General features: G+C 38.7%; 5 protein-coding genes, 1 long non-coding RNA gene and 1 other non-coding gene across 17 annotated transcripts; 4 read left to right on the forward strand and 3 right to left on the reverse strand.

Annotated features, from left to right (window-relative positions):
* Nucleotides 1-24,898: 24,898 nt before the first annotated feature.
* CCDC88A (coiled-coil domain containing 88A) lies at nucleotides 24,899-143,797 on the forward strand. 5 transcript variants are annotated; one of them, XM_005889468.3, is made up of 33 exons: nucleotides 24,904-25,825; nucleotides 25,922-26,022; nucleotides 55,066-55,174; nucleotides 60,691-60,760; nucleotides 63,106-63,164; nucleotides 65,828-65,911; nucleotides 67,437-67,577; nucleotides 72,586-72,758; nucleotides 82,692-82,773; nucleotides 84,734-84,892; nucleotides 86,678-86,824; nucleotides 87,412-87,556; nucleotides 92,118-92,302; nucleotides 98,173-98,310; nucleotides 99,776-100,846; nucleotides 102,141-102,268; nucleotides 103,929-104,067; nucleotides 107,385-107,546; nucleotides 114,433-114,594; nucleotides 116,017-116,294; nucleotides 116,531-116,674; nucleotides 119,317-119,503; nucleotides 124,303-124,448; nucleotides 125,568-125,660; nucleotides 125,788-126,002; nucleotides 129,517-129,600; nucleotides 130,571-130,774; nucleotides 131,367-131,438; nucleotides 132,432-132,512; nucleotides 134,659-134,918; nucleotides 135,119-135,581; nucleotides 140,009-140,109; nucleotides 140,824-143,796. In XM_005889468.3, the coding sequence occupies exons 1-32, from the start codon at nucleotides 25,763-25,765 to the stop codon at nucleotides 140,071-140,073; spliced, it is 5,610 nt and encodes a 1,869-aa protein (XP_005889530.1). In that variant the 5' UTR covers nucleotides 24,904-25,762; the 3' UTR covers nucleotides 140,074-140,109; nucleotides 140,824-143,796. The 5 variants fall into 5 exon arrangements, with proteins under 5 accessions (XP_070235656.1, XP_070235657.1, XP_070235655.1 ...); XM_070379557.1 differs by lacking the exon at nucleotides 129,517-129,600 and having other exon boundaries at nucleotides 140,824-143,797; XM_070379555.1 differs by lacking the exons at nucleotides 140,009-140,109; nucleotides 140,824-143,796 and having other exon boundaries at nucleotides 24,899-25,825; nucleotides 134,662-134,918; nucleotides 135,119-139,978.
* Nucleotides 143,798-144,627: 830 nt separating this feature from the next.
* On the reverse strand, nucleotides 144,628-148,249 carry LOC102281772 (prolyl-tRNA synthetase associated domain-containing protein 1). The gene is made up of 2 exons (XM_005889471.3): nucleotides 147,866-148,249; nucleotides 144,628-146,325 (listed from the first exon to the last, which is right to left on the reverse strand). The coding sequence occupies exons 1-2, from the start codon at nucleotides 148,232-148,234 to the stop codon at nucleotides 145,894-145,896; spliced, it is 801 nt and encodes a 266-aa protein (XP_005889533.2). The 5' UTR covers nucleotides 148,235-148,249; the 3' UTR covers nucleotides 144,628-145,893.
* Nucleotides 148,250-157,743: 9,494 nt separating this feature from the next.
* Nucleotides 157,744-180,322, forward strand: MTIF2 (mitochondrial translational initiation factor 2). 3 transcript variants are annotated; one of them, XM_005889472.2, is made up of 15 exons: nucleotides 157,744-157,847; nucleotides 158,273-158,363; nucleotides 160,142-160,367; nucleotides 160,727-160,838; nucleotides 161,460-161,631; nucleotides 162,105-162,265; nucleotides 163,188-163,364; nucleotides 169,323-169,462; nucleotides 172,195-172,319; nucleotides 173,686-173,890; nucleotides 174,212-174,464; nucleotides 175,098-175,238; nucleotides 177,124-177,288; nucleotides 179,241-179,381; nucleotides 180,103-180,322. In XM_005889472.2, the coding sequence occupies exons 3-15, from the start codon at nucleotides 160,149-160,151 to the stop codon at nucleotides 180,273-180,275; spliced, it is 2,184 nt and encodes a 727-aa protein (XP_005889534.1). In that variant the 5' UTR covers nucleotides 157,744-157,847; nucleotides 158,273-158,363; nucleotides 160,142-160,148; the 3' UTR covers nucleotides 180,276-180,322. The 3 variants fall into 3 exon arrangements, with proteins under 3 accessions (XP_005889534.1, XP_070235659.1, XP_070235661.1); XM_070379558.1 differs by lacking the exon at nucleotides 158,273-158,363 and having other exon boundaries at nucleotides 157,789-157,847; XM_070379560.1 differs by lacking the exons at nucleotides 157,744-157,847; nucleotides 158,273-158,363; nucleotides 160,142-160,367; nucleotides 160,727-160,838; nucleotides 162,105-162,265 and having other exon boundaries at nucleotides 161,474-161,631.
* Nucleotides 180,323-181,186: 864 nt separating this feature from the next.
* Nucleotides 181,187-183,357, reverse strand: RPS27A (ribosomal protein S27a). The gene is made up of 6 exons (XM_005889475.3): nucleotides 183,311-183,357; nucleotides 183,148-183,212; nucleotides 182,700-182,754; nucleotides 182,266-182,351; nucleotides 181,765-181,896; nucleotides 181,187-181,369 (listed from the first exon to the last, which is right to left on the reverse strand). The coding sequence occupies exons 2-6, from the start codon at nucleotides 183,193-183,195 to the stop codon at nucleotides 181,220-181,222; spliced, it is 471 nt and encodes a 156-aa protein (XP_005889537.1). The 5' UTR covers nucleotides 183,196-183,212; nucleotides 183,311-183,357; the 3' UTR covers nucleotides 181,187-181,219.
* A 304-nt stretch (nucleotides 183,358-183,661) lies between these two features.
* On the forward strand, nucleotides 183,662-218,253 carry CLHC1 (clathrin heavy chain linker domain containing 1). Of its 4 annotated transcripts, none has more exons than XM_005889474.2 (12): nucleotides 183,662-183,773; nucleotides 186,695-186,887; nucleotides 191,286-191,473; nucleotides 193,419-193,552; nucleotides 193,922-194,123; nucleotides 194,234-194,346; nucleotides 194,695-194,779; nucleotides 196,965-197,071; nucleotides 202,309-202,483; nucleotides 212,814-213,016; nucleotides 216,404-216,583; nucleotides 217,921-218,253. In XM_005889474.2, exons 2-12 carry the CDS (start codon nucleotides 186,711-186,713, stop codon nucleotides 218,115-218,117), a joined length of 1,761 nt encoding a protein of 586 aa, XP_005889536.1. In that variant the 5' UTR covers nucleotides 183,662-183,773; nucleotides 186,695-186,710; the 3' UTR covers nucleotides 218,118-218,253. The 4 variants fall into 4 exon arrangements, with proteins under 4 accessions (XP_005889536.1, XP_005889535.1, XP_070235662.1 ...); XM_005889473.3 differs by having other exon boundaries at nucleotides 183,672-183,773; nucleotides 186,631-186,887; XM_070379561.1 differs by having other exon boundaries at nucleotides 183,672-183,773; nucleotides 186,631-186,887; nucleotides 193,985-194,123.
* TRNAE-CUC (transfer RNA glutamic acid (anticodon CUC)) lies at nucleotides 201,827-201,899 on the reverse strand. Its single transcript has one exon. It is a non-coding gene; the product is annotated as a tRNA-Glu (tRNA).
* A 23,957-nt stretch (nucleotides 218,254-242,210) lies between the features above and the next one.
* On the forward strand, nucleotides 242,211-277,612 carry LOC138989990 (uncharacterized). 2 transcript variants are annotated; one of them, XR_011466182.1, is made up of 3 exons: nucleotides 242,211-242,528; nucleotides 272,801-272,876; nucleotides 272,987-277,612. It is a non-coding gene; the product is annotated as an uncharacterized lncRNA (long non-coding RNA). The 2 variants fall into 2 exon arrangements; XR_011466181.1 differs by lacking the exon at nucleotides 242,211-242,528 and adding an exon at nucleotides 244,562-244,666.
* Nucleotides 277,613-288,358: the final 10,746 nt, after the last annotated feature.

The following is a 288,358-nucleotide window of genomic DNA, read 5'->3' on the forward strand; positions in this document are numbered from 1 at the left end:
AAAAACTATATTACTATTAATATTTATATATGGAAGGTAGTACCCTCATGTAGATGAATAAGACCAAAATAAAGATGAAAAAGTGAATGATAATGTCTAAGATCTGCTATTTAGGACCTAGTTGTTTGCTGGGAATTACACTGTGGATACTGAAAATACATACTGTTGCAAGTACATGACTGATATATTATTAGTGCCTTAATACTCAGACTGTGGTATATGGACATGCAGCATCAGCATCACCTGGGAGCTTCTTTAAAATGCAAAATATTTGGCCATACCCTAGACCTACTGATTCAGAAATTCTGGGAGTTGAGCCAGCTGTCTGTTTTACAAGCCCTCCACATGCTTCTGGGGCACCCTAAATTTTGAGAAGTACCACCCTCTCCTGGTGGCCTGTGCCAAGCCCCAGGGATAGGACTTGACAACATCGATGAATGTCATACACAGTCTCTTTTTCAGCAGTTAAACCAACTTAGTAGACCTCCAGTGTTGCAGTGACTTCTTTCTCCTAATCCTCAAACCCACACATTAGGTAGGGTGACAGTTTCAATTTTTTTAGGTCATCAACAGGAACTTTTCAGGTTACTTTTACTTCTAGAGTTCTATCTTCTGTTGCCTTTAATCAATGCCATGTAATATACAAATACTGTCTGTAATAGTTAACACAACTAAGACATTTCTTCTCTATAACATATATTCTTTAAACATGTATTTTTCCTTTTAACTTTTTTTTTTTTCACAAGACTGGAAGGCTTGAATGTTCTTATGTCACTTTGTACTAGGATAAACTCCTTTCATTCATGTATTCTAGCCAAAGCTGCATAATTAACTTCTTACTATTCATATATTAATTACAAATTGTGAAAAGATACTTTTGGAACAAGTGATCAATCAGCATCAACAAATATTTATATTACATATATTTTTACAGCCAATATGTTTTCTCAGAGTAGATGTGTGTGTCTGGTGTGTGTGTGTGTGTGAGAGAGAGAGAGATATAGTTGGTCTTAGACACCATCATCATTTAACATCTGGTTAAGAAAAAAATAAACTTGAAAATTTTAGTGACAATATCACATGATAATATAAGAGATATATTTAGGCCTTTTATGATTAATTGTAAAATAAATGGAAAAATCAATATAAAGGAAGAGATCACTGGGTCAAATCTGTCTGAGAAGGCTTCACTCAAGTTTCCCTCACTGAACTCATGTTGAGGAACTACTTGTTCCAAGAAGAGCCTTGTGCAGGTGCTGGAAAGATTATGGAACCTGAGCTAAGTTTCTGGGAAAAGCAATCCAAAGGACAGGAACAGCACAAGCAGAGGTATGGTGTGAGGAGTTAATGCAGTAGGTCTGGTGACCTCTCCTTGCATATCCCCAAGGAAGCCCGGACCATGACTGACCATTGCCCATACCTGGGCATGTGGTCCTTCGAAGTCTGTGTTAATTGGGGTTATTCTGTTGTATTTACTTGGAGCAATGGGCCATGATTTACCAGCTTGTCACATTGCTTTGGATAATCATTAAGATGGCTGAGGGAATTCCCTGGTGGTCCAGTGGTTAGGACTCCCAATGGCAACCCACTCCAGTACTCTTGCCTGGAGAATCCCATGGATGGAGGAGCCTGGGGCTACAGTCCATGGGGTTGCTAAGAGTTGGACACGATTGAGTGACTTCACTTTCACTTTTCACTTTCATGCATTGTAGAAGGAAATGGCAACCCACTCCAATATTCTTGCCTGGAGAATCCCAGGGACAGAGGAACCTGTTGGGCTGCCATCTATGGGGTTGCACAGAGTCGGACATGACTGACGCAACTTAGCAGCAGCAGCAACAGCTTCTATGGCTAGGACCAGGGTTTAATCCCTGGTCAGGGAAATAAGATTCCACAAGCGTCATGCAGAATTGTTAGAGCCCTGAGTTTCAGTTGGCATGAATGGTCATGTACCAGAATATGCCTATGCAACCAGACCTCCATAAAAGCCTTGGACCCTAAGACTTGAACCAACTCCCCTGAATGGAGACATTCTGCATATGTCCTATGCCTAGAGAGAAAGTATGTCGTATATGGCTTTTGTTGGGGAGGGACTTGAAAGCCTGTATCTGACCTCTCTGGATTCTGCCCCATGTGTATCTTTTTTTGCTAGCTGCTTTTGCTCTGCACTCTGTGCTGCAACAAACCATAGCCATGAGTATAACCTGATTTGAGTCCAATAAATCCTCTAGCAAATCACCAAACTTGAAGCAGTCATAGTACCCCTGAAACACATGGCACGCAACAAGATTCAAAATGCATGTAAATGCCTTTGGATAGAGACAATAAATATTTAGATCTGGTGGGAAAATCCAACTGTTGATTGCTGAATATGGATAAAGGGTGTATGGGAATTTGGAGGCTTACCAGGTGGCTCAGTGGTAAAGAATCCTCCTGCTGATTCAGGAGAAGCAGGAGACATAGGTTCGATCCATGGGTCTGGAAAATTCCCTTGAGGAAGAAATGACAACTAACTCCAGTACTCTTGCCTGGAAAATCCCATGGACAGAGGAGCCTGACAGGCTACGTCCATAGAGTCACAAAGAGTCAGACACGACTGAGTGAACTGAACATAAACACGCACAAATGTGGGTGTTCTGTGTACTATTTTTTAAAGTTTCCTGTAGGTTTTAAACATTTCAAAATAAAAACTTGTAAAAAAATGAATAATATTGAGCAAACATTAGTACTTACATTAGTAGAAATGTAAGCAATTAAAAACCTTAATTATACATGTGTATATAGAATCATAGAATTGTATGTTGTCTCGAATAATAGAAGTTTTACATGTCACCGTTTAGTCAGATCTAATCATCTTTGCTTGTTTATTCGTATGTGTATTTTCCATTACTTTTGGTCCAATCTCCTGTCTTAGACAGATGGGGGCCTGAGAGGCATGGGAAAGCCCTGAGTTCCTGGGCTGGAAGTGGGCATGAGGCTGTGGCAAGTGGAGCCAAGAGGATAATTACCCGGTCAGTTTCCTATGGAGTCACTGGGTTAGTAGTGCCAAGAGCAATAGTCTAAGGTCAGGATGCCAAATTCAGACAGGACAATAAGAAGAGGAAGCTTTAATTTTATCTGTCTGACAGAGAATGCAGTACAAAGGGAATTCAAGCAGAGAGGAAAGCAGACAAGCCAAGAATGATCCCTGAGAGAAAAATACGCAAAGCTACAAATTCTTTTTTAACCTGGTTCCTGCCACAGCCAAATGAGGGGGTGTATCTTGAAGTGACTGATACAGCTGGGTGCTGGAAATTGTGGGGTCACAGAGTTTTATCTCATCCAAGTCCTGGATAAATATTCATTTACATTTTCTTCTTTTTTTATTATTTGAGATTTTTACATGTAATATTTTAATTGCTATGTTAGATTGTTGCCTCCATACATATATGAGATTGGTTTATATTGTGCTAACTTCCTCAGGTTTTATCAGTAAGATATGCATAGCTGTCAAAAATGTGAATTCTGGAGTTAATCCCTTTGGTCTAAATCTTTGCTGTAACACCTAATAAATAATTAGCAGTATTACTTATTTCTTAATATTTCATTCTCTCCTATAAAATTCAGGTAAAAATATTACCTACCACAGGGTTGTCATGGAGATGAAATGAGGTATTTATATAAAGCATACAGCACAGTTCTGATAGAAGTACTCAGTATCTTTTTAGTATTTTATTGGTACTTGCAGCATCAAAGAAGGCGAGACAGCAAAAGAGACACTGATGTATAGAACAGTCTTATGGACTCTGTGGGAGAGGGAGAGGGTGGGAAGATTTGGGAGAATGGCATTGAAACATGTAAAATATCATGTAAGAAACGAGTTGCCAGTCCAGGTTCGATGCACGATACTGGATGCTTGGGGCTAGTGCACTGGGACGACCCAGAGAGATGGTATGGGGAGGGAGGAGGGAGGAGGGTTCAGGATGGGGAACACATGTATACCTGTGGCGGATCCATTTCGATATTTGGCAAAACTAATACAATATTGTAAAGTTTAAAAAGAAAATAAAATTAGAAAAAAAAAAGAAAAGGAGGAAGGCTAGAATGACTTCTATGATGTTGGAATGAAATAAAAGCACCAGGAAAAGATGGTAGAAAAGTTTTCTACCATCATTCTACCACAAAACATCAACTTTGGCAATCACCCACAGATAAGGGTACCCTTGTAGCAGTCTGTGAGTCCAGGGGAGAAGTTCCAGCACATTTTGAGGCAAAAAAAAATCTGAGAACAGATACAATGAAGAGCATAATAAGAACAGTTTCGCTTTACTTGCAGAAGTTCTGGGGATCTATTGTACAGCACAGTGACTATAATTAATAATATTGTATTGCATACTTGAATTTTGCTAAGTGAATAAGCATTCTCATGATACATACACAAAATAGGAAATGTATGTGTTAACTGGTGTAATTGTGGTAATCATTTCACAGTGTAAACATACATCAATTCATGTTGTACACTTTAAATATACACAGCTTTATTTGTCAGTTACACCTCAGTAAAACTGGGGAAAAAGTATCAATATGAACTGTTGGGTTTGGATAAACAGAAATATAGAAACAGAGGTGTGTGCATATGTATATATACATATAGATAGATATTAATTTATGTATATATACATATATTTCCCAGCTCTGTCTGATAAGAGGGCCTATAAGAGATGACACCCTAGTAGCAACAACCTCACTCAGTGCCCAGATTTTGTTCTGTAAGTATAATTTTCCAAAAAAAAAAAGATAAAGCTCCTTAGAGAGATGGTTAACTCCAAGGTTGGAACAGGGAGAGAACAAGAAGAGCCTGGAACATTTTGCAGTGCCAAAATGTTTTTGCAGTGATTTTGCAGTGATCAAAAAATGATGAGAGTGGGACTCCCCTGACCATTCTGTGGTTAAGGCCCTGTGCTCCCAGTGCAGGGGACATGTGTCAATCTCTGGTCAGGGAACTAAGATCCCACATGCTCCAGGGTGCAGCCAAAAAAAAAAAAAATGATAGGGGCATGTTGAAAGAACATTATAACCAATGTGAAGGGTTCCCAGTAGCCAAATTTGGGACAATTTAAGCAACAAAATAAATGAGAGTAGCATATTATAATCCAATAATAAAATCAATGTCCATAAGACCATATGATAAAAAATCAAATCAATCCAAAATTCAAATCTGTCCAAAAATCAAATAATTGGTGGGATAGGGAAAGCTCTTTGGAACATTTGAATTTCAAGTAATAGATGTTGAAGTGACAGAAATAGGAAATCACCATTTGCCCAAGAGTATAGTAAGAATTGTTTTAGTCAAGAATCATTAATGGATCTAAAATTGTTAGAACAAAGAATGGAAAAATGGAATTTTTTACATAAAGTCAAAGTATTTCCCCAGAAGAGACTTATTCATAGCAAAGAGAAAAAGTATCAAGGTCTCAAAAGACAAAGGAAGACTGATAAACTATCCCAGATTAAAGATTAAAGAAATAAAACTAAATACATTGTGTAATCCTGGATTGTTCCATCCTGGTCCAAGAAAAGTATGACATTTAGTGGATCAGTTGCCAGAATTTGAATATGGCCAATAGATTAATTAGTGGTATTTATTGGTGGTATTTTCTTGATTTTGATCATTTTAATAAGGGTTATGTTACATTTAACATTGGGGGAAATTGAGTTAAGGGCATACAAAAATTCTTTACACTATTTTTACAATTCTTTTGTAAGTCTGAAATTATATCATAATGAAAATTTAAAAATTAAAAAGTATTTTTCATATATAGCTGACTCATTTTGATGTACAGTAGAAACTAACACAATAATTTAAAGCAACTATACTCCAATAAAAATTAATTTTAAAAGTGAATAAATAAAAAAATCTATCCTACTCATTGATGTCTTTCTTGACTTTTCTAATATAAGTGTTAGCAATAAACACATATTTGTATATAGATACTTTTGTTTTATTTTACTGAAATGAGATTGCATTATACATGGCTCTTTTTGGTTTCCACTCAGCGATCATATTAAGTTCTTTTGGGTTACTGGCTTATCTTACAATGACCTAGCTTAACTTCATTCTCCACACTATGGGCCCCAGACAACCCTATTTCTGTTTACATGACTTCATTCCTTGGTCACAGATGATGAGACCATGGGTAGAGGTCTGACTTAAACTGAGATCATCAGATTCTTTCTACTAGGAATTTGAAATTGGGACCACAATATTCTTATTCAGACTGAGCTACTATTTCAAGTGAAGGAAATTTTAAAACTTCGAAGCTGGGATACAGGTTAACCTGACATGTAAACTGAGTAGCAGAGACAGTTGCTAGGCAGAACAATGAAAATTAAGCAGAGAAACAGGACAAGATACTAGAAGGCATTTCCTGGGTTCCTGGTTGCTAACCACTGTATTACCCCATGCTCTTTCTGAGATACTACTGCCCTTAGATTCCACAAAGCCTTACCAATAATACAAACAGCCAACTAACACATAGTTTGTATATGATATGTATATCTATATATTTTATGCATTTGTGGCATACCTTTTGATTGATGTTTTGGATAGTTCTATGCTATGCCATTCATCTGTGCAGTTTTCAGTTTGTTGCAGATCTCAAAAAAAATTGGTGATGTATTTACTGAAAAAATCCCCCCCATACAGGTAGACCAGTGCAGTTCAGATCTGTGTTGTTCAAGAGTCAACTGTATAGGCCAAACACTGTTGTTCCAAGTTCCCTAGGTTAGTTTTTGTCTTTCCTCTTTCAGTAAGATTATGTCATTCACTTGTAATATAGTACTTAAGTTCATTTGTTACCATTTTTATTCCATTTTGGGTGTCTCTTGCAAAGTGGTTGAATTAAAGTACTCAATTTGAGTATGTGAAACATTAATATTGTTCTAGAAGTCAGAACTATGCCTAAAAATTTACTGTGGAAAGTCTCAGTGCCCTCTCAATTCTATCCTGATCCCACTCCTCCGTTCTTTCCACTTTACTCCTTCCCACCCACTGTAGGTGCTGGCATCATTAGTTTCTGGGTTCTTCCTATTAGTTTATGCGTTCATCACTCTTCCCTCCTGACATTCCTCTCCCCTGCCCTTCCTTCCCTTCCCCTCCACCCTCACCTTCTCTTCCTTTCTTTTCTGTCTCTGCTCCTCCTCCCCCTCTTACTCCTCCTCCTCCTTTTTATCCCACAAATAAGCAGATATAGATATATTTTATTTTCCCTTTGTTTTTACATAAATACTCTTTTGCATTTTGCTTTTTACACTTAAAAATGTATCCTGAAATAGTCCACACTAGTTCATAGTCCACACTAGTTCCTCAAGCTTTAATACAACTGTACAATAAGGCTTTGTATTGCTGTGTAATAATTTATTCAATTATCCTAGTGGGAGTTATTTTGATTATAAAAAATTATTTTTTTAAATACTTTTTATAGAAATAGACACAGCTCAATGGTTTTTCACACACTGAACACACAAGAGTAACCAGTACCCAGGTCAAGAAGCAGATCATTGTTAGTACCCCCAAAGCCCCCCTGTGCTTCCTTCCTGCTACTGTCCATCTCTCCCCGATTCCTGTGGTAACTAACTACTATCCTACTTCTAAGAGTAAAGATTAGTTTCACCTATTTTCATTCTTAATATCAATGGAATTTTTTTATACAATATGCATTCAGTTGTGTCTGCCTCTCACTCAACATTATATTGTGAGAATCATCTATGTTCTGTGTACACCAGGCTTATTGATATATAGTATTCTATTTATTTATTTATTCATTTTACTCTTGATGTGCAATTGAGTAGTTCCCAGTCTGGGACTATTATAGACAATGTTGCAAGAACATTCCAATACATGTCTTTGTTATACACAGACATACATTGCTGTTGGATATTTACTTAGGAGTGAAATTACTGTATTAATAGGATATACATGTTTGGTTTTAGTATATGTTACCAGTTTTCCAAAATATCAGTTTATATTCTCACCAGCAAAATGTGAGCTCCATTTATTCCACGTACTCACCTACACTTGGTAATTTCATCTTAGCCTTTCAGGTGGGTGTGTAGTGATATACCACTGTGATTTCATTTTGGATTTCCCTGATGACTAATGAAGTGGATTACTTTTCCATATGTTATTGATCATTTGTATTTGCTCTTTTATGGAATATATGCTCAATATCTGCTTTTATTGCTTTTCTTATTAGATAGCTTGCTTTTTCTTATTTTTTGAAGAGGTTCTTTTTTTCTTAATATTCTGGATACAAGTTGTTTCTTAATGTCTTAGTTTGGGTTCCCCAGAAGGAAGTCCTGAGGTTAGTTTTCTAGTCAAGTGATTTACTGATACAGTGCTCCCTGGAAAAAGTAATAAGGGAAAGTGAGAATCAGCATGAGGAAGAGGAAGAAGTTAAGCAAAGGTGTGAGTTCAGGCAAAGTCCTGCTGAGGGTAGCTTCAGACTTATGCCTTAGGGGAACTCTAGGATGTTCTTTATACCTTAGACTTTGTCCCAGATTGAGAAAAGGAAGGTTTATTTTCATATTCGTGATATGTAATTCTGATAGCTGCTACAACATAGATAAACTTTGAAGACATTATGCTCAGTGTAACAAGTCAGAACAAAGGGACAAATGTTGTATGATTCCATTTATATAAGGTACCTAGACTAGTCAACTTCATAGAGACAGAAAGTAGAATAGTGGTTACCTGTGGCTAGGGTATGTGGGACTGAGACTTATTACATGAGTACAGAGTTTCCATTTGGGATGATGAGAAAGTTTTGGATATAGATGATGGTGATTGTGGTACAACAGGGTGAATGTACTTAATGCCACTGAACTGTACATTTAAAAATGATTTAATTGGTGTGTGTGTATGTGTGTTTTAGTCGCTCAGTCATGTCTGACTCTTTGCAACCCCATGGATGGTAGCCCACCAGGCTCCTCTGTCCATGCAATTCTTCAGGCAAGAATACTGGAATGGGTTGCCATTTCCTTCTCCAGGGGACCTTCCTGACCCAGGGATTGAACCTGGGTCTTCTGCACTGCAGGCAGTTCCTTTACCATCTGAACCACCAGGTAAGTTTTATGTTACTTATATTTTACCACAATAGAAAAATGAATCACATGCACCGTCATCAAGTGGGATTTATCCTTGAGACATGAAGACATTATGCAAATCAATAAGTATGATTTGTCACTTAATAGAATAAAATATTTTAAAAGTCATCTCAATAAATATAGAAAATGCATTCCACAAAATTCAACATCCTTTAGTGACAAAACTCTCAACAAATTAGGTGTAGAGGGAACACCCTCGATGTAATAATGGCTTTGTAAGACAGACTGCAACTAGCACCATATTAAATGGTGAAAAGTTGAAAGCTTTTCTGGAAGATAAGAGTGCCCCACTCTCATCACTTTTATTCAACATAGTACTAGAAATTTTAGTCAGAGCAGTTAGGCAAGAAAAACAAATAAAAAGCATTGAAATCACAAAGGAAGAAATAGAATTGTCTCTGTTTGAAAGGGTTTCCCTGGTAGCTCAGTTGGTAAAGAATTGACTGCAATGCAGGAGGCCCCGGTTCAATTCCTGGGTCGGGAAGATCTGTTGGCGTAGGGATAGGCTACCTACTCCAGTATTCTTGGGCTTCCCTTGTGGCTCAGTTAGTAAAGAATCTTGCTGCAATGTGGAAGACCTGGGTTCAATCTTCCTAAGGAAGATCCCTGGAGAAGGGAGAGGCTGTTTGAAAACCCTAAAGACTCCAACAAAAACCCTTTACAACTAATAAACAAATTAAGTAAAGTCATAGGATACAAAATAAACATAAAACTTAAGCTGTCTTATACACTAAAAAACACCGTCTGAAACAGAAATTAAGAAAACAATGCCATCAAAACAATAAAATATTTAAGAAATTTAAACAAAAAAGTGAAAGATCTGTGCACTGAAAACTATAAGACATCAATGAAAGAAATTTAAGAGGATACAAATAAATAGAAAGATATTCTGTGTTCATGGATTAGAAGAGTTAATATTGCTAAAATGTCCAGACTACCTAATGTGATCTACAAATTCAATACAATCCCTATGAAAATTCCATTGCTATTTCCCACAGAAATAGAAAAAATAATCTTAAAATTCATAAGGAAGCATAAAAGACCGCAAATAGCCAAAGCGATCTCAAGGAAAAAGAACAATGCTGGAGGCATCACAGTACCTAATTTCAAACTTTATTACAAAGCTGTAGTAACCGAAACAGTACGGTCCTGACATTAAAAACAGCCACATAGACCAATGGGGAAAAAAAAAAACAACGGAGAGCCCAGAAGTAAACTCACACATGCAAAAGAGTTAAGAAATCTCAATGAGGAAAAGATAATCTCTTCAATAAATAGTACTGGGAAAACTGGATATTCACAAGAAAAATGAAACTAAACCTCTGTCTTACAGTACTCACAAAAATCAACTTGAAATTGCTTAAAGACTTAAATTTTAGGCCCGAAACTATAAAACTACAAGAAGAAAACATAGGGAAAAATCTCCTTGACTTTGGTTTGGCAATTATTTTTTGGATATGATACTAAAAGCAAAGGGGCTTCCCAGGTGGCACTAATGGTAAAGAACACGCCTGCCAGTGCAGGAGACATAGGACATGCAGGTTCAATCTCTGTGTTGGGAAGATCCCCTGGAGGAGTAAACAGCAACCCACTCCAGTATTCTTGCTTGGAGAATACCATGGACAGAGGAGCCTGGTGGGCTATGGTCCATAGAGTCGCAAAGAGTCAGACACGACTGAAGTGACTTGGCACACATACATGCACTAAAAACAAACAAAAAAAATAAACAAGTGAAAGAGTCATGTCCGACTCTTTGCAACCCCATGGACTGTAGCCTACCAGGCTCCTCTGTCCATGGAATTTTCCAGGTAAGAATACTGGAGTTGGTTGCCATTTCCTACTCCAATAAACAAGGGGGATTACATCAAACTACAAAACCTTTTACACAACAAAATGAAAAGGCAACCTCTGAAATGGGAGAAAACATTTGAAAACCATATATCTGATAAGAAGTTAATATCTAAAATATATAAAGAACTCATACAACTCAACATTAGATCAATCTGATTAAAATATTGACAGAGGACTGAAAAGGAAACTTTTCAAGGAAGACATACAAATGGTTAATAGGTACATAAAAGAGTGCTCAACACCACTAATTATCAGGGAAATGCAAATCAAAATCACAATGATAGATCACCTTAAAACTCTTTGGATGGCTATTCTTAAAAAGACAATAATAAGTGTCAATGGGGCTAAAAAGAAAAGGGACTCCTTGTGCACTCTTAGTGGGAATGTAAATTGGTACAGCCACTATGGAAAACAGTATGGAGTTTCCCTAGAAAATTAAAAATAAAACTGCCATATGATCTGGCAATCCCTCTTCTGGGTATATATCCAGAGGAAATGAAATCAGAATCTTAAAAAGAAATAGCTGCACTTCCATGTTACTGCAGCATTTAAATTATTTAAGTTCATGGAAACAACCTAAGTGTCCATCAACAACAGATTAATTTTAAAAAGTATGATACACACAAACACATGCACACTGAAATATTATCAAGCCATAAAAAAACCAGAAATCTTGTCTTTTACGACAACATGAATGGACATTGGGGAAATTATGCTAAATGAAAAAAGTCAAACAAAAAAAGATATATCATGTGTTCTCACTTATATGTGGAATTTTAAAATCTCTTGGAAATAGAGAATAGAATTGGTGGTTGCTAGGGGCTGGTGGCTGGGGGAAATGAAGAGATTTTTGATCAAAGGATATAGACTTCCAGCTATAAGATGAATAAGTTCTAGGGATCTAATGTACAGCATAGTGAGGGAACAGAGGTATTATCTAACCTTACTGTAAATCATTTTGTTATTTACATGTGTATCAAAGCATCACATTGTATACCTTAAACTTACATATAAGTCAGTAATATCTGAAAACAGGAAAAAAATTTTTTTTCTGATTCAAATTATATTCTAAAAAGTTTTTATTGATGTGTAAATATAGTCTTGGTGTATTGTTAAGTCGGGGAAAAAAAGTATTATACACTGCCTATTGTTTGACCCCACAGGTGTGTGATTGTGTGTGTGTGTGCATATCTGTATGACAATTTGAAAGCAGTCCATTCTAAAGGAGATCAGCCCTAGGTGTTCTTTGGAAGGAATGATGCTAAAACTGAAACTCCGGTACTTTGGCCACCTCATGCAAAGAGTTGACTCATTGGAAAAGACTCTGATGCTGGGAGGGATTGGGGGCAGGAGGAGAAGGGGATGATAGAGGATGAGATGGCTGGATGGCATCACAGACTCAATGGACGTGAGTTTGAGTGAACTCCAGGAGGTGATGGACAGGGAGGCCTGGCCTGCTGCGATTCATGGGGTCGCAAAGAGTCGGACACAACTGAGCGATTGAACTGAACTGAACTGAAGTAGATGGGATTATGGGTGGAATTTTTCCAATTTCTTTCTTTTATTTTTCTTTTCTCGTTTTTATCTTTATCTATAATATCTGATTTTCCTACAGTGAAGACATACTCTTACAGGTCAATTTATATAAATATAAGTTACAGTTTTTATTAGTGTGATTAATGCTGAATATATTAAGATGTATAATTATAATAGTATTCAGGACACAGATATAAATTACCTGTATTTATCATAGAGCATTTTGTATAATACATATTCTTATTATACATTTAGATCACTACATTAGTGGTATCTTAATTTTATTTCTATTATCATGTTATGAACATCTTGAGATTCTTTTTTGTATCCTTTATTCTTGCACAGTTAACTGGCACTTGATTGCAAAGAAATTTATGAATAACCTGAATTTCAAAGAAGGAGGATGATTCAAAACCTCAATGATAGCATACATATATATTTGTAATTAATGCTGGCATTTTTTTTACTGCAATATAGTCAGTTTATAACATATAAATTTGAAGTGTACAAATAGTGATTCACAATTTTTAAAGATTATACTCCATTTACAGTTAGTATAAAATATTGGCTATATTCTCTTGCTATATAATATATCCTTTTAGCTTATTTATTTTATACATAATTTGTGCCTCTTAATCTTCATCCATATCTTGCTCCTCCTCCCTTCCCTCTTCCCATGGTAACCACTAGTTTGTTCATTGTATCTGTGAGTCTGTTTCTTTGTTATATTCACTAGTTTGTTTTATTTTTTAGATTCCACAAAGAAGTGAAAACTTACAGTATTTGTCCTCTTCTGTCTTACTTTACTAAGCATAATGCTCTCCACATCCATTCATGTTGTTGCAAATGGAAAATTTTCATTTTTTTATGGTTGAGTGGTATTCCATCATGTGTGTGCTCTGTGTGTGTGTGTGTGTGTGTGTGTGTGTGCGTGTGTGTGTGTGTTTGTATCCCATCCTGTTTATCCATTCAACTGTTGATGGACACTTAGGTTGCTTTCATAATCTTGGCTATTGTAAATATCGCTGCTATAAACACTGGAGTATGTGCATCTTTTCAAATTAGTGTTTTTATTTTCTTCAGATATATACCCTGGAGTGGCATGTGTTTTTATATCACCAAACAGAACAAACATTATTTCAAGGAAATCTAAATTCCACCAGCAAATGAATCTGAAATAATGCCCCAGGCAGTAATTTCTTTTCCTTTCTGCCAATAGAGGGCAACAAGAACAAGCTGCTTGATGGGTGGTAGTGTTCATAACCTCTTGTCTGTCAACAAAGTTCAAGAAAGTCAGTGTTAAACTTGCAACAAACGAAAGCAGTGTGTATTGAATCTATAAAACTTTAGTAGGAGCAATTCCTGTCTGGTTCCTCTGCCTGCAGCCTCACCTCTTTCCAATCCCCCCACTACCGTACTACTAGAATTTTCTTTTTAAAAGAGAAATCTGATACCATCACTTGTTTTTTGTTTTTTGGTTTTTTTTAAGCTTTAATTGACCAAGACCAGTTCTTGAGTATGATATTTTGGTTTCTTCATAGTATGACCTCAACTTTCATTTCCCACTCGTCTCCACCCCTGGGAAACTACATTTTTTCTCCACAGAAAGCTATTCATGACGCCCAAACACACCATGCTCTTCTGTACTTTGATATGTTGCTTCTGTTTTTCTTCTACCTGAAATGCCCTGGACTTTCCCTTCCCACTGAACATCTACTTTTCATTCGAGGCCTGGATAAAAGGTCACCTCTCTGTGCAGCCTTTCTTTGCTTTCCACTAAAACTGAACCTTGTTTCCTCCTCAAGTACTACCCATCACACATTGCACTGTTTAAGAATAATCAGTTGTCAGTATTTCCTAGCTGACTGTAAGGTCTGCGAGGGTTCATGTGTCATAAGGAAACATCTTATTCACCTCTGTATCCTCAGGGCCTGGCTCGTAATAATTACTCAAAATGCATGTTCACTGAATACACAAAAGAAAAAACTGAACAGAAAGTTCCCATAGTGGACAAAACCTGTTAAACAAAATTTTAGACTGACATTACAACTGAGGCATGTGGGTGGTACTTTCCATGAGTTTAGGAAGCATTTGATGTTACTAAAAGATTATTTTTGAAATATATAGGTATTTTTTGGTGAATTTTAATTTCTCCACAGCTTCTTAGTGGCCAGTTTTTTGTTTTGTTATTTTGTTTGTGGGATTTGTCCAGGTGGGGGTCCTTTAGTGCAGAAGTACAGGGATATTGTGTTATAGTTTGGAGAAATCTTGGAAACACCAGGTTGCTTGATTTCTAGACCAGGTGGAATTCTACTTTTTTGCTTCTCAGGAACAAGGGTGATCTACAGTATGTGTACTTGGCACACTCAGTCACTGATTTCAGTCTCACTGACGCCTTGATACTGAGATCAGCATTCAGGAGTGCAATGAAGGGAGAGCAAGTATTCCTCTCACAGTTCTACCTCAGACTTGAGCACCAGAGTATGTTAAAAAACACATGATATATATACTGGTAAGTAGACACAGATGATGTTTTGTAGAGGTGGTCATTGCTATACCATCTGCCAGGTCCTGCAGTTGGTTAAAAAAAAAGAAGAAAAGAAATTAGTTTGGCAGGATTTGCTCTTTACAAAATCATGTTGATTTTTGCCAATTCTATGTAATTTGATATGCTCTTGCAAAATGAGTAAGAGCAAAGTGTTTTCACATCGAGCTACAGGAAAAATATGGCCATTGTTCTTATGACCTTAGTTTAAAAAAATGTAAGTATGAGTAAGATAGGGCCATGGTAAATAAAAGATAAAATGAAGGAGATGCAGACAGATGGGTAACTAATTCAGAACTACCAAAACTCAAAAATTGTTTGTAGCTGTAATGTAATTGATATACTATTACCATGTCTCAAACTAAAAAGAAGGGGCATGAAATCTAAAGCCTTCTGGGATCAAAATATGCTCAATTCAGGACTATAAATTTTATTTATTCAGACTTACATTAGTAAATTTATACAGAACATGTATATGAATTTGTGAAAGGTAACAGTTACATACAAATAATTTCTTCCTAATTTAGAGTCAAAGTCTTCATAGGATTAATGTATAGGAACTCTAGTTGGTATTATCTACTAACATTATTTCAGTCATTACCATGTTGATTTCACAAAGAATTTGGAAGATGCTAATTAAACTTTGTCCGATATAAGTAAAGGGTATAACTCTGATTTGTTATCCATTTAGCTTTTATTAAACAGAACGATGACTAAATGATTTCAAATGAGGATTCATTCTAAATGTTGAACGAATAGGTTTTCGTGCAAGTTGGTTTGTGTGTAGTACTTCTGCTTTTTCCTGTGAGTGAAGGACTCAGATAAGAGAAAACACCAGTGCTGTGCCCCACTGTCACATTAATCTTGCTATTTTCTTTTAAAATAACATCTCCTAATAAATTACATTTCCTGCTACATACAAATCAAGTTCTTTAAATGAAAGTTATGAAAAATTAATTATCTTAACAAATTTATTCATTCAACTAATATAGAGTACATACTATGTACAAGACACTGCAGGATACGGATACTATATATTTGTTAGTCTAAAAAAAGAGATTTGGTTTATACTTTGCATTAACAGATCTTATATATCAAATGACATGCCATACATTTTATGGCATTTTATTCTTAACATCTTAACATATTTATTCACTCCCCCATGTTTCATCATGGCATGGCACCAAAGATTCAAGCTTATTTTCATTTGATAAGAATTGCCAACTTGTATGGCTATCAAAGAATCTAAAGACATGGTTCCAGGTTTTATCCACATTTTCCACACGCAGCTCTATGTCAGAGAGTCACATCACCTGGGTTCTCTTGCTCTCTGCTTTTCATGGGGTTCAGCAGTGGGGATCATTGGCCAGCAACATAAGTGAGAAAGACAGAGGTTGGGATATTCTTTCTCATTTCTTCTTCTGCAGCGTGATGATGTCAGTAGCTCCACTATGGACACAGTTCCTGTCCAGTGGTTCCTCTTCCAAGATGACAGTCTTTTGGGGTTCCAGAAGCACAGTTTCCTCCTCCCCAAACTCTTTGGCAGAGGGGTAGAAGCCCTCCTGGTATTGCTGTTCCCTTGGTGCTTCTCCATCCTTTGGTGGCTCACTTAACTCTCCACACCTCTCTAAGCCATCCCTTCATTAAATTCCCCTTTTAACCACTTTAAGGGTAATCCCTCTTTCCTGCTGAGACTCAAGAGAATGCCCCCCAAATAATTTTATATCCAGGGGATTGGTTTCCCATGGTAACATGATGCGAGATAGAAAACTGTTTGAACTATATCTGATGCAGTAGAATAATGGAATTCTGTTTCCAAGCAACTTGTAGACAAACTCTTCCACACTTCCAGAATATATATGCAATAGAGTTGATTATTTAGAAAGTTAACGACTTGACTGGAAAAAAACTCAACCCTGTTTTTTGTTTTCTTTGCATCCAATATAAATACAGTGACTGCTAGTTTACAGGTGACAAACTATGGCCTAACAAAACCAAACCTTTATTTTCTGCAAATAAAGTTTTACTACAGTGCAGCAACACCTATTTCTTTTGCGTAGTCTATAACTGCTTTGTGCAGCCATGGCAGTGGGGGATACTTGCAAGAGAGACCTTATGGCCCACAAAGCCTAAAATATTTACTATCTGGCCTTGTCAGAAAACTTTGCTGACCTTTGAACTAATTGACTGAATGATATATTTGTCATTTTATTTATTTTGGCCTCATTTGGATACTTCTCTGAATCTTACAGTCCATATGCTATCTTACACATACGGTAGCTCAATCAATGATGATTAATAAAGAATGTGAGGATACACTGACCAATATAGAACTCAATCTCAGTTTTGCTTTAAACCCAGAGAATTCATTTTTATTCTTTTACAAGATTTATTAGCCAAGTTTTAGATATGGTTACAGAAATTTGGGGGTTGATGTTTTAAAAATTGGTAACCTGGTACTTCTATACACTTAACAGATGATGAATATCATTATTAAAAATTTATTTGGGTTCCATTTATTGAATAATTTAAACGGAGATGCATGCTCAAATTTTGATCATAGTTGTATTTCCTAGTGGTGTTTTGAGAGTGGTACAGTTTTTTAAAATAATATGACTTATATGCAGAAATGTATTAACTTCTGAGTGGTAGAATTATAGGCTTGATTTTTTTTGTTTCACTTTGTTGTGTTGTTGATTTTTCCATATAGGACAATGAAATGTATTATTGATAATTTTAAAAATATGGAATATGTTTAGTTTCACATAACTAAATATTTCATACTGCTATTTTGGTTTGGGAAACAAAAGATCTTTACAAAATTCATGGAATAAAAGTAACTCTGAGAATTCTTCTGAAGCTACTATTTTAAGAAAATATTCAACTGGCATATCTCAATTGAAAATTAGAAAATAAAAATATTCACATTAAAATTTTTTAAAGTTTTGTATGAATTTTAACTTTAAGCAGCAGAACATCAAATACATAGTCTCTTATATTTGCATATGCATTTTTAACACATCTTCCTACTGTCATTTGACAGAAGGAAATAAAATGCTTTCATATTTCCTCATTTGCAATGTTCATCATTTGTAATTCATATTTTTATATGAAAGCAGACCTACATTTTCTTCTATGATTAGAAGTATTTGTTTTAGCCCTCATTTATTTCCAGTAGCCTCAGAGCACCACTGGTACCTTATGTGGAATTGACTTGCTGATTTACCCCAAAGGGAATGCTGTGTGACAGATTCAAATGACTCCCTAAAATGGTATTATTATACCCAAGAATAGCCAGTTTGTGTTTCTTTTATCAGAAGATCTTAAGCTTTTGTGTCATGGTATATAATTTATCAATTGTATTTCTGTGTTCTTCCTCCACTGTGAGGGTACTTCCTGCCACATGGAAGTTTTGTCTGTTTTATTAGAGCTCCGTCATTTGCTCGGACACAGATAAGTTCTTTCTTAACTAGGTATTGCTAATGTTTACCTCAATGGCACCCCACTCCAGTACTCTTGCCTGGAAAATCCCATGGACGGAGGAGCCTGGTAGGCTGCAGCCCTTGGGGTCGCTAAGAGTCGGACACGACTGAGCGACTTCACTTTCTCTTTTCACTTTCATGCGTTGGAGAAGGAAATGGCAACCCACTCCAGTGTTCTTGCCTGGAGAATCCCAGGGACGGGGAAGCCTGGTGGGCTGCCGTCTTTGGGGTCACACAGAGTCGGACACGACTGAAGTGACTTAGCATAGCATAGCATAGCATAGCAAGATCATAAAGGTTTACCGTCAGAATAGGAGAGTGATTTTTTCCACCTTTTAAAGTCCATTTTTATAAAATTTTCCCTTTTCAATACATGTTTTTATTTTCTCCTCTGTTTATCAAGTTTCTATTTGTTTGCTGTCTTTCCATCAGTAGCGTCTTAAGTAGGAATGAGTCATCACCACCTATTGCACAGATTTAAGGAATTAAAGGAGGGGGAGGAAATCATACAAATACAAGGAATTGAACACATGATATGACAACCAGACCCTGGAAATACCTGACAAGTGACCATTAACTTAGAAGATTATTTCATGTCAGACCACAGCCAAAAAACATTACACATTACTTTTAGGCACATCACAAATTCATAGACTTTACTCATAGGAGAGTCCATCAGGTTCTCACTCAAAAATTATTACTTCTTTCAGACTGTTTTCACAATCTGTGAATTTCCTGCAGATAGAAAATTAGTAGCTGCAGATTTGAATGGGGACTCTTGATAGATTCTCAGCAACAAAAATGAAGAGCCAGGAGAGAAGACAGGAAAACTCTTCAAAGTAAAAACTCAAAACATAGTTGTCTGGGACCTGTGAGGACAGGTCAAACACTATCATACTTCTAAAGAGCCTATGAATATATTGTTATATTAAAAGCATGACACAATCTTTTAGGTCAATCTCAATGACATATTTCTTTAATAAAATGTCTATTTCTGTTCAATAAAGCTTAGACAATAATAACACCTTTCTACAAGATTTCAGAAAATGATAACAAATGGAAAACAGTTTGGGTATTGAAGACATATCATCATATGCTGTCTGAGAAATGAAAGATTACATGATATTTTTGTATTCCTCTATGCTTTTCCTTGAAGGAAAAAAATATGGACTTCGGCAAAATCTGTCTTAAAAGCCATGTGTTTTATAATCTCAGTATCTTTTTAGTTCTTCACATTCTCTGGCAAGTGTTATCTTTAGCTAATGCTTCCTCTAGGTCATTAGTTAACTAGAATAGTTCTTGGAAGTTGCTCATCTGTGAGCTCTTGGCAATTGTCAGGAATTTAAACTGGTCACCATGGTTGAAGGAAGACTCTGACACACTGACCAAGAGTTCCCATAAGAGCAAGGCACAGTCCTAAAGGCCAGGGATACACAGATTAATAAAATGAGGTCATTCTTCAGGATTTCCCCATCTATCCAGCGGAACGTGTCAGCAAATACATGCCATTCAGAGTATATTACAGAAACAAATGGAGATTAGATCATCTGCAGGCACCACTTATCCCGTGGAAGAGGAATGCTTCAGAGAAAGTGACCCTGGAATCCTGAAGGTTGGGAGTTCACTTTGTTAGAAATTAGGAATGAGCATTTCAGGGGATGGTAACATGGAATTAAAAGATGTTTGCACCTTGAAAGAACAGATATGACAAACGTAGACGACATATCAAAAAGTAGAGACATTACTTTGCCAACAAAGGCCCATATAGTCAAAGCTATAGTTTTTCCAGGAGTTATGTATGAATTTGAGAGTTTGATCATAAAGAAAGCTGAGCACAGAAGAACTGATGCTTTCCAACTGTGGTGTGGGAGGACTCTTGAGAGTCCCTTGGACTGCAAGGAGATCAAACCAGTCAATCCTAAAGGAAATCAATCCTGAATATTCATCGGAAAGACTGATGCTGAAGCTCCAATACTTGTGGCCACCTGATACGAAGAGCTGACTCACTGGAAAAGACCCTTTTGCTGGGAAAGATGGAAGGCAGGAGGAGGAGGGGACAGCAGAGGGTAAGATGGTTGGATGGCATCACCAACTCGATGGACATGAGTTTAAGCAAGCTCTGGGAGATGGTGAAGGACAGGGAAGCCTGTCCTGCAGGCGAGCTGCAGTCCATGGGATTGTAGAGTCAGACATGACTGAACAACAACAAGCATGGAATGTAATGATGAATTTGTGATGGTTTACCTTGTTCAGAACACAGCATTAGGGCATTTGAGAGGAATCATTGTAGACAGGGCTTCCCTTGTGGCTCAGCTTGTAAAGAATCCGTCTGCAATGTGGGAGACCTGGGTTCGATACCTGGGTTGGGAAGATCACTTGGAGAAGGGAAAGGCTACCCATTCCAGTATTCTGGCCTGGAGAATTCCATGGACTGTATAGTCCATGGGGGTCACAAAGCATTGGACACCACTGAGTGACTTTCACTCTTCCCTGATCGTTCAGTTGGTAAAGAATCCGACTGCAATGCCGGAGTCCCCGGTTCAGTTCCTGGGTTGGGAAGATCCCCTGGAGAAGGGAAAGGCTACCCACCCAGTATTCTGGCCTGGAGAATTCCACAGACTGTATAGTTCACGGGGTCGCAAAGAATTGAACGTGACTGAGCGACTTTCACTTTACTGATGACCAGGCTAAAAAGAGGATTCCTTTCTCTGCCTTGTCATCTCTTCCAAATTTACTTTCCTCTGCCCATTTGAGATATAGAACAGAACTACAAATACACTAATTAGATGTCCTTAGGGAATGAAACCACTATCCCATTTTACAGCTAAGGAAATAGATGCTCAAAGAAATTAGGTAACATACCTTCTCTTTGTCATCGTATTATGTTTCTCTTAAAACTATGCTTGATAATTAAAACATATACCTCCTATATTCTAAGGTGAATTTAAAATCTTATTCTTTACATCAAGAGGACTTAGAGATCCTTTTGAGAAATCTTTGAGAGATTGGATTTCTTGATGACCTGGCATTTCTTTTTAAATATTCATGAAGCAATGATGCCTTCCTTTTTTTAAGAATTAATTGACAATTCAGCCATTTTAGGTGTCCAATTCAGTGATTATTGTATATTCAAAGTATTGTGTATCCATCACAATAGTCATTGAGTATTTTCTTGAAACCCACACCCCTAAATCATGAATCCCATTTCCTCCCAACCTCCCCAGACCTAGACAGACACTAATCTACTAATCTATAGACTTGTTTCTTCTGGACATTTCATATAAATGCTATCATACAATATGTGGCAGGCCTTTGTGACAGACTTGTTTAGCTTAGCATAATGTTTTCAAAGTTCATCCATACTTAGCATGTGTTAGTACTTCATTGTTTTTTATTGCCAAATAATATTCCATTTTATAGATATACTGCATTTAATTTATTCAATTATCAGCTGATGGGCATTTGGGTTATTTTCAGCTATTCTAAACAACAATGCCATTCTGCTACTGTATTTATGACATTTATTATACTAGCTTATGGATGTGATTAGCTTTGCAAATATTTGTCACCAAGGAGCCTGGTTCCGAGTGAGCTTATCACTTCCTGTAGTGTAAATCAAGATGGAGGTAAACATGGGTGCTTTTAGTACACAGGTCGTGTTATGTACGTGTAACCTGCAGGGGAAGCCTCAATTATAATACACAGAATCTTTGTCTAGTGATTCCTCTGGTCCATTCCAATCATTTAATTTCTGCTAAGAAGAGGGTGGAGCTTTGGACCCTAGCCAGATGGATATGACTTTTCCAAAGTCCTTTACTGGGGATTTAATGTTCTAAGAAGGAATGAATTCAGGACACATAATTACAAAGCACAAAAAAAATACCTTGAAGAAATCTTGAGAAATCTCTTCCTAAGTGAAAGGAGGATAGGGAGAACTTTTGGATTTATTCTTACAGGATGTTGCAATTCAAAGACCATTAAGTTGCATATAATGTGCAATCCTCTTTTGCCAGACAGAGCAGTTTCCTGATTGTACTCTTGAGATATTATAAAGCATTTCTAAGACTGCTGTTAAACTAGAGAATTGTGAATTGGTAGGTTTTCAAATAAGTTACTCCAGACCTCCGTCTGGTCTAAAGCTTCCTGCTTTTACAATTAACTCCTCATGTTTCTTTGTTGCGTGTGTGTGTGTGTGTGTGTGTGTGTGTGTGTGTGTGTGTGTGTGTGTTAAACCTAAAGATAGACCAGGAAGCATCTGGGGCCATCTGGTTCTAAAGGGGAATCCAGATTTCTATGAGGGCTAGCTACTAAATGTAAAGAGGATAAACAATTCTATCTTAACTTTTAACTCCTGTGCTAACCTTCAGTCATTACCATCCAAAATGCCCTTAACTCACACTGGTGTTAAACTTCATGGTGTTTTCCTTTATGAATGAAGCAGGTTGGTCTGTCTTAACACAAACCACAGTACAGGCATGAACACTTTCATGTTGTTTTTAGCCAGGCTTCTGAGAGATTATGAAGAAAAGTGGACAAGTTAGGCATATAGCAATTCTTCCTTCTTGGTGCCTGTTCACTCTTGGTCTGTGTTTCTAAATAAAGGATTGTGATTAAGAAAAGAGTCATCAAGAGCAAAGGGAAAAGATTGCTAACAACCGGGATGACCCAGGACTTGTGTACTGGCCAGGGCAATGCAAAATTCTACTCTGTATATCACTTAGCAAAGTACCACATGAATGCATCCTAATTTTAATTAAGATAATTTGCGAGGTGCATTTATCTGCTCTCCAAAGCAAGATTCTTTCTCTTGCAACTGAAGTAAGACAGGTTACATTTCTCTCAAGATTCTTAATTTGAAAGGAATGATAATGAAAACAAAATCAATAATATGTATAAAGCCCTTACTCTAGGTTGCCATTTAACTCTACTAAGTTAACCCTGTTTAACACGTGAAGAAAGTAAAGTGCAGAGAGGTTCAGAGACTTGCTTACACAGCTGGTAAGTATTAGAGCCTGGATCTGAATTCAGCAGAAGACTCTAGTGCTCAGATGGTAAAGGGTCTGTCTACAATGCTGGAGACCCGGGTTCAATCCCTGGGTCGGGAAGATCCGCTGGAGAAGGAAATGGCAATCCACTCCAGTACTATTGCCTGGAAAATCCCATGGACAGAGGAGCCTGGTAGGCTACAAGTCCATGGGGTCGCACAGAGTCGGACAGGACTGTGCGACTTCACTTACTTACTTACTTAGAAGACTCTAGAACCCAGGTCTCAACAACCTAAATAAGAAATTATGCTGTTCTTAATTCAGTGTTATGACAAAAACATTTTTACTGCTAATTAAAAATATCATGTAAGTACTCAAAGTAGATATTTATGTAAATGTAAATACACACTGAAGAACTATAATACTATATTTATTTTCTTTAAAAAAATGTTTTTGCATGCCATTTTGTCCCAGGGAAAAGCCTTATTTTCCTTCAGAATTAAGAGGAATAACATTTGATTTTGTGGGGGAACTGTTAAAATTACTTTGATGGTTCCAGTCGTGCACAGCATTAAGATTTATGACAAATATGTAATCTGTTTATTTGTCACCCAACTTGGATGACTTCCAAATGTTTCCTCTTAGTAGCTCTTGATTTTTGTTTGGATTTTTTTCAATCACCAAATAGTCAAACAACAATGTCTGAATCACGTTTGCTCCAGTTAGAAAATACCAACATGTTGAAAGGCAGCTTTGGTTATTTAAAACCCTACTACATTCACGTGCAACTTTGAAGAGCATGCATGCTTTCATGGACTGGATTTTTTAAAGAAGAAGCAAAAAGAGGAAAAAACCCCTAAAACAAACAAGTTTGCGCCTCAGGTCCCTTCTTTGCTATTTACTGCAGTGAGTTTTCCTACTCCGTTTTGCTGGCGAAAGCACGCTCAACAGATCAAACTGTCCGAAAAAGGCCGTCTGCATCCCTCATGTTTAGAAGAGAGGGATTTCGTTCTTTCCTTCACACATCAAAGAAAGCACTCGGGGAGGAAATAAACCATAATTAGGCATGAGCAAGCGAGCAGACCGACCCCTTCCTCTCCCTTTCCCATCCCCGCCCCCCAGGCCCTGGCAACCATCCTGGGCGCGAGCGAGGAGCCGGCCACCGCAGCAGCTGCAGCGAGCGCGCGTCCACGCCGCGCCCGCCGCTAGGATCTGGGCGGCGGCGGGGCCGGCCCGGGGTCGCGCGTACTCGGGAGCGCGCTCATGCAGCGGTTTTCTTCTCCCACAATCCAGAGGCTTGCGGCGCGGGAGGGGCGGGGAGTCGGCGGAAGGATATGGCCGCGGAGGGAGCTGCACGCTCCCTTTGACGGCTGGCTGGAGGCACTAGTTTGAGCGGCAAGGAGCGGGGTGTGATGCGGCACTGCGGTTCTGAGGCCGTTACTCCGGCTCCTCTAGAGAGGGCGGAGGAGGAGGCTGGAGCTCGGCGGTGATTTTGTGCCAGGGCTTCCCAGAGGCGCACTGAAAAGGCTGGCGGGGCTCGGGAAGCTGGGGGGTTAGGGACACTCATTCAAGCCCCCACCCCCCGGGAGGGGAAGGGGGCAGGCGGCGAGGCTCCAAGCGGTTGAGAGATGGTGTGTGCTCGGGGGGAAGGAGCGAGCGCTGCCTGTCGTTGGTGAGGGGCTGCAGGCAGGGAAAGCTCCGTGGGTCAAAGCTGTTCCATGCCCACTGGTGGGTGGAACGTGTTGAGCGGAACACTGAGGTCTAGCCTGGCGGCCGCTCGGACCCCTTAACGTGGTATCTAACGTGGGATTTCATTTAGCCCACTGTGGGATTAATTCGTTGGGGGCAGCCTCGCTGTTCTGGCTCCTCCAGGAGGAGCTGGGCAACCTTGACGGGCTTTTTGTCTTGCTGCTCCAGCCCCTTCTCCCTTCCTCCTCCTCCAGATGCCTTTTCTCTGCCCCTCCTCGCCCGGTACAGACATTTCCAGCGCAGGCTGCCGCTCGTGGCTGCTGTCGAAGCCACTTTTCGGGATTTCGATTCGTTTCCCTCTGGGGTGTTTTTTGAGGAGGGAGAGTTTTTCTCCCCTCCACGATGGGATTTTCTTCCCGTGCCAAAGTGGACTTTCATTGATTTCTACTTACTTCTTCAACGTTTAGTGACCAATTCTCTAGGCGTTTTTTTGTGGTGGTTCCTTTTTTTTCAAGTACATTCTCTGTAAAATGGAGAACGAGGTTTTTACTCCCCTTCTGGAGCAGTTCATGACCAGCCCCTTGGTCACTTGGGTAAGTGGGGTGTTATTTGTTGCATATTTTGCTGCATTATTTGTGGCTGCAGAGATGGAGGTGGGCGTTCGTGTCGTAATGATCATTCTGTTCTAGGTTAAAACGTTTGGACCTCTGGCTGCAGGAAATGGGACCAACCTGGATGAATATGTGGCTTTGGTGGATGGGGTATTCTTGAACCAAGTCATGCTTCAAATGTAAGTGCTCTGTTTTTTCTTTCTAGGCAGCTTTTTTTTTTTTTTTTAATTGCATACTGTGAACTTAGAGACTGTGTTTTAAGATCTTTGGTCAGAAAAATTCAGGTGGTTTAAGAACTGCACCTTGAAAGGTGATAATCTTACGTGCCCACCACATTTATCACAAGCCAGTAATTATACCTGTTAAAATTGTGGAACTTTAATTTTTCATTCTGCAAATCATGTATTGTCACTTACTGTCTTCAGTGCTGAAATCCAAACCACATTGTGGCCTTTTTGATAATTTGGTAAAATGAGGAGAATTAGAATAGTTTCCTGAGGTGGGGGGCTGGGGGGGGAGAGCGTTTACTGTAAAGTTATGTGCATTTGGTACAGAATGTTTCTTATTAACCTTTGTGTCTAAAAATAAATGGCTCAAATTTTGAAACTGGTGAAGTAACAGATTTCAGAGAAAAGAATTTCAAATAGCAGTTCTGATTGGTGAAGACTTGCTGTAGGAAGTAATTTAAATGCATCTAATAACTAAAGTCTGATTAGATGATTGTGTGAATTATTTGATTAATATTTGGGAAATCATTTTAAGGTGTTCTTAGAGCTTGTTTTGAAATGCAGGTGATTGAAATCTTGATGACAATTAGCTAATGATTTAGTAGGCAAATCTTTGTTTTTTATATTTATAATGTTAGCTTTAAATTAAGTAGAAAAGTGTTTCTGAGGTGGCAGTTGAATATCGAAATCACATTGGTAGCTGGATCAATGAAATAAAAACTCTATTTTTATCATAGATATTGTAGCATTAGGTGCATTCTTAGCACATCAGTGTAGTGAGTATTACAGCTGTGCTCAAAATTATGTGTATTAGCCTTATTTCTCTTGAATACTACCTGATTACAAGAGTAGTTTGAAACTTTCTATTTTAAGATATTCTTTGTGTTAGATATGTGGGGAATTTAGTGCATTATTAGTAAATGTTACCAGAGAATAAGTCTACTGTTAATAGAATAATACCCTAACATAAAAGTGATCAATTCTGTATATTTTTGATATTAGTTTTCTCTTTAGATTTTTCTACTTAAAAGAAGGTATAGTGAAATCCATAAATAACTGTTCCAGTTGTAACTTCAGTCTGTGTACTCAGAGTCTTGTAGTCTGTATGCTCAGAGACTTTGCTGTTTTTCATATATGTGTTGATCCTACAGCAAAGTATTATACTACTACATGTTTCCAAAAGTGTTTTTTTTTGTATAGGCACCCAAAGAAATATGTTATCTGAATGTATTTTTTTTTTCTTAAGAAAGGAAAAGGGAATGTGGACATAATTATTTCCAGGGATAATAAATATATTTTGGGCAGCTTTCCCATGGAAGTATCTTTAATCTTTGAAATATCCCTCTATTTCCCAAGCAAAATGGTAGAATAATTAAACCAACTTCTATTTTAGGGAACACAAGTGACAGGAAGGGTAGCCATTACAGTAGATACTCAGAACTTGTTCCCCTGTGTCTCTTTTCTTATTTGTTTTTAGACAGATTTTGAGTTTGTATGTTGAACCCTAAAAAAACAGGTGTGCTCGTAAATGTAGGAAAATACATTAGTTTTCCCCTTTAATGGTTTTTATTTGAATGATTCTTTTTCCAAAAAATAGTAGATTTTTTTTGAAGCCAGAATAGTTAGCCGAGGTGCTAAAAACAGACACTTTAGCTTGTTTCCACTTTGGGTACAGTTTTATACTTAAAATATATATGTGTGTGTATATTTTGAAGTAATGGTGTTCCAAAATAGTGGTTGCCAGGTTGTTTTTTTTTGGGAAGACTAGCTTCATTCCAAACCTCAAATCTGCTTCTGTTTTTAATTCCACCTTTTAGTTTCTTTAAAAGTTTTTTCGGTGTCCTAATTCTGTTCTGAATGACCTGTATAAATTAAAGGAAAAGAAAATTAAGAAAAAAAGAAAGACATATGTTTTAGTTTTTTTAAAAGTGTCTTATGAGATCAACACAAATTTATTGTAATTTATTACCTAATTATTTACCCCATAGGGCAACAAAATACACATTGTTTTAAGCTATATTTTGTTAATTTTGAAATCATTAAGATTTCTACTGAGCACTTTGCTCAAATTAACTTTTGATATATTATATTAAATTGTCAGTTGAAATTGTGCCTAGTAAGTTAACCTAAAAATAATTTCTAGATTAAGTTTGGTTATAGAATTTGTGGGTGAGAACTGTTTGTAAATGCAGCATATGGATTTTTGTGTGTGTGTGATGTTTCTTGTGCTTGGAGTTCATTGAGCTTCTTGGATCTGTGGTTTTATAGTTTTTATCAAATTTGGAAAAAATCTGGCCATTATTTCTTAAGTATATATGTATATATGTCTTTTCTTTGCCCCCTTTCCTCCTCTTGGAAGTCCAGTTACATGTAAATCAGGGTACTTGATGTTTGTTGATATACCATTCAGTTTTCTTTTCAGTCTTTTTCTGTTTCACTTTGGGTAATCTTGCTAAATTCATTAATCCTTTTTTTCTGTAATGTTTAATCTGCTGTTAGTCCCATCCAGTGTGTTTTTCATTTTAGAAACTGTAGTTCCAGCTCCAAAAATTCAGTCTTTTTTATATTTTCCATGTTTATAGATTTCATGTTTTGTCTTTTCTATAGCTTCTTGAACATAGAGAATACAGTAATAACTGGCTTAATGTTCATGTCTTCTAATGTTGTCTGTGCCGTTTCTTGGTTGGTTTTGATTGATTTTTCTTCTCACTATGGATTGTACTTCTTTTTGCATACCTGGTAATTTTTTATTAGATGCCAGACATTTGAAATTTTACTTTGTTGTTGGGTGCAGGATTTTTTTGCATCTCATTAAAAATATTTTTGAGCTTTGTTTTGGAATGCAGTTAAGTTACTTGGAAACAGTGGTCTTTTTAGATCTTGCTTTTAAGTTGTGTTAGGCATCACCACTTTGCTTTGTTGCACTGTTGAGGCAAAACCCTTGTGAGTACTCTGGCAGTGGGAACGGGACCTAGTCCTGACTTTTGTGCGCTCTGGGTGGTGTTCCCTCTAATCCTTTTTAGTGGTTCTTTCACTGTCCCTGGATGGTTTCTTCACACACATGTACTGGTAAGTACTCAGCTAAAGACTTGAAGGATAACCTGTGCAGATCTCTGGATCTTTCTGAGCAGCTCTCTCTTAGGTGCTCTGCTGTGTATATGAAGGTCACCTTGCTGTCCCCAGACTAAGTTCTGTGTCCTGGATTCAGGGAGACCACTGTGCTCTGCCTCTGTTCCCCATTCCTGTTCTGCGGCCTAGAAACTCTTTCAAGGCAATAAACTGGTACAATGGTAGGATTTGTTTTGTATGTTTCCCATCTATGAAGGATCTACTGTTCTTTGTTGCCTGATGTCCATTGTTTTCAAAAATGCTTCGTATGTTTTGTGTCCTTCCCCACCACCCCCGCAGTTGTTTCAGGCAGGAGGGTAAGTTTGGTTCCTTTAATTTCATCTTGGCCAGATATGAAAATCTGTTTATATCTTTAAAACCTGTCTTGTATTCCTGCTTTCAGATGTGACAGAATTTTATTATAGGATCCTTATGGTAGAATTTTTTTTTTTTCATCTAAAGAGTAAGAATATTCATTAATTTAGTGACTTCTGGATTTGCCATTTTTGACCCAGAATTTGAAAGTAAAGAGTGGACCTCTTCATTGTAGTTTATGACTCTGCCTTATAATTTCGGAGTCTGTTCACTGGTTTGGGATTCACTGTATTCAGAGATGAATCCTGAATTTCATTGAGTAGCTCCTTGAATCAAAGAATCTCTGTAAGAGCCTGTGACAAGGCATCAGTCCTCTAACTAATGGGAAGAGGAAGCTATTTAGAGATCTGTAATGATGGCCAGCTCTTCTGCATGCTGCAGGGCATTTTCCTACTTCAACCAGATGAAATCTTTTTTCTTCAGTGCTAGTTATCAGACATAGGGCTTGGTGACAGTGAAGTGGAAATAATCATTTTCCTGTTTGAGATGTCATGCAGTTTTGCAGCCAATTTAGGATATTACTTGCTGTGAATTTTTAAGGTATTTGTGACATTGTAGTTGATTTCATAATTTTAGTCATACTACCTAAGCAATTGAAAATATGGTTATGTTAGGGTTTTAAGTACTGAAAAGTTGTTAATAGTGTCAAAACCATATTTGGAAATTCTGTGATTCAACCCCATTAGATAGACCCCTACAGAAATCTGTACTTGAATTATGTAGTAACTGTGATATACTTGTTTATGGCATTTCTTCTTTTAGAAATCTTGAATTTGAAGGGATTTTAGAAATCATCTACCATGAAAATCATTCTTACATGACACATGGTCATCCAATTTCTGCTTAAGTATTTCCCGAGAAGCAGCTTCATAAAGTATACGTAAAGAAGGCATTAAATAGAGGAAGTTGACTGAGAAATCTTCCTTCATTCTACTAGTGCTTAAGATTCAAAAATACAGTGTGCTGACTTTATGACTAAGTAACCGCCAGATGTCTAATAAATTACATGTTTTCTTACCAAGTATGGCATTGACTCTGAATTTTGGTATGGTCTCTCACACAGGTTTTGTTCAGTTTTGTTTTTGTTTTGACTTCTTTAAGAACATACTCATGATATAGTCAGAGTTGCTCTCTTACTACCTGGTTTTTGATTTACCTCCCAAATATTTCTCAGATGTGTCCTTGACTTGGCTTAATGCAATAGCCCCTGACTGGTTTTCTTACCTTTGGCTTGCCCCCCTTCAAGTTGTCTCCTCATGTAATCATGGGAAATTTTTTAACACGCAGATTTTATCATGTCGCTCCCATCTTTAAGATGGCTCAGCATCCTTCTTCTGCCTTCAGAGTAAACATGTTACTTGAATGTCTAGACTCCTTTGAGATCTGGCTGCTGCCCGATTCTCTGTTTTTATCTTTGCATAGTACCAGTCTTCAGTGCATGCCCTAAGATTGAGCAAACTTAGAGTTCCCAAAGATAAGCGGTGTTCTCACATGTCTCTGTGCCTTTCTATACACATTTCCCTTCCTTAGAACACACTCTACCTCCTTACTAGTGCTTTCTTTAGCTTTGCAGCCATTCCTGGGCCCATCTGAGGCTTAGCACTCCTTGTGCTTCCGTAGGACCCTATTTTTACCTTGGTAATAGCAGTTTTTGGTATGCTAGACTCTACTGACTAACCTGTGTCTTGGTACCAAAGACTATATCTTTTATATCTCTGTTCCTAACACAGTGCTTGATACACAGTAGGTTCTTGATACACTTATCTTGAATGAATGAATAATAGGCTGTGTGGTGAAGTGGAATGAATTTGGGCTTTGCATCAGATGGACTTGGTTTCATGTCACCATACCTGCCTGTTCATGTTTCCTCAAACAAGTCATGATCTTTCACAGCTCAGTTTTGTATGATCTCTATTGGTGTCATCTCACTTAAATTCTCAGTTTTCTCATTTATAAGCAGGATAGAAAGAGAATCATAGTGTTATTATAAGAATCAAATAGGATGGTTTGTGCACAATGCTTAGCATATAGCGAGTGCTAAGTAGATGTTAGCTGTTGAAATCTTTTATTTCTATTATAATAATAACTGTCTTCTAGACTTCCCTTCCTCCCCCCCGACTTTTTTTTTGTGCCAGCAAATTCCTACTCATCCTTTAACATGCTGAGAAGCCCCTTGGCAGAGTTAATTGCCCTCTCCTATGTGATTCCTTAGCTACCTTTACTAAATTGTTAAATTGTTGTTACTACTAGACAGTTAGCATTTAGAGGCTAGAGATTTAGTGTTACGAATCACCAGCACTTAGCATAGTGCCTGGCATGTGTCACCAGCATGTAGCATAGATTGGTACATCTAAGTTTTCAGTAAATGTCAAAGGAATGAATGCACGCTTTGTAATTTTATTAATTGTCAGAATTTTGAGGACACTCTCTAGTTTTAGTGTTGTACAATTTTGTTTTACTTTTTAGTTTGTCTCCCTTTTTTCCCTAAGTTAAAAAAAATTATTTGTTTTTGGCTTTCTAGGTCTTCCTTGCTGCCCTGGTTTTTCTTGAGTTGTGGAGAGCGGGGGCTAGTCTCTGGTTGTGGTGCCTGGACTTCTTATTGCAGTGGTTTCTCTTCTGGCGGAGCGCAGACCCTGGGGTGTGCTGGCTTCAGTAGTCACGGTTCCTGGGCTCTCAAGCACTGGCTCCGTAGTCGTGCTACACTGATTCTTTACCACTGAGTCACCAGGGAAGCCCTTTAGTTTGTCTTCCATTTCTCCTTGCTTTTGTTTCCCCTCTGTCCCCTTATTTATTTTAATTACCTTTATTGGAGTTTTTCCCCACCTATGTTATGTCTTGCTGAGGTGAGGTGGTAAGAACAAGTCATAGTTGGTGATTTTGTATGGTATTAGAATATAGAGAGCCTTCAGTTTGTGTTCCAGTAACTTTCTTGTTGATGTTCAACATACTGAGATTTTTTTTGTCCACAGCTCAACAGTAAAAATTCAAATTAATAATTTGTGGAATTTAGAATTCATAAACTCACAGTTTTGTATCTGAAGAGGTGAATCTCAACCTCCTATCACCATCCCTGACTCTGGCACCACAAAGAGGTCTCTGTGCATGCCTGTGGACATCTTGCATGTACCTGAGATCCAGGCTCTTGTACGCCCTCTTCCAAACAGCTACTCCTTGGCCCAAGGATGTATACATGTGTAGCATTGAACACATGCTCAGAACAGATGGGAAAAGAGGCCTGTGCAGGTGCTGAAATTGGGTTCAGTTCAGTCGCTCAGTCGTGTCTGACTCTTTGTGACCCCACGAATCGCAGCACACCAAGCCTCCCTGTCCATCACCAACTCCTGGAGTTCACTCAAACTCACGTCCATCGAGTCAGTGATGCCATCCAGCCATCTCATCCTCTGTCGTCCCCTTCTCCTCCTGCCCCCAGTCCCTCCCAGCATCAGAGTCTTTTCCAATGAGTCAACTCTTCGAGTGAGGTAGCCAAAGTACTAGAGTTTCAGCTTTAGCATCATTCCTTCCAAAGAACACCCAGGACTGATCTCCTTTAGAATGGACTGGTTGGATCTTCTTACAGTCCAAGGGACTCTCAAGAGTCTTCTCCAACACCACAGTTCAAAAGCATCAATTCTTCGGCGCTCAGCCTTCTTCACAGTCCAACTCTCACATCCATACATGACCACTGGAAAAACCATAGCCTTGACTAGACGAACCTTTGTTGGCAAAGTAACGTCTCTGCTTTTCAATATGCTATCTAGGTTGGTCATAACTTTGCTTCCAAGGAGTAAGCGTCTTTTAATTTCATGGCTGTAATCACCATCTGCAGTGATTTTGGAGCCCAAAAAAATAAAGTCTGACACTGTTTCCACTGTTCCCCATCTATTTGCCGTGAAGTGATGGGACCAGATGCGATGATCTTCGTTTTCTGAATGTTGAGCTTTAAGCCAACTTTTTCACTCTCCTCTTTCACTTTCATCAAGATGCTTTTTTGTTCCTCTTCACTTTCTGCCATAAGGGTGGTGTCATCTGCATATCTGAGGTTATTTATATTTCTCCTGGCAATCTTGATTCCAGCTTATGCTTCTTCCAGCTCAGCGTTTCTCATGATGTACTCTGCATATAAGTTAAATAAGCAGGGTGACAATATACAGCCTTGACGTACTCCTTTTCCTAATTGGAACCAGTCTGTTGTTCCATGTCCAGTTCTAACTGTTGCTTCCTGATCTGCATACAGATTTCTCAAGAGGCAGGTCAGGTGATCTGGTATTCCCATCTCCTTCAGAATTTTCCACAGTTTATTGTGATCTACACAGTCAAAGGCTTTGGCATAGTCAATAAAGCAGAAATAGATGTTTTTTGGAACTCTCATGCTTTTTCCATGATCCAGCAGATGTTGGGAATTTGATCTCTGGTTCCTCTGCCTTTTCTAAAACCAGCTTGAACATCTGGAAGTTCACGGTTCATGTATTGCTGAAGCCTGGCTTGGAGAATTTTGAGCATTATTTTACTAGCGTGTGAGATGAGTGCAATTAGGTTAGAGGTATTTTAATAAGAAATTCCATAGTTCCAGATAAATGGGAGTAAGAAGTGGTGGTGTAGAGGTTTGTCTTCTTGTTTTCATGGACTTCTTGCCCAGTGGTGAGGGGCGTGTCCTGAGGAGGGCCACAGTGCCACTCTGGACAGAGACCTCTTTTGCCAGGATCTATAAACATAGTGAAAAGGATAAAAGGGATGGTTCATTCAGAGATCAGTTCATTCATTTAATAGCAAAGTCTGTATGACAAACTATCTGATAGGTGTTTGGGATGTGATGCTGAGTAAGATACAGTCTTTTGCCCAGTAGTAACGGAGACGACATGTAAACAAATTGCAGTGTGACATACGTGCCATGTAGTGGAATTATGTTCTTGGTACAGTGTTGGCACAGAGAGGTAATCATTTACATTGAGTAGGAGCAGTGAAGTGAATAGAAGTGACAAATAGTGGCGGTAAGAGGGAGGATGTTTTAAATAAAATAACATGAAACATGAAAATGTGAATAAAAATGGTGGCATTGGGGAACTGTAGGATATTTTATGTGGCCAGAGCAGAGATTGTATGCTTCTTGCACATGGGAAATGAATTTGAAGAGGTGGAGAGTGGCAAGCTGTCCTTAAGAAGCCGCATTGAGAGTATCAAGTGTTTTCCAGGAGAGATGAATATTTGTTCAGGTCCTCTCCAGAGAAACGGAACTGACAAGATTGTGTCTTCGTGAGTGTGTCTGTATGTGTATGTGTGTACATGTGTGTGGAGAGAGAGAGAGAGATGTATAATAGATTTATTTTAAAGAATTGGCTCAGGAGATTGTGGAGGCTTAGTCTGAAATCTAATGGAATGGGCCTGCGTGAACTCAGGGAAGAAATGCACTAAGTTCAAAGGCAATTTTCTAGCAGAAAGTTCTGTTTGTTCCATTAAGGTCTTCAAATGGTTGGACAGTGTCCATCCACATTATGGAGGATAATCTGCTCTACTTAAAATCAGTTGACTTAACATGTTAATCTTGTCCAGAAAACACCTTCACAAAACATGCAGAATAGTATTTGACCAAATATCTGGGCACTGTGTGTTCCAGCCAAGTTAACATATATAATTAGCCATCATAACTAGTGTTTCTTTAACCAGGTCCACAGGTATTCTTGGGAATCTTTAGAAATTTTAACTTTTTTGTTTCCATGTCATTAATTTAAATTCTTTTTCAAGTGGTAATAATAAAGCATTTCTTTTACAGTAGTTATTCCCTACTGAAAGTTGTTTTTTTTTTAATCATAGATTTTAAATTAGTTTCTTCAGTGACATTTTTCAGACAGGCGCCTAAGACTCTTAGGATGTCTATGGACAGATACTCAGAGATTCTTGATAATTTATTTCTTTAAAATGTGTCATTCACTACTTTACTTATCTTGAAAAGCATTAATATAAACTAAAGAACATTGGAGTAATTAAGCAGATAGCATTTGCATATTAGAAGGACTGAGTCTCAGGCCAGAACAGAGATAGAAACCACATTGATGTAGAAATGATATGGAAGAGAGAGAATGCTGATGTGATGGGACTGGGCTACCAGTTTGGTATGGAGAATGAGAAAGTGATGTGTTTAAGATGATTATCAAGCTTTTTGCTTGGGTGGAGAATGGATGGTAGAGGGGCTTCCCTGGTGGTGCTGTGTTAAGAATTCATCTTGCAGTGCATGGAATGTGGGTTTAACCCAGGGATCCAAGATCTCACATGCAACTAAGTCTACATGCCATAATAAGACCTGATGCAGCTATATAAACAGATATTAAAAAAAAAGAATGGATGATAGTGGTAGTGCCTTTTGTAAGTAAGGCATTATGAAAAGTTAAGGGGACGGAAAGTGTGGAAAATAATTTTATTTTGGAATGTCTGGTGAACAATGAGAAATATCTTGTGGGCAGGTGGATATACATAGGTTTGTGCTCAGGAGAAAGGCTTAGAATAGAGATAGAAATACGGGAATTAGCTTTTAAGTTTGTAATAGAAATTAAGGACATGATGTCAAAAAATAAACAGAAGGGCCAATGACATGTCCTAGGAAGCAGCAACATTTAAAGGCTGGAAGTTAGAGGAAAGTGGAAAATTTCACAAGGCTGCTGGGAGGAAATCACAAAGGGAGTCAGTTAAAAATGAATACAAGTATTGTCTTGCAGGGTTGATGGCTTATTTGAGATTTGGAAACCACACATTTTAGCAAGCCAGTCAGCATGGTTGAGTTCAGTGATGCTTAGCACTCAGAAACTGACCCAGAAGATCTGGGGAGTTTATTCAAAATTAGGGATTGATTCAGATATGTGGAGTAGGAACATTTTCAGGTGAGAAGTGAAATGAATAGAATGTGAGCATTAAAGTGAGTAGGGAAGTGTTAGGGGAGGTTGATAGAGTTTGCAGTAATGAAGAGTTGGTTAGAAGGAGTGAAGAAGTGAGACAGAGTGGTGTGTGCTGTTGAGGTCAGAGGGGACTTTTGGAATTTGAGCTTTTGGAGGTTGCAATTGTGAGTGGTCATTTAGAGCCAAACTTACACCGTAGTAATGGGTGAATAAAATAAAATAGAGTGAAGGTAACTAAAGTTGAAAAGGAACTTATTTGCTTATTCTTTATGAAGCTATGGTCTCTTGATCACCATTAGAGGTAGGCAAAAGTATTTTGAATTAAAAAAGAAAGCTGGATAATAAATAGCTCATTTTAACAATGTTACAATGTAAGAAAATTTTAATAGTAGGGAAAGAAGACCAGTATTGGAAATTTTATTAGCATAACCCTTGTATTAAAAATCAAACTTTGTGGAATATCTAATAGTTTTTTGGGAATTTTTTTTAAATGATGTATTCTTAATGTGACTTACTTTCCTAGTGATAGCCAGAAAAAAATTTGAACTTCACATTACCATTGACAACATGACTGTTGCCTTTCCCTCGCGTGGTAAAGGACCAAGGATGATGGCTTAGGTTTTAGGTGTTGAGTTCTAGTCCTTGGTAAGATCTGGATTATTTATTATAAAGTGGTAGTGGATAAGACCTGGTGGGCTGCAGTCCATGGGGTCGCTAGGAGTCGGACATGACTGAGCGACTTCACTTTCATGCATTGGAGAAGGAAATGGCAACCCACTCCAGTGTTCCTGCTCCCCCAGGGACGGGGGAGCCTGGTGGGCTGCCGTCTCTGGGGTCGCACAGAGTCGGACACGACTGAAGCGACTTAGCAGTGGATAAGAAGTGAAGAAAGACCACTGGAGGCAATACTCCAATCCTTCTTATTTTTTTGTAAGATTAAGCAAAATTTTATTTTGCATTATTTCTGAGAGTGTATTTTTTTAAGTATAGTTGATTAACATTATGTTAGTTTCAGGTATGCAGCATAATGATTCAGTATTTGCATATACTGTAAAATGATCACAGAAGTCCAGTGAACATTCATCACTATTCGAGTCCATTTTTGCTGAGACTGGTTATGAAAGGGTAAATCACAGTAAAATCCTAGTTGATTTGAATGTTCAGTGAAAATGGAGTGTTGTTTACTTATAATTGAATGCTAATTTCATTTTCTCCAACTCTTTGTTTAAAATCTTGGCAAATGAATTAAACTGTATTTCTACCTCTGTAAATATATTGTATATGTGATGATTCAAAATCTTGCAATATCTCATTTTATTGTTTTAAAGTTAAGTATTTGTGTTAAGTATTGAATGTATATAACTGATGTAGATGAGTGGTGAATGATCCCAAGCATGTGCTTGAAAACAAATCTCTTGTTAGTAGTTTTTTCTCTTTCTTTCTTTAGTTTTCATGAGTTTTATGTTTCTTTTCAGTGAGAGAGTGTGTGTGTGTATTAGCAGGTTTGGATTAGGAACAAACCTAAAAGAGTAGGGAACCCTACTGTTCATATATATAAGCTAGAAGTTTGGTTTAGCTTCTTGAGTTATGGATAGTCAGGGAAACCTAAATAGGGAGGAAGCTAGATTTGATTCAAATCTTGTAGAATGATTGGACTTGATAGCCATAGATGAGAGGAGGGTGTTTTAAAGTAGGGAAGCAGCTTGAGGGAAAAGTATATTATGTATATTTATTAACTGGAAGGTGGTGAGGGGACTAGCCTTAGCAGAAAATCCAATTTGGGGAACCATAGTAGGCCAGGTTATAGAAAACCTGAAAATTCACTAGTTATGAATTAAACTGCATATACAGTCATTGAAGAGCCATTTAAAATTCCTCATTAGGGGATTAAAAGTAATACTTGAGGAAAATCACTTTGGCGTTAATTGGCAGCACAGACTGAGGAAGGAATTCATTTGTTTATTCAGTTTATTGAGTATATACTATTTATAGTATTACAAGTACTGAGAATTACACCAGTGAATTAATGGAGGTTAAGTGAAGTCACTCAGTCGTGTCCAACTCTTTGCGACCCCATGGACTGTAACCTACCAGGCTCCTCTGTCCATGGGATTCTCCAGGCAAGAAATACTGGAGTGTGTTGCCATTTCCTTCTCCAGCGGATCTTCCCGACCCAGGGATTAAACCCTGGTCTCCTGCCTTGCAGGCAGACGCTTTAACCTCTGAGCCACCAGGGAAGCCCCAATAATAGTGCTTGAGGAATAGGTAAGGAAGATAGACGGGTAGTAATGATGTCATTTATGCTTTTGGTGTTGAGGTCCTTGATCAGGGTGAGGTGTATGACTAGAGAAGAAGGAGCAAATTCAAGAATTACTGCAGAAGAATTCATGGAATTCTAGTTACAGTGTGTGAAAAGGAAGAATGAAAGATGATGCGAAGATTAAAGTTGAGCAGACTATATTTAAAATTATGTGCTTATAAGAAAAATGATGTGAAGTTTGAATACTTAATTTTGCTGAAGAAATAAAGATACTTTTATTTTTCATAGCTTGCAACTAAAAACATTTAAATGTGTGAGATAGTGGTGTGTTTAGACAATGAGGCCTAATTTTGTATGAGAAATATTTCAATTGCTATGTGTCTGTGCTCTTGTTTAAATTCTCATTACTATCATTTAGTGCATATTTTGTTTATGAATTTATTTTGTTAAACAGTTTTAGGATGTGTTATTACAGTTCTTTTGGGCTTTTAGAATGCTTTAAAGTGTACATTTATAGGATATAGCTTATCTAGGAGATTAAACAATCCCCTGAAAATCAGGTTGCTTTGTTTTGTTTTTTTCTATTGTGCTGTTCACCTTTCTTGACCAAGAAACTCTCCTTTTGCAGTTTTAACTGTTTAGAACTTAGCTATCTTTATGACATACATCTGGTAATTGTAAGGATTTAAAGTTTTGTCTCTGCTAATAGAGGTTAAAACAGTGCTTCAGAGTTTAGGTAGTGCTGTCTTCAAATTTTTCTGTTATCTGAGAATATTTGTATATTACACATTATTCTGAAGACATAGGCTATTACACAGTTATTACACAGTTATTTACTCTGGTCTTTTTTGCATAGTTCTCCAGAGGTTTTTTTGTTCTTAATTCTATTTTAAAAATGAAAGTCTTAAATTTATAGAGAAATTAAATTCCGTATTTATTGAATATTGTATGTTTTTCCTCTGAACATCCCATTATCCCTCAACTTTGCTGTTCCTAGGCACTTTTAAAATATTCTGAAATCTTAAGTCATATGTTCCTCTATTAAAAACTAGTGATCCGTATTTATGAAATTGGAGGTCCTGGAACAGTTTACTCCTCCCATTTGTAGACCATCTTGCCTATTAATAATTTCTTACCTCCCTATTTGTGCTTTTCTTCTTACTTGGTTTTCAGTTGATCACATCTTTTTCAATACTGTGCTTGTCATATGTGTGGCTGTTTTTTCCCCTTCTGTTTTACTTCTTTTTACTGTATTTTTTCTTTCATTTCAGTCTGTCCTTACCAGTGCCTTTTTAAAAGGCATCTATTGTTTTGCCTTTAATTAGTGGACTTATAAAGAAGTTAGCTTGTGATTCTTTTGGATCACTTTTATGGTATACTGAAAAGGGCATATATTAAACCAGTATCATTTAGTAGAATTCTGCTCTTAATAGAATTCATATTCTTAGAGTTATCCCTAGAGTTATGGGAACTATTTTTGTTTAATATTAGAGAAACTGATGATGAAAAGGCATTTTCTTGTCAAATTTTAAAACTTCTTACTTGAGGTAAGTTTCTCTGACTGTGTATTTTAGTTCATCAATTAGAAGAGATTGTACTTTGGAAAATACTTTTTAAAGTTTTTCCTTATTTTAGAGGGCTTTATTACTTCTCAAAAATGACAATGATACATGTCATTGATAATTAATCAGATGAACTATTTAAATTACCCTAGGAGGATTTATGGACTTCAGGTTAAGTATCTTTAGTGAATTGATAGTGTGGGAGTGAAAGCCATGCTAGTTAATAAGTTGGTCACTGATCGAGGAAAATACCTAACTGCACATCAGCTCTGGAGAAGGCAATGGCACCCCACTCCAGTACTCTTGCCTAGAAAATCCCGTGGATGGAGGAGCCTGGTAGGCTGCAGTTCATGGGGTTGCGAAGAGTCGGACACGACTGAGCGACTTCCCTTTCACTTTTCACTTTCATGCATTGGAGAAGGAAATGGCAACCCACTCCAGTATTCTTGCTTGGAGAATCCCATGGACGGGGGAGCCTGGTGGGCTGCCATCTGTGGGATCGCACAGAGTCGGACACGACTGAAGCGACTTAGCAGCAGCAGCAGCAGCACATCAACTCAGTTTGAGATTTCTTGAGTCTCTAGGGTAACTGGATCTGGAGTATATACTACCCTGGAATACTGATTTAGACCGACACCTGTGACCCTTTCTTAAGGCTTAAGGGCAGTGGATGAAAGTTCCACCACTGGTCGGTGATGCCCCTTGGTACTATATAAACAATTTTTGTTTCAGTGACTCGCCATGTGGTTGATCACTGAGTACATGAAGATTCTGTTACTTTATGAAGGCACTGATACTAAGTCCTCAGAGTTCCATAGTCAAGAACAGAAGTTGATTAGCCTAACACAGTAGTCTCAAAGTGAGACCAGCAGATAGCTGGGAGTCTCTCTGGTTGTCTCTCAAGTCAGAATTATTTTCATAATAATATTAAGATATCATTTGCCTTTCTTGCCTGTGTTGCAAAAGCAATAATGGCAGAAGAGCAAAAGTGGGTAAAACTCCTCACATCTTAGCATGAACAGTGAAGTAGCACCAGATTTTGCTGGTAGTCATATTTTCCACACTATATACTTATATATGTACTTATAGTCTTCACACTATGTACTTGCAGTTAAAAAGAAATCCAGCTTTACTTTAAAATGTCTTGATAAAGTAAAATTTACCTTGTTTAGTCTTGACTCTTGAGTGTGTGTCTTTTTTACATTCTGAAGGACAAAATGGGAAGTACGCCTGAAACACTTTTGTTGTATAATAGGGTATGATGATTATTTCAAGAAAAAATACTCATGATTTTTTGAGTTTCAAGGCGGAGCAAGTCTCTGTTTTGTGGAACACTGTTTTTACTTGAGAGAATGACTGATGGGCAAACTATAGTTATTCAAGCTTGCTGCTACTGCTACTTCGCTTCAGTCGTGTCCGACTCTGTACGACCCCATAGACGGCAGCCCACCAGGCTCGCCCTGGGAGGGCGTCCCTGGGATTCTCCAGGCAAGAACACTGGAGTGGGTTGCCATTTCCTTCTCCAATGCATGAAAGTGAAAAGTGAAAGTGAAGTCTCTCAGTCGTGTCCGACTCCTAGCAACCCCATGGACTGCAGCCCACCAGGCCCCTCCATCCATGGGATTTGCCAGGCAAGAGTACTGGAGTGGGGTGCCATTGCCTTCTCCATATTCAAGCTTGAGTTCTCTGCAAACACTTTCTCAAAAATGAATAAAGTGAGCCTATCACTTCAAGGAAGATATCTCATACTATGTGTTGTCGGTGATAAGACTGAATTATAGAAATCATGAACTTGGTAGCTTCAATATTTAGACTTTTCTGGTGAGATTGGAGGTGATAATAGTGTAATTTTAAAATACTGAATAATAAAATGTGCAATGTTTGGAAGATCTGTGTAACTCAGTGAAAACAGAATTTTCAAAATGACCGGTGCTTGGTAAGAAATCATGCATATGTAAAAGATCCATTCAACATGTCAGATAAACCAGTAGATTTTAATGTTATAACAGCAAGACAAGTTCATTGATAAGGGCTTGAATTCCAGATTGTGTCCAACCTTTAAAAAAAGTAATATTTCACTGAGTTCTGATAGTATCAAAGAAGAATATCAGTAATTATCTGAAAGGGCTATTAAAGTACTCTTCCTTTTTCTGATTGCATGTTTGTGTAAGGTCAACTTTTTTCATATATTTAGAGCAAAATAATGTGTCACAACACGTTGAATGTAGAAGTGGATTTAAGAATTCAGATGTCTTCTACTAAGCCAAACATTAAAGAGACTTGAAATTTACAAAGTTATGAAAGAATGTCATTCCCTACTAAAAATTTTTTACTGTTTTTGAAAAGAATATCTACTTGTCGTAAAAATGCTCTTTTATGTTAACATTCAGTGAGTTTGTTATTTTTAGATAGACTAACAAATTATTTTTTACTTCTTAATTTTAATATCTAATATAGTAAAATGTAGATAGATATAACACATAAATAAGAGCTCCTTAGAGTTATCAATAATTTTTAGGAGTGGAAAAGACATCTTCAGACCGAAAAGTTAGAAAACTGCTAACCTAGTATTTGAAGAGCTCATGTTGTCTCATTCTAACAAGTAAGGGGTGTATCTTTAGTCATTTTATACAATTCAGATAAAACCAGAGTTAAGTGTATTGTAGTTTTATTCTCTTTGGGTCCATTTTCGATTTTTAAATCAGAGCATTAATTCTGTTTGTTAAGGGAAGATTATGCTGTACTGCTAGCTCAGTCTTGGGCTAACTAGAAAATGTCAGATATTTCTTCAACTTTTGAATCTTAAATTCTCTATCTTAAATTATGAAAGTGTTTTAATACATGAAGATGGTTGGGGCTATGTCCATAATCTCAATGCGGTAATTGTGTGTCATATACCTCTTTAAGAATGAATGTTTAGTCATTGTGAAGATCAAATTAGTTAAAATGTGAAAATGTTTTATAGATATATAAAAGATTATATTAATACTACATTTTATTATTGGCCATCATGCATTATGATTGAGTTTGTGAGAAGGGGGAGATGCTAAGGTGAAGGGATACATTCTTTTTTAAAACCACTTAGTTCCCTGATACCTTACTACTTGGATAACCCTAAATGTGATGATATTTTTCCAGTTAATATTTCATAAAGCTATCATTCTGGTATATGTACATTTGAAATTAGATATGCAAATTAGTTATTTCAGAATGTTTCAAGATGACATGTAAATACTATTCATTTATGTTTTATGTGATATATCTCAAAATTAAAAAAAAAAAAAAGCCCTGTGTACAACTATCCTTAAATTAGAATGGCGTTGTCAAAAACATGGGCACATGTAGTTGTTAGGCACCAACACTAAACAGATGGTCCAAGAGGATCCATAACAGGTTTGCAGTCTGGGTAGAAGAGCATAAAGCCATTAAAACTATCAGATTTCTCTTTTTCATAGATAATAGTCAATGAATAAATAAAGATATAATCCTTCGTTACATAAGGACCAAATCTTAGAATATTAGTTGCAGAATTGCTAACTTTTCCTTCCTCTTTTACTCTAATTTAAAAATTACTATATGCAGTGACAGATAATACTATAGCCTATTTATTGAAATTAATGTATCTTGTCATAAGTAGGTCATTTATAAATGTGAAATTGCTTGAGGCAGTCTTTTACTGCCATGTTGCATTTAACTTGTGGCTGGACAGATTTGAGCTATATTTATATTGCTAGGCTATTTGCCTCTCTCAATTTTCATCTTATAAGAGGAAATAGTTTGAAATTATGTTGACTTAGAGAAAGCTGTGTATGATTAGAAAGGTACTTCCTCACATATTATGTGTGTATCATTCAATAGCTCATCTTTTATTTTCGAAAAAGCTTTTTTCAAAGATAGTCTTTTTTTTTAAGGTGTGCCTTCAAAAACTTAAACAAAACTTCATTAATTATGACTCTTTCTGAATTAATCTTTGTTTAGCATTTTAAGTATTAAACATGAAGAAAAACAGGATTTTAGAATACTGAATAGACTACAGTTTGTTTTTAGAGATTTCTGGACTTATAGTAAGTATGTTTAAATTGCTACACTGTGACCCCTGTATCCTGTAAAGAAATAAACCTTAAAATATTTTCTTATGTTTATGCATAGTATCACACATCTTGTGACTCTGAATCTCTAGCATTGAGTGCCACGTCTTTGACCTCATATTTTTCCTACAAGTAAATAAAAAAGCTTCATGAAACAGCATTTTTTGTGTCGTTTCCCTCTTTAAAAGAATGTTCTACATGGTTAAAAGAATTAGTTAATACCAAAAGGTTCACAGTGAAAAACTATAATCTCTGCCCTAACTTAGCCACATTTAATTTCTGTTCCCCAGAGTAAAACTTTTAACTTTTTTTAAAAAGTAGTTTCCTTGTCTCTTAGCCCTGAATGTAGTGAGAATATACCTGTCCTAGTATTTCTTTTTATTTTTTTTACCCTAGTATTTCTTGATTTATCCCTTTCAGACAGTATCTACTAACTTCCTGATAATGGTAGGTGAGATTTTAGCTTTTTTTATGTCCCATCTGTTTGTTTTCTTACACTAGCCTTCTAATTTATTGCAAGTTAAATCAGTAATCAATATTCATATGTAATGTTTCCTTCAGAGCCAGGTAGCGTATCCTTATTATATTTTTATTCTTTTTAAAAAAATACTTCTTTTCCTAAAGTTACTAATTTTCTTAAATTGCATTATTTTCAGTAGATCCATCCTTAAATGTTTAATAGCTTTTCATGGGAATTGAGATTAAGACTTTTCAGGCAATTTCACCTGAGAGAAGTCCTCTCACATAAAGAGATGACGTTCTTGGGGTCAAGAGGCCTGTTTTCAGGGTCCTAACATATGTCAGTATGACCCTAACTCAAATTAAGCATGAATCAAATGGGAAACCCAAGCCTTGTAATTGAAAGTTTATTGGCTTTCACTCCATGCCTAGAGTGCTTAGCAGTTACCCCCGTCTCCAATTCAGAATTTTATGGGTGGACTGTGATGCAATATCCAATGATTCTAAAGCAGTAGGAACTTTCCAGTTCTGATTGATTACTAAAATAACTCCCCAGAGGTACAGTGTAGATTAGAAACTGAAATTGAGGTCTTGAGTACCTAGGTATCAGCCAGTTCTTACCAAAGAATTGCACTATTCTATTGAAATTGCTCATGAGTCTACTAGATCTACTATATCTAGTATCTTGTAGGATCTACTAATTATCTAGAAATCCCCTCAAACCCCATGTTAATCATAGCAAATATCTATAAACATAAAGCAACTAGAAAACTTTCATTCCCCTGTCTTTTAAGACCCTTGTTGAAAGTGAGGTTAATTTTAGGTGTTGAAGTACTTTCTGTAAATTTTTCAAAATACATTCTCTAACATATCTTAATTGCATATTTCCTATTTTCCTAGATTTCTAAAATAATTTCATCTGCTATGCTTAGTGTATAAAAACTGGACAGTTCCTGCTCTTTATATTCAAAATTGTTTTAATTGTTATACACAGTCTTTCTCAGAGGCTGAAGAAACGATACAGAACTTACATATTTTTTTCTGCAAAACTTTCTTAAAAGAATTTGAGCAAACCAAAATTCTAAATTCTTAAAACTTGCTAATTCTTAGAGAAGAGCTTTATGCAAAGGAGACTATAGGCCTTTCTGGCAATTTAATAAATTTTGAAATATCATACGAGTAATGTTGGACATAAAATTTTAATAGAAACTTTAAGACTTAAGTTTAAAAAGCACTCTAAGAACGCAGAGAAACTTGGTAACAACTCTGTGGAGGTAAAGATAATATTTACATTATAAAATTAGTTAAAGAGAATGAAATCACATGTGTTTATTGGAATATTATGCATCTATTCCAAAGTATAATCTGAATTATGTATTGTCATGTAACAGTGGGCTTGTACTGTAAATTTGTGGGATTTTTGGTTTACGTACCTCTTCAGTAGAACTACTAAAATAGAATTTCTTAAATATTTTTCATGTGAATTAAATACCTAGATTTTTAAATAAAATAGTACTGTAATGAACTGGAGAGGGGAAGGAAATGAATCTTCTTTAGTTTAATTAATCACTATGAAAACAATCAGGAATATGCTCAAACAAAACAAAAAAGCAATGATTTATTGTACACATGGATTTTATAGATGACATTGCCGAAACCATTTTCTATTGGTATTGTCTTTGTTTTCTTGAGTAAGAGAAAAGATTGAAAGAGAGTAAAGGGAAGAATCTATGAGAGCCTAGGCAAATCACTACTTTGGACTTCAATTTTCTGATTTATAGTGAAACTAGATAATCTCTAAAGTATTTTGGGGGTCTAAATGTTATCATTTAGGGGATAGTTATAGGTGAGAGGTAATTTAAGAGAATTCAAATACAGAATAAGGAAAATAGGAATAAAACATGGAAGAAGACTAGAGAGAAAAGATACTTACTGAATGTCTGTGATTACAAATGAAATTTATGTACCTGTAGTATACCTAACATTTTTACTAGAGTTATTCCTACAGTCTTTTCCCAATTACAAATGTACTTTTCTCTACAGTGATAGCTTGACTAAACTAAGCCCTTATACATTAAGTAATAATATAGCTACAGTATGTATGTATAGTATGTAACTTACTGACAAAAAGTATACCAAGTTAGTTACATAAAACAGGATTTTCCCTTCAGCTGTCTGAATTTTTAACCATGACCTGACCTTACTGCTGTTTATCTTTTGTCTGCCATGACACATAATCTGACTTCTGCAATATAGTCTCCTTATTTTTGAGGGTAGCTAGTTCTGGTTGGTACCTTTACCTAAGAGATCTACTTTTCCACTTATACACCCATTTGCTTTGGGCTATTCATTGTTCATAATTAGCTTTAAGTATAAGTCAGTCACAAGTCAGATTTATCTTACTTTTCTATTAGTCTTAATTGTTCTGTATGTCTCAAATTGTAGTTTAGAACTGTGTTCTTCAACTGATCTTTGGGACACAAACCTTAGTAGGGAGTGTCTATTCAAGTCTGCCAAATGACTTTAGCTTGGAGAATGTCATCTCGTAACTCTTAATAGTAAGCAACAATTTTTAAAACTCTTTGCTTGCCATACATCAACATGAATCCACCACGGTTATACACGTGTTCCCCATCCTGAACCCCACCAATACATATTGTAATTAGCTTCCAATTAAATAAATTTATATTAAAAAAAACCTCTTTGCTTGGTCTCAGATCATTTATTGTTTTTATCTATTCAAACATTTGCTTAGGATATATGCTGATTTTAGAGAATAATAAGATAATGTCCCTGCTGTCAGGGAGCTTACATTCTGGTGAGAAAGTAAAAGGCATGAAGGCAATTAGTATTGGAAGACCTATAATAGAATGGAGAAGGCACTGGCACGCCACTCCAGTACTGTTGCCTTGAAAATCCCATGGGTGGAGGAGCCTGGAAGGCTGCAGTCCATGGGGTCGCTGAGGGTCGGACACGACTGAGTGACTTCACTTTCACTTTTCACTTTCATGCATTGGAGAAGGAAATGGCAACCCACTCCAGTGTTCTTGCCTGGAGAATCCCAGGAACAGGGGAGCCTGGTGGGCTTCCGTCTATGGGGTCGCACAGAGTCGGACACGACTGAAGTGACTTAGCAGCATGATAGAATGATGTACCAAACATGGGAACAGTAGTTACACTATGGGGTGGGGCTGATGGAGTAATAGTCTAGGATTGTGAGGACAATTCAGTGTTAAAGATGTAACAATGTAATATTCACTACATTAACACATTAAATGAGAAGAATCACATGGAAGTAGATGTTTGAGAAATTCACCAGTTAAGATAGTAAATAGGATTAGGAGGAACCTTAATTTGAAGGAGGGTGTTGATCAGAAAATGACGGTGAACATTAGGTATTTATGGCAAAACATTAAAAGCAGTCTCATGAAATTTGAGAAAAAAATAAGGATAGCTCTTATCTCCATTATTATTTGTTAATACAGTAAGTAAAAAACAGAAATGAGATATACAATTGGAAAGGAGATAAATTGTCATTTACTTAATATTTTTTCAGTTAGAACATCCAAGAAAATGAACTGAATAAACTAAATTTTAAAAGGTGGTTAATCAGAAGTGTTATATACAAAAACTACAGTTTTCCTGTTACACACTAGCAGTGACCAAGAAGACAGTGTGATAGAAAACAAATCCATTTCACACACAAGAACCCAAGGAAAAAAGCCTACTTAAATATGTAAATACCATTCTGCATAAATTTAGAAATTTTACTAATATGAATGTATCAAATTCATTTTATTAATAAAATCACAATAAATCTCAACAAGCTTTTCATAGAATCTTAATAAATATCCTAAAACTCATAGAAAAGAGCAGCAAGCGTGACTAAGCAGGACAATTTACAAAACAAAAACAAAGGAGAAGGACTTGCTCTAACAGAATCAAGATGGCAATAAAGCCATAGTAATATTTAAAGGGTTTTGATGGCACAGGAATAGACAGATGGGTTAAAGAAACAGAATACATGCCAAAAGTATAGCTACACTTACATGGAAATCTAGTATAATCATAGAGATCAGTGGAAAACAATAAGCTCTTTAGTAATTGGTGTTGGGATAATTGATTATCAACATGTAAAAATTATAAACTACATTCTAGAGAACCTGTAAGAGCAGGTTTTCTAAAGGATTTCTAAAGATAAGAGAAATTTCTAAAGGATTTTCACCAACAAACAGGATTTCTAAAGATAAGAGAAATACACAAAAATTGACTGTATTTACATATCAGTAGTAATCTACTAGCAAATGTATTTTTAAAAATTACATTCACATTAACAGCAAAAACTGGAAGGAATTTATGAATAAAGCTAATAAAAGCCCTTCCTAGAGAAAATTAAAAAGTGGTTTTGTAGTAAAAATTTTTAGTAAAAATTAAAAGTGGATCATATCAATGGATATGATCTCAAAGCACAGCAAAAAAAGCAAAAATAGGCAATTAGGACTACAGTAAGCTAAAAAATTTATGCATAATTAAGGAAACAGTCAACAAAATGAAAAGGCAATCTATGATAGTTGTAAAAGAAGTTATATACTAATAGATTATGATCACTGATAATTATGGGGAATCATAAGTGTATACTGATATAAACATACATAAACTGAAGATAGATGTAAATCAGATTATTGACATAGTTTCAAAGTATGCACAAAATAATTTCAAAAGGAAAATAGTGACTATCATGGAGAAAACTGGCAGATACCAATTTAATCAAGTGATAAAAGTAAATATTATCAGTAATGGGATAAAGTGAAATCATGTACCTCCTCTTAGCATGCACTGAGAACATCAGAGCATCTCTCCTGCATTTCTCCTGTCAAAGATGTAACCTGAACTTACTTATGAGCAGTATACAATTTAATCAGACAAACCCAATTGAAGGACATTCTATAAAAAATTGGCCTATAACTGGCCTATAACTTTTTAAAGTACATAGGTCATGAATTTCAAGGAAAGATAGAAACTGTTCCAACTGAAAGGGACTGAAGATTGTAATTCAGAATACTGAATGCAAAGTGTGGTTTTGAGCTAGATCCTTTTCCTATAAATCCATTCATAATTGGAGCAAATTTTAATGGATTCTAAAGATTGGATGATAGTAATTATATGATTGTTAATTTCCCAATTTTGATAGTTACATGTGTTTGTACAAGATAAATACTAAAATCTTTGTAGACTCTTGGGTATCAGGCCATCAGTTTATTCTCAAGTGGTTTAGGAAAAAAACTGTACTGTCCATGCAACTTTTTTGTTAATCTGTTGCCCCTTAGCTCCTTTAGTCTTCTTTGTTCATTTCAGGTGTTTTTTTTTTTTTTTTTTTCTGTGTTTTTGGAATTTTTTTGTGTGTGTATGTCTTCAAATTCACTGATCTTTTGTAATAGTTTCTTATCTTCTATTACAGAAATACAGTAAAATTTTCATTTCAGATATTATATTTTTTAGCCTTAGAAGTTCCATTTGGGTTTTTAAAAATAGTTAACTTTTTTTTCACATAGTGTTTATTTTTTAAAAGTTCTTTAGTATATTCATAGTAGCTCTTCTGAAATCCTTGTTTGCTGTTTCCATGGTCTCTTAATTTCTGGGTCTGTTTCTGTTAACTGTTTCCATTTTCTTTCCTGTTCACAAATCACAGTATTTATTTATTTGTTTTGCTTCTTTGCATGTCTAGTAATTTTTTACTTTATGTTGGACATTGTGATTATTACATGGTGGTGTCTAGATCTTGTTCTTTAAGCAGTGATGAAGTTTGTTTTGGCAGGTTTTCAAGTTACTTGCAATCAGCTTGATCCTTTCTTTTCTCTTCTTTTTTTTCTTGCCACACCACATGGCATGCGGGATCTGAGTTCCCTGACCAGGGTTCAGTCCTTTGTCCCTTGTAGTGGAAGTTCAGATTCCTAACCACTGGACTGCCTGAGAATTCCCAGCTTGAGCCTTTCAATGCTTGTTTGCAAAGCTTTCTAAGGAGCTTCTGGAATAGCTTTTACTCAACTGCTAGTTTAGTTGCAAGATATGATTCTCCTGAGGACTCTACTGATGCTCTAGGTATTTATTCTGAGTGGTCAGAACTTAAATTTCTCTCTGCACTCTGTGAGCTTTGGGTTTTATCAAGTTTCCAGCTTTTCTGTACTTGTCCTCTGCTCAGCCTCCTGGAGTTTTAGGGTACATTTGTACAACTTAGTATTTAGTCAAAATCTTAAGGGCATATTTTGGGAGTTCTTTGTCTGTATAGCTTCCTTGTCTCTGGTTTTCTTTTCTGAAAATTTCAGTTTTTTAATTCCCCTAAACTTTGTCTCCCTGAGTTCAGGGAGACGTGGGCTACCCTTTCTTGTGTCTCATTCTGGAAAGTACTTACTGTTTCATTAGAGAGAGCTTTGCTAGAGATTATAGTCTTGTATTATTTGCTGTCCAAAGTCTGAAATTAGTTACTGTATGTTTTGTCCAGTTTCTAATTCTTTATGGCAGAGGGCAAATTTGGTGCTAACTGTTCCTCCCTATATGATGTTTTAGCTGAGTTTTAGTTGTATTATTTTCTCATCTAGTACTATGGGCAATCTCAGTGTACACAGTTGAGCTGATCCAGTATCAGGGATTGACAGTGTAAATGTGATAAAAAAAAACAGAAGGATTAGTGTTGAGAGTGCTGGCAAGAGAATAGTTGAAGTAAAGCAGTAGTTCTCACAGTACAGTTTGAGGGTCCTTTCAGAGAGTCCACAGGCTCTGTCTACTTTTAACTGTCTGTGTGATGCTGATTTCTTTTTGTATATATATATAATTTTTTATTGATTTATTTTTGGCTGTGCTGGGTCTTTGGTGCTGCATGGACTTTTCTCTAGTTGCAGTGAGTGGGCTTCTTACTATCTTGGTTTATCTTGTAGCAGAGCAGGGGCTCCAGGCACACGGGCTTCAGTGGTTGCAGCACACGGGCTCAGTGTTGCAATTCCAGGGCTCTGGAGTGCAAGCTCAGTAGTTGTGGCACACGGGCTTAGTTGCTCTGCAGCATGTGGGATCTTCCCGTACCAGGGATTGAACCCATGTCTCCTGCTTTGACAGGCGAATTCTTTACCACTGAGCCACTGGGGAAGCCCCTTATTTCTTCATATACATGAACCAAAATAACAGAAACAGTAGATGGAATGCAGAAGCAAAGATGAACATCAGCCCTCCCCTTTTTTAACATTAAGCTAGATATTAAAGAGATATGTAAAAATAGTAAAACAGTGCCAGTCCTCTCAATAAAATTTTTTTGGTTTGGTGTTTATAAGCATGTAATGGGTTTATTTTGTTTTTTAATGAGTCAATAAGTAAACAAATGTGAAATTTTCTGTTTTATTTTCTGATATGGTAAATATTGATAAATGTAACCCACAAAAGAATTGCTGAAATAAAGCACCATAGAGTGCTGTCTAGGGAAGGAACTGAAGGCATCAGGAGTACAATAGACTGTGTAAAAAAGGGAAGGATTAAGGAATGAGAAGTGTTTGTTCAATTCCTATTCTCTACTGGGTTAGTGTCAGTCTTCTCTGCATTCTCCTGTGGAGGTACCTGCACTTAAAGTCTGTAATCATGGGTTAATACTCTGTCCCAGCAACTTCTTAGATTTCTGCTTTATGATATTCTGCACTCAGCCCTTGCATAGGGACATTTCACCTGGCAATGTCATTTTCTAGCTTGACCTCCTTGTCCTAATGAGGAACTAGATCTTCACTAATGTTCTGGCATTAACTTATACCCTTCTGTTCTAGTACCACCCCTTTTACTTAAATTTCCTATTCTTTAAAAAAAAAAAAAAACTTTAATTAAAAATTTTTATTTTCTTCACCTTTATTGACATATAGTTGACAAAATTGTAATTATTTAAAGTGTACGTAGTGGTGGCTTTATGTATGTGTACATGTGAGTGGATTCCCACCATCTAATTAATTAATACATCCATCACCTCACATTTTTAACTGTGTGTCAGAACATTTAAGTTCCACACTCTCAGCAAATTTCAATTATTTAATATAGTGGTTACCATGTTTTTCATTACATCTTCAGGCCTTATTCATCTTATAGCTGAAATTTTATACCCTTTTACCAACCTCTCCCTCTCTCCACCCAACTCTCCCATCCCCAGATGCTGGCAAGTGTTTTTCTACTATTTCTATGAATTTGACATTCTTTTAAAAATTATTTTATTTATTTTAATTGGAGGATAATTTCTTTACAGTATTGTGAAGGTTTTTGCCATACATCGACATGAGTCAGCCACGGGTATACATGTGTCCCCCGATCCCGAACCCTGCTCGAACCTCCCTCCTCACCCTGTCCCTCCAGGTTGTCCCAGAGCACTGGCTTTGGGTGCCCTGTTTCATGCATCTAACTTGGCACTGGTCATCTGTTTTACATATGGTAATATACACGTTCCATTGTTACTCTCCCAAATCATCCCACCCTTGCCTTCTCCCAGAGTCCAAAAGTCTGTTCTTTACATCTGTGTCTCTTTTGCTGCCCTGCATGTAGGATCATTGTTACTGTCTTTCTAAATTCCGTATATATGTGGATTTGTGTTTCTCATTCTGACTTACTTCACTCTGTATGAGTTTGACTTTTTTTTTTTTATTTCACATATAAAGAAGAACATACAGTATTTTTCCATCTCTTTCTAGGTTATTTCACTTAGCATGACCCCCTCAAGTTTCATCCATATTTTCACAAATGGAAGGATTTCCTTCTTTCTCATGTCTGAATAATATTCTGTCTGTGTGCATGCTAAGTCACCTCAGTCTTGTCCGACTCTTTGCGACCACGTGAACCATAGCCCACCAGGCTCCTCTGTCCATGGGATTCTCCTGGCAAGAATACTGGAGTGGGGTGCTGTGTCCTCCTCCAGGGGATCTTCCTGACCCTTGGATTGAAGCTGTGTCTCTTAAGTCTCCTGCATTGGCAGGCAGGCTCTTTACCACTAGTACCACCTAGGAAGTCCCTCTATCTGTGTATGTACCTGTGTGTGTCTGTATGTGTATTTCGTATGTTTTGAATCCACTTATCTATTGTAGGACATTTGGGTTGTTTCTATATCTTGGCTATTGTAAATAATGCTGCAGTGAATATAGGAGCACCATTATCTCTTTGAGATCTTGTTTTTATTCCTTTGTTTTTTATACCCAGAAATGGGATCGCTAGATCATATGTAGTTCTGTTTTTAAGTTTTTGAGGAACTTTCACAGTGGTTGCATGAGTGTATTCTCAAAAGCAGTGCACAAGGGGTCATTTTCTCCACATCCTTACCTACCCTTATCCCTTTTCTTTTAATAACTGTGATTCCAACAGGTATGAGGTAATACTTCTTTGTAGTTCCAATTTGCATTTTACTGATTCTTGACCATCTGTATGGTGTTTTTTTTTTTTTTGAAAAATGCCTGTTCAGTTCCTCTGCCTATTTTAAAATCATTTTCACTAGTGAGGTGTATAAATACTTTGTATATTTTGAACATTAACCCCATTAAATAAATGATTTGTACATATTTTCTCCCATTCAATTATGTACCTTATCATTTTTTCTGTATCCTTTGCTGTCCAGAAGCTTTTTAGTATGATGTAGTCACACCTGTTTATTTTTGCTTTTATTGCCTTTGCTTTTGGTGTCATTGAATTTCTTTCTTAACCATGTCCTACCTTTTATTCATTTTCAGCTTATGCTACTTTACAATCATTCATTCCTATGCTTTTATTAAATCTACAAAGTTTATCCAAGATGAAAGTGATATCTTGTGTCATGACTTCACTCTTTAATTTCTCTGGGACATTGCCTGCTCAAGTATAGTCCTCGTTTGCCACTGAGAAGATACAACATTTATTATTAGTCTAAATTTACATTATTGATTTAAATAGATTTATTTTGGGTAGTGGAAGTATATATATTCAAAGGAGATAAAATGTTATTAATTTCAAGAAAGATGAAGAGACAAAATGAGAATGAAGTGCAACATCTGACTTATATTTTACCACTGTCTCTGAAATATCAGATGCATTTATATTAATTAAAACCACAGGATACATGTCAAAATAATCATGTGTCCTTTTGGATCATCTGTCAATGAAGATGAATACACAGTTTGTTTATAGAAAAAATGTATTTTTTGATTATTTTTAGTCATCTATAAATTAATAGGTATATTTCAATATAATTTTTAAAGTATTCCTTTTTTTATTTCTTACAGTAATCCTAAATCAGAGAGTCAGAGAGTAAATAAAAAAGTCAACAATGATGCTTCACTTAGAATTCATAATCTGTCCATTTTGGTGAGACAGATAAAATTTTATTACCAGGTAAGTAGTTCTTTTTTTAATCTAATATTTTAATAACTGCTTTCATAATCACATTTTTGTGTTGCTATTAGTCACCTAATATATACTAAAGGCTTATTATATACCAGGTATTGGTCTATTTGTTGCAGGTAGAGTAGTCATAACAGTTTGTTTCTTATGCAGTGTTAAAGATACAAACATGTACTTCATAATTATCAAATTTACAAATAATTATTCTATGATTTTTTAAATTTCCTGATAATTTGTATAGTGAAACACTTTAGGTGCAAATCAGTTTAGCATTGTTTTATTATTCTGGAGAAATTACACTGTTTATAATTGTTTCTACATGTTTTTCTATATACTGCTTTAAAATTTTTCACCCTACTTCTGTTTTTTTTGGAAACTGCTCTTGAAATTGTACTTTTTATTCTTTTCATAGCAAAGGCCAAAAGTAATCAGTAGCTTACTCTTTTTATGCAATAGTATTATGACCGTAGTTCAGTTCAGTTTCAGTTCAGTCGCTGAGTCGTGTATGACTCTTTGCGACTCCATGAACCACAGCACACCAGGCCTCCCTGTTCATCACCAACCCCCTGAGTCCACAAAACCCATGTGCATTGAGTTGGTGATGCCATCCAACCATCTCATCCTCTGTCGTCCCCTTCCCCTCCTGCCCTCAATCTTTCCTAGCATCAGGGTCTTTTCTAATGAATTGGCTCTTTGCATCAGGTGACCAAAGTATTGGAACTTCAGCTTCAGCATCAGTCTTTCCAATGAATATTCAGAATTGATTTCCTTTAGGACTATTTTGATTTCCTTGCAGTCCAAGGGACTCTCAAGAGTCTTCTCCAACACCACAGTTCAAAAGCATCAATTCTTCAGCACTCAGCTTTCTTTATAGTCCAACTCTCACATCCATACATGACCACTGGAAAAACCATAGCCTTGACTAGACGGACCTTTGTTGGCAAAGTAATGTCTCTGCTTTTTAATATACAGTCTAGGTTGGTCATAATTTTCCTTCCAAGGAGTAAGCGTCTTTTAATTTCATGGATACAATCACCATCTGCATTGATTTTGGAGCCCAGAAAAATCAAGTCAGCCACTGTTTCCACTGTTTCCCCATCTATTTCCCATGAAGTGATGGGACCGGATGCTATCATCTTAGTTTTCTGAATGTTGAGCTTTAAGCCAACTTTTTCAGTCTCCACTTTCACTTTCATCAAGAGGCTTTTTAGTTCTTCTTCACTTTCTGCCATAAGGGTGGTGTCATCTGCATATCTGAGGTTATTGATATTTCTCCCGGCAGTCTTGATTCCAGCTTGTGCTTCCTCCAGCCCAGTGTTTCTGCATGTAAGTTAAATAAGCAGGGTGACAATATACAGCCTTGACGTCCTCCTTTTCCTATTTGGAACCAGTCTGTTGTTCCATGTCCAGTTCTAACTGTTGCTTCCTGACCTGCATACAGGTTTCTCAAGAGGCAGGTAAGGTGGTCTGGTATTCCCATCTCTTAAAGAATTTTCCACAGTTTATTGGGATCCACATAGTCAAAGGCTTTGGCATAGTCAATAAAGCAGAAATAGATGTTTTTCTGGAACTCTCTTGCTCTTTTGATGATCCAGCAGATGTTGGGAATTTGATCTCTGGTTCCTCTGCCTTTTCTAAAACTAGCTTGAACATCTGGAAGTTCACGGTTCACGTATTGCTGAAGCCTGGCTTGGAGAATTTTGAGCATTACTTTACTAGTGTGTGAGATGAGTGCAATTGTGCGGTAGTTTGAGCATTCTTTGGCATTGCCTTTCTTTGGGACTGGAATGAAAACTGACTTTTTCCAGTCCTGTGGCCACTGCTGAGTTTTCCAAATGTGCTGGCATATTGAGTGCAGCCCTTTCACAGCATCATCTTTCAGGATTTGAAATAGCTCAACTGGAATTCCATCACCTCCACTAGCTTTGTTCATAGGGATGCTTCTTAAGGCCCACTTGACTTCACATTCCAGGATGTCTGGCTCTAGGTGAGTGATCACACCATCATGACTATCTTGGTCGTGAAGATCTTTTTTGTACAGTTTCTGTGTATTCTTGGCACCTCTTCTTAATATCTTCTGTTAGGTCCATACCATTTCTGTCCTTTATCGAGCCCATCTTTGCATGAAATGTTCCCTTGGTATCTCTAATTTTCTTGAAGAGATCTCTAATCTTTCCTGTTCTATTGTTTTCCTCTATTTGTTTGCATTGATCGCTGAAGAAGGCTTTCTTATCTCTCCTTGCTATTCTTTGAAACTCTGCATTCAAAGGGGTATATCTTTCCTTTTCTCCTTTGCTTTTCACTTCTCTTCTTTTCACAGCCATTTGTAAGGCCTCCTCAGACAGCCATTTTGCTTTTTTGCATTTTCTTGGGGTTGGTCTTGATTCCTGCTCCTGTACAATGTCACGAACCTCCATCAGTTCATCAGGCACTCTGTCTATCAGATCTAGTCCCTTAAATCTATTTCTCACTTCCACTGTATAATCATAAGGGATTGATTTAGGTCATACCTGAATGGTCTAGTGGTTTTCCTCACTTTCTTCAATTTAAGTCTGAATTTGGCAGTAAGGAGTTCATGATCTGAGCCATAGTCAGCTCCTGGTCTTGTTTTTGCTGACTGTATAGAGCTTCTCCATCTTTGGCTGCCAAGAATATAATCAGTGTGATTTTGGTGTGGATATCACCATTTGGTGATATCCACGTGTAGAGTCTTCTCTTGTGTTGTTGGAAGGGGGTGTTTGCTATAACCAGTGCGTTCTCTTGGCAGAACTCTATTAGGCTTTTCCCTGCTTCATTCTGTACTCCAAAGCCAAATTTGCCTGTTACTCCAGGTGTTTCTTGACTTCCTACTTTTGCATTCCAGTCCCCTGTAATGAAAAGGACATCTTTTTTGAGTGTTAGTTCTAGAAGGTCTTGTCGGTCTTCATAGAACCGTTCAACTTCAGCTTCCTCAGCGTTACTGGTTGGGGCATAGACTTGGATTACTGTGATATTGAATGGTTTGCTTTGGAAACAAACAGATCATTCTGTCGTTTTTGAGATTGCATCCAAGTACTGCATTTCTTTTTTGTTGACTCTTTTGTTGACTATAATGGCTAATCCATTTCTTCTGAGGGATTCCTGCCCGCAGTAGTAGATATAATGGTCATCTGAGTTAAATTCACCCATTCCAGTCCATCTTAGTTTGCTGATTCCTAGATTGTTGATGTTCACTCTTGCCATCTCCTGTTTGACCACTTCCAATTTGCCTTATTTCAGCCATTCCCTGTTAGAGTTTTTAAGCTCTTCTTGTCTTGTATTTTAGTTCTTTTAAAACCCCATTAATTAAATATTAAGCATACTGTTAAATAAATCAAGTCAGTGTTCTTTCTGATCCAGTCACATAGTTTCCTTTTTTCCTCTACATGGTTTTCTGTTGTATCTCAGATCTGCCCTGATAACTGCTTTCTTCCTGAATGAAGTACATCCTTTAGTTGTTTGTGTGGAAAAGGCTTGTTGATAGTAATGTTTATCAGTGTTTGTCTGAAAATGCATTTCTTTCATCCTTGTTCTGAAAAGATAGTTTCATTGGGTATGTAGTGATTGGTTAATAATTACTTTTCTCTCAGTGCTTTTGTGGGTTTTTACCTTCTCCCTCTAAAAGAACAAAAAGAATTCTGAAACTATATACTCAACAAAATCATAAAAAATGAGAAAAAAATAAGAACAAGGAAACTAAAAATTACAATTAATTTGACATTTATTTAAGTCCATTTAGCTGTTATATACTTGGCTATAGCATATTTATCTTGAGATAACTTGCTTTTAACTTGAAAATTCACTTATTAAATACTCCCAAACTCAGTAGTATCTGTTGGAGTAAGTGATTATAGCAGTTTTTGACACTTATTTTTAATATTCTTAACAATATTTACATAATATTTTAACTGTATTCTTTATTGTGTTCAGCATATACTAAATATGTACTTTAAATGTGTGCATATTTTTGGTGTTAGTTTTTTTAAGAACTAGTGAATACTGAAGAAAAAATTTTATAACTTTCTCATACATATCTGTAACAAATTATAGATAAAAGATCAATTCTAACTAGCCTCTGGTATCATGCTGTTCTCTGGCTATAAGAAAACGCTTGTAGATCACACAGTTTTTTAAAAGCAATACAAATTAGGTTTTCATGGTTATTTGCTTCTTTGTCATAGTATTAAAGTAAAGAATGATTCCAAAAGAAATAATTATTTCTTTTCTATTATTTTCTGAGGAAAAAATTATTCCTCAGCAGCTAATATGTCTGTGTAGTGAAAGCCCAGTAGTTAAGCACTTATTAGTATTTAATATTGCAAAGATTCAGTATTACCACATTACAGTGATCAATCTGTAGTCTCTTTCTTCCCAGACTCTTTGTAGTGTGTCATTGTTGGTGGTTGTAATGGTAGACATGGTGTGTTCTTTCATTTGCTCAAAGAACAGAAGATGCATCCTGGGTATATAAATAAAATGAGTAATTCGGAAGCATTCAGTTCTTTCTGAATCATTCTCTACCATCAAAATTTGTATATATTCTTGTCATAAAAAGTTTGACAGAAGTCAAAGGGAGTGAAACATCTGTTTTTGATAGGAGATAAATAATGATTCGCTGAGGAAGAATCATTCACTTTTTTGAAAATGATCATAAGATAGGATTTTTAATGAACTAACTGGCTTTCTTAATTTTACTATCAGTTGTTTTTTTAGTTCTCTTAGAAGTAGTAAAAAATAAAACAACAAAAAGTACACATACTTGAATTTTTATTGAAGAAGCTTGTTTAATTATCTTATACCTAAAATTCAGTTCAACTTGGACATTTTTGTTTTATGGACATCTAATATTATAATTTTAGTTATTTAAGTCATTAACTTATAGTTACAACAGATTTAAGACTTTAGTTACCTTTTTTTCACATTTTGTAAGCTTTTTAATTGCAGTATACCAGTGTAGGTATCAGAGAAGGCAATGGCGACCCACTCCAGTACTCTTGCCTGGAAAATCCCATGGATGGAGGAGCCTGGTAGGCTGCAGTCCATGGGGTCGCAAAGAGTTGGACACAACTGAGCGACTTCACTTTAACTTTTCACTTTCATGCATTGGAGAAGGAAATGGCAACCCACTCTAGTGTTCTTGCCTGGAGAATTCCATGGACTGGGGAGCCTGGTGGGCTGCAGTCTATGGGGTCGCGAAGAGTCAGACACAACTGAGCGACTTCACTTTCACTTTTCACTTTCATGCTTTGGAGAAGGAAATGGCAATCCACTCTAGTGTTCTTGCCTGGAGAATTCCATGGACGGGGGAGCCTGGTGGGCTGCCGTCTATGGGATCGCACAGAGTCGGACGCGACTGGAGCAACTTAGCAGCAGCAGCAGCAGTGTAGGTATAGCATGCCTAAGAGATGTGCAAATGGTAAGTTATAGCTTGTTGAGTAATAACCCTGTCAGCTTTACTCATACGCCAGCCTTTGTGTATCTTTTTATAGGAGACTTTGCAGCAGTTGATCATGATGTCATTGCCAAATGTCTTAATCATTGGCAAAAATCCCTTTTCTGGTAAGTATTAAAATTAGCATAATTTGATAATAAAGATAATACCATCTTTGTGTAGTGTTGTAATGCTTACTAAGATCTTGATTATTTCCATTAACACACTACGTTTTTCATCAGTCTGTAGGGAAAGTTGGAGGTGATAATCCATTCTGTATAGAGAAAATGAACAGAATATTTGTAAGTTGTAGCAGAATCAGACAAGCATAACTAAGCATTGACCTACCAAATTGATACTTTTCTGTGATGATTTTTAGTGCCTTAAAGATAAGTATGGAAGATAAGTACAGTAGTTAAAAGCTTAGAAAAATATAAGCTTTGAAAAGAAGTGATTTAGAAGTGACTTCTAGGATTCTGTTCACTCTGTTCCGGGTGTTTGCTTTGGGCTTCCCAGGTGGCGCTGGTGGTAAAGAACATGTCTGTCAATGCTGGAGATATAAGATATGAGGGTTTGATCACTGGGTGGAAAAGATGCCCTGGAGAAGGAAAGGTAGCCCACTCTAATATTCTTGCCTGGAGAATCCCATGGACAGAGGAGCCGGGTGGACTACAGTCCATAGAATTGCAGAGTCGGACATGACTAATTAGCACACACGCACCATTGCCAGAGTTGTTTGAATCTAAGGTTTTACTGATTAATTCCCAAGTGGTGCTAGTAGTAAACAATCCACCTGCCGAAGCAAGAGAAGAGTTCTATTCCTGGGTTGGGAAGGTCCCCTGGAGGAGGAAATGGTAACCCAGTCCAATATTCTTACCTGGAAAATCCCATGGACAGAGGAGCCTGGCAGGCTATAGTTCATGGGGCCACAAAGAGCTGGACATGACTGAGCATGCATACACATTTTCTAATTTATATTAAACTACTTTTGAATGGAAAAAAGATGAGAAATAGTTTCTTAGATCATTTAAATTATTTTCTTCAAAGTTTCTTCCCTTTACCAGATTTTAATTGTGACATGTTCAGGGTTTTAATTTTTGAACAATTGGGAAAATTAACAGCTACCTAACAGTTTCAACAAAGGACTTAATTCTTACAGGCTACATGTAACCCAAATAAAGTATATCTTCTCCAGTTCCGACCTTCAGTCAAAACAAAGATAAAACCAAAATAAAAACTAAATGCAAGCAGCTGGTTTTGTTGAGGAAACTACCCATTAAATGGGGGTGAATTAGGAGGTTATGTGCTCTTTCAAGACATTCTGGAATGTTTAAATATACAAATAAAAAATGAAAAAGTGTTGTATGTAGAATGAAATTGTTTTCAATTCCACATATATTTAGGATTTACTTACCAAGTTAGAGGGACCAGGAATATAAAGAAAATGGTTTATGTTCTGGAGGATCTTGTGTTTTGGTGGGTGATAAACAGATTACTGGGTCATGTAATAATTAATGCAAAATAGATGTAAAAATGTTAAGACTTATAAAATATGGAGCTATTGATTATTCTTAAAGTTGGCAAATTAGTGAGGGTTGGAGACCACTGGTATTTGGGTCAAGGAAGACTACACAGAGATGTAAGAGCTGTGCATATTATTGTGATTAGTAAGTAGTTCATTAGAGGAGAGGGGTAGCGACGAAAGACAGGCAGAGGGAGTAACAGAAGTTATGGCAGTGGCATGTGTATTTATGTATATTTAGGGAAGGGTGATTATAGCTAAGAAGGTTTCATGGAGAGTAGGAGGAATTATTTGAAAAGAAAATTTGGACTGACTTGTAGACAGATTGGCTTGATGGTGAAATTCTGGAGTGACTCAGTATTTTAAGAAAATTTGGATTGAATACTGTTGGACAGTGAATATACTTTCCAGCTCTGTTACAGACCATTACTTTTATCCTGCTTGTTATATACCTTTATTTTACCAGCCTCACTGTAACTGACATTTAAGATTTTGATTCTGATGACTCTACATAATGGAAAAGCCATTTAAATTTTATAGGTAGATGAATCATATAAGATAGGTGTTTCAGAAAAAAAAGCCAGTAGGCCTAAAAGAAGCCAAACTTATTCGGGACCATTTTGGCTGACTCTGGCATGTCTCTATAGCAGCAGTTCTTAATTTGGTATCCTGTTGTAACATAATAATTTATGGAGAAGTAGTGGATTTACAGTTAGCATCCTTTATCACATAGAGCTTTGAAAGCTTTTTTATCTGTACTGCAGCCTTTCAAATTTGAGATCCTTGCACATTTCTTCTGCTGTTACGATATTGTGCACATAAAGAGCTGCTCTTTTGAATTCACTGTACTTAGAAACTTAATTCCTTGATCAAGTTGTGAATACCATTCTACCACTATCACAAAGTTGAACTTAAGTAAAATGTTGTACCTAGTAATTATTTTCATTTCAGAACAAGGCACAGAAGAAGTTAAAAAATTGCTTTTGCTTTTACTGGGTTGTGCAGTTCAGGTAAGTTAAAATATTTCATATTTTTATTTTAATAAGTTTTTGTAAATTTTTGAGGCTCTACTTTCTGAAAGACTTAAAGGATGGGCCTTTGCTGTTCAGAGTCCATGTTAGAAATTTTAACATATCTGTGTAAGCTAAGGAGATTCTGAAGAAAAACACTTTTTGTTACTTTATTTCAAATTTATTTATAAATTTGTCATATATGTCAAATATGACACTATTTGTCAGATAGTCATATATGATAGCATAAATTATGTTTATGTTAATTTAATTCTTTTAATTTAATTAAAATTAATTTTTTACAAAATACTGAGGCTTTTAAAGACCCCAGGCTTGACAGGTTCCCTAAAGGTACCCTGAAAACCTCTCCCAAAACATCCTTATGACTTATATGTGTATGTGTTATTGAAGGGAAGAGGAGTGATGATCAAAAGGCAGAAATTATGAAGTCTCAATCATCTGCTGTCTTAGAAGTTAGTTACTGTAATAGAATTAGAAATCTCTTCAGTGCCCATAACACTTTAAGAACTGTATATAAAGAAAAAAGAGCTTAATTTTAGTGGAAAAAGTTTGCTAATGCTTATTTAGTCTTCATGTGAGTCTTTATAATTGGAAGTAAAACTATTTGTAGTTCTGTTTTTAACACCAGACTTTCTATGCTCTAGAACTGGACTGTCAGTAGAATAGCCACTAGCCACATGTTGCTGTTTAAGCTTAAATTAATTACAGTTAAATAAAATTACAATCTCAATTGCTCATTTGCACTAGTTACATTTCAATACTCAGCCATAGGTAGCTCTTGAGTACTGTGTAGGACAACGCTGATTTTCTGATTTTTCAGTTTCAAAATTTCTGTCTTCTCATTCTGTTTTCCATCTTGGTACTCTCTCCTTTCTAGCCTTCAAGAACCTATCAACTTCATCCTATATTCTTTAAGAAAGTCTAGCCTGTTTATTCTTTAAGAAAGTCTAGCCTTCTTAAAACTTCTAAAGTTTGAATAGAGGTGAGATTTAGTACAAATTTTAGGTATTTTAAGGGTAAAGGAAGAATTCTCATTGATTTGTGTTGAGATTGTGTTAAAGGGTGAGCTTTTAAAGATAGTATAAATATAAACAGTGGCTCTAGGACTTAGAAAAGGGAACTGTAGTGTATGTTTAATTTAAACCTAAATCAGCCAGATGTATGGCAGTTGAATTATGACTCTTCATGGAGTCATAGTTATTATAACCCTGCCATTTAATGTATGCTCATTGGCTCAAACTATTTATTGGGCAACACTTTTGGAAGCATAAAATTTAAAAATTGGGGTTACCATACCTAAAAAGTTATTTTATATATGCTACAAAGGTACTATCTGAAAGTCATTCTTAATTGTTCTCACTATGCCTGTCAGATATTAGTCAGTAGACCAAAAATCTTGCTTTTAAACCTGGTAATTTTTATCACATGTTCCCCAAAACTCTGACTTCCTCGTTACAACTGAAAACTTTACATTTCTTGTAATTTAATTTTAAATATTTTTGTATTATCCTATTAATTTTGTTTTTATAGGATGAGGAACTTTCTGCACTGATAGAAATGTGCTTAATTAAGTTAAATTGTGTGGCAATAGAAATAGAATATTATAATGTAATATGTAGAGTATAAATCAGAACCTTACTAAGTTTCTTATTGACCAAAGACCCAGTTTTTCTTTTTTGAGTTTAGTGCCTTCTAGTGAGTTCAGTAATTGGCCCAAAAGATGCAACTAAGCTAGACAAGGCAGTGCTGTCTATTTTGTATGCACTTCTCATTTGATAGCTGTAAAAATACAGTTACACAAACAGTTGGATTACAGTATAAGAGATGTCGAGGGAAGACAGAATAAAACAGTAAGATGCATGTTAAGCTCTTATTCAGTACTGATTGGAAAGGAAAAGATAAGGTTTGCATTATAACATTTTTAGTTTATATCAAGATTTTTTTAACGTACACAATGAAGAATTGCTGCCTTTATTCCACTTGCTACATGTGTACTTGTATATACATTCTTAAATTTTGCCCCGGTAACTTTTTGTTAGAAACAGATCAAATATTTATTGTATTATCTTACATGTTTTGAACTGGGCCACAAAAAGAGATTTCTTTCATTGAGACTGATAGGATAAAGATGTGAGAATGAATTGTAAGCTTGAAGTAAAAATTGCTTAGAATTTTTTTTTCCAAGAAGAAAGGCTGTGTTGTTTGATGACAGCCAAAGACTGACTGAGCATTTTGGCTATATTCCGAATTCTGCCACTGACTCACTGTGTTTTTTGGCAAGTAACTTATCCTCCCTGAAACAAGTTCTTGATTCTTTATTTCTCTGTTTGTAAAGTTAGCATAATAATATTGTACTGACCTCACATGAGTTGTGTAATGATTACCTGCTTTAGAACTTTTCAGCATACAAGTAATATGGATTTTCAGTACCTTAGTTTTTAAATAAATATTTCTAAATTTTAATCTTTTTATTAGGTAAGTATATTAGAGAGATCATTTAAATGCAAAACAAAACCCTCATTGTGCTGTTTAAACCCTCATTGTAGCCAAGCTTTTTAGCCTAATGAGTTTTTACTTATTTACAACATATTAACAACTACACCCTATAAAGTATGAGTGATTGTTCTATTCATTTCCCTTAGTGTCAGAAAAAAGAAGAATTTATTGAAAGAATTCAAGGTTTAGATTTTGATACGAAAGCAGCAGTTGCCGCACATATTCAAGAGGTAATAATCTGTATAAAATGTTTATGTGTTTTTTATGAAGCTCATCATACATTATATTTGTGTATCTCCCCAAATACTTAAAGTCATAACTTAAGCAAGAATAAATAAAAATCAAATATAGATGCACTCTGCTTTTAGGCAAATCATCCTCTTTTCTTTAGACATAGCTTCTTAAGTGAATCATCTATAATGGCACAGTGCTGACTACAGATGTACTGTTGACTTTATCCATAGGGATATAGGCAGAAAGTGCTATCTGAGGAATGTATATTTCTTTGTTAGACAGCATAGCATGCATGATATAGTGAATGGAAACAGCATAAAGTGGATCACTGGCTGTAATTCAAATTAAAATGAGCTAAGGTAATGTATTATGTCACTCCAGTGATTTTGTTTTAATGAATGGGCACAGCAGAATTTCTATTCAAGATATTGCTTGAATTATAAATACATTAGTGATTTGTAACATCCATGTAAAAGCTAAATATAGGACATAATGTGCAATGTCAAATAATTGAAGTTAATATTTGTTAAGTTTTTTTTTTAAGCTGTTTCTGCTTTTTTAAAAGCTATTTCTGCATCTTCTTGTCTTGGGCTTTTAATCTTGTATACTTATTAGTTTTTAGAACTACAGTGTGTTAAATTTTACATGTTGATTAGAGAGAACTAAGGAAATGGAAGGGGGAAGAGTTGTATTTAAATAATCTCTATTTAAATCACTTTGTGTTCCATATGTTATCTTTTCTGTTAGTTAATGTCCATAGAACTCTGCTTTCTTGTCAGTAATATGGTCAACAGTAAGCATATTAGTACATAACAAGATACAGTTTTGTTGGTAGTTTCCCTTTATATATATGTTTCCATTAGCTTTGTGATTTGTATTTTATTTTGAATAAATGTTGAGTGCCACACGTTACTGAATTTGCCACCATTCTTGAAAGTGTTATTTTTCTGTTTATTGTGAAAATTAAAGCAAAATATCAGAATCACAGTGAGAAATGGAAAACAAGAAATAAGTATTTCACTTATATAACTTCTCCATTCTTTTAAAAATCTTTATTAGGAGTCCTTTTCTCCTAAGGTGCTATGATAGTGTCACCTCAGAAACTGTAAAAACTTTGCTTTTCAAGAATAAAATTGCAATAATATTATATAGTATAGGATTAGAAAAAACTTTTGCTTTTGATTTCAGTTACAATTAATTTAGTCTTATCTAAGGAAATGATCAATTGATTCTATTAAAGCAGTTGACAGAAATAATAGTATTACCTTTCCTTAGGAATGCCTTGAATTAAATCTTATTTTTTAGTTAGAAGGTAAAAATAAATTCATTTAAAGACTATATTTAGTGAAAATAATTTTTAGTAGAAGCTTTTTTCAGCATTCGTTAATTTGAAATGTTTTTATACATGTTTACTTTTCATATTTTTATTATATGGGATATATAATATTTAACCTAATGTACTAAAATTTATTTTTAAGTATTAACTATTTAAAAGTTGTTTATTTTGGTTGCTTTCTAAAGGTAACCCATAATCAGGAAAATGTGTTTGATCTACAATGGATGGAAGTGACTGATATGTCTCAGGAGGAAATAGAACCACTCTTGAAAAATATGGTATTGCATCTAAAAAGGCTTATAGATGAGAGAGATGAACATTCAGAGGTTTGTAAATTTCTTTTTGTATATTACGAAAGTTTCCTTTCCAAAAAACTTCAGAGATTTTTGAGAATTGATAGTCTGTCTCTTAGGGACAGGTAATAAGGTGCTGTATGTCTTTTGTGTAACACAGGAACCAGAAAGGATGCATAAGAGCCCCGAAGTGCTAGTAAACATACTGCAATTAGATTTTATTTTCCCCTTCCTTTTAAATTACTCTGATTTTGTTCTTCTGTGTTTTTTTAAAAACTCATCCCTATAGTTCTGGCAACAAGTATGAAACCAGAGTTCTGGAAAAAGTATAAAACTAAAAATATCGTTGATGTAAGTGGAAAAACCATTGCTTTTTCAAAGTTTAAGAATTTGATTAAGGTTAATTTTGTAGTTTCATTGCCACATTTTGAGACTGTAAAAAATGTGTTAATAAAAGGAGAATAACAGGTGTTCTGAATAAAATGTCCCACAAAAGTTCTCAAATTTTTGTAGCAATTTAATGAGGTGTGATTTTTAAAAAAGAATTATTATAAGCTCTTTTAAGAAAGTACTTTGCTTTTAAAAGGAGTAAAATTGCACCAGACTTTTTGGTTGCATTCTTTGAGAGCAGTTTATAATTTTTAGAGAAGTCTAGACGTTAGTGCATGTGGTGGTGAGTAATATTTTCTTAATAGCAGACCAAAATACTCTGTCATTCTGGAGATTGTAAAACTTTGATCAGTTGTTCAATTTACATGAGAGAAACAGATTTGAGTTTATTTATGGAGAATTTGATTAGTCTTGGGACTAATGAAAGACTATATAGGAGAAATTTCTAGAGATGCTTTTGGAATAAAAAGCTTTCTCATTGCTCTATAAAATATATTCCTTTCTGATGGGAATTTTTAGCTTTTCTTATGGCTTTAAAAGAGAAGAATATATAGGAAATAAAGAAACGTTTTTTAAAGCAACAGCTAAATTTTTAAAAAATTTAAGACAGTGAGACCAAAGGAAGAAAAGAATTGAGTTTCAAAACATTCCTAGAATATATGAAACCACCTACCCTGAGATACTCAGATCACTTTATTTTCAGTCAGTCTTGAACCATATGCTGTATCTTCTTTTTTATATTAGTAATCTTTTTACTGTTTTAGTAAAACCACTTTCAGTATGTATCCTGGCGGGCAGTAGTACTCACACTGGGAGTTCAAGTGGGTATCCTAGCACTCAAATCCTCCACTTGCTGGCATAGCCAGAATTGGGCAGCCACAGGCTATCCACGGGGGGTGCTCCCCCTTGTCAGAACAGAGAGCCCTTTCCTCTGTTTTTATTGAACTTTTGTCATCATTTGTTTCACTTTGATGTAGAAAGTATAATTTGGTCACATTGTTTTTAATTATACTTTTTTTTCCTTAATGCTATGAAACAAGGATCTCTTCAGTCATCTTTTGAAAGTGAAAGTGGCTCAGTTGTGTCAGACTCTTTGTAACCCTGTGGACTGTAGCCTGCCAGGCTCCTCTGTCCATGGAATTCTCCAGACCAGAATACTGGAGTGGGTAGCTGTTCCATTCTCCAAGGGATCTTCCCAACCCAGGGTTTGAACCTGGGTCTCCTGCACTGCAGGCGGGTTCTTTACCATCTGAGCCGCCAGGGAAGCCCAAGAGTACTGCAGTGGGTAGCATGTCCTCCAGCAGCATTTTCCCAGGCCAGGATCTTCTTTGACTAAACTCCAGCAGGATCGTCTCCTTTTACTAAAAACTAGGTATTTATTGTCACTGTTTAGGCCAAGCTTTGTATTGTAGATTTATTGTGTACTTAATTTTAGTACATCTACACAATAATCTCATTTTATAGATGAAGATTCTAAAGTTCAGAGAGGTTAGGTGACTTGCCCATTCTAACTCCAACACTTGTGATCCTGACCTTTATAATACCTTTGCCTAAATCTCTGCTCTGATACTTTTCCTTAATGATGAATTCTGTAATTATCGTCACCTGAAATTTTTAGCCTTGTTGTATCATATGTTCATTCTTCAACGTATATTGATAAATACCTACTTTTTGTAAGAACTTTTACTAGAGTATGTGAGAGCAACAGACTTTCAAAGAAGAACCAAAGATGGTTACAGTCTAATAGAGAAATTATTTTAATAAGTGAGTTAACTGTAATAAAAGTTGGTAAGTGACAAGTACCAAAAAAGAGACATGGATCTAAATGTTGTACTATGTGTGTGTGTTAGTCACTCAGTCGTGTCCGCCTCTTTGCGACCCCATGGACTGTATCCCGCCAGGCCTCTCTGTCCATTGAATTCTCCAGGCAAGAATTCTAGAGTGGGTTGCCATTTCCTTCTCCGAAATGTTGTACTATAGGAATTTAAAGAAGAAAGATTACTTGCAACTGGTAGTGGAATACCTAAGATTGGAAGGATCAGAGAAAGCTTTTCAGAAATTAAAAGTATGCCTTAATAACATTTCCTATCAGACTTTTGAAAATGTTTGGAGTTCTTGAGCTCAAGAAACTACCACTATTAGAGAAAAGGCAAAATGGAAAGTACCTCTGGGTACTCTCTTAATTCTTAACACTAGGTTTCTTTCTTTTATTTTATTTATTTATTTATTTTTATTTTATTTATTTTAGTTGGAGGCTCATTACTTTATAATATTGTAGTGGTTTTTGCCATACAGTGATATGAATCAGCCATGGATTTACATGTGTTCCCCATCCTGAACCCCTCTCCCACCTCCCTACCCATGGTTTCTTTCTTTTTAAAAAATATTTTGCATCCATAGATCTTTTGTGCTCTGTTTGTTTTCAACTGGAAATTGTTGATATACTTTAATTTTACCACCTGCTAATTTCAAATATAATATGTATCTTCAGTACTTTTCTTGAGTTTTCTGTTTTGTGAATAATTTGGTTAAATATTTTTGAGCAGCTTTTTGTATTCACTACTCTGCTGGATAACATCAGGGATACAAAGGAAGTATAAGGAAGGTTGTATCTGATTTATTTTAAAAAAGCACATTGTAAATGAAAAATAAGGTGGCATGTAATTAAGTACTAGTTTCTGTATGAAACAGATATTTAGTAATTACTATATGCAGATACTGATGGTTCACAGGTAAAGAATTTGCCTGCAAATGCTGGAGACATGGGAGACGCAAGTTCAGTTGCTGGGTCAGAAAGATCCCCTGGAGGAGGAAATGGCAACCCACTCCAGTATTCTTGCCTGAAAAAATCCCATGAACAGAGGAGCCTAGCGAGCTACAGTCCAGAGTCACAAAGAATCAGACATGACTGAGCACAGACACACACACATGTATGCAGGTTCTTTTGTTAAAGACAAGAGATGTTATAAGGCAATATTAAAGATAATTGAGACAGTAAGAAAATAGGCAAATAAAAGCTGACTCCGTGAAGTTCGAGCTTGGGCTGCTGTGGAAATTAGTAACACTATTCACAGAGGCAGTGGAGTTGGGCTGGACATACTAAGTAGTAGATAGACAAGATGAAGTAGTGTCAGTGAGCAAACCATCCTTTGAAACGTAACATTGAAAGAGAAATAGAAGGATAATAAAGGGGAAAATGTGACTTTTTTCCCTTCCCTAGATAGTAGAAACTTGTATGTCTTTGAAGAACAAGGAGAAAAAAGCAATAGGAAGAGAGAAACTGAAAATGTTACAGAAGTAAGGAATATGTGTTGGGAATAAGAGGTGCATAAAAATGGAGGAATTTATTGCAGGTGGTTCTGTTTCTTTGACAAATTGAAGGAGAGTTCATTTGTTGGAAGTAATGATAGCAGTTTGTAGTTGAGGGCTTATGTAGAGAAAAGGGAATATATTTACATCTGCCTTTATGGGAAAATTTTGCCAGGAAACGATCAAGATTTTCAGTGAAAGAATTGATGGACATTGGAAAGAGCTTAATTGAAAGTGGATGACAACTTCTGTAGTAGGGCTGTAATTTATTTGTTTAGTTTTTTTAGAGTTCTTTATCACCTTGGAACAGGAATAGAAAAATTGATAGTAGGTAAGGAAAATGACATAGCATTTTAAGTCAGACTTGAATTTGAATTTGTGTTATATTCGTGTGTAACTTTAAGTTATTTAATCTATATGTGCCTCAGTTTCCTTAGGTCTAAAATAGATGTACAGCCTCTGTTGCCAATTATAGTATTGGATGGGATCTTGTTGGATCTAGCTAGGAGTTCTATAAATATTTTTTCCCTTTTGTTTTTTCCCCGAAGAGTGAACAAACCATAGTCAAAGAGTGACATAGTAGTGTTAAATTAGAAAGTAAGGGTGACATTTAACAGCCTAATTGCAGTTTCAGGCCAAATAGGAACTCTAGAGTAGCCAATAATAATCTGTTTGACTGGGCAGAAGGGGAGAGTTGAGTGAGTGGAGGTTCAGGCATAGGAATGGTGATACAGGAGTAATGTTCTAGTAAAGAAGGCTAAGGAACTATATTTTTTATTTTTTAAACTTGAAATTAGCCTCTTGTGCTACTGGTTACTCTATTGGACAGAACAGTTACAGACATACTAATCCTGAGTTAATTCCTTTACTGTGTCAACAGATCTTCTATGCCTTTCCAACAGTTACTATTTGTTCTACATGTTTTACCACAATTTATTAATTTTTGTTAGAACACTGGGAAGGGAAAAAAGTATTGTCTTGTTTTTGTGTTATCTACTAAATAACTCAACCATGTACTGTTGAATGAAACTTTTTTAAAAAATGACAGCTAAATATGTCAAAGTTAAGGGACTTACCTGGCGGTGCTGTCTTTAAGTCACCATTCAAGGGGTGTGGGTTTGATCCCTGCTTGGGGAACTAAGATCCCACGTGCTGTGTGGCATAGTCAAAAAACAAAAAGTTCACCATTAATGATGAAGATATTAAATAAATAAGACATTTTTGACCAATGCATTCTTTCTGATATTGTAGTATAACACTTAGAATTAGTGACTAGTGTTGTGTATCTGGTTCTCTGATACGTAAAACACTAAAAGGACTTCTGTGGTCTCTGTCTCCTTAGACTATTGTAGAGCTCTCTGAAGAGCGGGATGGTCTTCATTTTCTACCCCACGCCTCTTCATCTGCACAGTCACCTTGTGGTTCTCCAGGCATGAAGCGAACGGAAAGTCGGCAGCATCTGTCAGTGGAGCTGGCAGATGCTAAGGCCAAGATAAGAAGGCTTAGGCAGGAATTGTAAGTTGCTACTTGTCAAGGCTTGTTGAATTTATATGGTTGCAAAGGTGACCTAATGCAATGTTTTTAGGCTTATGAAATTGCGTGGTTCCCAGTTGCTAGGCTGTGTCACAGTTTTCAGTAGTATTTGTCAAAATGAAGACACTATCAAAGTTTTCTTAATGCTAAATCTTATCAACTTAAAGGATGACCTTTATCCTGTATCTATGTACTTCCTATTCTTCTAGTGTTAGGATGTCCTTTCTTTTATAAAATAATGTTTTTCCTTTGCAAATTAAGGTCTGCTTAATTTTTTTTATTTTTTCATTCCATGAAATCCAAAATACAACCACTGATACAAATGGTTAAGTTTAGCTTTTTCAAAATTAATGTTATAAAATGAATTTTTGGTGTACAGTATTACAGAAAAATAATTTTGTGTATCTTCTGCATGGAGTAATTGAAATGCCTGAGTCACATACCTAAAAATGGTAAATACTCAGATTGGTTAGTGCTGATAAAATTAATATATTTATTTAACTTTCAAAAATCATTACAGGAAAATCAGTATAAATGTCACATTGGTGAATAACTTGTAAAGACCCAACCAGTCTCTGCTGGAGATTTTTTTATATTGCACTTTAAAAAACAAAGGAGTTGTGTGTTATAGGCTTTTTCTTTCCTTGTTTTTTTCATTTTTTGGGGGGGATTTGTTTTCTTGGAATTTAGACTTTGGGGTGTAGATTTTAAATTTAAAACCACCATATAGCAATTAAGTTTATTGACTGTTTAAAGCAGTTAGTTTTAAGAAAGTGGTTGAATGTGCAAGGTAGAAAAAATATACAGTCCATAGGAAAATTTGAAAACAAGAAAATACAGCTTTCATTGTGAATGTCTGCGGTATTATGTATCTGTTGAAGTGAATACGCCCAAGATATTCTATAAACAGCTGCACCATGAAAATTAGGGAAGAGATTGCTGTTATTAGTTTGACTGGCAGTTAATGGATAGCCTAAACAGTGAACACTAGTTCGTTCCATATAATTTAGCACAATCTTCTTCAGTCTTTAGATAAAGCATGCAATTAGAACTGCAGTGATGGCTGTGAATTCATTTAACATTTTGCACTGTATTAAAATTTGATTTTAAAATAAAATTTACTTGAGCATAGTGTTATTTAAAATTCCAGACAATTTAAAGAGATTAGTAAAATTTGGTCTCATGCTGACTGGAAAATATAAATGAATATTTTTAATGAATAAATAAATATCCCAGATATAGCAAGTTTTCTCAGTAACTAGCATTACATCAAATACCATCTATATCGTTTGCTGTCCTTTGAAAGTCTGTTCCTTCATGGGTTTATTCTGTTAACATCTGTTTTAAGTGTTTTTGTTGGGATAGATCTTTACTAAAGTGATGGAAGTGTGGAATCATGGTAGATAAAAATAGTTTAGGTTGCCTTATACCTAATGGAAATAAATAATTGTAATAAGAACATGCAGATTGATAGCATACTTGTGGGTGGTACATCATAATATAATTGCTTTCGATTTATTACACTTTCGGTTAATTACACTTTCGAGTAAAAGTGTAATTTGGAATTTGGATGGAAGAAGAAGTAATTCCTTATAAATTTCACTTTTATGCAATAGTTTACACTATCAGATGCTTCCTTTAATAATTCTCTTTGTCTATTGGATCCAGTGTTTCCAAAGAGTTTTTTACTCATGCAAATTATTTTTTTTTTTAGGAAAAAACAGCTTTATTGAAATATAATTCATATATCAGAAAATTGAACCTTTTAAAGCATGCAATTCAGTGCTTTTTAGTTTATTCTTAGAGTTGTTCAATCATCCCATGCCATCTAATATTTTTTTTCTTTTTTTTAATTTTATTTAATTTTTAAACTTTACATAATTGTATTAGTTTTGCCAAATATCAAAATGAATCCACCACAGGTATACATGTGTTCCCCATCCTGAACCCTCCTCCCTCCCCCTTCCCCATACCATCCCTCTGGGTCGTCCCAGTGCACTAGCCCCAAGCATCCAGTATCGTGCATCGAACCTGGACTGGCATTTCATTTTATACATGATATTTTACATGTTTCAATACCATTCTCTCAAATCTTCCCACCCTCTCTCTCTCTCCCACAGAGTCCATAAGACTGTTCTATACAACACTGTCTCTTTTGCTGTCTCGTACACAGGGTTATTGTTACCATCTTTCTAAATTCCATATATATGCGTTAGTATACTGTATTGGTGTTTTTCCTTCTGGCTTACTTCACTCTGAATAATAGGCTCCAGTTTCATCCACCTCATTAGAACTGATTCAAATGTATTCTTTTTAATGGCTGAGTAATACTCCATTGTGTATATGTACCATAGCTTTCTTATCCATTCATCTGCTGATGGGCATCTAGGTTGCTTCCATGTCCTGGCTATTATAAACAGTGCTGCGATGAACATTGGGGTACACGTGTCTCTTTCCCTTCTGGTTCCCTCAGTGTGTATGCCCAGCAGTGGGATTGCTGGATCATAAGGCAGTTCTATTTCCAGTTTTTTAAGGAATCTCCACACTGTTCTCCATAGTGGCTGTACTAGTTTGCATTCCCACCAACAGTGTAAGAGGATTCCCTTTTCTCCACACCCTCTCCAGCATTTATTATTTGTAGACTTTTGGATCGCAGCCATTCTGACTGATGTGAAATGGTACCTCATAGTGGTTTTGATTTGCATTTCTCTGATAATGAGTGATGTTGAGCATCTTTTCATGTGTTTGTTAGCCATCTGTATGTCTTCTTTGGAGAAATGTCTATTTAGTTCTTTGGCCCATTTTTTGATTGGGTCATTTATTTTTCTGGAATTGAGCTGTAGGAGTTGCTTGTATATTTTTGAGATTAGTTGTTTGTCAGTTGCTTCATTTGCTATTATTTTCTCCCATTCTGAACCATGCCATCTAATATTAAGACATTTTCATCACCCCAGAAAGAAACTGCATACCCATCAACAGTCACTGCATCACCTTTGGCCTTTGGCTCCTCAAAACCACTAATATACTTCCTATTTCTATAGATTTGTCTGTTCTAGACATTTCATATATATAAATGGACTCATACATTATGTGACCTTTTATTTCTGGCTTCTTTCACTTAGCATAATGTTGTCAAGATTCGTCCATGTTGTACGATATAGCAGTACTTCATTCCTTTTGATGGTTGAATAATACTCTCTTTTATGGACATTCTACATTTTGATTACTCATTTATGAGTTGATGGACGTTTGGATTGTATTCTACTTTTTGGCTATTTAAATAATACTCCTATGAACATTCATGTGTGTTTATTTGTATAGACACATATTTTCATTTCTCTTGGGTATTTACTGAGTTGTGGAAATTCTTGGTCATATAGTAGCTCTGTGTTTAACCTTTCGCGGAACTGTCAAACTATTTGGCTGTACCATTTTACATCACCACCAGCAAAGTATGAGGCCTCTAGTGTCTCTGCATCCTCAGCAATACATGTTATTATACGCCCTTTTATTACAACCATAGATTTGATTTGCATTTCCATGACTAATAATGTTGAGTCTCTTTTCATGTGCTTATTGGCCGTTTGTATATCTTCTTTGGAGAGATGTTTATTCAGTTCCTTTGCCCATTTTTTTTTTTTTTTTTTGCCCATTTTTAAGTTGAATTTTGAGATAAACTTTTAATCAGTTCAGTTCAGTCACTCAGTCGTGTCTGACTCTTTGCGACCCCATGGACCACAACATGCCAGGCCTTCTGGTCCATCATGAAATTACATGAAAACTGGAGGGATATTAGAAATCTGTATACCCCACAGTTGAGAGTAAGTGAATTTTATTCACTTTTGACTTGGGGGAGAAAAGGGAGTGGTGTCAGGAAAAGTTCATAGAGATAGTAACATTTCACCTGATGTTAGGCATTAAGTAAGTTGAAAAGGCTCAGATGGGTAGAAGCAGAAGAAACAGCAGCAATAGAATATGAAGAGGGACAAGGGGAAATGAAGCTGAAAATGATGGAGTGGATAAGTAGAATGTCATGTATGCAGTGCTGAGAAATTTGAATATTAAACAGTGTGGGCCAACTGAAGATTTTTTTTTTGTATGGGAGAGCACTTTAAAAACAGATTTCTGTTTTAATAAAGATATATCAACCTAGTAGTTGACCTTTAGTGAGTATTCAAATTGGAAAAATAAATTCTGGTGTCATTGTAAAGATAGATTGAAGGACAGTCCAGGCAAGAAGTGGTTTGGGCCTGATCCAGGGTTTTAATGATGAGGTTGAAGAGGAGGTGTTAACGAAGAAATTAGGGTCTTCAGTATAATTCCTAGTTTCCTGTAAGTAGCGTTTGTCTAGATGGTGATGCCGTTCATTCAGACAGGGAACATAAGAGAGAGGAATACTATTAAGGTAAAAGACAAGTTTGGTTTTGACATATTTAGTTTGAGGTGCCTTTGAAATACTTCTGTGGAGATGATCAACTAGATAATTGACTATCTTGCCCATGATGCAGAGTAGAGATTTCAGATCATTAGTATACTCGTGCAGAATAATATATGCAGCAACATGTAAGTCCTAATTGAAACCTTTGGAATGGATCAGACTGCCCACGAGCATGAAGAATGTGAAGGATGTAATCTGAAGAATACAAATATTAGAAAGGTGCTTAAGTGATTCAAGGTAGATGTCACCATTTATTACCCACATTACTCAGTTTCTTCATATACAAAATAACAGGTAGAGCAAATGATTAAGTGCATGAGCTTTAGAGGCACTCTAAAATGTGAATCCTGGCTCTCAACACTTCCTAACTGAGTGACTGCGGCCAAGTTACAGAAACTCTAAGGCTATTCAGTTTCCTAGACTGTTAAATAGGAATAATATTAGTGCTTACTGTAGGGTTGTTGTGTGAGGTAAATATGTAAGTAAACAGTGTGTATTACATAAGCGCTCAACAAAGGTAAGCTGCAATCATGAGCTACTACTTCTTTAGAGTTCTTGTGAGGATTAAGTGCTTGGCAGAGTATAAAATGCATAGCACAAGTGTGTGGCACAGATAATGAGAACTTGATAATTGTTAGCCAAAAGATAGGCACAAAACATGAAATCAGCAAAAGAATCAGAGAATTAGTATGTTGAGAACTAGAAAAATCCTGAGTGTAGAGTCATGGAAACCAAAGGAGAAGCATATTAAGAAGAGTGGCATGAACTGCATTAAGTTTCTCAAAGATCTGAAAATAATGTGTTGGATTCGGCAATAGGTGACTGACTGACTGTGATAAATAGTGTCAGTGGGAAGATGTGAATGGAAGCCTCATCACTGTAGATAGAATGGTCAAATGGGTGCAAAAAGGGATTATTTTATTAGTAAGTGTAGATCCTTCTGGGTAACACTTTTGGAAATTCCAGTAATTAAAGTCATACTTCACAAACTCCAAAGTGAATTTCAGATGGATTAAAGAGCTAAATGTAAAACACAGAATAATGATGAAGAAACTAGTCTAGATGGTGCTGCTGCTAAGTCCCTTCAGTTGTATCCAACTCTATGCGACCCCATAGACAGCAGCTCACCAGGCTCCCCCGTCCCTGGGATTCTCCAGGGAAGAACACCGGAGTGGGTTGCCATTTCCTTCTCCAATGCATGAAAGTGAAAAGTGAAAGTGAAGTCGCTCAGTTGTGTCCGACTCTTAGCAATCCCATGGACTGCAGCCCACCAGGCTCCTCTGTCTATGGGATTTTCCAGGTGAAAGTACTGGAGTGGGGTGTCATTGCCTTCTCCAAGTTTAGATGAGTATGTGTTAATATACTCTTGGTGGGGAAGAATTTTGCACAAAAGTGGTTGCTCTGTTTATATTTTTTAAAATGTTAAATATGTAAACATCCAGAAAAAAATAAGTGTATTAAAAGCATTAGAATATTCCTCAAACAGTTAAATATAGAATTTTTATATAATCTAGCAATTCCACACCTATGTATATCCCACTAAAATTGAAAACAGGAACTCAAACATATACTGGCATGCCATTGTTCACCTGAAGCATTATTTCCAATAGCTAAAGAGTAGAAACAACCCAATGGGCATGAACAGATGGACAGATAAACAAAATGTGCTTGTGGGCACACAGTGGATTATTCAGTTCAGTTCAGTCGCTCAGTCGTGTCCGACTCTTTGTGACCCCATGAATTGCAGCACGCCAGGCCTCCCTGTCCATTACCAGCTCCTGGAGTTTACTCAAACTCATGTCCATTGAGTCGGTGATGCCGTCCAGCCATCTCATCCTCTGTCGTCCCTTTCTCCTCCTGCCCCCAATCCCTCCCAGCATCAGAGTCTTTTCCAATGAGTCAACTCTTCGCGTGAGGTAGCCAAAGTATTGGAGTTTCAGCTTTAGCATCAGTCCTTCCAATGAACACCCAGGACTTTTCTCCTTTAGAATGGACTGGTTGGATCTCCTTGCAGTCCAAGGGACTCTAGAGTCTTCTCCAACACCACAGTTCAAAAGCATCAATTCTTCGGCGCTCAGCTTTCTTCACAGTCCAACTCTCACATCCATACATGACCACTGGAAAAACCATAGCCTTGATTAGACGGACCTTTGTTGGCAAAGTAATGTCTCTGCTTTTGAAGATGTCATCTAGCTTGGTCACAACTTTCCTTCCAAGGAGTAAGTATCTTTTAATTTCATGGCTGCAATCACCATCTACAGTGATTTTGGAGCCCAGAAAAATAGTCAGCCACTGTTTCCCCATCTATTTGCCATGAAGTGATGGGACCCGATGCCATGATTTCAGTTTTCTGAAGTTGAGCTTTAAGCCAACTTTTCACTCTCCTCTTTCACTTTCATCAAGAGGCTCTTTAGTTCTTCTTCACTTTCTGCCGTAAGCGTGGTATCATCTGCATATCTGAGGTTATTGATTTTCTCCTGGCAATCTTGATTCCAGCTTGTGCTTCCTCCAGCCCAGAGTTTCTCATGATGTACTCTGCATAGAAGTTAAATAAGCAGGGTGACAATATACAGCCTTGACATCCTCCTTTTCCTATTTGGAACCAGTCTGTTGTTCCATGTCCAGTTCTAACTGTTGCTTCCTAACTTGCATACAGGTTTCTCAAGAGGCAGGTCAGGTGGTCTGGTATTCCTATCCCTTAAAGAATTTTCCACAGTTTCTTGTGATCCACATAGCCAAAGGCTTTGGCATAGTCAATAAAGCAGAAATAGATGTTTTTCTGGAACTGTCTTGCTTTTTCCATGATCTAGCGGATGTTGGCAATTTGATCTCTGGTTCCTCTGCCTTTTCTAAAACCAGCTTGAACATGTGGAAGTTCACGGTTCACGTATTGCTGAAGCCTGGCTTGGAGAATTTTTAGCATTACTTTACTAGCGTGTGAGATGAGTGGATTATTATTCAGCCATAAAAAATGAAATTTTGATATGCTGCTGCAACATGGATGAGCCATGGAATGAGCCATAAGATGAGCCATCTCAGCTTGCTAAGTGAGATAAGCCAGATAAAAGGATAAATTTGAATAATTCCACTTAAATGAAATATATTTTATGGGCAAATTGAGAGAGATAGAAAATAAATTGGAGAGTTATTGCTTAATGAGTATAGAATTTCTGAATAGGATGAGGAAAAAGTTTTGGGAATAAGTAGTGGTGATAGTTTAACATTGTAAAATTAATTAAGGCTTCTGAACTGTACATTTAAAACTAACCATTTTAAAACGGTTAAATTTTTAACCATTCTCTGAGCACCATTCTCCACCTGAGTGGAGGCCTTAGTTCTGCAGAAAAGCTCAAAGATATTGTTACATATATTCCTTGAGGAAGAACCAGAACCCTGCTTTATTGCTGGACTGTTGTTTCTCAGCTGCTCCTCCTCTGTTTCTGCATTCCCTTCCTTCCGTGAGTAGCAGCTGTTTGAATCTGCCCTTTAGATCTCAGGGAGTCTGAAGGCTGAATGAAGTCTATTTCCTACAAAGAAGAAATGGGGGACGAAAAAGATTTGTACCTGGAAGGACCTGCCAGAGTCTTGCTCAGTTTCGTCTGTAGTATGTCATCTGCAGATAGTGACAGTTTTTATTCCTCCTTTAAATTGGCATTCCTTTTCTTTTTCTTGTCTAATTGCTGTGGCTGGGACTATGTTGAATAAAAGTGCCAAGAGTGGGCATTGTTTTTTGTTCCTGATCTTAATGGAAATGTGTTCAGCTTTTCACTGTTGAGTCTGATGTTAGTTCTGGGTTTGTTGGATATAGTTTATTATTCTCTGTGCCCACTTTCTGCAGAGTTTTTTTTTTTTTAATCATAAATGAGTATTGAGTTTTGTGAAAAGCTTTTTCTGCACCTACTGAGATGATCGTATGGTTTTTATTAATCAGTTTGTTAATGTGGTGTTCAGAAAGATGCATGTACCCCAGTGTTCATAGTAGCATTATTTATACTTGCCATGATATGGAAGCAACCTAAGTGTCCATCAACAGATGATTAGATTAAGAAGATGTCTAGAAAAAATATATATATATAGAGAGAGAGAGAGAGAGAGAGAATGGTATGCTACTCAGTCATAAAAAGGATAAAATTTGCTATTTTAAAAACATGGAACTTCTCTGGTGGTCCAGTTGTTAAGAATCTGCCTTGAAATCTAGGGGACACAAGTTTGATCCCTGGTCAGGGAACTAAGATCCCACATGCCACAGAGCAGCTAAGCCTGTGCACTGCAGCTACTTAGCTCCTGCACTCCAGAGCCCTCAGGCCACAACTAGAGAGCCTGCACAATGGAATGAAGATCCCTCGTGCAGCAGCTAAGACTCAACACAGCCAAATGAATAAAACAACACTGATGGACTTGGAGGTTGTTATCCTAAGTAAAATAAATCAGACAAGGACAAATGCTGTATGATGCCAATTATATGTGGAATCTAAAAAATAAAACTACTGAATGTAACAAGAAAAACAGATTTTTAGATACAGGAAGCAGGTGATTACTGGTGGGAAGAGGGAGTGGAGAGGGGCAATATAGAGGTAGAGGATTAAAGGTAAAACTTATGTATAAAATAAGCTATATTTATTTATGTATAAAATAAGGATATGTCGTACAATGCAGGAAATATAGCTAATATTTTATGGAGTATAACTTTTAAAAATTGTGAATCACAATAACCTGTAGCTTATATAACATTGTGTATCAGCTGTACTTCAATAAAAATTTTCTCTGTGAAAAAACTTAAATATAAGCACATATGAGATGTCAAAAGCAGATTGTTCTACATAATGAACATTTATTTTTTATTATTTAAGAACAGAAGGTGGACAGTAGAGATAATGACTGGAGACTTATTTCGAGGAGCTTGGCTCTAAAGGAGAGATAGAAAATGGGAGTTAGAACACAGTGTAAAAAGAAAAAAGTGTTACAGGAGAAATACAAAAGTGTCCAGACTTCAGGGTAGAAACTAATAGAGTCAAAGATTTTACATATCTGTGTGGCACTGTATTATTTTCCTTAGGTCATTGTAAATATTGAAAATAGTCTGGAGACCCTTAAAGTCTCAGACCCAGCTAGTATTGCCTTGCTTAAGAACTCTTCCAGCTGATTTGTCTGTGACAATACAGAGAGGGAGAGAGAGTAAGGAGATGGGAATCAGGAAATGACAGAAGAGATGAAGAAAAAGAAGCTACATTATGAACTATGAGGACATTAATCATTGAGGTTATTAGCATTTGGAGAACTTTAAGGGTGAGTCTGATGACATCCAACCATATAAATTCTTAATACCAATTTCTTTGTCTTTTTCCCCAGCTTGAGGTCATGACCAATATTATGTTAAATTAGATATTTAATAATAATAGTATATTTGTATTAGTTCAGATGATCATAGTTTTCAAAGCACAAAGTTTTTTATTTAATAAATATTTTTTGCATTTCAGGGAGGAAAAGACTGAACAATTGTTGGACTGTAAACAAGAACTAGAGCAAATGGAAATAGAGCTAAAAAGGCTGCAGCAAGAGGTTTGTACCTGGAACTTTCATTATATAATATCAATTGGAAATTGAGTTTTCTCCTTATAATTTACAACATTTGCCTTACTGCTTACTGAGGTTTAATGAAATATAATGACTTTTTCAGTGTTTCTGTCTTCAGAAATGCCAGAGCCAAAACTAGAAATCAAAACTGGAAAGAACTTTGGAGTTTTCTTTTTTCTCTATCAGTGTGCTATTCAAACCTTGCTGAGATTTCAGGGAACCTCTTAGGACTAGGACAGTTCCAGGTTTCCCTTTTTTATGTATTGGCTTCTGTGGACTTGACAGCTGGAACACCTCTACTGCTAAACTGTGCTGCTTATGTATGTTTCCCTAAGTCTCTGCTGTCTTACGGTGCTTTATGTTAACTTCCATAGAATAGAATGCATTTTAATTTTTCTCTTTTTCTACCATGTAGATCCTACACTTTTTAAAATGTCTTTATTTTTTCTGAAGTTTTGTGTTTTTTCATCATGAACTAAGACTATTTAAGAATTTGCTTCTTTTAATTACTCTGTAATGTTTTGTTTTCATTTGAAGGTAGTGCAAGAGGTCTTCTTTAAGCCATAAATGATAGATTGGGATAAGGCTGGAAAATTCTTTCTTGTCCTTACTTCCCCTAAGCCGCCATTTTAAATTCCAGGGTTGCTTCAGTTGTGGGATCATAAACCTGGGACCTTCCTAGGTGAATGAATCTAGGGATCATAACCTTTAGTTTTAGATATGCTGTGGCTGCTGTTCACTGCTTGGTAGCAGGGTTTTTTGTGTTCCATCTAAAACAGTGATTCTCAATCTTTTTTTGTCTCAAGACCCTTCTTTACTCTTAAAAATTAATGAGGATTATTTAATGTGAATTCCCTTTACTGGAATTTACTATATTTGAAATTTAAACTAGTAATTTAAAAATATTTATTAATTCATTTGAAAATAATACTCAGCCCATTCCATGTTAACATAAAAATTGTATGGCAACTAAATAACCATTATTTTCCAAAACAACAAAAAAATTAGAAGCATAGTAATCTTTTATATTTTTGCAAATCTCTTTATTTAATGCCTCCCTTAATTGAAGACTACCAGATTCTCATATCTGTTTCTGCATTCAGTCTGTTAAGTTAATAACATGCCATCTGTGTAGCCTCTGGAAAGTTCCACTGTACCCTCATGAGAGAATGAGAGTGAAACAGCAAGTACAGTCTTAGTATTATTATGAAAATAGTTTTGACCTGATGAACTCCCCAGAAGGCTTTCAGGGACCGACAAATGTCTCTGGATCATGCTTCAATTATAGTTATTCAAAGGATTGCAAGAGGACTTTTTAAAGTTTGTATTTTAATATTTATTTCAAATGATGTAGAGGTGTATACTAATCATATGCAAGTAATCATTCATGTGGAAGTATTTAAAAACTTAGCAGGATTTTGGTAACATATCTGGATAGAAACATTTCTCTAAAGTAACTAATGATCAATTTTTGTAGTAGTTTGCCTCGTCTGTATTTTTACTATCTTATATTTTGAAGTTAGCTTTTAACCTTAAATTCGTTGCAAACAGTTATGTTAAGAGATTTACTTAATTTAAAATGTCCTGAGTATTTTTTACAATCTTAGTAGTGAACATTATATATAAAAACTTGTATGTATGCATGTGTTTTTATATTTGTATAGAAGTGTATATTTTTAAAATACTTCTTACTCTTGGTTTAAAAAAAAAGACTTTATATATCTGCATTAAAAAAAATAAGGTATAATATTTATACCAGAAAATTCACACTTTTAGCAGTCTGTTTCCTTAACCACTCAGCTTCCTCATCCCATAAAAATTCACACTTTTAAAGGACAGAAATAATTGGGGCTTTTTTGTAAATTCATCAGATTGCACAACCTAAGCATTATCAATTTGAAAATAAAGAATAATATTTTAAGTATTAGTATGTGTTTATATTTAGAACATGAATTTGCTTTCCGATGCTCGTTCTGCAAGAATGTATCGAGATGAATTAGATGCACTTCGGGAGAAGGCCGTCAGAGTTGATAAGCTTGAAAGTGAAGTCAGCAGATACAAAGAGAGACTACATGATATTGAATTTTATAAGGCAAGAGTTGAGGTATGTTGCATAATTTAAACAATTCACAATTTTTTTCTTGAAAAGTGTTACAATTTTTCAAAATGCATTTAAAATGCATTTTAATAAATGTAAAGAACTCTTGAAACATTGAGCAAACTGTAATACCATCAGGTGATTAACACTGAGCAAACTGTAATACCATCAGGTGATTACTTTATGATAGATCAGCATATTGTTTAGACTTGTCAAAAGGAATTTTTGGTCGCTACTCATTGGAGGTTTTATTTCATTCCTTTGTTTAATTAGCATTACAGGTAGGGAAGACTTTGAAGTTAAAATAAAGTATATATGCCTCTCCTAATTTTAAATTCATGCCTAGAAGTGAATGCTTCTGATTGCTGCTCAACTCAGACTACTAAATTAGGATCAATGAAAGCAAAATCAGTATCTGTCTTCCTCTTCTCCTCTCTCTTCCTTCACCTCCCCAATGTCAGTTGTCTCTTTATATGAACAAGTTCGAAGAAAAGCAATTTTTATTATTTAATGGTTGCAATTCTATGTAACATAAAGTTGAATTTGATAGCAAGAATTTGAAAATCTTTGCTTCTTGCGTTCTTTTTTCCTTTCTCAGTGATTTCTTCTTTGTAAATAGAGGAGATTTTCATCAGTTTCAGTATGGGGATATGAAAGAAGGAGTTTGCAATATCAAGTGAAAACATTGTAAGAGAAAGTTAAAACTTAGCCTGAATGTTACCAGAAAATAGACCCAATAGAGTGCAAGGACAAGCTGCTTGTTAATTCTTTTAATACTTTTTTAAATGGGTGCATGTGTAGGACTATTCAAGGGTCCTCATGTGTGCCATTGTTTTAATATACTTTTGCTTGACCAGCTTATAAACGGTAGGCATATAACTTAGCAATATAGATTTGTGAATATGTCTTCAAAACATACATAGGAATTTTAAGAGGTTTATGCAAAGTATTTTTTGATAAAGCCTTGGTTTATGATTTACTTGAATATTGATTGTAGTCTTGGTATTTTACTCAAAACCCCAAACTCTTCACTTTCAAGTAGAGAGAAACTTAAATCTATTTTATTAAATAAATTAAGCCCCAGTTCTATGTAGATTTGCATCTTAAAAATCTAGACTACTTATATGAGTTCCTTATCCTTGTGACTTAGGAATTTAAATATACCCTGACAATTTCATGTGAAATTATAGTAGTAGTACACATCCTAATATAGGTGCTGAGTATTTGTTTACACAATTTTTTAATTAATTTATTTTTTATTGAAGGATAATTGCTTTACAGAATTTTGCTGTTTTCTGTCAAACCTCAACATGAATCAGTCATAAGTTCAGTTCAGTTTAGTCACTCAGTCGTGTCCGACTCTTTGCGACCCCATGAAATCGCACCACGCCAGGCCTCCCTGTCCATCACCAACTCCTGGAGTTCACTCAGACTCATGTCCATCGAGTCGGTGGTGCCATCCAGCCATCTCATCCTCTGTCGTCCCCTTCTCCTCCTGCCCCCAATCCCTCCCAGCATCAGAGTCTTTTCCAATGAGTCAACTCTACACATATATCCCCTCCCTTTTGAAACTTCCATCTCCCTCCCCTGTTTACATAATAATTTAAATTCTGGGAAATAAAATAAAACCAACTATATTTGTTACTCAGTACCTTTACTCTTGCATAGACCTGTTGATAAAGATAGCTTAATGTCTTTATTTTTTAAAAAAGAATTTTTATGTTTCAGAACTTTAAAAATTCTCATATTAACATATTTGTGACCAATAATGCCTACTTGAAATTTTTATAGGAATTAAAAGAAGACAATCAAGTTTTATTGGAAACAAAAACCATGTTGGAAGACCAATTAGAAGGAACTCGAGCTCGTTCTGATAAATTGCATGAATTAGAAAAAGAGAATTTACAACTGAAAGCTAAACTGCATGATATGGAAATGGTAAGTGTATAAGGTAGATCCATTACATAGCTTCTAAGTAAAAATTCTAAGATTCATCTGATTTCCCTATAGTGATAAGGATGGCTAGTGTCCTTAAGGTCTTAACAGAAAAGTGAGAACTAAATAAATTAGATGCTCCTGATTTTATGTAAGTTCAGGAGTAGTAGAAATTTCTGCCTTTATTACAAAGGGGTATTATTTATTAATTTTTCTACTTCTTTTCAGAAAACCCTAATAAGCTATTGTTAAACATTTTTTTAGACTATAGAAATACAACTATCGCTAAAATTTAGCATTGGATTGGAAGTCATTTGTTATGTGACTAGAACAATATAATGACTATGAAGAAGTGTTTTCAGTGTCCCCAAAAATCACTTTAAAAGGAGGTCAGACAACTGATCAGTTGAATGACCAGCAATAATAATTATAATTATTATCAAGAGCTTCAAATTGTAAAAATTTTAAGGAACTCAAAATTTAACTGATACAGTTTCTGATAATTGAAAGTTATAAAGTAATACAATATCAGCTTGAAATTGTACAGTTTCTTAGCTTTCTTTTCTCTCCCTACTCTGCCAATAAAAAAGGAACGTGATATGGATAGAAAAAAGATTGAAGAACTAATGGAAGAAAATATGACTTTGGAAATGGCACAGAAGCAAAGTATGGACGAATCATTACATCTTGGCTGGGAACTGGAACAAATATCTAGAACTAGTGAACTTTCTGAAGGTATTTCTGATACTGTTTTATTTAAATGGATGAATGAATAAATGACATTTATGCTTACATTTTTGGATATTTTCTTACTGTTCTTTATTTTCCTTGAGTGGAAATGTCTCAAAAGACCAGATATCTCCCTAGATAGGATTTCACCAAAGAATATATTAATTTCCACAATTCTGAGTTTTATCCTTTTCTCTGCGTGTCTTACAGCTCAACTTTGAGTGCAGTAACAGATTTGATCCATTGTTTAGGCACTATTTCATGTTAATATCCCAAGAAGTGGGGGTATCAGTTTATTAATGTATTTTGAGAGATATAATCATCTACTAAATAGAACAGAAGAGTCATATTTACTGGTCAACCTGTTCTTTGACTGTAGACAAACCTAAATAGGACATCAGAATGTAATGGGAATATTCTTTGGTGAATATGTAGCCAGAATAAAGCAACTGAAGGATCTTTACAGTTAACTTTCATCCATATGTGTCATCGCCATTTTAGGATTATACTTACCAGTTGCTCAAGCCCACTTATACTTGGGAGGTAATAAAAGACCTCAGATAAATATTTAACTTTTGGCTCTATGTCTCTGCCTCCACATTAACTTGTTCTCTTTATTAAAGCTGGACACACACATAGAATGTGGCCTTTTGTGTTAAAACTTTATTGAAATTATACCCCAGTCACATTTATTTGAATTAGACTGGTTCCCTAATTCCTCAGTTACCCAGTATTTATGTTATTATACCTATTTTATTGTACCAGGCTCTAAGAGCTTATAGCTTGGTGCTTAAAAATGGTAACTTCTGCAGATGACTTGTCATATTTATTACTGTTCAGTTCAGTTCAGTCGCTCAGTAGTGTTCGACTCTTTGCAACCCCATGAATCGCAGCACGCCAGGCCTCCCTGTCCATAACCAACACCCGGAGTTCACTCAGACTCACGTCCATCAAGTCAGTGATGCCATCCAGCCATCTCATCCTCTGTCGTCCCCTTCTCCTCCTGCCCCCAATCCCTCCCAGCATCAGAGTCTTTTCCAATGAGTCAACTCTTCGCATGAGGTGGCCAAAGTACTGGAGTTTCAGCTTTAGCATCATTCCTTCCAAAGAACACCCAGGGCTGATCTCCTTTAGAATAGGCTTTTCCTAATTTTACACTTGGGAACCTAATTCCAAGTTCTAGGACCTCATGTAAATTGACTTGATAGTAAGTGATGATATTCAGCCAGTGAACTTGCCAAGAGGTGTTACATAAAACATTTGTGGAACTTTTTAATTGTATTCCATGTGAATGGAGTTACAAAGAAAACAATTCAGATTTAAATGTTTTCTACTGCGTTCAATATGCCAACAAATTTGGAAAACTCAGCAGTGGCCACAGGACTGGAAAAGGTCCATTTTCATTCCAGTCCCAAAGAAAGGCAATGCCAAAGATTGCTCAAACTACCGCACAATTGCACTCATCTCACACGGTAGAAAAGTAATGCTCAAAATTCTCCAAGCCAGGCTTCAGCAGTACGTGAACTGTGAACTTCCAGATGTTCAAGCTGGTTTTAGAAAAGGCAGAGGAACCAGAGATCAAGTTGCCAACATCCTCTGGATCATGGAAAAAGCAAGAGAGTTCAGAAAAACATCTATTTCTGCTTTATTGACTATGCCAAAGCCTTTGACTGTGTGGATCACAAGAAACTGAGGAAAATTCTGAAGGAGATGGGAATACCAGACCACCTCACCTGCCTCTTGTGAAACCTGTATGCAAGTTAGGAAGCAACAGTTAGAACTGAACATGGAACAACACACTGGTTCCAAATAGGAAAAGGAGGACGTCAAGGCTGTATATTGTCACCCTGCTTATTTAATTTCTATGCAGAGTACATCATGAGAAACTCTGGGCTGGAGGAAGCACAAGCTGGAATCAAGATTGCTGGGAGAAAATCAATAACCTCAGATATCCAGATGATACCACCCTTATGGCAGAAAGTGAAGAAGAACTAAAGAGCCTCTTGATGAAAGTGAAAGAGAAGAGTGAAAAGTTGGCTTAAAGCTCAACTTCAGAAAACTAAGATCATGGCATCCGGTCCCATCACTTCATGGCAAATAGATGGGGAAACAGTGGCTGACTATTTTTCTGGTCTCCAAAATCACTGTAGATGGTGATTGCAGCCATGAAATTAAAAGACGCTTACTCCTTGGAAAGAAAGTTATGACCAACCTAGACAGCATATTAAAAAGCAGAGACATTACTTTGTCAACAAAGGTCCATCTAATCAAGGCTATGGTTTTTCCAGTGGTCATGTATGGATGTGAGAGTTGGACTGTGAAGAAAGCTGAGTGCCAAAGAATTGATGCTTTTGACCTGTGGTGTTGGAGAAGACTCTTTAAAGTCCCTTGGACTGCAAGGAGATCCAACCAGTCCATCCTAACGGAGATCAGTCCTGGGTGTTCTTTGGTAGGACTGATGCTGAAGCCAAAACTCCAATACTTCAGCCACCTCATGTGAAGAGCTGACTCATTAGAAAAGACCCTGATGCTAGGAAAGATTGAGGGCAGGAGGAGAAGGGGACGACAGAGGATGAGATGGTTGGATGGCATTACCGACTCAATGGACATGGGTTTGGTGGACTCCAGGAGTTGGTGATGGACACGGAGGCCTGGCATGGTGTGGTTCATGGGGTTCATGTGGTTCAATGAGTTGGACACGACTGAGCAACTGTACTCAAGTAGTTAAAATTACACTGTTAGGAGTTTTCTCGGCTGTTAGGTAGGGACAGTAATAGTAAGGACTATCTGGTTGGGTTGTTGTGAGGGTTGAATTTGTTAATGAAGCTCTTTAGAACACCTTGTAAATAGCATTTGAGTCTTTTATTATTATTATATCAGTTTTGCTGCAGTCATAGAACAGAATATTAGTATAGTGTAGTTTTTTTTTTTAACTATACAAGGAACTTTCTAGAAAATTTGTTGAATGTGAAAAATGTAAAGGAAATCAAAGTCATTAATAATTTCTTGACTTTTACATTTCACAAAATTTGCTTCTAGAATTTTTCTACACACACATTTATTTTATATATCATCATCAGTGTTTATGTACAGTCAGGGTTCCTTTTTTCGTCCAAAATATAACACAGACATTCTCCCATGTTAAAAATGTGTTGTATGCATCCTTTTTATTCTCTGTAGGATGGCTTGAAGTTTCTTTGAAGCACGTAGTATTGAAAGTTTTATTAAGGCATATCATGTTTTGTAGCCTAATCTTGTTTAATTGAAATGAGTTTTACTTAAGAAGACATGGACAACTAATAACATTTATGAAGTCAGTGACTATCTATGATACCAGCTTTTAATAAAAGATTAAGAGTGTGTGCTGACTAGAACAAAAACTTGAAATAAGAATTAAGGCTTTCTTAAATCCTAGGAGATATTTTACTCTATCTGATTTTTAAAAAAGAACATATAACTTGTGGGGATACATGGTTTGTGTGTGTGTGTGTGTGTTTGGTTTTTATGATGGAGGATTTCAAACATACACAAAGTAGACAGACCTAGAAATGCCCTCCTGTATTTCTGTTCATTTCCTTTCCTGAAATCTAGGATTTCAAAATAAACTCTAAGTGTCATATTTCTTTTGTGAATCCTAATATATCTTCAAAATATTTAATGAGTCTGTCATACAGTTATTAGAAAATAATTATTTTTGGCTTACTGGAAAACGTTTCCAGAAGTTGAAACTGAGTTTTCTTATATTAAAAAAAATAATTCCAAAAGCTGCTTAGAAAGATGATTTCCATTGGCAAAATGGACTGCATGTTGCTCTTTATACTTAATTAGCTAGATCCTTCATTTAGAGAAAGACTTTTTTGAAGTGACCTGTGTATAGTACTGTCTCGCCTTTCTCAGAATCAGATTGGGAGTTTTTTTCCCCTTCAAACTGTTTTTCTTTTTTAATCTTTGAAGGTGTGGCATAGAATATGCTTTATACTTATTTGAGTCACACAGTGACTCTGTTAGATACACAGGATAGTAACTATATTTGGTCCAAGTAACCTAAGATTCATTGAGGTTAAAGTTGCTTTCTCATGGAATTAGGACTAAAAGTCTAGTCACTTCAGTCTAAATTTTGTACTTTTTTTCCCACTAGAATGCTTGTGGATGCGTATATGTGTGTGTATGCTAAGTCGCTTCAGTTGTGTCTGACTCTTTGCGACCCTATGGACTGTAACCAGGCTCCTCTGTTCATGGGATTCTCCAGGCAAGAATACTGGAGTGGGTTGCCATTTCCTTCTCCAGGGCATCTTCCCGACCCAGGGACTGAACCCTCATCTCCTGCGTCTCCTGCATTGCAGGCGGGTTCTTTACCACTTTACCAGGAAAGCCCCCACTTCTGAATGCTTTAGAATTTAAAGATTTACCTGTATTTATCTCTCTTTTTTCATTGTGTCTATCTTGTATAACTTTATTAATTTTTTATAAAGTTAAGGATCAGATGATTTAGTGTATTTACACTAAATATTTTAAATAGTGAAGAGTAAGCATAGTTTTACCAGTGTCATATTTTTCAATATTACAGCACCACAAAAATCCTTGGGCCATGAGGTGAATGAATTGACATCAAGTAGATTGTTGAAGTTGGAGATGGAAAATCAGAGTTTGACAAAAACTGTAGAAGAGCTTCGGAGTACTATGGATTCTGCTGAAGGCACCACCTCCAAAATCCTGAAAATTGAAAAAGAAAATCAAAGACTAAGTAAGAAGGTATAAAAATTAATTTTCAATATAATGTAAAAAAGATATATGTAAAAGTATAAATAAATAGTGTTTAGATAGAACATTTATTTTACAACTTTTATTGTACCCTCAATATTATTTTAACTGATTATATAGATTTCAAACTTATATAAATATGAAGTGAATGCATTCTTAGACTCAACAGTTATTATCTCACAACTAATCTTACTTCTACCCTTGATACTCTCTGTGCAACCACCAGATAATTTTGAAGTGAGTCCTAGACATGGTAGTGTTTTACCAATAAATATCTCTGTATAAATTTCTAAAAAGGAATTTTAAAAAAGAACAGTGATGATATCACACTTAAAAAATTATAGCTTTTGATCAGCAGATGCTTGGGGCTGGTGCACTGGGACGACCCAGAGGGATGGTATGGGGAGGGAGGAGGGTTCAGGATGGGGAACACATGTATGTATACCTGTGGCGGATTCATTTTGGTATATGGCAAAACCAATACAATATTGTAAAGTTAAAATAAAATAAAATTTAAAAAAATTTTTTAATATTTTTTGAATATAAGTATATTCAAATATTTTTTAAATATAAATCCAAATAAGATTGGTATGTTCAATCTGTTGATGTGTCCCTTAAGTCTGTTTTAGTCTATAGATTTACTCTTGTTTCCTAGTAGTTTTTCTGTTGAAGAAAGTGATGTTTGTAGTCATAGAAAATCATTGGTTTAGATCCCTTAATTAATCAGAGGGTACAAAATCCTGATATTATATCATCCGTTCTTTATTTGGTAGCTAGAGTGTTTCTGTAAGGAAAACTTTTTTTAAAAAAAATACTGGGTTAAAAATAAACCACTGTTAGTTACTTGGAGGAACAACTCTTAGGGTGGGTTAAGTGGGATGAATGTTTGATTCTTGTCCTTAATTTACCAGTTTCCTAGTAATTAATTGGTTCTCTCATATCCTCCTGAGATAATTATTGAGTTTGTTGTGGTGTCATAATAAACTCACAAATTTAAAAATATTTGATGTATTTTAATACATTGTATTTTTCTTACCCTCCCAACTCTTTTTAAGCCGCTACCTGAATCCTTATGACATGACCTAAGCACTCCTGGAGAGCTTCCTTGCTTTCTGCTGTGACAGCGTGTTCTAGGTTCTTTTGAAACATTCCTGCTTCAGACCTGGACACAGCCATTTCTCTAAAAAGCCCTTCTTTCTTTTAGTCAACAGTGGTATTTAGAGGCCACAGTTTAGGGATTATGAAACCTGAATTTAAGTAGACTTTGAAAAGAAATAACAAGCATACCTTATTTTCTTGCATAATACTTTTATCGCACTCACAGGTAATTGCTGTTGTTGTTTTTTACAACTTGAAAGTTTGAGGCAACCCTGCTTCAAACAAGTCTCTCAGCACTATTTTTCTAATAGCGTTTGCTATTACTTCATGTCTCTGTGTCACATTTTGGTGATTCTCACAATATTTCAAACTCTTTCATTGTTATTGTATTTGTTATGGTGATCTCTGTCAGAAATCCCATGGATGGAGGAACCTGATAGGCTGCAGTCCATGGGGTCGCTAAGAGTCAGACATGACTGAGCGACTTCGCTTTCACTTTTCACTTTCATGCATTGGAGAAGGAAATGGCAACCCACTCCAGTGTTCTTGCCTGGAGAATCCCAGGGACAGGGGACCCTGGTGGCTGCCGTCTATGGGGTCACACAGAGTCAGACACGACTGAAGTGACTTAGCATAGCATAGCATAGCATGGTGATCTCTGTCAATGATCTTTGATGTTAGTATTTTAATTGTGTTTGGGTGGCATAGACTGCACCCATATAAGACAGTGAACTTAATCAAGTGATGTGGTGTTCCAGCTTCTCCACTGACTGGTGATTTCCCCATCTCTCTCCCTCTCCTTGTACCTCCCTATTCCCTGAGACACAACAGTATTGAAATTAGCAACTAATAACCCTAGAGTGACCTGTATGTGTTCAAGTGAAAGGAGTAGTTGCACATCTCTCACTCTCACAATCGGATCACAAGCTAGAAATGATTAAGAACAGTGAGGAAGGAGTATTGAAAGCTGAGATAGGCTGAAAGGTAGGCTGCCTACACCAGTCAGCCAAGATGTGCATGCAGAGAGGTTCTTGAGTTAAAAGTACTTTCAGTGAACTTTGAATGATAGGAAAATGAGAGAGTATTATTGCTGATATGGAGAAGGTCTTAGTGGTCTGGATAGAAGACATGCCAGCCATAGCATTCCTTTAAGCCAAAGCCTAATCCAGAGCTAGGCCCTCTCTTCAATTCTGTGAAGGCTGAGAGAGGTGAGGAAGCTTCAGAAGAAAACTTTTAATCTTTTAGAGGTTGGTTTGTGAGGTTGAAGGAGAGAGGTTTCCGTAACATAAAAGTACAACATGTACTAATGTAGAAGCTGTATTTAGTTTTCCAGAAGATACAATTACGGTGACTACACTAAACTAGATTTTTAGTGTAGACAAACGACCTTCTATTGGAACAAGATTCCATCTAGGACTTCATAGCTGGAAGAGTTTAATTAATGCCTAGGTTCAAAGCTTCAAAGGACAGGTTTCTTCCCTGGTGGTCCCAGTGGCTAAGACTCCACACTCCCAATGCAGGGGGCCTAGGCTTGATTCCTGGTCAGGGAACTAGATCCCGCATGCCACAGCTAAAGATCCCGCATGCCACAACTAAGACCTGGCATAGCCAAGTAAATAATTTTTTCTTCTTTAAAGGACAGGCTGACTCTCTTGTTAGAGGCTAATGAAGCTGGTGACTTGAAGTCAGTGGTCATTTACAATTTCAAAAATCCTAGGGCCCTTAAGAATTCTGCTTAATCTGTTCTCTATACTTACTTTCCCTGTACTCTCTTGATGGAACAACAAAGCCTGGATGACAACATATCTGTTTACAGTATGGCTTATTGACTATTCTAAGCCCACTTGTGAGGTCTACTGCTCAAACAAAAATTTCTTTCAAAATATGACTGCTCATTGACAGTGTACCTGATCCCCAAGAACTCTGTTAGAGACTTAGGATTGAGATTCATGTTGTTCCGTGCTTACTAACACAATATCCATTCTGTGGCCCATAGATTAAAGAGTAAGTTGACTTTGAAGTCTTACTCTTTATTTTGTAAGGCTGTAGCTGCCATCAAAAGTGATTCCTCTGATGGATCTGGGCAAAGTCAGTTGAAAACCTTCTGAAAAGAACTTAGCAGTCTAGATGCCATTAAGAACATTCGTGATTCATGGGAAGAGTTAAAAATAACGTTAACAGGTGTTTGGAAGAAGTTGATTCTACCCCTCATGGATGACTTAGAGGCTTCAGTGGAGGAAGTAATTGCAGATGTGGAGGAATTAGCAAGAGAACCAGAACTAGAAATGGAGCCTGAAGATATGATTGATTTGTTGCAATCTCATGATACAGCTATAAATGGATTAGGAGTTACTTCTTGTGCATGAGTAAAGAAAGTTTCTTGAGACAGAGTCTACTGTTAAAGATGTTGTGGAGATGGTTGAAATATCAACAGAGGACTTAGAATATTACATAAAGCTGATAAAACAGAGGCTGTGTTTAAGAGAAGTGACTCCAATTTTGAAAAAAAAAGTTTTTGTAGCCTTGCATGCTACAGAGAAATTGTTCATGAAAGAAAGAGTCAGCTGACAGAGCAGACTTTATTGTTTTATTTTAAGAAATTACATAGCCATCCCAGCCTTCAGCAACCACTACCCTGATCAGTCAGCAGCCATCAGCATCTAGGCAAGACACTCCCCCAACAAGATTAAAACTTGCTGAAGGCTCAGGTGATGGTTAACTTTTTTTTAGCAGTGAATTTTTAATGAAGGTATGTACATTGTTTTTTTAGACATAATGGTATGGCACACTTAATAGACTACAGTGTGGGATAAACATAGATTTTAGAATATTCATTTGACTCATTTAATTGCGATACTTACTTTATTGCAGTGGTCTGGATCCAAACTTGCAATATCTCTGAGATACTCTTATTTTCCTGTTGTGGGACAGTTAGACCAAGTAATTTATTTGTGCATATCTTTCTACCTACACAAACACATACACACAGTATCAGTTCAGTTCAGTCGCTCAGTTGTGTCTGATTCTTTGCAACCCCATGAATTGCAGCACACCAGGCCTCCCTGTCCATCACCATCTCCCGGAGTTCACTCAGACTCACGTCCATCAAGTTAGTGATGCCATCCAGCCATCTCATCCTCTGTCGTCCCCTTCTCCTCCTGCCCCCAATCCCTCCCAGCATCAGAGTCTTTTCCAATGAGTCAGCTCTTCGCATGAGGTGGCCAAAGTACTGGAGTCGTATTATAAAGACGTACATGATATTTTTATCTTGAATACCCTCCATCATGTATACCCTTCAAAATGTGCTTTCACTTTTGTTTCCAGTTCTTGGTCGCTGAAAAATATGCTGTAATAAATATTCTTCTACATGTGTCAGCCATGTCTAGTTTTTCCTTTGGATTCTCGGTTTCTAGATTTGGTTATGAAAATCTGCCTAGTTTTTAGACCAGTAGCTTTGAATAGGAAGGTATTCATCACAGTAACCTTCAGCACTTGTTAAGATATGGATTGCTGAGCCTCATGCCCAGAGTTTCTAATGTGGTAGGGCTATGGTGGATAAGAATTCTCATTTCCAAGAAGTTCCTAGGTGAGACTCATCCTGCTATTGTGGAACCATGCCATGAGAACCACTGCCTTAGATAATGCAGATAGACATTTTGATTTCCTTGAAATATTTTTTGTCTTTTAAAACATTCTTTGCATCATCTTTAATTCATTAACCAAATAAGCATTTCACAATGAATATAGTGTTAAAATAGAAGTGGCCATTTAGAACTTGGAGTGGTTTTATTTTTGCCGCCACTATAAATCTGGAATTTTGATTTTGAAATTAACTTTAAAGTCTAATTAGTAAATTAGTGATTCCAGCAGTTTTTGATTAATTCTTTGTATATCTTTTGTAAACTGAATGTTTCATTTGAATTCCATTAATACAGGAAATGAGTTTAATTAAATAAATACTGTCCATATATTTCAGTATGTAATGTGAGAACCAGATTAGTTATTAATAGCTTACAGGTTCCTGATTGTGTAAACTTAATGTGAATTATTGAATAAGATTTGTGACTTTATGCTTTTGAGATATTAATATTACTTCTTAGAGTTTCTTACTGTTGTTACAAGGATTTAGGTAATATTTAAACGTGAAGTGGAATGTTTTATATGCCTTAATCTTTCTTTCTTTTTTTGTTTTTGGTTACCTGGTTTGAATATGTTATATAATAATGGGGAAATCACTAGTATGGCATATTTTGAAGTTGAATTTGCTTTTTCATACTTGTTAACCTCATACTTTGCTAGAGTTTTGCTCAAATCTTTTTTTCTCTAGTAGTCTCCTTTTTTTCTCTTTTTAACCCAAGTTCCTTCTCGTCTCATTTTCTCATCTTTTCCTTCTTGTGCACTAAATTCCTTGACTAATTAAATTTGCGTTTTACAAATCCAAGGGAGTTTTTTCAGTATGTTTTGTGTATTCTTCATGTGGCATGTGTGTATGTATGCAGTTGTATTTGTGTTTGTGTTTAGAAGTGGAAATTTGCCTTCAGAGATGCAGAGGACAAGAAAGATAATCATGTCTGTATATTTTAGATAGCTGCTAAAATTATCTTGAAATACTACTTGAATTTTTCTATGAAATTCTTAAATTTCACTATTTGAGTATTAAAATTGTTTTCTACCCTTTATTCAGTGATTAGCTTTTGTTTTTACATGCTTCCACTATTTTGAAATACTAATGATATATTTTTTTGTGATTTCATTTTCACCAGGTTGAAATCCTTGAAAATGAGATTATTCAAGAAAAGCAAAGTCTTCAGAATTGTCAGAATTTAAGCAAGGATCTAATGAAGGAAAAAGCTCAGCTTGAAAAAACGATTGAAACACTTCGAGAAAATTCAGAGAGACAGGTTCATAAATTTTTTTATTAAGCAACATATCTTAAAACTTATTAACAAAAGTTATTTTAAAGTTTGTGCAAGTAAAATCTTCATAATAACATTAAATGAAATATTTTAGAAATTTTTAGATTTTAAAGTGACTATAGTTTTACCTCATTTTCTATCCCATGCATTGTTGAAAAGTTGAAGAGAAAACTTAGAATTTTTTAAATTGTCAGTGTGCTTAATAATTATCTGATATAAAATTTCATGGTACCTGTGCATGAATTGGTTTTCAAGTGTCAGTGGAATGAGACTGCAGATATTAAAGGCCCCGAATGAAATTGGGATGAAGTGCAGCTCTACTCTGATCCCACTGAAGTGGTGGCAGCAACTGTTCTGTATATTTTCATACTTGCTCTCAAGTTTTATTGGTCATTCACATGTTATGCTTGAAGAAACTGAGAATCAAATAGATTAAATAACTGGCTGTTTTAAAATTTCTAATTTTTAGAAGTAAAATTATTTACTTCTAAATATTATCGAGCTATAGCCCTCAAAGTGAAAGTGTTAGTTGCTCAGTCATGTCCAACTCTTTGTGACCCTGTAGACTGTAGCCTGCCAGGTTCCTCTGTCCATGGGATTTTCCAGGCAAGAATACTGGAGTGGGCTGCCATCTACTTCTCCAGGGGATCTTCCTGACCCAGGGATTGAACCATGTCTCCTGCATTGCAGGGGAGACTCTCTACCATCTGAACCCCAGGGTTAGTCCTTAGGTCACCTGTAAAAATACGCATTTCCATAGAGCTATGGAACAAAAATTCTAGAGCTAAGCATGAATCTCTATTTTTACAAGTTTCTCGGAATTGATTGTTTAACACACTGAATTTTAAGAACCTTTACCATTATAATAGACCATACTATAAATTGGATGTTTTAGTTTTTAAATGTACCAGGGATATTGTTATTTTGATGTTTCCAAATTAGAATTCTTTTAGGAAATGAATACACACAAATACACACACACACATATATATACACACACATCTACACATAGAATAGAGCAAATACTGTATTTACTGAGGTCTTCCTGTATATATGCATTGTGAAATTTTTTGAATGAATGTAAAAACATGTATCTTCAAGGAGATATGTGTATACATTTCATCTAGACTCATATTTGAATTTGAAACATATCACCACTATATAATCTGAAGATCATTTTGGTTAATATTCATCTCTGTTAACCATTTCTATACATTTCGGACTCCCTAAAGATATGAAATTTAAAGACCTGGCAGTACATGTACGTGGTCATCTCTCAGTAAATATTTGTCAGAATTGAAATTAAAATAGACAATTTTAGCACCTTTTTATGATCTGATTTCCCTGCTAGTTTTTGGAGGAGGAAAACTATGTAATTTTAAAATATTTAGTTCATGTTCCATTAAGTTTTAAATTTTCTTCTTTTTTTTTTTTTTTTTTACTAAATTAGATTAAAATATTAGAACAGGAAAATGAACATCTGAATCAAACTGTGTCCTCCTTAAGGCAGCGCTCCCAGATAAGTGCTGAAGCAAGGGTGAAAGACATTGAAAAAGAAAACAAAATTCTCCATGAATCTATCAAAGAAACAAGTAGCAAGCTAAGCAAGACTGAATTTGAAAAAAGGCAAATCAGAAAAGAATTGGAACATTATAAAGAAAAAGGAGAAAGAGCAGAAGAACTTGAAAATGAGTTGCATCATCTTGAAAAAGAAAATGAACTGTTACAGAAAAAGATAACCAATTTAAAAATTACTTGTGAAAAAATTGAGGCCTTAGAACAAGAAAATTCAGAGCTAGAAAGAGAAAATAGGAAGTTTAAAAAAACACTGGATAGCTTTAAAAACCTCACTTTTCAGTTGGAATCCCTGGAAAAAGAGAATTCCCAGCTTGATGAGGAAAACTTAGAACTTCGAAGGAGTGTGGAATCTTTGAAGTGTGCAAGCATGAAGATGGCTCAGCTACAACTAGAGAATAAAGAACTGGAAAGTGAAAAAGAACAACTTAAGAAAGGTTTAGAGCTCATGAAAGCATCTTTCAAGAAAACAGAACGCTTAGAAGTTAGTTATCAGGGTTTAGATACAGAAAATCAAAGGCTACAGAAAGCTCTTGAAAACAGCAATAAAAAAATCCAACAATTGGAAAGTGAGCTACAGGACTTAGAGATGGAAAATCAAACATTGCAGAAAAACCTAGAAGAGTTAAAAATATCTAGCAAAAGACTAGAACAGCTGGAAAAAGAAAATAAATCATTAGAGCAAGAGACTTCTCAACTGGAAAAGGATAAAAAACAACTGGAGAAGGAAAATAAGAGACTCCGGCAACAAGCAGAAATAAAAGATACCACATTAGAAGAAAATAATGTGAAAATTGGAAATTTGGAAAAAGAAAACAAAACCCTTTTCAAAGAGATTGGTATTTATAAAGAATCCTGCATTCGTCTGAAAGAATTAGAGAAAGAAAATAAAGAGCTTGTGAAAAGAGCAACTATTGATATAAAAACTTTGGTTACATTACGAGAGGTAAGTATAGTTAATTAAATTTCACACAAATTTTTAAATTTTTTAAATTTAGAACTTCTTTAAGCTTTATTATGGTAATTTGTATAATCTATTTATGGTTCAAAGTAGAAATTTAGAATTAAAAAGCTTCTAAGTTTCCCACTTCTGTTAAACTAAGAAGTGAATGCAAATTGTATTTTTTAAGAAATTATAGTAATAAGTTATCCATGTAATATCTGACTTATTTCTTATAATTTTACATGTTTGTTTCAAAGTCATATTAAAATATATGATCAAAACTTACTGAATGTGATAATTGCTGGTTATTGAATATTAGCTATGTGCCAAATACTGGATAATTTTTACAACCAATCCTTTATTTCTGTTATCTCCATTAGATTAGAAAACTGAGGTTCAGAGACATTAAGTAACTTATTTAAGAACAAAATGGTAGATTTGGATTTCTGGATTCAAATCTAGATCTTTCAGATTTCAAAGTCCCTTGGATTTTGACTGAGAGAATATAAGCAAGAGAATGCAAATCAGGTCAGCACTGAACAATTGGTAGTTGGTTGGATCTGTGTATCATGAAGAATTCTAAAATTTATAGGAGTAGATTGGCAATAAATGGTTGGTGTAGCTCAGAAGAGAGCAAATAGTGTTTATTTGCTATCCCTATGCTCTACTATATATGATAACCTTTTAAGTTCAATTTAAAAAAACTTAGCATTCTGGCAGATGCTTGCACTGGGAAATCTGCCTTTCTGCTAAAGAGACATTGAAAAGGGATCATTATTATCCTTTTTCTTTTTCCTTTCTGTTCTACAATCCTACACACATGAACAATAGGTTCCTGGTCCCCACATCTCTAAGAATTCCCCCTAGTTATTCAGATCAATGTCTTAGGCCTTTTCCACTGGGAGAGGTGTGCTTGGGATGGGAGAAGGGTGTTGTATCCAACGTATATTCATGAAAGAAATATGCACTAAAGTTCTAGTTTAGTATGAAAAGTTAATGGATATGTGTTGTTTCCCCCACACTTTTCAAACCTAAGATGTGTAATCACAAGTACGAGTTTCTCCTTTTAGTTTTTAACATTAAAAAGTTAAAAAGTATTAGCAAAATAGAAGAAGGAAAACATTACTGGGTTATAATTTTTTTGCTTGACTATTTTTTATTGATAAAAAGTTCAGCAACAGCCTTTCTGTCTTTCCTGGTTTAAATTTTGTGTATTCCTGGATGAAATCTTGGCTGAATTTCTTGGATGTTTATGTTCACAACACTTATGTGAGTTTTGCATTACTTTTAAAATAAGGATTTGGTGAGTGAAAAATTGAAGACTCAACAAATGAACAATGATCTTGAAAAATTAACTCATGAGCTTGAGAAGATAGGGTTAAATAAAGAGCGACTCTTACATGATGAGCAAAGTACTGATGACCGGTGAGTATTAAGTCTATCTGAAGAACTGTGGAAGTCATTTATTTTGCTCAAGCATTAATTTTGAGACTGTGGAGCAATTAAGGCAGAAAAATAATGTAGAAAACTAGGGCTTAACAAACAATAAAAAATTAACTTATATACACTTTAATTTGAAAATATTCAGTACAGGCTTGAAGAGAATTTCTATTCTTCCATGGTAAATACAGTCTATCAGTTAATTAGATTTTCAAGTAGTCTACTGTTTAGCGTCCAGTTGGCCACATGATTCCAGCTGGAATAGAAGTGTGTATTGTTAAGAATATTGTTATACACTAGATTTTATTTCATTAGAATTTTTGTAATTATATAATTTGTATTTTGTTGCCTATCCATCATTACTGTTCTAGTAAGTATTTATATTTTATAATAAATAAATGTATGTGGGAAAAAATTAATGCAGATTGTATTTATTGGCAAGAATTTATTCTTACCATTGTGGAATATATAGTCTAATTGTGGACTTGAATGTATAAATGTAGCAAAGTGAATTTAGTGGTAGAGTTGAAAACAGTGCCCTTTGATCACTTTTGTCTTTCCCTTTGTAACAGTTTGTTGTCCTGTGCCTTCTCTCTCAATATAGTTTCCTAGAGTTAGGTTCTTAGGCCTCTTATCCATTCCATGAGCATTCTATCCATCATCTCAGCTTACATGCATATTATTCCCTGCTTACTGAACATCTCTACCTGGACAGTCAGAACTCAGGCATCACAAATTTAATACATCCAGAGTCATACACATTACATGCTTTAAAATTGTTTGTTGACTCAAGCCAATATCAAAGTGAGATTTTTTTTCTCTGTTGTCAATGAACTTAAAATCTAATTGAGCAGAAAATATATGCGCACAAATTAATTACAATAAGAGGCAGAATATGATAGAATTTCTCATATATGTACTTCAGGTTTTTATTTGGTTTAGTCATTGAGGTTCTCAGGTGTAAGAAATAGATTAATCTGTAATTCCTAGTTTGTGGTTCCCTCTCGGAGTATGTTCATGGACATCCTTTTTATAAAGAAAAAAATCTTAATATAAATATTCATGAACCCATCAGAAAGATAACTAAAATATTAACACTCAAACCTATCTGCCCCTTTCTGTTCTGTTACCAGTATCTTGACTCTTTACTATGTTGTCCCCCCTCTTTATTTTTAATATTCTGCAAGTTCTCCATGCCCTAAAGGTAGTCTTCAGAGTGCTTTAAGTCTTAACTATTCATATGTACTTGTGTAAATATATTATATATTAATATCATAGACAAATGCTTAATAATGTGCTTAATCCATCCACTTACTCTTCCTGTAGATTCTATTCTTATGAAACTAAAAGAAATATTTTGAGACTAAGATCCTCCAGATGCCTTTTTGTAGCATTAATTTTTGCTTTTGACAACCTAGACTGTAATCTGGAGCTGTATACTCAGGGCTTTTTTGTTTTTTTCTCATTACCAGGAATAGTTAAAAAGGGAGAGTAGGCAGGAAGAACAAAATAATTTAATTTGCTTCTTTTTTTAAAAAAGATTATTTTATAAGGCTTATTTATGTATCAGTATCTAATCATAAATTATCTTTAAAAATAATTTTCTGACCTCCAGTAATGAACTCTTTTTATACTTGGATAATAGATACAAACTTCTGGAATCAAAATTAGAATCCACTCTAAAGAAGTCTCTTGAAATAAAAGAAGAAAAAATTGCTGCTTTAGAAGCTCGACTAGAAGAGTCCACAAATTACAACCAGCAGTTGCGCCAAGAACTAAAAACAGTAAGTGATTTTCTTGGAAAGAATTTTGATTGTCAACTTTTTCTCTTTTTTGCACTGCTCAGCTTGTGGGATCTTAGTTCACTGACCAGGGATTAAACCTGGGACCCAGCAGTGAAAGCACCGAGTCCTAACCACTGGACCACCAGGGAATTCCCTGTCAGATATTTGGACAGAAAAGTATAAAGTAGAAAATGAAACATAAAATTTTATTACTGTTTTGTCCATTTCTTTTTCTTAAATTTCTAAAATTTTCTGTATTATGTAGTTTATAACAAACTATTTTGTCTATATGCTATAATTTATTCAATCTTATTTTATGTATGAATGTCCCTCAGTATGTATGACGACACATATTGGAATTGTGAGAGTGGAATGGGGAAGAGGCAGACTTACTTCATTGGGAAAAGCTCTCAATGTGATTTTGACACTTCACTGTCACTCTTTTCCTATTGAGATTCCAGGTAAAAGTTTGATTAAAAAAAAAGTATGGGTGTGAGGATAGCAAGTAGAGGCAAGCAGTATGTGTGGTATAAGAGAGCCCTTGATCTAAAAAATTTGAGGTCTTTTCTAAATTTTTTAATTGTGTTATTTGGAATTATTCAGTGAAATATGTGAGGTAGGGGCTACTGTCTGTTTTCCCTATGTGAATGAATTGAAATTGAAGGGACTTGCCCATTCTATAGGGTTAGTATTTGGCAGATTGGTAGAATCATGTTCTGCCTTTTACTCCCTTTTATTAGCTCTGTAGTCATACCTGGAGTGGTTTTACAGTCAACCAAACATTCAGGCTGACAAGCTTATTATAGGCCACATTTAGAACCATTCAGTTCAGAGCACTATAGGAAGTATAAGCTAATAGTAGGGCACAATCTGGTGTCCCTCTTCACATATTTGTCTGAGAGTCATCTTCTCACTAGATGATAGTTCAGACGCAAGAAGACAAGATTCACATTGGGTAAGTGTGAAAGCTGCTCTGGCTTTGGGACGTCATGCTTAATACCAGTCATCATCCCTTGCAGCATCTCCAAATGCATGGATTTAAGATCTTCACAGTCTTAAGATTTAAGAGTTCCTACACTCAGAGAAGTCCAAAGATGTAGCTTCTTATTAGGTATTTATAGTTCTTGTACAAATACAGTTTACCCATCAGAAGTCATTTTTCTTGACTGGTAGCATGGAACATTGTAGTTTTATCAGGTTTCCAGAGAAAGTTACTCAAAGGTTAATTTCTCATACAGGAGAGGAAAAGGATTGGTTCCTCATTTGCACATCATTGCTGGTGTTTGTCTCAGACATTAACACAGAACATTTTTTTTACAGAAGGAATTTTAGAACTTTGTTTAGTCAGCATAAGTGTTGTCTAAAAAAAATATAAAGTAAAACTTGTTACCACATTTCATTAATCATCTTTCTTTTTCTGAATTTTTGCCCTTTATGCAGTATCACTATATTGCAAATAAAGTCAATTTCATGAAGCTACTAAGCCAGAAAATAAATGGGTTTAAGTATGGATTGGTATATGATGTGTTTCAAGTCTAAAAGTTAGAGACTGTCTTCCACTTTCAGCCATTTGGAAGTGGAAGATTTCCAAATTATTATTATTGGACTAGTTTTCTGCCATAAACATGCATTCAACTGAAATTGCACTGTTCTAGTTTTTAATATATGATTGATTAATTATACTGTTCTAGTTGTTTCATAGTTAACATAGACTATGAAAGCTAAATATGAGTAATAAGTATAAAGTAAACATTAAAATAGTATGACAAAGAAGTATAACTAAAATGCCAGCAAAGGAGATTACATAGAATCGAAAAATCCAACTAAAAGCAGAAAAAGAAAAAAGAGAGAACAAACTACAGGTTGGACAAATGGAAAATAAATAGCAAGATAGCAGTTTTAAACCAAACCATGTCAGTCATCACATTAAATGTAAATGGTCTGTACATCCCAATTAAAAGGCATTTAATTTATTTAAATTAATAAATTAGATAAGAAGGCAACACCCACCTGTACACTGCCTCTGAAAAACCCTGATGGAAAATGTCATTTTCAATATGAACATAAATTAAAGATTCTGATTAATGATATATAAGGTAAAGGACCATTTTTGAAACTTAACAGAACAGTGGACTGAAAATGAGAAGTTCTGAATTTTATTCTCACATCCCCTTCTTTATAATGACATATGTCCGTAACTCTTACAAGCCTTGAAAAAAGAGCCTGTGAGAAATTAATGTAAAATAGACTGGAAATTATGTTATCCATCTATATTTTAGGGTGTCAGAAGTATTTTTTTTTAAAGTGGAAAATCAGGATCTCAGAACATATGTTCAATCATTTGCCAAGATTTAAGTGACACTCTATCTGGGCATCTTATTTTCTGTAATCTCAAATTATTGTCTAACTCAGTAGTAGTAGCAAAGTTTGAGCCATAAAGCTTTCTTGAGGTTGCATTAGACATTGAATTATTTTAAACATCTATATACTTGTCTTAATAGAAAGTTTGGGTTTAAGTTAGAAATTTATGATAATCATTTCCTAGGAAAAACTAGTAATTCAGTATAACAATAATTTAAATTGAAGAGAGCAATTTAGTTAATCATTAATTTTGGATGATGACCAATTTGTTAGTTTTGAGTTTGCTCTGTTAAAGTAGGATTTGGTTATAATCATACCAGAGAACCCTGAATAAGATATATCCTTGGATTATTCACTCTTTATAAAATGAATAATAGTAATTTTATGTGGGTCAATATCTGTATAAAGAAGTCATTTATTTATTAACAGGTCATTCTGGGCAACATAATCCTTTTAAAAAGACCATACATAGATAGATACTTCCTCAGCTTCAGTTATTCTTTTTAAGGGAAATTAATATATGTGTCAAGTTTTTGTTCTTGACATGGGGATCTCTGAAATCTCTAAACCAATTATAAACAGCTCTAAAAACAATTGTTAGTACTTAGCAACAAGTCTATATTCATCTATTCTTCAGTGATATTTTCATCATAAGCAACAGGATCTGAAATTACAAAATAATAGCAACATGACACTTAAGCAGGGTATATTAATATTTCTAGAGGAAAACATTTGCACTTTACAATGCATAAATTGTGATAATGATAATAATGGTAATTGTATATATTATTATATTTTTAAATAAACTGTCTCTCACATTCACCAGACCGTTGTGGAGTTTAATTATGATAAATATAACCTTGGTGGTATGTTTTCTCCCTTTTTAAATAAATGAAAACAATGTTATAAATCAACTATACTTCAATTTTAAAAGATATTTTAAAATAAAATTTTAGGTGAAAAAGAATTATGAGGCTCTCAAACAGAGACAGGATGAGGAAAGAATGGTTCAGAGCTCTCCTCCAGCTGCTGGTGAAGACAAGTGGGAGCGAGAAAGTCAAGAAACAACTAGAGAGCTTCTGAAAGTTAAAGACAGATTAATTGAAGTTGAAAGAAATGTAAGTATTTTAGAAGGAATAAAGTTTTTTAGAAGTCAAGGATCACTGAATATATAACAGAGTTTATCTAATCTGGTTTTGTAGTTTTGTTCATTTTATACTTTCTTGATCAGTTTGTTTCATAGTATTAAGTATAGTATTAAGACAAGAACAGTTTAATATTCTTTTCTTCATCATCGTCATGTAAGCACATCAGCAAGCTTTGTCAACTCTGTCATGTAAATAGAATGCAAACTCATCTATTTCTCTCTGTCTCTGGTGCTAACACTCTAGTCTAAGTTACCCTTATCCCTCATCTGGACTTTTAAAAAAGAGTATCACCCTAACCGGCCTGCCCCTTTCACTTCTCGCCCAAACTGACCCATTCTCAATGTAGTAACCTAGAGTTTTTTAAAATAATTTGTGAGGTTTTTTATTTATTTATTTTTGGCTGCACTGGGTCTTTGTTGCTGCTCACGGGCTTTCTCTAGTTGCAGAGTGGGAGCTGCTCTAGATGCGGCGTGTGGGCTTCTCACTGCGGTGGTGTCTCTTGTGGAGCATGGGCTCTAGGGCTTGCAGGCTTCAGTAGTTGCTGCACATGGGTTTAGTAGTTGCTGCACGTGGGCTTAGTAGCCTGTGGCATGTGGGAACTTCCCAAACCCGGGAGCAAACCAGTGTCCCCTGCATTGCAGCAAGGTGGATTCTTAACCACTGGACCACCAAGGAAACCCTAGAGTTATTTTTAAAACATAATCCAGGTCATGTCATTTTCCTACTTAAAATCTTCAGTGGTTTCCCATTTTATTAATAATGAAATCCCTGGTGACTCAGAAGTAAAGAATAGGCCTGCAGTGCAGGAGACCCAGGTTCAATCCCTGGGTCGGGAAGATCCCCTGGGGAAGGGAATGACTACCAACTCCATGGACAGAGGAGCCTGGCGGGCTACATACAGTCCATGGGATCGCGAAGTCGGACACAAAGTTAGTTAAACTAACACTTTAACTTTCACTTCCATACTTTTTACTATATCCATAAGATCCTATTTGACATTGCCCTGCCTGTATCTCTAGCCTTATACCATATTAGTCTTCTACTTACCTTGTTTATTAATCTGAGGATAATATTGGTATCTGTTAATATGTGGAAAACAGAACAGTGACTGGTACTTAATAAGCAAATTAATTCTAGTCATATTGGCGTTTTCTGTTTATTCCTCTTTCATGGCCTTTCTGTTTGCTTGCCCTAGCTGGAACACGTGACAGGCTTCTGTCAACATTCAGGTCTCACATAACATGTCATCTGTAGGGGGTTTTCCCTGACCCCTTCTCCACTGAAGCAGTTGTCCCCAACCTAAAACCATTTACTCTCACACCACTGCCTTGCTTAGTTTCTTCATGGAACTTTTTACCAGTTAATTTTTTGTATTCACTGATTTACTATTTGACTATAAAAAAGCTCCCTGAATGCAGGTAGCTTGTCTTTCTTTTACATCACTGTGCCTTCTCTGTGTAAAACAGTGCTTGGTAGATAGCAGATTTTTAATAAATATGTACGGAGTGAATTTATTAAATATTTACTGTAGAAAATAATTCAGCAACCATTTTCAAAGATGAGTGAGCCTAAAGAACTTAATGTGCTAACAAGTAAAAGAGTTGTGGTTCAGTTCAGTTCAATTCAGTTGCTCAGTCATGTCCGACTCTTCACAACCCCATGGACCACAGCACGCTAGGCCTCCCTGTCCAACACCAGCTCCCAGAGTTTACTCAAACTCGTCTCCATGGAGTCGGTGATGCCATCTAACTATCTCATCCTCTGTCATCTCCTTCTCCTCCTGCCTTCAGTCTTTCCCAGCATCAGGGTCTTTTCAAATGAATCAGCTCTTTGCATCAGGTGGCCGAAGTATTGGAGTTTCAGCTTCAACATCAGTCCTTCCATTGAACATTCAGGACTGATCTCCTTTAGGATGGACAGGTTGGATCACCTTGCAGTCCAAGGGACTCTCAAGAGTCTTCTCCAACAACACAGTTCAAAAGCATCAATTCTTCGGTGCTCAGCTTTCTTTATAGTCCAACTCTCACATCCATACATGACTACTGGAAAAACCATAGCCTTGATGAGATGGACCTTAGTGGACAAAGTAATGTCTCTGCTTTTTAATATGCTGTCTAGGTTGGTCATAACTTTCCTTCCAAGGAGCAAGCATCTTTTAATTTCATGGCTGCAATCACCATCTGCAGTGATTCTGCAGAAAGAAATAAAGTCAGCCACTGTTTCCAGTTTCCCCATCTATTTGCCACGAAGTGATGGACGGATGCCATGATTTTAGTTTTCTGAATGTTGAGCGTTAAGCCAACTTTGGTTTTATTGTTTTCTAATTTGTTTATTGAAAACTAAGCCATGAAGACAAAAGTTAATCTCTTACACTACTAATTTCTACTTTTTCATCCAAAAATAATCACTGAAAACTGTTTTATATTTCCAGAAAATGTTTGTGAGGTATCTATTTATAAGAGTTTTATTTCTTTTACAGATTTACATTTTTGAGACCTTATTTCCATTTTTCAATTATTTTATCTTAGATCTATTTTAGCACATACAGAGCTATATAATTTTATTTAATGACCACATACTGTTCCATTGTGTATATATTACCATAATTGATTTAAATAAATTCCATATCAGTGGACATTCAAGTTATTTTTCAGATTTTGCTGCTGTGAAAATCCATGTTATAACATGTTTCTCCATCCTAATTCTCTTCTATTATGTCCAACTCTTTGTGACCCTATGGACCTTATCCAGCCGAATACTGGAATGGGTTGTTATTTCCTCCTCCAGGGGAATCCCTTGCTCATCCAGGGATTGAATCCCCATCTCTTAAGTCTCCTACATTGGCAGGCGGGTTCTTTACCACTAGTGCCACCTGGGAACCCCTAACATGTTCTGCATGCTAAGTTGCTTCAGCTGAGTCCGACTTTGCAGCCCTATGGACTACAGCCCTCCAGGCACCTCTGTCTGTCAGATTCTCCATGCAAGAATACTGGCTGCTGCTGCTGCTAAGTCACTTCAGTCGTGTCCAACTCTGTGCAACCCTGTAGACGGCAGCCCACCAGGCTCCCCTGTCCCTGGGATTCTCCAGGCAAGAACACTGGAGTGGGTTGCCATTTCCTTCTCCAGTGCATGAAAGTGAAAAGTGAAAGTGAAGTCACTCAGTTGTGTCTGACCCTCAGCGACCCCACGGACTGCAGCCTATCAGGCTGCTCCGTCCATGGGACTTTCCAGGCAAGAGTACTGGAGTGGGTTGCCATTGCCTTCTCCAAACTGCTGGGGGTTGCCATTCCCTCCTTCAGAGGATCTTCCGGACCAAGGGATCAAACCCGAGTCTCTTAATATATCTCTTGCATTGGCAGGTGGATTCTTTACCACTACCACCACCTTGAAAGCCCTAACTTTCTTGGACCCACAGCATGTGAGGTCTTAGTTCCCCAACCAGGGATCGAGCCTGCACCCCCTACATTGGGCTGGCAGAGTCTTAACAGTGGACCGCCAGGGAACGTCCTAGGGTAGTAAATTGCTGACAGTAGAACTGATAGGCCAAAGAGCATATCTAGAGAGAGATTTCTGTGTGTGTATTTAATTTTAATTGATAAACTGTTGTAAAAGCTTTTCAAAAAAGTGAATTTTCAGTTCCACTAATAGAATATCTGTTATTCCAGATTGACATTGGGTATTCCCAACCTTGTAATTTCTATTTAAGTGATAGAAAATATTTTAATTTGTGTGTTTTAAATTATTAGTGAGCTATTTTATATCCTTTTTTGTATTTATCAGCTACATATAAAAATTCATGTTTCATTATTCAGTCATATATATTTATCTATCAATCACCTGGATTAAAAATTAATTTCAGAAAACTTGGTGTGTTATATTCTATAAGATGAATCTCTTTTCCCACTTACTTCATCTGTAAATTTCCACTGGGGAGAAATTACCTGGTTGACATATTGTACTCATTTAGATAATGGGTTTATAAAGATGGCTACCCTATATTAGACTGGTAATTTTTGCTGATTTGCTAGTACATATGTTTGTTAACTTCATCATTTTCCATTGTAAACCTTCTCTTGTTCTTAGATACCCTATCTACTCTCAGTTATCTCTTCCATTCATTATAGACTATAGGAGTTTTTCATATTAAGGATACCCAGACTCATTAGAGCTTGTACATTTTGGTTTCTGAAGAGCTGAACTATAACAGTATAAGTGAATATACTTATATATCTCACATATATAAGTGGAAAATGGTGCACCTTTTTGTTATATCAGAATGGTATGTAAGAAAGTGCTACACTCAATATGCCAGCAAATTTGGAAAACTCAGCAGTGGCCACAGGACTGGAAAAGGTCAGTTTTCATTCCAATCCCAAAGAAAGGCAATGCCAAAGAATGCTCAAACTACCACACAGTTGCACTCATCTCACACGGTAGAAAAGTAATGCTCAAAATTCTCCAAGCCAGGCTTCAGCAGTACGTGAACTGTGAAATTCCAGATGTTCAAGCTGGTTTTAGAAAAGGCAGAGGAACCAGAGATCAAATTCCCAACATCCACTGGATCATCGAAAAGCAAGAGCGTTCTAGAAAAACATCTATTTCTGCTTTATTGACTATGCCAAAGCCTTTGACTGTGTGGATCACAATAAACTCTGGAAAATTCTGAAGGAGATGGGAATACCAGACCACCTGACCTGCCTCTTGAGAAACCTGTATGCAGATCAGGAAGCAACAGTTAGAACTGGACATGGAACAACACACTGGTTCCAAATAGGAAAAGGAGTATGTCAAGGCTGTATATTGTCACCCTGCTTATTTAACTTATATGCAGAGTACATCATGAGAAATGCTGGGCTGCAAGAAACACAAGCTGGAATCAAGATTGCTGGGAGAAATATCAATCACCTCAGATATGCAGATGACACCACCCTTATGGCAGAAAGTGAAGAGGAATGAAAAAGCCTCTTGATGAAAGTAAAAGAGGAGAGTGAAAAAGTTGGCTTAAAGCTCAACATTCAGAAAACGAAGATCATGGCATCTGGTCCCATCACTTCATGGGAAATAGATGGGGAAACAGTGGGAACAGTATCAGACTTTATTTTTGGGGGCTCTAAAATCACTGCAGATGGTGACTGCAGCCATGAAATTAAAAGACACTTACTCCTTGGAAGGAAAGTTATGACCAACCTAGATAGCATATTCAAAAGCAGAGACACTACTTTGCCAACAAAGGTCTGTCTAGTCAAGGCTATGGTTTTTCCAGTGGTCATGTATGGATGTGAGAGTTGGACTGTGAAGAAGGCTGAGCACCGAAGAATTGATGCTTTTTAACTGTGGTGTTGGAGAAGACTCTTGAGAGTCCCTTGGACTGCAAGGAGATCCAACCAGTCCATTCTGAAGGAGATCAGCCCTGGGTTTTGTTTGGAAGGACTGATGCTGAAGCTAAAACTCCAGTACTTGGGCCACCTCATGTGAAGAGTTGACTCATTGGAAAAGACTGATGCTGGGAGGGATTGGCGGCAGGAGAAAAAGGGGATGACAGAGGATGAGATGGCTGGATGGCATCACTGACTCGATGGACATGAGTTTGAGTGAATTCCGGGAGTTGATAATGGACAGGGAGGCCTGGCGTGCTGTGATTCATGGGGTCTCAAAGAGTCGGACACGACTGAGCAGCTTAACTGACTGACTGAACTGATCCCATATTATTTTTCTAGTGTAAACTTTTTTTACCCTTTGTGATCAGATGAACAAAAGAGAAGTACAATGTCAACATTTATTTTAAAGCATTTTTCTTTCTCACCTTTGATTTTATAGTATAATATCAATTAATTCATGATTGAACTTTTATACTGTGACATGTAGTATATATAACTTGAAAGCCTATAAAGTGAATGTTGTCATTGTCCAATAATATAAAATAATGATAAAGATATCTGTTGTGATTCAGTTGTAATCTTTTTTGTATGTTGCAATATATATAAATTCTGGCCTTGTATATTAAAGTTTTATTTTGATTTTCTAGACGATTCTTTGTTTATATTTTTTGATGCTAATTTTTAAATGAGTTTTTATTTAGAAATAATCCTGAGAATATAATATTTAAAACAAACATCATATTTTAAATATAATGATTTGCATGGCAGTTCAGCCATTTAATTATAAAATTGAAATATGATCCTATATATTAGGAAAATTGAAAATAGTATGTTTTATTTGGATTCATTCCAGAAGTCATATAGCTAAAACAGTTGTAGTAAGTGTGTTCTACCATGAAAAAAAAAACACTGGAGAAAAGTATGTAACATCTGTTAGTTCTATTATGTACTAAATTTTTTAAACAGATGGTTAAGATTGTTCCTGCCTCTCTTCTAAATAATTGTGTTTGTAAAACACTTAATTTTGCTGCTACCCCAGGGACCGCTACATATTTGTGTATGTGTACATGGGTATTTGCCTCTGGGGAGTTAGCAGAAGGTTCACTGTCTCTTGGCTAGACACAGCCCTGTTTGCTCCGGGCACTTTTGAGTAGCATAAAAATCACAGAACTGACAATCCCATTCTAGTTTTTTTTGTTAATAAATATACTTATAATGGAATATGTTGTTCTTTGGACATTATAAAACAGGCAGAACACAGAGACAATAGTATTAAGGTTTTAGTATTGCTTTCTTTCCTAGATTAAGTATCTTTTTACAATTTGGGTTACAGGGGAAATGTCTTGTCTTTTTCTCTTTTAAGGTTGTTGAGATTTTTTGGATTAGCATGGTAATGAACACTTGTATAACATTCTAGTATCTGTTAAACAGAAATATGTTTGATGCTTTTATTTTTAATATGTTTTTTCTTTATTCAGAATGCTACACTGCAAGCAGAGAAGCAAGCATTGAAAACTCAACTGAAACAACTTGAAACACAGAACAATAATTTGCAGGCTCAGATTCTTGCACTTCAGAGGCAGACAGTATCATTACAGGAGCAGAATACCACTCTTCAAACACAGAACGCCAAGCTTCAGGTTGTAATGTAACATTGTGGGGATATGCAACAAAACTCTTGAATTATGGTTTAAAATAAGGATGAATAGACATAAGCTAACATTTTTTCTTAGTGAGTGAATTTAACAATTAGTTGAAGATAAAGTATTTTTATATAGTACTATGCCAAATTTTTGGATATCAGCATTTTGAAAATGTCAGAGTGTCTAAAGTAATAAATTTACTCATTAAATAAAAATAATTTTATTTACATTGACTTTATGGCCTTTCACCCATTTCAACAAGTTAATTATAATTAATCAGGTAGAAACCCTTGTTTAAAGTATTATTGTAACATATCAGTTAGGTTATTGGAAAATAACAGCATGAGAATTTTGTCTTTAGACTTACCCTTAATTCAAAGGATCCATCTTGCAATTAATACTACTAGTGTCTTTTCAGGGAGAAGGCAATGGCACCCCACTCCAGCACTCTTGCCTGGAAAATCCCATGGAGGAGGAGCCTGGTAGGCTGCAGTCCATGGGGTCGCTAATAGTCGGACACGACTGAGCGACTTCACTTTCACTTTTCACTTTCATGCATTGGAGAAGGAAATGGCAACCCACTCCAGTGTTCTTGCCTGGAGAATCCCAGGGACTAGGGAGCCTGCTGGGCTGCCGTTTATGGGGTCGCACAGAGTCGGACACGACTGAAGTGACTTAGCAGCAGTAGCAGCAGCAGTGTCTTTTCAAATAGAGCAGTCAGGTAGGGGAAAGTACAACTCTCTGAAACCTCTTAAAAAGTGGAGTTGTTCCCCCTCTGAATCCAAAAGTTCTTTCTATAACTCTTTTCCAAATGAAAAAGAATATACTGATTTGATTTAGTTGTTCAGTTGCTAAGTTGTGTGTGACTCTTTTGTGACCCCCATGGACTGTAGCCTACCAGGTGCCTCTGTCCATGGGATTTATCAGGCAAGAATACTGCAGTGGGTTGCCATTTCCTTTTCCAAGGGATCTTCTGAACCCAGGGATTGAACCCATGTCTCCTGCATTTCTTACATTGACAGGTGGATACTTTACCACTGAGCCTCCTGGAAAGCCCTGGTTTAATTTAGACTTGAGAAAATTACCAGTTGAGTTTCACAAGTAGTTTTTCAGCTCTATCAACTGTCAGTCAACTTCTAGAAAATGATAAACTGGCATTTAAAATTTTTTACTCTTATGGGGTTTTTGCTAATCACCTTCATTTAAAATAATCAATTCAAAAAATATGTAACACCTACCAAAAATCAAAATTAAATGGTAGTCTACCTTTTTGGGATCTAAAATCCAAATTTTCTTAGTATAATATGAATATATCTGCTGTGATTTATTTAGTGCTTCCTAAAGTTAACATTCTTTTATTGTAAAAGAATTATAAATAAACTATTTTTCTGATGTCTGATACAGTATACATTCTTGTAGGTTGAAAATTCCACCCTTAATTCCCAAAGTACCTCACTTATGAACCAGAATGCACAACTCCTAATCCAGCAGTCTTCCTTAGAAAATGAAAATGAATCTGTAATCAAAGAGCGAGAAGATCTGAAATCTCTCTATGATTCTCTGGTCAAAGATCATGAAAAGCTGGAACTCCTACATGAACGGCAGGCTTCAGAATATGAGACTCTGATTGCTAAACATGGAACTCTAAAGTCTGCCCACAAAAATCTTGAGGTGGAACATAAAGACCTTGAAGATCGGTAATTTATCATCTTTTCTTGTGTTGTTACCTTAAAACCAATTTAAGAAAACAATTTGAATTGAATAATGTAATAAATTTCATATGTTAAACAGATCTGAGATAATTTATATAGGAAATGTATATAAACTTACATGCTTTATGTGATATTTATTAAATTAAGTCATTTCCATTATTTCTAAAATTTTTTTTTCTAAAGAAATATTATAAACCAAATGCATAACATTTTTTTTCCAGTTACAATCAGTTACTAAAACAGAAAGGACAGTTGGAAGATTTGGAAAAAACACTGAAAGTAGAACAAGAAAAAATGCTGCTTAAAAACAAAAACCATGAGACTGTAGCTGCAGAATTCAAGAAGCTTTGTGGTGAAAATGATAGGTAATAAATATGTATATATATATAATTTTGTATTCATTATATCCAACGGGTATGTTACCCCTTTGCAGTACTACCCGTAACTTAGAATTTTTAAAAAAGACACCAGGGTAATACATAAATTACCCAACAGCATCATTTAGCTAGTTATAAGTGATTCAGACAAGAGTGTGGGTCTTGAACTTTCTCTGATTGTTTCTCTTTTGATTTATTCAAATACTTAAGTTTTTAAGGCACAGTATATAACAAAATTTCTGTATGTTGATTGCATTTGTATACTTTATTGAGACAGAATGTAGTGAAACCTGACTCTCTATATCTTTCTTTCTGCTAGTCTGGTATCATAATTCTTGTCTTTCAGAGTTGCTACAAGTGAGTGGCCTTGTCATTTTCTAGCTAACTCGTTTTGTAGTCTTATTTTTAACTGTCTTACATATTAATAAGCTCATATTACCATGGGGCAGTTATTTTTTAATTTGAAGCCTTGGCAAAATCAAAACTTGTCAACTGGTGATCAGCCTACTCCATAAGGGTACATTTTCAAAAAATTTTTAGAAGCCTTTGAAAAATTTGAACAATCTGAACATTTGTTTACTGTATTTACATTGCCCTAGTGAAAGTGCTAAAAGCACACAAAATTCAAATGGGTATCATTCAGTATTTATCCTATTATGAATTTAATGCAGTTTATTTTTAGAATTAAACATCTATTTCCTTTCTTTTATTAAAAAAAAAATCCCTAAACTTCTCGAGCCATTTTCATACTCCGTAGTTTTTAATTTAGTTGTTACAAATAGAAATTCTGTACTGATGGATTTGAACTTAATAATCTTAACACCAAGCTAGAATCAAGGAGCATGTATTTGTATATTATAAACAATGAAAGACCAAATTGTGACAAGTTATAGGATACAAGGACACAGTTGTTGTTGTTATTACAGGTAGAACATTGGGGAATGCATTTACTGTGGAAATCCCATCTTGAACCTAACCTTTTTTCTTGTTGGAATTCAAAACAAACTGGGGCAGCTTGTGAACTTGAGTAGACCTTCCAGAATCTAATTGTATATGTAAATGATGAGTCTCCAGAGAAGGAACTCAACCTAACTGACAAGAAGAATTTGAGCTTGATGAATTTGATTGCAGTTCACCCAATATGCAGTCTTGGAGGGGAAGAATGGTCTTGAGTAGAGTATTTTCTGTGTCTCAGTACTTTGGTTTCTTACCCAGCTTTTGTGCACTCATGGCTGTGTCCTCAGGAAAGAAAATGCTTCAAGTAAAACCTGGAAGAACTCTTTCACAAATAAAAGATATTTGTGGAGACTTAATCTAAAGAACAATAGTTTATTCATTTCTCTAAATCACCTAAGTTTTAATCTTAGATAATGCCAAGACAAGAAAGCTTCTTACATATACTAGGTTATCTTGGCATCTTTGGAATTATGTTATCTGAATTGCATTTCTGTGTTAATGTTCTCAGCTTTGAGGGACAGTGTAAAAAAAACTCTCTTAAAGAGCTGATTTTAGTATCTGCCTTTGGGATGATATTGAGGACATTGTATATTCTTTTTATATCTCCCTCAAAGTATTAAGTAGTTATCTGTATGCCTCTGTGAGGTTTACACAGCTGTCACACACATGGTATGCATTCATACATGGATTCAGCCTGCTAATGGAGCGTTTATGGGATGTTTCTGGTGTTGCCATTTTACTTTTTTACCAAGTCTTATTTTTTTAATGTATTATTTTGTTATTTATAATTATTATAAACAGACTCAAATCCTTTAGGAAATGAGTTGAAATAAATTATTAGATAGTTGTGAGCAAATATCTTGCTGAGAAAAAGTTTGTTTGGCTTTCTCTACCTTGTATGAGTTCCAGATCTTAATGCCGTTAAGATCAAGGTTGGTAAACTACAGCTAACTTAGCAGGCCATATCTAGACTGCAGCCTGCTTTGTATAGCTCCCAAACAAAGAACAGTTTTTAACACCTTAAAATGTGATGGGGAACAAAAAAGAAGAGCACGCTATAGATAGCATGCAACCCATAAAGCCTACGGTATTTATTACTCTGTGGTCCTTTACAGAAAAAATATGCTGATCTCTCTCTTAGAGGTCAGTGGACCTTGTTCTAAAGATGTAATAGTAGAAAGGACAGATAAGGCTATAGTTTGATTTTTTTAAAAAATCCAAAATTTGTCATTAGTAATTGAGGACTGCATAAATATGAATAATTTGCAGAAATCTCAATTACTAGAATTTTGATTTTAGTATGTATATCTTAGTTATCTGGCAACAGATTGATAGGTTACCATCTCTCATACTGGATTGATTATTTGTTTGATCTGATTTTTCTTTATTTTTCATGTTGAATTATAGAATCTTTGAATTCTCTAGGTTAATTAATACTGGATTGATTATTTTCTCCTTTGTCCTTTAAGCTAAATATTTTCTGATTAATGCTTAAAATTTTTTTAATTTAGTTTTTACAGACTTGGAACTGATTCTAGATGAGTTTAGTCACTGGCAAGAGAATCTTTTCTATTCTTTAAGTATGTCTAAATGTGATTTACAGGAGTTTCACATTGTGTAAATTACAATGAAAGCTATGAAGACAGTCTTTCTATCATGATTTCCAATTATAGGTTGAATCATACATATAATCAGCTTTTAAAAGAGACTGAAGTTTTACAAACTGACCATAAAAACTTGAAAAGTCTTCTAAATAATTCGAAACTGGAACAAACAAGATTAGAAGCGGAATTTTCAAAGTTAAAGGAACAGTACCAACAATTGGACATCACATCCACCAAGCTAAATAACCAGTGTGAGGTGAGCTTAACAAATTTAATTGCCGTTTCCTTCCTTTAGGCATTAAGACTAGCCTAAAAAGGTAAACCATCATAATGACAGTAGCAGTACGTTTAATGTTTAATGAGATATTTCTAAAAAAACTAGGGATAATTTAAATTCACAAATAATTTAGAAAAACCTCCTTCTTCCTTCTTTAATTTCAACATTTTTTACTATTAAACTCATATGTTCACATACTTGGACAAATTAACCCTTGTTTAATGAAAAAATGTTTACTGACCACTTGGCATGTAAACCAAAAAGGGAAAAATCTCTTCCTTTGTGGAATTTATATTCTGGTGGAAGGAAGTAGACAATAAATATAATGCATAGTGAAAATATATAGTGTTTCAGTGTTTTGTTACATATGGCTGTATAGCAATTTACCCCAAAATACAGTGGTATATATGAGTGCTCCCATAGCTAGTGGGTCAGCATTTGGACAGGTACATTGGGGCCAGTCTGTCTCCTCCACTTAAATGTGGGCCCTCAGCTGAAAGATTTGAAAGGCTAATTGCATGTTTGGTGGTTGATGCTGGCCATCAGCTGAAAGCGTCAGTCTCCTCTTCTTGTGATCTCTCCCCATGGACTGGTTTGGGCTTTCCAACACCATGGTGAGAACCAGACAGAAGGCATCTCTGTGTTAATGATCAAGCCCCAGAAGTCATGCAGCATCATTTCCCCTGCATTCTAGTCATTGAGGCAGAGTCCCATCCAGGTTAAAGGGAAAGAGAGACTCAGCCTCTTGATGGTGAATGGCAAGATTCTGGAAGAGCACATGGACTGGAAATACTGCTGTAACCATTTTGAAAATTAGTCTGCAACACATATAGTATGTTACAAGATAAAAGTTATGTACAAGTAAAAATGGAGAGAGGTAAAAGGGGATGAGGACTGCCGGAATAGATGAGGAATACAAATTGCAATTTTAACTAGGCATCACTGAACAAAGATTTGAAGGAGATTAGTGTATTGTTTGAAGAAGACAATGGCACCCCACTCCAGTACTCTTGCCTGGAAAATCCCATGGATGGAAGAGCCTGGTAGGCTGCAGTCCATGAGGTCGCAAAGAGTCGGATACGACTAAGCGAATTTACTTCACTTTCTGTAAATCTATTACTTCTATTATATTTTATTTAGATTTCACTTTCACTTTTCACTTTCATGCATTGGAGAAGGAAATGGCAACCCACTCCAGTGTTCTTGCCTGGAGAATCCCAGGGACGGGGGAGCCTGGTGGGCTGCCGTCTATGGGGTCGCACAGAGTCGGATACGACTAAAGCGACTTAGCAGTAGCAGCAGCAGTGTGTTGTTATGTGGACATTGAGGAAGGAACCTTCCAGGCAGTCAGCCCACACAGTTAATCTAGACCAGAGGAATCCTGGTGTGTTTGAGGAACACTCAAGGAAGCTAGTGTGGCTGGAGTAGAATGAGCAAACGAGGAGAGTGGGAGGAGATGAGCTTGGAGATATTCCTGGGCCAGATACATTGCCCTATGTATGTGTTGTTCTCAGTTTTGTCCAACTCTTTACAACCCCCTGGGCTGTAGGCCACCAAGCTCCTCTGCCCATGAAATTTTCCATGCAAGAATACTGGGGTGGGTTGCCATCTCCTACTCCAAGGGATATTCCTGACCCAGGGATCATACCTGCATCTCTTGTTCTCTTGCAGTGGCAGGCAGATTCTTTACCACCACTGCACCACAGGGGAAGCCCATGTTGCCTTATAGGCCATTGTAAAATACTTTTCTGAGTAAAACAGGGGAGCTATTGGGAAATAGCTATTGGGAAATATAGAACAGAAGTGACATCTGCCTTATGTATACAGTTGTGCTCTTAACATGATTCTGGGCTTCTTCCTATGATGAGTTGATAATGTGATAGAAATTTTGAAATAGAAAAAGAATTCTGAAAGCCTTAAATATTATAATTCTTACATTTTGTGATTGGTCTTTAAATCGTTAAAGTTTTGAGTATAGCTTAACATCTGAATTTCTTGAAACTTAGAAAATCAGCACTTAAGCAAAACCCTTAAATAGAATTAGGAATAGACTGAAGAAAAAAAAAGGAATAGACTGTAGCAGAAAATAATACTTAAAAGCTTTTTGTCTGAAATCACAAACTAATGGAAGGAAAAATTAGTTTGATATCATATATATTTAATTATGCAGCAAAGTTCAGAAATTATGGAACCTTCATTCTGCTTGTGATTTATAAAATCTAAATAAAATATAATAGAGGTCATAGATTTACAGAAAGTGAAGTAAATTTGCTCAGTCGTATCTGACTCTTTGCAACCCCATGGACTGTAGCCTACCAGGCTCCTCCGTCCATGGGATTTTCCAGGCAAGAGTACTGGAGTGGGTTGCCATTTCCTTCTCCAGGAGATCTTCCCAACCCAGGGATCAAACCCGGGTCTCCCGCATTGTAGGCAGACGCTTTACCATCTGAGCCACCAGGGAAGTCCAGACTTACAGAAAACATGACAAACAAGGACTGAGATCCTGCATGCTACACAACATGGCCAGAAAGAAAAAAGGAACGTGACAAATCCACTTTCCCGGAAACAACAGAATGGGAAGAAGATATAAAAAGAACCACTTTTAGGGCTCTGGAACTCAAGCAGAGACATAAATTGAGAAGAATTAAAGAAAAACTACTCAGCTTTTGGTAGGAATTGCAGTTTATTTTGTGACTTCTCCCATTCTGAGTCTTCTCCTCCCCTTTCTCCATAACTGGGAGTTCAGTCAAGAGGCATGCCTTGAAACCAGCAGCTTTGCTACTGGAGGATTGTCAAAGGCTAACTCAGGTAGCCTGAAACACTGCATGGGGCAAATCACAGATGAACAGACTACTCAGAAATTTAACATGGGAGATCCAGAGAATGAGACAGCTAGCCATAATTGGTCTTGGTAAGATCCTGCATGTCACTGGTGGTCTCAAAGACCGCTCAAGAGAAATCAGAAAGGGCCCTGACTACCTTATGATTGTCCCAACAATCAACCCACCCTTGGCTAGGGATTAAGTCATATAATAAAGTGATTTGAAGGGAATGGAAAAATGAATCCATAGTATTGGAGACTTCTCTATGGGAAGTGTGGTAATTGGAAGAGCACTCAACAGATGTTTCTGGAATACAATTGATGTGCTGTTTCTTGATCTGAGTACTGGTTCACTCTTGAGTTCACTTTATGGTAATTCACTGAGCTGTATGTACACTTAAAATTTGTTCTTTTTTCTATATATCTTTTATGAGTTGTCTGCTGATACAGTAATGCTGTGTAAGAAACATAGAACCTCAGTGGTAAGAGACTGAACATTTACTTTTGCTCTTGAGTCTCTGGGTCAGCTGAGCAGATGTGCTGGTCTGCATTGATGTGTGGTCCAAGATCAGTAGATCTTAGTAGGGCTTGTTTATGTATCTGCAGTGAGCCAGCATGCGCCTTTCGAGCTGGCTGGTCTAAGGTGGCCCCAACTGGTGTAACTTTTCTGTGCCATGTGTGGTCTCTCATCCTTCAAGAGGATTCCAGGAGCCTGAGTGGAAACACATAAACCTTTTGAGGCGTGGGCTTGGAACTATCACACCATCGCTTCTGCCTCCTTCCCTTAGCCAAAGGGATTCCCAGGTCAAGAAGAGACGAAGTATTAATAGATTTCGCTTCTTGATAGGAAAAGTAAGAAGTCACAGCACAAGAGGGTACAGGGAGGAAAACTGCATTCAATTTTGCAGTGAATCTACCACATGTGTTACGTTTCAATTTAACAACATATAGATAAATAAAACGGCACAGTATTGACAGTTGTTAGATCTAGATGGCTATTTATGCATATTCATAGTATTATACTATTTGCTTATTTCTACCTTCTGAAAGTTTTCAGGTTTTTGTCTTTTTTTTTTTTTTGTTTTGAGAAGGGGTTGTTGTTGGCTTTTTTAAAAAAAAATACAGAGCTCTAAAAAAAAATCCAAACTTGCTGAATTCTAATGCTAGAACTCAGAAATCTTTATTATAAAAATATATTCTACAAGTGATATTAAATTTTGATAATCATTGCTTTGGGCTTTCTGACTTCTGCTGGAACCTCTGGCCTGAGACATATTTCTAGTTTCTGCTAACTACAGAGAAGCAGCTCAATCATGCTGGCAGCCTAACTGCCGGTAATAATCAGTAATATGACCACCCATTTACAATATTACCTGACTCCCTTGGTTCAAGCCATAAAAATTATACACAAACTTTTGAGGTTTCTTGACAACAATGGTTAGAGGAAGAATGTGGTAAAGTACCTACTGTGTGTCATAGGCATGACACCAGCTACTTCACATATATTATTTAATCCTTGCAACAGTCTTGGGGGATGAGAGTTGTTATCTTCAGTTTATAGATGGGTGGAGTAGTTAAGATTTAGAGAATTACTAATTTGTTTAGCATTTTATAGCTATTTAAACAGAAGGCCAGAGATATGTATCTAGCTTTGAACTCTTAAGTCAAAACGGTTGTAAAGACAGCAATGGTTTTGGAAGTAGATAGCTTACTATATGTTAAACCCAGTGTTTCTGAGAATTAAGAAAACATAAATGTCTAGCACATAACCCAGTAGTTTAGATGTCATTATTACTAAAATAATCACTAATTCTAATCAAAGGACAACCATCTGATTGTTCACTGGCAGAAGACTTAAAACTTTGTGAAGTACTTTATATTTTTCAGATGCTTTGGGGGATTTGTGTCAAATGTAAATGTTGGTATTTTAAAAAATAAATGTTTGTGTTTGAAACAGTTGCTAAGCCAACTTAAAGGAAATTTAGAAGAAGAAAATCGACATCTACTAGATCAAATTCAGACGTTAATGCTACAGAACAGAACACTATTGGAGCAGAATATGGAAAGCAAGGATCTTTTCCATGTTGAACAAAGACAGTACATGTAGGTACCAAATAATTTTTCACTCTGAAATATTACTCAGGTGGCAGAGAGAATGCAATGTTAATTTTTCCTAATTTTCAACATTATTATTTCAGTATATTTTAATGGTTATGTTCTGGGCAGTATACTAATAACCAGAAATACTAAAATGAAAACATATAGATCCAGCTCTTAATGATCTATTAATATAAAACAAGAAGTAAAAATAATTTCTATAATGAAGGTATGTTATAGGAAGCCATAGAAATACAGCAAATAGAGGGGCAGAAGTACCTTAGCTTGCAAGAGAAGCTGGACTTTGTAAAGATGATTGAGCTGAGACTTAAAGATTCAGTAGGATTTTGCCTGAGGAGGCATAACAGGCCAAGAGAGCAGCAAATGCAGAGACAAAAGAGGTGTAATGAAACTGTATTATGATTATGATATATGGTCTAAAAGTTAATTTGTCATACTGGAGCAAAATTGTGGAAGGAGGTGTAGCAGAGAAGTGGCTAAACACTCAGGAGCCACTTTACAAAGGTTTTTCTTTGCTGTACAGAGAACTTGCTGAAAAATTTGAGCAGGGATAATATAATCAGATTTGTGCTGTTTGTTTAAATCACTGATGACATTAGAGTATAGATTGAAGGTTTTAAGAATTAGAGACAAGGAATAAGTTTTAAGGTTGTTGAAATAATCTAGTGAAAAATAATTCACAAGCAGTGGTAGTTAAGATCAAGTACAAGAGAGATGTGAAACAATCAACAGAGCTTGATTATTAGTAAATTGTGGTGAAGCTAGTGTATTTATGCATATAATGTTGTTTAATAACTTTAGAAAGATGTTGAGAGAATTCTTTTGTCATGATAATATTGTAATATAGATGATTTCCTTCAGACAAATAAATCCTGTTGAAAATTGAGATTCTAAGTCCTATATCCTTTTATTTAAGTAAGTTGTAAATTAAAAGACAATGAAAAACTTGAAAACAGTTCTGTTGTTACTCCCTATTAAATTCTTAGTTGTCAACTATGGTATCTGTATTTCTTTGTGTTTTGGGGAGAAGTTAGATTATAGAATCCAAATAATATTCATAACTGTACAAAATATGATGTCCTAAATGTAACTTTATTTTTATAGTGATAAGTTAAATGAATTAAGACGACAAAAGGAGAAATTAGAAGAGAAAATTATGGATCAATACAAATTTTATGACCCATCTCCTCCTAGAAGGTACTATTATCCAGTTGGGGTTTTTTTTTTTTTTTTTCCATTTTGAGGGAAAAAAAGATTCTGATTTTGAGAGGGATTTATATGCTGAATTTTAAACTGATAAGACTTTTAAAAATTACTTTATTAGGAGAGGCAACTGGATTACTCTAAAAATGAGAAAATTGATAAAGTCTAAGAAAGACGTTAATCGGGAACGACAGAAATCACTAACTTTAACACCAACCCGCTCAGACTCCAGTGAAGGATTTCTTCAACTCCCCCATCAAGATAGTCAAGATAGTTCTTCAGTAGGTTCAAACTCTTTAGAAGATGGCCAAACTTTGGGGACCAAGAAAAGCAGCAGTGAGTGCTTAAACTCTTTAAACATTTGTGATCTCTAGAATTGATTTAGACTCCTTACTAAAGATTTCTTTTAAATAGCTTCCACAGTCCTTTGGGATAATGTCTGATGAATGCATTTCTTTTTAACTTCATATGATTTTAAAATTCATTGCATACTGCAGTACTGCATAGCCACGTTATTTTCTTTATTGTGTATTTAGAGAAATACAAAGAGATACCATCATTTGACCAGGAAGGTAAAATAGTATAGAAAGAACAGTGAAATGAGAGCCAGAATACCCCTGCCACTTGCTAGTTCTGTTAATGTGGGCAGGGCTTTTACTTTTGTGTCCTACTTCACAGGGCAATTATGAGGAGCAACTGAGAAATATTCATAAGATTTCATTTTCATAATTATTTGTAACTAAATAGAGTAATAAGGCTTTTTAGAATGAGGTTTTAATCATACTTTGATGGTATCAAATTGGAAAAAAGTTACATTGAGGGGGAGGAAGCAAAGAAAAATAGCTATGAATTGGAAGAGAATGTTTTTCAATGATTTAGAAATAATTGAAGGTTATAAAAGTTATTGAGGGATTGCTTGGTAAAGGTTCAGTTAAAATGGATTTGGAGATACAAGTTTTTGTATAAACTTGTGATTTAATTTTTTTAATTACAAATGTTGAAGTGTAATATCATAATGTGACTTCCACAATTAATACTCTCTTGATTTCATTACTAGTGTGTTTAGCTAAACATTAAGAGCAAAGTAAAAGCCTAAAGAAGAATATTTTAAGAGAAAAGAATCCAGTGGTAGGCCCTTTGAAGATATAGGAGAATTTGACTACTAGCAATGTTCTTATAACATATGTAAACAGGATATTTTGAATCCACTCACACCCTCACCAGAATCACTAAATTTAAAAGCATATATATGTGTGTATGTTTATACATAAGATGTATGTACAAGATAGATACTATATATATGTATACATTTGTATGTAATAATATATACATTTCAATATTACTCTTTAGAAGTAAATAGCAGGCAAAAGCAGCCACTACTTCTCCCAGGGATAGACTCTGTATGGGCAGCTCTCAAAACACTCAAAAAACTGTATAGACATGGTTTTGTCCTCAGGGGAATTATCTCTGAAAAGACAGTGTTTTAGAGTGTAAGAGATTAGACATTCATTATAGGCTGTATTTAAGAATACAGCTATAGCACCCTAAGAACTAGAATCCACAAGTAAGCAACAAAAAATCATACACGTACATGAGTACCATATTCATACATGCACACATACAAACGTGTTTGTGTTATAAGAAAGTGGTTTAGTTCTATCTGTTCTCATAAAATTAGTCTGGTTTAGATCAAGTTTTCCCTAAAAAGGTGCCAGATGATTCAATTTTATCTACTACCTTTGCATATAAAACATGTTTGTGTTATAAGAAAGTGGTTTAGTTCTATCTGTTCTCATAAGATTAGTCTGGTTTAGATCAAGTTTTCCCTAAAAAGGTGCCAGATGATTCAATTTTATCTACTACCTTTGGATATAAAATATCTGGCATCTGATTTAATGAGAAATGGTCATGGGTATATATAATTTTTTTAATTAAAGGAAGATAATTCAAGTAGGAGAATATATATAAGAAAGGTACAACAGTCTTTTTTAAGGTCATCTTAAATTCTCAGTCTGTCATTCCTTCATACTCTATGCTGGAAACATCCAGAGTAAAAATCAGAAGGAAGTAATACTCTTCTTTCCAGCAGTTATTCAGTTTTAGAATTTTAAAAATAAGCAGAAAACCCCACCATTCTAATGTTCCCATAATTTCAATATAGTTTGGGAAGCGAACATTGTATGTCTACAAACTAATTGCCATAAGAATGATCACTTTCCACCACTGGCAAATATAAAACTCCTCTTATCCTTTCCATTTGGAAGAGTGTCAGTAAAGCAGTCTATGGAAAACAGTTGAAAACAGAAAAAGAAAGTATCTAAACAAGACATGTGCATGTTGCAACCATTCAGCTTTGTTTTAGCTAAGTGTCCATTTTTACATTGCTTTCAGTTCATTTCTTTTTAATCATTGAAAACAGCTGTGTTTTCCGAGCTAGAAACAAAAAGTTTAAATGAGTCATGACTATTCTTAATAGCAATCAAATAAGTAAGTTAAAAAGCTGTATGTCTGCATTCTCCTTAATGAGTGATACTTGTCAGTTTGTCAAAAGAGCTTCTTATTATTTATAAGATAAGAGCAAACCGTAAGAAAGAGCCTAGTTATTAAGGCTGTATGCAATATGCTTTTAAATCTTAATGTGAGTTTTTTCCCTGCCTCTTAAATTGCAGCTCCAAAGAGGTATAATAATATTTTCCATTAAAATCTTATTAAAGTATAGCTTAAGAATGTTACTCTAGTGAACATTTAAATTTTTATGTTAATGACTCCTACTGTAGTTATAATCCTAATTTTCATTCATATATTGATAATTTCCCTGTGTCGTGCTATGATTGTTTTAAATAAACTGACTCCCAAAGCCCTTCAAAATATCTAAAAATGTTATAAATACATAATTTTCTATCATTTTTGCTTGCTTTTTAGGATGCCTCCTTATTTTTTAGGCTATCAGAGCTTAAAAGCTACTATCAAAATACTTCTGTTTTTTCTTCCAGCCAATCTTTTGCAAAATGAAATTAATATAATTGCTCATGCCATCTTTTGAAAGATTTGTCTTAGAAGAATATATATTTCTGTGGTGCTTCTAAATAATGCATCAGAGTTCAGTTTAAACCAAGAAGTAGTTTCCTATTTTCTTTGTTAACATTTAAAGAAATAATGAGAGTTTTAAAAGTTTCTTTAGGTTATTTTAGACATCCTGGAACACCTTAGTTTTTGTTGAGGTATTTTGCTAAAATACAGGATGTACATTTTCCTAAATTATTTTTTTCCAAAATAAAACCTTATAATTTAAAAAGTTAAAGAAAATGGGGACTTCCTGGTGGTCCAGTGGTTCAGACTCCATGTGCTTCCACTGTAGGCAGCACAGGTGCGATCCTTGGTTGGGGAATGAAGATCCCACATGCCACTTGGCATGACAGAAAGCAGAGTTAAAACAGAGGCGTGAAAAGCCTTCTACATTTTCATCACATACGCTCCCTGGTCCACCAAGAGTGGCCCTAGTAATATAGGTCTATCTGTCTTTACAACTTAACTAGAAAAATTGTTCCTTCAGTAAGTAGTTCTTATCATTTCCTGTATTTATAGGACTTCAGTCAGTCCAGGTTTTCTAAGTATATGTTTTTCACCATTGTCTTCAGTGCTTTCCCAAGTATTTTAAAGTATCAAAGTACATATTTCATATTTCATAATCACTCAGCAGCACGAGAATAATAGCTGTAGTGTAGCTTACATAGCTGAAACTCAGACATTCATTTCTGTCCTTAATTTCAACATTTAACTCCCATCTGTTCTTCTCCCTTTTTTCTTTCATTTTTCTGTTTCTGTTTTTTCTCATGCTCTGACATTAAAGTGGTTGCACTGAAAAGACTGCCCTTTTTGAGGAACAGACCGAAGGATAAAGACAAAATGAAGGCCTGCTACCGTCGTTCCATGTGTAAGACTTTATGACAGTTCAGCTTCTTTCAAATGACTACACTGGCTTCCATTACTAATTTTCACTAACCATTCTCTGGACTGTGCCAATTTTCTTATTTTGCAAAGTGCAGTCTTCCTGTAACCCATGGAGCTGGAAGAATTTTTTTTTTCAAAACTGGCACTGAATCTGCATTATATGTATGTTCATTTATACATATACATGCATATGTTTAGTCATACATGTAATATACTTATAAATTTCCAGTGCTTTCTAAAAGTTGGCAGAAAAAAAACTTTAATTTTATATGCCATAAAGATTTCTTCCCAAAGAAATTTGCTTAAAGAAAATATAACAAAACCTTTAGCATTAGGTATTTATTTTCTTAATGAACTAGGATTAAATAAATAAATAAAATGGCCTGTAATCCTTGAAAATGTTTGTCATTCTTTATATACTGATACTCTGGTTTTTCTTTTTTTAAGTGGAATGGGTAATTAATCGCATTAAATGTCTGTCACTGGATATCCTCTCTTTCAGGTTTTTATTGACTGGTATACTTATTTGATTCATAAAATGAATAATTTCTTCAGTAACCTGCTCTGACCAAGGACTCTTTATCATTTTCAGTAGTGATGCTGTAAAGAATTGCTCTCCATCTTACCTTTATTCATTCCATTTTTGTCACCACAAAACCACATTTTGAAGGCTTCTAATTACATTGCACATCACTGCTCAAAAGGCAGTTGTACTGAGTAAAATTCCTTTTCCTACCTCTAAAGGGGGTGGAGGGTGATAAAATTATTTACTGAAGTTTATCAAGCTTTGGCCTCCTCATTTCATACAGCTAAATGCATGTCGTAATTCAAATGACCTTGTGGTTAGTTTTTTATTTCACTTACATTAATCCATAGACAATAATCAATACAAAATAGAAATAAGAGCAAGTACATTAACCATGCTGATTCATTTGCTTTCATTTGCATCCCAGCCATGAATGACCTGGTGCAGTCCATGGTCCTAGCAGGAGGACAGTGGACAGGTAGTACTGAGAATTTGGAGGTTCCTGATGATATTTCAACGGGTAAAAGGAGAAAAGAATTGGGAGCTATGGCCTTCTCTACTACAGCCATCAACTTTTCAACTGTCAACTCTTCTACAGGCTTCAGATCCAAGCAGTTGGTTAATAATAAAGGTATAGGCCGTCTGCTATTTGCACTGTGGTGTAACTGTTGGCAACAGGAATTTTTATTTGACTTTCGATGTTTACTTTTTTTGACAGCAGCAACCTGAAATAATTATCAAAACAGTCTGGATTTAATCTGAGAGAATTTTCAAATCATTTCAAAAATTTAAAACATCATACAGATAACTACATCTTTCCTAGGTCTTTCATAATAAACAGCTAATGAACTAACAAGAAATGGAAATGTAAACCAAGTAAAAGAAAGAAAAGGAGAGAGTGATAGAAGCTTTAAAACAAACAAACAAAAAACCTAGAAACACTACAACATCAGGGAACCACACAGAACAACCCAGGCTCTTGCTTCACTTTGCAGGGTCACAGGGAGGTTGTTTCAGTGCTTCTGGTATTTTCCTTAAGCAAGTCAACTCACATCAGAGTTACTCTGTTTCTTACTCCTATTCCAGTTTCTGATTGAGTATATGAAATATGTTAAATCAAGATGCACTGTACATGATTTAAAAATTTCCATATTCTGCATAAATAAAATGTTACAATTTTTTTTGTTAAAAAAATTTTATATCCATTCTACTATTTTACATAGATACTACATCCTTTGAAGACGTAAGTCCACAAGGTATTAGTGATGATTCTAGTACGGGATCAAGAGTTCATGGTAAGATATGAACTTTATTTAGCAAGTACATATTACATACAGAATGAGAATGCTAAGACTCTTGCATTGACCTCATGAATGTGGCATTGCCAGCAAGCATGTTTTCTCTAACCTGCATCTCATAGCTCCTTCTGCCATTTCTTCAAACCTAATACTCCCTTTTTCCTTTTATAAGGTTATTACTTCATCTAAATAGTCTGTGTCTACTTTAGTCAAGGTCATATATAAAGTATGTCTACACAATGCTTAAAGGTAATTTTGTTGCCATTTTGGCATAAAGTTATTAGAGATAATTTCATATTTCGTTTTAAAAATACTTACTCTGGTAAAGGACAGACTCTAAGAAACCACATTTTCTGCAGTGTTGAGCATTTCAGTTTTTAGTTTCTGACTGGAACGTCTTCTCTTACCAAACTAAATTATTAACCAAAAAAAAAAAAAGGAAAAGGAATGAATTTATATGTAAAGAAATACGTTAAAGAAATTTCATATGTGAGCAGGATTTTAGGAAGCAGGGTGGGCCGTGTTAACGGTGCAGTTGTTTCCCTTGTATGGATAGGAATACAAGACATTAACTCTGCAGATGCTTATATTCCTCCTGTTCGTGGCATCTCTGCAATGTGCAGGGTTCCTTGTCTGATCTTTTGTGACCTAATCACTAGCTTTTTTTTTTTTCCTTTGGGGACATGTCATTCTGTTCAACTACAACAGTCCTGTTATCCGTCTAGAAATCCATTTCCAAATGTATTATTCACTTTATCTTCTTTTGTTTGAATCTCAGCTGTTGTCTCAGAAGTGTCCTGTTCTCAATTGTTTAACTGAACTATCTGGAAATGCCTTTGCTCGCTAGTCTATAAGACTCAACTCTCTGTGGGCATGCTCAGTCTGTGAAAGTATGCATGATTGCTTCCTCAAAGCATTCTGTAATCAGAATGTAAAGTTCAGTGTCTTCAGCTGCAAGTTTTATCACTGTCTCCTGATTTTTTCATTTAGCTTCGAGACCAGCCAGCCTTGATAGTGGCAGAACATCCACTAGCAATAGCAATAATAATGCTTCACTCCATGAAGTCAAAGGTATGCTGTAGGTAAATTTACTAATATGCTCCATCCATTTCCAGATTTGTGAAAAAGTGGGAAATTGATTAAGTTTCTGGGTAAAATGAAATCCAAATCATCTGTGTTTGGAACATAGTTCCTTGGAATATTTTATGCTTTTCACATTGTAATACAAATGTATTTCAATGTGTACAAATGTAAAAACAGGAGCAGTTATTTTAGTTTCCATTTTTCATCTTCACAGGTAAAATCTTTTTCTTGTTATCTTTCTATTTCAAAAGTATCTGTAAGTTCTTACTTTCTTACATTTTGTCTTTGTCATGAAAATGGTTGGCCTTAATTTTCTCATGATACTTGTACACTGAACTCACAGAAAATGTTTTAGAAATACTTTTAGCTTTGTTTATCCACGAAATAAGGAGGAATATATATTTTTAATTTGAGAAGACAATTGTGTTTGTGTGAGTGTAACAAGTGCCAAATGGATGCATATATCTCATATAAAGAAAAAATTAGTTCAAGATACCTTTTTAATGTGCATTCCAAGCTGAAATTTTATGTGAATGTCTGGAAGTATCAACTGATACCTTTTTTCTTAAAGGTATACTGCCTACTCAAATTCTGGAATTATTTAATAGATTATAAAAGTTTGTTAAAGTAGTTATTTTCTACAGAATTGTTAAATTATAATGAGTGCATTTGTTCTATTGCTTTTCTGTATTATAGAATAATTTTGTCTCAGTTATAATTTTAATAGTTGCAATGATCTGAAAATCTGATTTCAAGTGATTATTTTTTCATGTTTATAATCATGTTCTTATATCCTTTAGAAAAATATTACCTGAAGTGTGAAGAAGCCTTTTCTGATTTGAAATTTTAAGAAAATTTTTTTCCTACAAAATGTTACATAGTTTGAGCCAAAATCTTTCATGACCTACTTTATTCTCTGTGATTAGGAAACCGTGGAAAGTTGTGTTTTCCATCTTGATGCTTCTACACAGTTTGCGATTGATCAAAATGAATAAGCACTTTTAAGGAATAGCATAAACTTTGGGGAGCTTTTTTCCAGAACTAGTAACTTGCATTCTTTATCATTGTTCAGCCTCAACTGAGTGTTTAAAGCTATCATACTGACAGTGGAAAGCAGGGAGAATCAGATTTTTCAGACATTAAATAAAGAATGAGATACTACATACTTGATTTTTACTGGAATTTTCTAAGTTAATTATGTCGTGTCTCCATTTGACTTTCCTTAGATGCTTGCTATTTAAATTTTAAAAAATTTTCTTAAGATTATTTTTTTACTTTTTATTGTTAGTTGGAGGATAATGGCTTTACAGTGTTGTGTTGGTTTCTGCCATACATCAGCATGAATCGGCCATAGATAGACATACGTTCGTTCCCTCCCTCTTGAATCTCCCTTCCACCTTCCACCCCTCTAGGTTATCACACTCTTTAAGGTTATTCATTTAGAATGAACAGAGAAGCCTTCAAATAAGGAACATAGACTTCATAGAAAGTCAAAGAATTAGAATTATTAGTGTTTGGTTTTAACATTCTCAATTTAAAATTCATATAATCATATTTTGGGCTTCCCTGGTGGCTCAGTGGTAAAGAATCTGCCTGCCAATCCAGGAGATCTAAAGGTCAAGAAGATCCCTTAGAGAAGGAAATGGCAGCCCACTTCAGAATTCTTGCCTGGAAACCCCATGGAGAGAGGAACCTGGTGGGCTACAGTCCATGGGGTCACAAAAGAGTCAGACGTGACTTCCTGACTAAAACAACAACAAAATTTTTTTTAACAATTATAAGGTGTTTTACAGTTTTTTAACCTGAAATTTTAAAAATGTATTACTGCCTTGTTTATTGATTCATTTACTCATCAAATGTATTGAGTGCCTGATGTATATGTTCAGGTTCTGGGTCTGGTGGTGAAAGCAAGTGTTTGCCCTTGTGGAGCTTACAGTATTTGTCATCGTGACAAATAAGGAAGCGTGCTGTGGTAGACAGTTTTTAGACTGATGAAAGATTAACGTATTTCTGAATAAAGCTTGGAAAGTCATTTTGGCTATTCATAAGAATCCAGTCAATAAATTATCAGAACTTACATAGTATTAATCCTGTGTCTATTATTGAACTTTTAACACACCATTTACTCTTAAAGCAGGTGCAGTTAATATCCAGAGCAGGCCACCAAGCCACAGCAGTGGGGAATTCAGCCTGCTTCATGAGCACGAGGCGTGGTCCAGCAGCGGTAGCAGTCCAGTCCAGTACTTGAAAAGACAGACCAGATCAAGCCCAGCGCTCCAGCACAGAACTCAAGAGAGTCGGGCACATCATAAGACCAAAACTGGTTCCCCTGGAAGTGAAGTTGTTACTCTACAACAGTTTTTGGAAGAAAGCAACAAGCTTACCTCAATGCAGGTTGGTTTTATCTATGGTGACCTTAATTTAAATGGACACTATAAGTTAAATTTCTATGGTTGAACTTTAGAGCCTTTTTTTTTTTTAAGTTAAGGAGTGTTTAGAGACATTAGCAATTTTTTATAGTCTACCATATCAGGAAAGCAAAAGTATGGCTGTATTCACTAATCTGCTTTGATTTTTATTTTTATTTTTAACAGCTAAAGCCCTCAAGTCAAGAGAATCTTTTAGATGAAGTAATGAAAAGTTTGTCTGTCTCTTCTGACTTTTTGGGAAAAAACAAACCAGTTAGCTGTGGTCTGGCCAGGTCAGTAAGTGGAAAAACTCCAGGAGACTTCCATGATAGACGGACAACTAAGCCTGAACAGTTTGTGAGATCTGGTCCTCAGAAGGCTGAAGATGCCTGTTTCATGAGTTCTTCAGGAAAGCCTACACGAGGCGCTCAAGGAAAGATAAAATTAATAAAAGAAACTTCTCTGTCACGACAATCAAAAGATAGTAATCCCTATGCCACTTTACCTCGTGCAAGCAGTGTTATCTCTACTGCCGAAGGAACTACTCGAAGGACAAGCATCCATGACTTTTTGACCAAGGACAGTAGACTACCTATGTCAGTTGATTCACCACCAGCTACTGCTGATAGCAGCATCACTGCGACATCTAGTGAGTACTGTTTACACCAGTGGTCCTCTCATACACTTCACAGTCCGACATCTGCTCTAGGTTCTCAAGCACAAAATTATTTAGCTACAGACAAGCCCCAGTCTCCACATACCCAGGCCAGAAACTCAAGAACTGAAAGGTCACATCTTCTAAATCAAACTTTTGCCATGATTAATATGTCTAATGATGCATTTGGAAGATCAGCTACAGATAGCCTAGAATCCTTTACTGTGGCTCATCCAGCTCAGCCATTTTTATCCCTGAATACAGAATTAGTTAGTAACATAAGTGGGTTACCTCCCAGACCAGTCACCAGAGTAACTGACCAGGCTTCTGCTTCTTTGGAAAAAACCGCTCAGAAAGATAATGAGCAGTTTTCTGATCATCAGAGCCACGGTAGCATTAATCCACAATCCTCTGTAGACAATAGTAATCTTACCACTCCTGCATGCCTCTATCCTGATGACACAGAAGCTGCATTGTTGGTTTCTGAGGATAATCAAACGGTTTGGTATGAATATGGTTGTGTATGATCAAACCTGCACAATGTAATACTGGTGTCATTTGATACACACTATGCTTCTCTAATCTGATTTGAAGAGCTGCTGTTGAAAAGAATCATTTGACTAGGTTTATATTTTTATTTTTAAGTTGTGGCATAGTGTTCAAGTGTACATTGTGGCATGTATATAAATACGATTATGTAACCACAGCAAAGCCTGCATGAACTATTAATTACATTGTACATTTTCTGCATGACTTCAAGAACCTTAACAATACATGCTCCTCTTTCACATTTCTTGTCCCCAGTAAGAGATTGTTACTTTGATACCTGGAAGCATGTTAAAATGGTTGCATGCTATAATTACTAAGAAGGCATTTCCAAGTCACATTTGTTGATTCCAAAAAAGAATGCTCATTGTCCCTTTTGCTCCCCTTTCCCTCTCTCCCTCTCTCTTGTCCTTTCCTTTTTTTCCCCAAAACGTGCAATTCATATTGTACATGTACAGTATTAGTAAGGAAAATATGTTAAACAGATGTCATTTTCTTTTCCCATTTAATTTTGCCTTCTGCCCTGCTGTTTTATTTTCAAAGAAATAGTTAATAAGTCAACACTTTACATAAAAAATATTAACTACTGCCCATATTTATAAAATTGTTCAGATTTAAAATGTTGTTAGTACTCATAAATTTAGTGTAATTTGAAAAAAAAAAAAAAACATTGAATTTAAATGTGACTTATACAGTGACAAGGAGCATTTATAGTCTATTTCTTCCCTGCACTTTTCTTCATTTGATAAACAGAAGAGTTCAAGTACTATCTTTCTTTCAGGATGACTTTTTTACTTGGAATCAGTTAACACAGTAGTTTTTTCAGGGTTTTTTTTACTGTAGAATCAAAGAGAAATAAAGCAAATCATACTCAGTGTGTGGGAAATTTGCATTTTTACTTCTCTTTTAAAAGGGTAGCAAGTTTACTGAGTAGTGAAGATTGTTACTTAAATAATTCTATAATTTATTGCTAAGTTACATATGTCCTAAAAACAGAATTTTCTAAAATGAGTACATTGTGCTAAAATAAAATGTAAAATTAGTGTTTATAACCATATAAACAAACAGACATGTTTCTAGTAGAAAAAATTTTAAAACTAAGAATAATTGCACCCTCTTAGCTAAAAAATAATCATAAAAGATAGAGAAAATATTTGCTAACTCTGATTCATGTCATAAACTTTAAAATTATCTTCCTGTGGTCATAGCATTTTAAAACAGAATCAGCCAAAATTGAGTTTCTAACTTCCAGAATAAAACAACAAAAAAGAAAGCCCCAAGAAACCCATAACCCTGACTCACTCACTTCTGGAGAAGTATACCTTAGCTCTATCTCTGAAATGTTTTTGCTCTCTTGATTCAGCCTAAATATCACTGACAGTAATGCAGCCTGGCATCTAGAAAAAATGATTTGAAATGTAACTTAATAAACAAGGAGAAAATTATTATTTTACATGTGTTGTTATAGTAAATTTTTTTTTTTTTTTTTGCCCGTTTTTGTTTTTACTGGAGGCTCAGGTGGCACATGACAGTTCATAAAATGGCTTCAGAGGTAGGGGGAGCAGGGAAACAAAAAATAAACTGGGGTGGGAAAGAAAAACAACCAGGAGGAGGGAAGAGCTGGCTGGTTCCTTCTCAGCCTGATTTAGGGGAGGGAGTTGATGCCTCTGAACAATAAGGATGGATCCCTTCCTTCAACCCTTGGTAAGGGAGAAAGGAGAAAAAAAAAAAGCAAAAGGCTGTTGCTTTGGCCCTCCTGAGTCTCAAGGAATGGGGGGAAAAGCCGGTGTTTTTATAGTAAATTATTATTGTTATTCATTGGGCCAGAGAAAGTTTCTAAAGAATCTTTGCTTAATGAAATGTGTGACCCGGGAATTCGCCGGCAGTCCAGTGGTTAGGACTCTGCAAGTTTCGCTGCTGAGGACCTGTGTTCAATCCCTGGTCACAGAATTAAGACCCTGCAAGCCTCACAGCACGGGCAAACATTTTTTTTAAAAAAAAGGAAACGAAAAGAAGGAAATTTGTATCCTTTGTAAATTGCCCTATTCTCTTGTACTTACACAAGATCATTTCAGGCCTAGGCCCCTTCTGTTTATATCTTTGACCATACTTCTTTTCTCACAGCCAGCTCTTACTAAAAATGCTTCCAATGTGTTGGTTTCACTTCAGATCGAATAAATCTTTCGCCTTTTACTTAAAAAAAAAAAAAAAAAAAAGCTTCCAGTGCAGATCATCAAATAAACAATCAGAAATTTTCTTATTTTTAGTACCACTTTAATATATTTTATCTACATGAAAACATCAATCCATGTATCGCTTATTTCACAATTAGTCCTAACATTTAAAATATTTTTGGTGTCCCTTTTCTTTCTTCATAACCTGATAATAAGACTTTTTAAAAAGATTATTTATTAAAATACATTGAGAAATTATATGCTACTATATGGTAAACACTGATTATTTTACAATGTTAGAGTTATAGGAAAGAAGCATTTCTAACCCAGATGACTGTAGTAACATATACAGCATGTTTTCCAAAAGAACATATACGTTGTGCATGTAAGACAGAGAGATACATACCATGTCCATGTGTCTTGAGGACTGTCAGAGAGTATAGGTGATATTTCCTCCAGAAACTGTCACCAGGTGTAAGGTCATAAAATTCCCTTAAAACACTATTTTACCAGTGTTTCTTGATAGCACTTGAAATCACATTTTTAGCAGTGATAAGAGCCTTAGAAATTGTATAGAGCTAGTGTTTCCCAAACTCTTAAAAAAATCAACATAATACCTTCTATAAATGAAATCTTACAAGATGCCCCAATTAAAAAAAAAAATTATTTTCCAATCAAAGTGAAGCAGCTCTGACTCGGTTGAATAACTGTACTTTTTTCGAGACAGCTCCATATTCTCCAACTTCACAGAGGATTACAGGCATACCTCGTTTTACTGTGCTTTCTTACACTTCACAAATATTGTGGGGTTTTTTCCCAACAAACTGAAGGTTTGTGGCAGTTCTGTCAGACAAGCCTATCAGTGCCAGTATTCCAACAGTATTTGCTCACTTCATGTCTCTGTCACATTTTGGGAGTTCTCAGAATATTTCTAACTTTCTCATTATTGTTATATTTGTTATGGTGATCGGTGATCTTTGATGTTACTATTGCAAAAAAAATTATGATTTTGCTAAAGGCTCAGATAATGGATAGCTCTTTTTAGCAATAAAGTATTTTGTACTTAGATATGTACATTGTTACTTACATGCATTGGGAAACTAAAAATTCATGTGACTCGCTTTATTGCAAAATTCACTTTATTATAGTAGTCTGGAACCAAACCTGCCATTATCTCCGAGGTATGCCTGTATTAGTACCCTAATTTTAGATGAAATTGAGTAGCTTTCATACTCCTGGCTTAGGTTTCTAGAAATGATACCCTTATTATTTGTGGCATTGTAAATTCATGTTAGGCTTTGGGTCCCCTTTGACCAGAGTAGTTATAACTCTAACAGTGTAAGTAGATATATTTTCCTACAAAGTAAGCCTCAAGGCCTGGTTTTCTTATTAAACAATACAAATATTTCATTGTTGATGTTTCTGCTGCTGCATGCAAGATGATTTTTTACTTTAAAACTATATGTGACCATTTAGTAAATAAACATCATAAACCTATCAGACACCAAGAGGGCATTATTATTTATAGCTTTTAAAACATGTAAATCAGTCTTTAAGTAGAGATGTCTATCAGATTAATAACATTTCCAGAATTAGATTCTTTCTCCTTGCCCTTCACAATGAGAGCTCTTTAGTTTCTTATCTTCATGAATTGTATGTTTAGCTTTTCATTAAATAACATGAAATGCTTTTCTCCTGCAGATGTGGACAAAGTACAAGAAAACAGAAATTCAAAAAGCAGGTCTAGGGAACAACAAAGCTCCTAATTCTATAACCCCACTACATGACATGTGGGCCAAGTGGTGAGTTTCTTGCTTAAAATGTAAATGAGATTAATCTCATTTATACAAACTAACTGCATTAAGTATAAGAACAAGTGCACATTGCATTAACAGATGTAAATATTGCTTGCTTCATTCATGATTTTCTGTCTGTCTGATTAGTAAATCGAAATTACGTGATTCCTCAAAGCTTTTGGCCATCAGTGCACGCTCAGTTGTGTCCGACTCTTTGCAACCCCATGGACTGTAGCCCACCAGGCTCCTCTGTCCATGGAATTTTCCAGGCAAGAATACTGGAGTGGGTTGCCTTGCCCTTCTCCAGGGGATCGTCCCAACATAGGATCAAACCCAGGTCTCCCGCATTGCAGGCAGATTCTTTACCATTCGAGCTACCCGGGAAGCCCTTTAGTGCAGGAAAACAATCTTTAAAAATATTTTTCCCCTCAATTTAAATTTGATTTTACTAATGAATAATGTTTTAGAAATTACTTTTTCAGTTTAAAATCTTTCTAGTAGGAATATAACTTCTGTGCAATGTTCTTGGTAATTGAAGAGAATAAATTAAATGTCTTTTCTATGAAGAGCTGCTTAGACAAATTCTCTGACTCTGTCACTCTTATCCCTGTAAAAGTATCTGGTGCATGCTGTTCTTTTAGTGGTTGCTCTGTATTTTATATCTCTTATCTTCAAACTTTTCTTATATTTTCTTTCTTTCTACTTTCCAACTAAATACAGAGAGAAAAGTGTCCTTCAGTTTCTCAGTGTGAAGCCTTTATTTCTGAAGTAACAAGACACCCAACTATAGGAATCATTTTTTAAAATCTTTAAGGAGACTTAACAATCCTTCGTGACTAGAGCAGGAAAGAAATACAAACCTTCATTCCTTCCTTGAATCAAGGAGCACTACTGGAGTCAACTGCCAAAATTTTTAGAAGGTTTTTATGACTTATTATGTACATTGTACTGTTAAGATCTACTGAATAAAGCATGTTCTCTCGCTAAGGACCAAGTGTTTTAAGGGTTCAAGAAGTACTCCAAGAACAATATACTTCTTTCATCATTTGTTTATGAATTTATCCATGTTTGCTTAATGCTTCTGCTAAGTAGTAGCCTAAGTCTAGCCATTTATATTTAGTTGTGTAAACCTAAATTAAATGCTGTAGTATGCTGTGGAATGTACTATATATCAAGATACAGAGAACATTGTTTAGGCATGTCAGAGCCTTATTTGGTTAGCAGACTGCATGTGTTGGTATTCTCTTATTTTTAAGCCGATTATTTTGATGCACTGCAAAAGAAACTCAGTTTATGAAATAACTGAAAAATCCATGATAGGAGTTATAAAAAAATTTACAATGATATTAATATTTCCATATTCCCTGCTAAGGAACACTAAGTAATTCATTCACACATGGATCCAAGGTAATTAGAATGTGTTTTTCTGAAACGTTTTTTTTAGTAAGGTGGTTTTCTAGAAAAAGACATTCCCAAGATAAAGCTATTGTGTTTGAATTCATTTCCCTTCTTTAGTGTTGGGTTATGTATGTACGTTTTTTTTAACTTGAGAGCTGACTGTTGCTTAAGAAGTTTTCTTATGGCAAAAATAATGTAAATAATTTACTACGATCCTCATTTTGCCAGGAACTCATTTATTATTAAGGTTATCACTTATTAATACGAATTTTTGGTTTTGTCCTTTATAAGACTACATTAAAGTTGGTAACTGTTATCAGTACTTTTGAAATATTTGTATGCATTTGTTTTACATTTGAGAGAAGCACAAAAAAGTAAATTTAGTTAACCCAGGGAAACATCAATTTTTTTGTAGTTCCAATTTTCTATCACAGTTTTATTTTCTTATGAAATCAAAAATTGCATTGATACATATTAATGCAAATTCATTATTTAACATAAATATATGCATAATCTTAAAGGTCTGAAATGAGAAAGATACTGATTTTTTAATTTTAACAATGTACTTCTTAGGCTCTCACTACCAGCTCTAAAAATCTTTTTGGAATAATTCCATAGTGTGTGGTTTATGAACTGTGTGTTTCATCACTAACCTAGTAGCCATGAGAAATGTGTCTCCCTCTCCCCCTCCTTCCTCATGCCCTTCTCTTTTTTTCCCCTCTTTGGTAGGCCAGTAACAGTGTTGTGTTCATAGTCTACTTTCAGAAAGACCATTAATGAAAAGAAATACGGCATGTATAGTTGAAAAGAAACTGAAATGGAAGTTAGGTTTTGCCACCAAATAATGCTGTAAAGTTAAATCACTTTTAAATTCTTGGATGAAAGGTGCTATGTAAATATAAATACAAAGGATTCTTACTAAGATACAAATATTGCACAACAGACATATTTAAAACCTATTCTCTAGACTGTGAAACATGTCTCCATCATGATTTCCTATATTCAAGTATCAGATTGATAATGGGCATCGTGGCAGTCTAGAGATGTCTGCATGTAAAAACTGTAAATTCATTTTTAGGTGGATAAATTGAGAGTAAATATAGAAATTATGTTTTAGCTAAATACAATAAGTGTGTAACTTAGATTTATATTAACTAGCATCTAATTTGCACAACTAGGACACATCCCAGGACATTTGCTTCAAGTTGAAATTTAATGAGTAGGAGGTAGTCCAGTGAGGGTGTGTGACACCACAGCTTGATCTCTCCAGGACACTAATATCCTAAAACAGAGACCCTGCTGACTGAAGCAACACATTATTGCTTCAGTTAGAAAATGCTTAAGGGTAGCCTGTAAAGGGCTGACTCAGAAAATGCAGCAAGACAACCAAGAGAACACTTGAGACTGCAAAAAGTAGGCATATTCTCAAATCACATTGATCACCTTTTTCATACCATTTCAAGAAAGGACTAGATAACCACATGAGTATTTTACCATTTCCAAAACATAGCATCAGAAGCAAACTTAGTAGGAAGTCATGCTTTTTCCTTAAACTACTTCTGCCAAACAAAACCATGTAGCCAACTAGAAAGTACAATAACTGGGGCCACTTTCCTGACTGGCGCCTGACATGATTTTAATTATCTGGCTCTAATCCCCCTTGGAAACTAAAGAATTTATATACAGGGTAATAGCTTCGGCCCAGAGCTCCAATAAAGTGCTTCAGATCTGGCAATGTGGAAATGTTCAGTCCAAGTTTTTGAACTGGTGGTTACCAAAGAGTTCACAAAACAGGTTTGTATGTAGCACCTTTCATGCAAGGCATGGTAAGAGCCTATTTAAAAATCACTGTGCATATTACAGAATTGCAGCCACCTCACAAATGAAGTATTACAGCCTGTACTGTCTTAACAGTTTATGTCAGGAAGTGAAAAAGATATTGTACCAAATCTGGAATTACAATGAGGAGTAATAATGTATGCTAAATAACTTTTGTACTTTAAGTTACTTTTTTGAGAAAAGTGAAGTTTTGTGGGTTTTTTTTCCTGCTACTCTTAGTCCTGACATGTTTTTTTCTTTAAGCCTTGAATGAATAATACAGACGGAGCCCATTTTATAATATAAACCTTGATGTACAAGTTGAGATATGTGGACAACAGTGAAAATGCCTTAAAAGGAATGCTTATGGATAAAGTTGCACTTATAACACCCTTTAACAAAACCTGATTTTAAATTGTCTTTCTTTTCTAAGGGTTCTCTCTTTCAGTGTTTGCCATTGTACTTAAACTGTTATTAAATACCAAATCAAATAATACAAGAGCTGTAACATTTCCTTTAAAATAACGCTACTGAGAAATCTGGAGTTAAATGGCAAAATGTTTATTACTTGGCTATATTAAAGCCACAGTTGATAACAAAAAATCCAGTTCATAACAAAAAAGACTCCATCATTTGGCTGATCTTTTTTCAAAAACATTTTTCATTTTAGTTTTTAACTTTTATTTCTCCTAAAAAAATTAAGTTGGTTTAACATTCACTTATCAAACTGGTATGAGATGATTTTTATAACAAGTGGTTAGCAATCGTAACATATAATTTAACCAAGTATTATTCTTTCCTTTCTCTTTGCCCTAGAAAACCAATTTTCAGACATAATTTTGTTTACCTCTGTTCTAATCGCTTTGGGATGAGTATGAGAGGTTTTGGGAGAAAGAGAAGAGTCTATTAGTTTTGTCAATCCCAGAAGTGTCATTACAATAATAGATTATACACATCAGTCTCTTTTCATTTTCACATAGACTTTGGGAGGCATAATGTTAAGATAAGAGATGACTTGTGTCATTGGGCAGGTCAGTCTTTCTGGGCCTATTTTCACTCTAAGGTGAGAATAGTTAGACCAGTGTCCTGAGGTCCTCAGTGTCTTTGATTCTATTCAGTAAACCTTCATTTTATATTCAAAGCAACCTAAATTTCCTCTTTCTTAGAGATATAATACCAAGTAGGCAAAAACCAGTGTAGCATCTCAGAATGTTTTCATTGATGGAAGATATTCCTTACTAACTCATCTAACTTACTAACTCACTCATCTGTATTTTATAAAAATTCTGCCATCAGTAGACTTGTAGTCTCTAACCACATATGTTGAAAAATGACAAGTTTTACCTTTGCCTTTCAGTAATGCAAATTGGTACAAATTAAATACAATTTCTCTACCAGAGGCAATTACTGCATGTTCAGTCTTAGGAAGAAACGTTTCTCTGTCAAATATCCGATTGTACTAAAGGAAATGAGAATTTTCCTAAGTCCTCTAGGCTGTTTTGTAGCCTACTCAGACCCTCAATTAGGGTCTTATTTGAGTTTAAGAGAGGTGAAAAAGTATATTAATTTTCCTCACTGTTTTTGAACTAGCTTCTATATGGCAACTGACAATACCTAATCCTGGGTTCTTACACATTTTTGTTTATATGTGTATAAAATTTATCTTACACTTTTTAGATGCATAGTTGAAAAATGAGTCAATTTAATATAGCCTAAAGGACATGTTCAAATTTCTAACCTCTGAACAAAGACTAAACAAATCCTTCTTAATGGCCTCTGTATGTTCTGCTCCTGAGTTAAAATGTAATTTCATTAGTATAATGATTATGGCATATTTTCTATCCCTACTTTGAGGGTTTTTCTAGATTAAGATATTCTAAAGATAGAATTTTATTTAAAAAATTAGCTTATTTTTTCACTGGGGAAAAGCACTTGGTTTAAAAACAAACACTCAGTAACAGAAAGGTTTTCCCTTGCCCCCTTGTTTAATTATACTGCTGGGAAATTCTTATTCCTTAATCCTCATTCCCTCGAGATAACTACTATTTACAATTTAATGTCTTCCCGTATTATTTTTTATTTTTTCCCCTGTATGTACACTATCACATGTATAATTTTACATATGCTATTTTTGCAACTTTTTTTCAAGTATAATAAGATGTAAGACAGTTAATCTTAGATAAATAATCTTAGTTTTGATGTTAATTTATTCTTTTTTGGCCACCCTGCTGAGTGCGGGAATCTCAGTTCCTATGACCAGGCACTGAACCTGGGCCAGGCAGTGAAAGCCTGGATTCCTAACCACAAGGCAACCAGGGAACTCCTGATATTAATGAAGGCATTCTTCTAATAAGTAGTAGCCATGGGGATGGGGAGGGTGGAACCTCTGGCCTGACTAAAGCTACCTCAATATATTAAAAAAAAAAAAGAACTTTAAGATGAGATAGTCTTTCTCAAATAGTTCAGGTAGTCACCAAACCGAGTGCTAGATATATCTTCCCACTTTTAATGCTTTTTATAATTACAAGTAAGAAAAACAGCTTTCAGAAATAAATACTCTGAACTTCAGCCCAATTAGTTTTTATCAAAGTTTAATATTATGGGATCATGTCCTGTGTTCTTCACAAATGTGAGAAAGTCTTCAGGGCTCAATCCCATGGTTGCAGCATTGGTCATTGGATGAAAGTACACCTTTTCATGTCCACCTTCCAAAAAGGCAGAATCCAGAACAAACTTCACATCTCCATCATCACAGAAGAGTGCCAATGGGGTGGCACAACCTTGGCCAACTTTCAGTTTTTCTAGCATGGCTGCTTCATCAGCAAACCGCAGGTTTCCACTCCCAACACCTAACTGCTTGGCGAGATCATTTAAATTAATTTGTCTATCATGAAGAACTGTCACCAGCCAATAGCCTTTTTTCTTTTTGTCCTTAAGAAATAAGTTCTTACTGTGTGCTCCTTTCAAATGCTGGATATGAGGCATCATTTCTTCAACTGTAAACACCTGTAAAATACCACATGAGAAGTTTAACATGCATGTACACTGCAAACATACAATTATATATACATTGCTTGCTGGGTCTAAACAGCGAGGTTAGGGAGTACTCGGTGTCCTGGATATTACTGGTAGCAACCCATTCCCAGCCTGCTGCTAAGTCGCTTCAGTCGTGTCTGACTCTGTGTGACCACACAGACAGCAGCCCACCAGGCTCCCCTGTCCCTGGGATTCTCCAGGCAAGAGTACTAGAGTGGGGTGCCATTGCCTTCTCTGATTCCCAGCGTATTATCAAATAATTATATCTCATCTCGGACCTCAAGTAGTTTCTCTTGGGCCAGTTCTCCATTCCAATATGCTGGCTAAACCTTCACATTTCTAAAATGCTATTTTTGTTTTTCCTTTAGACTTTTAGTCGAGTTTATAGCAGCCCTCACAACACTGTAAATCAACTGTACTCCAATGAAAAGGCGGGGGGTTATAGCAGCCCAGACTCCTATTCCTTGGCATTCCATCCAGACCTAAGTACAATCTCCACTCTATAAAATATAACTAGAGATGGAGTGAGGGCAGGGAATGAGAGCCTGGACTAATATAAAAAGAACATCAGAAAAGCTGGCAATATGCACAGTAAAAAGGGAGAGAGTATCGACCATAAGGGAGGCAAAAGGGTCAAAGAAAATAATAGTTTTGATGAATTTCTCTACCCTTTGAAGATTATCACCGTTATCTAGCTAGTTATCAGGAGCTGTTACTCAAAAGTTAGGCAAAAACTGTATCTTCCCAACACTCAAGTTATATACTGGCTACGTGAGATCCTTGAAAAAACAAAAAATCTCCATCAATCAACTGAATCGTTAAAAGATACCAAACTCTTAACCTTGGTGTCCCGCATGCTTCATAGCCACTGCAGAAACGTTTTACTGCTTGGCAACTTACATACCCAGGCCAGTTTGAGATGCAGAAGTTCTCAATATGTTGCACTGCTACTGCTAAGTCACTTCAGTCATGTCCGACTCTGTGCGACCCCATGGACAGCAGCCCACCAGGCTCCCCCGTCCCTGGGATTCTCCAGTCAAGAACACTGGAGTGGGTTGCCATTTCCTTCTCCAATGCATGAAAATGAAAAGGGAAAGTGAAGTCGCTCAGTCGTATCCGACTCTCAGCGACCCCATAAACTGCAGCCTACCAGGCTCCTCCATCCATGGGGTTTTCCAGGCAAGAGTACTGGAGTGGGGTGCCATTGCCTTCTCCAAATACGTTGCACTAGTTCCCAAAATTTAAAAAAAAAAAATCGCTCCAAAAGGAAAACAGGTTTTTTCATAATAACAGCAGAGTCCAAGTGGAGATGCACTCAATGGTGCATTCAGATCCCTCTCTACTCTGGATTCCGGGAAATGCCTTAGGAACGGACTTTCTTTCGTGGTACAGTGACACACCACCCCCCCCCCTCCCCCGCCCCGGGACGTCTAGTCTCAGCGGCTCCGCCTCGCAGACGCTGCAGTAGAGCCCACTCCCTCCCGGGGTAGTCCTAGCGGGAGCGTCTCACCTCCGGGTGCTCCACGACCTCTGTGCGGATGGCCAGGGCGGCGAGCCGCTGCTCCAGCGCCGCCCGCAACTCAGCCCCTGCCATGCTGTCCTCGTGGCGGTGGCTAGAGACCGGGCAGAGGAACTGGGCGTGGCTTCCCGCGGACCGCCCACTGCAGGCCGAGGCGGAAGTTCCTGGAGGGACAGGGGCGGTGCCGGAAATCCAGCGCCGGCGTTTTCTGCAGGCGAGGTTGCACCGTGTTCGCTCGGCATCCACCGTTTGTTCCTGAGGTTCGTCCGAGTCCGCAAGGACATCCTTCCTCAGACATGTAGTGTCCTTAGCCCGCGTCCCACAAGAGGGAGGCGCCTGCATTCTCACAGCCCTCTCCATATCCGCCGCAGGTTTCCTAAATCCAGCATGTCTTCCGTTTAAATAGATTTAAACCTAACAACTCAACTTAAGGAATGTTGAGGGAGTGATTCATTGAATGTGGTCTCGGGTTTACCCAGGAAGCAGACTGAGGGAAAGTCTCCTTATCCCTTCTGCCTGGGATATGGAATGTACATTCTACCCACTGTTCTGAGCTAGGTGCTACTTGAAGGATGCAGCCTTGAGAGAGTAATGTGTCATTGAAACCTTCTGGACTCTACGGAAGTGAGGCCCCCTTCGCCCCTTAAGGCCTCTATGTAAATTCTTAAGATGCTGGCAAGTGGATGCCCAAGACAAACCACCAATATAAGTTCCTTTGATTATTACTTATTAAAACTGCCACCTACCAATGAGGAATGCCTTGCCTCTTCATTCTTTCCTTGCCCTTCTGGGGGGTGGGGTCTCTGGGTGTGTGTGTGTGCAGTGGTTTCACCTGGGGAACTTCCTGAGGTTGTGGACCAACAAGGAGAGAAAGGGCCAGAATCTCTATCCTTTTGACTATCTTTTTCAGAGGCATTTTTTCCTGCCTCTTGGTGGGGTGTTTTCCACTATCCTGCAAAACCCTCACTCCCCACCTTGAATGAGGCCTGAAATTCCACTGAGTTTCATTTATGAGTTTAGATTAAGCTTCTAATTGTTACCAAAACTGTTGCCCCAGAATCATACCCCTACCCCTCTCTTGAATGGAAACCAGGTGCTCTTATCTGAAGTTTTGGGAGGAAGCTGCAAAGCAAAAAGCAGGGACTTGGTTAGATCCAATTAGGCACTAGATGGTTGAAGATTTAACTTCCAGTAGACCTAGAGCCTCATTATATAGTCAGTGTAATACCATAGCATGCTAAATGATACACCCATAAGTGCAATGATAGTTGACAGTTGCCATGACAACAACCAGAAAAGGGTTATAAAGACCAAAAAGGAGAGTTATATCAGTGCCAGGTCCAAACCACACTCCTCAGATAAGTCATGAAAATTCCTCTCACTCTTTCCAGTTCCCTCCCTTCTATCTCGACCCTCCTATATAAATAGTGTCTCCCCTTGAATTGGGTTGATTTGTACACAAGATTCTCCATTCTTTAGCCATTGAATAAAGCTTGTGCTGTTCCAGTCTTAGCATAGGATTTATTATTAGCTGTGCAAATCTGATCAGGAAAAAAACCTTCCTGACTGGGACAAGGGTTCTTGGCTGGGGCTAGAACCCAAACACAAGCCACGTATACCAATTCAGTAATAGAATCTGAGCTAAACTGTAGCTATTCCTGCTACAGGAATAGCTGCTAAGTAACATCAGTCGTGTCCGACTCTGTGCAACCCCATAGACAGCGGCCCACCAGGCTCTCCCATCCCTGGGATTCTCCAGGCAAGAACACGGGAGTGGGTTACCATCTCCTTCTCCAATGCATGAAAGTGAAAAGTGAAAGTGAAGTCGCTCAGTCGTGTCTGACTCTTAGCGACCCCATGGACTGCAGCCTACCAGGCTCCCCATCCATGGGATTTTCCAGGCAAGAGTATTCCTAGGGACATTTAACTCTAGAAGGAATATATTTATGGCATCTCTGGGGTGCAAATGGAAGGCCTGGAGAAGAATGCTCTTAAGAAGATAGTACAGAGTTCAGTTGTCTTGCCATATGCACAGGTCTGAATCCATGAATTCAACCAACAATAGATGGGGGGAAAAAAATTCTAGTAAGTTCCAAAAGCCAAAACTTCAATTTGCCACACACTAGCAACTGTTTAGGAGAAGGCAATGGCACCCCACTCCAGTACTCTTGACTGGAAAATCCCATGGATGGAGGAGCCTGGTAGGCTACAGTCCATGGGGTCACTAAGAGTCAGACACAACTGAGCGACTTCACTTTCACTTTTCACTTTCATGCATTGGAGAAGGAGATGGCAACCCACTCCAGTGTTCTTGCCTGGAGAATCCCAGGGACGGGGGAGCCTGGTGGGCTGCCGTCTATGGGGTCTCGCAGAGTCGGACACGACTGAAGCGACTTAGCGGCAACTGTTTACATAGTTACAATGTATTAGATATTATTTAGAGATTATTTAAAGTATACAGGAGGATGTGTGTAGGTCATGTGCAAACACTGCACCATTTTATATAAGGAACTTCAGCAACTACAAATTTTGGTGTCTGTGGGGGATCCTTGGAACTAACCCCCCTTGGATACCAAAGGTGGACTATATCTGAGTCCTCCCCCACAGGACAGCCTCAGAGTTAGCTGTGAAAGAGAAAATCAGAGCCAACTTCATAATTCACCCAGAATTAGCCCTGGACAGTGCAATTTTGAAAGTTCTCAGTTTAACCAACCTCTTAAAATTATTATGCCATATCTTCCTTCAAACAGTCCATCCAGTTCTTTGATCCTTGATTATGGAACCAACAGGCATCATCTGCTCATGGCCACCTAAATTCAGATCAACAGCAAAAGAAATGTACCACATTAAAGAGTATTTAGAAAACTTAGATAAGGGGAAAGGGATCACTCAGAACATTTTTTCCATGTTTATTATTTTATTTCCGCTTTTGTGAGTTAGCTCTGTTTCTGTCTTGGCTCATTTAGCTATGGAGTGAATGTTAATGGCTTTCACATTGGTTTATGTGAGCTCTTTAAATAATCAAGTTGTGTGTCTCTCATTTGTCCTATATACTCCAAATATCATATATACTTTTTCCATTAAAGAAGAGGTTCCCCCCACCACCACCACCATGTACCTTTCAGGGATCATAGTTCCCCAACCAAGGATCAAACTGGGCCACCTGGCAGTGAAAGCCCAGGGAATTCAAGAGGGGATTTTTTTTAGTTTGGTTTTACCTACAGATGTTACTTATTTTTGTGTAACCAAATGTGTTTTTTTTTTTTGTTATTCTGATTTAAGTATAGAAAGCTAACCTCTAGCGATAGAATATGCAATCTATTTTTTTTATTTTCTTAGAAATACTCTTTAATTCATTTAAATTTTACTTTGGTGTGGTGAGGCTTATTTTTTTCACTATGTTCTCTCAGAATAAAAATGGAAAGCATCATAATACCAAGGACCACATATATGCTGCTGCTGGTAAGTCGCTTCAGTCGTGTCCGACTCTGTGTGACCCCATAAGACGGCAGCCCACCAGGCTCCCCCGTCCCTGGGATTCTCCAGGCAAGAACACTGGAGTGGGTTGCCATTTCCTTCTCCAATGCATGAAAGAAAAAGTGAAAGTGAAGTTGCTCAGTCGTGTCCAACTTTTAGCAACCCCATGGACTGCAGCCTACCAGGCTCCTCCGTCCATGGATTTTCCAGGCAAGAGTACTGGAGTGGGGTGCCATTGCCTTCTCCACCACATATATGAAGATGTGGCATATCCCAAATTATTGTCCTTAAATATTTGAAGACTTTCAAGAATACCCAAATTCAATCATGGAGACCTGAGCATTGAAAGAAGGGGAAAAAGAAGAATTGAAAGAAGAATTGAAATCTAAGAATAATTGTAGCTAAGAAATGTGAATCATGAGCCAGAATGGCTATCATCAAAAAATCTACAAACAATAAATACTAGAGGGGATGTGAACAGAAGAGAAGCTTCCAGCACTGTTGGTGGGACTGTAAATTGGTACAGCCACTATGGAGCACATATGGAGGTTTCTTAAAAAACTAAAAACAGAGCTACCATATGACCCTGCAGTCCCACTTGTGGGCATATATCTGGAGAAAAACATGATCCAAAAAGACATATGTACCCCAATGTTCATTGCAACACTGTTTGCAGTAACCAAGAAATGGAGGCAATGTAAATGTCCATCAATGGAGAAATGGATAAAGAAGATGTGTATATATATATATATATATATATATATATATATATAATAAAATGGAATATTACTCAGCTGTTAAAAAGAATGAAATAATGCCATATTGCAGCAACATGGATGGATATCAGGTCAGTTGCTCAGTCGTGTCTGACTCTTTGCGACCCCATGAACTGCAGCACACCAGGCCTCCCTGTCCATCACCAACTCCTGGAGTCCACCCAAACCCATATCCATTGAGTCGGTGATGCCATCCAACCATCTCATCCTCTGTTGTCCCCTTCTCCTCCTGCCCTCAATCTTTCCCAGCATCAGGGTCTTTTCAAATGAGTCAGCTCTTCGCATCAGGTGGCCAAAGTATTGGAGTTTCAGCTTCAACATCAGTCCTTCCAGAGAACACCCAGGACTGATCTTTAGGATGGACTGGTTGGATCTCCTTGCAGTCCAAGGGACTCTCAAGAGTCTTCTCCAACACCACAGTTCAAAAGCATCAATTCTTTGGCACTCAGCTCTCTTCACAGTCCAACTCTCACATCCATACATGACCACTGGAAAAACCATAGCCTTGACTAGATGGACCTTTGTTGGCAAAGTAATGTCTCTGCTTTTGAATATGCTATCTAGGTTGGTCATAACTTTCCTTCCAAGGAGTAAGCGTCTTTTAATTTCATGGCTGCAGTCACCATCTGCAGTGATTTTGGAGCCCCAAAAAATAAAGTCAGCCACTGTTTCCCCACCTATTTGCCATGAAGTAAGATGGGGAAACAGTGGAAACAGTGTCAGACTTTGAGGGGATCCAAAATCACTGCAGATGGTGACTGCAGCCATGAAATTAAAAGACGCTTACTCCTTGAAAGGAAAGTTATGACCAACCTAGATAGCATATTCCAAAGCAGGGACATTACTTTGACAACAAAGATCCGTCTAGTCAAGGCTATGGTTTTTCCTGTGTTCATGTATGGATGTAAGAGTTGGACTGTGAAGAAGGCTGAGCGCCGAAGAATCGATGCTTTTGAACTGTGGTGTTGGAGAAGACTCTTGAGAGTCCCTTGGCCTGCAAGGAGATCCAACCAATCCATTCTGAAGGAGATCAGCCCTGGGATTTCTTTGGAAGGAATGATGCTAAAGCTGAAACTCCAGTACTTTGGCCACCTGATGTGAAGAGTTGACTCATTGGAAAAGACTCTGATGCTGGGAGGGATTGGGGGCAGGAGGAGAAGGGGACGACAGAGAATTAGATGGCTGGATGGCATCACTGACTTGAAGGACGTGAGTGTGAGTGAACTCCAGGAGTTGGTGATGGACAGGGAGGCCTGGTGTGCTGCGATTCATGGGGTCGCAAAGAGTCGGACACGACTGAGCAACTGAACTGACTGACTGAATGGGACCAGATGCCATGATCTTCGTTTTCTGAATGTTGAGCTTTAAGCCCACTTTTTCACTCTCCTCTTTCACTTTCATCAAGAGACTCTTTAGTTCTTCTTCACTTTCTGCCATAAGGGTGGTGTCATCTACATATCTGAGGTTATTGATATTTCTCCCTGCAATCTTGATTCCAGCTTGTGCTTCTTCCAGCCCAGTGTTTCTCATGATGTACTCTGCATATAAGTTAAATAAGCATGGTGACAATATACAGCCTTGACATACTCCTTAACCTGTTTGGAACCAGTCTGTTGTTCCATAGCGAGTGTCATACCGAGTGGAGTCAGAGAAGAAAAAATATCACATGACATCTATTATATGTGGAATCTAAAAAGAAAGGATACAAATGAACTTACAAAACAGAAACAGATTCACAGACCTTGAGATCAAGCTTATGGTTGCCGGGGGAAGGATGGAGAGCAGGGACAGTCAGGGAGTTTGGAATGAACATGTATACACTGCTATGTTTAAAATGGATAACCAACAAGGATCTATTGTATAGCACAGGGAACTCTGCTCAGTGTTGTGTGGCAGCCTAGATGAGAGGGGAGTTTGGGTGAGAATGGGTACATGTATATGCATGTCTGAGTCCCTTTACCATTCACCTGAAATTATCATAACATTGTTTGTTAATCGGCTATACCCCAATACAAAATAGAGGTTTTTTAAAAAAGAAATATGAGTCATGTACAAAAGTAAGGAAACAATTAACCAAGAATAAGGTCTGCATGACAGCTACAAAAGAGAAACACAAAGAGCAAAATTGATAATGCCATCCAGCACATTGTCTAGACAAGGAATTGTTCTGACCTGGAAATCTCTTTAGAAATGAACTGCCATCCATCAGTTATGCAAGGTGTGAAGCCCTCCCCCCACCCCACTGACAATCCATCACAATTCAGTTTCTTAAATCCTTCTACTCTAACCACTTCCATCACTCTAACCCAAACTACTATCTCTCCTGGTCTACACTAATGTTCTCTTAATTATACTCTGTGCTGTGTGCTGTGCTTAGTCACTCAGTCATGTCTGACTCCTGGTAACCCCATGGGCTGTAGCCTGCCAGCCTCCTCTGTTCATGAGGATTCCAGGCAAGAATACTGAAATGGGTTGCAATGCCCTTCTCCAGGGAATCTTCTCAATCCAGGGATTGAACACAGGTCTTCTTCTTTGCAGGCAGATTCTTTACTGTCTGAACCACCAGGGAAGCCGTAATTACAGTCTACCTGTGGTGTGATGACCAGGTATCCTGCTCCAAACATGTCTTACAACCAAGGATTTTTATTATAAAATGGAGCTAAATCTGTCTATGGTAAAAGAACCTTATATCACTGTTTAGAAACTATCCTGACCCAAATTCATGCATATTTATTTATCAAACATACATGTCAGCATTGAATTAAATAGAAAAGAAATGCTATCCTTTGCATGGTCCCTTCTTCTTAAAGTAAATACAGTCTCAAATTTACATTAGAAAGAACATCAGACATTAAATCAATATTATCATCATGAACTTGAGCTAGACGTCTAGTCAGAGAACTTGAATATGAAATGTCATGATGCTGGGAGAGGGGTTTAGTCGCTAAGTCATGTCCTTCTCTTTGTGACCCTATGGAGTGTAGCCTGCCAGGCTCCTCTGTTCGTGGGATTTTCCAGGCAAGAATACTGGAGTGGGTTGCCATTTCCTTCTCCAGGGAATCTTCCCAACCCAGGGATCAAACCCATGTCTGCTGCATTGGCAGGCGGATTTTTTGCCACTGAGCCACCAAGGAAGCCCAGGAGAGGGTAGCATCTGATAAATGCAGGTGACTGAACTGTTTTACAAAGGGGGAAAATTTATAAAGAAATCTTTTTAGGGAATTCCCTGGTGATCCAGTGGTTGGGACTCTGGGCTTTCACTGCAGGGGTCTTGGGTTTGGTCTGTGGTTTGGGAGCTAAGATCCTGCAAGTTGAGTGTCAAAATCAAAAAATTTTCAAAATTGTTTTTTCAAATAAATTTTAATTTGCAAAGATAGTAGATAGTTCCTGACTGTCCTTCACTCAGTTTCCTCTAATGTTAACATATTGTGATATGTTTGTGACAATTAAGAAATTAACACTGAGGTATTACAATTAACTACAGATTTTATTTAGATTTCACAAGTTTTTCCACTAGTGTGCTTTTGTGTTCCTGGACTCTATACAGGACCCCACATTGTATTCAGTCATTACGTTTCCTTATTCTTCAGATCTGTCATACTTTCCTTGTCTTTCTTTTTCATGCCCTTGACAACTTTGAAGAATTCTGCTCAGATATTTTGTAGAATGCTCTTTAATTTTGGTTGTCTGATGTTTCCCCCATGATTGTAGTACGGTTTTGGGTTTTGGGGACAAATATTACAGAGATGTAGTGTCCTTATCACATCATTTCAGGGGGTATGTGATATCAACATGACATTACTGATGTTTACCTTGATCAGTTGGTTAAGGTGGTGTCTGCCAGATTTCTCTGTTATGAAGGTACTATTTTTCCTTTCCATATTCTGTTCTTTGGAAGCAAGTCATTAAGTCCAGGCCACACCCAAGGGATTGGAGGTGGGAACTAAGCTTTAACTCATAGTTGAAGTTAATAAACATGGAATTATTCTATAAGGAGGATTTCTCCCTGTCCCTCATTTGTTATTTTGAGTTATAGTCTAATAACTCCATTATTTCGTTGTTCAGAAGTTTCCAGCTTTGACTTTTTCAGGTTGGTGCCTATTTAACTGCCCTCATTCTATTTCCTTTCTCATTTCCTTCCTTCCTTGCTCCTTCCAATTTCTATGTTTTGGTGTACTGCTTGAATTTTCCACATTAGTATGCATATCTTCATGATCAGAAACGTATTGGTTATTTTCACTTTAATATCAGGGAGAATGATGTGACCATTACTTTGATGTTCTCCCAATCAATTTCTACTTCTTAACTAATTGGCAAGGCAGAGAGAGCAAAGAATTTCTTACAGAAATTGCACTTCAGTGAGTGTGAAAGGTAAGTAAAATGATGCAAACTGAAACACACTTCAGTAGTTTTCAAGTGTGTTAGGTTCATTAAATAGATTTTCCAGACAGCGGTTTCCACTCAATCATTCAGCAACACTGTCTACACATCTTTGTGGTGACACTGAGGAGACAAAAACAAAGGGGATGGGGCATGAGTTAGGAGTCCACACTAGGGAGGGAGAAAGCAGGTAACAGTAAGAAACTCTTCTATACCTACATCATTAGCCCAGGGTAGTGTTAGACCTTGAGGACAGAAATAAAACAATACTTAAGACTCTTGAGAATAGTGGCGGTTGAGGTCAAGGTGACAAGCCAGAATACAACGTCCAATCAAGGTGTGGAAATGTTCTGGGAGGCAGCTAATAACCACAACAGCAAACCCTTCTGAACCAGCTACTTTATGAACCTTCCTGCTACTGCTATCTTACTAAGCAGTTACTATTATTACCATGGGGCTTCCATCATAGTTCAGTTGGTAAAAAAAATGCTTGCAATGCAGGAGACCTGAGTTTAACATCCGGGTCGGGAATATCTCTTGGAGAAGGAAATGGCAACCCACTCCAGTATTCTTGCTTGAGAATCCCGTAGATAGAGGAGCCTGGCAGGCTACAGTCCACAGGGTTCCAAGAGTTGGACACGACTTAGGGACGAAACCACCACCATTACCAGGGCTTCCCTGGTGGCTTAGTCGGTAAAGAATCTGTCTGCAATGCAGGAGACCCAGGTGCGATCTCTGGGTCAGAAAGATCCCTTAAAGAAGGGAATGGATGGCTACCCACTCCAGTATTATTACCATATTGCAAAACTGCAGCACAGGGAGTTTACATAAGGTCCCCGAGTACACAGCTGGGGATGAACTGGGATTGGGGCCCACTCTAGCTTTACCACTTCAAATGCCACCCACAGGAGGCGACTTTTAAAAGAGAAAGCGCTCCTCCCTCATCACTAACTCTATCACCGCCGTCCCTTGCATTTCCCCCTTTTTGGAAGTTATGTGTTTTAAGGACTTATTTCTCCCACATTTCCCCGTTTAACTTTCCCTTGAGCGTACTCACGGAGGCCACTCACGGCCCCAGAGTTGCAGTAATTTACTTTCTAGGAAGGGAAGTGATTTGTAAAAGCGATTATTCATCCACGCACAGCAACGTGCGTACGGCTTCGACAAAGGTTACAACTGCTGTTCCGAAGTAGGGACTTCTGAATTCCGAGTAGAGCCGCTTCCGGCGGCAACGGAAGCCGGAGAGGGACCATTTCAGGGACGGACTGGCTGATGGACTGTCCTGCCGGTCCGGAAGGTGATCTCCGCCCCCTTCAGAATCCCGAAGTCCTGGGTCCTAGGTAGGAGCTAGGTGAGGGGCCGAGGGGTGGGTCCCTTAGCCGGGTCGTACTGGGTGGCGTGTATTGTATTTGGCCTAAAGTGTCAGCGGCACAGACGATGAACATTGCGCATTCGGGAGCCTTTCCATGATGCACCTAATCCGTGCGCGACCCTGCTTTAGGCATGATGAAGGAGTTATCCAGCCGGAAGCAGAGGGCTGCTTCCTTTCCCTGAGCGCCGCGGCAGGTGTTCCCCAGTCCCCCGCCTCCGCTGTATTCAAGGCTTATGGGGCTCGGGTTCCAGGTGAAGCTACCTTAGATCCGTCGTTCTTGTATAGTGACTTCTTTTTACCTTGCATTTGCACATGAAGTCCAAGGTTTTCAACTGTTTCATTCAGATGTTTGGACCAACGCAACTACATTACTTCCAACATCTTTTTTTTCAGGTTTCATAATAAGAATATCCTAGCGGCAAAGGAACGCCGGAATTGGGAGTCAGAAAGCTTGGGTTCTAGTCCTGACTGTCAGCAATTAGCGGTATGACTTTGGAGAAGGCTTTTTGAGCTCTCTGGACTCCATTTTCCTTTTCTATAAAACGAGAGGCTTGGAATAAGTGGCAAGTTTTCCTTCCAGTTTGGGTATTTGGTTTATTGCCGCCCCCCCTGCCCCCGCCATGTGTATTTCGAATATCTGCCTCAGTGAAATATCTGTGCTTTGGTTAATCTCCATGAAGGATCTTTCCTACCACTGCATTAATTCGTGTCCTTGTTAACTCTGGTTTTAGACTCATTTAAAAAAAAAAAGAAAGAAAAACAATCTACCCCCACCCCTCACCCGCCCGAGAAATTCTGTGCTTCCTGAGCGCTCTACTTCATCCTTCAGGGAAATGTACCCAAATAAGATTGTTTAAATGTGCCTTTCTTGAGGTGTTTAAGAATCATTATACTGAAACATTTTAGAGACAGTGAACTCCAGAGGAAGTGACTCTGGCTTCTTAAATTTTGAATCAACAACCTCAAATGCAGTCCCTAGAAGATGGTGCTAAGGAAATGTTTGCCAAGGAGAAAAGTAGTACTTCTTATGTTCTTTTAGTTGCTCCTTGCTTTAAACACTGAAAAAAAAAAAAAAACAACACTGTAGAAATGCAGTCTTGTGATCAGAAGAAATAGACGACTCAAGGAGGAAAAGACTGTACTACTGAGTTCTGAGCTATACTGTTGAGTTTGATTGTGAGTTTCTCAATAAACTCTTGTTTCATCTGAAGAGTAGTATTCAGGGGCTTCCCTGTTGGTTTCATGGTTAAGAATCCTACTGCTACTGCAGACACAGGTTTGATCCCTGGTCCGGGATGATTCCACATGCCGAGGAGCAGCTAGGCCCATGCATTGCAACTACTGGGCCAGTGTTCTAGAGCTCCCCAGTCACAACTACAGATCTCACGTGGTGCAGCTGCGGAAACCCTTGTGCCTAGAAGCTGTGCTCTGCAGTGAGAGAAGCCGCCACATTGAGAAGCCTGTGCACCTCAACTAGAGAGTAGCCACCACTCATTACAACTAGAGCCAGCCCATGAGCAGCAACATAGACCAGCACAGGCAAAAATAAATAAATCTTACAAAAAACAAGAGTGATCAAAAAACGTTATTCAATAGGCATTTATTGGATGCCTTCTTCCCACTCTGTTACATCCATTTTTGGGAAACAGCTATGGAAGAACAGAAAATGTTAGGGTTGAAAAGACACTTCCAAGTAGAGGAAGCATATGCAAAGGTTCAAAGATTAGATGACGACCATCAGAGATTATATGTGGGACAGAGCAACAAAAATTGGGGAGGTAGGCGTGAGGGAAATATAAGATTGTAAGAGATGAAGTGAGAGACTAACAGAAGGCAGATAATGAGCCCTTATATAGCATGTTTTGAAGTTGTATATTAAACTGGGGATAATTCCCTTCCAGCCCCCACAAAGGATGTTTAGCAAAGAGTTGATGAGTTCAAATTTGTGTTAAAAAATCACTCTAGTTATTATTTGGTTACTTGATGTTTCAAGAAAAAAGAGCCCTTGTAAGTTATTGTATGTCAGTGTTACTGACATACAAAATCATAAGAATACTAATAGTAATAGTTAATATCTAGAGAATACTTGGTACGACATCCCATCTCTCTGACTGGACTGTGAGCTCGCTCACTGTGGGAACCCAGTTTTACTCATTGTTGAAACACGAGCACAGTGCTTTTCGTGCAGTACATATCCTATTAACGTTTCCTAACTTGATTTCAATATTGACCACAATATTCTTTTACAACTTTTTTTCTTAGGAGAAACATGAACCGGAAGATACTGAAGTTGGAGAACTTGCTACGGTTTCACACTATTTGTAGGCAGCTGCACAGCCTGTGTCAAAGAAGAATGTTGGCACAGTGGAGGCACATGTTTTCATCTGCTTATGCAGTGCAGACAGCTCAGCTATACACCCGACCCTGGCAAACAGATGCATTCCTCAGGGCTGCATTATCTCAACGTAGGCTTCTGGTGACAAAGAAGGTATTTAGAGATTTCTCTGTTATTTGGTCTGAGATGAAAGTTCCTAGACTGATGAGTAGAAGTCCATTTTGAGTATTTTGTCATTTATGAAATCTTTATGCCTTAATGTTATACTCCAGGCAATCAATCTTTGTGAGGAAGGGAGGTTCTAGTTAGCTGTCTAGTGATATTGATGAATTTGATGACTTACATCAGTATATAACAGTGAATTAAGAATGCAAGATTTTAAATTTTAGTCTGAGGTTTGACTACTTATGTGAGAGTTGGTAGAACTAGGAGCCATGACTGTGGATTATATTCCAGAATAAATCTCAAAGTTTTTTCTTCCTTCTTCTTTATGCATTCTGAATATTTAATAGGAAAAAAGATCACAGAAATCTCCATTACCTTCAACAAAATCTAAAAAGGAGGTGGAGGTGTGGCTTGGAATGACTGTTGAGGAGTTGGCCAGAGCAATGGAAAAAGACATAGGTGAGCCAGATAATTTTATAAGGAAAAATAGGGAAACATTTTCCTATAAATATGGAATACCTGGTATTTTATTTGCAGTGAGATTCAGGTATTTAAGGATGAAAATTAGACTGGTGGTTTAAAAAGATGTTAAGTAATTCCAATATTTTTCACTTTAGGTGACAGTTCCTAATTAGTTTCTTGGCTCTTTGCCAAATATAGTTCTCCAAGATTTTGTTTTAATAAAAGTGGGAAAGATTTTTTAAAAATTTGAATGAAACTTTCTTTCTCAGAAGTCTTGTGGGCTATTAGAATAAGTCCAAAGGATGTTTTTGGACTGAGAGACTGTTTATACTCATTTACTTTCCCTTTGTTTATCTGTAATTTTCAAATTTTCTTCTTGCACTCATTTTGACAATATTTGTAGTGTAGTACAGGCAAAAAAATATTTGTAGTAATGACTATACAGTACAATAATTACAATACAGTGTAGTAACAATGCAACTTAAAAAAATTATTTATTTGGCTGCTCCACGTCTTGGTTATGGCATGCAGGATCTTTAGTTGCAGCATCTGGGATTTTTTTTTTTTTTAGTTGTGTTTAATTCATGATCCTAAAAGGTTTTATCTTGTTTCACCCAGACTGTGTATATGAATCTTTAATGAACACTGCTATTGACATAGATTCACTAGAAACACACTCACGTTTAGATGAAGTCTGGATCAAAGAAGTGATAAAGAAGTCAGGAATGAAGTTAAAATGGAGCAAATTAAAACAAGACAAAGTCAGAGAAAATAAAGATGCTGTCAAAAGGTAAAATTTAACTGTAAATTGGGGGAAGGAGACAACATTGGTTTTTTTTTTTTCACACTTTTTAATGGAAAGATTTGACTTAAAATTTCTTTTGCAATTAAAATGATCTGTGAGTATATGTTAACCTTTTATTCAAAGTACTTAAAGCATCAAAAAGTGTATTTTCAGGTTATTATAAAACTCTAAGGGTTATTTTTCTTAGTTTTCTGATTTATGTGTACTGATCCTGAATTTTAAAATTTCATTCAGTTCTGCTCATTGTTATTAAGATGCCAACAGCAGGTGGGCAGTCATTGTATATATTATCGTAAGCCACTGGTATGCATAGAAGAAGAAAATAGTCGTATCTAATCAGAGCTGTATGTTGGGTTTTGTTGTTAAAGGTAGTGCACAGAGGTAACTGCAAATCAGTTCATAGGCTATAAAGTGTATCTGATATTTAAGAAATGAAACTCCTTTGCTGTTAATTGTAGGCCCCAGGCAGATCCAGCTTTATTAATCCCAAGGTCCCCAGTTGTTACTATAATGGGCCATGTTGATCATGGGAAAACGACGTTACTTGACAAACTGCGAAAAACTCAAGTGGCAGCAATGGAAGCTGGAGGCATCACTCAGCACATTGGTGCCTTTCTTGGTATGAACACAAATCACTTTACAATGTGCTTGGGAACCCCACATATTATTTTCTTAAACCAGGTATCATAGTATAAGTATACAAATTTAAAGTAAAAGAAAGGCTAAAGCTTAAAGCCATTAGATGAAATGTACAGCAGGTGGCTGGTAAAGGTTATTTTGTATGTAGTATAAGACGAAAATTATACCTTTTTTATTCTAGCCCATTCTTCAATTCAGTTCAGTTCAGTCGCTCAGTCGTGTCCAACTCTTTGCGACCAATGAGCCTAAGACTCTTCAGTACTAGGTTGGGATAGTGTTACCACTCGTAATTAAATAACAGCTGTCATTTGCTGAACACTTAGCATGTGCCCAGCTGTATTCTGAGAACCTTGTATGCTTTATCTTTTTTATCTTCACAACAGCATCGTGAGGTAGGTATTAGTAGTTCTATATACATGTAAAGAGGCTGAGACTTGTTTAGGTTAAGCTACTTGCTTCAAAGTACACAGCTAGTAAAGTGGCAAAGCCAGGATTTAAACCCAACACTATTGGACTCAAATCCTGAGCTTCTAACTGTGTACTAAGTTACTTGTTGCTCAAAGCAGTTGTGCAGCTCTTGTTTGCTAATGTAGGAGTGGCTGCCTATACAACTATCAGTCTGTTTTTTCCTCTAAATTTCAGTTGGTATTTATATTATATGTATACTGTTATACATTTATATTATAGTCTAGAAATAGGAATAGTTTGAAATGATTACGTAAAAAGAAACTCTAAAGGTCTCACTGGTACGTTATCACTTCATTGTGGATTGATGATCTGTATTGTTCTAATTAAGATTAATGGAAGTAATAAAATTATTTTGAAGAATTATTAATTGTGTTGATAAGGTCATGTATGTTCTTATTTGAGTCCTTAGTGATCTTGTATTTCTGTTTCCACAGTCTCTTTGCCCTCTGGGGAAAAGATAACCTTTCTTGATACTCCAGGACATGCTGCTTTCTCAGCAATGCGAGCCAGAGGCACTCAGGTCACTGACATTGTTATATTGGTGGTAGCTGCAGATGATGGAGTGATGAAACAAACTGTAGAATCCATTCAGCATGCCAAAGATGCTCACGGTACTGTGTGGTTCACTTCCTGTATGAGGAAGGAAGTTGCTTTTTTCCTTAAAGGATCTACTAAATAGAGTTACTGTTTTTACATGTTGCTCATTTAGTCTTCTTGGGAATTCAGGATTATTATACCTGTTTAACAGGTAAGGCTCAAAGAAAGTTGAATTGTTTTGCTAAAGACATTATCTACCAAGAAGAGTGTAGCAGGATTCAACTTGGAACTTGTGACCACAAATATAGTCCTTGCTCTACTGTTTACTTACTTGGCATGGTATAACAATTTGAACAGTCTCAAATGACTTTTGAAAAGATTTTTATCAATGAAATTTAAAACAGATATAAAAAATAAGCCTAGAATAATAAACCCCTATGTATCCATTGACTAAATTCACTAGGAGTTCCAAACAGTGATATTCTGAATTCTTCTCTAAAAAGAGACTTTTCCCTCATCTGCTTTAAATAAGTTTTTATTTGGTCAAAGGTATAAAATTGAAACTTTTGGAAATCACTTGGCTATCTTCTTCCTTTTTTGTCCATTTAAAAATTGTAATAGTAAACACCACACATATATTTTGTACATTCATTCTTATTCTGAAATGACCTTACTTTCACTGAGAAAGTACTGTTGTCTTGAGAAAATGTACCTGACAGAGTGTGTCATGTTCCCTTAGGTTTGTTGGCAAGTTTAAAAAGAAAGGTTGACAGTCATTGATCTAGTCCAGTTTTTTATTTTTCATCTCATAAAGAGGAAAACTAAGACCTAGAAGGTGGCAGGAACTTCTCCCAATTACAGTAAATTTGCATCATGTCTGCATTTGGAATCCAGTCTTCTAGCTTCTGTGTTCCTCTTGTTAATTTTTAATTTCTCAAAGTTGCTTTTGTGGAATGGGCTATGTTCTTAATGATCCTAAGGAATGTAACAAATATGAGTGCGAAATCTGTCAGGGATCCCATAACAAAGCAGTTGGTTGAGACAGGATAAATTCCTTATATCAGCCTTCCTGTACCTGTTCTCTTGGTGTCTGTTAAGTACCAGCTCGTCAATATAGAATGTACTTTTTCCTAAAGTAGGTTGTGGATTGCATAGCTCTTTTGTGTCTGTTCTCAATTTCTGTTCCTTTGATAACTGAGAACATTGTAGACTTGGTGAAACCTAACCAGAGAATTATCTGTATTTTGTGTGAGTTCTCTAATGAGAGGGTATATTTGGTAATGACAAGTAGATGATTAGATTATTTGATTCATTCATTAAGTACACATTTATTGAGACTCTATTATGTGTCAGTCACTGAGCTAAGTGTATGAAGAAAGAGTTGCTGTAAATCCTGAAAGGAAGTTTACAATAATGACCCTTAGCCCTTGGTGAGATGTTGGGTTTTAACAGTGAGTTAAAAGCTTCTGAAAAGAAGAGGCGGATGATCTAGTGGTGGTGGTTGTTGTTCAGTTGCCAAGTCGTATTCAACTCTTTGTGACCCCATGGACTGTAGCATGCCAGGACTTCCTGTTCCTCACCATTTCCCAGAGTTTGTCCAAGTTCATGTCCATTGAAGCAGTGATGCCATCCAACCATCTCATCTTCTGTCACCCTCTTCTCCTTCTGTCTTCAGTCTTTCCAAGCATCAGGGTCTTTTGCAATGACTTGACTGCATCAGTTGGCCAAAGTATTGGAGCTTCAGCTTCAACATTAGTCTTTCCAGTGAGTATTCAGGGTTGATTTCCTTTGGGATTGACTGGTTTGATCTCCTTGCTGCCCATGGGACTCTCAAGAGTCTTCTCCAGCACCACAATTCAGTTCAGTTCAGTTCAGTCAGTCAGTCGTGTCCGACTCTTTGCCACCCCATGAATCACAGCATGCCGGGCCTCCCTGTCCATCACCAACTCCTGCAGTTCACTCAAATTCACATCCATCGAGTCAGTGATGCCATCCAGCCATCTCATCCTCTGTTGTCCCCTTCTCCTCCTGCCCCCAATCCCTCCCAGCATCAGGGTCTTTTCCAATGAGTCAACTCTTCGCATAAGGTGGCCAAAGTACTGGAGTTTCAGCTTCAGCATCAGTCCTTCCAATGAACACCCAGGACTGATCTCCTTTAAGATGGACTGGTTGGATCTCCTTGCAGTCCAAGGGACTCTCAAGAGTCTTCTCCAACACCACAGTTCAAAAGCATCAGCTTTCTTCACAGTCCAGCTCTCATATCCATACATGACCACTGGAAAAACCATAGCCTCGGCTAGACGGACCTTTGTTGGCAAAGTAATATCTCTGCTTTTCAATATGCTGTCTAGGTTGGTCATAACTTTCCTTCCAAGGAGTAAGTGTCTTTTAATTTCATGGCTGCAGTCACCATCTGCAGTGATTTTGGAGCCCCCCAAAATAAAGTCTGACACTGTTTCCACTGTTTCCCCATCTATTTCCCATGCAGTGACGGGACCAGATGCCATGATCTTCGTTTTCTGAATGTTGAGCTTTAAGCCAACTTTTTCACTCTCCTCTTTTACTTTCATCAAGAGGCTTTTTAGTTCCTCTTCACTTTCTGCCATAAGGGTGGTGTCATCTGCATATCTGAGGTGATTGATATTTCTCCTGGTAATCTTGATTCCAGCTTGTGCTTCTTCCAGCCCAGCATTTCTCATGATGTACTCTGCATATAAGTTAAATAAGCAGGGTGACAATATACAGCTAAAAAGCATCAATTCTTTGGCACTCTGCTATCTTTATGATCCGACTCTTACATCCATACATGACTACTGGAAAGACCATTGCCTTGACTATACAGACCTCTGTTGGCAAAGTGATATCTTTACTTTTTAATACACTGTCTAGGTTTGTGATAGCTTTCCTGCCAAGAAGCAATCATTTTCTAATTACATAGCTGCAGTCACCATCTGCAGTGATTTTAGAGCCTAAGAAGAGGAAGTCTCACTGCATGCACATTTTCCCCTTTCTATTTGCTATGAAGTGATGGGACTGGATGACATCTTAGTTTTTTGAACGTTGAGTTTTAAACCAGCTTTTTCACTTGCTTCTTTCACCTTCATCAAGACATCTTCACTTTCTGCCATTAGGATGGTATCATCTGCATGTCTGAGGCTGTTGATACTTCTTCCAGCAATCTTGATTCCAGCTTGTAACTCATCCAGCTCAGCATTTCTCATGGTGTACTCTGCATACAAGTTAAATAAACAGGGTGACAATATACAGTCTTATACTCCTTTCAATTTTGAACCAGTCATTTGTTCCAAATGAGGTTCTAACTGCTGCTGCTTGACCTGCATACAGGTTTCTCAGAAGACAGGTAAAGTGTGTGTTAGTCACTCAGTCGTGTCCTACTCTTTTTGACCCCATGGACTGTAGCCCACCAGGCTCCTCTGTCCATGGAATTTTCCAGGCGAGAATACTGGAGTGGGTTGCCATTTCCTTCTCCAGAGATAGGTAAGGCGGTCTGTTATTCCCATCTCCTTAAGAGTTTTCCACAGTTTGTTGTGATCCACACTGTCAGAAGCTTTAGTGTACTCAATGAAACAAAGGTAGATGTTTTTCTGGAGTTCCCTTGCTTTCTCTATGATCCAGCAAATGTTGGTAATTGATCTCTGGTTTCTCTGCCTTTTCCAAACCCACCTTGAACATCGGGAAGTTCTTGGTTCACATACTGCTGAAGCCTAGCTTGAAGGATTTTGAGCATAACCTTACTAGTATAGGAGATGTGTGCAATTGTCTGATTGTTTGAACATTCTTTAGTGTTGCCCTTCTTGGGAACTGGGATGAAGATTGACCTTTTCCAGTTGTGAGGCCATTGCTTAGTTTTCCAAATTTGCTAACATACTGAATGCAGCACCTTAACAGCATCGTCTTTTAGGATTTGCAATGGCTCTGCTGAAATTCCATCACCTCCACTAGCTTTATTGGCAGCAGTGCTTCCTAAGGCCCACTTGACTTCACACTCCAGAATGTCTGGCTCTGGGTGAGTGACCACACCATCTTGGTTATCCAGTTCATTAAGAATTTTTTGTACAGTTGTGTGTATTCTTGCCATCTCTTCTCGATCTCTTCTGCTTCTATTGGGTCTTTACCATTTCTGTCCTTTCTTATACCTGTCTTAGATGGGTTCCTTTGATATTTCCAGTTTTCTTGAAGAGATCTCTAGTCTTTCCCTCCGCTTCTGTTGTTTTCCTCTTATTTCTTTGCATTGTTCACTGAACAACTCCTTGTTATTTTTTGAAACTGTGCGTTCAGTTGGGTGTACCTTTCCCTTTCTCTGTTGCTTTTTGCTTATTTCCTCAGCTATTTGTAAGGCCTCCTCAGACAACCACTTTGCCTTCTTGCGTTTCTTTTTCTTTGGAATGATTTGTTCACTGCCTCCTGTACAGTATTACAAACCTTTGTCCATAGTTCTTCAGGCACTCTGTTTACTAGATCTAATCCCTTGAATCTACTCATCACCTCCACTGTATATTGATAGAAGATTTGATTTAGGTTGTACTTGACTGGCCTAGTGGTTTTCCCTGCGGTTAGTTTAAGTCTGAATTTTCTCTGAGGAGCTGATGATCTGAGCCACAGTCAGGTCCAGGTCTTGTTTTTGCTGACTGTTTAAAGCTTCTCTGTCTTCATCTACAAAGAATGTAATCAATCTTATTTCTGTATTGACCATTTGCTGATGTCTGGACGTAAAGATGTCTCTAGTGTTGTTGAAAAAGATTGTTTGCTATAACCAGTGCATTCTTTTGTCAGAATTCTGTTAGCCTTTACCCTGCTTCATTTTGTACTCCAAGGCCAAACTTGCCTGTTACTCCATGTGTCTGTTGACATCCTACTTTTGCATTCCAATTTTTATGATAAATAGAACACCTTTTTTGGTGTTAGTTCTAGGAGGTCTTGTAGGTCTTCATAGAACTGATCAGCTCTTTTGGCATAGGTGGTTGGGGCATAGATTTGGATTACTGTGAAATTGAATGGTTTGCCTCAGAAATAAAATAAGATCATTCTGTCATTTTTGAGATTGCACCCAAGTACTGCATTTCAGATTCTTGTTGATTATGAGGGCTTCTCCATTTCTTCTATGAGCTTCTTGCTCACAGTAGTAGATTTAATGGTCCTCTGAATTAAATTCTTCCATTCCCGTCCACTTTAGTTCACTTATTCCTAAGATATTGATGTTTACTCTTACCATCTCCTGCTTGACCACCTCCAATTTACTTTGATTCATGGACCTAACATTCCAGGTTCCTATGCAATACTGTTCTTTACAACATCAGATTTTACTTATATCACCAGACACATCCACAACTGAGAGTCATTTCTGCTTTGGCCCAGCTGCTTCATTCTTTCTGGAGTAACTGTCCTCTGCTCTTCCCCAGTAGCCTATTGGGCACCTTCTGTTCTGTGGAGCTCACTTTCAGTGTCATATCTTTTTGTCTTTTCATACTGTTCATGGGGTTCTCCAGGCAAGAATACTGCAGTGGTTTGCCATTCCCTCCTCCAGCGGATCATGTTTTGTCAGAATGCTCCACTGTGACCTGTCCATCTTGGGTGGCCCTGCATAGCTTCATTGAGTTACACAAGCCCCTTCACCACGATAAGGCGATGACCCATGAAAGGGTGATCTAGTGGTAGAGTTGGATTAGAGTCTTCTCTTGATCTTTTTTTCTGGAAATTATCTCTAGTGTAGTTGCTGATCCTGCTTTCAGGTCTAAGGATAGGCCTTTCTCTGCCCTTAATACTGTTGTGGTTTTGTTTTTTAATCATCGTTAATTGTCTAGTCTTAATTCAGAATCTTACACTTGCTGTTTTGACATCTCTTATCTGGAATGCTTCATGTGTAGAAAGCAGGGTAGGCTGGGTCTAAAGTGGGTCTTTTGTTAGATAAATACAGTCACTGAGTCAAGAGAAAGCCAGAAAATTTTGTGTTTTGATGTGAATACCTGGAGTTGAAGTGCCATCATTTGCACTCTTAACTCTGTTTCTTTCAGTTCCTATTGTCCTTGCCATAAACAAATGCGACAAAGCTGAGGCGGATCCTGAGAAAGTGAAGAAAGAACTGCTAGCATACGATGTGGTATGTGAGGATTATGGAGGTGATGTTCAAGCAGTGCACGTCTCTGCACTCACGGTGAGTACAGGTGTGTCCAGATAAGAGTGCTGCATGAAGTGCACAGAGTGCCTTGGAGCTCAAGAACATTTTGACCCACAGAATTTCTGTCATCATTTAAAAATTCTCTCAGTACTCAGTAAAGCTGGTGCCTTTATCCTGGTTTGGCAGATTAGAAATTAGTCTCAGAAAGGTCAGTCACCAGTCCACGAGAATCAGGCTTAAAGTGTGCTTTACTTACTATGAGATACTTAGAATGAGGAGAGTAAGTGGTAAATGTTGTAGGGATAGATAGGATAATAGTAGGCTAAAGACTTATTTTAAGCAGAAATTTGGTTGGTAATAAAAAAGTGCCTGTTTTTAAGTGAAAAGTTATAGACTAGGTCTTACGGCACTTAAGAGAGATTTAACAAATAAAACTTTTTACTAATACAGTGTTATAATATTTGGATTCATTCTGTTATTGATTGATCCAATGCTTCTATGAGTTAAATAACTATAAGTTTTATAGTGTTATTTGTGATGAATTCCATTTTCTTTTCATTACCAATTATTCTTTTTAAAATAATTTTATTTATCTGTTTATTTTATTTTTTCTGTGCTGGATCTTCATTGCTGCTCAGGCTTTTATAGTTTTGGCAAGCAGGGGTTACTTTCTAGTTGCGATATGACGGCTTCTCACGGCAGTGACTTCTCTTGTTGCTGTTGCTGGGCTCTGGAGCACAGGTTCAGTAGTTAGGGCGCACCGGCTTAGTTGCTCCTTGGCATGTGAGATCTTCCTAATCAGGGACCGAACCCTTGTCTCCTGCATTGGCAGGCAGATACTTTACCACTGAGCCACCAGGGAAGCCCATTAAATTACCAGTTATTCTTTTCTGGATAAAAAAACACCAAAGAAACTCAGTACCTGTTTTGTGACAGCACTTTCCAATTCTCTTGTCTTCTACAGGTAGCTACTAAGTAACAATTTTCTTTTTTGTTCATTCTGACCATATTCCATGGTTTACTTATATTATGGACTTTTTTCCTTCTGATCATTCACTGAAGAAATTTTACTTTATTTGGCCACTTTCCTCCAGTTAAGTCTCATTTTATCTTTACTTTTCCTAAATTTATTCCTCTAAGATGATTAGAAGTTATGCCTCCATTAATAATAAAACTGCCTCTTTTTTTCTGAAACTCATAAAATGCCACCTTACTTTTTTATCTTTCTACTGTACCTTGATTTTTACTCCACTCTGAAAACTGGATGGCAAGAAGAGAACATTTGAAGACATGACTGCTTTTTCTGCCTAGAGACCATCAGATGAGTGAATAGATAGATGTGACTCTGCTTACATGAATTTGAACGCATGGCAGATATGATTCCTGGGGGGTGGAGGTAAGAGAGTAGCAGGGCAGTAAGATGAGGCCTTCTTTTCCAAGATGGAATAGGGGACTTTACATGCAAAGAAACAACCCCAACTCTGCTTTTCAGAGCAGCATTTTGTAAACTGAAATAAATACTAGGGATTAAGTAGATGGGTAAACGAGACCAGTCCTGGGTGTTCATTGGAAGAACTGATGCTGAGGCTGAAACTACAATACTTTGGCCACCTCGTGTGAAGAACTGACTCATTGGAAAAGACCCTGATGCTGGGAGGGATTGGCGGCAGGAGGAGAAAGGGATGACAGAGGGTGAGATGGCTGGATGGCATCACCGACTCGATGCACATGAGTTTGGGTGAACTCCGGGAGTTTGTGATGGACAGGGAGTCTTGGCGTGCTGTGATTCATGGGGTCGCAAAGAGTCGGACATGACTGAGCAACTGAACTAAGCAGAGTGTTTAGTTAGTTTTGTTAAGGTTGTCTCTATTGTTTCACACTTTGTAACAACTGTGAGCAGTCTCTTAGCTGACATGGACAATGGAAAACTTTTGCTCATCAATTCCAATTACATCACTAGTTAATCAGCTACATGATCTTGGAGCCTTAGAAAGCACAATAAACAGAGATCATTAAAGGTGAAAGAGTCATCTAATCTAGCCCTTTCAATTTACAACTGAGGAAAGGCAATTCAGAGAGTGGAGAAGGAAATGTACACCCACTCCAGTGTTCTTGCCTGGAGAATCCCATGGACAGAGGAGCCGGGCGAGCTGCAGTCAAGTCCATGGGGTCACAAAGAATTGGACATGACTGCGTGACTGAACAACAACAACGAATGCAGAGAGGTGAAGTGATTTTCAAGGTTGCACAGCTGAGTAGAGTGTAGCTTATAGCCTGGGTCTAGTCAGTGCTTTGTCTCCTCATTTATTTAATAAGTAGTATTTCATTGAATTCTTGAGTGATCAAAATGAAATCAGTGAAAACTTATTTAATTGACTAGAACTTCACATGTAAAGTAGCATTGTAAAGTAAGTGAGAGGAAGAAAACTCATCTCTGGAAACTAAGGAATGAGGGTGAAAGAAGCATGTTTATAAAAGGGTATTGACAAGCACTAGTACCTATTCTTTGAAAAATAATACAGCCACCGCTCCTTGCAAGATCTGTCCCAGGGTCAGATTTTTCTTGCGTCTCTCTTTTCTTCCTTCCTTTCCTCTCTCCCTCCCTTCCATCCTTCTTTCCTTCCTTCTTATAGGTTAATTTCTGTTTTTTATGCTTAAAGAGAAAAGTATCGCTGTCAGGGATTGTTTGACTTTCTGATCCTGGTATTTACATTTACAGATAATATTTATTAATGTATATTAACAACTCCTTTTTGTTTGTTTTTAAGGGTGAAAACATGATGGCTTTGGCAGAGGCAACTATTGCTCTTGCAGAAATGTTGGAATTGAAAGCAGACCCTACTGGTGCAGTTGAAGGAACAGTAATAGAATCTTTCACAGACAAAGGAAGAGGGTAGGTCTGTTAAAATGCATACGTTCTAATAATTTTATTTCATTGTTTTTGTGACCTGATTATATAACCATATATTATTATATGGATTGCATATTATTGTTAATACATGAACAGTATTTTCAAAGCATTTGTTTTTAAAAGGTTTTTATTGCACTGCCACACAGAACCCAACATGCAGTTATCAAGAGACCATAGCAACTATGTGTACACATTTAGTAGTCTTATTTGGGTGACTTAGTAGTTCAGTTTGTTTGATTTTTGTTTTTTTCCCCACTGACTTAGCTGAATTGGTAAAATCTTATAGGCTAACATAAATTAGAATGAAATAGCAATTGTTGCATTTTTGGGTTTCTAAATCCTTTATGTCCTTACCCATTAATATATAGTAAGATTGTTGGAATAGTGTTCTCATCTTTAATTTCCCTCCTTATTAGCAGAAGAGGTCTTTTCACTGCTTAACTTATTAGTTATAGAAAGAGGATTAGGATTTTGTCAAAATACTCAGCTATCTGCGCCCTTCACCACCATAACCTTACAAGAAATATTTTTGTGTGTTTTCTTCTTTTTTTAAATTGTGGTAAAAGGTACATAATATTAAATAACCATCTTAACCGTTTTTAAATGTACAGTTCAGTAGTCTTAAGTATATTCATATTGTTGTGCAACAGATCTCTAGAACTCTCATCTTGCGAAACAAACTATTCCCATATAGTGTTAATTTCCCCTTTCCCTTCCCCCACCCTTTGGCAACACCTTTCAGTAGTGTTTCTGTGCTTTTCAGTGCTTTAGATATTTTGTATGAGTGGAATCATATAATATTGTCCTTTTTGGCTAACTCATTTCACTTAGCATAATGTTCATTTAGGAGGTTCACCCATATTCTAGCATGCAACAGGGTTTTTTTTCTTTTTCAAGGTTATATATTACTGCATTATATGTACATACTGCATGTTCTTTATTGATTCTTCCATTAATGGACACTTAGGTTACAATTATGAAAAAGGTTTTTATAGTATGAAAATTGAATAGGTTGAAGGCAGGAGGAAAAGGGAACGACATTGGATGAGATGGTTGGGTGGCATCACTGATTCAGTGGACATGAGTATGAGGAAACTCTGAGAGATGGTGAAGGAAGGGGAAGCCTGGCGTGCTGCAATCCATGGGGTCACAAAGAGTTGGACACGAATGAGCAACTGAACAGAAAATAGTATGAAAAATTATTTGAGAAGTTAAGAAGTGATGGAATTAACCCTGTTTGTTCATATTAATAAATATTTTGTAATCTCTTAAAGGTATCTTTACTTGAGAAAGTGCTATTACATCCTGATTATGGCATTAAGAATATATGCTTTTATTCTCATATTAGTCCTGTTACTACAGCTATAATTCAAAGAGGAACTTTGAGAAAAGGCTCCATTCTGGTTGCTGGAAAGAGTTGGGCAAAAGTACGCTTAATGTTTGATGAAAATGGCAGAGCAGTCAATGAGGCCTATCCTAGCATGCCAGTGGGAATCATAGGCTGGAGAGACCTCCCTTCTGCAGGAGATGAAATTCTTGAAGTAGAATCTGAGGTATATTAAGCTTAATTCCTATAATGTAGAATATGATATAGTGATTTAAAATGTCAGTCTATAATGTTACAGTACAAAATAAGTAATGTTAATCCAGTACTATAACATGTGTGAGTGGCCAGTGATGTCATTTTAGAGTTTGGCTGTAGAATTTTTAGCAGTTTGAGATTGGATTTTTAAATAATTTCAAATTTACACAAAGCCTCCATATTAAAGTTTTAATTGGTGGTTTCATATATGAGTTAAGCTAATTTTATAGTGGAGGAAAAAACCAGCAGTTATTGGTTTCTGTTAAGTAATTCCCTTTCTCCCCCTGTAAAGCCAAGGGCACGTGAAGTTGTTGACTGGAGAAAGTATGAGCAAGAACAGGAGAAAAATAAAGAGGATTTAAAATTAATAGAAGAAAAGCGAAAGGAACACCAAGAAGCACATCGGAAAGACCGCGAGAAGTATGGCACTGTGCACTGGAAGGAGAGGTCATATATAAAGTACAGAGAAAAAAGACAGCAGCAGCCCTTAAAGCCGAAAGAGAAACTAGAAAGAGATTCAAATGTGCTTCCTGTAATTGTTAAAGGTGACTTTTAAAAGATTTTATTTTACAACTCATTTTTTGTCATTTTTTCATATTTTGTCATTCTCTTATTAATTTGGGCCATAAGCTGAAATGATTTCAGTATTTTGGAAGGGAATTTTTAAAAGCTGAGATATAATTGACATGTAACATTTTCATAATGATTCAGTATTTGAATATATGGTGAAATGACCACCATAGTAAATCTAGTTAGCATCTCTCACTAATACATAGTTATAAAATTTTTCTTGAACACTTTTAAGATTTGCTCTGTTAGCAGCTTTCAAATAAGCAGTGCAGTATTATTAACTATAGTCACTGTGCTGTATATTACATCCCATGATGTATTTATTTTATAGCTGGAATTTTGTTCCTTTTGACCCTCTTCACCCTTTTCGCCCACCTCCACTGAGGGAGATTTCCTTCAACAATTTTCTTGTGACTTTTGCTGTAAATGTATATCTGGTTCATTATACTTTGTTCAGCTAAGAAGGTATTTATCACGCTAAACCTAAATAAGAATATATTCCATGATAAATGCCATTCTAGTTACTGCTTTAAATAGATTATTACAATTTTGAGTCTGTTAATTCCTAACTCCTAACATCAGTATTTTTAAACTTTCGCTGCATTTAGGTGATGTTGATGGTTCTGTTGAAGCCATTTTGAACGTTATGGATACCTATGATGCTTCACATGAGTGTGAACTAGATTTGGTACATTTCGGTGTGGGTGATATTAGTGAAAATGATGTCAACCTTGCTGAAACATTTCATGGTAAGTTTCCCATTTCCTGTTTAACTGTGTTCCCTAGAACACACTCTGAACCTTTCACTTTTGTCTTTTTGCTGGGCTGCTGACACCTGACATTTACTCCCCATCCTCATTCCCCTTCCTGTTGGCAGTCCAGTCCCAGCTAGCGATTGCATCCTGCACAGGATGTGCAGTACTGCAGGCACAGCCCCACTGGTCATTGTTGTACTTAACTCTTGGGGAACTATTTCAAGCCCCAGGAGTGTTTCTTGATGTTTTTTTTCCCAGTGTACCATTACTGCCACCTCATCTCGCCCAGATCCCGAACTAAACCAAGCTTGGTTCTCTCTTTCACTTAGATTTTTGAATGCTCCTGAAATCTGCAGTCAGCCTATTCAGTGTTATCTTTTACTTTTGACTGCCTATTTTTGTTCACTTGTAATTTTATAAATTATATTTTTCTTAGATCAAAAGCTCATTTTAGCTTTAAATACCTCGAAAGCAAGGCGACTATTAATAAGTCAAACTTACGTTATACAGAATGGGGACTCATGACTGCATGACTGTCACTTTGACTAGGTTTAACATCTAGGCAAAGCACCAATTTTACTGAATTAGTGAATCATTTAGGAAGGAGGTAGTTCATGACCTAACTTGATTAGAATTAGTTGTTACCTCTACTACTGAAATGGTGTCTTCCATAATGCCGGCTATTTCAAAGTCCTTTATGGGCACTGACTATACTATTAATGTAAATAGTGTGGTGTGTTGAACGATTTCTTAATGACAAGATTTTCAAGGTGGTTGTGTTTTTCTCCTGACTAAGCCATTTGCTTTAATTTTTTCACTTGTTTAAGGAAAGTGTTTTGCTTTTGCTTCCCCCATTTGTTCTTTGGTAAAATGGTCAGCTCCATGGTACTTTTTTCATTTCTTAAATAACTCTTGACCTTTTCTAATTAAGTAACTACAGTTGACACTTGAACAACATGGTTTTGAACTGTGGGTCCACTTATACATGGATTTTTTTCAGTACTAAATATTATAGTATTACAAGATCTGAGGTTGGCTGACTCCTTGGATGTGGAAGAACCACATTTATATGGAGGGCCAACTATAAGTTACTCTTGGATTTTCAACTGTCTGGAGGATCAGCATCCCTAACACCTGTGTTGCTTAAGGGTCATGTGTTTTTTTAACATCTTTTGGTCGGCTGAATACTTCAGAGCAAAGCACAAAAGTTGTGGGCTATAAGATTGTAATTAATAACCATTATTAAAATAATGTAATAATACTTTAGCTATAATCATTTTTTTTATTTCCCTGGTGTAAAAATTAACATTTAGCGTATCACCTGGCACCTTTTGGGAGAAAGCAATGGCACCCCATTCCAGTACTCTTGCCTGGAGAATCCCATGGATGGAGGAGCCTGGTGGGCTGCAGTCCATGGGGTCGCTAAGAACCGGACACAACTGAGCGACTTCACTTTCACTTTTCACTTTCATGCATTGGAGAAGGAAATGGCAACCCACTCCCGTGTTCTTGCCTGGAGAATCCCAGGGACGGGGGAGCCTGGTGGTATGCCCTATGGGGTCGCACAGAGTCGGACACAACTGAAGCGACTCGGCAGCAGCAGCAGCTGCACCTTTTGGGCACTTTAAATGTTTCCTAAACGAACATTAAACATCATAAAGAACACTTAAAAATCGAAGAAATTTTCCTTGTTTAGTAAGACATAACAAATTATAAAATATTTTTATTAATTTGAAAACTAGCTTTCATGAGAAAATATTATAGAATTTCTCTCTCCTACTTGCTTTTAACTTACATAGAAGCAAAAAATTTAGATTTGAGTTTTTGCTTGAAAGACTGTTTAATGCAATATTTGTGCTACTTTATTTATGCTTTCCAGGTGTTATATACGGCTTCAATGTGAATGCAGGCAATGTTATCCAGCAGTTGGCTGCAAAAAAAGGAGTAAAAATTAAACTTCACAAAATCATTTACCGTCTTATTGAAGATTTGCAGGAGGAACTGAGCAGCAGATTGCCCTGCATTGTGGAAGAGCACCCAATAGGTGAGTGTTCACTGAATGGTACTTCTAAACATTCAAGCAAAGTTTAAGGGGAAATGTATTTCACTGTTTAAATATGTTCACTCTTCCAACACATATCCTGTGTTCTAGAAAAAATGACTACTGTAGATAAGGGTTCAGCATAATTTCATCTGAATTATAAACACCTGGCCTCTGTAAGGTGTTATGCTTTGGCTGTGAGGATATAAAGGCAATAAGGCAGTAAGAACGTGCCCTCTAGTTAGACATAAACAACTCAGAATACAAAGTAGACTGGATGGAGGCATAAAGGTTAATAGTGTTGTGGAAGGAGCCATTGATTGTGTCCTGCAACTGGCAGAGAAATCCACCATAAGAAGAAAACTTACATTAAATATTTAATATTTAAAATTATTTTTTCTAACATATCCTTTGGCCAGATTAAAGGCTAAAGTATACAGACTCACTTCCAGTTCAGTTGTTTAATTTGCTTTAGCCCACCCCCTTCCTCCATACACAGTTTTTTCCTGGGCCATTTAATTGTAAATTTGAGGTATTGTATTCATTTGTCCCTAAATACTGGGTTGACCAAAAAGTTCGTTTGTAAAAACCCAAACGAACATTTTGGCCTACCCAGTGTTATTTTCTAAACACAAGGATGTTTTTATAAAACCACAAATATCAAACTTAGGAAATTGAACATTAATACTGTAAGTCAACAGTCCATGTTGTGTCTATAATGTACTTTATAGCTGTATATTTTTCCCCTGGTCCAGGATGACAGATTTAAAAAAAATATTTGGCTGCACCAGGTCTTGGTTGCAGCATGTGGGATCTAGCTCCCCGACCAGGGATTATACCTGGGCCCCTGGCATTGGGAGCATGGAGTCTTAGCCACTGGACCACCAGGGACGTTCCCTGTTCTTGTCTTTTGACCTTGACATTTTTGAAGTGTTATAGGCCAGTGTGGAGAAGGCGATGGCACCCCACTCCAGTACTCTTGCCTGGAAAATCCCATGGACGGAGGAGCCTGGTAGGCTGCAGTCCATGGGGTCGCTAAGAGTTGGACACGACTGAGCAACTTCACTTTCACTTTTCACGCATTGGAGAAGTGGCATCCAGTGCTCTTGCCTGGAGAATCCCAGGGATGGGGGAGCCTGGCGGGCTGCCGTCTGTGGGGGTGCACAGAGTCGGACACGACTGAAGCGACTCAGCACCAGCAGCAGCAGCAGCAGAGGCCAGTGACTTTGTTAAATGTACTTTAATTTGGATTTGTCTGTTTACTCATGATGAGACTCAGTATTTTCATTTTTGGTCCACAATGCAGATTTATTTTAGGCTCTTCTCACCTGCTAAACATGATCACACAGAGATTTATTACGTTCTTGTGGTAAGAGCAATTTAGAAATGTCATGAGGATTTCTAGGAGGAAGTGAACACCAAATAGCACTAACCCTAGAAAACTAGTACATTCTAGTGTGTGATACCATGTCGTATTCGAATGTTTCAAATTTCAGTCAGTAAAAAAACTGAGTTGAATCAGAGATTTAGTACTCTTAAGTGTGTATAATCTACCAGTGGTGAGCTTAATAAGATGATCCAGTTGAGAAACTGTATTGAAGGATGACTGAGAACTAGCTTTTCACGAAGTAGACAGAAATTACACTCAATTTACAATCAACTATTAGCATCTTCTGCATTTTATTCAGCCAAAACAGTAAACGTGTTTCTTTTATTCATTCTTTTGGTAAGTACATTTCCAAATTCTTTTGGTAAGTACATTTCCAAGGATTTTTATGCTTTTATTTCTAATATTGGCCAGGAAAATAAGTGGTGGAATCAGAGAAAATCGAGACTTCTTTACCAGTTTGTATTTTTTCCTCACGCCTTTAATTTTTGCTGTGCAGAATGTCAGAAATTATGTATTTGTCAGAATTTCTGTTTTCAGTATACTTAACATTCTTGTCTTTCTAAAGGTGAGGCTTCTATACTAGCTACCTTCTCTATAACAGAAGGGAAGAAAAAAGTTCCTGTGGCTGGCTGCAGAGTCCAAAAGGGACAGATAGAAAAGCAAAAAAAATTTAAGTTAATCCGCAATGGACATGTTATTTGGAAGGGTAAGCAACATAAAACTGTTTCTTTCATATCCAGTCACTAAAAACCTGATTGCGGGTTACCATCTGAGGTCTTTCTCTACCCTAGTCTTGGCTCAGGTCACCTCTTGCTAACTCGTATCTGGCCTCCGGTCCCAATGATTCCCACAGGATTGTTAGTTCCCGTCTTAATTTTCTAAGGTTCTAAAAATTGACCCCAAACTACCTTTCCAGCCATGTGTGCTAAGTTGCTTCAGTTGTGTCCGGCTCTTTGTGACCCTGCAGACTAAGGCCCACCAGACTGTCCAGTTTTTCAGCAAGAATACTGGAGTGGGTTGCCATGCCCTTCTCCAGGGGATCTCCCAGACCCAGGGACTGAACCCATGTCTTATATCCTGCACCAGGCAGGCAGGTTCTTAACTAGGGCCACCTGGGAAGCCCTTTGAGCCATGTCTACTTATTTCCATCCTCTAACCACCTTTGCCTGCAGTGTCATCCTGGTTTAGCTCATCCAAGTCCTGAGAACCACCCCATCCCTTGCAGTGTTACCTTTAAAAAGGAAGATTACTACAGCCACGTAACTTTTCTACCCTTTTCCTTGGTATTTAGCCCCATCATGTAACGTGGAAGAAGTGTAAAACCTGTGTAATTTTCCTTGTAGTCTGCTGTTGTAGCAGACAACAGTACTTGCTGGATACTTATTTGTTGACTATATGAACCCTATATTTTCTTTTTTCCCCTAAAGGCTCATTAATCTCACTGAAACACCATAAAGATGATACTGCAGTTGTCAAAACTGGAATGGACTGTGGTCTTAGTTTGGATGAAGAAAAGATAGAATTTAAAGTGGGAGATGCTATTATTTGTTACGAAGAAAAAGAAGTTCCAGCCAAGACTTCTTGGGATCCAGGATTTTAAAATTATTTAAAAATATATAAATGATTAAATGTTTTTGTCTTATTATAGAGCAACTAGTTTTGTTTTACTGAAAGTATAGTTCACCACTCACTACTGGTCAAGAAGCTCTACCAAGCTTTAACTGATGTTTAACTGTTAAAATACTACAGTCCTAGGAAACCTTATTTAAGAATGCATACAACTAGAAATCCTCGTATGGGAAAATATGGCTAAAGGAAACTATTACTGGTGTATGACTGAATCTTAAAATCTGTTTTAAGTTTCAGGTGCTTTAGTTCAGTGATCCTGAACTGTGCTCTAGAGACAAAATGAGGTACCAATACTAGGAAACCATATTTTTTAGCATCAACACTACCAGTAAGTAAACATTAGAATTTACACACTTAGCACTGAATAATAGCATGTACCCTTTGCATTGCCAACAGCAAATATTGAGCCAAACCACCCAGAGACTTGGGATGGATGAATTGGCAACTCATGAGCTCAGCCTTTAAACTTCATTTGTAGGAAACAAGTATTTTGTTGCTTTTTAAGGCAAGGTTGTAATACCAATTCACACAAACCTGTGTTTCCCAATCTGCAGGGGTGAGGAAGAGCATATATAGTTCTTGCCCACCCTCGGGTCATCTGGCAATGTGGATACTTTTGGCTGTGGGGAGGGATAGTATGCTCATGGCATCAAGTGGGTAGAGGCCAGGAATGCTGTTCATTATCCTACTGATGCACACCAAGGCCCCTACAACCAAGAATTATCAGTCTAAATGTCAATCCTGCTAAGGCCAAAATAACTGGCTTAAATCTAAACAACTGATACTAAATACAACATAATTCTGCAAAGTACAGGTTACTTTAGAAAATCTGATGCTTAAAGTCCACTTTTAAAAGCAGTGCAATAAAACCCAACATTTAAATGTTAGCTCATATCTTTATTAACCAATATACAATTACTTGTCTTCTGGTTTGTTGAAACAATAGGTCAGACAACATTTGCCACAATAATGTCTGTCAAAGTGACTGGCCATAAAAACTCCAGCACCACATTCATCTGAGGGACACTCCCGGCGAAGGCGACTGATTTTGCCATTCTCATCCACCTAAAAAGCAGAAACTTGCTATTAAGATAATCTTGCAACATATTCTGAAGTCTAAGTGACTCAAAATATTTATCCTTTAAATTACACACAATGATAGTTTTTAATATTCACAAACCAAAGCATCCCAAATTCTCACCAGTAATTAGTACAACAAAGAGTTGAGTTTTTAAAGTCCAGCCATGCAAGTAATGGACAGAGTTAAGACCTGAACCCAACTGACATTAGAACCCAAAGCTTAGTTGAAATGAAGTAGCTACAGGTAATCCCCATTACATAAAGCCCAATCAAATACCGAAACAGGAAAAAAACTCCAAACTTCTTTAATAAAAAAGAGTTTGAAACCAGAAATGCAAACAAAATTATTCATCTATAGACAAAAAAGTTATTTGGCCCACCTTATAGTATTTCAGAACAGCCAATTTAACCTTCTTTCTCTTATGCTTGTTCTTCTTGGGAGTGGTGTAAGACTTCTTCTTTCTTTTCTTAGCGCCACCACGAAGTCTCAACACTAGATGAAGAGTGGACTCCTGTTATTGAACAGAGAATGAAACAGGCTTTAAAAATGCCTACATTAATGCTAGTGTTCAGAGAAGAGACAACTAGTATCATGCACCTTCTAACTGGATGTCAAGCACAGCCACAGATGATGGAATGTTGGGGGGGTTATCTGATTCTTACATAAACTGCTATAGAAAGGTTAAATAACATCATGGGATGCAATGTGCAAAAATCCAAAATGAGGGGTCTGTAGCAGCACTTCTCAAATGCTGATGCAAGAATCACCTGGGATACTATTGCTAATTGAATGCTATTCTCCCTACTTTTGAATGCTGGTCAAAATTCCCAGTTGTAAGACATATATTTATACTTAAAGGGCTGCTTTCCTCCAAACAGACCTTTTGAATGTTGTAGTCAGACAAAGTACGTCCATCTTCCAGTTGCTTGCCAGCAAAGATCAGTCTTTGCTGGTCAGGAGGAATTCCTAATGGGAAACAAGTTGAATACATAAATTAAGTGATAGCAAATTAAGCATATCTGCTCAAGATTTACAATCCTGAATCAAGTAAATGGTACTGACAGTCATCAATGAGTACTCACTACAGTAAAGGTGTAACTGTAAATGTTTACACATTTTAATCTCATTTATTCTTAATATAGGTTAACACAGCCACTTTACAGAAGACGCTAAGAGTGTAAATTAGCCAGCTCGTTTGAATTCACACACGTCTACTGTGTTATTCCAAAAGCATTTTCGTACAACGCGTTTCACAGCAAGTATGCCTAGGGCCTGTCTACAGATGAGTTTTTGAATCAGAAAATATCAACTTGCCTTCTTTATCCTGGATCTTGGCCTTTACATTTTCTATTGTATCCGAGGGCTCGACCTATGAGTTTTAAAACGCAAACATTGGTACCAGAGTAAGAAACTTGAAAGTTCCCCAGGAACCGAGCTGGTGGGGGCCGAAGCCTACCTAGCAAACCCCCGGATTGCGTGGCCGGGCCACACGTGCTCGCGCCCACCTACAGGAGCGCCTCCCTCCCACCGCGCGACGCCGGCTCCGGCTACCCTGTCGGAACGCCTTGAGGTGACACGCTCGGACTTCAGTCACAGAAAACGCGCCCTAGGCCGCGGCTCAGCAAACAACCCTCACTTCAAGGTCAGATTTTAGAAGCCCGGCTCACAAACGCGTTGTACGGCGGAAAGCAGCGCGCGTGCAGAAATCCGCCTCAGGCCCTCCCTCCTTCAGGCCGCGGCTTCTCCCCGGCCTGGCCCGTACCTCGAGAGTGATGGTCTTCCCCGTCAGGGTCTTCACGAAAATCTGCATCTTGGCGGCGGTTCCACCTGAGGGTGAGGAAAAGGAGGAGACGGATGAGACCCGGAGACACAGAAGGGGCGATGGCAAGTTACGGGCCAGAGCGCGGCCGCATGCACACACTCACCGCAGATGGCGGATCCGAAAGGAAGGCCGCGCGCTGGTCCAGGAGTTTTCCGGGCGCTCCAGGAGGCCCCGCCTCCTAGGCGGCCACACCAAGTGCCTGAGCACTGTAGCAGCGGCTGTCCAGCCACATGCCAGACTAGGTCGTGACCTCATTTCTCCTCCCTCTAGCTTAGCTTATTTCTCACTTTATCCTTCAGAACTTTCTCGAAATAATAGTTTTAAGCAACTTAAAAATGTCTTTAAAAGACTTTCCCCCTGTAGTTGACGTGGCTAAGAGGGCCTTTAAAAGGGGGTGGAGTTAAAGGGGCTTCCTGAGGAGAAGGGAGGAAATGGCAGTGTCTTCTGGGAATTGTAGTTTGCATTGCTTTCTTTTCGGCAGGACTACTTGTCCCAAGATGCAGTTCCGCACCTCTCGGCTCCGTAGTTACTATCGCCTAGCGGTGGGTTTGGAGAAAGGGATTAAGGTGAGGAGAAAGAGGCAAGTGCAGTAATGACTTCGGGGAGATGGAAACGGGTCAGAAGTGAAGGGGAGGGAAGGTTAAGAGGCTGGAGAAGAGCAGGGGAACCAAAAGTGTCGTCACACACTAACAGAGGCGGTGAGGGGCGGAGGATCAGCGATCTACCACCAGAAGCTCCCAGGGCCTTCAAGGGAAGGGCCTTCGAGTGACCAGCTCCAGGCCACCAGAAAAATAGGTGGTGTCCTCAACCCCTTAGGCTCTCCTAGTTTGCGAAAGAGCCTGTCTAGTATGTCACTACGCAGTGTGAAAAGGTTTAGTATATTAAGTCTCAGGAGTTTTCAGATTTTCAAATGAAGTCATATGGGAAGGAAACCCGATGGAAGTTTATTTACTGCAGAATCTCCAAGTTTGGACGTTGGGAGTTGTAAAAGTCCTAAGAGGAAGTTTTTGAGTATGTGTAGGGTGCTCTCCTGGCAAGGCAGGCGGGTCAGCGAGCTAAACCTTTGCTACGCGTTTGTGTTTAGTCGTGTCCCGACTCTGCGACCCCATATGCTAAGCCGGCCAGGGCCCTCTGTCCATGGAATTTTTCAGGTCAAAAATACTAGAATGGGTAGCCATTTCCTTCTCCAGGGGATCTTCCCACCCAGGGATCAAACCTAGGTCTCCTGCAGTGCCGGTGGTTTCTTTCCCTGCTGAGCCATTCAGCCACGAAGCTGAATCTCTGGGGGTGCCAAGCACCCCTCAAAACACAACCAAGGAAAACGGGCTGTCGGGGTGGGGCTGAGCTGCCGGCGAGGGGCGGTGGGGGGAGGGTGCGCAAGCAGGGGTGGGGGAGGGGGGAGGTGGAAACAAACAACAAAACTGTACATTTTTTTTAAAGTTTGTTGAAAAGAATATTGTCTTATTCTATAAAACATTTCAAACCTAGTTAGATATTTGTAATCAAAAAAAAAAAAAAACATTTGCTCAGAAAGCAGCACTTAGGGCTGCCTGTCCTATATACCCTGCAGTCGGACAGGAAAAGAACTGAATATGTCACCCTTCTGATATTCTAAGGCAGCTGGACTGGCAGCTGAGTAAGGGAGAGTGATGGTGAGGTGATGCGGAGAGGGTGGGAAGTGTTCGAGGGTGCCCACTCTCCACAGCAGGCAGGAGCGGGGCAGAGGGCAAGCTTGTGACTGGGGCAGTGAAAATAAACGATTGGCTCTTATCAATCAACGCCTTTTGCCATGCGTACCCTACTAATGTCTTTATCTCTCTGCCGTTCTCTGCTTCCTCATCCCCAAATTCAGGCTTCTTAATTTTCTCTGTCCCCAGTCGTCTTCTAACCCACCTTTATTTTGCCGCCAAAGTATTGTAAAAAGTAAAAATGATTATGTCATTATGCTATTTCACCATCAAGATAAAACCCAAATTCCTTAGTGTGATAGTGAACCTCTGCCTTCCTTAGAGCCTAATCTTCCAAAGCCATTACTCGCTTTATGCTTTATTAACATTGAGCTAATTGAAGTTCCTGACATGTTTTTCCTACTTTGGCACTTCTGAGGAATCCATTTCTTCTCTCTGGTACACTCTTCATCCCATATTCTGCCAATTAATCTCCACTTTTACAGCAAAACTCCTTGAGAGTTGTTTATACTCATTGTCTCTTTAATTCTCTTCCTTCCATTGACTGAACCTACTTCTGGGGACAGGCTTTTTGTCTCCCCTCCTATTCCAACTGAATAACTGTAGGAATAACCTCCGTGTTGCTAAATTCAATATCCATTTAATCTTCTTTGACCTGTCAGCAGCGTTTGACCCAGTGGATCATGCCTTTCCTCTTTGAAACACTTTCTTCACCTGATTGAGTTCCATCTCCGTAGACCCTCTTTTCCAGGCTGTTTTGCTGCTTTCTCCTTATCTGCTAGACCTCTAAGCTTTGAAGTGCCCCTCAAGGCCCCGTCCTTGGATATCTGCTTTGCTTACATTTCCCAGATCTTTTTCCATTCTGTCTCATAACTTTTAAATATCATTTATATGCAGATGACTTATAAACCTCTTTCTCACTCAGACTACTCACTTGAACTCCAGCTTCACATACTAGCTGTCAATTCATCATCTCTAATAGGTGAAATTGATCTTCCCATCTCATAGAAGGCAATTCCATCTTTTCGGCTGCTGAAGCCAGAAACTTTATGGTCCTCATTGACTCTTCTCTCTTACCCACTTGGCATCCCTCAACAAATCTTTTTGGTTTTATTTTTGATGTATGCAGCGAACACTTCTCACAGCTCTGCTGTTAGCACTGTTTCAAGCCACCATTATCTTTTGCCTGGGCTGTTGTAGTAGCTTCTCAGTAATTCTGAGTTCAACCCTTGTTTTCACGGGGCAGCAAGAGCAATTCTTGAAAATGTAAGTCAGCTGTCAGTCTTCTGCACACAGTTCTCCAGTAGCTTCCTGTCTCAGAGTTAAGCCTAAGTTCCTGTAAGCAAGGCTATCACTCCCACACCAGAATGACTGGAGGCCACAATATTTGACCTTGTTTGTTTCATCAGGATGCTTTCAAACTAGTGTTCCCACATGAAGCAAATAAAATGCTAATTAAACTTCTGTTAGAAAATGTTAAGTTAAACCATTCGATCTTATGAAACAAATGCTTCTTTAGTAAGAAAAGAGCTTTTTATTGTCTGGTGTTTGGTATTTCTATCCCAGAGGTATAGTATAGCACATGACAGTAGAATTTATTAGACCTGTTCACTCAGAGGTTGAAATATTTATTTCATGAGATCCATGAGATTTATTTTCTGATACATTTTATTTAGATCCATATTTGACCTAATTTATGTAAAGCTTTAGATTAATTGATTTTTTTTTCTTTCAGGCTTATCAAAGTTTTGGCTTTGTTGCAAAAGCAAATCAAGACTTAAATTTTCTCTGGTGAACAGGTGTCTACATTGACGTATGTCCGTCCAGGAAATAAATAAGCATGCTGTTCTCCCTCCTATCATTAGTGGAAGTGACAAGGAATTTTTGGAAAGAATGCAAAGATACGTAATTACAGAAACTGAAAGAGTATGCTGTAATGAGGAAGGACCTGCTGATGAATATTACATCATATACCGAAACGTTTTTGATAAGGTATCGTAATGCTCTAAGACAGTGGAGTTTTTATGTGGTAGAAATGGTCCATCCTGACAATAAGATTCATACCTTAGTAACACCACTGCTTGTTTGACTACTTCTGTTTATCAGTTTTGAAAAATTTGTCCAATTTGTCAGAAAGGGATGAATGTGGGAGATGCTATGCAGGATTTATATTACTAGACAGTTAATGAGTGTTTCAGTTATCATAGCTTAAGGCTATCAGTTTTAGAGCTACAATCTGTGCCTTCAAACATCATTTTGACCTTCCATCTTAAATTATTATCCAATTTGTTAGGAATTGGGCTGTAGCCAGAACCTGGTGATTCTTCATCATTTTGGGTTGGTTTGTGGTGTCATTAAAACCTTGCTTTAAATTTGATCTGTATTACTGAATTGAGACCCCTCGTAGATTAGCGGTCCAGATAGGCACAGTAAACAAGCAGTTGGTACACGCATGCTCAGTTGCTTCAGTCGTGTCCAACTCTTGGTGACCCTGTGGACTGTATCCCGACAGGCTGCTCTGTCTACAGAATCATCCTGGCAAGAATACTGGAGTGGGTTGCCATTTCCTCCTCCAGGGGTCTTCCAGACCTGAAAAACAGAGGTCAGAAAATGCTGCAGTTTTAGCTAACATTTGATTTTGCTTTTTAAGATTTTAGAAAAACCATCTTTTCTTTATAAACGATTGCAATATGGCCACGGATCCTCATTTTTTTAACCTCACTTTTTCTTTTTCACCTGTCTTTGAAGATGCCCTTACAGTAAAATAAGTGAAATTAGCATCCTTTCCTCCTTACCTGGAAGAAATAATTACTTATGTTAAGACTTCTGTAAACTATTTGTCTCTGAGTTAAAAAGCCATAGGCAAGATAGAAGAATTCTGTTTTGTTTAATTTTTAAGCATTATACACTGAGTCTTATTTCTCCTCTAAAAAAAACTAAAGGAAAAGTGAGCATAAAGTAGTCATAGATACCTAAAAGTGGAGTTAAGAAAATTGACGCCTATCCACTGGGCTTCCCCAATAGCTCAGTTGGTAAAGAATCTGCTTGGGATGCAGGAGACCCTGGTTAGATTCCTGGGTTGGGAAGATTGGTTGGGGGATAGGCTACCTAATCCAGTATTCCTGGGCTTCCCTTGTGGCTCAGCTGGTAAAGAATCTGCCTGCAATGTGGGAGACCTGGGTCCTGGGTTCAATCCCTAGGCTGGGAAGATTCTGTGGAGAAGAGAAAGGCTACCCACTCCAGTATTTTGGCCTGGAGAATCCATGGACTGTATAGTCCATGGGGTCACAAAGATTCAGACACAACTGAGTGAATTTTACCTCACTTTACTTCACTTGCATATCCATAAAAGTATAAATTGGAAAAATGAGTCTTTTCTTCCTTTAAAGTCATGTAGAAAATCTGTCTTTAAGAACTGGTACGTTGGCAGGTTAGCTTCATTTTATAAGTTGTCATGGTCAATGAAATTGTTTTGGTGTTTTAGTCATTAAGGAATATATTAGGTGAATGTTTATAGGTAGCGTATTGAATAGGTTTTATAAATATCAGAAATCATGCTGAGACTCTACTTGTGTGAAATCAGCAAAGGAAAGTTATAACTGTAGCATACTTATTTTTGCATATACAAATGCTAACACTTGTCACAAATTTTCACACATGAAGAGCTCTCTGCTTTAAATTAGTATAGTTATGGTGAAGTCATTTTGGAGGAGGTGTTGGTAAATTTAATTCCTAGAAAAAAGACAGGAGATTAAATAAAAGATGATTTCTGTATCTTTAGTCCTTTTCTCCCTACCCCCCAAGATTTCCATTCGAACTATTTGTACATTATACAGTTATACATTGTACATTGTGAAGAATCCTATTCTTCAAAACTAAGAGGGGATCTGAAATAGAAATCCTGTGGTACTTAGAGAAACCTTTCTTCTAGCTTCTCAATAAAATAATCTGCCTTTCCATTTTCATGTTATTCTAGCACATTTGGTTGTTAATAAACTATTAATGTAGGAGAAGGCAATGGCAACCCACTCCAGCACTCTTGCCTGGAAAATCCCATGGACGGAGGAGCCTGGTGGGCCACAGTCCATGGGGTCGCAACAGAGTTGGACACGACTGAGCGACTTAGCAAACTATTAATGTCTGCCTTCTCTAATCTTCCCTGTCTTTTGGAAGGGTCCTAGTTTGGCAAAAGGTGAAAGTACCAACTTATATCTCTGAGTGCTTAGCGCCAGAGAACAAGTACCAAATTCTGTTTAAAATCAGAGGTAGAGGATTCAGCCTAGAGAACCATGCCTGAATCAAGGCAAGGAGACCTGAGGCTTGTGTAACAAGAATTAAGGGTAGGTTGCAGAGAGAGCCGAGGACTTAATAAGCAAAGAAGATCAAGGCTAGGAAGAGTGAGTTTCAGGAGATATGGGTGAATTATAGAGACAGCCGGACTCTGGAAAGTGGCCTTTTGTGTTCTCGTCGTGTTTTGTGCAAATAGTGTATGTCCCGTGAGTAGGAGCTGAGGTGGAATGAGTGCCATTCCTTTTATTCCTCATAGTTCTGTACCTGGGGAATACGGCTATGTTTTGGAGGAGTTAAGGGAAGCCTTAATATGGAGACTGAAACTTGAATGCCTAAAGGTCAGGAAGGTCATATGAGAGTTCAGTGTATTGGCTTTAAGAGAATAAGGAATCATGGGGACTGTGGTAAAATGAAGAATCCAATTTAAAGCTCCAGCTGACTACTGCCATTAAAGGAATGGGAGTTCCATGCTGGTAGATTGTTCAGAGTTTTCAGAAGAAGCTAAAAATATGGGCTTTGGGTGAAATTTCCTAAATTTTAAAATATTTTGCTGGCCAACCAAAACTATTCTACCTCTAGCATACCAGTTTGCCTGCTTTACTCTAATGCATTTTCTGTGCAGTCTTAAAAATTCATGAGTGTCTTTCTGAAATCTGTTTATCCTAGTAAACCCATGGGAGCTGATCATGATGTTACAACAAGTCCGTTTTCTATCCATTAACATATCTGAGTTGTCTTGGATTGTTGCAGCACATCATAGAGGCTTGTGGAGTGGAGGATAGCAGGGAACAGTGAAGTGTTTAGTTTGAAAGACCACAAATTAATTGTCTCCATTTTATTGAAAATTGCTGGGCAGCAGTCTTGATTTTGGTGGATAGGTAGTTTGGTCATGCCAGAAAGATGACCAGTATCTTCCACTCAGAAATCCTCTTCTGGTGCTTGGTGTTGATCGGTTATCTCCTTATACCATTTTTTTTTTTTTTTTTTTTGCCATACCACTCTTGCGATCTCAGTTTCCCTACCCAGAAATGAACCTGGGCCACAGCAGTGAAAGCACAAGTCCTAACCACTGGGCCAATGGGCAACTCCCCTTCTTATACCATTTCTTGATAGACCAGATGTCTTTCTGCATTATTTTTTTCTAGGTATTTTCTAGCTATAGTGGAGTATACTACAGACTATATATGTAGCAGGGGTAGAAAGCATAATTGTATCTTTCAGAGGAAATTGTGGATTGGTCACATTTATTCCTTATATCACTTGACACCTGAAATTCTCATGAGTTGGCAACCATAGATTATTTTTAATGTTTTTGTTTTTTAACTTCTTTAAAGTGTTTCTTAGTTATGATTGCTTTTTCATTTGGCTAATGCCTACACAAGGTTAACCAGAGAAAAAGAAAAAGTAAAAAACCAATAAGCAGAGTATACAATGAAGTCAGGTCCTTCTCATTTTAGAACCTACTTACCCTTTCTTTCTCTATAGTTTTCTTCTTTCCTCCTCTGTAGGTTTCTATTTTCTTCCATTATTGTTCCAGAGATATGTACATAAACGTCATTTTAAACCATGAATATAAGATGTGAAGGGTTTTCTACAATTGTACTTGACATCTTGGGGATAGAAATGCAGTTTGGTAATTGAGATTATTGATCAACAAGAGCAGATGGGTTAGAAAAACAGGGAGATGAAGGGAGTCTAGGATTTTAAGGTCTGAATGAAGTCAGAGACTAGATTTGGAGATAGTGAGGGATGATATGTAATTGTATTTAAGAGATCCAGAGTTGGGATAGTTAGACCTGGTATTGGTTTTAACTGACTTAATATAATGTATGTGTTAATTCCTGAGTAGAGCAAAAAATGTTTTTTTCTCAAACTCACAGAATTGTAATGATTCACAAAGATCATATATTCAGTAATCATGAACTGTCTTTAATATCCAGGCATATTGCATATAAGTGCAAGCTCAAATTTGTAAAATTTTAGATTTCTAATTGCCCATCATTTCATTAAACAAAATTATAATGCTATTTGCAAGGTTTTTGATCTATAGTCTTCTAGAAAAAAATTCAGTACCATAATCAGAAAAAAATCATGTTTCAGGTAATAGAATATGTCACTGCATACAAATCCATTCTTACTTCAATAAAGAAAGAATACGACACATTTATTGAGACAATAAAGAAAGGCCAAAGAACTGCATTTTATCTTCATGGAAAACTTAAAGTTTTGGCAGGAGAGCCCACAGCATTGGTATATCACAAGAAAAGAATAGCCCAACTTCAGGCAAAGTAAGTATATTCGTAAGTAGCCCAAAAGGTGATAATTGCTACTTGGTTTATTAACTAGCCATTGTAACTGTAACTAGTGATTCTTAGTCATCTTCAACTTTGATTTTATTTTAAAGCCATGTTTTTATGTTACCCTTCCTATTGAAATTACTCTATTTTTACTTGAAAAATAATACTAATTCAGTTTGGGAAATTTATAATATCTCTTAGGATAATTGGAGGCACATTGTAGTATCGTAAAATGAAGGATGCAGATAATTGCTCCAGGTAATTTCTTGCATGGAAGGTTTAATGGTACAATTTCATGATTACCATCTGAAATAGAGCACTTAATCTTGTGATGCAAAAAAAGTAAGTAACCTACTGGGAGATGATAAAACTCTCACTCTTTTTGAACAGTCTCAGATTTTCAGTGTTCCATTTGGTAATTGATGGGTAAATTGTTCTTAGAGATAATTTCAAGTCAACCAGGAAAATTATGTGAAATTTGACCTCCATTTTTGGTAATGTAGCTGGCTAGAGGTTGGGATCACTTCTTGTTGGGAGAAAATGCTACATAAATAGTAAAAAAAAAATTTTTTTTTTGAAAGGGACAGGAGGCGGATAAGATAGTAACAGAAATATTAGGGCAAAATCAGAAGACAAAAGATAGAGGAGCACTAAAGCTTCTTTGGAATCAAGATTGCCGAGAGAAATATCAATCACCTCAGATATGCAGATAACACCACCCTTATGGAAGAAAGTGAAGAGGAACTAAAAAGCCTCTTGATGAAAGTGAAAGAAGAGAGTGAAAAAGTTGGCTTAAAGCTCAACATTCAGAAAACGAAGATCATGGCATCTGGTCCCATCACTTCATGGGAAATAGATGGGGAAACAGTGGAAACAGTGTCAGACTTTATTTTTTTGGGCTCCAAAATCACTGCAGATGGTGACTGCAGCCATGAAATTAAAAGACGCTTACTCCTTGGAAGGAAAGTTATGACCAACCTAGATAGCATATTGAAAAGCAGAGACATTACTTTGCCAGCAAACGTCCGTCTAGTCAAGGCTATGGTTTTTCCAGTGGTCATGGGTGGATGTGAGAGTTGGACTGTGAAGAAGGCTGAGTGCCGAAGAATTGATGCTTTTGAACTGTGGTGTTGGAGAAGACTCTTGAGAGTCCCTTGGACTGCAAGGAGATCCAACCAGTCCATCCTAAAGGAGATCAGTCCTGGGTGTTCATTGGAAGGACTGATGCTGAAGCTAAAACTCCAATACTTTGGCCACCTCATGTGAAGAGTTGACTCATTGGAAAAGACCCTGATGCTGGGAGGGATTGGGGGCAGGAGGAGAAGCGGACGACAGAGGATGAGATGGCTGGATGGCATCACCGACTCGATGGACGTGAGTTTGAGTGAACTCCGGGAGATGGTGATGGACAGGGAGGCCTAGCGTGCTGTGATTCATGGGGTCGCAAAGAGTCGGACACAACTGAGCGACTGAACTGAACTGAATAATATTTGGATTTCTGGGTTCCAGAACTATGAAAGAACAGATTTCTGTTGTTTTAACCCACCAAGTTTGTGGTATTTTGTTGTAGCAGCCACAGGAAACTAATAGGATTACTTAACAAAAATGATGTTTAAATTGCAAATGTAGTTTTCAACTAAAGGGAATGGACCTAGTACTTTGTGGCCAGATTATTCTATTTAACATTTACAAATTTCCAGTAAGGTTACAAATCATAGTCAGTATAAGATTTTATTGATGCTTTGAAAGAGAATGGTTTCTCACTTATGAGGTTAGTTAACTTCTTAGCCATTGTTTTGTAAACTTTCACCCACATTCATGGTACAAAATGATAATTAGCCAAATTAAAGTAATAATTTAACCTGTTTTACTTTGAGTGATATGATTAAATAATTAGTTGAAAGAAACATATTAAAAAAGCCTTTCTGATTTTCAGGATGGGACTTATTGAAAATAATTCCTCAAAGATTCAATTGCAGATAAATGAAATGAAACAAGTCAGGGCAAAGTATGACACAAAAGAAGAACAATATTGTACTTTCTGCAAAGATCCTTTAAAACCTATTCCAGGTACAGAATTTTGTTTAAAATATTTGTGAGAAATTCCAATTGTTTCCTTAGCATGTGGGATCTTCCCAGACCAGGGATCAAAACCTGTGTCCCCTACATTACCTGGAAGATTCTTAACCATTGGACCAGCAGCGAAGTCCCTTCATTAAGTCTTCAGTGATGATTTGTTTAAAACTTCCAGCCATTTAGAAATGTATGCTAATGTTCAGTAATCTACAAGTTCATACTGCCATCTCTTAATTATTTCTTAACATAGTCAACCATCTGACCTATTTTATTAATACTAAGACTTGCTCTTTGAGCACAAGCATCCCACACTGCTTGTGTGGGACACTGCTTGTCTTGTTTGATTTTTTCCCTTTCCCTTAGGCATGACTCTCCAAGAATCTGTCAATTTAGATGCTCTCACTAAATACTTGAAACATCTTGAAGGTAAATACGCAGAAATGGAAGAACTTATGTCCAAAAAATATGTACCTATTCAGAGGAAGGCAGATTTAGATGAGGAAATGACTGTGGTATTAGAACGGCGAGATTCAACTGAAAATCTGAACAATGAATTACAGTTTAGGTATGAAAGTTGCATCTATGTTTTAAAAGTTTGAAGCTTTTATTTGATTTTAATATTCCACTGTTTGATTTTAGGTTCAGTATGTCATTAACGTTTTTTTATCTTTATAGTCATCAAAAACTGCAGGTTATTTCACAGGCACTTACTTTGTGGGTAAAATCTGATATGAGCAGATCATTTCAAGACTTCGTGGAGAACATTCAGAAAAGTAAAGATTTACACGGTAGATGATCTGTATTTTTTAAGTATCATATATAATGGAAAACATTTTGTTTCCCCTTAGGCTGAGTTTTAAAAATGTGAAAATGTACTTACTTTTGTTAGGGATCTGTTACCCTATGGGCTTCTTCCTTCAGCAGTTGGCAGATAATCTGTAAAGAGTAAACTTGGTTAGCCAGGGAGAGAATACCTGAAAATAAGGAAGCAAGAGATGGGGAGGCCATTCAGTTTAGGAAGAGGCTGGTACTATTAGAACTATAGCATTAGATTGTTGGTATTAAACATTTGTGTTTGTTGTTTTTATTGATTGATAACCTTAAATATCATCTGATGATGCTGTTAATATTTACAGATAAACAAGGCATTGTTGAAGAACTACTTGAAGAAGACCCAAGCAAGGCAAAAGAAGCTGAAATTTTGCTGTACTTCATTGAAAGGCAAATATTTTAAAAGCTTTGATCTTCCTTAAGCTATTATAGCATTTATTTAATATTTGCTTAAATGCTTACTCAATATTTAGCATTTTTAGCATCTTTTTGAAATATTAGCATCTTTTTGAGCTGTAGTCTCTAGCTTTTGTATTTTTTAATAGCTACTCTAGTAGACAAATTAGAAAATAAACTAGAATTTTTAGAATATAGATTCTTTATGAAAATAAATACCAGATTGATGGTCTCAGAGATTTTATGGAAGATATAGCTAGACTATAGTGTTAAGTTTTACTTATATTTTTCTTGTATTCCCTAACCATTGACCTGATCTTACAGAATGTTTTTGAGGACATCTCCTTTTATTTGTTTATTTATTTTGGCCTGTGTTCGTTAGGTGTTTGTTGCTGTGCGTGGGCTTTCTCTAGTTGCAGAGAGCTGGGGTTACTCTTCGTTGTGATACACGGGCTTCTCATTCCCACGGCGTCTCTTGTTGTGCAGCAGAGGCTCTAGGGCACTTGGGCTTTGAGCACTGGCACTTCAGCAGTTGTGGTATGTTGGCCTAGGTGGCCCTCGACATGTTTGATCCTCCTAGATCAGGGATCGAATTCATGTCCCCTACGTTGGCAGGTGGATTCTTAACCACTGGACCACCAGGGAAGCCCAGGAACATCTTCCTGAATCAGATTATCCAAGCCAGTTTAGTCCTTCTTTTCCTCATTTGTATCCTATGACATATTAGGAAGGCATATTTCTCTCTAATATGTATTAAATTATTATATAGTGTATGCTACTGCTGCTAAGTCGCTTCAGCCGTGTCCGACTCTGTGCGACCCCGTAGACGGCAGCCCACTAGGCTCCTCTGTCCCTGGGATTCTCCAGGCAAGAATACTGGAGTGGGTTGCCATTTCCTTCTCCAATGCATGAAAGTGAAGAGTGAAAGTGAAGTCGCTCAGTCGTGTCCGACTCTTAGTGACTCCATGGACTTCAGCCTACGAGGCTCCTCCTCCATGGGATTTTCAGGCAAGAGTACTGGAGTGGGGTGCCATTGTCTTCTCCGATATAGTGTATAGTAAAGGCTTAAAGAGCTCTGACTTTATTCTTTTTTTTAAATTTTTAAATTAGAGGATAATTGCTTTACAATGTTGGGTTGGTTTCTGCCATAAAACAGCGTGAATCAGCCATAAATATCTGTTTGTCCCCTCCCTCTTGAACCTCCCCCATAAGACTTTATTCTTTATTTATTTATTATTTATGTATTCTTTATTCTTTAAGAGGTTGATTCATAGGCTATGAGGCCAATCTGTAATGAACATATGTAATATTACTAGTCTTCTATGTTAAACAGTTTTCTCTTGTTGATTTGCTTGTTGATATGATATAAAGAAGGGGTAAAGATCATTTTGAGGCGCCCCAAAGCCTGGATTGTTTCCTCATACTCTGTGCTTCTCTAAGTCTTCCAGCTTCACATATAAGAGAAAAACCCTGAGGATAAAAGTTTTATGTATTTTGCTTAATATTATTTCAGTGTTTTTCCTCCTCTGAGGTTCCACATTCATTTGTAACACTTTAAATCCTCTTTGGCATAGTTGTATTAATAGTGAGGTAAGAGTTGAGCTGGAGACATTTTGCCCTAGGAAGAGGAGTAGAAGCTTAAGTTATCTGAACTATTATCTTTTCTTCTCTCATTTAGTCTCACATTCAGTTGGGAGTCTGGTTACTGGTGGAACAACTTATGCTTCTGAATACCAAGGACTCCTCTTGATTTTCAGCTTTGGCAGCATATGAGTTCAATTAATATTTACCCTACATTGAGCCTCTAAGCAGATTGCCCTTCTTTCCCTGGTTCTCCTTTTCTTCTGGAGATGATATGAGAGGAAAAAAAAATCTGAGCTCACTATAAATTCAGTGAAGTTCTTTCCATTTCCTATGGATTATTCTAAGTACTGAAGAATAAGGTACATAATCAGGTTCAAGTCACCTAGCAGGTGAGAATCTTCTTCTGAAGCTACAAAAAATAATATTAGGGAAGGGAGTGAAAGAATATCTTAGAGAGTGAATGGATCTAGTTATAGTTTATTAGAGGTGTTTTTTGTATTACTATACTACTATGTTTAATATGTATTAGACATTTCTAATCAGTTTTCTTTACTTTTTTTGTATACTATTGTATAATGAAATGCAATGACTGTAGGTTCAATGAATTAATCTCACTTGGGGAATATGAAAAGGCAGTTTATTTTGCAGTGAATGGTCCTAGAAGAATTCTTCAAAACATTGGGACAGTGAACAAATTTAAGGGTAAGCATTTCTCTCTGAATCTTACATGTATATGCTAATTATACTTTTTTTCCCCCCTGATAGAATGGGATGAATATTGAACTGGAAAATAAGATGCAGGCTCCAGCCCTATATCTATCATTTACTCAGTTTCCTTACCTATAAGATTAAGGAGTTTGATTAGGCTTTCCCAATTAAGTTATGAAATATTTCAAGTGTACAGAAAAGTATGAATAACGGCAAAGATTGAGGGCAAGAGGAGAAGGGGGCAACAGAGGATGAGACGGCTGGATGGCATCACCGACTCAATGGACATGAGTTTGAGCAAACTCTGGGGAATAGTGAAGGACAGGGAAGCCTGGAGTGCTGCAGTTCATGGGGTCACAAAGCAGCAGAAACAGCTTAGCGACTGAACAATAACAATTCACTGCCAAGCTTAAAAATGTGAATATTTTGTCAGGTTTGCTCCACTTCCTTTAAAAGCAGCTTTGTTGTAGCGAGTCAACATACATACAATAAACTGTACACTGTTAAAGTATAGAGTTTGTTAGGTTTTGACATATGTATCCTCCAAAAGTTCTCTCTTTGTCCTCAGTGATCCCTCTCTAAATCAAATCCCTTAACGATTATACAGTGGAAGTGACAAATAGATTCAAGGGATTAGATCTGATAGAGTGCCTGAAGAGCTATGGACGGAGGTTTATGACATTGTACAGGAGGCAGTGATCAAGACCATCCCCAAGAAAAAGAAGTGCACAGAGGCAAAATGGTTGTCTGAGGCCTCACAAATAGCTGAGAAAAGAAGAGAAGCTAAAGGCAAAGGAGAAAAGGAAAGATACATCTATTTGAATGCAGAGTTCCAAAGAATAGCAAGGAGAGATAAGAAAACCTTTCTCAGTGATCAATGCAAAGAAATACAGGAAAACAATAGAATGGGAAAGACTAGAGATCTCTTCAAGAAAATTAGAGATACCAAGGGAACATTTCATGTAAAGATGGGCACAATAAAGGACAGAAATGGTATGTACCTAACAGAAGCAGAAGATATTAAGAAGTGGTGGCAAGAATACACAGAAGAACTATACAAAAGAGATCTTCATGACCCAGATAACCACGATGGTGTGATCACTCACCTAGAGCCAGACATCCTGAAATGTGAAGTCAAGTGGGCCTTAGAAAGCATCACTATGAATAAAGCTAGTGGAGGTGATGGAATCCTAATTGAGCTATTTCAAATCCTGAAAGATGATGCTGTGAAAGTGCTCCACTCAATATGCCAGCAAATTTGGAAAACTCAGCAGTGGCCACAGAACTGGAAAAGGTCAATTTTCATTCCAGTCTCTAAGAAAGGCAATGCCAAAGAATGTTCAAACTACCACACAGTTGCACTCATCTCACACACTAGCAAATTAATGCTCAAAATTCTCTAAGCCAGGCTTCAACAGTACGTGAACTGTGAACTTCCACATATTCAAGCTGGTTTTAGAAAAGGCAGAGAAACCAGAGATCAAATTCCGAACATCCATTGGATCATCGAAAAAGCAAGAGAGTCCGAGAAAAACACCTACTTCTGCTTTATTAACTACGCCAAAACCTTTGACTTTGTGGATCACAACAAACTGTGGAAAATTCTGAAGGAGATGGGAATACCAAAACACCTGACCTGCCTCATAAGAAATCTGTATGTAGGTCAAGAAGCAACAGTTAGAACTAGACATGGAACAACAGACTGGTTCCAAATTGAGAAAGGGGTAGGTCAAGGCAGTATATTGTCACCATGCTTATTTAACTTATATGCAGAGTACATCGTGGGAAATGCCAGGCTGGATGAAGCACAAGCTGCAAACAAGATTGCCAGGAGAAATATCAATAACCTCAGATATGCAGATGACACCACCCTTATGGCAGAAAGTGAGGAAGAACTAAAGAGCCTCTTGATGAAAGAGGAGAGTGAAAAATCTGGCTTAATACTCCGCATTCAAAAAATTAAGATCATGGCATCCGGTCCCATCACTTCATGGCAAATAGATGGGGAAACAATGGAAACAGTGAGAAACTTTATTTGGGGGGGCTCCAAAATCACTGCAGATGGTGACTGCAGCCATGAAATTAAAAGACGCTTGCTCCTTGGAAGAAAAGCTATGACCAACCTAGACAGCATATTAAAAAGCAGAGACATTACTTTGCCAACAAAGGTCCATCTAGTCAAAGCTTTGGTTTTTCGAGTGGTCATGTGTGGATGTGAGTTGGACCATACAGAAAGCTAAGCATCAAAGAAATGAACTGTAGTGTTGGAGAAGACTCTTGAAAGTCCCTTGGACTGCAAGGAGATCCAACCAGTCTATCCTAAAGGAAATCAGTCCTGAATATTCATTGAAAGGACTGATGCTGAAGCTGAAACTCCAGTACTTTGGCCACCTGTTGCCAAAAACTGACTCATTGGAAAAAACCCTGATGCTGGGAAAGATTGAAGGTGGGAGGAGAAGGGGACGACAGAGGATGAGATGGTTGGATGGCATCACCGACTCAATGGACATGAGTTTCAGCAAGCTCCAGGAGTTGGTGAAGGACAGGGAAGCCTGGCGTTCTGCAGTCCATGGGGTCACAAAGAGTCGGACATGACTGAGTGACTGAACTGAACTGATCCCTCTTTCCCACTACTCCCCTCCCTGTCACTGGTCTCCCTCATATGGCTTCTCTCCAGCCCCCAGGCAACTACTTATCTGCTATCAATCACCAAAGATTAGTTTGCATTTTCTAGAATTTCATATAAATGAATTATAATGTAGGTATCCTTTTGTTTTTATCTACTAAACCCCAAACAGGAACTGCTTATCTAACTGGAATAATCATTCTTGGTTCAATTCTTTACAACAGACTTCTAATATTCCTAGAAAAAGATGTTCTAATGATCAATTTTAAAATTACTTGTTACACAGTATACCACAAACCATAATCTGAAATCACAGAGCAACAAAAAAATGAAGCCTGAAAAACAAAAAAACAAAACCAAAAAGTATAAGTGTAAAATTCTTTTGTTTGTATTTTGAAGTTTATTTCAGAAACAGTGAGAAAATTAATTTCTGTTGTTTTTTAAAGGCACCCAGTATGTGGTGACTTGTTACAGGAACTCTAGGAAACTAATACAGCGTATGTATGTGCAGTGTGTATATGTGTATGAGGGGTGCATATAGCTTCCACAGATGCTTCCAGAGATGTTCATCTTGCTCTTCTCACTCCACACTTGGGACCTTTCCTGCCATACTACATAAGTATGCACTTATCTTCGGAGATGGCTAATGTAATAGTATTCATGCACTCTCCAGATTCAACTGAAAATAGAGGCTACTAATTTACTGTTCCCTTGGGCGGGAGAAATTGTCTTGAAATAATTGACAGCCTTTTTAGAATGGTGGTTCACTATTGTTTTTCTTCACTTTTGCCCTATTCCATAAGACAGCCAAATGCACTACAAGAAATTTAGTAGGTATGCTTTTTTGACTGATTTCTTGCACTGAGCATAATTATTTTGGAATTCATCCATGTTATTGCATCTATCAATAATTTATTTTTCATTGCTGAGTAGTGTTCTATTCTGTGAATAGAAATGCTTTATCAGATATTTTCTACCAATTTGTGGCTTGTCTTTTCATTTTCTTAACAGTGTCTTTCTAAGAGTAGAAGTCATTCATTATGTTGAAATCTAATTTATGATTTTTTTTTTATGGATTGAGAATTTAGTGTAGTACCTAAGAAATCTATGTCTACTCTGCAGAGATTCTTCTTCTATTTTTTTCCCCTAAGGATTTTATAATTTTAGGTTTACATTTAGGTCTGTGATCCAGTTTGGGTTAATTTTTATATATGATGTGAGGTATGGGTTAAAGTTTTTTTTTTCAAAGTTTATTTTTGCTGATAGCTATCTAGTTATTCCAGGATAATTGATTTAAAAAGACTTTCTCCACTCATTTACCTTTGTACCTTTGTGCCAATCAACTGATTGTCTATTCTGTTCATTGATCTGTTTATCTTGAAGCTTGTACTACACTGTCTTGATTAATGTAAGCTTATAGTAAGTCTTGAAATTAGATTGTGTTAGTCTTCAAACTCTGTTCTTCTTTATCAAATTTGGTTTGGCTATTTTAGGTCTTTTATATTTCTGTTTAAATTTTTGAAGTCAGCTTGTAAATTTCTTAGGGAAAAAAAAAGGTCTACTAGGAATTGCATTGAATCTGTAGTTCAACATGGGGAGAATAGACAGTGAACAGTACTGAATATTATGACCCAGTGAACCCATAAATGTGGTCTATCTCTCCATTTTTGCTTTTAGGGTTTTAAAAAAATTTAGCAGTGTTTTATAGGTTATAGTGTTCTGTTTTTTGTTTTTAACATTGAAATGTTCAATTTTTACTCAGAAATTTTGAGACATCTTGCAAGTAACTAGGAACTCTTTCTTTGAATGTGCTCTCAACTTAGTATAAGTTAAAAGTGATAAAAATTTTTAAGTGATATTGGTATAGTCCTGAGTTTCTTTCTCTTCTCCCTTTGTCTTGGTCTACTCAAATTATGGCTTGCAAGTTTCAGTAAAAATAAGTGCTTGCAATTAATGCTTAAATAGTATAATTACCAGTGAAATTGAAAAACAGCCAACTTTTATTCATTTACTAGGTATGTGGATCTTACTCTAAGAAATTCACCAAAACTAGATTGGTGATAACTCACTGAGTGTTTTGTAGAATCACAGAATATTAAGTAAGACATTAAGTGAGATCCTAGTTCCCTGACCAGGGATTGAACCTGGGCTCACAGCAGTGAGAGCACTAAGACCTAACCACTGGACCACCAGGGAATTCCCATCTTTCACCTCCTTCTGGAGGCTCTGAATAGATTTCCATTCCATGCTGCTCTCATAACTTTTAAGTCAGCAAACTTTGGCATTCCTTGACTTGTAGACTCATCTCTCTAATCTCTGCCTTGGTTTTCACATAGCATATGCTATTTAGTCATTGTTGTTCAGTTGCTAAGTCATATCCAACTCTTTGCAACCCCATGGACTGCAGCACACCCGACTTCCCTGTCCATTATCCAAAATATAAAGTTTAATCCACAAGCATTAGTTAAAAATTACAAATGTTAATATATAACTTTAGATTAAAATTTTTAGAAAATGATATGAGATGAAAATAAGAATATGAAGTAAGAAAAAGTAAATTATTACTTAAAAGTATTTGACTCAAAACCTTTTCTTCTCTTTGTAGCTGTTGGAAAAATTAGAGGAAAACCTTCCCCATTACTTTTATTTTTTGAGGCTATCTTTAGCATAAGTCATGCTTTTAGACATCCTGTTGATGCAGTGCTAACTCTGGAAGGAATCAAGTGTGGATTGTCTGAAAAACGTTTAGACTTAGTCATCAACTGGGTCACCCAAGAAAGGTAAGCAAAGTTATGCTTTTAACTTAATTTTGAAATTTGCTTGATAAAGCATTTATCAAGCATAAAAAGTTCTCAAAATTTTAATGGTTTTCTTGTCAGTACATTATTTGAGCATTTATTTCAGATCTCTATTGCAATTTATCCAAAAGTATTTACTAAGCATTCATGGATGAAGTAATAAGGCCTAGTCACAATGAGCTCAGAGGTCAGGAGTTGCCTCAAGGCAATTGACAAGATGATTTGTGACCAGTTATTGGTACATGGAAGTTGATCAATAAGGATAGAAAAGGGTTGATCAGTATCATGCTGCTCAAAGGGATAACTTTATTTCAGACAGGCTATGGATACATGTAAAGGATAAGCCCAGGAGAAAATGTAAAAGCAGGAGGGATGTGAACCAAGGTAACATTTAAAAGAACATACAAACCAGCAAGCACAGGCAGGAGGTGGCTTCTTGGAGTTGAGTCTTGGCACAAATTGGCAGACTTGTACCAGGGTTGCCTTGGATTGGGTTCCCTGGAACCTAGGCCTAAGACAGGAATTTGGGTGTTCATGAAGGATGGCTTCTCAGGAAAAACCCGTAAGGGACTGAGTAAAGCAGAATAGGGAAATGAAAAGAGCCAAGCAAGGATGTGACCTCAGGCAAGTATTGACCTTATTTACAGAGGGACGCCTCTGAAGCATAAAGCACATCACAGAGCTGTTCCCACTTGACGGAAGGGGCCAGGCTTCCGTGCTTCTCCATCAGTTAGTCAAGGGCTGTGGGCTGCCTGGATAGGGTAGGAATACATAACTTTCTGGGCATGGTGGCTCCCACTAGCCCTGGGTAATCCCTTATGGAAGGCAAGCACCTGTGAGCCACTGAGAGCCAATACCTAGAGCAGCTGGGGAAGGGTATGCTGACTCAGTAAGGAGGATTTGGGCAGGACACCAAAACAGCATCTGCCTTAGTCAACCATTTGCATAATACAGATCTCTTTGCTTTTCACATTAAGTTCACTCCATCCAGGCACAGCTCCTCTAGGATTCTGTGGTCATAATTCTTGGGGAAACTTATAAGAGGAGGGTGAGCAGGATGAATTATAGCCCTTGTTACTAAGTCCTAGAACTGTAATTTGCTTTTTTACAGCTTTATTGAGATATAGTTTATATATAATAACCTATATTTATTTAAAGTGTACAATTTGATGAGTTGTTTAAAAACAGCATTATGGAGATATAATTGATACACAGTAGGCTGCACATATTTAGGTGTGTAATTTGACAAGTATTGACATATAGTTGCTCAGTCGTGTCTGACTTTGTGATCTCATGGACTGTAGCCTGCCAGGCTCCTCTGTCCATGGGATTTCCCAGGCAAGAATACTAGAGTGAGTTGCCATTTTCTTCTCTAGGGGATCTTCCCAACATAGGGATCAAACCTGAGTCTCCTGCATTGCAGGCAGATTCTTTACTGCTGAGCCACCAGAGAAACCCTGTTTTGTCATATGCATGCATCCTTGAAATAATCAGCACAATCAAGATGCTAAATACATCCACGACTCTGAAATGTTTCCTTATGTCCCTTTGTAATGCCTCTTCTTTCCTTCTACCACCTCATTCTACCTCCTCCCCATCTCTAGATAACCACTGATCTACTTTATATTATCCTAGTTTCATTTTCATTTCCTAAAATTTTATATATATATATATATATATATATATATATATAATTGGAATCACACATTGTATATTCTTTTTTTTTCCTTGGTCTGGCTGCTTTCACTTGTAATTACTTTGAGATTCATCCATATTAATTGATACTGATTATTTTTCTTCTCTATCACCCATTTCAGAGTCTTCTTACTTATATTTCTTTTGATCTTGATGGCTTGTCTGGTAGAATGACTGTGGTTACCATGCCTTTATCAAACCATGGGTTTTGTTTTTTTTTTAATTATTTTATGTTGGAGTATAACTGATTAACAATGTTGTGTTAGTTTCAGGTGTACAGCAAAGTGATTCAGCTATACATATACATGAATCTGTTCTTTTTCAAATTGTTTTCTCGTTTAGAAACCATGGTTCTTGATTTACCCGCTAACTGATTTCATTTGGCATGGGACTACCCAGAGATATAATAGTAGATCATCTGTCAATTGTAACAGACAACATTTGTATAACAAATGAATAACATTTGAAAAACAGCTATTGGGTTGTGCTAAAGATGGAGTATTTATCCATGGAGTATCAAAGACTGTTTAACTAGAAATGCTTATCATGAATCTGTATTCTGACAGACTCACAAAGTCATAAGTTCAGATTGGCTCAGAAGAGTCCATCCAAAATCAAGCATGACCAAGATAGTGCTCAGTCAGGCCCAGAGCACACAAGTAAGCTTCATGAATAAGTGGCCCAGACCCCATGTCAATTCCTACCGTCTTATGGGTACTGATACTACTTCCACAGCTTGTAACGAAGGGCTCATGCAAGGGTGAGGTTACCTAAGATAAGCATAAAGGAGAAGGAAAAAAACCAAACTTTGTTCCTGGAAGGTTAAGATGGTGTCTGGGTGATGCCCCAGGTAAATAGCAAGGAGAGAACACAGCACCACCCATCAGGAAAATTGGATTAAAGATTTACTGAGCACAGCCCCACCCATCAGAACAAGACCCAGTATCCCCCTCAGTCAGTCTATCCCATGAGGAAGCTTTCTAAGCCTCTTATCCTTCTCCATCAGAGGGCAGACAGAATGAAAACCACAATCACTGAAAACCAATCTAATCATATGGACCACAGCCTTGTCTAACTCAGTGAAACTATGAGCCATGCCATGTAGGGCCACCCAATATGGACATGTCATGGTGGAGAGTTCTGACTCCAAAATGTGGTCCACTGGAGAAGGGAATGACAAACCACTTCAGTATTCTTGCCTTGAGAACCCCATGAACAGTATGAAAAGGCAAAAAGATAGGACACTGAAAGATGAACTCCCCAGGTCGGTAGGTGCCTAGTATGCTACTAGAGATCAGTGGAGAAATGACTCCAGAAAGAATGAAGAGATGGAGCCAAAGCAAAAACAACACCCAGTTGTGGATGTGACTGGTGATGGAAGCAAGGTCTGATGCTGTAAAGAGCAATATTGCATAGGAACCTGGAATGTTAGGTCCACGAATCAAGGAAAATTAGAAGTGGTCAAACAGGAGATGGCAAGAGTGAATGTCGACATTTTAGAAATCAGCAAACTAAAATGGACTGGAATGGGTGAATTTAACTCAGATGACCATTATTATATCTACTACTGTGGGCAAGAATCCCTTAGAAGAAATGGAGTAGCCATCATAGTCAACAGAAGAGTCTGAAATGCAGTACTTGGATGCAATCTCAAAAAAGACAGAATGATCTCTGTTCATTTCCAAGGCAAACCATTCATTATCACGGTACTCCAAGTCTATGCCCCAACTAGTAATGCTGAACAAAACTGAAGTTGAACGGGTCTATGAAGACCTACAAGACCTTCTAGAACTAACACCCAAAAAGATGTCCTTTTCATTATAGGGGACTTGACTGCAAAAGAAGGAAGTCAAGAAAAACTTGGAGTAGCAGGCAAATTTGGCCTTGGAGTACAGAATGAAGCAGGGAAAAGGCTAATAGAATTCTGCCAAGAGAATGCACTGGTCATAGCAAACCTCTTCCAACAACACAAGAGAAGACTCTACACATGGACATCACCAGATGGTCAGCACCAAAATCAGATTGATTATATTCTTTGCACCTAAAAATGGAGAAGCCCTATACAGGAAGCAAAAACAAGACCAGAGGCCGACTGTCTCAGATCAAGAATTCCTTATGCCAAATTCAGAGTTAAATTGAAGAAAGTAGGGAAAAACCACTAGACCATTCAGGTATGACCTAAATCAAATTCCTAACGATTATACAGTGGAAGTGAGAAATAGATTTAAGGGACTAGATCTGATAGACAGAGTGCTTGATGAACTATGGACGGAGGTTCGTGACATTGTACAGGAGACAGGGAGCAAGACTATCCCCAAGAAAAAGAAATGCAAAATGGCTGTCTGAGGAGGCCTTACAAATGGCTGTGAAAAGAAGAGAAGCGAAAAGCAAAGGAGAAAAGGAAAGATATACCCATTTGAATGCAGAGTTCCAGAGAATAGCAAGGAGAGATTAGAAAGCCTTCCTCAGAGATCTGTGCAAAGAAATAGAGGAAAACATAGAATGGGAAAGACTAGAGATCTTTTCAAGAAATTAGAGAAACCAAGGGAACATTTCATGCAAAGATGGTCTCAATAAAGGACAGAAATGTTATGGACCTAACAGAAGCATAAGATATTAAGAAGAGGTGGCAAGAATACATAGAAGAACTGTACAAAAAAGATCTTCACGACCCAGATAATCATGGTGGTGTGATCACTCACACTTACCTAGAGCCAGACATCCTGGAATATGAAGTCAAGTGGGCCTTAGGAAGCATCACTATGAACAAAGCTAGTGGAGGTGATGGAATCCTAGTTGAGCTATTTCAAATACTAAAAGATGATGCTGTGAAAGTGCTGCACTCAATATGCCAGCAAATTTGGAAAACTCAGCAGTGGCCACAGGACAGGAAAAGGTCAGTTTTCATTCCAATCCCAAAGAAAGGCAATGCCAAAAAATGTTCAAACTGCCACACAATTGCACTCATCTCACACACTAGCAAATTAATGCTCAAAATTCTCCAAGCCAGGCTTCAACAGTACATGAACCGTGAACTTCCAGATGTTCAACCTGGTTGTAGAAAAGGCAGAGGAACCAGAAATCAAATTCCCAACATCTGTTGGATCATCGAAAAAGCAAGAGAGTTCCAGAAAAACATCTATTTCTGCTTTATTGACTATGCCAAAGCCTTTGACTGTGTGGATCGCAATAAACTGTGGAAAATTCTGAAAGAGATGGGAATACCAGACCACCTGACCTGCTTCTTGAGAAATCTGTATGCAGGTCAGGAAGCAACAGTTAGAACTGGACATGAAACAACAGACTGGTTCCAAATAGGAAAAGGAGTACATCAAGGCTGTATATTGTCACCCTGCTTATTTAAGTTAATGATGCAGAGTACATCATGAGAAATGCTGGGCTGCATGAAGCACAAGCTGGAATCAAGATTGCTGGAAGAAATATCAATCACCTCAGATATGCAGATGACACCACCCTTAAGGCAGAAAGTGAAGAGAAACTAAAGAGCTTCTTGATAAAAGTGAAAGAGGAGAGTGAAAAAGTTGGCTTAAAGCTCAACATTCAGAAAACAAAGATCATGGCATCTGGTCCCATTTCTTCATGGCAAACGGATGGAGAAACAATGGAAACAGTGTCAGACTTTATTTTTCTGGGCTCCAAAATCACTGCAGATGGTGACTGCAGCCATGAAATTAAAAGACGCTTACTCCTTGGAAGGAAAGTTATGACCAACCTAGACAGCCTATTAAAAAGCAGAGACATTACTTTGCCAACAAAGGTCTGCCTAGTCAAAGCTATGTTTTTTCCAGTAGTCATGTATGGATGTGAGAGTTGGATTATAAAGAAAGCTGAGCGTCAAAGAATTGATGCTTTTGAACTGTGGTGTTGAAGAAGACTCTTGAGAGTCCCTTGGACTGCAGGGAGATCCAACCAGTCCATCCTAAAGGAAATCAGTCCTGAATGTTCATTGGAAGGACTGATGTTGAAGCTGAAACTCCAATACTTTGGCCACCTGATGTGAAGAGCTGACTCATTTGAAAAGACCCTGATGCTGGGAAAGATTGAAGGCAAGAGGAGAAGGGGATGACAGAGGATGAGACGGTTGGATGGCATCACCGACTCAATGGACACGAGTTTGAGTAACCTCCAGGAAATGGTGATGGACAGGGAAGCCTGGCATGCTGTGATTCATGGGGTCGCAGAGTCGGACATGACTGAGCAACTGAACTGAACTGAAGTGATGCCAACTTATCTCTTCATCTTTTAGCATGAAGGGTACTCTTTAAACTAATGATCATTATATGGTGCTGTATTCTCAATAGATCTGAGAAATAGAGTGGCCCTGATCAACTATAACTCCCAGGAGCCTGCTTGGAGAGTGTGTTAGCCAGTGTTCTCCAGAGAAACAGAAAGAATAAAATAAGAAATGGGCTCATGATTGTATAGGCTGAGAAGTCCCCACATCTGCAGTTGGCAATCTGGAGACTCAAGATCATCAGTGGTTTAAGTTCCAGTCTAAAAACTGGCAGCCTTGAGACCCAAAGGCAGGAGAAGACTGGTTTCCCAGCTAAGTAGTCAGGCAGGAAGAGTTCCCTTTTACCTGAGTCGATGTCATTCTTTTTGTACAATTCAGACCTTCAACTGAATGGTTGAGGGCCACCCACATTCAGGAGAGCAATCTGCTTTACTCAGACTGCCATTTAAAGTGTTACGCTCTTTAAATACATTCTCACAGACATACCCCAAATAATATTTGACCAAATACCTGGGCCCTCTGTGTCCCAGTCAACTTGACCATTGAGCATAAATTTCTTTATTCTAAATAGGACAATTTGATTTAACTCTAGAGCACTCAACTCAACTCTAGAGCACTTATAAGCTAATCAACATTGTTTGGATTTTCCATGTTTGGGATTTCTTCTATTTAGATACCTTAGTTTCAGTTCAGTTCAGTTCAGTCACTCAGTCGTGTCCAGCTCTTTGCGACCCCATGAATTGCAGCACGCCAGGCCTCCCTGTCCATCACCAACTCCTGGAGTTCACTCAGACTCATGTCCATTGAGTCAGTGATGCCATCCAGCCATCTCATCCTCTGTCGTCCCCTTTTGCTCCTGCCCGCAATCCCTCCCAGCATCAGAGTCTTTCCCAATGAGTCAACTCTTCACATGAGGTGGCCAAAGTACTGGAGTTTCAGCTTTAGCATCATTCCTTCCAAAGAACACCCAGGACTGATCTACCTTAGTTTAGACACTATAAAAATCATTACAACTTTACTCCATACGATATTGGCAACAATTGATTTTAAAATGTTAGATTTCAGTCTTCTGGCAGTATTTTCATTTTTTCTTAAGCTTTGATGGAACTATGTGGTAAAACTATGCACTAAAATTAGAAGACTGTGGATAACTATGGATTATACCTATTCATACATTTCAAGTCTCCATTAGGAACTCATAGAAACAAAAATCTTACCTTTTCCCCAAAAAATGATTGGATGAACTACTACTGAAAATATGCTACAAATTAAAAGTAAGGCAAAGCCTTTTAAGAGTATGAACTCAATATACTAGTTTATAGAAAAAGCCTTTAGGTTATTTATAAACCATTATAAATGATGCCCATTCTTATGAAACATGCCATATAGAAAGAAGGATTCCCAATGATTTTTAATGAATTATTAAAAATGTGTGAAGATAAACTGCACATCAGTAAAAATATGTGAAGATAAGCTGCATTTTATCTTTATTTAATCTACGTTTTTTCTTAATCTCTATTTAGATAGAATACTGTTTTTTATATATTAGAATGTTTCCTTTTTTTTTTTTTTTGGATCCAGAGATGATAGAAAAGAATACTCAAGGCAAATCACACTTTTTATTCTTAGCCTCTGTCCCCTGATCTCTGACTCTGATGACCTGGCCCTTACCACATAGCTGCCTTTAAAAGTGCTTCAGTTCTTTTCCTGAAGCTCAGCACAGAGCCAGCCCTAGAGCAACCTGGGTTATGGACTAAACTTGGCTCTCTTAGTCATTCCTACCAGGAAAAGTCTAATCACTTGACCCACAAAGCCTAAATTTAAGAAATGGTGCTTTGTTGATATTAATATCTCCAAATTGCAGACGTTGCCCCTAGAAAGGAAAAATACTCTAGAATATTAACTTTACAAACCCAATCCTGTAAGATAACAATAAATGAATATCATGTGTAGATTTGGTGATTACCTTTATTTTGACTTCTGAAAAATTTACAGCACTGGAGTGGGTGACTCTCCCTTCTGCAGGGGATCTTCCTGACCCAGGAATCAAACCAGGGCCTCCTGCATTGCAGGTGGATTCTTTGACCAACAAAGTTATCAGGGAAGCCCACAGTCTGGCTTATAATCAAGTATACCTTAGTTTACCTGTGGAGTTAACATATTTTATTTATTAGTCATTTGTATTCCCTAGAGCTAGTCTGGTCTTGGGTCCACTTTCAGAAGTCTTTCAGAACTTCTTTAGAGTTGGAAGTTGAGGTTGGAAGAGCCAAGAAGGGGCTTTGTGTTCGTTGCTCTGTCATGTCTGACTCTTTGCAACCCTCTGGACTGTAGCCTGTCAGGCTCCTCTGTCCATGGGATTTTTCAGGCAAGAATACTGAAGTGGGTTGCCATGATGAGGTAATTAGGGAGAGAAGAGGGGAGGGAGGTTCCCAGGCTCATTTCCCAGCCTGGTTCAGGGTGCCTCTTGTACCCCCAGAGCTAGCATCCATAATTTTCTTCCCCTCCTTTTCCTTCAGGGACAATTCCATTCTTTTGGGGCTTGATCCTCCTTCTCCCTTTGGATAATTTTCTTTTTAATCATACTCTTTGTGTCTCATCATCCTTTTGGAAAGTGACAAGCAAAGACAGAACAGTCTTTTTCTCAACTCTGGCCTTCTCTCAGGTGGGACAGCATCGTGAGGGTGACCACTGAAAATAATGAAATAATAGTATTAATAAGAGAAATAAATACTAAAGTACTTATATTTTCATGTTGCTTCAGTAATGTAGTCACTAAAAACAACAGAAATAATGACTTGTTCAACCTCAGGAAACGCTGTGACTGTAGCTACCAAAACCAGTATTTTGGTATTGAAATGTGGAAGTCAGGGAATTGCTTATTACATAATTAATTTGTACTCAGAACCTGCCTTTTGATTTTAGACCCACCTGTCTGCTGTCCCCACCAGCAAACACAGAGGGCTTTACTTAATTTTCAATAAAGAAACATTTTGTAGGGGTTTCAGAATTTCATTTTATTATTATTGGTGTTTTATTACATATATGCCAGAGAAGGCAATGGCAACCCACTCCAGTACTCTTGCCTGGAGAATCCCATGGACGGAGGAGCCTGGTGGGCTGCAGTTCATGGGGTCGCAAAGAGTCGGACACGACTGAGTGACTTCACTTTCACTTTTCACTTTCATGCATTGGAGAAGGAAATGGCAACCCACTCCAGTGTTCTTGCCTGGAGAATCCCAGGAACGGGGGAACCTGGTGGGCTACCCTCTATGGGGTCGCACAGAGTTGGACACGACTGAAGCAACTTAGCAGCAGCAGCAGCATTACATATATGCAGGCACTAATATTATGATTAATATTACATAATTGATATTATATAATATTCTGCAGCTATTAAATAAAAATTTAACTAAAGCACAATTTTAGTATAGCCAGTAATTAGAAGTGGTTTCTTTCAGTTCAGTTCAGTCGCTCAGTCATGTCCGACTCTTTGGGACCCCATGAATTGCGGCGCGCCAGGCCTCCCTGTCCATCCAAATCTTTTTTGGCTTATGCTTATAGTTTCTGTCTTCCCTGGTGGCTTAGATGATAAAGAACCTGCCTGCAACTCAGGAGACCCAGGTTCAATGCCTATGTCAGGAAGATCCCCTGGAGAAGGAAATAACAGCCCACTCCAGTGTTCTTGCCTGGAGTTGCTGTGTAGTACATATGATTTCCTTCAATTGTATCTGAAGATGGTGCACTAAAATTGATGGAAAGTGAAATCTATTTAGTCGAACGATCTCAAAAGAGCTGCTTCTTTAGTCTCCCCTAATAGACACAGTTAAGTTCATTTATGCCCCTCCGCTTTGTTTCTTACAAATCTGCAACAATAAAAAACAAAATACTGCTGTCATACTTTCTGTTTCACTTTTTATAGTGCTTACAAGATGTGATGCTAATTTCAAGCTAAAAACTTTGTCACTGTCTTTAACCAACACTTAATAAGTTCTTACATTCTACAGGGTTTTGGAATCTATATAACAGCTAAGAACATTGAGAGCCTCAATTAAGAGAGAATTTTTGTTTACCTTGAAAATTTAAACCCCACCAGTCTTTTCAGGAGAGTTTTAACCTTATTTGTAGATTTTTTAAAAAGCTGAGCTCAGTTTCACCAAAATGACTTCCCCCAAAGGAATACATGCTGATTGTTTTTGTTCTTATGAGTAAATCTTAAATATGTTTAATTTCATCAATTGCCTAACATGGGATTTTTACAGACCATAGAAAATCCAGTTCTACTGTGCTGAATTTTCAAATATTTCATCTCATCTATTCATTAAGAACTCACTAACGTGTGCCCTATTGATCTGCTTGCTCTAGGCTGACATTTTCTGAGGAGGCTGGGGATGTGATTTTTGATTATGGGGAGCAGGATACTTATAACAAGGCCAAATGTCTGGCTTTAGCTCAGATTATCTACAGTGAATGTGGCTTGCACAAGAAGGCTCTTCTTTGCCTATGTAAACAGGGTCAGATTCATGGGGCCATGGAATACATACAACAATTCAAGGATTTTACTTCTGGTGAGTGAAAAAGCCTATTATTTGTATATGTTCAGATTCTGGACTTCAATTGTAAGATCACCCATAATATTAGGCAATATTTTGGATTTACATTGTAAAACTTGTTTTATATATACTGGTAAGTAGATTTCTTGAGTAATTTTTAGTGAAAACAGGTAAGCTGGAACTGATTGACTTTGATGCCAGACTTTCAAATACATTATGTATTTCCTCAATACATAGACATTTAGTAAACTTTAGATATTTGGACCATGCTATTTAAGAATTAAAAAAAACGTATATAATTTCTTTTTTTTTTTAACATATATAATTTCTGAACTATAAGCATTAGAATTAGTGAAATAATGTTGATTTTAAAAGTTTAAAACACCTAGGTTGCAGCTAACCAGTGATCTGAGAGAATTGAGGCCCTTAGAGTGACCCAGTTGAATGAGCTGATCTCTTACTATAGTCCAGTTCAGCATTAACCTTAATGTACAGGCAGTCCTGACAAATCCCTATACCCTAGGCTTGTGTCAATCCTGATTTTGCAAGCTATATACTCCAGTTCTAAGAAATCACAAAATGGAACAAAATATAGCACTTTTAGGTCACATTTTTTCCAGATAAACAATCTTTTATGGTTGTTGAATCTAATCATTTTTGAAGAAAAAATTAACTTTTACTTAGAATCTGGTTTTTAAAGTTATTAGTTTTTTTCATGCATTATGTAATAGCATGCCTGATACAGTTAGTGTAATAATAGCTTAGTCCACCTTTTTACATCCCTGTCTCACTTAAGCCTTATGTTAACTCTATGAACTAGGTTTTGTTATTACCCCTATTTTATCAATGAAAAATAACTATGTGTTCACAGAGAGGCTAAGGCACAGAGAGGTAAGTAATTCTCCTGTATACACACAGCAGCGGATCAGAATCTGGCAAGAATAGTTACAACATAATATTTGTTGAATGAATAATTATTTTAATAGTTAAATTATACAGATTCAGTTTCTGTTTTATTGTTTTTCCTTAGAATTATTTTAGTCAAGGTTTAGACATGGAATGTAAGTTTTCAGTACTCTTGGAATTTTTATTGAATGAAATGTGAAGCTTCTTTTTTGGCTTGCAAAATTTGCCTAACATGAGTACATAGAAATATGATTGACTCATTCTCATATTATCTTGTTCTTCTAGTAATGCATTACACTAGAAAATAATTAAATTCACAATCAGCTGTCCATATTCCTGGGTTTCACATCTGTGGATTCAAAGAACTTTAGATTGAAAATATTTGAGGGGAAAAAAATTCTAGAAAGTTCCACAAAGCAGAACTTGTGTTTGCTGTGCACCAGCAATTATTTACATAACATATACATTGTATTTACAACTATTTACGTAGTATTTACATTGTGTTAGGTAACCCAGAGATGATTTAAAGTATATGGAAGGATGTGTGTAGGTTATATGCAAATACTATGCCATTTTGTGTTAGAGACTTTTTATATGAGACTTGAGTATCCTCAGCTTTTGGTATCTGCAAGGGGTCCTGCAACCAATACCCCATGGACACCAAGGGACAACTGTATATTGTACTAATTTAAGAAATAATAATACTTCTTTGTAAATAGAACCTTGTTACTTATCCTCAGAATTTATTTAGCACAGCATCATAAGATAATAATAATCTGAGGAAAATTAAGCTTAGAAGGTAGAAACAATGTTTGAAAGATTACTTTGCTTATTTTACATTTTAGTGACAAATAGCCACAGCTTTCCAAAGTATCATCCTTGGCCTTAGGAGACATTTGTTGCTGTTGTTCAGTCACTCAGTCATGTCTGACTGTTTGTGACCTCATAACTGCAGCACACCAGGCTTCCCTGTCCATTACCAGCTCCTAGAGCTTGCTCAAACTCATGTCCATTCAATTGGTGATGCTGTCCAGCCATCTCATCCTCTGTCGTCCCCTTCTCCTCCTGCCTTCAATCTTCCCCAGCATCAGGGTCTTGTCTAATGAGTCAGCTCTTTGCATCAGGTGGCCAAAGTATTGGAACTTTGCCTTCAGCATCAGTCCAGGATTGACTGGTTTGATCTTCTTGCAGTCCAAGGAACTCTTAAGAGTCTTCTCCAATACCACAATTCAAAAGCATCAATTCTTCGCCTAACCCTAACCCTTCTTTATGGTCCAGCTCTCACATCCATACATGACTACTGGAAAAACTATAGCTATGACTATATGGACCTTTGTCAGCAAAGTAGTGTCTCTGCTTTTTAATATGTTGTCTAGGTTTGTCGTAACTTTTCTTCCAAGGAGCAAGCGTATTTTAATTTCATGGCTGCAGTCACCATCTGCAGTAATTTTGGAGCCCCAGAAAATAGTCTGTCACTGTTTCCATTGTTTCCCATCTATTTGCCAATAAGTGATGGAACCGGATGCCATGATCTTAGTTTTTTGAATGTTGAGTTTTAAGCCAGCTTTTTCCACTCTCCTCTTTCACCTTCATCTAGAGTCTCTTTAGTTCTTTTTCACTTTCTGCTGTAAGGGGACATACTCAGTTTGTTAATACTTTCTGGTTTGAGAAGAAAATGGTCTCTCTCAGATTTAGACTGTCAGCTTTCTATTTACATTTACAAATCAAAGAAAACAAAAGCGGTACTTCTAAAAAAAAGTCTTTTGTTCCAAAAGGAAAATCTGACTCATAGTGCATCTGTTTTTAGAAGGAAAAATTCTTTTTGTCCTGCTCCTCTACCCCCCTCCCACCAATGATTTATAGAATAAAACTGAGATCCAAAAGATTAAGTGACTGATCAAGCTATGATTAAAATTCAGGTTTCTTGATTGTCAACCTGGTCTTTTTTTTAATACCACATTTCTTTTCATGACAATTTTTGGAAAAATTTTTGCTTGTACTCTTTGTTTAGGTAGTTTTCCTTTGTTTTTTCTATACTGAGTAGGATTTTTTTTTTTTTTTTTTGGATTGGAGATAGTAGTGTTGAATTCATTGAGAGCTTTGGAAGGATTGGAAAACGAAGAGTTGATTGACAAAGATAAACATTAGCTAGTCCCTCATCATGTTAAGCGGAGAAAGCAGTGGCACCCCACTCCAGTACTCTTACCTGGAAAATCCCGTGGATGGAGGAGCCAGGTGGGCTGCAGTCCATGGGGTCATGAAGAGTCCATGGGGACATGACTGAGCGACTTCACTTTCACTTTTCCTTTTTCATGCATTGGAGAAAGAAATGGCAACCCGCTCCAGTGTTCTTGCCTGGAGAATCCCAGGGATGGGGGAGCCTGGTGGGCTGCCGTCTATGGGGTCGCACAGAGTCGGACACGACTGAAGCAACTTAGCAGCAGCAGCAGCATCATATTAGGATGTTGAGATACAGTTTTTCATTTTTGCTTTTAGATGACCTGATGCAGCTAATAAAGTCATGTCCCAACATTGAATTGATTCAGTGTCTCACTAAAGAATGGAATGGGAAACCACCGTATTTATCTTTTGGTCTTGCTGTACTTCACCTGTTCTCTGTAGACATGAAAAAAGTTGGGATTAAGCTACTTCAAGAAATAAGTAAAGGTGGGAAAGGTAAGTGAAGTAAAATTTTGTTGTAGAAGAAATAGTAGTGCGTTATTTAAGGAAAGGTTCGAGATTATTATGTTTGAGTTAACTCTGTCTTCCTCAGAGTTCTTTCTTGGCATGTTAGGAATTTATAAAGATTACCATGTCAATAATACTCTGTTGGCAATAGTGTATATTTGTTGAGAGGAATGAAGAGAGATTCTTTATGAAGCTTGAGGAGAACATCACAATAATTATAACTGCTATGACTACTCTAAAAACTTTATATATTTTAACATGCATATATTTAATAATTTTCATATATACTTTAAATGTTATTTAGACAAACTTTGTTTCTTATTCCCAAACGGCCAAAGTAAAATGGCATTTACCTTGAACCTCACTCTGCTGTGCAATCAAGAATAATTAGATCTCAGTTTTTTTATTTCCTTTCTCTAATTTAATATAGAAATTTGAGCAGATACCTTGATTTTAAATTATTACATGGGGCCAAAGAATGAAGAGTAAATTACATGAAAACATATTTGGGAAGATAATTTAGAAATTATCATTACAGATATCAACTAAAATATTTTATTTGATAGAAAAATAGTAATCATGGTAGGAATAAAATAACAGTGATTACAATATGCTAAATAGAGATCCTCGATTCATTAAGTATCATAAGTAATGAAGGTAATAAATGAATGAGTTCCATAAATAGTCCCAAAGAGGATGACTGTAATTGATTTTAAAAAGTAATTATGAAAACAATTTCTTTTTTAAATAAATAATATCATTAGTTTTCCTTAATAAACTAAATCCTTCTTTTATTTCCTTTAGAAAAACATTTGTTATAGAGGCCTCATCATTAAAATCTCTCTGACTAGAGGCTGGATGGAGGTTTTGCTAGAGATTTTTTTAAATCCTTAGGTTAGCACTATTAGGGCATTTATGAAAGTGAAGGATCATAAAAAGTTGACCATCAGATTTGTTAGCTAGTTCCTAGTGGTACTTTAGAGACTGTGAATGAAGCTGGTCCCACAGTCTTCACTTTCTGAGTTCCCTACATCTCAGCCTTCAGCATCTGCTGACCTTACCAAGAAGGAGATGAGTGGAAGAATAGGGAATGTGAGAAATGGTGGAGGATTGAATTGAGGCATAGAAAGGTTAATGAAAAAGAAGGAGAAAGAACTAACACTTGAGTACTTACTATGAGCTCAGCTGGGAACTCCACATGACACTTAAAGGAATTGGATCTAACAGGAATGGAGTTGAAATGATATCTCTTTATTTTTGAAGAATTGCTAAGTATGAATTATCAGATGAATGCCGTACTATAATATTGGATTTTATTTCCTCAGATGCAGTTGAACATCTCCTGATAAATGATCCGTTTTGCTCCCTAGAAAAGTGGCAAGAAGTAGCAAATATATGTTTACAGAATGGCTTTGACCAATTGTCTAATGACATCATGTCTGTTCTTCGATCTCAAGCTGGGGTTACAGAAATTTCTGAAGAGGATGATACAGTCAACTTAATGCAGCATGTTTTTTGGTAGTTCTACATCTTAACCAGTTGAGGGAGCCTGTATAACATTTTATGTATATTGGTTGGGCAAACTGATTCTGGTATAACTTATAAATAAATCTGGAGTGTGAAGGTCTTAGAAATAAATCATGCTTCTTTTATTATGATGATGTTTAGATTTGTCCTTGAAATATTTATACATTTGCTTTCTTTTTTTTTTAATATGGTCATTTTGTATATTGAATCTTTTAGAAAATTTTCCTATTTTTTCCTTTAAAAATGTTTTAATTTAATTTTTATTTTCTATTGAAGTATAGTTGATTTACATCATTGTGTTAGTTTCAGGTATATAGCAAAGTGATTCACTTATACATCTATATATTCTTTTTCAGATTCTTTTCCCATATAGGTTATTATAGAATATTGAGTATAATTCCCTATGCTAGGGTTCTTATTATCTATTTTATATATAATAGTGGATATATGCTAGTGTCAAACTCCTAATGTATCCCTCTCATATATTGACTGGATAAAAATCCAAGAGCGTAAGTCTGTATAAATCTCAGTTTAAGTATTACTAAAGGCATAAGTTAATATCTAAATATACTCCATTCTGGTGATCTGATTTAACAGCAAGAACTGAGGAAGGTGTAGTAGTATCCTGTCTGTTAGGTGATTTCCCAAACATTAAATGCTATAAGCCTGACTTTAAAGGCAGGATGTCAATTCAAGGTTTTCACTGGTGAAAACCTCAAATATAGTAATTTTGTACCACTGACTCAAAGATGTTTTCCAAGCTCTGGTGTTTATAAATGGCAGTGTTAAGCTTCTACTATAAAATGAGAGTTTCAGCATGTTCTTATTTAGAGAAAGAATAGCCAAATTTTGCGAATAGATAGACCTGGGATACCTGTAGGCATGAAAAATGGCATTCAAAGCAGTTTTGGATAATTTCAAGTCTCTAAGTATTTGATTGAAAACTCAGAGTTCTGTGTCTTGGACAGGTGTTGATATTCAAAATATTTAATGATCAGCATGGCATAGGCATCAATCAAAACAGAACGGATACCTAACTAATCAGAATAGCTTTCAGCCCTTATGCCATACCGGAGCATGATAGCTGAATGTCAGCCTTGATCATGGAACATGGTAAACATGAGCTGCTATTAGATAGAATAAAAGAGCATAAGTATTTCCCTCCTAAATTATTGAATATACATTTTATTTTATGGGCTTCCCCAGTGGCTCAGATGGTAAAAATCAGCCTGTAATGCAGGAGACCTGGGTTCTATCTCTGGGTTGGGGAGACCTCCTGGAAAAGAGAATGGCAAACTTGAAATCAGATAGCTTCATAGTCAAATTCAAATTCTTCCTCTAACTCTGTGTAAAATATGGGCTATTTACCTCCCCTAAAGGTTTAGTGACGTGTATGTTTAGTGTATTATGTAGTAAAAGAACTTAGAAGATAACCCTTATTTTGATGTAATAGGTCCCAGAAACACATAGTCCTCTGGTTTATACTTACTAAATCCCATATATCTGTCCATTTATACTTGTATAATTATCCCTCTTTGGAGTATTTCATATAACACACCTTACTGCCTATATTAAGTTATCTGTTTACACAAATATGAAGGTTGTTGGGCTTACCTTATAAATCCAGAAGAGTATTGACTGAGTTCTCAATTTTCCATATATTGGTAAGCACAGTACTGGAGAATTATAATTCAGTTTTCTAAAATGTAATATTTTTTAAAGTAATACATATGCACAATTTAAAAACCAACAGAAGTGCTGAAAGAATAATATCTAATAATATTTTTATTTCTGTCCTTCATGTTAGCTATGATTTTTGAAAATAAAAGATGAAGGATGGAAAAAAGGAAGAGGAGGAGAGAGGGTATTTCAACAGCATTGATTCTTTATGTACTCTGGCTTCAGACCTTTTTTCCTTTGAGGCGTATATGATTGATAGAAAGGTACTATGTTATTCATTGACAGACTTGGGGGAAAATGTATACATGAAGGCCAGTAGGATGGATTAGGTACATAAATCTGGAAAAAAGCTTGAAACAGCAGCTGTTGTTGTTATTACTGTTAATTTTCCTTTGGTTTTAACCAAAATGCTTTTCCTCCACTCATTATTCTTCTTCTTTGTTAGCATTACTTTTGGCAGTTTTCCCAAGGAAAGTGAAATTTGTCAAGTGAATCTAAATTAAAACACCTGGAGATGGAGCTAGGAGGAAGAACAAGAATATAAAGTCAAGTAGGGGAAGGACAAAGAGTTGAGCTGTGAACTGTACAGGACTGGAAGCTGTGAGAACCTCCCTGTAAGCTGCCCTGAAAGAAGTATAACATGAACGTCATGGCATAGGAGCCCATGTTGTAGACCGGCTCTACCATGATCTATCTAGCTTTGTGTCTTTTTCCTCTTGAATTTATTTCAACTAGATAATTCCTTTTGTCATTTACAACTCAAAACTTCAGTAATTCCATAAAGGAATAATGATTTTCCAGTGCTTTTGACCTCTGCCTAAATTGTAAGTATCAAGAGTCAACATCACTGTCAATAACACCTTCTGAATACCTATTTTATGTATGGTCTCTGTTGTCAAGATTACAGCTACAATGGGAAGAGACTGCATATTGTAAAAATAACAATAATTCCTTAGTATTATCTAATATCCAGTCTATATTCAGATTTCACCAGTTGCTTAAACGTGACTTTTTACCGTTGAGCTGTTCCAATTAGGATCTAAACAAGGTTCATGCATTCTATTGTTGTGTCTCTGCATATATTCTTCCTTCCTCTCTTTTTTCCTCTCTTGCCATTGACTGATTAGACTGGCTTGTTTGTTATTGGCAATGTTCCACGTTCTAGATTTGTCTGATTACTTCCTTTTGGTATTATTTAACTTGATTTTCTTTTTCCTATATTTCCTGTAAATGGAAGTTAGCTGTAAAGACTTAACTAGATTTAGGTTCAACTACATTGGCAAGGATGCGCGTAGGTGATACTGCTAGTGCTAGTGCTAAATTGCTTTCAGTCGTGTCTGACTCTTTGTGACCCCATGGACTGTAGCCCACCAGGCTCCTCTGTCCATGGGATTCTCCAGGCAAGAATACTGGAGTGGGTTGCCATTTCTTTTTCCAGGGGATCTTCCTGACCCAGGAATTGAACCTATGTCTCTTAGGTCTCCTGCATTGGCAGGCAGGTGCTTTAGCGTGCCACCTGGGAAGCCCTCCAGGATCCTCTGCCCATGGGATTCTCCAAGCAAGAATGCTAGAGTGGGTTGCCATTCTGTTCTCCAGGCGCTCTTCTCGACCCAGGGATAGAACCCAGGTCTTCTGCATTGTGCGCAGATTCTTTTACTGTCTGAGCCACCAGGGAAGCCTGTTCTTGTAAGGGGCTTGAAAATATGCTGCTGCTTCTACCTGGAAGGTTCATCCCTTTCTTTTTTACCTAGTTAAGAATTTAATTCCAGTCTTACCTTGGTTAAAAAGTCCTCAGGGAAGCCTTTTATGACTTCCTTAATTATGCCATGTTTCTTTTTTCTAGGCTGTCCTTTATTGCCATTATCATGGTTACAGTCAGGGATAGTACTTTTTATTGATGGCAAGGACAGAGCATTTTGAGGGTGTGGAAAATGGGGAAGGATACTGTGTTAGTTTTCTAGAGTTGCTGAAACAAAGTACCACAAACTGAATGGCTTAACCACACAGATTTATTGCTCACAGTACTGGAGGCCAGAAGTCTGGGATAAGGTGTTGGCAGGGTTGGTTCCTTTAGAGGATTGTAAGGGAATGATTGGCTCTAGGACTTTGCCTCTCTCTACGGCTTATAGGTGACCACCTTCTCTATATTTCTAATGTCATCTTCCCTCTGTCTGTGTCCAAATTTCCTTGTATGTACACCAGTCATACGAGATTTGGGCCCACCCTAATGACCTCATTTTAACTCTGTAAAGACCCTATCTCCAAGTAAGGTCACATCTTAAGGTACTGGGATTAGGGCTGCAACATAATAATTTTGGGAGGACACATATGATTCAACCCGTAACAGTTACCATTATATCACCAAATCAAACACAGCATTGGCTACAGAGTAAATTTCAATAAGTAGTTCAATGAATAAATTTCAGGCTGGACCTGGAATCTTTCATATTTAGTACCAATTTTGTGAATTAGCTTTACTCTTGCTTTATTTTATTGGTAAATTTGATTGATAACTATATATATATATAATAATACATTCTAAAAATTGCACAGTTTTGACTGTAGAGTACAATAATTTTTCATGAAGTCAACATATTTGTGTAACCAACTCCCAGATGAAGAAACAACACCCCTGGAATCCTAGAAGCCCCCTTTCAGTCATTACTGTCCCCCTCCCAGAGACAGCCATGCCTGACTTCTTATACCTCAGATGAGTTTTGCCTCTTACTGACTTTTAGGTAAGTGAAATCAAAATGTATTTATTTTTATGGTATTCATCCATGTCATGTAAATTTGTTTATTCTCATAGCTCTTTATTATTCCATTGAATAAATACACCACAATTCTACCTAGATGGGCATTTACATTGTTTTTAGCATGGGACATACAAATAGTACTTTCATAAACATTTTGTACATGTCTTGTACATGAACACATGTGTGCATTTCTATTGGATTCCTGCTTTGTTTTTTAGGTTGCATATTAATAGGTATTAGGTCATATTAGTAGCTCTAGTTTTTTGGGTCAGTACTGCATTAATGTTTGATTTATGACATTGTTCTCTGACAGCTGTAATGAAATAGCTATAATAGAAATTTTCCATTGGGTTAGAAATAGCCAAAATCCATCATATTTTTCTAAACACATGACTTTAAAAAGTAGATTTTTTTTTTTTTTTGCAGCTGTAGGTTCAAAGCAATATTGAGCAGAACAAACAGAGATTTCCCATATACCCCCTTTCCCTACATATGAACAGCCTCTCTTGTCATCAACACCCCTGCATACCAGAGTGGTACATTTGTTACAGTTGATGAGCCTACAGTTCTATATCATTATCACCCAAAGTCCATAGTTTACATTAGGGTTCACTCTTGGTGGTGTACGTACTGTGGGTTTGGACAAGTTTGTAATGACATGTATCTACCATTATAGTATCAGACACAATAGTTTCACTGCCCTAAAATTCCTCTGTGCTTTACCTATTCATCTCCCATGGCATTTTCATTTTTATACAAGGCATCTCTGCCTACCATGTTTGAAGAGAAATATTTTTAAAGTGTTCTCTATGTGCCAGACACTGTGCTAGTAACAAATTCCATCCACTTTCATTTATCTGAGAATATCTTAATTTCTCCCTCACTGTGTCTTAATTTCTTCCTCACTCTTGAAGAACAGTTTTTCTGGATCTAGAATTCTTGCTTGACAGTTTTGTTTTTGTTTTTGTTTTTGTTTTTAGCATTTTGAATAGCACTGCCTCTGAGCTCCAAAGCTTGTTTCTGATGAGAAGTCGTCTTATAGTCAAATTGAAGTTCCCTTGTATTTGATGAATCACTTCTTTCTTGCTGTTTTCAAGATTCTTTGTTTTTGTCTTTTGAAAGTTTGATTATAATGTCTCAGTGTGTGTCTCTTTGAGTTCATCTTGTTTGGAGGTCTTTGAACTTTTTGGATGTTTATTTCATGTCTTTCATCAAATTTGGGGAGTTTTCAACCATTATTTCATCAGATATTTTCTCTGCTCTTTTCTCTCTCTCTTTGGGATTTCCACAATGCATATTTTGGTCCCCTTAATGGTGTCCCATAGGTCCCTTAGGCTCTGTTTTTCCTTCTTCAGTTTTTTTTTTTTTTTTCCTTTCTTTTTCTCAGACTCGGTATTTCCATTGTTCTATCTGCAGCTGAAATCTGCCTTTGAATCCCTCTAGTGAATTTTTTATTTCAATTATTGTACTTTTCAGCTCCAAAATTTCTTTTTCGTTTATTTTTAGGTTTTCTATCTCTTTATTGGCATTTTCATTTTGCTCAGCCATCATTTTCTTGTCTTTCTTCACCTCTCCCTTTAGTTTTTTTTGCACATTTAAGACAGTTGTTTTAAAGTTTTTGTCTAGTAGACCTGATATCAGTTATTTTTCAGGGGTAGTTTCTCTTGAATTTTTTCTTCCTTTGAATGGGCAATACTTTTCTATTTCTTTTATATACCTTGTGGGCTTTTTTTTGAAAACTGGATATTTGAATCTAATAATTTGGTGACCCTGGAAATCAGCTTCTCTCTGGTCCCCAGGGTTTTCTGTTTTAATTGTTATAGGCCATCTCTATGCCAGAGATCTGTTTGAGGTGTAAACTTACAGTCTTCTCACATCTTTTCTGAGCCCATGCCTTAGTGTGCACAATGACTTTCTAACTTCCACTATATATGGAGTTGCTTTTGAATGTCCTACTCTTTTGTAACTGTCCTTCAAAAAAGGAAAAAGAAAAAAATGGAAGGAGGAAAAGAATGAGTTTTGGGCCTTTAAATCCCCTGGAAGTCACTTCAGCTGGAGCAGGGAGGGACTTGCAACAATGGAGGGAGGTGAAACAATAATAGTCAAAGGCCTGTTTATTGAGCTCAACTAGTGAGTGGCAGTCAGAGTTCAGAGCACCCTGTATTTGGAAGACAGGGTTCTTCTTGCCCAACATGGCTTCTGCAAGCTATCTGCAGGTGCTGCAGGAACAGGTGCACAGCTGCCTGCCATGGGACTAGGGGTGTGGAATGGGTAGCTGCTACTGTACTAAGAGCTAAAATTGACTGAAATCAATTGCACTTTACTGTCCAACCCTTCCCCTGGAAGTTGCAAGCCTTCAGTAGACTCCAGAGTCCCAGAATAGTTATGTCAGATAGATTCTGCAATTGTCATCTAGGTGGGGAGACAGATTCCTTGTGCTCCCTGGTCAGCCAGCTTCCCAGAAGCCTCCTTGAGGACTGTTCCCAGGGGATTTGTATTCTTAAGGAGATTGCCCTTAAAAAAAAAATTATTCTACATTAAAATGTTTTAAATTCTAGCACTTTTTCTCTTTTTGAGCTTTTCAGTTGATGTAGGGATGAGAGTGGGATGAGTGGGGTGAGTTCAGGCCTGGAGTTGAGGGCTTTATTTTCTAGACATAAGATTGCTTGGCAAGGCATTTCAAAGGCAGTATTGTAGTGGATCCTGCCTGTCATTCAGTGATCCCACAGTGTCATATGCTTGACCAGGCCCTCCTAGCCTGGCTGACTTTCCTGTTTCTGCTTTTGCATGTTGAAGCACAGGCTGCCTACAGAGTTGTTGCTTATACCATAATTTTAGCTTTGAAAAATTCTGGCATACCAGTCTTTTCTTCAGAAAAGTAAGAAATGTATATGCAAAAATATCCCAAGCTGGTCAATTTACTGCCAGATTGTAGAAAGTCTGTTTTCTTAAAATCACTGAAGTGGTTTCAAAACCAACTGAAGAGAGTACCTGGTTATTGTGCTTACACCATATTCAATCCTTGATTCAGAGTTTGGGGATGAGATTATGACAGAGTTGAAAACAAAAGCCATGTCTTTGTGCCTGTAAACAAAACCCTGATCTAGGAAGTAATTATAAGAATTCCTTGTTATTTTCTTATCAGCCCTCTGCTCATGTGTGCTATGCTGTGCTGTACTCAGTCACTCAGTTGTGTCCAACTCCTTGTGACCCTTTGGACTGTAGCCCACCAGCCTCCTCTGTTCATGGGATTCTCCAGGTGAGATTACTGAAGTGGCCATGCCCTCCTCCAGGGGATCTTCGTGATCCAGGGATCAAGCCCGCATTTCTTACATTTCCTGCATTGGCAGGCAGGTTCTTCACCACTAGCTCCAGCTCTTCTGCTCACAGATTCCTACACATGAAGTATATAATTGCTTTTGAAGGGAACCCGTGAGCCAAGGTCAGCTTGCTTTCACTTCACATTTGGGTTTCACTTGTCTTTGATCCTCAGCTCTGCCTCCATCAAAAATAAGACAGTGCATTGTCAGTCAAGCAGCTTGTAATTTTCCCAGGCCCACTGAGTATGAAGAGTAGGAAAATCAGCAGTGCTCGAAGCTTCCTGAAGATGTGGGTACATGGACATGAAATTATTTGTAAGTCAGACTTTCTCAATCGCAGAACTATAACATTTTAGGCAGGTGCTTCCCTGTGGCTCAGTGGTAAAGAATCCACCTGCCAATGCATTAGACTTGGGTTCAATCCCTGGTCTGGGAAGATAAAGCAACTAAGCCTTAGCACCACAACTGCTTGGCACACAAACTAGCCTCTGTGCTCTGCAACAAGAGAAGCCACCGCAGTGAGAAGCCCGTGCACCACAACTAGAGAGTAACCTCCCGTTCGCCACAACTAGAGAAAAGCCTGTGCAGCAATGAAAACCCAGCACAGCCCAAACCAAACCAAAACAAAACATTTAAGACAGATAATTCTTTGTTGTGTGAGGCTGTCCTTGCCCTGTAGGGTGTTTAGCGGCATTCTGGCCTTTATCCACTAGATGGCGGTAGCGCGCCCTGCTTCCCCACCCCCTGCGCCACAACTAGCGGGGTCAAGCAGAAATGTCTCCGGGCCTTGCCATGTCATTAAAACCACTGGTGTAAATTTTCCTAATTAGTGTAAAAACCCTACCAATCCACAGTAAAACATAATGATTATTCTGTGGGTCAAAGATAGCCAAATAATTGAATGTACTTCCTTTATTTCTTTCCCCTACCTAAATCGTTATTTTACCACACGGATCCAGGAAACATCCTGAGATAAGTGCAGGAAAACAAGCAAATAAAATAGGGCTTATCTCACTTTCAGTTCATAACTCAGAAATATAAATATTTCAAGGATTCTTGGCAAGAAATAAATAACTGAGGTGCCTCAATTTCTCTCATAGGCAGCAGCACACAACCCCAGAACCTGAGCTGCCTGCCCCTGGCAAGTTCTGCAGAATACCACCCTACTTCAGTTATCTGGGGGGCACAGTAGCTTCTCTGTTCTTGGGAATTGTGCAGCCTCAAGTTTATCCTTTTTGCTTCCCACCTCTTCAGTTAGAAGCCCTGTTATGTTTTCAGGCTGTGGGAATGCTGACTTTGAAGAGTAGAAACCAAGGACAGTGCCCTTGTTGGCTTGTTGATGGTGCCTTATTATTTTGCTGTTTGCCATGCAGGATGATAAAGCTAACTCTAAGAGAAGAGAAATGGACAAAACCATTGAATTGACTGAGATTTGAGAGAGATTTCTTTATGGCCATTAAAGAAAGCCACAGACATGGTGACAGGATGAAAAGTATAACTGTTTGCAAAAAGAAAAAAAACAGTGGAAATAGGATTGTTCACCTTGAAGAAGAGATTGAAGGTGAATCATGAATTGTCACTAAACAAGCTTATGTTTTCTACCTCTGCCTAAGAGAGCAAAAAGAAAACCTACAGGGTATGAAGAATTTAAATTTATTGTAGGGGAACATTTCTGATAATTAAGGTTTCTCAGCTTTACATGGGGTGCCAGCTATAAGAGTGGTTCTGGAATCTTCTTTAAAGGTGTTTAAGAATTACCTGAACTTGATTCTGTCTGGTTGGCTCAGGTAGGGTGTGGCCCTGCAAGGGAAGGAATGGCCTGTTCTGTCTCATTGCTCCAGGATTTGAATGGCGGTGAGATGACAATCTGTCACCTAGACAGAGCCTTAACTGCATCTCCAAATCCATATGCTTTCACAGGTGGGAGTTACTTGACCAACTTCACAGAGTTTTATCTCTGCCTTCAGTGGCACCCTGTGTGTTTTACTTAGATATGCAGTGTTGCCATTTGGGTTCCCTCAGGCTAATTCTGGGGGCTTCTCTAGTGCCTCAGATGGTAAAGAGTCTGCCTGCAATGTAGGAGCTGCAGGAGGTGCGGGTTTGATCCCTGGGTCGGGAAGATCCCCTGGAGAAGGAAATGGCAACCCACTCCAGTATTCTTGCCTGGAGAATCCCATGGACACAGGAGCCTGGCAGGCTGCAGTCCATGGGGTTGCAAAGAGTGGGATACGACTCAGCTACTTAGCACACAAGCTGAGTCTGAGATGAAGATTTGTGTGCAGGCTGTTTTCTAGAGGGCGCTCTTGGTATCAATGCTGTGGAAGGGAAGGGGAGGAAGTAGGATCAGGCTGAGGGAGAAGGTAAGCTTTGAAGCAACCCCAACAGAGAACTCAGCTGACTACCTGGAAAGCTCTGAGGCTGCGCTGGCCCCTCTCAGGTGTCCCCAGTTGGGGCAAGAGGGTTGGGCCACTGAAGAAGTGGCAGCCACTGAAGAAAAAGCATGACCTTGGGCAGAGCAGCTTCCTTTAGCTCAGGCATTCCCCAAAGGAGGCTGACAGCTGGGGGGGGGTCTCCTTCCAGCAGCATTTCCACCACGTGAGGGAGTAAACCCTCCATTCAGGAAAGGGGACCTAGGGGTGCATCCCCATGTTAACCACAGGCAGCTTTCCCTACCTTCTACTCGCATTTAAGATTACTTTTGCCCTTATTATATAAGAAGCATTTTCCCTCCTGCAGGAACATATGTCCCTTACTCTTGTTCCTATCCAACCCTTGTCACCCTAGTTAGTACAGAGAGTCACAGATTCTGTTGATTCTGAAATGTATTCTTTCCTCTCTCTGCCCCTCCCTGCTTCCTGCTCTTCCCCACTTCCCTCTTTCAACTCTCATCAGGCAGATTCACCTGCTTCCAATTTGAGCCTCGTGACAGCCAGCTTGGATGACAAGCTGAGTATCAGCTGATTTCGTCCTCCTCAGAGTTTTTCCATTATTCCCCTAATGGCCACACATTCCCCCTCTACCCTCTGCCAATACCGTGTGCGTGAATTCCCAGGGCAGTAGTGCAGCTGGCCTGGAGCCTGGGTCAGCTCAGCCCCTAGCTTGTGGGACTTTGATCACAGCCTGTTTTCTCCATTAGCTGTCTGAAATGAGGACAGGCCACTGGACCAAGTGATCCCCAACATCTTTTTTCACCTCCAACATTCAATGACTTTTTGATTTGAAGGGTTTTCACAAAGGAAAATGGGAACGAAAGGGGGTACTAGATTCCCTAGTCTTCACTTCCTATCCCACCCACATAGAAGATTGGTGCCTCCTTTCCCAAATAAATGCAAGATGTGTGAATTAGTTATGGCATAACCTGAAATGGCTGGGAGAGTAAAAGCTTAGACTCCCCAGATAATTTTGGAAAGCAGCCTGAACTGAAACCAGAAAATTCTTAGCAGCCCATCTTCTGGCCGTCCTTAGCCTCTGTGAGGCTCTCCTGTGAGGCCAGTGAAGGTGAGTCAGGACTTGAGTTGCATCTGAAATGCTCAGGGAGTCCACTGGGGCAAGAGTGGTTTCCTGCTGAATTTACTCTACTGTTTCCCAACCCTCCCCCCGCCGCTCCCCACCCTTTTCTTAATCTTAGTGGAGTCGGCATTTTCTGCAGTCTTTGTCTTTTGTTGTTTTTTTTTTGCATGAGACTGGGCCAGGGTAACCATTGGCCCCTGAAGGGAACCCAGGAACATCAGATCAGATCAGTCACTCAGTCGTGTCCGACTCTTTGCGACCCCATGAATTGCAGCATGCCAGGCCTCCCTGTCCATCACCAACTCCTGGAGTTCACTCAGACTCACGTCCATCGACTCAGTGATGCCATCCAGCCATCTCACCCTCTGTCATCGCCTTCTCCTCTTGCCCCCAATCCCTCCCAGCATCAGAGTCTTTTCCAATGAGTCAACTCTTAGCATGAGGTGCCCAAAGTACTGGAGTTTCAGCTTTAGCATCATTCCTTCCAAAGAAATCCCAGGGCTGATCTCCTTCAGAATGGACTGGTTGGATCTCCTTGCAGTCCAAGGGACTCTCAAGAGTCTTCTCCAACATCACAGTTCAAAAGCATCAATTCTTCAGCGCTCAGCCTTCTTCACAGTCCAACTCTCACATCCATACATGACCACTGGAAAAACCATAGCCTTGACTAGACGAACCTTTGTTGGCAGAGTAATGTCTCTGCTTTTGAATATGCTATCTAGGTTGGTCATAACTTTCCTTCCAAGGAGTAAGCGTCTTTTAATTTCATGGCTGCAGTCACCATCTGCAGTGATTTTGGAGCCCCCCAAAATAAAGTCAGACACTGTTTCCACTGTTTCCCCATCTTATTTGCCATGAAGTGATGGGACTGGATGCCATGATCTTCATTTTCTGAATGTTGAGCTTTAAGCCCACTTTTTCACTCTCCACTTTCACTTTCATCAAGAGGCTTTTTAGTTCCTCTTCACTTTCTGCCATAAGGGTGGTGTCATCTGCATATCTGAGGTGATTGATATTTCTCCCAGCAATCTTGATTCCAGCTTGTGTTTCTTCCAGTCCAGCGTTTCTCATGATGTACTCTGCATATAAGTTAAATAAACAGCGTGACAATATACAGCCTTGACATACTCCTTTTCCTATTTGGAACCAGTCTGTTGTTCCATGTCCAGTTCTAACTGTTGCTTCCTGACCTGCACAGAAATTTCTCAAGAGGCAGATCAGGTGGTCTGGTATTCCCATCTCTTTCAGAATTTTCCATAGTTTATTGTGATCCACACAGTCAAAGGCTTTGGCATAGTCAATAAAGCAGAAATAGATGTTTGTAAAGGAGCTTCAAATGGTCCTTTCTTTTTGAGGTTGGCTGTCTCATTCAGTAACTAAAGACTGTGATAAATAACAGCACAGAATGTGGAAGCTGGAGAGAAAAGGCTAGTGGAAATGTGAACCTGGCTGTTCAAGAGCAGAGCTGAGCTTATTTGCATAGTAGCAGGTGTGGTTACTTATTTATGAAGCACATTTCCTCTGAGGTGTGGAAAATGAGCTAGCTGTGAACCTGATCCCGGCCTTAGAACGCTGACAGTGAGGAGGCAGAGCCCAGCCTGACCCCCCACAGCTCTCCCCCTCTGGTGCTCCTGGTAATTCCCTGAGCTTCCCTTGTATTCCCTTCTTGCTAGACAATGAGGTCCTGAAGGGCAGGGACAGTGTTTGGTCACCATTGTTTTCCTGTGCCCAGAGTCTCCCTGGCAATAGGCAGGCCTTCAGTAAATACATATATCATGAGTGAATTTGGCAGACAAGCTTGCAACTACCCGGAAGCTGGAGGGAGGTAAATACAAAAGAGGAGGCGAGGCCTTGGAGCTCCCAGACACCCACCCTGAAACAAGGAAGTAATGCTAGAAACAGATGGACAGAAGAAGCACCATTTGAAGAAAGCTGTGGACCTCCTATAGGAGAAAAGCCCCAAACAAACTTGACACTCTTTCAAGCTCATGGTCTGACTCCTCCAGAACAAGGAAAACAAAACAAAACAGCCTTAAGTAATCCACTCCCCCCAGTAAAAACGCCTACCCCAGACAGCAATTGCTCCAGACTCATAGAGCGTCCTAGTTACACAGTGGAAAGAACAAAGACGTGATTTAAGCATCTTGAAATTGAAATAGCAATTGCCAAACACCAGAGGGTCAGCAGAATCATTAGATTCCAGAAAATGCAGAACCTCTGAGGCCTCTGTATTCTTCCATTCTGATGTCGGACTACTGGCAGCCCACGCTGAGCTGCCTTATAAGAAAGTGCAGCTAGGCCACTAGAAAGAAGCAGAGGAAGGAGGGGCCAGCTGGCATTGCTGGGGTTTGGAAGCTCTGCACTGCAGATTCTGTTAACCAACACTGGACACTGTCTTCCTCTGCTCTCAGTGACCAGTGAGGCCAAGGCGGGCCACTTCAGCTGACTAGACACAGATGTAGATGTCTATAAGTTTATCAGTCAGGGGCCTGCCAGGAAAACAGAATTTATCCCAGGTGGTTCAAATAGAAAGACTAATAAAAAGGATCGACAGCAGTGAGCATGAGGGAAACAGATAAGGAGCATTGTGTGGTACCTGAAGACTTGTGTCAGGGGGCGCCATTACTTCTGTAAGGGCAAAGAGCAGGAGGAAGTCTCAGTGCCTGACCTGGCAGGACTGCAGCTATGAGGAAGGGCTTCCAGAGATGGGGCTCCAGAACAGGGAGGGAGTGGAGAAGAAATCCTTGCCCATTTCTCCCGATTCCTGCTGACAAAAGCAGAAGCCAGCCAGCGAGGGTGCTCACAATGGCACTTTCCTCAAGGGTCAGCTCCTGGAGCTGAGAATACATGGAGGTGAGTCAAATGGAAAAAATCTAGCACAGTGACAACTAAGCTGGCTACCACATGGCTACATTACCTGTGTTTCTTACATGTTATCTCACTTCATCTTCAAAATTACTCTAAAACAGGCTGAGCCCGGGGCTCTTCAGAATACCAGGGCTTGTGGGCACAGTGGCACTTGCATGCCCGACGCTGTGTCTGGGCTGGTGAGCCAACAGGAGGGAAGTGGGTTGACGCCCATCAGGAGCTTGAGGCCAAAAGGATTCTCAGGGTCAATTAGGAAGGAATCCCTGGGACAGTGCCTGTGAACAATCTTCCCTCCTTCTTCAGACTTTGTAACCTATGCTTTTTACCCTGAATGTTTCCCAACAATAAGAAGGTTGTCTTCTGCTCACTAGGCAGCCCTTTCGGGGAGAGGATCTTGTGGGTTGCTGCAGGCAGTGACAGTGATTTGCAGAAAGGTCAGGCCAGTTCCAAGAGAGGGAAAGGCCAGAGCTGGTGGGTTCTGAGCGGGTGGGTGTCTGGGGTCCAGAGGTACAAGGCCTGTGCTCTGTCTCTTACTCCTCAGAGCCAGGAATCTTCCTCCTGGTAGTTCTGCCTCCCTGCCAGAGGGTTGAGGTGGGGGGCAGTTCTCTGTGCAAGCTGGAGTGGGTGACCTTCCAGCACGTGGGGGCAGCAGACACTGACACTGGGTCTACTTTACTGTAAGGTAATCTGGCTGTGGGGCACTAGAGCGACTTTGAGGAGATACCCCACATCTAAGGGCAAAGGAGAAGCCCCAGCAAGATGGTAGGAGGGGCAAAATCACATTTAGAATCAAACCCCATACCCACTAGAGATGCTCAGAGGCTCAAAAAAACCTTGTGCACAGCGGAACCCAGAGACCCCACAGAGACTAATACAAAACTGTGTTTGAGTTTCTCCTGCAGAGGTATGGGTCAGCAGTGGACTGCTGCAGGGGCAGGGACTCTGGGTGCAGTAGACCTGGGTGTGGCTAAGCCCTCTTGGAGGAGGTCGCCGTTAACCCGACCATAGAGCTGCCAGAACTTACACAGGACTGGGAAACAGACTCTGGGAGGGCACAAACAAAACCTTGTGTGCACCAGGACCCAGGAGAAAGGAGCAGTGACCCCACAAGAGACTGACCCAGACTTGCCCATGAGTGTCCAGAAGTCTCCAGCGGTGGCGTGTGTCGGCAGTGGCCTGCAGCAGGGTTGGGGGGTTGAGTGTAGCAGTGCATGCATGGGACCTTTTGAAGAAGGTTGCCATTATCTTCATTACCTCCACCATAGTTTGGCCTCAGGGCAAATAAGAGGGAGGGAACACAGCGCCCGCGCCCCTCCCCTCCCCGGTCCCCCCCCCAACCCCCCAGCACTCCCCCCACCCCACCCTCATCAACAGAAAATTGGATTAAAGATACACTGAGCACAGCCCCACCCATCAGAACAAGACCCAGTTTCCCCCTCAGTCAGTCTCTCCCATCAGGAGGCTTCCGTAAGCCTCTTATCCTTCTCCATCAGAGGGCAGACAGACTGAAAACCACAATCACAGAAAACTAACCAGTCTGATTACATGGACCACAGCCTTGTCTAACTCAGTGAAACTATGAGCCATGCCATGTAGGGCCACTGAAGACGGCAGGTCATGGAGAGTTCTGACAAAACATGGTCCACTGGAGAAAGGAATGGCAAACTGCTTCAGTATTCTTGCCTTGAGAATGCCATGAACAGTACGAAAAGGCAAAAAGATAGGACACTGAAAGATGAACTCCCCAGGTCGGTAGGTGCCCAATATGCTACTGGAGATCAGTGGAGAAATAACTCCAAAAAGAATGAAGAGATGGAGCCAAAGCAAAAACAACACCCAGTTGTGGATGTGACTGGTGATAGAAGCAAGGTCTGATGCTATAAAGAACAATATTGCATAGGGACCTGTAATGTTAGGTCCGTAAATCAAGGCAAATTGGAAATGGTCAAACAGGAGACGGCAAGAGTGAACGTCGACATTATGGGAATCAGCAAACTAAAATGGACTGGAATGGGTGAATTTAACTCAGATGACCATTATATCTACTACTGTGGGCAAGAATCCCTTAGAAGAAATGGAGTAGCCATCATAGTCAACAGAAGAGTCTGAAATGCAGTACTTGGATGCAATCTCAAAAACGACAGAATGATCTCTGTTCGTTTCCAAAGCAAACCATTCAGTATCACAGTAATCCAAGACCATGCCCCGACCAGTAATGCTGAAGAAGTTGAAGTTGAATAAGTCTATGAAGACCTACAAGACCTTCTAGAAGTAATACCCAAAAAAAGATGTCCTTTTCATTATAGAGGACTGGAATGCAAAAGAAGGAAGTCAAGAAATATCTGGAGTAACAGGCAAATTTGGCCTAGGAGTACAGAATGAAGCAGAGAAAAGGCTAATAGAGTTCTGCCAAGAGAATGCACTGGTCATAGCAAATACCCTCTTCCAACAACACAAGAGAAGACTCTACACATGGACATCACCAGATGGTCAGCACCGAAATCAGATTAATTATATTCTTTGCAGCCAAAGATGGAGAAGCTCTATATAGTCAACAAAAACAAGACCGGAGGCTGACTGTGGCTCGGATCATGAACTCCTTATTGCCAAATTCAGAGTTAAATTGAAGAAAGTAGGGAAAACCACTAGACCATTCAGGTATGACCTAAATCAAATCCCTTACGATTATACAGTGGAAGTGACCAATAGATTCAAGGGATTAGATTTGATAGAGTGCCTGAAGAGCTATGGATGGAGGTTTGTGACATTGTACAGAAGGCAGTGATCAAGACCATCCACAGGAAAAAGAAATGCAAAAAGGCAAAATGGCTGTCTAAGGAGGCCTTACAAATGGCTGTGAAAAGAAAAGAAGCTAAAGGCAAAGGAGAAAAGGAAAGATATACCCATCTGAATGCAGAGTTCCAAAGAATAGCAAGGAGAGATAAGAAAGCCTTCCTCAGTGATCAATGCAAAGAAATAAAGGAAAACAATAGAATGGGAAAGACTAGCGATCTCTTCAAGAAAATTAGAGATACCAAGAGAACATTTCATGCAAAGATGGGCACAATAAAGGATAGAAATGGTATGGCCCTAACAGAAGCACAAGATATTAAGAAGAGGTGGCAAGAATACACAGAAGAACTGTACAAAAGATCTTCACGACCCAGATAATCACGATAGTGTGATCACTGACCTAGAGCCAGACATCCTGGAATGTGAAGTTAAGTGGGCCTCAGAAAGCATCACTACGAACAAAACTAGTGGAGGTGATGGAATTTCAGTTGAGCTATTTCAAATGCTAAAAGATATGCAAAGATATTTCAAATGCACTCAATATGCCAGCAAATTTGGAAAACTCAGCAATGGCTACAGGACTGGAAAAGGTCAGTTTTCATTCCAATCCCAAAGAAAGGCAATGCCAAAGAATGTTCAAACTACCACACAATTGCACTCATCTCACACGCTAGTAAAGTAATGCTCAAAATTCTCCAAGCCAGGCTTCAACAGTATGTGAACTGTGAACTTCCAGATGTCCAAGCTGGTTTTAGAAAAAGCAGAGGAATGAGAGATCAAATTGCCAACATCCACTGGATCATCGAAAAAGGAATGGAGTTCCAGAAAAACATCTACTTTTGCTTTATTGCCTATGCCAAAGCTTTTGACTGTGTGGATCACAACAAACTGTGGAAATTTCTTCAAGAGATGAGAATACCAGACCACCAGACCACCTGCCTCCTAAGAAATCTGTATGTAGGTCAAGAAGCAACAGTTAGAACTGGACATGGAACAACGGACTGGTTCCAAATTGGGAAAGGAATATGTCAAGACTGTATATTGTCACCATGCTTATTTAACTTATATGCAGAGTACATCATGAGAAATGCTAGACTGGATGAAGCACAAGCTTTAATCAAGGTTGCTGGGAGCAATATTAATAACCTCAGATATGCAGATGACACCACCCTTATGGCAGAAAGTGAAGAAGAACTAAAGAGCCTCTTGATGAAAGTGAAAGAGGAGAGTAAAAAAGTTGGCTTAAACCTCAATATTCAGAAAACTAAGATCATGGCATCCGGTTCCATCCTTTCATGGCAAATAGATGCGGAAACAATGGAAACAGTGAGAAACTTTATTTTGGGGGGCTCCAAAATCACTGCAGATGGTGACTGCAGTCATGAAATTAGAAGACGCTTGCTCCTTGGAAGAAAAGTTATGACCAACCTAGATAGCATATTAAAAAGCAGAGACATCACTTTGCCAACAAAGATCTGTCTAGTCAAAGCTATGGTTTTTCCAGTGGTCATGTATGGATGTGAGAGTTGGACTGTGAAGAAGGCTGAGCACTGAAGAATTGATGCTTTTGAACTGTGGTGTTGGAGAAGACTCTTGAGAGTCCCTTGGACTGAAAGGAGATCCAACCAGTCCATCCTAAAGGAAATCAGTCCTGAATGTTCATTGGAAGGACTGATGCTGAAGCTGAAATTCCAGTACTGTGGCCACCTGATCCAAAGAACTGACTCATGAAAAGATCCTGATGCTGGGAAAGATTGAAGGTGGGAGGAGAAGGGGAAGACAGAGGATGAGATGTTTGGATGGCATCACCAACTTGATGGACATGAGTTTAAGTAATCTCCAGGAGTTGGTGATGGACAGGTAAGCCTGGCATACTGCAGCCACAAAGAGTTGGACATGACTGAGAAACTGAACTGAATCCAGGCAAGAGCAGCCATTTGATCTGAAGGGCATGGTCTTATCACCAAATAAATATTTCATTGTTTGAGGCCCCAGAGAGTGGAGGCATGGACTCCATGGAGGCATGGAGGAGGGCTTTGGGACACCTGAGTCCCCAGCAGCCCCTCAGGTGTTCAGTGGCTCCTGCTGGGGCTGGGGGCTGGGGAGGGCCTGTGGCTGAGCCTTTACAGGAGGTGGGAGAGGGCTTCCCTCCAAGACCTCCACCCAAGTGGTGAGTTGCTCAGATTGGGAAACTCTTCATGCCTTCCTTTTCTCAGCTGCAAAATGAAAATAATTTCCCAGCCCAGTTCTAATGCCCTTTCTTGTTTCAGAGACCAAGTGTGATAACACAGGAAAGCATTTTGGAAGGCAGAAAATGACACATCAAGCATACCAATTATTAATATCAACCATATCTTTTCAGAAAATGTCCCTTAAGAGGCCTATGCCATACATGAGCTGCTTGTATTTGTTCATTTATACATTAAACAGATATTTACAGTTCCCAGGGGCTTATTTTCTGTCTTACGGAATGGCAGGTGCTTTGTATGCTCTTCTCCTTTCATCAGTCCTGCCCTCTAGAGCTCTTATTTTAGCCCCTAGTGACCAGGGTTGATAGGAAGTATGTAAGTCGAATGCTTGGTGGGGTTGACTGAAATGAGATTTCAATGCCTCTGCTCATTATCTTAAGGGCATTCTGCCTTTTTGCCTAAGGAGCTGCAGGCTGAGTGTGAGGAGGGAGCTGAGTGGCCCTCCAGGGCACCATGGCAACCATGAGGGACTGCCACCAGGGCAGTTTTAATGTCACATTGCACCTTGAAACTCATCAGATGTAGGCTCAGCAGAAAAGAAACCGTTCCTCATTCTGGGAGGTGGAGAAAAGGGAAAGAGGCAGGTGTGATGGAGGGCTATGTCAGCATCTGATGAATGTGGTGATATTCATCTGAGGGGGCTTTTCGCTTTCAGTGGAACCTCTGCTTGCTGGGAACTCGGGAGGCCAGGCCCCAGCGTGGGGAAAGGCACAAATGGAGCTTGGTTGTTAAATCCTGGGATGTCTTCTTAGGACATTAGCCTCAGAGCAAGAAGCATGGGGGTGGGGTAGAGATGAATTAACTTGGAATTAACATAAATACTACTGTATATAAAATAGGCAAGGACCTACCCTATAGCACAGGAACTCTACCCTATCTTGTTGTTGAGTTGCTCAGTTGTGTCCAGCTGTTTGCAGCTCCATGGAACTGAAGCACGCCAGGCCTCTGTCCTTCACCATCTCCCAGAGTTCACTCAAACTCATGTCCATTGAGTCGGTGATGCCATCCAACCATCTCATCCTCTGTTGACCCCTTCTCCTCCTGCCCTCAATCTTTTCCAGCATCAGGGTTTTTTTTTTCCTATGAGTCAGCTCTTTGAATCAGGTGGCCAAAGTATTGGAGCTTCAGCATCAGTCCTTCCAATGAATATTCAGGGCAATTTCCTTTAGGATCGACTGGTTGGATCTCCTTGCAGTCCAAGAGTCTCTCAAGAGTTTTCTCCAGCACCACAGTTCGAAGGCTGTGGTGCTCAGCCTTTTTTTTATTGTCCAGCTCTCATATCCATACATGACTACTGGAAAAACCATAGCTTTTGACTATATGGACCTTTGTTGGCAAAGTAATGTCTCTGCTTTTTAATATGCTGTCTAGTTTGGTCATAGATTTTCTTCCAAGGAGCAAGTGTCTTAATTTCATGGCTGCAGTCATCATCCACAGTGATTTTGGAGCCCAAGAAAATAAAGTCTGTCACTGTTTCCATTGTTTCCCCATCTGTTTGCCATGAGATGATGGGACCTGACGTCATGATCTTCGTCTTTTGAATGTTGAGTTTTAAGCCAGCTTTTTCACTCTCCTCTTTCACCATCATCAAGAGGCACTTTAGTTCCTCTTCATTTTCTGCCATAAGGGTGGTGTCATCTGCATACCTGGGGTTACTGATATTTCTTCTGGCAATCTTGATTCCAGCTTGTGTTTTACCCAGCCTGGCATTTCACATAATGTACTCTACATACAAGTTTAAAAAGCAGGGTGACAATATACAATATACAGCTCTTACAATATCTTGTAATATCCTATAACGGAAAACAATCTGAAAATATATATGTATAACTGAATCACTTTGTATATTTGAAACTAACACATTATAAATTAACTTTCAATACATAAAATTCCTAGACAAAAATAAAGAAGCATAGGAGTAGAGGGGCTCCCACATGCTGGTGAAGTTCAGGATTCACTGTCTGTCCTAAGGTGAATCCTTCGAGTTAGCCCTGCCTCCCTGTCCAGGGGGCCCACTGCCTATGGGTGTGTGATATTTTGCTGTTCCTTTGTTTACTTAATGAATCAACACTCTTACACCATCCATTTCGTAGTAGGACATGTTGGTGGGCACCCAGTAGATGCCTGAATTATCTGGTAAAACCATCCTTTGTCCAGAAGAAAACTATCTTCAAAATCTCACTAAACAAGCACAAAACAGTGTCCTTGTTGAACTAGAAAAGGAAATAAATGTGGGACAGTGTCTGGGGAACTTGGTGCCCCTTGGTACTTTCAAAAATCTGCTGTAATTCAAAGATCCTGGTGGTGGTAGGGAATAGGCAAGAAAGCCCTTGCCTCAGTCCACCCATCCACTCATGTTTCTGGCAAAATTAGCTGAGTCTCAAATACTTGGTAGTAGGCTTTGTCTCGGAGAAGGCAATGGCACCCCACTCCAGTACTCTTGCCTGGAAAATCCCATGGACAGAGGAGCCTGGTTGGCTGCAATCCATGGGGTCGCTAAAAGTCAGACACGACTGAGCTACTTCACTTTCACTTTTCACTTTCATGCATTGGAGAAGGAAATGGCAACCCACTCCAGTGTTCTTGCCTGGAAAACCCGAGGGACGGGGGAGCCTGGTGGGCTGCCGTCCGTTGGGTCCACAGAGTCGGACACAACTGAAGCGACTTAGCAGCAGCAGCAGGCTTTGCTAGGAATTTGTGCTTCTGCCTCTCTTTTTATCTTGCTTTCTTGTTGCCCCCACACTGACCTCTTTAAGCAAATTTAGCCTCCTCTTTTTGCCTCATCAAACTTGCAGGCACGTCCAGAGACTGAGCAGGAGCTGATTCCAATGGTGAAGGTGGGCCTTGATGAGGAGGGGAAGAAGGGGTGGAGGAAGATGAGGTGAAGGAGGGGGAAAAGGATGGGAGATGGAAAAGATGATGGTGAGGATGAGGGGATGGTGAGGAGGATCAGGGAGGGAGAAGATGATGGTGATGATGAAGGGGATGATGGAGAGGAGGATGAGGAGCATGATGATAGAGCCTCCTTCTTGTCACTATCATGATTTAATAGGAGCATAATGATGATGGGGGTGGTGGGAAAATGACAGCCCTTCAGCAGGTTTATCTTATTTAAGTTTCTCTCTGCAGAGATGCTTTAGGCCTTTATAAAATACCCTTCCCTGAGCTTTGGCATTTGTCTTTCATTGTTCCTCAGACCCAGGATACTATTTTGGTTTAAAAAAGTTCCCGTTTGTGCTGCCCCAGGTAGCAGCTGCCAGCTCCTGGGAGAAGAAGACCTAATGGTTGTCTGTTTTCAGAGGCGCTGCACTGGCTGCCTGTTTAAGACTGATTTTTTATATTGTTCCCTGTAATCACACTGCATTACGCTGCCCTGGCCCAGGGCCTGTGCAAGGTTTTGACTTGAAATGTCTTGCTTCGTTCTCTGGAAGCTGCTGACGCTTACCCCTCCGGCTGCGGCCCTCACCTAGTTACTGATGTCCTCCGTAGCTGAGCCGAGAGGCCTGAGAGGAGAGGGCGTCCACGCTCTGCATTTGCTGGCGCAGCAGTTTGGCTTCTGCTCTTGAGGTTGCTTCAGTCCTGGAATGTCTGGTGGGAGGGGCTGAGCCCAAGAAGGTTCTTAAAGAAAGATAACACATTAACATCAGAAATCTGCAGAATAAGAGTTTGAAAACACCCCAGAGAAGACATACATTGTATTCGGAAGTAGAGACAAGGGTTAGCCACCAAATTTTCCTTAGCACTTCTTGTGTCCTGTTGGGAGCATTAGGGGGAAAGCCCAATTTAGGTGATGATTAAGGAGAAAGGGGTGGCACCGAGGTGCTGTCCCTCTGACCACAGAAGCCCAAACAAAGTGTGGCTTGTTTGTGCTCCTCCCCAGTGCAACTGGGACTGGCATCTTGAAAAACAGATTTGTTAAGGTCTCAGAAAGTGCTGGGTCTGTAGTGAATGTGATATACCTGCTTGGTAGATAAAATATCCGGTAGAACTAAGGGCTAGAAATGCCAGAGAGACACACAGGAATTCAAAACTGGGGTAGAGAGAAATGTGTCTGGGCTTCAGAGAAAAATGTATTTGATACAGAACAAGATATTTGAGGGGCTGAGGTCACGGGATTCAGAACATCTGCTGGGAGAAGGGGACAATGGCTGCTAGTCAAGTGCCTGAGGTGCTGGGTGCTTCAGCCACAGTCACCATAGTATTCTATGGAGGAGGTGTTGCTGTCACTCTTTTCCAGGTGAGGAAACTGCCCAGGGTCACACAGCAAGGGACTGCTTTTTCCTTTCAGGGGTAGAGGACACATGTGGGCCTCTTGGCCTCTGGACACTTTGCTAAGGGAAGGGGCACAGCCTCAACGCCCACCCTTCCCCAGTGGCCTCAGGCCAGGCTGTGGAAAGTGGAGCCTCTTTCCCATGGAGGTGGAAGAGGGGCCAGGCCAGTGATCCTGCTGTAGCCTGAGCTCAGGGGCTGAGACCACCCCCTCACTGGAGCCCAGGAGTCCCCAAAGTGGGGACACCAGTTCTCTACAGCTGCCTCCAACTCATTCTTCCTCCCTCCAGGGACCTGTTGGCTGGAGGCCCAGGCTCTGCTGATAGAGAACTGACAGATTTCCTAAAATAGGAAGCCCTGTCACTCACCCATTCTCTCCCTTTGGCTAGCTGATTGGGGCCTCCCGAGGAGAAATCTCTTTATAGATGTGTTTTACTAGAAGCAGCTTTGGCATAAAGGAGTAAGGCTGACCTCATGCCTTTGGTGGAGGGCCAGTTCATGGCCATCGAAAGTCTATTGAGCCCGGGGGCTGCACTGGAATAATAGGGCTGGTTGGGAGCTGGCCGGAAGTCTGTTCTCTCACTTCCTGTTTAGAAGGGGTGAAAAAAAGCCCAGGGGACCTCACCAACTACTCAGCTGAGTTCCTTCCCTTCCAGCAGAGGCCCCAGGGCCCCCCAGCCTGTGCAGGGAGCTCTAAACTTGGCATTAGAACAGCAAAATTCAAGTTCTGGTTATCTTATTTTTCTTTTAGAAGACCTGGAACAAATCTTTCTGGGACTTGGTTTTCTCATCTATGTAATTAATGAATTCAGCAGCCCCTGTGCTCCCTACCCACAGGGTTGTAGTCCCAATCCTGAGCAGGAGTCTCCATGTGCATCAAGTGCTGGGTCAGCACTGTCCTCTGATAAGAGACCAGCTTGTGTTTGCTCAGAGATAACGCCCAGGGCCTGGAACAGGAAAGGTGAGTCCCAGCCACCTGTCTGCTCAGGGAGCTGCTTCTCTGAGGCTGTGACCCGGTTCACCTCTCTTTCCCGTAGACCTGCCTCTTTCTTGTTGATTATGAAAATAACCACGCGCCTCCCCCATTTTGCCATTTGGGTTTTGCTTGGCTGCTTTAATTCACTCTTTTGTAACATGGGCTTTTTTTTTCTGTTTCTACACTCAGTTGATCTGAAATCAGGTTTCACTGAATGAGCAGAACTTTCCATTCATTTATTTATAAGGGATTTGGATTTTGTTTTTACTGCTCAGAATTCCCCTGATACACTTATTTTACCAATTTTGCATGTGGTTAGAGGGAGGGGCGGGAGAAGGCAATGGCACCCCAAACCAGTACTATTGCCTGGAAAATCCCATGGATGGAGGAGCCTGGTAGGCTGCAGTCCATGGAGTCGCTAAGAGTCAGAAACGACTGAGTGACTTCACTTTCACTCATTGGAAAAGGAAATGGCAACCCACTCCAATGTTCTTGCCTGGAGAATCCCATGGACGGAGAAGCCTGGTAGGCTGCAGTCCATGGGGTCACACAGAGTCAGACACGACTGAAGCGACTTAGCAGCAGTAGCAGCAGAGGGAGGGGCATCATGATACTAACATTCCTTTCCCATAGGTGTGATTCTGCCTTGAAAAACAGTAAGGAGAGAGATGGGGCAGGCCCAGGCTCAAGTCACGCTCAGACCATGTCCATTTTTGGTGCACTTGGCAGTGGAAAGTTTGGGAGGACTCGGATGGGGCCATTAACATGGACCTGGGGTGATTCTGCTAATGGCTGTGAGAAGGATCATGAGACAGTCCCCTACCTCCACCCTTAAATAGAGGTCTGGGGAAAGCTTATTGGAGGCAGATGGCACTGCTCCCCTCTTGGCATAGTTGTCTTTGTGTGTTCTGGGTAGGATGGAGAATGAGGCAACTGTGGAAAACTAGGCAAAGGCAGAGTGTCTGAACTCACAACAGTGTCCCAGTCGCCCTTGCTTAACTGGAAGCAGAGTCTTGCCCAGAGCCCCTTGTGAGCAGTGCAGTGAGACCCCACGCTTGAGGCTGGAACCAGCACCTGTTTCCTCAGAGATAGGAATCTCTTTTTCCACCAAGATTGTGTTTGCTCAGAGATAACACACAGGGTCTGGAACAGGAAAGGTGAGTTCCAGCCACCTGGGGTAGATACAAAAAAAAGAGTTGAAGTCCCTGTGCTTGAGAAACCCAAAACCTTCCAAAGAGATTAAAGCAATCCCCCAAGCATGAAAGAAGTGGCAGCTATTAAAGACAAGTGGATGTGAGGGTGGTGGATGCCTGGGCTCACTCTGGCCTTCTGAACTGGCTGAGGGGAGTGGACCAACGATCCGCTCATCTCCCTTCTGCCCTCTCTGCTTCCTTTCCTTCCTGCTGTGTGTACAGCACTGTGTAAGATCCCAGGTGAGGATGGAAGTATTCTAATAAGGGATCAGCAATTCCTACTGGGCAGTGTCAGTGTGGAGGACTGGGGAGGACTGCTTTAAGGGCCAGGTCATCCTGCCTGATGGGGCAGGACCTGGACTTTCAACATCAGTATCATGGCCAACAAGCCTTGTCCTAGGGCATCCTTCTGGACAGACCACATCCTAACCTCAGCTTCTGTACCCATTCTGTTCCTTCACTTGTGCCTTTGAGTCTGAGTCACTTGCATAGATTCCACCTCCAGGTAGGCATCTTTCATTTGTTATCCCAGTGTCTGATTTGGAAAGACCCCAGACATCACCCCTGAGGCAAACGTTTGGCCCTGGACCCCCTTTCTCACTTGGTTTTGGTTCTGGCAAGTTGCTTCAGTCCACATGGAGTTTACAGGACTTCAGATTAACTGTGGAGACAACTTGTAGACCCAAACTAATTGGAAAAAAAAAAGTGCTTTGTTTATGAGATTTCAGAGGGCTTGATTTTGGTCCCCAGGGACAGTCAGGATTTGCATAAATGGGAAAGAGAAGAGAGTGCATTCTTGGCAGGAGGCAAGGCTTCATCGAGAACTCAGAGATGGGAACGTGCTTCAGGGAGCAATGAACAGACCAGTTTGCTGAAAATATTTATCGAGTGCCTCCTGTGTGTGAGGCACAGAGAAGACACAAAGGAAAGGTAACGAGTGATCCTTGTCCTCAAGGATTCTGCAAGGTTCGATTTCTGAAATCAGAACAGAAAGGCCTGGGGAGAGGCTGAGGAGTGAAGGTGGAGGCGGGAACTGAGGGTGCAGGAAGGCATCGGCTCCCTTAGCACAGATACAGATGACGAAAAAAATGTGTGCTCAGGACATAATCTTAGTAAAGCTGCAGATTACGTTTAAAACAAACATTTACAAAGAGGATTGGCAGGAGGAATGTGGGGGGAGAGGGAGCAGTTCCGCGTCGCAGAGCTTCTGAACTACTGCCATAAATTTAGCAAAAGTGGAGAGAGGATACCAGGGGCCGAGCCCAGATGGATTTTAACAGCAAGCTCTCCAGCCAGCTGATGCTCTGATGTTTGTTATGTTGCTATTGTGTCGGTGACCGTGGCAGCAAAGTCGTCCAGGCCTGTGGAGAGACCTTCCTAGGTTGTGAGCTTTTTGGCTTTTTGAACTTGTGGCAAGAAGTTGCTTTGGTTTCCTCTCCCTGACTACAGAGGAATGTCTGTGGTCTCTGAAATATAGTAACAGCTGACGGAACTCTGCGTCAAATCAGCAGAAAAAAATGACTAATCAGATAGGTGATTGGGCCTTGCATTTGCTGTCCTGAATATAGCTACATTCCGATGGTTTCTCTAAAGGTTTCTCATAATTTGAATTTGCATTTCTAAAGAACTGGTACATCATCACTTCAGGTACAATTAAAAATAGCAAGATACGAAATAAGAGTATAGGTTAACAAGAAAAGGAACATTCATTCATTCAGCAGACATTTTGTTCCGTATTATAGTTAAGTCACTTTGCTACATGCAAAGCCAGTTGCCTATTTATAAGTGCCTCCCTTGTACTATGCTCTTAAATGCGTAAGATCAGGATACTACCCTACTAAGTGAGCAAAGAATTCCAGGTTCAAGTTCTTCCAGTGGAAGACCATCTAATAGAGGGATTTGAGAGAAGGGATTTCTTTAGTGGTCTCTGGTAGCCATTTGGTCTCACCCTCTCTGAACTTTGTGAGGCTACCAAGTTTCATAAGAAAAGGCCCTTGTCCAGGGCTGTGTATGCAGGAGGCCATTAGACCACAAGAATTGGGAGAATAATCTAACCAGCAGGAAACAAAACCCAAGATCAAATCCTGCAGAGTGATGGAAGCGAACTCCCCTGATGAAGCTGGTTCCTTTTACAACAACAAGCAGGGGCCCTGCAGGTTCTCAGCTCGGGCTCAGTGAACTGAATCCAAATTAGCCTACTGCATGGAAAGGTGTGTGCTCAAGAACTGGCCAGGGGAGCCTGAGAGCCAGAATCTGAGGATAGGCAGGTGCCCAGCATGGACATGGTCCTCTGGTTGACTCCAGAAGGCCTTAGAGAGGAAGGTGTGCTGTGGGTTCTATTTGTCTATAATCCTTCTCAACTCCTTTGAGAACCAGACACAATCAAAAGAGGAAGAGTTGGCACAGAATGGGGTTGGAGCCCAGCCTGGGGTTTCTGCATGTGAACTTCCTGGTGGCCCCAAACATAGTGCTCTCCATTGTAGGACTAATCTTTTTTTTTTTTTTTAATTGGGATTTCTACAAAGATGAATCATTTGTTAAAACAGTTCAGGTCCAGAAAGAGTGAGCACTGTGATGCCCCTGGGTTTCTGTTTGGGTAGTGCTTCTGACTCACTCAGAGAATCGGGTCATCTTGTGTACCTCAGTTTCTCCTACCCACGTAAACAGGATGCAACTTGTCAGCTGCAGATCACAAGGTTGTGGGAAACTTAATTAAAGAATGTGTTCATACTTGTGATACCCTTGAGGGGGGCAGGGTTTCTATAGGAGAGATGCATGGCGGTCTGAAAAGTCTTCCTTACAAGTGAAGCACATTTCATTGTTTGTGCTAACGTCTCTTTTCTCCCCTCCCCACTTCAAATCATCTCCATGTAGTCATACACTCCCAAGGATAATATATTAGTAATAATAATAGCTATTATTTATTGACCATAAGGGCTTCCCTTGTGGCTCAGCTGGTAAAGAATCCACCTGCAGTGTGGGAGACCTTGTTTCAATCCCTGGGTTGGGAAGATCCCCTGGAGAAGGGAAAGGCTACCCACTCTAGTATTCTGGCCTGGAGAATTCCATGGGCTGTGTAGTCCACGGGGTCACAAAGAGTCACACGACTGAGCAACTTTCACTTTCATTGACCAACTCTGTGCCAATCACTTTGCTATATATTATCTTGAATTCTTAAAACAGACATGAAAGATAAGTATTATTAATCCCTCTTTATACTTGTGGAAGCTGAGGCCTAGGGAGGTGAATGGAAAGGGAAAAAGTGACCCAGCAATTACGTAAGTAGTGAGCCAGGATCGTGACTCAGGTTCACCCAGCTCCAAGGCCATACACTCTCCACTACACCCCACCAGCTCCTAGCCACTCTTCTCAGACTGCTGAGGGCAGATGAATGGAATCTGCCCAGAGGAGGCAGCTCCTAGTAGAAAGGTGACCGCAGGGTAGTGTTCAGCACAACGTCAGCAGTGCCCACACTCAACCCACAGATGTGGCCGAGGCTGCTAGTGGTGGGCCCAGTGCAGTGTCTTTTCCTTGGTCTTTGGCAGAAATGCCATCTGAGACTGAACCCACCCTTTCTTGTGTAAAAGCCTGCCTGTTCCTAGTTCCTAGCTGTGTGGAGGAGCTCAGGAAAGGAATGAATTATTTCTTGGGGCAGGGTCATCCCTCATCCAGGTCCCTCCACCTTCCTGTACTCTGGGGATCCAGCAAGCCCCCTACATGCCCACCTGATCGCTTGTTCAGAGGGAGGAAGGCAGGTTGGTGACATGGGGCGCCAGGGACTGGGCCTCTGTCCTGCTGCTGCTCGAAGGCCCAGCTTTCTGGCACTGTAGCTTACCTGGAAGCTGTTAACTCTGCCCTAGTTTATTTTACTGCAGGCGTATTTATCCTTTCTGTGATGGCTTTCAGACAATAGGCGTGGTGGCTGATGAGTTGAAACCCGTCTTAATTATGCATTGAAGCAGACTTAAGAAGTGTTATTACTTGCTTAATGATAACAGCTTGCAAAACAGTTTCCAAGGCTCTCAGTATAACCAGGTCCTAATGGTCATACATCTGCTCCTGAAAGGGATTTGCCATTTGGAAATGCAAGTGCTTGGCTCTGACAAATGGCACCCTGACACAATCATTCAAGTGCTCAATGTCCTCTGAATGTCATTGTCTAATGATTGGTATTGATTTTGGTAGCTCTTTCAAAGGCTGGGCTGTCAGCAGCCCCTTTGAGGGGCGATCATAGCCTTTGATTCCTGGGGAGTTGCTGCTGGTTTTATTGATGCTTTGTTAGAACCAGAATTCCCTAGGGTCTATCATTAGCTCTCCAGAGGAGTTTTTATATACACCAGCCAGAATACTTATGAAATTTCTATACTATGTAATCACCATCAGTGTTGTATAAGACTTTCTTTTTCCTACTTGCACTGATCACCACCTTAATATTTAGTTTCTTAGGTAAGGATGCATGAAAAGGCAGAAATTTAGAGCTCATTCTTATATACAAGTAACATTCTATTTTTCCAACTTTCTAGCCTTCTCCCGCAATGATGTATTCCAAATAACATGTTTCTTTCCTGGTATCTAAAGTTTACCTCTTTAAGTAAAAAAATTAATTTTTCAACATTTAAAAATTAGCTGTTAAGATTTTATAGTCTTGGTTTCTTAAATATTACATATCTAGTGTAATTTTTAATTTAATGACTGGAGACATTCACTACCAGAGACTGGGCAGTACTGCTGTCGGTCAATGGTAGTCTGAGGGCAACTGAAACGCGTGGGGTTGGCCCTTTTCCCCTGATAGTTAGAGTGCTTGAGCTCTTACCTCCATCTGCAGGTAAGCAAAGCATTCCCAGAGGTAGACAAGAGAGTGTCGAATGCTACCTTCCCATGCATTACTCCTACCAACCGTGAGCTAAAGTCCAACGTCAGGATGGATAAGAATGTAACTTTTCTCCTATCCCTCAGTAAGTTCCTTCTCCACCTAAGGGTATTAGGATTACCCAGGAGATGTCTCCTCTCTTAATTTATAATTATGAACATAAGTGAGTTGCTTACAATGTAAGAGCTCAATTTAAGTCCCAAAATCCTTCTGTTTTTTTCCCTCGAAAAGTTTTAGTAGAAACTTCAGTAGAAACTTCAGTAGAAGCAAGTTTCTTGTTTCTCTGAATCTTTCGCCTCCTCCACTCTCATTTCTCCCTGCTGCCACATGTTCTGTTGCTTCTAATCCACAGCCTTATTTCTCAAACAGGAGCAAGAACTCGGCCATAGCTCTTCTCTCCTGGAGGAGTTCAGCGCATGGGCTTTGTGACAGCAGCCTACTGCTTACAGGTCCTCTGCATTTACTTCAGAATTCACAGCTTTGCTGTCGATGTGGGGCAGGGCAGGGGGAGGGGGCGGGTGGGGAGGCCGAGCCCCAGCTCTCCTCAACACTGTGGCCTCAACACTGAGCGGAGCTGCCATTTGGGGAAATGCATCCCAGCCTGCCTGGGGACCTGACAGGTTAGAGATCTGTGGTATGGATGAAGTGTCCTTTATTTCCTGGCCTGACTTTGACAGAGCCAGTGCTCTCATTTCTGTTGGTCTCACAGCTGATGGTTTGTGGAACAATGTGAGCTTTCCCCCTCCAGTCTCTGTTTTGGCCCTTCTATGCCACCCCTTGGATGGGCGGTAGATGCCATTATCATAGCAAAGAACTGGCTGCCCAACTTCTGAGCACTTCTGAGGACCCTTTGGTAACCCATTCTCCAACCTTCCATCTGTCATTTAAAAAAATTTTTTTTTTAATTTATTTACTTGGCTGCACTGAGTCTTAGTTGCAGTCTTCAGGATATTCCATCCTTGTTGCAGCATGCAGGATCTTTTTAGTGGCATGCGAACTCTCAGTTGCAGCATGCGGTTGTGGCATGTGGGATCTAGTTACTTGACTAGGATTCAACCCGGGCCCCTGAATTGGGAGCTGAGTCTTAGCCACTGGACCACCAGGGAAGTCCCCTCTTACCTGTCTTTAGAGGACAGAGTCATCTATCTGTACAGTATCCACCTCATTTTCTAACTTGTTTGCACTGCCATTTCTCTCTTTTTACACTGGGAATCTTTTCTGTGAGATAGCTGTAGGCTGGGCCAGATGGGTACGTGGTATCTGCCCACTTTGATTGCCTCTTTTCCTGTCTCATTTTTTCACACCGTTGTTTTCCTCTTCAGCCAAGTGTTTCAGTTTTCTTCACATGCCCTTTCCTACCTTCCCAGTTCCCAGGCCTCCAGTCTCCTTTCCCCTCCACACCCCACTGCCTGTCTGAACATGTATGGCCCAGGCAAGAGTCTGTTCACCTTCCCTACTACTCACCTTTTCCTACAATCTGACTACTCCATGCTCACTCACTTGTGAGCTTTGCATTTTCCAAGAGGAGAGTGAATTATTTGACACATGTATTTGCTTGTGAAATATGTATCTTCTGCAATCAAGGTGTTGTGAAAGGCACCACAGAGGAGTAATGTTTTGAAGATACACCTTTCCAGAAACTCAAAACAGACTGTTGGCTGTTATTTTTTCTGAGAATCTACTAAAACTTTCCGAGGGAAAAAAACAGAAGAATTTTGGGACTTAAATTGAGCTCTTACATTGTAAGCAACTCACTTATGTTCATAATTATAAATTAAGAGAGGAGACATCTCCTGGGTAATCCTAATACCCTTAGGTGGAGAAGGAACTTACTGAGGGATAGGAGAAAAGTTATATTCTTATCCATCCTGACGTTGGACTTTAGCTCACGGTTGGTAGGAGTAATGCATGGGAAGGTAGCATTCGACACTCTCTTGTCTACCTCTGGGAATGCTTTGCTTACCTGCAGATGGAACTGTATATGAAGAATATCAGGTTTCCTTGGGAGGTGGGAGGAGTCTTATAGGAATGAGCAACTCTTATCACTGGTGAAGAAAGGAGCTTTCCTTTCTGTGATGAGAGCCAGGAGCAAAAACTGTGAGAGCAGACCCATGGTGAGCACTGGACCAGGCAGGGACAGGGCCCTGGTCTCCTGCTGCCAGTGGCAGTGAGCTCCAGGACTCCTCCACCCGCGGTGGCAGTGAAGGGTTACAGAGACGGGCTGCTGTCCTGTTGGGCTGTGGAATAAAGAGGCATGTTTGGGAATGGTGGGAACCCATGGGGATCTTAGACTCCCAGCAACAGGTGGAGAATCAGGACTTAAACGTATTACAGTTGTGCCCATAATCGTTTTCCAAGTCATGGTGGATAGAGAAAACTACAATTAGGTAAAGAACAAACGATGTCACTGGTCCTCAAAGAGGTGGTTAGGGAAACAGACACACACGTAATACAGGGGAGTGGACAGAGTTGGGGTGATGAGTAGGGAGAGGAATCATTGCCTGTGAGCTGAGTGTAGGGTTGGCCAACCTTTGTGATCTGAATGGGAAGAGCCGTGTTGAGGCTTCCTTGGAAATCCCTTAAAGTGATTGATAGTGTTTGTTCCTCTTTGTGGCTTAAATGCTTTTGATACTGCTGATGAGGAGATGAGGACTGAACCTTCCTCGTTCACTCTAGCCAGAGGAGATCATTAGTATCCTAGAGTATTTTCTTACTAATTAGTATGGAAACTTTCCCATCTGGTTTTCTCTGGCCAGCACAGAGATAAATGCTAATGACACTAGGGCCTTAAACTTAGCAGAGTTCAGGTAAGACCAGCTGTCTTGGGGGACGGAGCCATGACCACCAGTCAGCGTGCTCTCATTCCATATGATTGGCATCTGCTAGGTGGTGCGGAGTCTAGAAGACCAGTGATGGAGGGGATCATATAGACAACCAGATATGACTTCCATTTTCTCTCACATGAAGAATTTGAGGTCCAGTGAAGATAAAGTGAAAGTGTTACTAGTTCAGTTGTGTCTAACTCTTTGCAAATCCATGGACTGTAGCCTACCAGGCTCCTCTGTCCATGGAATTCTCCAGACAAGAATACTGGTGTGGGTTGCCATTCCTTTCTCCAGGGGCTCTTTCCAACACAGGGATCAAACCTGGGTTTCCTGCATTGCAGGCAGATTCTTAACCATAAAATCTTGCCCAAATTCAGGGTTGCAGAACCAAGGAAAAAACTCAAGTCCTACAGTTGCTGGGTCACTTTTTCACCTCTACTGTGGTGTAGCCTTAGAATACAGTGTTCCCCAGTTAGACAGGGCTATAGCGCTTGACTCAAGAAGAGCCTTCATAGAATATAGAATGAAGTCATGCATTCAGCTTCAATCATCAATAATACTTTAAAGCAGAGAGTAATAGCTTTCTCTTACATCAACCAGACATAGGATAGGATTTAAGACTAACTTGTTCCCATCCCTCCTACTGGTAGAAAACCTTCCCCCTTCTTTCCTCTGGCTCTGCCCTAAAGCACATGCCCACCTTGGATAGGGCAGCATCTTTGTTAGTGTTGAGCCTAGAAGAACACCATGCTAACACTTCTCTTCGGACCATGTCAGGATTTCCTAGATAAGACATGTCTTTGAGCCTTTTCTGTATTTTTCTAATTGCCATTTCTGTGATAGAAGTGAAACTCAAGATGTTTCAGATTAAATCTCATAATCCCTTATTCTTCTTCATACCTAAGAAATCAAGAATAGAGAAGGAAAAGCTAAAATGTATTCCTCTGCCAGCCGATGGGGTCATTGATGACTAACATGGTCAGTGTCTTTAGAAAAACCGACACTAAGAAAATGCATTTGGACAAGTCCTACCCTATAGCACAGGGGGCTACAGCCAATATCCTAAGATAAGCTGTAATGGAAAAGAATATAAAAAAGAATATATATATATATGTATAACTGAATCGCTTTGCTGTATGGCAGAAATTGTCACAACATGGTAAATCAACTGTTTTTCAGTTGCTCATTCCGACTCTTTGAGACTCCATGGACTGCAGCTCACCAAGCTACCCTGTCCTTCACTATCTCTCAGAGTTTGTGCAAACTCATGTTCATTGAGTTGATGATGCCACCCAACCATCTCATCCTCTGTCGTCCCCTTCTTCTCCTGCCTTCAATCTTTGCCAGCATCAGAGTCTTTTCCAGTGAGTCAGCTCTTCGAATCACACAGCCAAAGTATTGGAGCTTCGTCACCAGTCCTTCCAATAAATATTCAGAGTTGATTTCCTTTAGGAATGACTGGTATGATCTCCTTGCTGCTTCAAAAAAAAAAGAAAAGAAAATTTGAGGAGTTAAAAACTCCATTCTAGAGCTTTATAAATGATATGGTTATCGGGTAACTTAAAGACCTTTTGACATTCCTCTGTTCTCCTGTGAGGAACATGGGTCATGTGGTTCACCCTCCTTAGTTCCTTCTGCCAGATGGGTGAAAAATGAGACATTTTGAATCAAATCTCACCACTGAACATATATTAATTCCTTGAGCAAATTCCTTTTCCCACAAATTCCTTTCCTTACACACCTTCTCACAGAAGTATCGGCTCTTCAAACTGGTCAAAAAAGACAGTAAGCACACAGCTCTGATCACCTCACTTCCCCATTCAAAGCAGTTATCAACTGCTGTTCACTATAGCAATTGTTCCCAAAGAGTGGCCCCTGGATCAGCAGCATCAGCATCAACTGGGAGCTTGTTAGAAATGCACAGTCTTGGGCCCACCACAGACCCACTGGGTCAGGAGCTCTGCAGAGGGGACCAGAAAGCTGAGCTTTAACAAGCCCTCCCGCTGATTTTGATACCTGTCTGACAAGCACTGGACCCCAACATTAAGTATTCTCTGGAGCTTGCTGTCAGAGGGACACCCTATTATGGCCCCCAGGCCAACTGTTCAGCCTCTGGTGTGTGTGCACCCCTGTGTGCACTCTGTATTCTGTTACAGAGAAGAGGCTCTTCATTTTCATGCCTTCCTGCCTTTACTCAGGTGGCTCCTTTGCCTGGAATGTTCTCCCCTGCCTTACCCTCTATCTCCCTACCTGATGCTTTACCTAAATGCTTTGCCTGGCTTAAATGCTGGAAGGCGTGTTTCTGATGAGGATGTTCTTTGTTTTTAGAAGCAAAGATGGTCATCTCCAGTTATTCCTGGGCCCTTTAATTAGTCTAATAGAACCCCAGCAACATGGAGGGTTTCTCCAGGCGACAGTGAGTGCACATCCTCTAATCCCCACACAGGCTAGCTAACATGTGCACACTGTTTTCCTTCCAGAAGCCTCCACAGGTATTGTGACAGAAGAGGGGGTGATTCAGTCCAGACCTGATTGGGCATATGGGATACAAAATCCAGTGCTGCTGATGGGAGCTGTGAATGATAATGACGACCTGTGTGTAGATGGCATGAACCTTAATAATTATCTCTTGCAGTGTCTAGCCTCCTAACCTCAATGCATCCTCAGGATGTGAAACTCATCCTGATAACGGAAACACTGGCAAACACTGGTAGCTTTGTAAAAAGTATATACTGTAAATACATAATGTTCTGAGCAATGCACTCACTTCTGCTACGTTTTGTGTGCCAAAATGGCTACCTCCATTACAAAAACTGTGAACAAATTTAAATGGATAACCCTAAACTCTTGGCTAGTCTCTGTAGGACGTGAATCAAAATGGTATCTATCAAGGTGGTCCCTTCTGTCTTGGAGTGTCACTCAGTAGGTCTGTAGCCATCTGGGGGAACCGGGCAACCTCTTCCTGTACCAATGTCTGATAATGACTAGCATGGTAACAGGGTTGTTGTGAAGATTAACTGGATCATAGATTTCCCTGTAAATGGCAAAGTTAGTGTAAATATTAGCTAATATTATTATTTTGACCACCCACTCACTCCCTGCTGCCTCCTCCAAAACCAGAGATCTTACAATTTCACTTGGCAAACTAAAAAATCATTCTTATAGTTATGTCATAAATATTCAGTTAGTCCTGGAATATGATCATAGGTGCCCAGGGCTTCGTTGGAAAGAGCCACTTGCTCTTAGTGAGATGTTGTGATTAGAATGTGGATAGAGTTAGAGCATTAATATTTGGTTCAAAGTGCTGATTTTCCTAGTGTGATCTCAGGCTGATCTCTTTGTTTACAGAATTTTGGGCTCTTTGAATTGGAGGGTGCTGTGGAGGTGAGCTAGTCTAACATTCATACTTTTCAGAAATCCGTACCAGAGCATCCCTGCTGTCATTTGCTCTTGCTTGGACATCTCCAGAGGTGGGTGGGCTCATTATCTCAAAAGTCCCTTCCTTTGTTAGATTCCAGTTGTTGGAACAGTCTTTCAACCTTTGAGCCAAAATTGGCTTTCATTTTACTTCTATTGTTATACATTCTCAAGTCTGACAGAGCACACAGAATGCTGCTCTTCTCAATATGGCAGGGCTTCTTGAAGGCATAATGCACAGCTAGCCAGCTTCTCTCCTTTGAACTAAACACTGCCTGGTCTTGTAAATTTCCTTTATTGTTGATGTAGTTGCCAGAACTGCCTCACAATCCTGGTTCCCTTGTCTGGATGAGGAGTGTACATTTTTATGATGTGATTACTAGGGTAATAATAGCCTGCCAGGAAGCAACTATGTCTTTGATGGTCTCACAATAAGGCAAACTTTCCCCTTTTGCCCACACCCTCACTGCAGTACACAACTGTAGGAATTCAAAAAGAACCCAATGGTAACTGACTCTCTAATCTTCCAAGTCTCCAAGGGCCCAAACAGTGCATTGGCCTATCGGGCAGCCTAATACTGTCAGTTAGTGGATTCAGTTGTGGTAGTTCCTATTGATTATCTCTTTATCCAAAGTTATAGAATTCTCCTCAGTAATCCTGTAGAAATGTTTAAGCAGCAGACAGAGTAGGAATTTGGATATAGTGATTTCACACATTCCCAGACAGATCTACTTTCAAATAGGGCTCTTCCACTTCAACAATTTACATCTCTGAGCCTCTGTTTTCTCATGTGTAAAATCAGGATGATTATTCCTACCTCACAAAGTGAGGGCTGAGTGTATTGATATTTCTAAAACAGTGCCTGGCTCACAGGAGGGGCTCATGTGTACACTCTGATGTTCTTAGCACATGGACATCTCTTGAGGTTTCGATCCTCCTTCCTCCAAAGCAGCCCAGGTAAGTGTTTAAAGACATTCTGGTGTAGTGCTAAGAGTACCGATGGCTCTGAAGCAAGGGGTGGCAAAATTCTCTTTGTGAAAGCCCAGACTCCCAGGTGCCTCAGTTGGTAAAGAATCTGCCTGCAATGCAGGAGACTTATGTTTGATCCCTGGTTCAGGAAGATCCCCTGGAGAAGGAAATGGCTACCCACTGCAGTATTCTTTCCTGGGAAATGCCATGGACAGAGGAGCCTGGTGGGCTACAGTCCACAGGATCACAAAAAGTCAGACATAACTGAGCGAGTAAACCACCGCCACCACCAGAAGTAATTAGTTTAAATTTGCATTTAAATAGTCACATGTGTCCAGTGACCAGTAGCAAGCTAGAAGCTTGTGAATTAGAATTGTGGCAAAAAGAAAAGGCTAAGCCCAGTCAGTGGATTCAGGGACAGACTAATGAGCAGTATGGAAAAGATTCAAGTTTTCCTGTAGGAAAACAGCAAGAACAGAAATGTGGAGAATCTGAAGACAGCCAACAGCTGAACCCTTGTACACGGTGGTCATTTTAGCCTTTGTAGGTCATGCACCCTCTGGTACAACCACTCAGCTCTGCTGTTGTAGTGCCAAAGAACCACAGATAATATGTAAATGAAATGTGGCTGGGTTGCAATAAAGCTTTATGTACAAAAACAGGTGGCAGGCTGGGTTTGACTGTAGGCCACAGGTGGTCAACTCCTGATCTAAAGTTCTATCTTTCTTTTCTCTTTCCTTTTTTCCCCGGTTTTATTTCCTTTCCTTTTCCTCTTCTTTAATTTCTATCTTCCTTCCTTTCTCTCTCTCTGTAAGAACATTTAACTTAAGATCTACCCTCTTTAACAAACTGTGAGCAATGCTGTGAACAATAACACAATACTGTCAGCTATAGTCACAGTGTTGAACAGCAGATCTCTACAACTTTGTAAGTTACTCATCTTGCATAACTGAAATTTTATACCTGTAGAACAGCAATTCCATTTCTCCCTCCTCCCAGCCCCTGGCAACCACCATACTACTCTCTTCTGTGAATCTGGCTATTTTATGTATCTCATTTAACTGGAATCATGCAATATTTGTTCTTCTATGACCATCTTATTTCTCTCAATATAACGTCCTCAAGGCTTATCCATGTTGTTGTCAACAGCTGGAGGTCAAGTTTTTCTTTTGGCATATAGCAGGCATTCCTTCTTTTTGGAGGTGCCACCTTTTCCTTATGCAGTCGTCCATTGCTGGACATTTAGGTTGTTTCCATATCTTCAGCGTTACTCTTCTGAGTAATGCTGCAGTGAACGTGGAAGTACAAACCTCTCTTTGGGATCCTGACTTTAATGCTTTTGGATGAATACCCAGAAGTAGGATTGCTGGATCATATGGTGGTTCAATTTGTAATTTGGGGGGGAGCCTCCTATACTGTTTTCCATAGCAGCCATACCATTTTATATTCCCTCCAAAAATGTGCAAGGTTCCAGTTTTTTCACATCCTTGCCAACATTTGTTCTTTTGCTTTTTTGGTAATAGACTCTAGGTGGCTAGAGTCTTATTTTCTCATCTCAGCTCCTGGGACCTGTTTCTATTGCTTTCATCTTTCCAAGAGCACCCCTCTCCTGTCCTCTGGGCCTCTAGGATTCCCTTTGGGCTTACTGGGCACACACTTTGACAACCTGCTGGCAGATGTGCTTCAAATAATTGTAGGTCCTAGAGGGGCAAGATCTCTATCCTTGAGAAAGGAGAGGGAGTATATATAAAACCTTCAGAGGAGACTCATTGGACATTTCATCATCACTGGGGGCAAAGTACCTATTTCCTTTATTTCCATCCATATCATCTCCTAGGTATGCAAGAGCCTTGTGTGTGATTCCACAACTGTCCATGCTCTTGCTTTGTACCACTTAGCTCAACTACAATTACTTGTGTGATAGTCAGTTTACCATCTCCTCTCCTCCATCTCTATGAAGGGCCATGTCTGAATTTCTGTCCCTGCTGTACTCTTGATATTCAGTAGAGTGACCCATGCAAGGTACACACTCAACAAATACCTGCCCTTCAACCGATCCATAGACGTTTTTCAGACCACATTTGCCAGACTTCCTCTTCCTAGCACTGTAGAGAAAAGTTTGACTTTCAACTATTAATTTGTTAATGAACTCCAGGCCTAAAAACAAGACCTAAGGACATGTTATTGGAGAAGGAAATGGAAACTCACTCCAGTATTCTTGCCTGGAGAATTCCCATGGACAGAGGAGCCTGGTGGGTTACAGTCCATAGGGTAACAAAGAGTTGGACATGACTAAAGTGACTTAACACACACACACATGTACAAGGATGTGTTATAGGCAGGGCCTTGACTGAAGGCCTGACATCTCAGACTCAGATGCTTTATTGGTAGCTATCACTGACACATCTTCTCTATCTATTTACACACTGCAGGGATTTCTTTGAAGGGAAACTTAAGGAACTGTTCCTTTGAAACTTGGGAATGGTGATTCACTCAGTATTTTCTTCCTGGGAGAAAGGATCTTTTAGAATTTTTATACACGGTGTACCTTTTTTTGATCCTTAAATTGGGATTTTGTGCACTAAGTTTTGGAGGGCTTTTCCTTTGGTAAACATGAACAGCAGCAGAAGACAGTTAAGTGCTGCATCTGTGTTCACAAACCAAGCACGAAAGTGTGGTCATCTGAGCAGCCTCTCAGTGGACAGAGCTGACTGACTTTCACAAGGCAGGCAGGCAAAGTTCATTAACAGGCTTCTGGGAGAGTTTCCAGGGCTCAGCCCAGGATGCCATCTCGCTTAATCCCCTAGGGAATTAAAAAAAGACGGGTGATTCATAGGTTACCCAGTCGGGGTAAATGAAGCAGGAGGAAGAGGGTGGGTAAGTGGGAGCAAGGGATGGATGAGGTGGCTCTTTGCCAGTGACTCTGCTGTTGCAGCTGCATGGTGCCCTCTCAGTGGTGGTCTCAGTGGAGGGCACCCTTCTTCCCTACTGCAGCCATGCTGAATGTCCATTCAGTACTCCACAGCCCTTGTTACCATAATTTGGCTGAATAACTCCCCTCCCCACTTTGCCCCACGAATTCTTGAAGGTTTCAACAGTTTCAGGGTAGTTTCCTCCTCGTCTCCCTTTCCCTTTGTTTAGGTGCTCATCTGCCTTTCCCTTTGTCGTGGATCGAATAGGGGTCACCCCAAAGATGTGTCTCTGGAACCTGCAAAGTTGACTTCATTGGAAAAAAAGATCTTTGCAGATACAAAGATTCAAGATCATCTTGGACTTAGAGTGGGTGCTAGGTCCACTGACAGGTGTCCTCAAAAGAGAGAAGGACACAGACTCAAAAAGGAAAAGGTCATATGAACTCAGAGGCAGGAATTAGAGCCATAGAGCCCCAAGCCAAGCAGTGCCATCAAGTGCCCCCGGTGGAGACATGGAATGGATTTTCCTCCAGAGCCTCCAGCAGGAACCAACCCTGTCCACACCTTGACTTTGAACTTCTGGCTTCCACAATTGTGAGATAATACATTTCTGTTTTTTTTTTTTTTTTTTGGCAGGAATAGAAACTTTATTTATTTGTATGAGCAGCTGCCATTTATATGTCAGCCACTTCACCTGGGGGAAGCAAGTCACTTTGGAGTAGATTAGGGGAAAATGTGAGACCAAAAAATGGTCAGCACCTGGAAACTTCTGTTGGTGTCTTTTTTTTTTTTTTTAATTTTATTTTATTTTTAAAATTTACATAATTGTATTAGTTTTGCCAAATATCAAAATGAATCTGCCACAGGTATACATGTGTTCCCCATCCTGAACCCTCCTCCCTCCTCCCTCCCCATACCATCTCTCTGGGTCGTCCCAGTGCACTAGCCCCAAGCATCCAGTATTGTTCATCGAACCTGGACTGGCAACTCGTTTCTTACATGATATTTTACATGTTTCAATGTCATCCTCCCAAATCTTCCCACCCTCTCCCTCTCCCACAGAGTCCATAAGACTGTTCTATACATCAGTGTCTCTTTTGCTGTCTCGTACACAGGGTTATTGTTACCATCTTTCTAAACTCCATTTCTGTAGTTTTAAGCCACCCAGGTTGTGGTAATTTGTTGTGGCAGCCGTAGGAAGTTCTCACAAGTAATGATGTGAGTGTGGTTTGGAAAAGACCTGAGCATATCAACCCCACCTTGTTATCTTTTCAGCAGCATTGTCCAGGGCAGCCAGGGCTTGGAAGTGTTGAGGAAAATAGTGCTGGGTCATGTGCTGTTACCCAACAGTGCTATGGTTGTCCTCTCCTAAAGCTGAGGGTGTCTGTGGCAGATAGCACCTCCCTTATCCTTATCAACTGGGAAAATGAGAGAATAACTATAGAGCTCTGTGACCACCCAGCTGGCTGGGGAGGGTAGAAAGGGCAGTCTGGTCATGAGCCTTTCATATCTCTCTCTGCTCCCCCTTTGCTTCTTAGGATATAAGCGGGAAGAACACAAGGCCTTCATCCACAGCAGCTGCCCTCACTGAGACTGCAAACGCAGTTCATTTTCTAAATGATGGACTCCTCCATAAACGGGCAAAGTAAAGCAACACCCAGAGCAGGAGAAAAAAAAAATTCTCTCCTCCTCAGCACGCTGTTTGGTCTTTGCTTCTCCCAGGCACAAGCCCTTTGGCTTGATGTCAGATCAGTGTGGCTAGAAGCATTAACTGGGTGAAGCAGAGTGTGAGTACCAGGCACGTGCTGCTGAGATAATCTGGGGAACCACAAAGGGACCAAAGTAGGGGGTGGCTCGCTTTCGCTGTTTGGCTTTCTATCATTTAAAAATGTTGGGAGTTCCTTCTGATATTGATGTGCAAGAATTTTCATTTGTCCTACTGGCTAAAAAAAGAAGTCTCATTTAACAATAGATTTTTGGTAGTCACTAAATGGTCGAGTGCTATAGCCTCAACTAAGGCATTTCTGTGTAACTATAAATATTTGTGCCATTTGTAGTTACTTCACATTCATTTCATTTGAGTCTCCCAATAGCCCATGAGATGAGGGCTGCTGCTGCTAAGTCGCTTCAGGCGTGTCCGACTCTGTGCGACCCCGTAAACGGCAGCCCACCAGGCTCCCCCGTCCCTGGGATTCTCCAGGCAAGAACACTGCAGTGGGTTGCCATTCCCTTCTCCAGTGCATGAAAGTGAAAAGTGAAAGTGAAGTCACTCAGTTGTGTCCGACCCTCAGAGACCCCATGGACTGCAGTTTTCCAGGCTCCTCCGTCCACGGGATTTTCCAGGCAAGAGTGCTGGAGTGGGGTGCCATTGCCTTCTCCGATGAGATGAGTAGAGCAAAGATTATTGAGAAAACATGAGGTTCATGAGGTGAAGATGATGTAGGAGGACAGCAGGGGAATAGTAGGGAATTCCAAGCTTGGGAGGAGTGTGGGTTGGGGGGATGAGTGTAAAAGGATCTGGAACTGTGACGAAATCTTCCTGGCTGCGGAGTAGGGTGTATGGATGAATGATACAGTTGAAGACACTGTCACTAGAAGAGGTTTCTGGCATGGCCTAAGTGATTAGAAATACGAACCAAGTGGGAAAAAAAATCAGGGAGGCGTATAGTTTATGAGCAGAGATCCCCTCTGGAGCTTGAATGTTCAACCAGTGGTGGATTTTGGTAATACTGTGTTTCCTCACACCAGTGATTCCCCAGCTTAAAGAGGCTTCATGATAATACAGCCAGTGAACTCTGTCCTCTGCAATATACAGGAGAGGCTGCCACAGTAGTGAGTGGTTGCACACTGGGTCTGGCTGTTGGGTAGGTCCTCTTGCATGAGGTGGCATGTGGGGAAATTGGCTCTTTCGGGCACTGGGAGATCTGGCTGGTTCATGTGACCGTTGGGTTGTTATCCGGCTGCGCCCAACCTTGAGAGGAGGGACTTGGCACCTCCGCGATCCCCAGCGGGAGGCCCATCCTCAGCTAGTCTGACACATCACATTTGCTTTTTGATTTACACACATAAAATGAATCTCCCCAACGACCCTCTCCCCAGAGCCTCATCAATTAGAACTGCTTTTGTCCTTAGCCTCCTTTTGTTGATCAGCTTGGAAATTCGTTAGGAGGGAAAAGAAAGAGAAGTTGTCTTTGTGGGCAGTGGTGCTGGAGAGCTGGCTTCTAATGAAAGAGCCCTGAATGGTGCAATTGTGCGGCTGTTTATATAGTTTTTATTTTAATTTGCATCCGTACCAGGCTCGGATCCCGAGAGCCACTTGGCTGTGTTTGGAACTTTTATCTCCTCCCATAGAGCCAGACCTGCCAGCTTATCATTTGCCTCAAGGAAATTAATGTGGGTCCCCCCTCCCCTTGCTTTTATCATGTGCTGTGGAATTGTTTATACATTCACGGAAAGAAAGAAAGGCTGTGCAGAACCGTAGAAGGTTTCTTTCCTCATGTTCATGGATCATCTGAGACTTGAAAGGCTTCTAGAGCCAAAAGACTCAGGGGGCAGGGCCTGGATTTAGGCAAAGAGATGGAGGGTAGGGGTGGGAACATGGAAACAAAGAGCTGACCTCAGTGTCTTAAAGTAAGGAGTGAGAGGAACCATGTTCTATTTCACCTCCTCCTCTGCGTGGATATATATATTCCTTACTTTTCCCTCTATTTTTCCTGAATGTGTCAACTAAATATGACTCAAGAACCAACTCCAGCTCAGTTTCCCCTTTTGAATTAAATTGCAGCTCTTGAGTGTGGCATTTAAGACTCCACATAATTCAGTCCTGTCCCACTCCTGCCGCTGGCTAATGAGTATTTTCACTTCCAGCCTATGGACTTCCTGTACCAGGGTTCTCTCCTGTTGTGAGCTTGCCTCTGTCCCACGTCCCTGTTCAGGCTGCCCTCCCCGGATGCCCCCCTGCTTTGTCCAGTCCCCCTCTCCTTCAGTTCTGTGTGTGGAGCTTTCCCAGCTCACGTGGTTCTCTTCATCACTAAGGTCCTGGCTATTCAAAGTGGGGCCCAGACCCACAGCTGGGGCCTCTGCTAGGAACCTGTGAGAAAGGCAGCATCTTGAGCCCCAGAACTACTGGATCAGAATCTGCTTTTGGGAACTGCAAATGCACAGAAAAGTTGGGAAGCCCCTTTCCAGACACCTGTGATATTGATTTACTGGGCCTCCTCACCTGGGGATGGGTTGATCCCCAAATGTCCTCCTGAGCATGGACCTTGCTTCCTAGTATGAGTGGTAACACTTGGAGACAAGGGAGGACAACTTAGGTTCACTTGTGGCATCATTTACAGCTTGAGGACGACCTGATGACATTGCAGGAGCTCAATAAATATTCAGTTAATTTCATGCAGACTTGACCTGTAAATCACATTTTTTGTTGCTCTTTTTAAAATGGTGGATATCCAATGTTTCTTTGTCCTTTTACGTACGCTTATTCTATCATGCTATTCTATGCTATGCTAAGTCACTTCAGTCGTGTCGGACTCTGTGCGACCCCATAGACGGCAGCCCACTAGGCTCCCCTGTCCCTGGGATTCTCCAAGCAAGAACACTGCAGTGGGTTGCCATTTCCTTCTCCAATGCATGAAAGTGAAAAGTGAAAGTAAGTCGCTCAGTCGTGTCCGACTCTTAGCAACCCCGTGGACTGCAGCCTACCAGTCTCCTCCGTCCATGGGATTTTCCAAGCTAGAGTACTGGAGTGGGGTGCCATTGCCTTCTCCGTTATTCTATCATAGTCACCTTAATTACTAACATGTTAATGGCAGGGACCTCTGGTTGTCTTTTCTTGTCTCCATACAGCTTTTTCCCCTTTGACAAAATAAGCCTTCCCAGGACTTTGCAGAGTAGAGAATGGAGAGATGACCTCTGACCCTCTTTTCATGTTGCGTTGGGTCAGAAATTCTGTTGCCTGGAGTGTTGTCTTGGGGCTCTGCCCTCATCTCTGCTTTCCCAAGGCAATTACTGCCAGCACCAGGTTATTCTCACATATATTTCCAGCAATCCAGTTCCAGAAACAAAAGACTTAGACATTGCCCTCAAGAAGTGACAGTTTAGTGAGCATGAAAGAGGTTAGAGCTGCACAGAGTGCCTCGGATGCAGAGGTCGGAAGGCCTCAGGAGCCTAAACCATGCCTGGAAGGAGGAGGGTTTTGTGTTCAGTCTGGGCGAAGCCATGTGACAAGACCCTCACGCCAAGAGATCATGGAGTTGGAAAGCCAGGGCTCTGGTGTGTATGAGTACGTGTATGTGTGTGTACATGAACATGTATGTACACATGTGTACTTGCGCATGTGGGTAGGTGGGCCCAGCTTGCCCAGGGCTTCATGAACATTTAAGGAAGTGAGATTTCATCTTATAGGTGGTAGAAAGCCACAGGGGGAACTGCTAGGAGACACTTGTGGAGTTTAAATCTCTCTGTACCAGCAGTGGGGTGGGTGGTCTTGACAGGGTGAGAGGGACACCTTTGGGGGATGTTGTAGCCAGAATCTATGCAGGAGAGGATGACTTCCACCCCAGAGCCCAGCTGTAGGGGACCCCAGGGTGGTGCTCTTCTGTGGGCCTCACATCAGCTAGTTGCCAATTCGTGTTCAATCAGCTTCTGAACTCTCCAGAACTTAGTCCTTGTCTGTACACCAGCACTGCCCAAGTAGTCATCACTCCTGTTTTCTTCCCCGACCCTGGGGTTTTTCTAAAGTGCCTTCTGGCCTGGCTGTCTTCCCTAGCTTGTGAGTATCACTGCATGGATACTCTGCATGGCGGAGCAGACCCTTCATTCTGACTGCCAGCCCCTCTCCAGCCTGTGCTCTCACCACCTTCATCTCATGCCCTCCTCTCTGTCCAGAGTTCCCAGTCCATGGCACCAGCCTTGCTCCAGGGAATTTCAGAGCTTTCTCTTGTACTTAGAAACTCCTCCCCCTACTCTGGTTTGTGAATTCTCTCCCTCCAAGACCCAGTGCCAGTGTCGTCTCCTGGGAAAACCTTCCCAGACTCCCTAGACACACGTGCCTCCTCCTCTACCTCAACTGAGCCTTTATGCAGCTCTTTCTGGCTTCTGATTTTGAATTCAAGGTGACCGTTTATGCATCTGCTTCCCTCCTCCATGTCCCATCGCCAGTGCCTTGAGGCAGTCCCTGGAAAGGCCAGGAGGGCACACAGCAGTGATGTATTCAGGGTCCCCCCCTCCCTGGGCCCTTCACCTCTCTGCTCTGGCTCCACACCTGGCCCAGGGCACCAGCTGGTTGAATTAAACACAAATTAAGCAGGCAGTTGGCCCAAGCCAGGAAAGCAGAGGGCTGAGAAGAGAATCTAGGTGTGCCCTGTCTAATAGAAATACAACATGAGCACATTTTACATTTCGTAGTTGACGTATTTTTAAAAAGTGGAAGTTATAAGAAACAGATAAACAAATGTTCGTAGCTACTTTATCTGTGCTATGCTCAGTCACTCAGTTATGTTAGACTCTTTGTGGCCCTATGGACTCTAGCCTGCCAGGTTCCTCTGCCCATGGAATTTTCCAGGCAAGAGTATTGGAATGGGTGCCATTTTCTACTCCAGGGGATCTTTCCAACCCAGGAATCGAACCCTAGTCTCTTGTGTCTCCTGAATTGGCAGGTGGATTCTTTACCACTAGCGCCACCTGAGAAGCCCACTTTATCTGGAATAGCACCCAATTAGAAACAACCCCAATGTCTATCAACAGATGAATGGATAAAAAAACAAACAAACAAAAAACTATGATAGATTTATATAACGAAATACTACTTAGCAATGTGAAAAAATGAACTCCTGATATATGCAGCAACATGAATGAATCTCACAAGAATTATGCTGAGTGAAAGCAGTAAAAAATTATGCATACTCTCTGGTTCCACTTACATAAAATTCTAGAAAACGCAAACTATTCTATAGAGACAGAATGAATATCAGTAATTATCGAGGGGTGGGAAGGCAGGACAACAAAGGGGCATGAGGAAACCTTTTGGGGGGGTGATGGACATGTTCATTATATTGGTGTACTGATGGCTTCCCAGTATATACATGTCAAACTGGACTCTTTAAATAACACTTTAAATACAGGTAGTTGATTGCATGTCCAGTATATTTCAGTAAAGTGATAGAAATGAAACAGAATAACTTATATAATATATTTTAACCCCATATATCCAAAATACTGAAATGGCAATCTATTCCAGTATTCTTGTCTGGAGAATTCCATGGACACAGGAGCCTGGCAGGCTACTTTCCAAGGAGTCATAGAGTCAGACACGACAGAGCGACTATCACTCACTCATCATTTTAACATATCAACATAAAAATTGTTAATGAGATCTTTTTACATTCTTATTTTTGTACTGTTTTTGAAATCTGGTGTGTATTTCATAGTGACTCAACATCTTACTCGGGACTGGATATTTCAAGTGTTCAGTCGCCACATGTAACCAGTGGCTACTGCGCTGACAGCACAGATCTAGACCCTCCAGTGAAACCCCCTCTCCTCGGCTCAGGTTGGGTGAGTTCTGGGTCAATAACTCAAATCTGCAGCTGAATAGTTTTGAGCTGGCCCTTTCTGTGCCCCTGAAGATCTTGGGTCCTGTGGGGTTCTGGATCAGAGAATGGATCTCATGAATCTAGATCATAAACCTAGGATTTTGTGTGAATTCCCATCTGCCACTCCACCCTCTGTTTAAGCCTGACAAGCAGCCCAACTGTTTGCTTTAAGAGAACACATTCTTACTTTCCCTTTTGCATCAAATTGCAAGTTTACTTCACTGACTGCATGCAGGGGGCGGGTGTGGAGTCGGAAGAGGGGCTGTGGGAGCTAAGGAGGGCACCCACTGGGTGGGCATCAGCCCCTGAGAGGTGGAGTGAGTGGGGCTGAGCTGGGGAGAGTGCTGGTGCAGAGTGGGCTTGCAGCTCACCCAGGCCTTCTTTCAGTCTGGGATCTGCCCTCTCATGCCCCCAGCTTCTGTCCAGAAGAAGTCAGAAGGGTGGGGGGAATGGGCAGTGCTGGTGACAGAACAAATGGGGGCTTTACCAGCCCTATGGTTGAGGGGTCTCCTTGAGAGTTACCCAGCAAAGGTTGCCTTAAGGATTGTGAGAGATTTTTGTAATTTTGCCACTAACTAGCTCAGGGACACTGACCAATTTACCTTCTCCTCAGGGTGTCAGTTTTCCCATCTGTGCAATGAAGGAATCAGAGTAGACAACTGCAAAGGTCCCTTCTGGGCTCGTGTGAGGAACAGTGATCCTAACTGCATTAAATGGAGCACACACCAGCACTGGGCAGAGTCCTGCATAAGGAAGTTTTGTTGTTTGTGCTTAGTTGCTCAGTCATGTCTGATTCTTTGGGAGCCCATGGACTGCACCCCACCGGGCTTCTCTGTCCATGGGATTCTCCAGGCAAGAATAGCAGAGTGGGTTGCCATTTCTTTCTCCAGGGGCTTCTAGGCCCCGGGATTGAACCCACATCTCCTGCATTGGAAGCCAGATTCTTTACCACTGAGCCACCAGGTAAGTGACAAGAAACACATGACATAGTTCTTACTTGTATTAATGAAAAGTGGATTTACAGTGCTTGTATTGCTTGACATTTTTATAAGAATATATTACATTTGTAAGTGAAAAAAGGCAGAGAAAGGGAAACAAAAAAGGTATCTATGTGTGGTGAGAAACTAAAGATCTCAGTTTTAAATTTTTTAAAGTCTTCAAACATACCCAAAAGTGTAGGACAAGGAGACCCATGCACCCACCACCTGGCTTCAGCAATGAACATACTGCCAGTTTTGTTTTATTCACTCCTCCCACCACTACTTTGTTTTGTTGGTGGTTTTTAAAGCAAATTCCTAATGTCATATCATTCTATGGATAAATATTGAATAAGTATTCTAACAGGTAAGGACTTCTGAAAGAACAAAATAAGACCATTAGCACACCCAACACAATTAACAGTAGTTTAAAAAAATATTAGATAATGATATGTTAGTTTTCCTGGTTGATTTAACCTTTTTTTTTTCCATTGGTTTGTTTGAATCAGTGAAAGAATTATTGGAGCTTTACAAAATATTTTAAAAAACACTTTAAAAACAGCTGTCTTGATTTTGGTCTGTGAGCCGTCTGCTTGGAGGTTATTTCCTGTTGTCCTGCATGGCGCTCACTGGCTTGTGGGTGATTGGCGCATGCTGAGCCAGACGTCACAGGTGACAGTGTGGTTCCCAGCCAGTTTCCCCGAGGGGCCCGCACGGGAACTCAGAGGCCCCAAGGAGCCAAGGGAATTGGTGTCCCCAACACTCCAGATTCTTACAGGAATGGGCTGCCTCAGAGATCCAGGTGTCTCTGGGCTTTTACTCCCCAAGAGCAGCATGGGGTATGCTCTTCACCTCTAGTTTCTGCACCCCCTTCTCCACTGTCCCTCATGCAGGAACGCTACCTCGAGCACTTCTGCCATGCAATCCTAAGAGGAGGAAGCTGGGTCATCTGTAGCCCAGGAGAGTTAGGGATGTGCTTAGGGATTAGAGGAGACCCTGGGCAGCTGGTGAGGCAGGTGGAACCTGTGTATTTGGAGACAAGAAACCTAATGTACTGTGCCCTGCACAGGGGCAGACTGTGACAGAACGAAGGGCTGTGGATCACATGCATCACGGTGTGTGGGGGAGGGCGGGCATTGGCTTCCTGTGTGAACACCTGCAGACTGAAGAACAAGGCCTGTCAATCTGGTGTGTACATTACATGTCAATCCTGTGTGTATTTTTATCCTATTTCCATAAAAGATCCAGGTGGGCAATAGGTACATCATTAGAATGGGTTAAAGACTTGACACATGGGCCATCCTTTGCACACACTCAGCAGGATTTTTCAATGATAAGTCTTTGTTAAAGGATCTGCACATTTATTAATATACATCTTCTATTTTTAAGTCATATAACACCTCAAATTAGAGTAAGGATTAAAATAAACAAGTACCAAGTACAAGTTTAAATAATGTGCTTAGCTATTATAAGCTTTCTTATCTGAACACTTTCCTTTTGGAAAAACAATTTTATGAAGTGTTTCACAATCCAAAAGGTATTAAATTATCCTTTCTACCTTTTGTAGAGACAATTATATAATAAATATTGTTGTACTTCTCACCCAGTTTAAGAATTAGTATGATATGAATATATATGGAAGCTTCTTAAATGGCTTCTCATCCAGCCCCCATCACTCCACAGGTGTTTCTCTCCTACATGTCTTTATACTTATTTGTTTGTATTAAAAGTAATATATATCAATAATAAATAATAGTAAATATTAATAATAAATAGTAAATATTTGCCTGCCTCTTGAGAAACCTATATGCAGGTCAGGAAGCAACAGTTAGAACTGGACATGGAACAACAGACTGGTTCCAAATAGAGAAAGGAGTACGTCAAGGCTGTATATTGTCACCCTGCTTATTTAACTTATATGCAGAGTACATCATGAGAAACGCTGGGCTGGAAGAAGCACAAGCTGGAATCGAGATTTCTAGGAGAAATATCAATAACCTCAGATATGCAGATGACACCACCCTTATGGCAGAAAGTAAAAAGCCTCTTGATGAAAGTGAAAGAGGAGAGTGAAAAAGTTGGCTTAAAGCTCAACATTCAGAAAACTAAGATCATGGCATCTGGTCCCATCACTTCATGGGAAATAGATGGGGAAACAGTGGAAACATTGTCAGACTTTATTTTGGGGGCTCCAAAATCACTGCAGATGGTGACTGCAGCCATGAAATTAAAATAAGCTTACTCCTTGGAAGAAAAGTTATGACCAACCTAGATAGCATATTCAAAAGCAGAGATATTACTTTGCCAACAAAAGTCCATTTAGTCAAAGCTATGGTTTTTCCAGTAGTCATGTATGCATGTGAGAGTTGGACTGTGAAGAAAGCTGAGCACCGAAGAATTGATGCTTTTGAACTGTGGTGTTGGAGAAGACTCTTGAGAGTCCCTTGAACTGCAAGGAGATTCAACCGTCCATTCTAAAGGAGATCAGTCCTGGTATTCTTTGGAAGGACTGATGCTAAAGCTGAAACTCCAATACTTTGGCCACCTGATGCGAAGAGTTGACTCATTGGAAAAGACCCTGATGCTGGGAGGGATTGGGGGCAGGAGGAGAAGGGGACGATAGAGGATGAGATGGCTCAATGGCATCACCAACTAGATGGAATCACCGATTCGATGGACATGAGTTTGGGTGAACTCTGGGAGTTGGTGATGGACAGGGAGGCCTGGCGTGCTGTGATTCATGGGGTTGCAAAGAGTCAGACACGACTGAGCGACTGAACTGACTGACTGATTTGCATGTTTTAAAACATGCTAACTTTAGCATCATACAATATGTAGAGAATTACATACTTGATTTTCTTTATACAATGAAGGGGCCCGGGACTTCTGTGTGGCACCTGGACATCTCTTTTCCAACCTGCTATTCCGAAGAATGGCACTAATTACCTTCTTGACGCCTCTCAGTTGTTGCTCTTATTTTTCTCTGTCCTGGCTGAGCGTTTTGAGTCTTTGTAAACCACCTCCCCTCTTGGTGGCTCTGGACTCTGCCAGACCTAGACTGAAACCTTTCTGTGTTACTCAACAGCTCTATAACCTTTGGCAAATTACTTCACTTCTCTGAGCTTTCAAGTTCCTCTGCATTGTATAATTTTTGTATAATTTCTTCAATTTCATCTATAAACCAAACTATATTAGTACTTGTAAAACAGAATATTGGTACTCACCCCAGACTTGTGAGGTTTAAAGAAGCCAGTGCAGGTTAGGGGCTTAGCACTGGTGCTAGGTCCATCTGGATTTTTTCCTCATTTTTGCAACCTGACATCTTTGAAGGAATCAGAGTTGAGACAAATGCTCCCTTAGCTCCAGATTCCCCAAGACATGGTGCACTTCCTAGACTCCCCTTCAGGACTGAGGTGTTCATTCCTCCAGCTGCTGCCCACAGCTGGGTCTATCCCAGAATCGGCCCCTCAGCTGAAGAGGGCTGCTTTGGCCAAAGTTTCACTTCTTCCCAGAGGCAGCCCACATCCAGTGACTGGTCTGTGAAGAAGGAGGTGCAAAGGCCCAGCCCCCTTCCCCCACGCGGGGACACCTCTGAAGAACCCTCTGGCTCCAGAGCTGCTTCTGGGTCTGCTCAGGCCTTTGTTGCGACATAGCCCAGCCTCTCCCTCTGCTCAGTCCTGTCTTCTTTCCCAGAGGTGTTGTTCTCAAGAGCTCTTCTCAGTAAACCTCTTGTGTGCAGATGTCTCAGAGTCTGTTTCTCAAGGGACCTGACCTGAGACACAGCGGAAAATAAAATCACCAAGTCAGCGGACTCACTGGCACGTGGGTGGGGCTGGCACTGCTTTTCTCTACCTCACTCTCCATCTCCAGACCCTGGTCAGTCTTTGTGGGCCCCCAGAGGGAAGGCAGACCTAATGGATTTTATAGGTCTGCTCTTCAGCAACCCTGGGCCTATGCTAGTTCTTTTCTACTTTAAAATTGCAGGAGTAATATGTGAATACATACTTTTTGTAAAAATATCAACCAGCAGAATAGCCAGAGCAAGAGCCTCTCCACTGGGCTACCTGGAGACAAACCCACTCTGCTCCCCAGAGACAACTTTCCAGATGTATTTCTATGCATTTATGCAGACATGTATGTACATATAAAAATGGGTGGTTTCACAGGGTTACATGTTTAAAATAGGAATAGATTACACCATGCGTATTGATAAGCAGCTCACTGTTTTCACTTCCTGTGTCTTGGAAACCTTTCCATGTCAGTGCTCAGCATATCATTTTCATCTGTTCTTTCTAATGGCTGTGTGACATTCCCTGAGATGACTATCTCCTGCCTTATTAGGCCACACCTTTACTAGAGGACTTTTATTCCCAGTGGTATGCTTTGATAAACAGTGTTGTGATTAACATTTCTGTCTGTGCTTTTAAACATTTCTTCTCTGTGCATACATTTCTCTAGGTTAACTGTTAGAATGCTGAGTCAAGGAGCACAGCATATTTTAAAATTTGATCCGACATAACTGCCCTCCTAACTCCCAACACTGGATATTTTCTTTCTCTTTCCTTCTATTTTTATTGAGATATAATTGATGTATAATATTCTGTAAGTTTAAGGTATACAAGTGATGATCTGATACACAAAGATTATGAAATTGTTATCACAATAAGGTTAGTTAGCACAACTATCACCTCACATAGTTACTATTTTGTTATTGTTGTTATGGTGAGAACATATAAAGATTTACTCTTAGCAACTTACAAGTATGTAATACAGTATTGTTAACTATGGAAGAATTGATGCTTTTGAACTGTGGTGTTAGAGAGGACTCTTGAGAGTCCCTTGGACTACAAGGAGATCCAACCAGTCCATTCTAAAGGAGATCAGCCCTGGGTGTTCTTTGGAAGGAATGATGCTAAAGCTGAAACTCCAGTACTTTGGCAACCTCATGCGAAGAGTTGACTCATTGGAAAAGACTCTGATGCTGGGAGGAACTGGGGACAGGAGGAGAAGGGAACGACAGAGGATGAGATGGCTGGATGGCATCACCGACCTGATGGACGTGAGTTTGAGTAAACTCCAGGAGTTGGCTATGGACAGGGAGGCCTGGCGTGCTGCGATTCATGGGGTCACAAAGAGTCGGACATGGCTGAGTGACTGAACTGAACTGAACTATGGTCACCATGCTGTACATTAGATCCCTAGAACTCAGTCCTCTTACAACTGATAGTTTATATTCTGACCATAATGTCCTCATTTTCCCCACCCTGTAAGCCCCTGGAACCACCAGTCTACTTTGTTTCAATGAGTTTGGCTTTTTTAGGTTCCACATGTAAGTGAGATTATATAGTATTTGTCTTATCACCTGTCTTTTTGAGAATAACCATTCTAACAGATTTAAATGATATCTCATGGTAGTTTTGATTTACATTTCCCTGATAATTGAGTACCTTTTCATGTACTACTTGGCCATTTATATGTCTTCTTTGGAATTCTATTCAGGTCAATTATTTGGAAGAGTTTAAAAAGGATTGGAATTCACCAGTGGAGCTATCTAGTCCTGAACTTTTCTTTGTTGGTAAGTTTTAAATTATTGATTTAATCTCCTTATTCATTACCAGCAGTTCAGATTTTCTAATTCTTCATGATTCAGTGTTGATTGGTTGTATATTTATCAATTTATTCCAGGTTGTCCAATTTGCTTGGCTATAACGTGGCACTGTGATAAAGAGACTGCCTGCCAAAGCAAGAGATGTGGTCTCGATCTCTGGGTTGTGAAGATCCCCTGGAGTAGGAAATGGCAATCCATTCCAGTATTCTTGCCTGGGAAATTCCATGGACAGAGAAGCCTGGTAGGCTGCAGTCCATGGGGCCACAAAGAGTCAGACATGACTGAGCGACTGAACACAGCACAGTTGTTCGTAGTTGTCTCTTAGGATCCTTTGTATTTCTGTGGTATCAGTTGTAATGTCTCCTCTTTCCTTTATAATTTTATTTATTTGAATTCTCTGTCTTCTTTTTTTCTTGGTAGGTCAAACTGAAATTCCAACAATGGGTATTACCTGTTTTTTTAATGTTTGCTAGTTTGATGAACTATAACATTTTAGTGTTTTAATTGTATTTTTGTTTACCGTGAGAAATGGAATATTTTCCTTTGCCGTTTTCCATTTCTATTTCTTTTACTATGAAGTACCTCTTTATATTCTTTCCCCCTTTTTATTAAATGGTTCACCTTATTAATGAATTGTAAGAATTATTGACATACTGAATATTAGCCTTAGCTTGTTCTACATGCTGCAGACATTTAAATGTTATTTTAACTTTGTGATGTTTTTATGGCTCCAAATTTTGGATGATTGTGTAGCCCAGGTTTTTAATCTCTTTTCTTTGTGGCTTCGGTGCTTTTCTACCTTCAGTAGGCCTCCCTCACCCCATGGTTATAAACAAATGAAGACATTTATTAAAGTCACAGTGAGCTGTAGGCCAGCATTTCCTTGGCTGTAGAGACTTAGGAGAGAAGCCCAGGTGGGGTTGGCTCTGCCTGGAGGCCAACAGTTCCACACTTCCTTCATCCAGGGCAAAGAAAAGAGGCCACAGCTTGTGGATGGTCACCACTGCCATGAAGCAAGTCTAGACAGAGTCCTTCAAGCTGCTGTTGCTGTCCGCTCCATCCTGGGAGGTGGCAGGAAGCATGAGGCCACTGGGAAGACTGAGTCATGGAAAGTCCCATGCCTTCCTGCCCAAAGCCCCTGACATGCTCAGCAGTCCCAGAACAGTGCAGGCAAGCTTCACAAGAGAGAGATTTTGAGGATGCGCTGTCAAGTAGTAGAAAAAGCAGACATAGAGTTGTGGTTCTGATGGTAAACGTGAAAACATCTGTTGTCACAAGGTCTCGCTCAAGCATCCATATTTGTTGTTTTTTTTTTTTATTTTTTATCATTTAGTAGCATTTTAAAATTTTTATTTATTTTTTTAAATTGGAGATTAATTACTTTACAATATTGTGGTGGTTTTTGCCATACATTGACATGAATCAGCCATGGGTATACATCTGTTCTCCATCCTGAAGCCTGCCTCCCACCTCCTTCCCCATCCAATCCCTCTGGGTCATCCCAGTGCACTAGCCCTGAGCACCCTGCCTCAGGCACTAAAGCGTGGACTGGCGTGCATGGACTGGCAATCTATTTCACATATGATAATATACATGTTTCAATGCTCTTCTCTCAAATCATCCTGCCCTTGCCTTCTCCCACAGAGTCCAACAGTCTGTTCTTTACATGTTTCTTTCACTGTCTCGCATATAGGGTCATCGTTACCATCTTTCTAAATTCCATATATATTGATTAATATACTGTATTGGTGTTTTTCTTTCTGACTTTGCTCTGTATAATAGGCTCCAGTTTCATCCACCTCATCATAACTGATTCAAATGCATTCTTTTTAAAATCTGAGTAATATTCCATTGTGTATATGTACCACAGCTTTCTTATCCATTCGTCTGCCGATGGACATCTAGGTTGCTTCCATGTCCTGGCTATTGTAAACAGTGCTGTGATGAACATTGGGGTACACGTGTCTCTTTCAATTCTGGTTTCCTCAGTGTGTATGCCCAGCAGTGGGATTGCTGGGTTGTATGGCAGTTCTATTTCCAATTTTTTAAGGAATCTCCACATTGTTCTCCATAGTGGCTGTACTAGTTTACATTCCCACCAACAGTGTAAGAGGGTTCCTTTTTCTCCGCACCCTCTCCAGCATTAATTGTTTGTAGACTTTTTGATAGCAGCCATTCTGACTAGTGTGGGATGGTACCTCATTGTGGTTTTGATTTGCAGTTGTCTGATAATGACTGATGTTGAGCATCTTTTCATGTGTTTGTTAGCCATCTGTATGTCTTCTTTGGAGAAATGTCTGTTTAGTTCTTTGGCCCATTTTTTGGACTGGGTCGCTTATTTTTCTGGAATTGAGCTGCAGGAGTTGCTTGTGTATTTTTGAGATTAATTGTTTGTCAGTAAACATCCACATTTGTAACACACTGTGCTAGACAGTGTGCAGAAGGAGTAAGCCTGTCCTATTAGAGATGGCCCCCTCCCCAAAGGTGCTGTGATCTGAGTCACTCAGGTCTGTGACTGGGCTCTTTAGCAGCTGTGGAGCTATGGGCAAACCAGTGATCTTCTAGGGTCTTGATCATCTCCTCTATAAAATGAGCATCATCCTGGCTTGGGGGGCAGTACGTGCTGTGAGGGTTGATGAGTTAATAGGTGAAAAAGTGAATTGTTAGTGTTCTAGAAACGATAGCATTATTGTTATACTTGGAGGCTCAGGAGAAGACATGGTCTCTGTCCTCAAGGAGCTTGTAATGCACAAGCTCCTTGGAAACAGAAAACAGAAACAGAAAAAACAGACACAGAAAACAGAAACAGAAAACAGCTCAGGGCAGGAAATGATCAAGTTGTCAAACTGTACAGTAGTAGAAATTGGAGAAGGATTCAGGTGGCCCGAATACAATCCTATGTGTGGTTGTGTTGTTATGAAAGTTGCCAAAGTGGTTTGTATGAAGTGAAATGAAGCAGTGCAAAGGTGATCCATCACTGTGTTAGTAGAATCTCTTTGTCCTACCTCGTTCCAAAGTACAGTGGAGCATCACCTGGGGCAGCTTCTGTCCCAAACTCCTCCTCACTCGAAGGATGACTCAGCCTCAAGTGCCTGCAGGGCTTTCCTCCACTGCCAGGATTCCACTGACAGCCTTGGTGAAGTGACCCTGTGACAGCTTCTGTGTATCTAACAGGAATAACCAAATAGCATTTAGAGGGAAAGGCTGAGAAACTGGCTGTTGGGGTCTGAGTAATGAAAAGGCAACATATCCCATGCTGAGTCTTCTCAGCGGAACTTCAGTCTTACTTCACGGTGTGTCCCCAGAGAAATGCAGATATTCATCAGAGAAGGACAAGACATTGAAGGAGAGGGAGGTTGGGGTGATGCTTTCAGTCATAGCTGGCTGCAGAGCTTATGTATGAGGGCTGGCGATTCTACCATGGTAACAGAGAAGAGGCCTCTGACTGGCCTGTGCGTTATTTTGCCTTTGCTCAGCTGTGGGCTTGTGTAATCAGCACACAAGGTCCCCAGTCCATCTCTAAATGGGTCATTTTGCTTCCCAAGACCAGCTGCCTAAGAGCTAGTAGACTGGTCTTCTCTACAAAGGGTGGTGGTGGCTGGCTCACCTCTAGAAAATGATCCAGGGTAGGAGTGGCTACATAATTTGGAAGACCCAGTGCAAAATGAAATGTGAGACTCTTGTCCAAAAAGTAGGGAAGAAAAGTGCGATTAAAGGTACTAAAATATAAAACTTTTTCTTTTAAAAGGATCTTATTACTTATAAATATAATAAGCATAATAATGTCATATAAATAACAGAATAAAAACTTACAAATGCAAAAATACACTTCTAGTGTCATATAATATAGTAAATAACATTTTATTAATGCAATAACTTGACCATAGAATTTACTGGTTCGCTTTTTTGCAAATTTATTTCTTAGGTCATCAAAAGTTGTACTTTTAGCAGCTTCATTTTCAATTGATATAATTGAAAGTGACCTTAGTCACTCTTGGCAAATGCAAGATATTAAATAATTTTTAATAATTGCTAGTTTTGAGAAGGATCCTTCTCCTGGTACAACTGTTACTGGAAAGGTTATTTGTATTTTAGAGACTGAAACAATACAGCAAATTACTACAAAGAATAAATTTTAGTACATCTAGAGCTGACGATCAGCTTCATGTTAAGTCTGAATTTAATTTTAAATATAAATTTACACAATGGCATTTTAATGTTTCTCTAGTATTTCTGGTAACTTGCAGAGGTTAAACAAGAAATTGAAAGCAGTTTCATGATTTGTGTATAATTTAAAATGCTTATTTATGCATTCTATTGCTTTATCTTCCATTATAATAAAAACTCTAAGTTGTCTTTCTTGTTAATAATTGGATAATCTGAAGCACTGTATGAAAATGTCCTTTCTGTTGAATGCAGTGGTCTTTAAATTTACTTTCTAAGTCTGTGGATATTTGCTTTGCAGTGCTGTTATATTTTTCAAAACTAGAGATTCTGAACTATTTAAAGAATTCTAATAACTTCCTGATAGGTTTTATTGCAATGTCCATGTGCACAATTTTATTTTGTAATAATTTACTGTCATAGTTTATTGCCTGAGCAATGGAAGTTCCCATCCCAGAGCTCAGACTGGCTCTGGTGGTTTCACTGGACTCCCATGGCTCCCACGAGGAGCTTCTCCCTTTTCTGGGGCTGTGGCCAGTGCCGCCATCAACGCTTCTGCTGTTGCCACCACCACTGTCACTAACCTGAGCTTAGATCTGGGCCTGGCTGTCCCTTCAGCACATTGCCTGCTGTGCCCACAGGCTGGCTTGTGTATGCGTGTGTGTGTGTGTGTGTGTGTGTGTACTCTGCTGTTAGAGTCATCAGACTTTGCTTACAAAACACAAATTCAAAGATAACTTTATGAGATATTTCGAGAGTAGCCACAGCCAAATCTGAGAGTTGGGCCCTCAGCTCACACACCCATGGAGTCACCCCTGATTCAGGGGATGGGAACAAACCCTGGTGGAGAAGCAAGCCAGAAAGCACTCCAAGTTGGGAACCCTTAAAAAAAAAAACCCTTAAACCAGAACTGTGTTCTAAAAATGGAGACCCAGCACATACCAAGTTGCAAAGCAGGGCTTCCATACTGATAATCAGCTTGAAAGACTTACTTTCCAAGGGAGAGAGGAAACCACACTAAGCAATTGATGGTACTTACTCTCCCCACCTCTCCCCCAAGAGCTGGTGGCCTAGGCCTAGTGAGAGGCCTCAAGTGTCCAAAGGCCTTGCCCAGCCTGGGAGAAGAGTGTTCACTGGATGCAGAAACAAGGGACAGAAACAGACATGGTCTTATGTCTAGGCAAGATGACTGGTACTTGTTTTGAGCCAGTGTAAAAAGTGCTTTCTTCAGGATGATACTCAATTTATCCAAAGATGGAAGTGGGATTTCTCTCTTCATCCAGGATACTCCACATAGGACATGTTCAATAGCGAAGCTGGAACCTTAGAACGTTTTTGCAACTTTATTTTCTTTTTAAAGATTTTTTTTTTTTAAGTGAACTATAGTTGATTTACATTGTCAATTTCTGTTGGACAGAAAATTGATTCAGTTATACATATACATTCAGTTATATAATATATACAATCTTTTTAAAAATATTCTTTACCATTATGGTTTATCATAGAATTTTTTACATATAAAATTTTATTTATTTGTCTTTGGCTGTGCTGGGTCTTCATTGCCGTGGGTGCTTTCTCTCTCTGCGGTGAGCGTGGGCCACTGTCTAGTTGCGCCACACAGGCGTCTCACTGCCGTGGCTCCTCTTGTTGTGGAGCACAAACTCTAGGGTGTGCAGGCTTCAGTGGCTGCTTAGCTTCCCCTCAGCATGTGCGACGTTCCCAGATCAGGGATCAAACCTGTGTCTCCTACCTTGGCAGGATTCTTTACCACTGAGCCCCCAGGGAAGCCCTGTCTTTTTGAATCATAGTTTTGTCTGAGTATATGCCCAGGAGTGGGATTGCTGGGTTACGTGGTGATTCTGACTTTAGTTTTCTGAGGGACCTCTACACTGTTCTCCAGAGTGTACACTGTTCCCACTGCACCAGCCTACATTCCCACCAACAGTGTAGGAGGGATCCCTTGTCTCCACACCCTCTCCAGAATTTGTTGTTTGCACACTTTCTAATGATGGCCATCCTGACTGGTGTGATGGGAATGACACTGTTGTTTTTGCATTTTATTTTGTTTTATTTTTAATTTTGTTTTACATGTAATGACCTTGTCTGTTGTAGTTTTGATTTTCATTTCTGTAATAAATAGCAGTGTTGAGCATCTTTTCATGTGCCTATAGGCCATCTGTATTTCCTAGTGAAGGTGACTAACTTTAGCTAAATTTAGTGGCCATTTAAATTTCTTCTTTTGTGAATTGCCTTTCTGTTTCCTTTTCTTCTCTTTCTACTGGGACTTAATTTTTATTAATATAGGAATTATTATGTATTCCATGTTCTTTTTTTTTAATTTTATTTTATTTTTTAACTTTACAATATTGTATTGGTTTTGCCATATATCGAAATGAATCCGCCACAGGTATACATGTGTTCCCCGAGACTAACACACATTTAATCCATCTAGAATTTACTTGGTGTGTGGTGCAAGGTGCTGCTGCTGCTGCTAAGTCGCATCAGTCGTGTCCGACTCTGTGCAACCCCATAGACGGCAGCCCACCAGGCTCCCCGATCCCTGGGATTCTCCAGGCAAGAACACTGGAGTGGGTTGCCATTTCCTTCTCCAATGCATGAAAGTGAAAAGTCAAAGTGAAGTTGCTCAGTCGTGTCCAACTCTTAGCGACCTCATGGACTGCAGCCCACCAGGTTCCTCCACCCACGGGATTTTCCAGGCAAGAGTATTGGAGTGGGGTGCCACGGTAAGAACTGAATTTATTATTTTCTATCCTGAACACCAAGTCTAACACCATTAACTAAAAGGTTTTCCTTTCCCAATTAATTTATCATTAATTAATTAAGTAATCCATTCATACATTCAATGAATATTTGTTGAGATTCTGCTACGTGCCAGGCACTTGAAAACAGTAACGGGAAAAAAAGACAAAATGGGAAAAAAAAAAACCCTCTGTCCTAGAGAGGTATACATTCTTGCAGAGGAGACAGACAATGAACAAAGTATATAGTGTGCCAGATAGTGATACCATCTGTGAAGAAAAATGAAGCAGAGCGGGAGGACAAGGACTGTGGAGGAAGCATTGGTACCGCAAATGGAGTGGCTGGGGAAGGCCGCTTACAAACTGGTGTCCTTAACATTTGAGCAGAGAGTTGAAGAAAGTGAGTGAGGATGTGAATATATGAAGGAAGAAAGTGCCAGGCAGAGAGAGTGATGAGTATAAAGAGCGTGCTTGGTGTGTTCAGGAAGACCAACCAGGAGACACATATGGTTATCACAGAGAGATTAGCAGGAGAGGAAGTCAGAGAGGTAATGAGCACCAGGATCACAGAGGGCCTTGAGGGCATTGTCAGGACTTCAGCTTTTAGTCTGAGGAAGCTGGGGGAACATCACAGGGTTTTGAACAGGAGAGGACATCCTCTGACTTACACTTTATGTTTTAAAGATTTTTTTTTTATGTGGATCATTTTTTTATTTTTAAAATTTATTTCTTTTTGATGTGGACCGTATTTAAAGTCTTTATTGAATTTGTTACAATATTGCTTCTGCTTTTTATGTTTTGTTTTTCTGTCCCCGAGGCATTTGGAATCTTAGTTTCTTGATCAGGGATCGAGCCCACACCCCCTGAATTGGAAGGCAAAGTCTTAACCACTGGACTACCAGGGAAGCCCTGAAGTTAACATTTTAAAAGGTTCACCCTGGTTGCTGTGGCAGAGGAAGTTGGTGAAACTTTTTATCACCTCATTTTTTCTGTCTGTGTTTGAGGCTGTCTTAACGGATCCTGTGCTCTTAGTTGATATGAAGCTGCTTATGTGTTGCTGCAAAGGGCTGGACCTTCTTTGGGGGGAGGCCCCTGGTGATTATCATTGTCAGGGAAAGAGGGAGCATAATGGAACATGATAGTAGCATGGTGACTATAATGACCTCAGTAGATAAAGGGTTCTGTCACGCTTCCCAGAGAATTCTGGATACTTCAATGGACGCTGTATGATTATAATTATTTATTCCCAGAGCTTTATGTTCAAGTGACTGGCAATGAGATAGAACAGGCGCCAGATGGGTAGATACTAGCCGAAAGTTTAATTAGCTGAAGAAAGCGAGAAAGCAATGACAGCCTTAGGCTGATATCTCTTGAGACCTTAATAGCTAGAACTTCACAGTATCTCTTAGTGACAGCTTCCTCATCAAGGCAATTCCTTGTGGTTAGTTACATTCCCCTACTGTTGTGCTCTTGGCTCCTTGAACCTCCTCTATCAAAACACTCATCACATAATGACCAGCCTAATTGCAAACCATAAACTTTGGTTTCTTCCAGACTGTAAACTCTGTTGCCTTGTTCCCACTCTATTCCTCGTTCCATGTACAGTATCTGCTAGAGAATGTGCCCAATAAGTAGTTGGTGAATGAATGAGAAACTGTCTTGGGACATGGGGCTATTATGTGGGATTTGCAGGTAGTTCTGGGGTCCTGCATTTTGTCAGCTGGGGATGGTGTCATATGCTGCACTTTTCCAGTGGGGATGTTCAGCTGGGTTGCCCCACAGGAATTCTCCCAGCTGTCCTAGTTGGCCTCCTGAGTTTTCTTGTTGGTTGAATCATCCTTGAGTGGACACCCTGGGGGCCCCTGCAGTTGGATGCCGTGTCTGGAGCAGCCACTGCTGCAGCCACGTGGGTGTGAGCTGGAGACCAAGCTCCTCTTAATCTCTGCGCCAGGCTGCTGACAATAAACAAGCTTTCCACCCAGCAGCTGTTGACAGTCGCCTCCCACACAGCCCACCAGAGCCCTGCCCGGAGGTGGCATGCCTCCCTCCCAGTTGCTCTAATAATAACAACACTATATTCTTAGCCAGAGCCCCAGGCTTTCACTCACATAGACACTTTTCACTTGTCTTAGAATGGGAGTCAGAGGAGCATAGAAACACAGGGAAGTCATCCAGACATTTGTTTAGCCATCTACAACTTAATCTGTTTGGGTTCAGGTTCTCTGACTCTCTTGCTCCTCTCCTGGATGCTGGACAGTGGGAAGGGGACAAGCAGAGCTGAGGAACAATGAGAAGCTGGTTTCTGGTCCCTTCCAGGCCATGAGGAGGGCCCCTGGGGAGACCTGGTCCTGGGCTCTTGTCCCCCCAGGGGCCTGGCGGCAGTTTGCTTCTGTGTCTGCCTGGGTCCTGAACCTAGGACAGGGAAGGCCTGTTAGGAGCAGCAGCCTCAGAGGGCAAGAAGGCTTGCTTTCCTTCTAAGAACCTTCTGTTTCCGTCTGCCTGGGCCTCTGCTCTTCAGAGAGGCGCTGTGGTGCTGCGGCCCTGCTCACGTGCTGCCCGGAGACCGGGCAGGCGCCCAGAATGGGTGTGGGACTCGTCCATCACCCTCCTCGCAGCTGCCTGGCCTGTCACGTACACACAGCCCATGGCCATGGGCTTGCATTTGACAGCACTGCGCTGACCGCATGTTTTCCAGCTCCTGAGAAGCCAGTGGAGGGGCACTTCCAGAATCGCATCCATGTCCTTCCTTCCGCCTCTCAGGCTAGCCAGCGGCTGAGAGGAGGAGAAATAGGAAGCCGACTAGTCAATGGCCCAATTCCTCCGCCCCCGTATAATTATGGGTTGGCCACAAGTTCCATCTCATTTTCTCAAACAGCCCTTTAACAGGAGAGAGGAGGAGACAGCTGATGAAACCACAAGCCCTGGATCTTAGTAGGGTTCCACCTGCCTGGGAGCAAGGCTGCCCTGGGACATCCCTGGGAAGGTATTTACTTCTCTCCCTTGTTTTTTTTTTTTTTTTTCCCTGTAATACTTCCAAAATTTCCACTGTGGCATTCCAAGGTGGTCTGGTCACTGCACAGAGAATATGGTATTACACTATAACTAGGAAATGCCTGAGGTTCTATGAAGGAAAATGTCATATACATCCAAGGGATCATTATATTTATTTCCACTTTAAGGTTTTTGTACTCACATCTGGTGAGCTTGGGCCCCTTAGCTGAGGGATAAAGGCTTCAGCTATCACATGTTCTTAAATAGACTCAAGGCTTTGCTCTAAGCTTTTCAGATGGATTCATTTAAAACTGCAGCTTACCTATCACTTTAAGAAATTCCACATATCCACCTGCAGCCTGATACTATTGAATATACTACTATTATGCGTGGAGTCACAAATGATAGCTTTCAAAGTAGAAACTAAAACTCTGTATTGGATAATTGCAGAAAACTTGACTGCAATTCACTAAGAATGTGTTTTGGTGAATAAGGAGACAACATTTTGAAAAGTAGGTCAGGGCGCTTTTAGGGAACCCATAAAAGCCTCAAGGATTCTCTGCAGGTGTGATAATTGGGGGGACCAGCAGCTTCCCGCCTCCATCCCCCTTCCCTTGTATTTCTTTTCCAGACTGCTATCTGTGACAGCTCAGGCAGGGGCCCTAGGCAGCCCTCCTCCGAATCCGTCCCTCCGACATCTCCTCTCTGCCTTCTCCCCACACACACCAGCCGCACTAGCACCTCAGCTTCTAATTTTAGCTTCTGTTTTGCATTTGCATAGCAGACAAGGAAATATAATGCAGACTTTAGATAGGAGAGAAGTCAGGCTGTTTTCTTCCTGATAAATTGGCCGCCATCCATATTTGATGGCTGCTGGCTGATAGCAGTCGGTAGAATAGGGAACAGGTTATGCCCTTGCTGTGTGAGAGAGCAGTCTCTTCTCAGGATCCCAGGAGCTAGAACCTTTCTGTCTTTTTCCCTTTGCACTCATGGCTGGTTGCATGACTTCAAACACCACTACATTTACTTACTTTTGGAGAAATTCAAATGGATACAGACCACTGATTGTATTGAGAGTGAAAGAGAGTGTGTGTGTATGTACTGGGGGCAGATTACTTCCCGTTAAGAACACTGAATTAGATTCAATAATCTGTCAAGACTAGAAGCTACACAGATCTGCATTAACAATCAGGCCTGGAAGGCTGCAGTCCATGGGGTCGCTGAGGGTCGGACACGACTGAGTGACTTCACTTTCACTTTTCACTTTCATGCATTGGAGAAGGAAATGGCAACCCACTCCAGTGTTCTTGCCTGGAGAATCCCAGGGACGGGGGAGCCTGGTGGGCTGCCATCTAGGGGGTCGCACAGAGTCGGACACGACTGAAGTGACTTAGCAGCAGCAGTAGAGGGCTGTATCTTACAGCCTGCATCATGAGGACTGTCTTCTTGGGTGTCTTCTAAAGGATGGGGCAAAACCTTGGGAACAGACTAGATCAGTGCTACTCAGAGTGCTACATCAGCATCATCTGGAAGCTCATTAGGAATTCAGAATCTTGAGCCTCAGACTCTGTACCTGCTGAATCCTAATCCCTGGAGGGTGAGGCCCAGGTATCTAGGTTTTAACTTGCTCTCTAGGTGACTCTTACACATGCTAAAGTTTAAAAATTAATTAGCTAAAGTATCTTTTAAAGTCTCTCCCATCCAACTAGAAGTTAATTGTTCCTATAGCTTTTTCTATGTCTACTCAGGTGGGGTTGATGCAAATTTCATTAGTGAAACTAAACCAAACCTAACCTTTGTTATCGCAAAATAATGCACAGCAAAGTGCAGAGATGAACTATATCAAGGGAACTCTGTAAAACTAAATGAGGTTTTATTGTAGCTCTTGGTTACTTCACCTTGGTCAGGAAATAGAACCTTGCCAGAACCCTAAGAGGCCCCTTCTCAAGGGAATTCCAAACCCTTTCTCCACTCCAAAAGGAGCCACTCTCCTGACTTCTGTAATCACTTCTCTCCTTCATATTTTTACAATCTAAAACTGTAGCCCAAAATAGCACAGAGTAGTCTTGCTTATTTTTGACCTTTATCTAAATGGAATTACAAAGTACCTACTCCTGGGTGTCTGGTTTCTTTTGCTCAACATTTTGTCTGCGAGATTTCATTAAGTTTTCAGCACAGTGATTTTTGTCTTTTGTAAAGCTGCTGCACCTTCTCATTGCTTGAATCCACATCAGTATCTCGGAGATGCACAGCTTTTCCTTTAAAATCACAGCACATTAACATTAACTTGGTTAGTGAGAATTTCACGGTGCTCCTTGAGCCAGTCATGGATTCTCCAGGATGCTGCTGAATGAGGATGGGATTACCGCTCCAGGGTTCCCAATGTGTCTTCTCTGTGCCAGAGAGAGGACGGAGGAGGTGGTTAGGAGGCCCTTTGGTGGGGGGACACCCTGCCTTCAGAGAAAGGAAATGCTTGGCGCTCCCAGGGGCCTCGAAACCCAACATTCAACCAGTATGTGGCATGGGATTGGGTACAGGGTGACCCAGGACTGTTTCAAGGCAACACGTATCTGTCTTCCTGCTCATTTCATCAAGTTTTCTGATCTATCACACACAAACAACTGTACTTAGAGCACATGCTGGAAAGAGTAGAAAAGACAAGATACCTGAGGCATAGTTACTGTCAGCTTTCCCCCTAAGCTCTTTTCCCCACAGAGGTTTAGAACAAGACCTTTGAGTCAGACCAGCCAGGGTTCTGATCCTGGCTCTGCTCCTTACCAAGTAGGTGACCTTAAGCTCATCTCCATCTTAAAAATGCAGATTATAATAATAGTATATATCTCATGGGGCTATTTTGGTGATTAATTAGGAAATCTTTCAAATATCCTTAGCATGCTGCTGCTGCTACTGCTAAGTCACTTTGGTCGTGTCTGACAGCACCTGGTTAATAATAATTACAACTAATAGTGAATGCTTCCAGCGTGCCAGCTTCTGCAACCCTATATGATGAGTTCTGCTATTACCCTTAGTTTCAGATGAAGACACTGAGGCCCAGAGAGGTTAAGAAACTTGCTCAGGATCCCACAGATAGTGAGTGGTTGAGAGAGCCTAACACCAGAGTCTTTGCTCTTAACCATTGTGTGTATGGTTCGGTGAGTCTTAGTTATTTTTATCATCTTCTATTTGGTACTCTTGGTGTATTTTTCTCATTGTCTGTTTCACACCTCTCACGTGATCTCTAGCACAACCAGAGTCCTGTCAGCTGCCTGTCCACATCAACCTCATGAAACAAACAAGCCCAGCTTTGTAATTTGAGGATAGTCCATCTCCTTGTTATGCGGTCCTCTTTTGAGGGTTGTCTCTCACGACAGAAGCTGGTGATGACAATGGTAGCCATGGTAGATGCATCCCAGAAGGTCTCAGCTATCCCTTTTAGAAGCCCTGGCTTACCCCAAAGCCTCATGCCTCATTGAACTGGGATTCTGCAAGCAGTGAGAATCAAAATGGGTCAAAGGTTGGAAAATGGTCCTGAAAGGACAGCTTAAATGAATTGGTGGTCATTTGGTAGATTCATATTGGTGACTCTAACTTTGAACAAGATATGAAAGTTGACAGTTTCCTCTGCCGACATGTAGTAAGAGAAGAAGCAACTGCTGAACGGCATGAGCTTGACAGAATGTTCTCTTTCTGTTGATGACAAAGTCTTAGTGCCCTGGAGTGGACTATTGAGGGCTATTGGGAATAAGCTACCTTCCTGGGCAGTAACATTGGTAGCTCAAGACAGTGGGGAGAACTTCTTCCCTTCTTTTCCCACAGTTTTGAGCTTAAGGACATTTTCCCCTTTATTCTCAAATTTCTAAAGACTGTCCACAGTATGGTAGGTAGAATCATGCCCTCTCCCCACCCCAAATATGTCCACATGCCCATCCCTGGACCCTGTTTATACAGATGGGTCCCCAAGTTTCTTCTAAGAAGAGGGAGTGGGAGAACCAGTTTTAGGGAGATGTGCTGTGAGAAAGACTCAAGCAGCCATTGATGCCTTTTAAAAAAATAATTGTTATTTACTTATTTGTTTTTGGCTGTGCTGGGTCTTCCTTGCTGTGCAGGCCTTTATCGAGTTGTGGTGAGCAGGGGCTACTCTCTAGCTGCAGTGAGTGGGCTTCTCATTGCGGCGGCGTCTCTTCTTGTGGAGCACAGGCTCTAGGGCGTTTGGACTTAATAACTGTGGCATGTGGGCTTCAGTAGTTGTGGCTCGGGGGCTCCAGAGCACAGGCTCAATAGTTGTGGCTCATGAGCTTAGTTGCTCCATGGGGTGTGGCATCTTCCTGGACCAGGGGTTGAACCCATACTTCCTGCATTGGCAGGTAGATTTTTTACCACTGAACCACCAGGGCAGCCCCCATTGATGGCTTTGAAGAGGAAAGATGAGGACTATGAGTCAAGAAAGGTGGAAAAGGCAAGGAAGGGGAGGTCCTGTGAAGCTCCCAGAAGGGAACATGGAACTGCCAGCATCTTGATTTTAGCCCAGTAAGACCCCTGTCAGGTTTCTGACCTACGGATTTGTAAGATAATAAATGTATATTCTTTCACGTCACTTAAGTTTGTGGTAGGTTGTTACATAAGCTGTAAAAAACGAATGCACACAGTTTAACCATGTGGCAAGAATATAATTGGTGGATAGAGGGGGGAGTTTTTAATTTTCCCTCACAATCCTGGCTTCTATATCCCAAGCTCAGGAGACCCATAGGCCCAGATGGAAGTGTTAGCGCAGTAGCAGTAACAGTATGTGCCTCTATTTTTCAAGCTATCTTTAATGCTACCTGTCAGCTGATACACCTTCTGGTGTCTCCTTGGATTGACACAGAGAGGAGATGGGGACTGCTGTTCTCCATGTTGTCACCACCCCTGACTATTGTATTCAGAGAAGCTTCAGAGGAGAGCACAGTAGGACTACTTGTCAAAGGCAGCGTGATGTGTATGGGACCTTCTCTGCTTCTCTGGAGTTACCTGTCAATCATAGCATCTCTGTGACCTGGGCTTTGGAGCTGCCTGTCCCCTTCCAGCTCCAGCCCCTGCTTGGAGAAGGGACTTTTCTCCTTGTGCTGACTCATGTCTCAGGCTGCACAGTGGAACTGCAGACTCATTCACGGCAGTAGGAGGAAGAACAAACCAGGATCAATAAGAGCAAAAGATACTCCGGGCTCCAGAATGAAGAACTGACATCACAAAATGTTCCAACTGTGCCTGCCATATTATAGATTCATGGAAGGATAATCGATTCAAAACTGCTGACTGGGAAAAATAGAAGCCTAGCTATATTTTTCTATAAATGGAATATTGAACATTTTAAAAGGAAAGCAAATGTCAACAAATACAAAGAAAATCAAGTTTTAAGTCTAATGTGGTTTCCCAAAGGAAGTTTTGTGAGGCCATTTCAGGTACCAAGAGGCCAAACATAAAAGTGTTTCTTTCCTAACCTGGCCTACTTGCTCAGGACCCAGGTCAGAAGGAGTTGATGTTCTGTTTTTGGCTGGG

The sequence above is a fragment of the Bos mutus genome, chromosome 11, assembly GCF_027580195.1.
Source record: "Bos mutus isolate GX-2022 chromosome 11, NWIPB_WYAK_1.1, whole genome shotgun sequence".
NCBI lineage: Eukaryota > Metazoa > Chordata > Mammalia > Artiodactyla > Bovidae > Bos > Bos mutus.

Coding starts and splice junctions, on each gene's coding strand:
- CCDC88A (XM_070379554.1), top strand. CDS start 25,763: ATGGAGAACGAGGTTTTTACTCCCCTTCTGGAGCAGTTCATGACCAGC. Junction 130,775..131,366: donor GCAGTTGGTTAATAATAAAG/GTATAGGCCGTC, acceptor TATTTTACATAG/ATACTACATCCTTTGAAGAC. Junction 132,513..134,658: donor TTCACTCCATGAAGTCAAAG/GTATGCTGTAGG, acceptor TTACTCTTAAAG/CAGGTGCAGTTAATATCCAG.
- LOC102281772 (XM_005889471.3), bottom strand. CDS start 148,234: ATGGAGAGGGCTGTGAGAATGCAGGCGCCTCCCTCTTGTGGGACGCGG. Junction 146,326..147,865: donor AGGTCGTGGAGCACCCGGAG/GTGAGACGCTCC, acceptor GGTATTTTACAG/GTGTTTACAGTTGAAGAAAT.
- MTIF2 (XM_005889472.2), top strand. CDS start 160,149: ATGAACCGGAAGATACTGAAGTTGGAGAACTTGCTACGGTTTCACACT. Junction 163,365..169,322: donor GCATGCCAAAGATGCTCACG/GTACTGTGTGGT, acceptor TGTTTCTTTCAG/TTCCTATTGTCCTTGCCATA. Junction 177,289..179,240: donor TGTGGAAGAGCACCCAATAG/GTGAGTGTTCAC, acceptor GTCTTTCTAAAG/GTGAGGCTTCTATACTAGCT.
- RPS27A (XM_005889475.3), bottom strand. CDS start 183,195: ATGCAGATTTTCGTGAAGACCCTGACGGGGAAGACCATCACTCTCGAG. Junction 182,352..182,699: donor CAAGATCCAGGATAAAGAAG/GCAAGTTGATAT, acceptor GTTTCCCATTAG/GAATTCCTCCTGACCAGCAA. Junction 181,897..182,265: donor CTGACTACAACATTCAAAAG/GTCTGTTTGGAG, acceptor GTTCAATAACAG/GAGTCCACTCTTCATCTAGT.
- CLHC1 (XM_005889474.2), top strand. CDS start 186,711: ATGTCCGTCCAGGAAATAAATAAGCATGCTGTTCTCCCTCCTATCATT. Junction 191,474..193,418: donor ATAGCCCAACTTCAGGCAAA/GTAAGTATATTC, acceptor TCTGATTTTCAG/GATGGGACTTATTGAAAATA. Junction 194,347..194,694: donor GAAAAGTAAAGATTTACACG/GTAGATGATCTG, acceptor TAATATTTACAG/ATAAACAAGGCATTGTTGAA.